Source organism: Chlorocebus sabaeus, chromosome 12 (genome assembly GCF_047675955.1).
Source record: "Chlorocebus sabaeus isolate Y175 chromosome 12, mChlSab1.0.hap1, whole genome shotgun sequence".
NCBI classification, from domain to species: Eukaryota; Metazoa; Chordata; class Mammalia; order Primates; family Cercopithecidae; genus Chlorocebus; species Chlorocebus sabaeus.
Window position 1 is genome coordinate 107072047 of NC_132915.1, and position 286847 is coordinate 107358893.

The window sequence follows — 286847 nt, forward strand, 5'->3', positions numbered from 1 at the left end:
TTGGCAACAGAAATGTATTTCCTCCCAGTTCTGGAGGCTAGAAGTCCAACGTCAAGGTGCAGGGTTGGTTTCCACGGAAGATGGCTGCTCCTTTGCTCCCTTGCTGCCTCTTCCTGGGGTTGTCACTGTGTCCGCACAAACCTGGGGTCTCTTCCCTCTTCCACCCTTTTTTTTTTTTTTTTTTTGAGATGGAGTCTCGCTCTGTCACTCAGGCTGGAGTGCAATGGCGCAATCTCGGCTCACTGCAACCTCCACCTCTCAGGTTCAAGTGATTCTTCTGCCTCAGCCTCCCGAGTAGCTAGGATTACAAGCACCCGCTACCATGCCTGGCTAATTATTTGTTTTTGTATTTTTGTAGAGATAGGGTTTCACCATGTTGGCCAGGCTGGTCTTGAACTCCTGACCTCAGGTGATCCTCCCACCTCGGCCTCTCAAAGTGCTGGGATTACAGGCACAAGCCACTGTGCCTGGCCCCTTCCTCTTTTTTGTTTTTTTTTTTTTTTGAGACAAAGTGTTGCTTTGTCACCCAGGCTGGAGTGCAGTGGCACAATCTCGGCTCACTGCAACCCCTGCCTCCTGGGTTCAAGTGATTCTCCTGCCTCAGCCTCCCGAGTAGCAGGGACTACAGGTGTGTACCACCATGCCTGGCTAATTTTTGAATTTGTTTTTGAGACCAGGCTGTCGCCCAGGCTGGAGTGCAGTGGCGCGATCTCGGCTCACTGCAAACTCCACCTCCCGGGTTCACACCATTCTCCTGCTTCAGCCTCCCGAGTAGCTGGGTCTACAGGTGCCTGCCACCAAGCTCGGCTAATTTTTTGTATTTTTAGTAGAGATGGGGTTTCACTGTGTTAGCCAGGATGGTCTTGATCTCCTGACCTCGTGATCCACCCACCTCGGCCTCCCAAAGTGCTGGGATTACAGGCATGAGCCACCGCACCCGGACCCTCCAGGTTTAAGCAGTTCTCTGCCTCAGCCTCCGGAGTAGCTGGGATTATAGGCTGGTGCAACCACGCCTGGCTAATTTTTTATATTTTTAGTAGAGACAGGGTTTCACCATCTTGGCCAGGCTGGTCTTGAACTCCCGACCTCGTGATCCACTCACCTTGGCCTCCCAAAGTGCTGGAATTACAGGTGTGAGCCACCATACCTGGTCAAAATTTTGTATTTTTAGTAGAGGCAGGGTTTCACTATGCTGCCCAGGCTGGTCTCGAACTCTTGACCTCAGGTGATCTGCCTGCCTCAGCTTCCCAAAGTGTTGGGATTACAGGCGGGAGCAACCACGCTTGGCCTCTTCCTCTTCTTTTTTTTTTTTTTTTTTTTTTTTTTGAGACGGAGTCTCGCTCTGTCCCCCAGGCTGGAGTGCAGTGGCCGGATCTCAGCTCACTGCAAGCTCCACCTTCCGGGTTCCGGCCATTCTCCTGCCTCAGCCTCCCGAGTAGCTGGGACTACAGGCGCCCGCCACCTCGCCCGGCTAGATTTTTGTATTTTTTATTAGAGACGGGGTTTCACCGTGTTAGCCAGGATGGTCTTGATCTCCTGACCTCGTGATCCACCCGTCTTGGCCTCCCAAAGTGCTGGGATTACAGGCTTGAGCCACCGCGCCCGGCCACTCTTCCTCTTCTTATAAGGACACCAGTTGTATTCGATTAGGATCCACCCTTATGAGTTCACTTAGCTTTTGTCACCTCTGCAGAGGCTCCGTCTCCAAATACAGTCACACTCTGAGGCACTGGGGGTTAGGACTTCAACATACTGGCGGGGGACACAATTTAGCCCATGACACACCAGGTTACACGGCTGTTCTTTCCACTATTCTTGCAACTCTTTCTATGAGTTCGAAATAATAGAAGCCATTTGAAGAGAAAGCAAAGCACAAAAGACGTATTAAAGTTGTAGATTTTGGCCGGGCGCGGTGGCTCACTCCTGTAATCCCAGCACTTTGGGAGGCCGAGGCGGGTGGATCACCTGAGGTTGGGAGTTCAAGACCAGCCTGACCAACATGGAGAAACCCTATCTCTACTAAAAATACAACATTAGCCAGGCATGGTGGCGCATGCCTGTAATCCCAGCTACGCGGGAGGCGGAGGCAGGAGAATTGCTTGAACCCAGGAGGTGGAGGTTGTGGTGAGCTGAGATCGTGCCATTGCACTCCAGCCTGGGCAAAAAGAGTGAAACTCCGTCTCAAAAAAAAAAAAAAAAAAAAGTTGTAGATTTTAATTTTATTTATTTATTTATTTATTTATTTTATGTTTTTAGAGACAGAATCTTGCCCTGTCACCCAGGCTGGAGTGTAGTAGCACGATTATAGCTCACTGCTAACCTCAATTTCCTGGGCTCAAGTGATCCTCCCGCCTCAGCTTCCTGAGTATCTGAGACTACAGGTGGGTGCCACCACACCTGGCCCATTTTAAAATTTACTTTACAGACAGGGTCTCTCTATGTTGCCCAGGCTGGTCTTGAACTCCTGGCCCCAAGTAATCCTCCTGCCTCAGCCTCCTAAGTTGCTGGGATTACAAGTATCAGCCACTGTGTCTGGCAAAAACTTTAGATTTTTTAAAAAACCAAATGAAAATTCTAATCATAGGCCGGGCACGGTGGCTCAAGCCTGTAATCCCAGCAGTTTGGGAGGCCACGACGGGCAGATCACGAGGTCAGGAGATCGAGACCATCCTGGCTAACATGGTTAAACCCCGTCTCTGCTAAAAAATACAAAAAAAAAAAAAAAACTAGCCGGGCGAGGTGGCGGGCGCCTGTAGTCCCAGCTACTCGGGAGGCTAAGGCAGGAGAATGGCATAAACCTGGGAGGCGGAGCTTGCAGTGAGCCGAGATCCGGCCACTGCACTCCAGCCCGGGCGACAGAGCGAGACTCCGTCTCAAAAAAGAAAAAAAAAAAAAGAAAATTCTAATCATAAAAAACAAAGACATCAAAATGTTTTGTGGGGGCCTGTTGCAGTGGCTCATGCCTGTAATCCCAGGACTTTAGGAGCCTAGGCAGGCAGATCACTTGAAGCCAGGAGTTAAAGAGTAGGCTGGCCAGCCAGGCACTCACGCTTATAATCCCAGCACTTTGGGCGGCTGAGGCAGATGGATCATCTGAGGTCAGGAGTTCAAGACCAGCCTGGCCAACATGGCGAAACCCCGTCTCTACAAAAAATACAAAAATTAGCCAGGTGTGGTGGCGAGCACCCATAATCCCAGCTACTAGGGAGGCTGAGGCAGGAGAATTGCTTGAACCCAGGAGGCGGAGGTTGCAGTGAGCTGAGATCGTGCCACTGAACTCCAGCCTGGGTGACACACTAGACTCTGACTCAATAAAAAAATAAAAATATTTTGTAGAGGCTGGACGCATTAGCTCACGCCTGTAATCCCAGCACTTTGAGTAACCAAGGTGGGGGGCTCACTGGAGTCCAGGAGTTAAGATCAGCCTGGGTAACACAGGTACCAAACCCACCTCTACAGTTATTCCTGGCTCCAGTGCTGTCTGCCAGGATTCTTGGCTGTAAACTCTCGGATTCACACGAGTACTGAATTCTGCATATGCGTGGTCCTGAAAGTGAGTACCCCTTACATTTTGCATCTCAGGACCTCACTGGTCTCACCATAGCCCTAGTCATGCTCTTTTCTATTTGTTCTATCTGCGCTTGAATTGATGTTTCCTCTTTTTTTACTTCCTCATGGGTTAATTGAAAATTGTTTATGGTTCCATTTATCTCCTCTCTTTTTTTTTTTTTTTTTTTTTTTTTTTTTGAGATGGAGTCTCGCTCTGTCCCCCAGGCTGGAGTTCTGTGGAGGGATCTTGGCTCACTGCAACCTCTGCCTCCCGGGTTCTCGCCATTCTCCTGCCTCAGCCTCCTGAGTAGCTGGGACTACAGGCGCCCACCACCACACCCAGCCTATTTTTTGTATTTTTAGTGGAGACGGGGTTTCACCGTGTTAGCCAGGATGATCTCGATCTCCTGACCTCGTGATCTGCCTGCCTCGGCCTCTCAAAGTGCTGGGATTACAGGCGTGAGCCACCACGCCCTGCCAACGTTATTATTGAGATCTTTTAAATAAAAATCTGGTGATTGCCCTAGGGTTTACAATATATGTATTTAATTAATCTGTTTATCTTCAAATAATGTTCTATTGCTGGTGCATAGTGTAAGAGCTTCACAGCAGTGCAGCGCCAACCCCTCCCATCACTTTTCTACTGTGTCATATAATTAATGAATTAATTCATTTTTTGAATAGGGTCTCACTCTGTCTCCCAGGCTGGACTGCAGTGACTCAGTGTGATCTCAGTTCACTGCAGCCTCTGCCTCCCATACTCAGGTGATCCTCCCACCTCAACCTCCTGAGTAACTGGGACTATAGGCACATAACACCATGCCCAGCTAATTTTTGTATTTTTTGTAGAGACAGGGTTTTGCCGTGTTGCCCAGACTGGTCTTCAACTCCTGAGTTCAACCAATCCACCTGCCTCGGCCTCCCAAAGTGTTGGAATTACAGGCATGAGCCACTGTGCCTGGCCTAATTTATTTTTTAGTATGCTATAAACACAAATAAATTCCTACTATTTTTGCTTTAGTGGGTTTTTTTTTAATTTTAGATGGAGTTTTGCTCTGTTTCCCAGGCTGGAGTGCAGTGGCATGATCTCAGCTCGCTGCAACCTCTGCCTCCAGGGTTCAAGCAATTCTCCTGCCTTAGCCTCCCAAGTAGCTGGGATTACAGGCACCCACCACCATGCCTGCCTAATTTTTTAATTTTATTTTTTATTTTTAGAAGAGATGGGGTTTCACCATGTTGGCCAGGCTGGTTTTGAACTCCTGACCTCAAGTGATCTGCCTACCTTGAGCTCCCAAAGTGCTGGGGTTACAGGCGTGAGCCAGTGCACCTGGCCTTTGCTTTAGTTTTTTTATTTCTTCTGCCTGAATGAACTCCCTCTGTTGTTTTTGTTTGTTTTGGATGAGAAATTACTTTTCTTTTTAAAAAAGAATTGTAATAGACTTTATCTTTTTAGAGCTGTTTTAGGTTCACAGAAAAATTAAGCTGATGGTGCAAAGATTTTCCCATATACTCCCTACCACCCCCACAGGCACAGTCTCCCTCATTTTCAACACCCCACACCAGAGTGGAACATTTGTGGCAATTGGTGAACCTATATGGACTCACCATTACCACCACTGTCCATCGCTACATTAGAGCTCACTCTTCGTATACATTCTATGGGTTTGGAAAAATTTATAATAACATGTATTCACCATGATATTATTATTATTATTACTGTTTTTGAGATGGAATCTCACTCTGTTCCCCAGGCTGGAGTGTGGTAGCATGATCTCGTCTCACTGCAACCTCCACCTCCAGGGTTCAAGTGATTCTCCTGCCTCAGCCTCCTGAGTAGCTGGAATTACAGGCACCCACCACCACGTCTGGCTAATTTTTGTATTTTTGGTAGAGATAGGTTTTGCTATGTTGACCAGGCTGGTCTCAAACTCCTGACCTCAGATAATCCGCCCACCTCGGCCTTCCAAGTGCTGGGATTACAGGCGTGAGCCACTGGGCCCAGCCTATAGTATTATACAGAGTAATTCCACTGCCCTAAAAATCCTCTCTGCTATTCATCTCTTCCCCTCCCTAACCACTGTTCACCGTTCATCTTCCGTAGTTTTGCTTTTTCCAGAACATCATCTAGTTGAAATCATACAATACGTGGCCTTTTCAGATTGGCTTCTTTCACTTAGCAACACACATTTAAGGTTCCTCCATGTCTTTTCATGGCTTGATGCCACAAATGTAAAATGTTTTTCTTTTAAAGAGGTTTTTTAAATCTTTTTTTAAATGAGATTTTTACTGGGTATAGAATTCTGAGTTGACAGTTTTTTTTGTTTTTGTTTTTTCCTCACTTCAAAGATGTCACTCATTGTCTTCTGGCTGGCATAGTTTCAAACAAGATGTCTGCTGTAATTCTTCTATTTTTTTCTTTTTCTTTCTTTTATTTTTGAGACATGGTCTCGCTCGGTCACCCAGGCTGGAGTGTAGTGGTGTGATAACAGTTCACTGCAGACCTGACTTCCCCAGTTCAAGTAGTCTTCCCATCTCAGCCTCCCATCTAGCTGGGACCCACAGGCACACCACCACACCTGTTTTTTTTTTTTTTTTTTTTTTTAACTTTTTGTAGAGATGTAGTCTCACCATGTGGTCCAAGCTGGTCTTGAACTCCTGAACTCAAGCAATGATTTTGCCTCAGCCTCCCAAAGTGCTGAGATTGCCACATTGGTGGGTGAGCCATCACAGCTGGCCTCAATCTTTCCATTGATAATTCCATTTCATTCTGACTCTTGATCTGGTGGATAAAACTGACTTTGTTTCCTAGGGACATTTACAGAATCTGTCTTTGCTGCTAGAATCTTGCAATTTCACAATCACGTCCCTTTGGAGTCCCTCCCCAGTATATTGGGCCCTCAGTGACCTCTTTCCATCTGAACACTTGTGTCCTTTAGTTCTGGGAAATTTTCTTGAATTCTTTTTTTTTTTTTTTTTGAGACAGAGTCTTGCTCTGTCACCCAAGCTGGAGTGTAGTGGCATGGTCTCAGCTCACTGCAACCTCTGCCTCCTGGGTTCAAGCAGTTCTTATGCCTCAGCCAACCAAGTAGCTGGGATTACAAGTGCGTGTCACCCCACCCGGTTAAGTTTTGTATTTTTTATAGAGACAGGGTTTTGTCATGTTGGCCAGGCTGATCTTGAACTCCTGGGCTCAAGCAATACACCTACCTTGGCCTCCCAAAGTACTAAGATTACAGGCGTGAACCACCATGCTGGGCCTCCATGGGAATCTTGTCAGCTTGGATGGGGGTCAAGTCTCACCACAGTAGTTTTAGATTTGCTTTGGACCGGTGCGCTTTCCTAGAGCCAATTTTGTTTTAATGACAATTTTTAGGGTAGGGGCATCTAGATTAGCAGATAGGCTGACTTTGAACTCCATATTCATGTGAGGAACAGGCCCAGGGCTACAACTCTCAGGGAGATTTTATTTCCAGAATCCACGCTGGGTCACACCAGCTTCCTTGTCACCCCTATGGGCCATGGGTAGATTTTGTTTTCTGTTCATTTCTCTTCATCCCAACTCCCTGCTTCCCAGACCTCCTGTCCACATCTGGATGGAAAACTCAAGCCCTAAACTCTGAGACCAAAGCACCCAGGGCTGTTGCACACTTCCTGGGCATATCTGTCCCACTGTCTTCATTGCTGGTCCCTGAGGATTCTCTTGGCTACCTGGGAGCTCAGCTATGAACATAAAAGGCTGTCTGGCATGCTGGTGTTGTGTCTCTAGCATTTCCACGTGGTTGGACTGGGACCTGCCTCAGATTCTCCGGTCTGGCACATTTCAGAGAACAGAAGTCCCACACAAATGGTTTTTAAAAGTCAAGGTATTTCAGCCAGCGGTGGTGGCTCATGCCTGTAACCCCAGCAGTTTGGGAGGCTGAGGCGGGTGGATTACGAGGTCAGGAGATTGAGACCATCCTGGCTAACATGGTGAAACCCTGTCTCTACTAAAAATACAAAAATTGGCCAGGTGTGGTGGCTCAAGCCTGTAATCCCAGCACTTTGGGAGGCCGAGACCGGCCGATCACGAGGTCAGGAGATCAAGACCATCCTGGCTAACATGGTGAAACCCCGTCTCTACTAAAAAAAAAAAAAAAATACAAAAAATTAGCCGGGCGAGGTGGAGGGCGCCTGTAGTTCCAGCTACTCGGGAGGCTGAGGCAAGAGAATGGCGTGAACCCAGGAGGCGGAGCTTGCAGTGAGCTGAGATCTGGCCACTGCACCCCAGCCTGGGCGACAGAGCCAGATTCCGTCTCAAAATAAATAAATAAATAAAAATAAAAATAAAAATACAAAAATTAGCCAGGCTTGGTGGCAGGCACCTGTAATCCCAGCTACTCAGGAGGCTGAGGCAGCAGAATTGCTTGAACTCGGGAGGTGGAGGTTTCAGTGAGCTGAAATGGCACCACTGAACTCCAGCCTGGGCAAAAGAGGGAGACTCTGTCTTAAAAACAGAAATGAGAGATTTCACATTAAAACCTATGTTTCTGGCTTCTTTTGCTGGAAAATTAAAAGAAAGCTACAGCCACCGTGACTCCCATCCGTGCAGGTCACATCCGCCCAGCTGTGGTGTCTAGTTGCCCAGGTCCCCACCACTCCTCATTGTCTCATGCTGCCCTGCTGGCCTTGCGGGCACTCTTGTGTGCCACCCTGACTTCTCTAGTCCGCCTGGCTGGCTCCCCCTCCTACCCCAGCCCCTCCAGCCCTGCACAGCACCGCGGAGCCTCCATCAAGCCTGTTCTACCCAAGCAGGCAGGGAGGCAGGTCCGGCGGAGCTCAGGGCGCCAGGGAGCGACTGTTGACCCAGCCGTGGGCAAACAAGGCGATCAATTATTAACCGGCCGCGCTGCAGGCACCAGGAAACCTGAGCCTGCGGTGCAAGTCGAGCCAGCCCGACGGGAGGCGCAGGGCCAGGGAGTCGCGCAGCCCCTGCAGCCGCCGCGGGCTCAGACCATGGAGGCAGGAGCTAGAGGGGTAGGTGCTGGTGGGGCAGGTATGGCGGGGCAGATGCCTGCGGGGCAGGTGCTGGTGGGACAGGTGCTGGCGAGGCAGGTGCAGGCGGAGCAGGTGCTGGAGGGAGTGTAGGGGGTAGATAACAGCGGAGCGGCTGCTGGAGGGGCAGGTGCTGGTGGGGCCGGTGCTGGAGGGGGTTTAGGGGTAGATACCTGCGGGCCGGGTTCTGGAGGGGCAGGGATCAGAGGGGCGGGCCCAGGCCCGGGGTTGTGGTGCCCCGGAAGCCGGCAGCAACAACATGGGGGAGAATGTCCGGCCCAGGACACCCCACCCGGAGCCAGGGTGAGGAGGGCCGGGAAGCTGCTGTGGAAAGTTCGGGAGCTCTGGGGGTGCTTCTGCGGGTGAGCCAGGGAGGGGGCCGTGGCAGTTCATTCTCTGCGCATTTTGCCCCCTCCCGCCCCGTGTCCCGCCTCTGGCAGCTCCGCTCACCACCGCGGCCAGGCTGAAGCCCTTGCAGCAGGGGAGTGGGCGACCCTGGCCAGGGCGGGGTGGAGATAGCGCCTGTAGTGGGGAGCACGAGCTGGGAAGAGACCCCACAGGCTAATTCGGGAACGGAGAGCTGGAGACAGGGACCGAGAGGGGTGGGGTGGGAGCAGAGATGGAGACAGGCGCGGACGCGTGTGGGACCCGGCCAAGGCTGGGACCAACTCGACGTCGCCCATCCCCAGGCGTCAGGCGCAGAAAGGGGCGGGAGACAGGGAACCGAGACCTCGTCCTTGCCCTGGGGAGTCTGTGGCTGGCAGGAGGCAGTGGGGCGGTAGCAGTGGGACCCCCGCAGAGTCCCGCGCACTCCCTGCCCCCGCATCCCCCAGCGCGGCGGAGCTCCAGAGCCCAGGGATGAGGCGCACCCAGTCCCATTTGCAAGCAACTCCGGGAGGTGCTGGAGCGCTGACCCCTCCCGCCCCCGCCCCGCCCTCCAGGACTCCCCCCAGACCCTCAAGCTCTTGCCCCGCAGGGAACCCGGATCCCCCTTCCCAGCTGGAATGCCTGGCGGAGGCTCTGGTGTCAAGAACCTGAGAACCCACCCGAGGCCCCGCCAGGCAGCGCCGCCAGCAGGTTTATTTACTCTGGGGCTCTATCTCCGCGCCATCGGGCCAGGTATTTGCCCTGGCGGGATCCGGGGAAACTGCGGTTTTTGTTTTGATAACTGGGGCAGGGACAGCATCCCAGAGAGACCTGTTTCGAGTGGAGAGCTGACTCCCTGAGACCCACGTTTCCTGCTGGGAGCCTCGGTTCCCTCATTAGTAAAATGGGGAGCATAAAAACAAAAGCGCGCCGGAGGATGACCCGGGTTAGGGAAGCGAAAGCTCTCAGAGCAGAGCCTGGCCTCATGTTTGCCTCTTTTTTTTTTTTTTTTTTTTTTTGAGACTGAGTCTGGCTCTATTGCCCAGGCTGGAGTGCAGTGGCACAATCTCGGCTCACTGCAACCTCCTTCTCCCAGGTTCAAGGGATTCTCCTTCCCCAGTAGCTAGGATTACAGGCGCCCAATATCAGGCCTCTGAGCTAAAGCTAAGCCATCATATCCCCTGTGACCTGCACGTACACATCCAGATGGCTGATTCCTGCCTTAACTGATGACATTCCACCACGAAAGAAGTGCAGATGGCCTGTTCCTGCCTTAACTGATGACAGTACCTTGTGAAATTCCTTTTCCTGGCTCATCCTGGCTCAAAAGCTCCCCCACTGAGCACTTTGTGACCCCCACCCCCTCCCCACCAGAGAACAACCCCCTTTGACTGGAATTTTCCTTTACCTACCCAAATCCTATAAAATAACCCCACCCAGGGACCGGGGGCGGTGGCTCAGGCCTGTAATCCCAGCACTTTGGGAGGCCCAGGTCGGTGGATCACGAGGTCAGGAGATTGAGACCATCCTGTTTAACACTGTGAAACCCCATCTCTACTAAAAATACAAAAAATTAGGCAGCGTGGTGGTGGGCGCCTATAGTCCCAGCTACTCAGGAGGCTGAGGCAGGAGAATGGTGTGAGCCCGGGAGGGAGAGCTTGCAGTGAGTCAAGATTGCACCACTGCACTCCAGCCTGGGGGACAGAGCCAGACTCAGTCTCAAAAAAAAAAAAAAAAAAAAAAGGCCCCACCCCTATCTCCCTTCGCCGACTCTCTTTTTGGACTCAGCCCACCTACACCCAGATGATTAAGAAACTTTATTGCTCACACAAAGCCTGTTTGGTGGTCTCTTCACACGGAGGAGAGTGAAATTGGTGCCGTGACTCCGATCAGGGGACCTCCCGTGGGAGATCAATCCCCTGTCCTCCTCCTCTTTGCTCCGTGAGCAAGATCCACCTAGGACCTCGGGTGCTCAGATCAACCAGCCCAAGGAACATCTCACCAATTTTAAATCGGGTAAGCGGCTTCTCTTTACTCTCTTCTCCAGCCTCTCTCAGTATCCCTCAATCTGTTTCTCCTTTCAATCTTGGCGCCACCCTTCAATATCTCCCTTCTCTTAATTTCAGTTCCTTTCCTCTTCTGGTAGAGACAAAGGAGACGTGTTTTATTCGTGGACCCAAAACTCCGGCCCGATCACGGACTCGGGAAGACAGTCTTCCCTTGGTGTTTAATCAAGCGGGGATGCCAGCCTGATTGATTATTCACCCACATTCCATTAGTGTCTGATCTCCGTGGGGACACCTGCCTTGGTCATTCACCCACATTCCCTTGGTGGCAAGTCAATTGCGGGGACTTTGGCAAACTCAAGCACATTGCAGCCCAGGGCTGCTCAGCCAACCCCTTCTCTCCGTGTCTCTAACCTCTCTTCTCTCCACTTTCCTGGGGGGGGCAAGCACCCCCACCCCTTCTCTCCGTGTCTCTACCCTTCTCTTTAAACTTGCCTCCTTCACTATGGGCAACCTTCCACCCTCTCTTCCTCCCTCTTCTCCCTTAGCCTCTGTTCTCAGGAACTTAAAACCTCTTCAACTCTCGCCTGACCTAAAATCGACGTGTCTTGTTTTCTCCTGCAACATCGCTTGACCTCAATACAAAAACGACGGTGGTTCCAAATAGCCAGAAAATGGCACTTTCGATTTTTCCATCCTACAAGATCTAGATAATTCTTGTCGTAAAATGGGCAAACGGTCTGAGGTGCCTGATGTCCAGGCATTCTTTTACACATCTGTCCCTCCCTAGTCTCTGTTCCCAATGCAACTCGTCCCAAATCTTCCCTTTTCCCCTCCCGCCTGTCCCCGCAGTCCCAACCTCGAGCGTCGATGAGTCTTTTGAATCTTCCTTTTCTACAGACCCATCTGGCCTCTCCCCTCCTCCCCAGACTGCTCCACGCCAGGCTGAGCTAGGTCCCAATTCTTCCTCAGCCTGTGCTCCCCACCCTATAATCCTTTTATCACCTCCCTTCCTCACAGCTGGTCCGGCTTACAGTTTCATTCCTCGACTAGCCCTCTCCAACCTGCCCAGCAATTTCCTCTTTAAAGGGTGGCTGGAGCTAAAGGCATAGTCAAGGCAATGCTCCTTTTTCTTTATCCGATCTCCCCCAAATCAGTTAGTGTTTAGGCTCTTTTTCATCAAATATGAAAAACCCAGCCCAGGTCATGGCTCGTTTGGCAGCAACACTTAGACGCTTTACAGCCCTAGACCCTAAAAGGTCAAAAGGCCGGCTGGGCGCGGTGGCTCACGCCTGTAATCCCAGCACTTTGGGAGGCCGAGGCGGGTGGATCACAAGGTCAGGAGATCGAGACCATCCTGGCTAACACGGTGAAACCCCGTCTCTACTTAAAATACACAAAACTAGCTGGGCGAGGTGGCGGGCGCCTGTAGTCTCAGCTACTTGGGAGGCTGAGGCAGGAGAATGGCCTGAACCCGGGAGGCGGAGCTTGCAGTGAGCCAAGATCGAGCCACTGTACTCCAGCCTGGGTGACAGAGCGAGACTCTGTCTCAAAAAACAAAACAAAACAAAACAAACAAACAAAAAGGTCAAAAGGCCGTCTTATTCTCAATATACATTTTATTACCCAATCCACTCCCGACATTAAATAAAACCCCCACAATTAAATTCTGGCCCTCAAACCCCACAACAGGACTTAATTAACCTCACCTTCAAGGTGTACAATAATAGAGTAGAGGCAGCCAAGTAGCAATGTATTTCTGAGTTGCAATTCCTTGCCTCCACTGTGAGACAAACCCCAGCCACATCTCCAGCACACAAGAACTCCAAACGCCTGAACCGCAGCTGCCAGGGGTTCCTCCAGAACCTCCTCCCCCAGGAGCTTGCTACAAATGCCGGAAATCTGGCCACTGGGCCAAGGAATGCCCACAGCCCCGGATTCCTCCTAAGCCGTGTCCCAACTGTGTGGGACCCCACTGAAAATCGGACTGTTTTTCAGTTTTTCAACTCACCTGGCAGCCACTCCCAGAGCTCTTGGAATTCCGGCCCAAGGCTCTCTGACTCCTTCCCAGATCTTCTTGGCTTAGCGGCTGAAGACGAACGCTGCGCAATCGCCTTTGGAAGCCTCCTAGACCATCACGGACGCCGAGCTTCCGGTAACTCTCACAGTGGAGGGTAAGTCCGTCCCCTTCTTAATCAATACGGAGGCTGCCCACTCCACGTTACCTTCTTTTCAAGGGCCTGTTTCCCTTGTCTCCATAACTATTGTGGGTACTGACAGCCAGGCTCCTAAACCTCTTAAAACTCCCCAACTCTGGTGCCAACTTGGACAACATTTTTTTATGCACTCTTTTTTAGTTATCCCCGCATGCCCAGTTCCCTTATTAGGCGGAGACATTTTAACCAAATTATCTGCATTTTAACTAAATTATCTGCTTCCTGGACTATAGCCACACCTCATTGCCGCCCTTCTTCCCAACCCAAAGCCTGCTTTGTGTCTCCCTCTTGTATCTCCCCACCTTAATCCACAAGTATATCATGCACCCCTTACCATCCTATTAAAGGTTAATCACCCTTACCACGCTCAATGCCACTATCCCATCCCACAGCACGCTTTAAAAGGATTAAAGCCTGTTACCACTCACCTGTTTTTAAGGCTTCTAAAGTCTATAAACTCTCCTTACAATTCCCCCATTTTAGCTGTCCAAAAACCAGACAAGTCTTACAGGTTAGATCAGGATCTGTGCCTTATCAACCAAATCGTTCTGCCTATCCACCCCGCGATTCCAAACCCATATACTCTCCTATCCTCAGTACCTCCCTCCACAACCCATTATTCTGTTCTGTATCTCAAACACACTTTCTTTCCTATTCCTTTGCACCCTTCATCCCAGCCTCTCTTTGCTTTCACTTGGACTGACCCTGACACCCATCAGGCTCAGCAAATTAACCTGGGTAAGGTTTCGCAGACAGCCCCCATTACTTCAGTCAAGCCCAAATTTCTTCCTCATCTGTTACCTATCTTGGCATAATTCTCTGGCGTGGGCCAGCCCCTCCACACCTGTGGGTGTTTCTCGTCAGGTGTGACGAAAGACTGAGAAAGGAACTAAGACACAGAGAAAAAGTGTAGAGAAAGAACCGTGGGCCCAGGGGACCGGCGCTCAGCATACGGAGGACCCACGCCAGCACTGGTCTCTGAGTTCCTTCAGTATTTGTTGGTCACCATCTCTACCATCTCAGAGAGGGGGTTGTGGCAGGACTACAGGGTAATGGTGGGCAGAGGGTCAGCAGGAAAACATGTGAGCAAAGATCTCTGTGTCATAAATAAGTTTAAGGAAAGGTGCTGTGCCTTGATGTGCACGTAGGCCAGATCTATGTTTGACTTTACGCAAACCTCTCGGTGCATTAAAAAGCAGTATTGCTGCCAGCATGTCTCACCTCCAGCCATAAGGTGGTTTTCTCCTATCTCAGTAAATAGAACATACGTTCTGGTTTTACACTGAGACATTCCATTACCAGGGAGGAGCAGGAGACAGATGCCTTCCTCTTATCTCAACTGCAAAGAAGCCTTCCTCTTTCACGAATCCTCCTCTGCACAGACCCTTTACGGGTGTCGGGCTGGGGGTTGGTCAGGTCTTTCTCTTCCCACCAGGCCATATCTCAGGCTATCACATGGGGAGAAACATTGGCCAATGCCTGGCTTTCCTGGGCAGAGGTCCCTGTGGACTTCCACAATGCATTGTGTCCCTGGGTACTTGAGACTGGAGAATGGCGATGACTTTTACCAAGCACACTGCCTGCAAACACATTTTTAACAAAGCACAGCCCTAAATCCATTACACCTTGAGTCAACACAGCACACATCTCTGCAAGCACAGGGTTGGGGCTAGGGTTACAGATTAACAGCATCTCAAGGCAGAAGAATTTCTCTTAGTACAAAACAAAATGGAGTCTCTTATGTCTACTTCTTTCTGCATAGACACAGTAACAGTCTGATCTCTCTTTCATTTCCCCACAATTCTCATGAAAACACACATGCTCTCCCTGCTGATCGTGTCCAGCTAATCTCCCAAACCCCAATCCCTTCTACAAAACAGCAACTCCTTTCCTTCCTAGGCATGGTTAGTGCAGTCAGAATTCTTACACAACAGCCGGAACCACGCCCCGTAGCCTTTCTGTCCAAACAACTTGACCTTACTGTTTTAGCCTAGCCCTCATGTTTGCGTGCAGTGGCTGCCGCTGCTTTAATACTTTTAGAGACCCTCAAAATCACAAACTATGCTCAACTCAATCTCCAATCTTTGCTGGCAGGGCTATGCTGAACCTCCTTGGGCACCCTCTAATTGGATGTCCTGGGTTCTCCCAATTCTTAGTCCTTTAATACCTGTTTTTCTCCTTCTCTTATTCAGACCTTGTGTCTTCCGTTTAGTTTTTCAATTCATACAAGACCACATCCAGGCCATCACCAATCATTCTATACGATAAATGCTCCTTCTAACAACCCCACAATATCGCCCCTTACCACAAAATCTTCCTTCAGCTTAATCTCTCCCACTCTAGGTTCCCACGTCGCCCCTAATCCCGCTTGAAGCAGCCCTGAGAAACATCGCCCATTCTCTCTCCATACCACCCCCCAAAAATTTTCACTGCCCCAACACTTCAACCCTGTTTTGTTTTATTTTTCTTATTAATATAAGAAGACAGGAATGTCAGGCCTCTGAGCTAAAGCTAAGCCATCATATCCCCTGTGACCTGCACGTACACATCCAGATGGCTGATTCCTGCCTTAACTGGTGACATTCCACCACGAAAGAAGTGCAAATGGTCTGTTCCTGCCTTAACTGATGACAGTACCTTGTGAAATTCCTTTTCCTGGCTCATCCTGGCTCAGAAGCTCCCCCACTGAGCACCTTGTGACCCCCACCCCTCCCCACCAGAGAACAACCCCCTTTGACTGTAATTTTCCTTTACCTACCCAAATCCTATAAAACCGCCCCACCCAGGAGCCGGGCGCAGTGGCTCACGCCTATAATCCCAGCATTTTGGATGGCCGAGGCCTGTGGATCACGAGGTCAGGAGATCTAGACCATCCTGTTTAACACTGTGAAACCCCATCTCTACTAAATATACAAAAAAAAAAATTATCTGGGCATGGTGGTGGGCGCCTGTAGTCCCAGCTACTCGGGAGACTGAGGCAGGAGAATGGCGTGAACCCGGGAGGCAGAGTTTGCAGTGAGCCGAGATCACACCACTGCACTCCAGCCTGGGCGACAGATCGAGACTCTGTCTCAAAAAAAAAAAAAAAAAAAGGTTATTACTGTGATTTATCTTCGCTTTACAGATGAGGAAATGGAGGCACAGAAAGTTTGTCACATGCCACGCCTCCCTTTTGGGGAGGACAAGGTCTCACTCTGTAGCCCTGGCTGGAGTGCGGTGGTTCGATCACAGCTCACCGCACCCTCCTGTGAGGAGGCCGCAACGTCTGGCTAAGTGTGTTTATCTTGACCTCATGGAGCACAGTTATAATGGCTGTTTTTTCTAGACATTCCAATATCAGGTCTTCTCAGGGTTGGCATCTGCTGACTGTCTTTTCCTTTGAGCATTGGTCACGTTTCCACATTTGTATGGCAAACGATCTTGGATTGTGTCCTGGACATTGTGAATAGTATTGTTTCATGTGTCCGTGTGAAGAGACCACCAAACAGGCTTTGTGTGAGTAACAAGGTTGTTTATTTCACCCGGGTGCAGGTGGGCTGAGTCCGAAAAGAGAGTCAGCAAAGAGTGATGGATTATCATTAGTTCTTATAGGTTTTGGGCTAGGCGGTGGAGTTAAGAGCAATGTTTTGGGGGCAGGGGGTGGATCTCACAAAGTACATTGTCAAGGGTGGGTAGAATTATGAAGAACCTTCTTGGCCAGGCGCGGTGGCTCAAGCCTGTAATCCCAGCATTTTGGGAGGCTGAGATGGGCGGATCCCGAGGTCAGGAGATTGACACCATCCTGGCTAACATGGTGAAACCGCGTCTCTACTAAAAAATACAAATAACTAGCCAGGCGAGGTGGTGGGCGCCTGTAGTCCCAGCTACTCAGGAGGCTGAGGCAGGAGAATGGCGTGAACCCGGGAGGCGGAGCTTGCAGTGAGCCGAGATTGTGCCACTGCACTCCAGCCTGGGTGACAGAGCGAGACTCCGTCTCAAAAAAAAAAAAAAAGAACCTTCTTAAGGGTGGGGGAGATTACAAAGTACATTGATCAGTTAGGGTGGGGCAGAAGCCACAATGGTGGAATGTCATCAGTTAAGGCTATTTTCACTTCTGTGGATCTTCAGCGGCTTCAGGCCATCTGGATGTATAGTGCAGGTCACTGAGGATATGATGGCTTAGTTTAGGTTCAGAGGCCTGACAAGTATGTTGTGTAGATTCTTAGTCCTGTTACAGTTCCCCGGAGAAGGTGGGTTGGTTTGGTTTCAGCAGGCAATCAGCCTGGTTTGTTTCAGACCACAAGTTCTGTTTCACCTTCTATGAGTGGCATTTCCAAACTCGGGTCAGTTTACAGAGTTTTTGTTAGGCTGCTCTGGGTCTGTCTCCTGCACATGCAGTTCAGGGGGAGACCGAGACTTGGGTGAATTCGTTCTAGGGAGTCCAACCATCCCAGTTTGTTTGGGACTAAGGAGTTTCCCAGGATGTGAGACTCTCAGTAGTAAATCCGAGAAAGTCCTGGGCAGACAGTGATAGGGTGGTCACCCCAGGTCACACACAGAATCAGGGGACCCCCTTTCTCCAGCTCTGTCTCTTGTAGGTCTGCCCCCATCTTCTCTGCAGAGAGTGGGGAGCCTTTTCCTTTCCTGGTCCGTCTGGTCAGAATGACAGCGTCTCTACTGGACTTTTAGTCTCCTGTTCTGCTGTTCCAGTGGGGGTCTGGTGCTGGTGCTCTGTGCTGCAAGGGCAATGAGAGGGGAAAAGCAGGAAACTCACCCCCTCGGAGTCCATTTCTCTACGTTTTTTGTTTTGTTTTGTTTTTTGAGATGTTTACCAGGCTGGAGTGCAGTGGCGTGATCTCGGCTTACTGCAACCTCTGCCTCCTGGGTTCCAGCAATTCTCCTGCCTCAGCCTCCTAAGTAGCTGGGATTACAGGCATGTGCCACCACGCCCAGCTAATTTTTTTTTGTATTTTTAATAGAGACAGGGTTTCACCATATTGGCCAGGCTGGTCTCAAACTCCTGACCTCAAGTGATCTGTCCGCTTTGGCCTCTTGGGAGCCACCGTGACTGGCCCATTTCTCTAAGTTTTTTTTTTTTTTTTTTTTTTTTTGAGATGGAGTCTCACTCTGTAGCCCAAGCTGTAGTGCAGCGGTGCAATCTCGACTCACTGCAACCTTCGCCTTTGGGGCTCGAGCAATTGTCCTGCCTCAGCCTCCCGAGTAGCTGGGACTAGAGACATGCGCTACCCACACCTGGTTAATTTATATATATATATTTTTAGCAGAGACGGGGTTTCTTTATGTTGTCCTGGGTGGTCTCGAACTCCTGAGCTCAGATGATCCACCCGCCTCCCAAAGTGCTGGGATTCTAGGCGTGAGCCACCGCGCCCGGCCATTCTCTAAGCTTTGACTCCACTCCACAACCTGCCTGCTTTTGTTTGCTTTTCAGTGACCTCAGATGGTTCCTTTTTGTATTTTGTCTAGACTTTTCGACTGTCATCAGCTGGAGAGATAGGCTTTTAAAAAATTGTGCTAAATATGTATAACATACAATTTATCATTTGAACCACTTGTAAGTATGCGATTCAGTGGCATTAAGTACACTCAGATTGTTGTGCAAGCATCACCAGCATCTTACCTCCGGAACGCTTTTTCCATCTTCCCAAACAGAAACTCTACACCCATGAAACACTAACTCCCCAGCCCCAGCCCCTGCTAACCTGGAGAGAGAGTTCTTGAAAACTTCTGCTTACAAAATGTTTGTCAATGCCCCATTGTCCAAAGCAAGTCACACGGCCAAGCCCAGATCCAAGGGGTGGAGAAACAGGGAACATCACAGATAAAGGTGTGGAGGTATAAACAGCATGGCAGGTGTATGGGGTGCGGGGGCCATGAGTGAGCCCCTGGCTGCTGGGAGGGGGTTGAGGCAGGACGCGCCCAGGGGCTCAGCATTCCCTGCCATTGGGATCACTCTGGCAAGGATCCCTGCTTCTACCCGTGGGGGACTTCAGGAAGGGTCCTCCCACCCCCACTGAGATGTCCGTGTGACGTCTGTTTCACTCATCCCTCTGCCTTCTATAACCCTTAAGGACACTTAGGAAATGGACTTCCAAAGCCAGACCCCTGGCTCTGGGCTGCCCACTTCTGCTGTGAGGCCTGAATGCCCACCTATGTCAGGGGAGTCCACTCTGCGATCCTCTTCCAGGGCCTTCCTTGCACACTTGCCTGAGGCCCTGTGGTGCTCAGCTGGTCGGGATGCTCTCAGGAGGTACAGGGGACCTTAAGAATTTGTTGGGACCTGACCAGGCACCACCAGGGCCTATCTTTGGGTGGTGAAGGCCAGGGCCTGGGTCGGCAGCAAGGCAGCTGGGCAGCTTTGAGGCTCTGAGTCCTGGCTTCAAACTGCTGGGCCCTGTGTATTCTGGTGTCCATTCTCTTGGTGCCTCAGTGTGCGTATGGCCCTTAGTGACCTCCTGGCTCCACCATGTTACTCTAGCTACAGTTTGGCAGCTCCTGGGCATCTCACCCCTCCCCTACAACTCCAAGCCAAGAATATAATTGGTTCAGCTCATCTCAGGTAGGCATCCCCTTCATTGGAAGTGTATCTCAGGACAGCCAATCAGGGGCTTCCCTGGGCTGAGTCTCCTTTTCTGGTCCAATTAGCTTTGACATAAAGGCCTTAGTTGGGGGCGAAACTACCTCCCAATAGAGGCCATCTGCCAAGGAAAGGGGGCGGGGCAGCGCGGGGAGGGGCGGGGCCAGCAGCCTGGGTTCCCACCCAGATGAGCTGTTCAGTCTGTGTGACCCTAGCAAGGCAGGTGGCCCCTCTGGGCCTGTTTTCTAGTCCCTTTGGGTCAAGATCCTATGAGGCCCGGCTGCAGAGGGCTGGGAGCTTGGTTCGTGGGAGCTTCGGGACCAGGGAGGTCTCACCCAGCCTGGCGGCCTCTTGCTTACCACTGCTGCCATTTCTTTCTAGGGTCCGACACGAAAGGGGGCGGCAGCCCCGCCACCCCTGAGGACCCCCGGAGTCCCCCGAAGCCCGCCGCCCCCGAGGATCCCCAGATTTCCGCGCAGCCCGCGCTGCCGCAGCTCCCGCGCCGCCCGCGGCCCCTGGACGAGGATGGGGCGCCCAGCGAGGACGGGGCCGCGGGGGGCAGCGAGCCCGCACCAGAGGACGCCCTGGCCCAGGCGGCGGGCGAGGCCGGTCCGGCTTCCAAGGCGGCGGCCAGCAGCGCCCCACACATCGGCTTCGTTGGGGAGCCCCCGCCCTACGCGCCCCCGGACCCCAAGGCTGCGCCGCTGCTGTACCCGCCCTTCCCGCAGGTGCCCGTGCTCCTGCAGCCCGCGCCGTCTGCGCTCTTCCCACCGCCCGCTCAGCTCTACCCGGCCGCGCCCACGCCGCCCGCGCTCTTCCCGCCGCCCGCCGGGGCCGCCTTCCCCTTCCCCGTGGTGAGTGGCGGCCGCCCTGGGCGCGCTCCCCTCCGTGCTGTCTGCGCGTGGTCGGGGGCGCTGGTGCGGAGGGCGAGAGGTCACTTCTGTCCTTGCAGAGGAGGAAGCGCCACCTTGGCCTGGGGGCGGGCAAGTCCTGGAGGCTCCTTAGAGGTGGGGGCATTGTTTTGGAGGATGAATAGGAGGGCTAAGGCAAAGAGAATGACAGGCACCCTGGGCAGAGGGCACCGCGCAGGCGTGGAGGGGCTGAGACTGGGCGTTCTGGGGATGGTGGAGGCTTGTTTGGCTTGGTAGGGAGGGGAGGAAGGTGGGACCCGTGGTGAGGGACCCCAGAAACTTTGGGTAGGAGGTGATTTGATTAGATGTGCTTTAAAAACAAAACAGTCCGGGCGCGATGCCTCATACCTGTAATCCCAGCACTTTGGGAGGCCAAGACGGGCAGATGGCTTGGGCTTAGGAGTTCCAGACCAGCCTAGGCAACACAGTGAGCCCTCATCCCTACTGAATGTAAAAATAATTACCTGGGCGTGGTGGTGCACGCCTGTAGCCTCAGCTATTCATGAGGCTGAGGCAAGAGGATTGCTTGAGCCAGGGAGGTCGAGGCTGCAGTGAGCCGAGATCACACCACTGCACTCCGGGTTGAGTGATAGAGCAAGCCTCTGCCTCCAAAATAAAAATAAAAATAAAACCAAACAAAAATCCTGGGCTGCCTGTGGGGGAAAGATTGGAGGTTCCCCAGGGAGGGGTGGCAAGCCCAGTGAGGACGATGAAATATCACAGAGGCTGGACCCTGGACTGAGCCAACTGTAGAAGGCAGGACTGAGGGCTCAGCGGGACTCAGTGGCCAGGGGTGCAAGAGGGAGAGGGCAGAGGGACACCCTGACCCAACCCCTCCGTGAATTGCAGCCTCAACGGGTGGGGACTTGGGGACTGAGTGAGAGAACCTGCACGGCCTGGCTGGCCTTCTCACTCACTCTGCTGTCCGGAGGTTGGGTCAGTTCCTTACCACTGTGACTCTGCCCCCACAGTACAATGGCCCGATGGCTGGCATGCCAGGCCCTGTCACGGTCGAGCACAGGCCCCTGCCAAAGGACTATATGATGGAGTCAGTGCTGGTGACCCTTTTCTGCTGTCTGCTCACCGGCCTCATCGCCATCGTCTACTCCCACGAGGTAGGTGTGGGGGCGGCCCTGGGCACAGCCTCTCCTAGCACGCAGCCACTGGTGCCCCAGTGGGTCCACAGAGCCCGTTTTCCAGCAACACGGTCTCTGGCGTCTCTCCCTCTGGAGGGGGGTGGGAATTGGGAAGTCAGAGCCTAATTGTTTGTGGGGTCCTTGCCCCTCCTGTCTCTGCCCCCAACTACTCAAAATGTGCTGTGGAATGTTTGGCCAAAACAATTCACAGTAAAGGTGTGAATGACTGCTAAGTCCCGATACGCTGCCCATTCCAGTGGGGGCTTGTGTTTTAAAGGAGGTACAATCTGCTCATTCATTCCTATGCTCATCTAATCTATCCATCCACTCCATCTCTCCAACTCTCCGTCTCCCTAGCCACCCATCCACTCACCCACCCATTTATCCATCCACCCCCCCATCCACCATCTCTCTCTCTTTCTTCTTTTTTTTGAGATGGAGTCTCACTCTGTTGCCCAGGCTGGAGTGTGGTGGCGCCATCTTGGCTCGCTGCAAGCTCTGCCTCCTGGGTTCACGCCATTCTCCTGCCTCAGCCTCCCCAGTAGCTGGGACTACAGGCGCCCGCCACCACCCCCGGCTATTTTTTTTTTTTTTGTATTTTTAGTAGAGACGGTGTTTCACCGCGTTAGCCAGGGTGGTCTCAATCTCCTGACCTTGTGATCCGCCCGCCTCGGCCTCCCAAAGTCCTGGGATTACAGGCGTGAGCCAAAACGCCCAGCCAATTTTTTTTTTTTTTTTTTTTTTTTTTGAGACAGAGTCTTGCTCTGTTGCCAGACTGGAGTGCAATGGCGTGATCTCGGCTCACTGCAACCTCCACCCTTCGGGTTCAAGCAATTCTCCTGCCTCAGCCTCCCAAGTAGCTGGGATTACAGGCGCCTGCCACAACGCTTGGCTAATTTTTTTGTATTTTTAGTAGAGATGGGGTTTTGCCATGTTGGCCAGGCTGGTCTTGAACTCCTGACCTCAGGTGATCCACCCACCTCGGCCTCCCAAAGTGTTGGGATTACGGGATTACAGGTGTGAGCCACCACGCCTGGCCCATCCACCATCTCTCTAGCCTCCATCCATCTATCATCCATCCGTCATCCATCTACCATCTTCCATCCACTCACCCCACCATTCATCCATCTGCCTACTCACCCACCCACCAATCCCTACCCATCCATCCATCCCTCCATTCATCCATCCATCTACTCATCCATACATCCCTCCATTCATCCATCCATCTACTCGTCCATACACCCACTTATCACCCATCACCTCTCTAGTCTCCATCCATCCATCCCTCCATCCCTCCATTCATCCATCCATCTACTCATCCATACACTCACTTATCACCCATCATCTCTCTAGTCTCCATCCATCCATCCCTCCATCCATCCATCCCTCCATTCATCCATCCATCTACTCATCCATACACCCACTTATCACCCATCAACTCTCTAGTCTCCATCCATCCATCCATCCATCCATCCATCCATCCATCCATCTACTCATCCATACACCCACTTATCACCCATCATCTCTCTAGTCTCCATCCATCCATCCATCCATCCATCCATCCATCCACTCATCCATACACCCACTTATCACCCATCATCTCTCTAGTTTCCATCCATCCATCCCTCCATCCATCCATCCCTCCATTCATCCATCCATCTACTCATCCATACACCCACTTATCACCCATCATCTCTCTAGTCTCCATCCATCCATCCATCCATCCATCCATCCATCCATCTACTCATCCATACACCCACTTATCACCCATCATCTCTCTAGTCTCCATCCATCCATCCCTCCATTCATCCATCCATCTACTCATCCATACACCCACTTATCACCCATCATCTCTCTAGTCTCCATCCATCCATCCATCCATCCATCCATCCATCCATCCCTCCATTCATCCATCCATCTACTCATCCATACATCCACTTATCACCCATCATCTCTCTAGTCTCCACCCATCCATCCATCCATCTATCCATCCACCCATCCATCCACCCATCCATCCACCCACCCATCCCTCTCTCCATTCATCTATTTATTAGGCCCTGGAAATTCAAAGATGCCAATGTGATGACACTCTAATAGAGACAGAAGCAGGGCTAGGTGCGGTGGCTCACGACTGTAGTCCCAGCATTTTGGGAGGCCGAGGTGGGTGGATCACCTGAGGTCAGGAGTTCGAGATCAGCTTGACCAATACAGTGAAACCCCATCTCTAGTAAAAATACAAAAATTAGCCGGGCATGGGGGTGGGCACCTGTAGTCCCAGCTACTCAGGAGGCTGAGACAGGAGAATCACTCGAACCCAGGAGGTGGAGGTTGCAGTGAGCTGAGATCGCACCATTGCACTCCAGTCTGGGAGATGGAGCAAGACTCTGTCTTAAGAAACAAACAAGGCCGGGCGCAGTGGCTCAAGCCTGTAATCCCAGCACTTTGGGAGGCCGAGACAGGCAGATCATGAGGTCAGGAGATCCAGACCATCCTGGCTAACCCGGTGAAACCCTGTCTCTACTAAAAAAATACAAAACACTAGCCAGGCGAGGTGGCGCCTGTAGTCCCAGCTACACGGGAGGCTGAGGCAGGAGAATGGCGTAAACCCGGGAGGTGGAGCTTGCAGTGAGCTGAGATCCGGCCACTGCACTCCAGCTTGGGCGACAGAGCGAGACTGCGTCATAAACAAACAAACAAACAAACAAAAGCAGGCAAGCCTCTGGGGGCCTATGCTCAAGGCTGACCTGGTCTCAGCCCTGGCTTCGCTCTGCTGTTCAAGCCCCCAGCCATAAGCAGAAGGCAGCTCACAGGACAACTCAGAGGTGGGACTTGAGAGAGGCTGCTGCCTGCTGGTGAATTCTGGCTCCACCGTTAGTGGTGTGCCCCTGGGTAGGTCACTTAACTTCTCTGAGCCTTTGTTTCCACATCTGCAAAGTGGGGTCAGCCTCAGGGCTGCTGCAAGGATGGTAGAGGTTGAAGCTGAGGGCATCTGTCAGTGCTGAACGTGACAAGCACCCGATGGCTGGCGGCCGCCACTGCCTTCACTCTTGCCCCCTTTCGAGCTGTGGGCCTGGCAGGTCCCTGACCTTTTCAGTGTGTCAGTTTCTCAAGTTTGTGGAATTGGGCCTGGCCCTCAGTCGCACCGGGAGGGAGTCGGGGCTCCCTGTTCGCTTCCACCGCCCCCTCCCGCCCTGTCTCGTTGCAGACCCGTGCAGCTCTGGGCAGGGGTGACCTGGCCCAGGCCGAGGAGGCCTCGCGGAAGGCCCGCTCACTGGTGCTCTTCAGCCTGCTCTTCGGGGTCTTCGTGTCCACCAGCTGGGTCATCTACGTGGTGGTGGCTCTCTACCTTCCCTGAGGCCGTGGCTCCTGCGGGGATGCCGGATGCCGGGATGCGCAGGGATAACTGGCTGGGCCAGACCCTTTCTCTGCCGGTGGCCAGTTCTCGTCTGCAGAGGGAATCCGGGGGCCAGAAGAGGGCAGGCTTGGTAACCCTCAACTGACTTGTGGCCAGGCCTCAGCCTCCTCAGCCCCCACAGGTGGCCCACTGGAGCCTCAGTCAGTGTCCTAACCCAAGGTGTCTCCAGAGCCCGGCCCCAGCCATGGGACAGGAGCCCACCAGAGGCCCATTTCCTAGGTGCCTCCTCTCAAGGCCTTCGTGGGACTCCTCTTGCCTTCATCTGTGCCCTTGGGAGGCCACTGTAGGGACCAAAGCCTTCACTGTCTTCAGAGCCATCTGGAAGGACACTGCAGCTTCCACCCCCTGCCTAACCTCCAGCCCAGCTTAGGTGATCGGGCTGCCAGTATTACCTTTCCCTTTGGGAGAGTGGAGTATGGTGGCTCCTGGCTGGTTGTTCCTCTATCTCTTCCCCGTCCCAGGAGACAGGGTCCCTCATGCTGACCCTACATCCAGAAACCAGGGCCACAGTGTCTGGTCAATCAACAGAAAGCGACACCTTGTGCAGAGTTTCACATTGCTACTTTGGGGACACTTCCTGGCTCTCTTCCAGGGCCCATGGCAACATCTGTCCACAGCTGGGCTCCAGGACACCCTACCCACCCCTCTCTGAGATGCTGTTGGCATAGAGGCAGTGCTGGCAAGAACCACCAAATGATAGAGGATCAGCCGGGTCCTCGTTTGACGAGGGCCACCTGATTGGGGAGCACTTGAACCAAGATCCCTCCACCAGCCTGTAGAGCTGTACCTGTGACCCTGGCATCAGATGCCTGGCACCCCAGTCCCATTAGCTGTGGTCCCAAGAATTACCCTGCATTTTAACAAGATTCAAAACCACTGCAGATGCTGGGCGAGGTGGCTCACGCCTGTAATCTCAGAACTTTGGGAGGCCAAGGCGGGTGGATCATCCGAGGTCAGGAGTTAAAGACCAGCCTGATCAACACGGTGAAGCCCTGCCTCTACTAAAAATACAAAAATTAGCCGAGCATGGTGGCAGGCGCCTGTAATCCCAGCTACTCGGGAGGCTGAGGCAGGAGAATTGCTTGAACCTGGGAGGCGGAGGTTGCAGTGAGCTGAGATTGTGCCACTGCACTCCAGCCTGGGTGACAGAGTGAGACTCCGCCTCAAAAACAAACAAAAAACCATTGCAGAGAGAAAAGAGGAAGGGGACCCCCAGCTGAGCCATACAAGATTGACAAGTCAAGCTAAATCGTTTGGTTTCAGAGCAGCCACGGTGTGCTGCTTACAACTCTGGCACCAGGAGCTGAAACAGGAGAGTGGCCCAGCCCAGCCCAGTCCCTCCTCCAGAAAGCTGGAGAGGCAGGCATGAGGAAATACGTGATGAGCACCCTGGAGACTGGATTTTGGTTCAGTAAGCAGGGCTGGAGGTTCTGCATCTAATAAGCTTCCCAGTGACGCCAAAGCTGGTACTCAAACCAATAGCTAAGTAAGTGGGAAATTATCAAAACTACTAAAAGACATTAAAACCAGGATCATGACATGGATGCCCCCGGTGTCTCTATTTGACATTGTTGTGAAGTTCCAGCTAACACAAAAAATAAAGTGAAATTTCTAGTAAGAAAACTAGAAGAGAAAATTATTACCTAGCTAGACTATCCAAGAGTCAATTAAAAAAACATGGAACTAGTAAGAGCGATAACTCAGTAAAGTGGTTGGATACACAATAAATACACAAAAGCAACAGTAATAACCAGGTACACTTGGAAAAATTTAAAATTCAACTTAGTGATGACAATAGTAAAATTTAGGAATAATTTAACAAAAGATCTGGACACCAAATTAAGAAAATTATTTTTAAAAATTACCAAAAGGCCAGGTGCGGTGGCTCATGCCTGTAATCCCAGCACTTTGGGAGGCTGAGTGGGGCAGATCACCTGAGGTCAGGAGTTTGAGACTGGCCTGACCAACATGACCAAACCTCATCTCCACTGAGAATACAAAAATGAGCCAAGCATGGCAGTGCTCACCTGTAATCCCAGCTACTTGGGAGGCTGAGGCAGGAGAATGACTTGAACTTTGGAGGCAGAGGTTGCAGTAAGCTGAGATCGAGCCACTGCACTCCAGCCTGGGTGACTGAGTGAGACTCCATCTCAAAAAAAAAAAAAAAATAAATAAATAAAAAAGACCAAAAAACAAACAAACAAAAAACTGAACAAAATATCCGGGTAGAAGATGTAAGATACAAATATGTTTTTTCATAGATATTTTTAGATAGATTTAATACAATTCTGGCAGGAAAACCCAGCTTTAAATAAATGACAAAAACTATTTTAAAATTAATTTGGGAGGAAAAATATGCAAAGATTGCTAATCTTTTTTTTTTTTTTTTTTTAAGTTGAATGAGAGGGGACTTTCTTCACCAAATATTAAAACTTACCATAAAGCTATAATCAAAATGGCGTGGCATTGCCACAGAGTTAAATCAGTGAAAAATTATTGAAAATCGCCACAGAGTTAAATCAGTGAAAAATTATTGAAAATCTAGAAAACATTACAAGTATATGTGGAAAGTTAGCACTTACTAAAAATGGCATTTTAATTGAGTGAGTAAAAGAAGGTTCCTAATAAGAGTTGCTGTCTGGTTGGAAAAAATAATTATTCTAACATTCTAAAAAAATAATTATGCAAAAATAAATTCAATATGGATTAAAGAGCTAAGTATAAAATGAAGCTCTAATCGTAATAGAAGCAAGCTTAGGAAAATATTTGTATAACTTCAGGGTGCCGGGGTATGGAAATGGGAGGCCTTTTAAAATCTAGAAAACCATAGAGGGAAAGATTGATTTATTTGAGTCCTATATTTCAGGAACATGCAGATTTAAGTCATGAGATATGATTTTTACCCACTGGATTGTGAAAGAATTAGAAAAGTCAAACACATCTAGAGTTGCAGAGGGACTGCTCACTGTCTCACATTTATTACTGGTGGATATGTATTGCCATAATCTTTGTAGAAAAGAGACTGATGATATCTGTTACTAATGTATGGGCTAATGTATGATATCTGTTACTAATGTTACTATGTATGGGCCAGGCATGGTGGCTCACACCTATAATCCTAGCACTTTGGGAGGCCAAGGTGGGAGCAGTGCTTGAGTCCAGGAGTTTGAGACCAGCCTGCGCAACATGGCGAGATCATCTCTACAAAAAAAAGCCAGGCATTGTGGCATGGGCCTGTAGTCCCAGCTACTTGGGAGACTAGAATGGGAGGATTGCTTGAGCCTGATGTGGAGGCTACAGTGAGCTGTGATCACGCCACTGCATTCCAGCCTGGGTGACAGAGCAAGAGCCTATCTCAAAAAAAAAAAAAAAAAAAAAAAAAAAGAGTATATATGTGAGAGGAATTTAAAATTTTTGCACTTTTAACTGCTTATCACTATTGATTTGCATATTTATTAATTATATACATATTAATGTTCCTGTCATGTATGCATGGACATCTAACTATGGACACAGGCATGCAAAAAACAGAGTCTGAAAGATTTATTCCAAATTGCTGATAGTGGCTGCCTTTGGGGACAGAAGGTGATGAGGAGGGTTTGTGCAATGCATTGCTGAATTTTAAAATAGGATGTATTGTGAATTTTTAAAATAACAGAAAATATGCATGACTTTTGACCCGGAAATTCTAGTTTTAGGATTAATAATCATGAAGAAGGAAGGGTCTGTTTTCCTGGAGCTAGCAGTCCAACATGGGAGACAGACATTTAGCAGATAATGTAGCTGCAAACTATTCTAAAGCGCCACGAAGGAGAGGTAGCTCCTGCAAATCTGAAATGTTAAGTGCAACTGAGAAAAAACTCTCATTAAATTAGACTGCATCCTGATTTAAGAGATATGAAAATATTTCTTAGAATCATTCAGAGGTGGTTGAGAGAGTGGTGAAAAAAGGTTATTCTAAGCATAAGTTGTGAGTATGTTAACATTAAAAGTCAACAAGATGCTGCCGAACTACATTCCAAAGCGGTTGCGTCATTTTGAACTCCCACCAGCAGTGAATGGGAGTTCCAGCGGCTCCCGTCCTCATCAACCCCTGGGATTTGTCAGTCTTTTACGTTTTAACTCTTCTGGTATGTGTGTAGTGGTATTTCAGTTTGGTTTTAATTTGCATCTCTCTGATGCTCTGATGACTAATAATATTTAGGCTTTTAATCATGTGTTTTTTTTTTTTTTTAATTTAGTTTTTTAAATACAGACAAGGGTCTCACTCTGTAACTCCGGGCTGGAGTGCAGTGGCATGTCCACAGCTCACTGTAACCTGGAATTCCTGGGCTTAAGCAATCCTCCTGCTTTGGCCTCCCGTGTAGCTGGGACCACAGGTGTGCACTGCTACATCTGGCTAATTTTAAAATTTTTTTAATAGAGACAGAGTCTCTGTTGCCCAGGCTGGTCTTGAACTCCTGGCCTCAAATAATCCTCCTGTCTTGGTCTCCCAAAGCACTAGGATTACAGGTGTGAGCCACTGCACCTGGCCTAGCCTTTTATCATGTTTATCAGCTATTTGGATATCTCTTTTTACGAGGTGCCTGTTCAAGTTTTGTGCCCATTTTTATGTTGGACTGTCTTTGTTTTAGAGCAGTTCCATATGTATTTGGGATGAGTCCTATGTTAGATACAGTATCACAAGCATCCTTTCTCACTTGGTAGCTTCCCTTTTCTTTTTTTTTTTTGAGACAGAGTCTTGCTCTTGTTGCCCAGGCTGGAGTGCAATGGTGTGATCTCTGCTCACTGCAACCTCTGCCTCCCGGGTTCAAGTGTTTCTTCCGCCTCAGCCTCCCTTCCTTTTCAATCTTAATGGTGTCATATGATGAAAAGTTCTCAGTTTTTTTTTTTTTTTTTTTTTTTTTTTTTGAGACAGAGTCTCGCTCTGTCACCTAGGCTGGAGTGCAATGGCACAATCTCTGCTCACTGCAACCTCCACCTTCCAGGCTCAAGCGATTCTCCTGCCTCAGCCTCCCGAGAAACTGGGATTACAGTCGTCTGCACCGTGCCTGGCTAATTTTTGTATTTTTAGTAGAGACAGGGTTTCACCATGTTGACCAGGATGGTCTTGATCTCTTGACCTCTTGATCTGCCCGCCTTGGCCTCCCAAAGTGTTGGGATTACAGGTGTGAGCCACTGTGCCCAGCCGAAAAGTTCTGTGTTAATGTAGCCAAACTTATCTTTTCCTTTGTAAATAGTATGCGTGTAGGGGTATTTCAGTGGCTTCTGTGGCTTAATAAAATTTCTGTTCTCATAGGACATGAAGATGTTCTTATAATATCTTTTAGATCTAGAAGCTATTGCTTTATTTTTAATTTTTTTTTTTTATTTTTAAGTTGGAGTCTCGCTCTGTCACCCAGGCTGGAATGCAGTGGTGCCATCTCAGCTCACTGCAACCTCTACCTCCTGGATTCAAGCGATTCTCCTGCCTCAGCCTCCCAAGTAGCTGGGATTACAGGCGCCTGCTACCATGCCCAGCTAATTTTTGTATTTTTAGTAGAGATGGGGTTGCACCATATTGGCCAGGCTGGTCTTGAACTCCTGACCTCAAGTGATCTGCCCACCTCGGCCTCCCAAAGTGCTAGGATTACAGGCGTGAGCAACTGTTGCCTGCCTGTGCCTGGCCTCACTGCTTATTTTCACATTTAGATCTGCCACCAGCCTAGAATAGATTCCAGAGCTCTATTTAATTTTTTGAGATGAAGCCTCACTCTGTTGCCCAAGATAGAGTGCAGTGGTGCAATAATAGCTCACTGCAACTTCCACCTCCCAGGTTCAACCAATTCTCCTGCCTCAGCCTCCAGAGTAAGCTGGGACTACAGGCATGCACCGCCATGCCTGGCTACTTTTTTCGTATTTTAAGTAGAGACGGGGTTTCACTATGTTGGCCAGGCTAGTCTTGAACTCCTGACTTCACAATCTGCCTGCCTCTGCCTCCCCAAAGTGCTGGGATTACAAGCGTGAGCCTATTTCTTTGCCACTATCACACTTCATTATGGGGTGCTATATACATATATATTTGACACATTGTCTTTCTCTATTACTAAGGCTGAAGTGCAGTGGTGTGATCACAGCTCACTGCATCCCTAGCCTCCTGGGCTCAAGTGATCCTCCCACCTCAGCCTCCGGAGTAGCTAGGACCACAGGTGTGCGCTACCACACCTGGCTATTTTTTTATTTTTCTGTAGAGATGGGGTCTTCCTATGTTGCCCAGGCTTGTTTTTTGGTTTTTTTTTTTTTTAAGATAGGGTGTCAACCATGCTGGAGTACTGTGGTGTGATTGTACCTCACTGCAGCCTCAAACTCCTGGGCTCAAGGGATTCTCCTGTCTCAGCCTCCCAAGCAGTTGGGATTACAGGCATGAGCCACCATGCCCCAAAATCACTTCTCTGTTTTTTTTTTTTTTTTGAGAAGGATTCTTAATCTGTTGCCCAGGCTGGAGTTGCCTCAGCCTCCTGAGTAGCTGGGATTACAGGCGTGCTCCACCACACCTGGCTAATTTTTGTATTTTCAGTAGAGACAGGGTTTCACCATGTTGGCCAGGCTGGTCTCAAACTCCTGACCTCACGTGATCCTCCCGCCTCAACCTTCCAAAGTGCTGGAATTACAGGTGTGAGCCACGGTACCCGGCCCCAAATTCACTTCTTAATTCTGATAATTTATCTGTAGATTCTGTTGGGTTTTCTATATGTATAATTTTTTTTTTTTTTTTGAGACGGAGTCTGGCTCTGTCGCCCAGGCTGGAGTGCAGTGGCCGGATCTCAGCTCACTGCAAGCTCCGCCTCCCGGGTTTACGCCATTCTCCTGCCTCAGCCTCCGGAGTAGCTGGGACTACAGGCGCCCGCCACCTCGCCCGGCTAGTTTTTTGTATTTTTAGTAGAGACGGGGTTTCACCGTGTTCGCCAGGATGGTCTCGATCTCCTGACCTCGTGATCCGCCCGTCTCGGCCTCCCAAAGTGCTGGGATTACAGGCTTGAGCCACCGCGCCCGGCATATAATGTTGTCTATATATAATGAGTTTTTTTGTCTTCCTTTTCAATTCTTACCCACCTTGGGTATTTTTCTTGCCTTATTGCACTAGCTGAGAACCCTATTATAATGTCGAATAGGAGTGCTGACAGCAGGCAACCTTGTCATTTTCCTAGTCTCAAAATTAAGGCTTTCAACATTTCATCTTGTTAAAAAAACAGATTTAAAAAAATCAGGTTAAATACCCTTCTATTCCTAGTTTACAAAGAGTTTTAAAAAATTATGCATGGATATTGAATTTTATTTTCATGTATACTGAGAAAATGATCAGATTTAATCCATTTCAAACGTTAAAATAGCTTTTCGCTCCTGGAATAACTTCATCTTGATGAGGATGTATTATTATACTTTCTGTATTTCACTTTGCTAAAATTTTGTTTAGGATTTTTGCATTGTGTTTATGAGTAAAATTGGACTGTAATTTTCGTTCTTGTTATGGTTTCAGTATCATAGTTATGTTGGTCTCATCACAAGAGTTGAAAATGTTTCTCATTTTCGTTTTTGGAAGTGTTGTATAAGATCTGACATTTTCGGGGCTGGGCGCGGTGGCTCACACCTATAATCCCAGCACTTTGGGAGGCCAAGGCGGGTGGATCACAAGGTGAGGAGATCGAGACCATCCTGGCTTACATGGTGAAATCCCATCTCTACTAAAAATACAAAAAATTAGCTGGTGTGGTGGCGGGTGCCTGTAGTCCCAGCTACTTGGGAGGCTGAGGCAGGAGAATGGTGTGAACACAGGAGGTAGAGCTTGCAGTGAGCTGAGATCGCGCCACTGCACTCCAGCCTGGGCAACAGAGCGAGACTCCGTTTCAAAAACAACAACAACAACAACAAAAAGATCTGACAGTTTTCTTTCTTTTTTTTTTTGAGGTGGAGTCTCACTCTGTTGCCCGGGCTAGAGTGTGGTGGGGCCATCTCGGCTCACTGCAACCTCTGCCTCCTGGGGTCAAGTGATTCTCCTGCCTCAGCCTCCCGAGTAGCTGGGACTTCAGGCGCCCTCCACCACACTCGGGTAGTTTTTTGTATTTTTTAGTAGAGACGGGGTTTCACCGTGTTAGCCAGGATGGTCTCCATCTCCTGACCTCGTGATCCACCCGTCTTGGCTTCCCAAAGTGCTGGGATTACAGGCTTGAGCCACCGTGCCCGGCCTCTTTATGCAGATTCTTAGGGATGGTCAGGGTAGCCCAGAGGGCCGGGCTAGCATCAACCACTGCCGTGTTCATGCTGGGACAACCCAGAACTGACCCAAGCCCAGGGTGTGTGCACTCCTGCCCTGTCCTCTGAAGCCCCATGCCCTGCTGCCCACTTCCTAGTCACAAGGGGATCACCACCCAATATGTGTCTCCTGGAGAAGAGGCCCAGCCCCCAGGGACCCACGGGGCTGTTCCTGAGGCACCTCATCAAAGGGCCTGCGCAGAATCAGGCTGGGGCTGTGGGGCTGGCAGGGAGGAAGGGTAAACTGAGAAAGGCACAGCTCCTGGGGAAGAGGCGGGGCTGGAGAGGTGGGCTCCTCACCTGGCTGCTACCCCCGGGGCCGCCAGGGGCTGGCCAGAGGTGGCACACCTGAGCAGCTTCTGGTCCACCTTGTCCAGGATGTTCTTCCAGAGCACGCGGGCCATCCTCAGCTCCCTGTTGCACACCAGGCGGAAGACCAGTTCCATCAGCAGCTTCAGGATCTCTTTTTTGTATTTTTAGTAGAGACAGGGTTTCACCATGTTGGCCAGGCTGATCTCGAACTCCTGACCTTATGATTCACCTGCCTTGGCCTCCCCAAGTGCTGGGATTACAGGCATGAGCCACTGCGCCTGGCCAAAATTTGATGTTTTTCTATTCCTCAAATGTTTGGGAGAGAGATGTTAGCACTTTCCACTGGAAGCATAGATTTATCCATTTCTCCTTGTAGTACTGTCAGCTTTTGCTTTACACATTTTGAGGCCATGTAATTAGAGGTATACAAATTTAGAAACTGTTAAATCTGTTGAGGGTAATTTGTATCTTTACAAAGTGTTTCCTTTGTAACTCTAGCAATGCCTTTTACCTTAAAGTCTGTTTTTTCCTGATATTAATATAGCTATGCTTCGGGGGTTTTTTTGGTGGACCATATTTGCAGAGTATATCTTTTTCCAACATTTTACTTTCAACTTTTCGGTACTTGTAACTTAATTTTTATTTATTTACTTAGAGATAAGGTCTCACTCTGTTGCCAGGGCTGGAGTGCCGTGGTGGCAATCACAGTTCACTGCAGCCTGGAATGCCCAGGTTTGGGTGATCCTCCTACCTCCCTCAGCCTTCCCGGTAGCTGGGACTACTGGCGCTCACCACTACACCTGGCTGATCTTTGTAGTTTTTGTAGAGATGGGGTTTTGCCATGTTGCCCAGGCTGGTCTTGAACTCCCGGGCTCAAGCGATCCACCTGCCTCAGCCTCCCAGTGTTGGGTTACAGGCATGAGCCACCGTGCCCAGACAAGACATTTTCATTTGCCGTTTTACATAGCGAGTGTTCATTTATCCACCTGTTTACTCTTTTTGTTGCTCTTCCATTCTCTCCTGCCAAGTGTGATCTTCCATTTGGGATCATTCCCCTTCTGCCTGAGACAGTTTAGTCTTTGCTTAGTGTGGGTCTGCCAGTGGTGAGTTGTCTGTTTTTGTTCATCTCACAATCTCTTTGATTTTGCCTGCATTCTTGAAAGGTATTTTCAGTGAGCATAGAATTTTGGGTGGTGGCCGGGCGCGGTGGCTCAAGCCTGTAATCCCAGCACTTTGGGAGGCCGAGACGGGCGGATCACGAGGTCAGGAGATCGAGACCATCCTGGCTAACACGCTGAAACCCCGTCTCTACTAAAAAATACAAAAAACTAGCCGGGCGAGGTGGCCGGCGCCTGTAGTCCCAGCTACTCGGGAGGCTGAGGCAGGAGAATGGCGTGAACCCGGGAGGCGGAGCTTGCAGTGAGCTGAGATCCGGCCACTGCACTCCAGCCTGGGCGACAGAGCCAGACTCTGTCTCAAAAAAAAAAAAAAAAAAAAAAAAGAATTTTGGGTGGTGGTCCTATTCTTTCGGCATTGAAGAAGATACCATTCCCTTATCTTCTGGCCTCAATCGTTTCTGTTGAGGAGTCTAATTGTGGCTCCTTTGAAGGTAATGGGCCCTTTTTCCCCTTATGGTTGCTTAAAGATTTCTTTTTCTCTTTGGTTTTCAAAAGCTTAACCATGCTGTGCTTTGGTGTATTCTTCTTCTTATCCTGCTTGGGGTTCATGAGGCTTCTTGAATCCAAGGCTTGATGCTTCCAGTCAAGGACTGATCAGGAGACATACAGAGTAATTTGGACAGGAAAAGATTAATATAAAGAATAACCTGAAGAGAAGAGAAACTGTGAGTGCTAAAGAATGCTCTAGGGGCCGGGCGCGGTGGCTCATGCCTGTAATCCCAGCACTTTGGGAGGCCAAGGCGGGTGGATCACGAGGTCAGGAGATCGAGACCATCCTGGCTAACACTCTACTAAAAATACAAAAAAAAAACTAGCCAGGCGAGGTGGCGGCGCCTGTAGTCCCAGCTACTCGGGAGACTGAGGCAGGAGAATGGCGGGAACCCGGGGGGCGGAGCTTGCAGTGAGCTGAGATCGCGCCACTCACTCCAGCCTGGGCGACAGAGCGAGACTCCGTCTCAAAAAAAAAAAAAAAAAGAATGCTCTAGGGCTGAAGGTGAGTACTCAAGAAGGAAAAACTTAGGAGGGCCCAATCCCCATGGCTGGGATTGAGAAGTCACCAGAGAAGGTCTGAGTGCAGCCCACTGGGAGGTAGCACTCACTGGGCCCCCGGGCCAGAGCTGGCTCACTGGGCTGGGCAGGTCCCTTTGAGGTGCAGGTGGGCTGAGGCTGGCGGGTGGGCATGCATTGGGAGTTGGGGTGTTGGGAACCTGCTAGCCAGCAGAGTGGCACAAGGGTGAGGTGTGCATTACCTATGCCTGGAGGGCCACAGTAAGGTGGCCACCCTACCAGCACCGGGGCCAAAGTGACAGGTGCATGGTAGGGGCAGGTCTCCACACATGCCTCTAGCAGACACTGAGCCAGAGCAAGGACAAAAGGCCAGGGCCTTCCTCCAGCAGTATCTCTCCAGCATCTCTACTGACAGAGCTTAACGTGCTCGCTGCAAAGGAGACGTCTTCATTGCAGAGCAGGTAATGAAGGGTGGACTCGGACATGAGGAGCGGTGACATTGTAACTGGGCAGTTGGTTTAGAAAAACTTTTTAAAATAACAGCTTTATTGAGGTATAATCTACATATCACAACATTTACTCATTTATGATTCAGTTATTTTTAAATCTGCAGAACTGTGCAACTAGCACCATGATCCAATTTTTAAAAGTTTCCATCATCCCCAAAGATCATTCATGCACCCCTTTTGAGTTGGAGTCTCGCTCTGTCACTCAGGCTGGAGTGCAGCGGCGCGATCTCGGCTCACTGCAACCTCCGCCTCCCAGGTTTAAGCGATTCTTATGCGTCGGCCTTCTGAGTAGCTAGAATTACAGGCGTGCGCCAAGCCGGGCTAATTTTTATATATATATATATGTATGTATGTATGTATGTATGTATGTATTTTTTTTTTTCTTCCTGAGAGGGAGTCTCGATCTGTCACCCAAGCTGGACTGCAATGGTGTGATCTTGGCTCACTGCAACCTCCACCTCCTGGGATCAAGCAATTCTCCTTCCTTGGCCTCCTGAGTAGCTGGGACAACAGGTGCCCGCCACCACGCCCAGCTGATTTTTGTATTTTAGTAGAGACAGTGTTTCCTTTTGTTTGCCAAGCTGATCTCGTACTCCTGACCTCAAGTGATCTGCTCACCTCAGCCTTCCAGTGTGCTGGGATTACAGGCATGAGCCACCGCGTAATTTTTGTACTTTTAGTAGAGATGGGGTTTCACCGTATTGACCATGCTGGTCTCAGACTCCTGACTTCAGGTGATCCACCTGCCTTGGGCTCCCAAAGTGCTGAGGTTACAAGCGTGAGCCACTGCGCCCGGCCCCTCATGCCCTTTTTTTAGTCTGTCTGTTTCCACTTCCAGAAAACCATGAATCTGCTCTGTATCTATAAATTTGCTTTCTCTGGACACTTCATATAAATGGAATCATGTGATACCGCACCCTTTGCATCTGACTTTTCATGTACATGTTTCTTTTTTTTTTTTGAGACAGAGTCTTGTTCTGTTGCCAGGCTGGAGTGCAGTGGTGCAATCTTGGCTCACTCCAACCTCCACCTCCCAGGTTTGAGTGATTCTCCTGCCTCAGCCTCCCAAGTAGCTGGGACAGGGTTTCACCATGTTGGCCAGGATGGTCTTGATCTCTTGACCTTGTGATCCACTCGCCTCGGCCTCCCAAAGTGCTGGGATTACAGGTGTGAGCCACCACGCCCAGCCTCCATGTTTCTTTTTTTTTTTTGAATTGGAATCTCGATCTGTGCAGTGGCACGATCTCGGCTCACTGCAACCTCCACCTCCTGGGTTCAAGCGAGCACGTCCAGCTAATTTTTGTATTTTTAGTAGAGACAGGGTTTTTTTTTTTTTTTTTTGAGGCGGAGTCTCGCTCTGTCGCCCAGGCTGGAGTGCAGTGGCCGGATCTCAGCTCACTGCAAGCTCCGCCTCCCGGGTTCACGCCATTCTCCTGTCTCAGCCTCCCGAGTAGCTGGGACTACAGGCGCCCGCCACCATGCCCGGCTAGATTTTTGTATTTTTTAGTAGAGACGGGGTTTCACCGGGTTAGCCAGGATGGTCTTGATCTCCTGACCTCGTGATCCACCCGAGAGACAGGGTTTCACCATGTTGGCCAGGCTGGTCTCAAACTCCTGACCTCAAGTGATCTGCCTGCCTCGGCCTCTCAAAGTGCTGGGATTACAGGTGTGAGCCACCGCGCCCGGCCATGCCCATGTTTTCAAGGCTCATCCATGTTGCAGCATGTGTGAGCTCGTTCCTCGATTGCTGAAGTGTTCCACTGTATGGACATACCTCATTTTGTTAATCTTTTCACCAGCTGATGGACACTTGGGTCCTCTCCCCTTTTTGGCCAGTGTGAATAATCCTGCTGTGAACACTGACGTACACGTGAGGCGTTCCTTGCTTCTGCTGTGACCTTTTCCTTTCTGCTGGTCCACTTACCCTCAGGACTTCCATTCCTGGGTCTCCTCCTGCCTGGTTTGCTCCATCCTGTGTCTCTTCATGCTGCACTCTACCCACAGCGTCCTTTTTTTTTTTTTGGAGATGGAGTCTCATTCTGTCTCCCAGGCTGGAGTGCAGTGGCGTGATCTCGGCTCACTGCAACTTCCACTTCTTGGACTCTAAGCGATTCTCTTACCTCAGTCGCCCAAGTAGCTAGAATTACGGGTGCCTGCCATCACACCCAGCTAATTTTTGTATTTTTAGTAGATATGGGGTTTCACCATGTTGGCCAGGTTGGTCTCGAACTCCTGATCTCAAGTAATCCACCTGCCTCGGCCTTTCAAAATATTGGGATTACAGGCACGAGCCACCGTACCCGGCCCCTCCACAGCTTCTAACCTATCTCCAGTTCCCTAATTTTGCTCTTAAACAGTCACTGAGTTCTTCATATGAGGTATTTTTTGGTTTAGAATGTCCATTTGTCCTGTTTATATTTTCCAATTATTTGCCAAATTTCTCAGGCTTGTGTTACTCCTAGAACACAGTTAAGCACGGCACATTCACACCCACATTTGAGAACTCCGAATTTCAGCCTTCGGGGGCTGATTCTGTCAAATGCTTCTAGTTTTCTTTTTAAGCAGGAAATGCTTGTGCCCTACTTTTTGCTGTATGTGAAAAATTAAGAAATAACTTGAGACCTAGGATGATGTTAACTTCTCTAGTTTCTTTTCTTCTTCTTCTTTTTTTTTTTTTGGTAAGACGGAGTCTTGCTCTGTCGCCCAGGCTGGAGTGCAGTGGCGCCATCTCGGCTCACTGCAACCTCTGCCTCCCGGGTTCACGCCATTCTCCTGCCTCAGCCCCCCGAGTAGCTGGGACTACAGGCGCCCACCACTAGGCCCGGCTAATTTTTCTGTATTTTTAGTAGAGACGGGGTTTCACCCTGTTAGCCAGGATGGTCTCGATCTCCTGACCTCGTGATCCACCCACCTCGGCCTCCCAAAGTGCTGGGATTACAGGCGTGAGCCACCGCGCCCAGCCAAACCTCTCCAGTTTCTTTGCCTTTTGTTTCTGGCAGCTGCCTGGGTTGCTAGGTGTCCAGAATCATCTTAACCCAGTTTCAGGGACTGAGATGATTTAGAGCTGGCTCCGTCCCTGTTGGTATACTTGTCGTGGGTGCCCCTTCCACCTGCAGGGCACCTCCCTGAGGTTTCAGTTCAAAGCCTGGTGAGTTATGGACTCTCCCCTTTTTTCCTTAACTACGCTTTTGTCTGAAATTCTGCTCAGTTCCTCGGCCACCTCATCTGGAATTGTCAGACTCCCTTAACGTTACATGGCCCCAGGTGTCAGGCTTCCCTCCTGTCTCTTCCTGAAGCCTGGCCCAGTAACTCTTCCTTCTCTCCTAACTCTCTGATGACTTTAGGCAGGGTTTTATTATATATATTACATTATTATTTTATTTTTTGAGATCAAGTTTCGCCCTTGTCGCCCAGGTTGGAGTGCAATGGTGCGATCTCAGCTCACTTCAACATCTGCCTCCCGTGTCTACGCGACTCTCCTGCCTCAGCCTCCCAAGTAGCTGGGATTATAGGAATGTGCCACCACGCCTGGCTAATTTTGTATTTTTTTTTTTTAGTAGAGATGGGTTTTCACCATGTTGGTCAGGATGGTCTTGATTTCCTGACCTTAAGTGATCCATCCGCTTTGGGCTCCCAAAGTGCTGGGATTACAGGTGAGAGCCACCTGACCTGGCCACAGGCAGGATTTTAAAATCTGATCAAGCTTTCCTAGGAAGACGGCTGGGTGGAATCACCAGAGTGGTAATTCTTTAACACGTTAGAATTAACTTAATCACCGGCCGGGTGCGGTGGCTCACGCCTGTAATCCCAGCACTTTGGGAGGCCGAGACAGGCGGATCACGAGGTCAGGAGATCGAGACCATCCTGGCTAACACAGTGAAACCCCGTCTCTACTAAAAATACAAACAAAAAAAAAATTAGCTGGGCATGGTTGCGGGCGCCTGTAGTCCCAGCTACACGGGAGGCTGAGGCACGAGAATGGTGTGAACCCGGGGGGCGGAGCTTGCAGTGAGCTGAGATGGCGCCACTGCACTCCAGCCTGGGCGACAGAGCGAGACTCTGTCTCAAAAAAAAAAAAAAAAAAAGAATTAACTTCATCAAGGACCACATAAAGTCCTTCTTTGATTTCCTTTGGAATAGTTTTGAATTTATACATTATCTGGGGGAGAAGTGACATCTTTACAAAAGTTGGCTGGCCATGGTGGCTCATGCCTGTAATCCCAGCACTTTGGGAGGCCAAGGCAGGTGGATTGCTTAAGCCCAGGAGTGTGAGACCAGCTTGGGCAACATGGCAAAACCCTGTCTCTACTAAAAAAAAAAAAAAAAAAAAAGAGCTGGAGGTGGTGGCACGCACCTGTAGTCCCAGCTACTGAGGAGGCTGAGGTGGGAGATCACCTGAACCCATGAATATGAGGCTGCAGTGAGCCAAGATCACACCATGGTACTGCAGCCTGGGTGACGGGAGTGAGACCCTGTCTCAAAAAACTCCCAGAAAGTTAATTTTCCTATCCACAAACATTCACACCTCTCAATTTATTAAGGTGTTTTTTATGGTTTTTAATAAAATCTGATTTTTCCTATAAAGGTTTCACACATCTTTTGCTGGTCTAGGACCTTAAGACTTGTGATGCTAGTATAAATGGGGTCCTTTAAGATTACATTTTTTGAAGCCGGGCGTGGTGGCATGTGCCTGTAGTCTGAGTTCCTTGGGAGGCTGAGGTGGGAGGACTGCTTGAGCCCAGAAGTTTGAGACTGCAGTGAGATATGGTCATATCACTGCACTCCAGCCTGGGCAACAGAGCAAGACACCATTAAAAGAAACAAAAACAGGTCAGGTGCGGTGGCTCATGCCTGTAATCCCAGTACTTTGGGAGGCCAAGGCCAGGGGATCACGATGTCAGGTGATCGAGACCATCCTGGCTAACACCGTGAAACCCCATCTCTACTAAAAATACAAAAAATTAGCCGGGCATGGTGGCGGTCGCCTGTAGTCCCAGCTACCCAGGAGGCTGAGGCAGAAGAATGGTGTGAACCCGGGAGGCAGAGCTTGCAGTGAACTGAGATCGCGCGGCTGTACTCCAGCTTGGGTAACGGAGCAAGACTCCGTCTCAAAAAAAAAACACAAAAAACAAAACAAACGAACCAAAAACAAAACACAACCCAAAATCCTCCAAAACAAACAAAAAAAGATTACATTTTCTGGTTGCTTTTTGATTGTATATAGGAATATGTTTTGTATAGCTAGCCACCTTCATAGATTTTCTTGTTCATCTCTCAGTTATTTACTTTTCTCACAGCGGTGGCAAGGATCTCCAGTACAATGAACAGACAAGGAGTTACTGGAATCTTTGTTTCTGATTTTAAAAGAAGCACTTTGAATATTTCACAATTAAGTATGTCTGTATAGGATCTTGGAAGGTAACCTTTATCAGATTAAAGCAGCTTTCTATTTCTAGCTAACAAAAAGGTTTTTTTTTTTTTTTTTTTTGGCTGGCCACGGTGGCTCACGCCTGATACACTTTGGGAAGCCGAGCTGAGTGGATCGCTTGAGCTCAGGAGTTCAAGACGAGCCTGGCCAACATGGTAAAACCTGGTCTCTACAAAGAATAAAAAATTAGCTGGGTGTGGCGGTGCGTGCCTGTAGTCCCAGCTACTTGGGAGGGTGAGGTGGATCGCTTGAGCCTGGGAGCTCGAGGTTGCAGTGAGCAGATGCCATGCATTCCAGCCTGGGGGACAAAAGTGAAACCCTGAATTTTTATTATTCCTAATAAAAATAATGAATGGATGTTGCATTTTTAACAAAGGCTGTTCTGTGACTACTGCGGTGATTCTATGGCTTTCTTCCTTTAATTTGTTAACGTGGTATATTTGGGGGAAGTGAGGCCATGCCGTGAAAATAAACCCTGAAGTCTCCATGGCTTCATTTTTCATTCACGTCAAGCAAGGCCAGCGTGGGTGAGTGGGGTGGTCCCTGTCCAGGCTCCCCCAACTTGGGGCTCTGCCATCTTACCACCCAGACTCCAGGAGTACTGGCGGTGGGGAAGAGTAAGTATGGAGCCACGCAACAGTTCTTAAACGCCCAGCCCACAGTGACATGTGTCTGCCTCTCAGATCTCAGGGAAGTGTAGTCCCCTGTGTGCCCAGGAAGAAGATGCAAACCAGATGTGTAAAGCCACAGCGTCTAGCATGGGCGTCAGTGACGTTAACTGATCGAAATTATTCCATCCTTGCGTTTTTGAGATAAGCCCAACCTGGTCAGGAAGGACTGATTTTTATGTGATGCTGGTTTGGGGTTGCTAAGATGATTTTATAAATTTTGTATCAGTATTCATACACTGGACTGACTTGTAATTATCTTGTACTCTCCTTGTCTTGATTCATTGTCAAGGTTATATTCCATTCATAAAACAAGTTTAGCGTTTCCTTTTTCTTTTTTCTTTTTTTTTGAGACAGAGTCTCGCTCTGTTACCCAGGCTGGAGTGCAGTGGTACGATCTCAGTTCACTGCAACCTCCGCCTCCCATGTTCAAGCGATTCTCCTGCTTCAGCTTCCTGAGTAGCGGGGACTACAGGCGCCCGCCACCATGCCCGGCTAATTTTTGTATTTTTAGTAGAGATGGGGTTTCATCATGTTGGCCAGGCTGGCCTCGAACTCCTGACCTGAAGTGATCCGCCTGCCTCAGCCTCCCAAAGTGCTGGGATTACAGGCGTGAGCCACTGCGCCCGGCCTGTGTGATGTTTCGATTAAGAGAAGTGAATGAGGTAAAGCAGTCTGTAGAGTGCTTGGTACTCCAAAATGCTCACCAGACCCTGTTCCAAGTATTAACTCATTGAAACTTTGTGAGACCTTAGGAAGTAGAGGCTGTTATTACCCCCACTTCCAGCTGGGGAAACTGGGAAGCAGAGAAGAAAACCACTTACCCAGGGTCCTTTTGCTTAGCTGCAGAGTCAGGACACAGCCCTTTGCAGCCAAGGCCATATTCCCCCAGCCAATGAGGGACTCAGATGGCCCGAGCCACATCTTGACTGCTTCCTAAATAATGCACTCCTAGTGAATGAATGAAAAAAAAAAAAATGGTTTGAATGAATGCTGGGGCCTGCTTCTCATCCCACAGCGGGATAGTGAGCAGTCAGCCATCATACCTCATTCTCCAGCCTTGCACTGCTGGGGGCGGGACCCAGCTTGTCAACCGCAAGGTCAGAGCAGGTGGGAGGCTTGGGGCCCTCGGCTCAGATACCTTCGGTGGGACTGCAGTTCTTGGTTGGAGCAGGCATCGGAGCCTCCTGGGTTACTGGCTAAGCACGCACACTCCCAGGCCCTGGGCGGGGACACTCTGCGGTGGGGCCGAAGCCAAGGTTTTTCCTCCGTGACCATGGCGGCTCCCTCGCTGAATCTCACGGTCTCGCTGAATCTCGCGGTCTCGCTGAATCTCGCGGTCTGCCGGTCACCAAAGACCAGGGTGGGTCGCAGCAGCTGCTGCCCTGCAGCCCTGGTGGGAAGGCTGAGGCCTGAGGTCCATACCTGGCATGTCACCTACTGCTCACTGGGGTTGTTGGGGCCAGACCAGGTTCTTGGCGTTGCTGGCAGGGGAGGGAGATGGGAGTGGAGGACTAAGGAGTGAACTGGTCTCTCTCGGGCCTCTGCGAGCTTATTGGTCGAATTGGACAAAAGCAGATAACGAGGAGCCTGAGGCACGAGTGGCTGGAGTGGCTGAGCAATGTGCCAGAGGATTGCAACGAACAAAAGAGAGAACCTGGGCTTCCATCCTCCGGGGTGGTGTCTGACACACGGGCACTCTGCCAACAGCCGAGGGGATGGTGGATGCCTGCCTGATGCGGGGTCCCTTCTATCAGATCTTGTGATGGGTCTCGGAATACTTGGCCTCTCCCTTTAAAGGGACAGACTTAAGCTGCTGCCTTTGAGGGGGCATGAGGGGAGATGCCTCCCCCTCACCAGGTCCGACCTCTGCACGACCAAGTACAGAGAGATGCAGAGATCCTCGGCTTCCCCAGGGGCCGCCGTGGGGCTGAAAGCTGGGGACTGGGAACCAGGGTGAATGAGGGCTGGCCCTGACTCCCGCCATCCCTGGGTGGCTATGCCGGGGTGCTTGGTCTCAGGTGCTAGGGTGGAAACCCTGGGGCACGGGTGGGCCGTGGCATGGGGGTGGCTCTGGGAGGACAAGGAAGACAGGGAGATGGTGAATGGTCTCCCAGAACCATTGGGCCCTGTGCCTAACTCTGCATGGAGGGGACACAGCACACCTCAGGGCAGAGAAGGTACTGGAATCTCCAGGGCCTCCTCACTCCGACTCCTGTAAGTGCAGAGGCTTTGCTGTTCCTTGCGGGGGCTGGGCCCGAGCCTCTGTGCACTGCCTCCTGGGTGGCAGAGGACACACCGCAAAAGGCACACCATAAAGACAGTGCTTCCGGGCCCTGAGGAGCAGTTCTAGAGCCTGTGCTCCCGAATCCCACCCGAGGAATGCCCTTTTCACCAGGACACTGGGGTGGGGGGCTCCTATGCATGAACCGACCTCCGGGGAACGAGCAATTCTTTGCCCAGTTGACTGCTTCTAGGGCACAAGGCTTAGGAGGGAAAGTTCTGGCAACATCCATTCCACTCAGCCACAACTACCCCAACGGCGGCGAGTGGGCCTGGGAATGCAGCTGAATGGCCCTCAGCCTCCCAGGAGCCCCACCTGTGAGAGGGGTCTCAGAAAAGAGGTGGCGAGGCCAGCCCGGAGCAGGCTGGGCTGTCACTGTAATTGCACACACGCAGCTGGGCGCGGACATGACATTCGGCGGCTTTCGTCTGTGTTTATTTTTTTTCCATATAAAAGTTACATGTTTGAAATGTCTGCAGGAAGATGCCACCATCAGACAGGTTAGCTGGGGCATATATATTACAATGTAACCCTGTGGAGGTCGTGGGGCTGGAGCGGGAGACGCTCCCCAGAATCGGGTTTAGGTCAGACATGGTGTGCGTCTGCCCCTCCTTGCCACCCCCGACACCTGCAGGTGAGGACTGACCTCTGCAAGGAACGAGTCCTCTGCCTGGCTCCTGTCTGTCTGTGAAGACTGATTCCCACAACCCACCCGGCCCCCAAAAAGGAACAGACGAGCCATGGCCAGGCCGCAGCACTGAGCACAGAGCTCAGCAATAACCAGGACCAGGAGCAGGGGCGCAGGGGCACGCCTGCCATCAATAAGTGAGACATACATCGCACCTTGCCATCCTCACACAGGGAGCCCCGGGCACTGCTCATGTGCTGCCTGGGCCCCGCTGCTCAGACCACCAAGGGCTCCCAACAAGGGCCTGGGGAGTTGCTTGGGCACACTGGGGCCAGGCACAGGGTCTGTTCTGAATTCAGGGAAGGTGAAGAGACCCCACCTCCACCCGGCTCAAGCCCAAGAACAAGGCAGACAGAGCTGTGGACAGCACCCGACCACAGACACGGTTCCGCCTGCTGCTGGGGGGAGAGGCCCGGTTTCTGAGGCTGCAGCATGGCACTGGCACTGCCTGTGCTACAGAGGGGGACTCCTACGAGTCTTACAAATACAGGGAGAATTTCAGTTCGCACAAACCCAAGGGCCCTGTGTGCAGAGAGGCCCTCACACGCGCACAGCAGCATTCAACAGAGCTGGGCAAGGGAAGGGGAGAGAGAGGCAAGGATTGAAATGAAGGGACTTCAAAAAGAAGGAACAAACTAAAAACCCAACCCACACACAATACTGTTAATAAGCCAGCGACTCTACACACACATTCCTTAAATAATAAAGTGACAGGTCCCGGCTGGCCCTGCAGGACCACCGCCCGAGGGGGTCCCGCCGCCAGAGGGGGTCCCGCCTGCCACTGCACGGCTTTCCTCCCTCTATCTACAGGACAAACAAAACATGGGAGAGGGGAAAAAAACCCACATTTTCTTCTTGATAAATGCTGTTCAAAAACCCATGAAGGACTCAAAGTGACATGGTTGTTTTAAACAAAACCCAAATGATCAACAGATGTTGCTTTCTACGTTTTGCCTTTGTTCTGTTTGAACTGGGCTAAGTAAGCATAGTTAGACCCTGCTGTTCACTTGACCCTGCTGTCCTAAACCTGGGACAAGTGAGCACTCATTCATGCACAGCAGACCCAGAGGCATGGGCTGGGGCAGCACGACTGGGTTCCCGCAGTGCCCTGCCTGCAGGCTCATGCTGGAGGCCACAGAGCCGGGCGGCACAGGGCAGGTTCTGTTTGCCAAGCGCCCCACAAGCCTTGCCCAGATTGTCAAGCTCAGCAGCAAGAACGGTTTTGACGAGGAGGATGGAAAGAGCATCTGCTCTGCAAGCTGCTCTGGTGTGGGGAGAGTAGGGAGAGGGCGCACCTGCTGCAGCTGCTACCTTAGGAGGCTCCTCTGCGGCCAGGCCTCTGCCTCCCTGCACCCCAAGGGCCCATTCGGGTGCCTCAGGGATGCTCTTCTCTCCCAGGGGCACTGACAGCACTGGCTGAAAGGTTTGAAGAGCCAGAGGAGGAGCCCTGCTGGCCGGCCCAGGATGGGGCAAGGAGGGAGGGAAAGCCAGGGGATGGGGAGGGACAGGAGATGGAGTTTAAGGCACACAGCGAGCGATGGAGGAGGGAGGTGCTGGCCTCTCCCCTCTGAACTAACTCCCCCAGGAGCTCAGCTCTGGCCTCAGTTTGGTAAGGTTCAGAAGACTCCCGGCAATAAAAAGTACTTCTTGGATGATCAAGTCCTCCCTTACTCCAGCCTCCTCTGCTCAGCTCCCCAGGTGGTGTGGGAGGGGCCCAGTGGCCTGGGGTGGGGGGTAAGGGGCGACGGGATGACAGACACTGCTGCTGCTCTCAGCGGGCAAGGGAGGCCCTGATGGCGCCAGTACCGCGGTGCAGAGCACCAGCTGCTAAGGGGTCACCTGCGTACCTTTCCGGGCCTGCTGCAAAGCTCACACCATCCTCCATGCAACAGAAGCGGAAGCGAGAAGTGAAAGGACCTCCTCCCAGTCTACTCTGCGTTCTGCCCACCCAGCTGCTCGCCCCCACATTCCAGGGCCCCTGGAGGACAACCCACCCCAGAGGGCCTCCACTCATTTTCCATTTCAGAAGATTCAGGGACCCTGGAGCTCAGGGAGGGGCAGCACCCGCCACTTCCTTGGTCTGCTGATGAGGTCTCTGCTGCTCTCTCCCTGGAGGGGAGTGGGTGGAAGGGCAAGAGGGGAGAGATGGAAGTAAAAGCAGAAAACAAAACCAAACCAGAAAACCACCGGTTTGCAAATTGGCAACAAGACCTGCCTGCTGGCTGCAGAGGCCCACGGGTCTGCTCCCACAGAGGAGGGAGGCAGGAAGCGGCAGGCAGGCTCCAGCTCCCGCCCGGCCCCGCTGAGGCCTGGCCAGCCTCGTGGCTCCGAGGCCGGGACTCCTGCCACGCGCCTAACAGGTCCAAGGTCCTCTCCGGTCTGGGAGCTGCCCTCCGCGCCCCTCGAGCATTCTCCTCGATCCCGGCGGCTGCTCCTAGGTCTTCTCTTCCCGGTCTGTTTTTCTCCTTGTTATGTTCCTGGGTTTAATTTTCAGAGAGAGTTCCCATAGGGCCTCCTCAGCCAGGTGGTCACTGAAGTCATTGAAGAAGTTTATAATGTCGTCGTTCCTCCGGATGTCATAGTGCCTGGTGCAGGGGATGGGGAGCAGTCAGTGAGCACCTGTGTGGGCTGGACGGTCCGATGGCGCCACCCTCCTGGACGGTGCCGTGGGGACCATCCCCACAGCCTCGCAGCCAATGGATGTTGCAGGGGCTGCCGTTTAACCAGCGTGACAGAGGGGGGACACTAGCACTCAGAGACAGTACCAGCATATGGAGCACAAACAGGGCCCTGAGGCTGGGCTGCTCAAAGGGAAGGGGCCCCAGGTGACCCCACTGCCCCCAACAATGCATGTCAGGGCCCGCCCTGGGGGAGCTCTGGTGCCTCCGAGTCAGGCAGGCCAGGGTTTGTCAGGCGCTTCTCACAGCAAGGTGGGCACCAGCTTCCAGTGTGTAAAATGGGAGGACGAGCTGTGCCGTCACGGGGTCCAGGCCCAGGGCCAGGCCTGGCATGGAGCCTGGTGGGCATGCTTTCAAGTCATCCTGGCAGAAACTGAAGGGCCTGGACTATATCCCTGCTCAGCAAGGGGCGGGTCCCTGGGTCCTCTGTGGCTCCCCCTCCCCTCGGCATCCCGGGCTGTCTCTCCCTGGGTGTGGCCCAGGGCTCAGCTCTGCCCAGCCCCCCGGGGCAGCGGCACTCACGCCTGCTGGAAGCACCGCATGCTGTCGAGGATGTTGAACTGCTGCCACCGCTTGGAGAAGTTCACTTTCCCATCGATGTAGTCTGGGTTTCCCAGGTGAACGAAGGTCAGGTCCTGCAGGATCAGCCCCCTGGGAGGACGGGTTAGGAAGCCTGTTACTGCTACAGGGAGGGGCTGGTTTGGCAGCTGCTCACTGCGAGTCCTAGCGCCTGACACGACTCTAGCCCTTGCTGCTTCCAAACCCCAGAGCAAACCAAAGAGCCAGTCTGGGGTGTCTGTCTTTCCCAGAACAAACTCCCTCCTCAGCCTCTGGCCTCTGGCTCCACAAGCACCTGCTGGGGCCCTTGGAAGCCAGTACAGCTGATGAGGAGCCTGAGGGTGACGTGGCTGCCATGGCTGCTAAAGTAACATTAAACAAATGAGCAATAAAAAAAAAAAAAAATACAAAAAACCCCAAAAAAACCAAAACCCAAACCAGAGGGCAGGGGCGGAGATCTCCTTTTATTAACAGGTGTGGTGGGCTGGGTGCGATGGCTCATACCTGTAATCCCAGTACTACAGGAGGCTGAGGCAGAAGGATTGAGCTCAAGAGTCTGAAAACAGCTAGGCTGGGTGTGGCGGCTCATACCTATAATCCCAGCACTTTGGGAGGCCGAGGTGGGAGGATCACCTGAGGTCAGGAGTTTGAGCTCAACCTGGCCAACATGGTGAAACCCTGTCTCTACTAAAAATACAAAAAGTACCTGGGCATGGTGGTGCACGCCTGTAGTCCCAGCTACTTGGGAGGCTGAGGCGGGAGAATCACTTGAACCTGGGAGGTGGAGGTTGCAGTGAGCCAAGATTGCGCCCCTGCACTCCAGCCTGGGTAACAAGAATGTAACTCTGTCTGTCTCAAAAAACAAACAAACAAAAAATAAATAAATAAATAAAAAGAGAGTTTGAAACCAGCATGGGCAACAAAGCAAGACCTCGTCCCTACAAAAAAATACAAAAATTAGCTGGGCATGGTGGTGTGTGCCTGTAATCCCAGCTACTAAGGAGACTGATGTGGGAGGATTCCTTGAGCCCAGGAGTTAAAGGCTGCAGTGAGCTATGATTGCACCACTACACTCCAGCCTGGGTGACAGAGACTCCGTCTTTATTAAACAAATAAATAAACAGGCCGGGTGCGATGACTCACGCCTGTAATCCCAGCACTTTGGGAGGCCAAGGCAGGTGGATCACCTGAGGTCAAGAGTTCGAGACTAGACTGGCCAACACGGTGAAACCCTGTCTCTACTAAAAAAAATACAAAAAAAAAAAAAAAAAAAATAGCCGGGCATGGTTGCGCACGCCTGTAATCCCAGCTACTACTCAGGAGGCTGAGGTGGGAGAATTGCTTGAACTCAGGAGGCAGAGGTTGCAGTGAGCCAAGATCATGCCACTGCATTGCAGCCTGGGTGACGGAGTGAGACTCCATCGCAAACAAACAAACAAACAAACAAACAAACAAACAAGGTGTAGTAACTTAATAGGTGCTTCTGACTGCAGAGGACTTAAGGCCAGATGAGAGAGATGGGGGCGGCTCCTCCACTCAGGGAGAACTCAGCTTGAGCGAGCAGCTGTGGAGCCATGGTGGGAAAGACTGTTAGCGCTCGGAGCAGAAAGCCTGGGGATTTGTATCTCTGAGAGCTGAGGCCTCGAGGGCAGCCCTACAGGAATCCTATAGGATGTGCCATTGAACACTCAGCCTTGGGATGCTGCTGAGTTTTGGTCTCTTGGAGATTCTCAGTGTCTATGGCACACTAAAGGCTCTCGTAACTCCTGCAACAGACACTTGTTTGGCTTTGGTTATTCCGCTATGTCCCTTTTCTATGAAACATATTTCCTCCCACCCATGGTCCACACTCAGGAAGCACTTTCTGAACTTCTTTACACCAAGGCTCTCAAGGTTCCTGGGTGGCTGTGCATCCTCAGGTTGCTCTAATGCGCATCCACGTGTGAGGACACTGGAATAGTGTGTGATGCCGTGTGTGGGGACAGGAGCCATACATCTGTCACAAGCATGGCTGCACATGCTCATGAGCAGGCTATGAAAGGAAACGAGAGCCGGGCTGGGGGCTGGGGAAGGAGCTGTGTTCTTCACCTGAGCCCTTCTGTTCTGTTTAAACTGTATTATAAGAAACATTATGTATTATATTATATATATGTATTGTACATTATGTATTACAAGAACCTTAAGTAAAACCGAAGTACAAATGTCTCTGTTAGAAACCCCTAAATTAGGATTTCTCTGCCAGAGCCTGACAGATCTTCCCCAGAGCAATGGAGGCAAACCCAGGCGGGGCTGGGGGCCTGGAGGGGCTGCTACTCACAGGTACGGGATGCACGGCGGTTCCACCTCCGAGAGGGCGGCCCGGTAGGCTCGGAAGGAGGATGAGCTGTCAATCAGCGTGCAGTACTCGGCGAGGCCCTGGCAGGACAGGACAGGACAGGACAGGACAGGTGTGAGCGAGTGCTGGGGCAATGCTGGGACAGAGCCCTGGTCCTCCTCACTAAATGGAGGGTCAACCACCCCCTGCCCACCTCCACAGGTCCCACCACACGCAAACATCCAGCCAGGTGTGGGTCCTGGCCCTGGTCAGCAGGGATTCTGTCCTTTTCAATGAGTGTCAGCCCAACCCCTGGTCACAGGGGGACTTCAGGCCGTTCTGTGGAGAAACATCCCACAGTACTCATTGTGCCTGGACAGCCAGCGCCTACGTGTGTACGACGTCCTGGAAGATGGGCTCCTGCCAGCCAGAGGAGCTTCCCAGGCACACACTGAGTGGCGTCACTCCTGGCTCCGAGCTGCCTTTGCTCTGCCCTGCACTCAGGGAGGACCAACTAGAGACAGCATGTGACTTCGCCCTCCTAAGGGCTGGGAGGCTTCTCTCTTGCAGGGGTGGTGGGCTCCCGCCTAGGAGACTCAGCCAGCCCTGCCCCACTCAGAAGGCCCTTCTCCTGCCTCTTCTCCTGTTAGGTGCCTCTCCCTGCAGTGCTGCCTCCTCAGGAGCCCTCTTGCAGAGAGGCCGTGTGAATTTCCCACCTCTCCCCATACACTAGCTTACAACCATCCCTGAACATGGGCTTGAACAAGACGACCCTGGGTGGCCTGGCTGACACCCGGGTCTCTGACATGACTCCTGGGTGGCCTGGCTGACCCTTGGGTCCCTGACATGACCTCTGGGTGGTCTGGTCACACTTGGATCCCTGACATGATCCCTGGGTAGCCTGGCTGACACTCAAAGCTATGGGTTTTGCCCCCACTTGCAATACTTGCAATAATATTTCCCCACACAGGATAAAGGCCCAATTCCTCACCAGGCTCCTGAGGCTCTCATGACCTAGAGCTGGTCCCCCTCTCCGGGGATGTGGTCCCCTGGCCTCCTCCTGTCCCTGGAGGTGCCAATCCCCACCTGCTCCCGGTTGTGTACTCCTTTGTCCCCTTTGATTCTCTTCCCTTCCCAGGAAACTCCTCCTCCTCTACAGGTGGTGGCATGAGGGACACTTCCTCTGGGCTGGCCCACCTGCCCACCCTTCTTCTTTCAGCACTTATCCAGCAGAAACCCACCCAACACCGTGCTGGGCTGTTCACAGTGCGTCCCCAGCACCCACCGCAGCGCCCGGCCCAGAGCAGACCCTTCGGAAGAACGGGCTGAGGAAGCGCAGGGGAGATGGGAACCCAGGGATGGGCCTGCTGGGTGGCAGCAGAACACCAGGACGTGACCACCCTGGAACCAACCTTGAAGCTCCCTGGGGCCTGAAGACTGGCGATCAGAGACAGGAAGGTGGGAGGGCAGCTGTCCTGGCCACACAGCATGTCGGTGGCAGAGCAGGGGCCTAGGCCCAGCCTCTGCTTCAGTGGGAGCACTTTCTGCCACAGCTGGTTGTCTGAGGGCTGCATGGCCCCCTTTACCAGGCATCCTCCCACCCACGCCCCAAGGCCGCTCACCTCTGAGGTCTGCTTCTGCCACTCCAGCCTGCGGATGGGCGCTGAGTCCAGGGCAGAGAGGATGGCCAAGTAGGAGTTGAAGTTATTCAGCTTCCGCAAGTGCTGCCGAGAGAGGGGTGGCGCCGTGAGGCACGAGGGCAGGCGGGTCCCGGGCTCCCCAGGCAGGGACTGATGGTGGGGGCCTGGGGAGGACTTGGCCACCATTACCTTCATGATCTTGATGAACTTTAAGAGCAGCCGTTCCCTGTCCTGGGCCTTTTCCTGTAACATGATTATGGACCGGACCCTGCATGGACCAAGGGAAAAAGAAACAGCTGAGCTGACCAGTCCCTGCAGGCCCCAGGGGTCCTGGTGGAGACAGGACCTGTACGACCCCCATGCCAGTGGTCACCAGCCCACCCCTACTGAGTATGTGCAACCTGCCCCAGGCATAGACCTACTTTCTGCTCTCCAGGAGCTCACGGCATCCTGGGACAGAGGGAAGACACCACAAGGAAATCTGGTGACAATAAATCTGGTGACCATAAGGAAATCTGGTAAAGGCCCAAAGGGGGCTTCGAATCTGCAGGTGGAGCATGGAAGGATCAGAGCCTTTCCTGGCAAGCATGGACCCCAAGTACCAAGGGACTGGGCAAGTTCCTTGTGCGGCACAGGACTGGCTTGGGGAGACCCGCTAGCACGTGACGTAAGAAGTCACCTTAGGCAGCCACGAGGTAAGGAACTTCTGAGAACCTTAGTAGCAACCAAAGCCGAGACCAAAGCCACAGGCCAGTCTCATCTGTGGGATAGATGCAGCAGGGGTGTCACGCTGGCCTCAGTTTCTTGTGGTTCACAGGGGCCACTACCAGGGTCACGTAGAGGAGGTGCCACACTTTGCACTGCTGCTTCTTCCTTTTTTTTTTTTTTTTTTTTAAAGAGACAGGGTCTTGATCTGTCACCCAGTGCTGTGAGTATATCTCACTGTAGTCTTGAACTCCTGGGTTCAACTGATCCTCCTGCCCCAGCTTCCGGAGTAGCTGGGACTATAGGTATGTACCACTGCACCTGGCTAATTTTAATTTTTTGTAGAGATGGGGGTCTCTCTATGTTGTCCAGGCTGGTCTCAAACTCCTATGCTCAAGTGATCCTCCTGCCTTGGCCTCCCAAAGTCCTGGGATTATAGGTGTGAGCCACTGCGCTTGCACCTCTGTGCAGCCAGGCCCTGTGGAGCGTGCCCCCAAGCTTCCTGCACCCAGCCAGAGGCTGCTGTCAGAAGCCAGGCTTGGGGCCTTGTGTGCAGCTTCCGTCTGCCTTAGAAACCACATCCTGTTGGGCAAAACCCTACGCTGGACTGCCATGGCTAAACATGCTTTCCCCAGGACGGAGTGCTTCTGTGGGGAGGATGGCAGGAAAAGGGGAGATGATCTCGGGGCCTTTAAAACACATCAGACATTCTCCTGGAGGCAGCAGCGGGCAGTGGGGCTGGCACAGCAGTGGGCAGTGGGGGCGGGGCCCTGCCTGATACTGAGCTGCTGTGGGGGCTTTGCCGCCTCCTGAAGAGACAAGAGCTCTCTGCTTTATAAACACACTACTGGGATTTATTTTGCTTTAAGAATTAAATACTAGGCCGGGCGCAGTGGCTCACGCCTGTAATCCCAGCACTTTGGGAGGCCGAGACAGGCGGATCACAAGGTCAAGAGATCAAGACCATCCTGGTTAACACGGTGAAACCCCGTCTCTACTAAACAATACAAAAAACTAGCCGGGCGAAGTGGCGGGCGCCTGTAGTCCCAGCTACTTGGGAGACTGAGGCAGGAGAATGGTGTAAACCCAGGAGGCGGAGCTTGCAGTGAGCTGAGATCGAGCTACTGCACTCCAGCCTGGGTGACAGAGCGAGACTCCGTCTCAAACACACACACACACACACACACACAGAGAATTAAAGACTAAATACAAACATTAATGTTATAGAGCCCACTCCTGTGCTAACTGTTTTGTCAGGCAGAGTCAGTGTGAGCGTCAGCCTGAGACCGCCTGGCAGTGACAGGGCAGGAGGGCAAACTCGACGCCCTTCCCAACACCACCTACGGCAGACATTGCTCCTCGACCCTGGCACTCTTCCCCGCTGAGCCTCCTCAACCAGGTGGCCACTTCCAGCAAGCCCCGTCCTGTCCCTGCCCTTGTCCTCTGCCTGCCCCTGTCCTCTGTCTACCATTCGTCGTCAATGCTCGCGGGGCCCCCGGGAGCTTAGAGGAATGAAAGAGGTAGCTCCTTCTCCTACCATTTGAGCTCCATGCAAAGGAAAACGCAGAGCCCACCCATACGTGCCACCATCCAGAGCAACAGGGCTTGGCGCTGGGCCCCTCACCAGTAGGACATGTTGTTGAAGTGCTCCGTGAACTGGGTCAAGTTGGGGCTCTTTTCCTCATTCTGCTCTTTTGCCCAAAGCAAAACCTCAGGAATCTGCAAAAGGAAAGAAGGCAGATGGAGGTGGAGCCCCCGGCTTTCCCGTGATGGGGTTTCTTTCATTCAGGGACAACCAGTGTGGCTCCCCATGGCAGGGGAAGCCTGTACCTCTATTTTATAGAAGAGCTCAGCATCCAGCAGAGTTAGCTGCTCCGCGATCTCATGGCTGTGAAAGTCGTGCAAGGTCCCCGGCCTGGAAGACAGAGGCGTGAGAAGAGCCGTCAGGGGTGGGGAGGGCGGTGGGGAGAGGTAAGCAGGCCCGGGCTGCAGCGTCGGATCAGGACAGCCTCTCTGCCCAGCAGGAGCGTGGAGGCTACGTGGCGGGGAAGCCCCAAAAGGCTCCCTGGGGCCCTATGGGCCTCCTGCCTCTCTCCAGGACAACACTGTCTGCCTTTCCTTCCTGCTTCTGCTGAGTGTGTCCAGCAGCTTCTGGAATCAGGAGCCTGAGTTTCCCTCGTGAGCTCATGGACAACTGACATGCCAAGAAGGCTCACTCATGGCTGGAGCCCGCTTCTAGGTGGCCAGCAAGAACAGAGACGGTGCCAAAGAAACGAAGGCTATGCACTCACCGGAAGGAGCCCACTACTCAACAGACATCTATAGCTGCAAATGGCACTCACCGTCGGTGTAGAGGGGGCAGGCCACAGACAGGAATCTTTACGCAGATTTTTTTTTTGAGACAGAGACTCGCTTTGTCGCCCAGGTTGGACTGCAGTGGCCGGATCTCAGCTCACTGCAAGCTCTGCCTCCCGGGTTCACGCCATTCTCCTGCCTCAGCCTCCCTGGTAGCTGGGACTATAGGCGCCCACCACCTCGCCCGGCTACTTTTTTGTATTTTTTAGTAGAGTCGGGGTTTCACCGTGTTAGCCAGGATGGTCTCGATCTCCTGACCTCGTGATCCACCCGTCTCGGCCTCCCAAAGTGCTGGGATTACAGGCTTGAGCCACCGCGCCCGGACTCTTTATGCAGATTCTTAGGGATGGTCAGGGTAGCCCAGAGGGCCGGGCTAGCATCAACCACTGCCGTGTTCATGCTGGGACAACCCAGAACTGACCCAAGCCCAGGGTGTGTGCACTCCTGCCCTGTCCTCTGAAGCCCCATGCCCTGCTGCCCACTTCCTAGTCACAAGGGGATCACCACCCAATATGTGTCTCCTGGAGAAGAGGCCCAGCCCCCAGGGACCCACGGGGCTGTTCCTGAGGCACCTCATCAAAGGGCCTGCGCAGAATCAGGCTGGGGCTGTGGGGCTGGCAGGGAGGGAGGGTAAACTGAGAAAGGCACAGCTCCTGGGGAAGAGGCGGGGCTGGAGAGGTGGGCTCCTCACCTGGCTGCTACCCCCCGGGCCGCCAGGGGCTGGCCAGAGGTGGCACACCTGAGCAGCTTCTTCTGGTCCACCTTGTCCAGGATGTTCTTCCGGAGCACGCGGGCCAGGCTCAGCTCCCCGTTGCACACCAGGCGGAAGACCAGTTCCATCAGCAGCTTCAGGATCTCTTCTGTCAATTCCACCAGGCTGAAGGACCAAAGAGCACAAGGTGAGGACCAGGAACACAAGGCCCAGGCAGACTCTGGCTTTGCCTTGGGATACACAAAGGGCACGGGGCCATGACTGGCACAGAGCTGGCTGGGAAACTTCTCAGGGGAAGAGAGCAGGAGACGAGAGCCTGGGATGGCTGCCTGTGTTCTTGGAGGTGTTGGGATGGTCATAGCACCTGCCACACACGCAACAGCCATCTGTTGGCACTGGACAAGTGCCAGGGACTCTGCTGGGGCCTGGTCTGCAGGGACAAGTCCCACACAAATCCCACCCTGGGGAGCTGCTGCTCCCATTGGGCGATGAGACACCAAGACTTCCTGACCTCTCAGACTAGATGCCCGAGGGATACTTCCTGACTTGCCCTGCTGAGAGCTGTCCACGCATGGCCATTTCCCAGCCGCACAGCCACTGACCACAGTCATCTCCCCCAGCAGGAGGAAGACAGTCCGCCTGATGGAGATTTGTCAGCGGAACCGATATGGCAAGTGCCATGCCGTCAGATGGCCAGCCATGGAAACACTAGGAGTGAGGGAGAGGCAGCCTCTCCCATTCCAGCCTCCACACAGCCTCCACCATGGCTGGTGGCTGAGAGCATGGCCTGCTGGAGACTGGACCTAAGATACCCATGGGAGCAGGTGGGTGTGGCGGGTTCTCTCCTGAGGGTCCAGGAGGGACCTCATGAGGAAATCCAGGGCCTGGGCGCGGGGTGGAGACACCCCTCACCCACCTCACCCTGGCCTGCTGGGGATGGGCCATTCTCTCAAAGGACCAAGATAATGCAGGCAAGAGCCAGCTCTGCCCAGAGCCGATGGGCAGGAGAAGCAGGTGGATTGGAGCCTTTGCCTCCCCATTGGCCCCCTAGGACCCCAAGGGTGAAGCACTCACCAAAGCTCATCCACCACCCGCACCAGTACGAAGAATGTGTTCTTGCTGACGCGCTTCTTGAACGTATCGGCGAAGGGAGAGAATTTCTCGTATGTGGAGCATGGGTTAAAGAAATAGCCACGTGGCCGGCCGGGGGTGGTGGGAGTGGAGGACTGACTCCTGGGGACCACTTGCTGAGCGCTCACAATGTGCCCGTCTCCCTGCGTGTAAAGCATTGGCATCCAGAAACGAGGGCATGGGACTAGCGCAGGGCAACAACTGCAAAGCCAGGATTTGAGCACAGGCATCTGACCCCAGGGATGCCCCCGGCTGCTGTCCTCTCCTGCCTGCCATGCCATCTCTGCTGCACTGTCCAGGCCTGCCTTTCTGTCGGGTTCACCCCGAGGTGCCCGTGAGACTACAGACATGTAGAGAGTGCCTTGCTGAACCTTAGGTAGAGAACGGTGGGCCCAAACCAAACACCCTTAAAACCCCAGGTCGCTGGGCAAGCGTGTAGGCCAGAAGTGTCTCCTTCCAGTCTTTCTGTGAGTTTCCATCCTGAGGCTGCCTCCCTGGGCTCTGCAGGGGAGCTCTCGCCTCCGTGACACTGGGCCGGGTCTCTCTTCCCAGAGCTGCAGCACGCTCCAAATTAGCTCCCTGTCTCCAGGGCAGCCCTTCTAGCACCCGACCAGCTCTGGCTCATGCCCTGAGGTTGGGCTCTGCTTTGCAGTCAGGGTTTCCTGCCCGGCTGTTGTGCTTGCCATCAACTCTCCAGACCTCTCCGATACCCTCCTGCTCTCTCTCTAGCGATCCTGGACCTTCCAAGTCATGGGGCTCAGGACAGAGCAATGTAGCAGGGATGATGGCTTGGTCCATAGCACAGGGGTCGCCAGCCAGTCAGGCCTAGACCTTGATGCTGCACCATTTCCATGATGGCTGAGCCGGGCAGAGGTGGAGAGCCTGGGCGCTGGCAGCAGGGGGGCAAGTGGCATGTGGCTGCCTTCCCACCAAGCAGCCACATGGGTCAGGTCCTTCATGTCTCTGAGCCTCGGTTTCCTCAATTACACAACAGGAAATTATAGAGCAGTGGCCCCATGTACAATACGGTAATTTTACACACACCCACACACACGTATTAAAAAATGGTCATAGAGCTACGTGAAAGCACACATGTAAACATGTAAAGCACATCTCGCCTGACCAGCAAGTCCTCGACACGTGTGAGTGACAGCCATTCACTGAGCCAGGCCTGTGAGCAGGCGCTCTGAGTGACAGAACTTCCCAGGGACCCGAGACTCCGCCAGTGGAAGATGTCCACGTCTGTCTTGATAGATTCGGAATTCTAAAGGTCACCACGAAGGGAGAACGGGAGGCCCGGAGGTCTGCAGGAGACCCCGAGTGGAGCAGTGAAGGCTCAGGGCATACAGGAAGCCGTGAGGGCGCTGGTGGACTCAGGACTTCCTACCCCAGGTGGTGGCAGCTGCCCAGCAGATGGCAGCCGTGGGCTATGTGCTAAGAGGTGGCTGAGGAGCAGCCGACCCAGCCTGCCCTCCTGGAGCAGCAGCTGCAGGTCAGCCTCGTAGGGTGGGCAGGTTCGGGCTTGAAGAAGCAACGGGTCACACAAGTGGGTCCTTCCAAGCCCCTGGGGTCCTTCTCAGCCACTACTGCAGAGGGTGACATTTACTGAGGGTGGGCCCGTGAGGTAGATCTGGGGACAGGAGCCCATTCCAGTTGTGGATGTGGCAGTCGCAGAGTCCGCTGCGGGGGAGGTGACCGTGCTGACCCCTGAGCTTTCTATTTGGGTCTTGGTGTCCATCGTGCCCAATGTCCTGGGGCTCAGCTCTGAGAAGCTGCCAGAGCCGACCGTGGGGGGTCTCTGCAGGGGCGTCTGCAGGACCGGCACACTCGCTCCCTCCCAGTCCGGGGCCTAATTCTTTTTCAGAATCATCCAATAACCACAACTGCCACCAGGCACACATTCCCAGACTACGTTCCAGCCTCTTCACATCATTTCACTCGACCCTTTAAGAGATGAGGAGCTTGCCCGAGCTCAAAGCTGAAATGCAGGAGGGCAGAGGTGGGAACCTCGGTCCGTGGGGCTCCTGTGTCCCCACTTCAATCACACTGCCACCCAACATGCTGCTCAGCTTCCCCCACGAGGGCCGAGGGGCAAGAGGGCCCCTCTCTCTCTGAAATGCCCATGGTGCAGGGGCCGTGGGTCAGGCGGGAAAGGATATCTGTACTGCAGCTTCTTGATGAGCTCCTCTGGGGAGATGAAGGTCCTGTAGGTGGTCAGGAAGGCCTCGCAGTACAACACCAAATCTAGAGGGAAAAGCAACACAAGCTGCTTGTCAGGGTGCAGAGGGCTGAGGGTGGGAGCTGGGGTGGATCTGGGTCCTTGCTCTGAGAGAGGCAGGGGAGATGGCATGGGGAGTGGGACGGGCGAGGGAGCCAAGGGCCTGGGAACCCCCTCTGGTGCCTCCGCCTGCATGTCCCAGAGAAGTCACACGTCCTCTCTGTCCATCTCTAAAAGGAAATAGCAGATCAGAGAGGGAAAACAGGAATGGGTTTTATCTCATGGGCACTTTCTACTGACGATGGTGCTGCCTGGAGAACCGTGCTGTGGGAGCTGAGGCCAGCTCTGGTCCCAGCGGAAGAGGGCACTTAGGCTGACGAGTGATGCCTGCCCTAGGCATCAAAACCCGGAGGCATGCCTGTTCCAGGTAGAAGCCAGCCCTGGATTAGACTCTGAGAGGCTCTGCCTGTCCGTGTCTAATGCTTCAGAGGGTCTTAGCCATCATGGGCACAAAGGAAATATTTGTTCAAACTTGTCAGCAGGATCCTGAAATGAAATCCTAGGCAGTACTTTTATTTTTAAGTTTTCATTATTATTTTTATTTTTGAGACAGGGTCTCACTCTACCGCCCAGGCCAGAGTGCAGTGGTGTGATCTTGGTTCACTGCAACTTCTGCCTCCTGGGTTCAAGTGATTCTCCTGCCTCAAGCTTCCCGAGTAGCTGGGACCACAGGCACGCACCACTACACCTGGTGATTTTTGTATTTTTAGTAGAGACAAGGTTTCACCATGTTGGCCAGTCTAGTCTCAAACTCCTGGCCTCAAGTGGCCTCCCCAAAGTGCTGCAATTACAGGTGTGAGCCACTGTGCCCAGCCAGTACTTTTAGATGGTAGGGTCCAACCCAAAAATCTGGGGAAATTCCACGTTTTGGGTCCTAAGGGATAGGCTGAAGAGGCACAGCCTGGGCCAGGTACCGAGGAGGGGCGTGGTGCCAGCCACTGGGCAGATGTGGGCTGGTAGCTCCCGTCCACCCCTCACTTCTCCACGCCTGTCTCCTCTAAGAGGAGGCTGGTACCAGCCAGGGACTCCCAGACTTCCTAGAATTACAACAGCCTTATTTATTTGCTGTGGTGACACCTTCTCAACTGTGCTGTCTCTGATATTACAGAAAAAAGTGGAATTTTAGAACGTAGGACACTGCCTGAGCCAACAGGTGGCCAGACTCACTCCCTGCAGCCACCCCGCATGGCTGCTGAGGGGTGAGACCCAAGGAGGCTCCCTCCGCAGCCGTGCTCCTCACTGTGAGGCTGGGCGCACACATGCACGGCTTAAATCTTGTGCTCTGGGCACAGACCACCTGCTCCCACCTTCTCACTCATTGCCGAGCTGCTGGGTAGAGGAACCATGAGGAACCAATGTCTCCAGCTGAGCCGTGCTGGCTTGGCTCCTGCCCCCACCCTTGCCCCATCCCCTCCTGCATCACACAAGAGAGGAAACCCCATGCCTGCTCTTGCACTGGAGGCTGCATGGGGTGGGGCCGGCAAGTGAGGGAGGCTCTGGGCTGGGAACCACAGCAGGGCCCATGTGCACCGTGCTCAGGCTCATTCCACGGGCTGGGAATCACAGCAGGGCCCATGTGCACCGTGCTCAGGCTCATTCCATGGGCTGGGAACCACAGCAGGGCCCATGTGCACCGTGCTCGGGCTCATTCCCGGGCCCCCACACCTACCCAGTTCACTGTCAAGCTTGGACTTTTGTTCAAAGAGTGCTTCAGGAAGGAAGCAGAGATGGCCAGCATAGACCCACACCTGCTTCTAGAAGAATGGGCCCAAGTCAACTGGCCTTTGCGGGTGCATCATTGCCAGTAGCCATGGCGACTTCGTGGGACTCGCTGGTGAGCACTGGGCCATGCCCTGAACATACGCCACATCCTTCAGTGCCCAGAGCAATCCCACAAGGACAGAGAGGCCTGTTACCCCACCGAGGGAGGAGGAGCCCAGGCACGAGGCCACACCACCACACCGGGTCTGTGCCCATGTCTGCCCAATTTCAGAGCCCTCCCTCCTCTGCTGTGCCCTGGATTACGGCAGATGGGACAGCACCTGGCTTCTGGGACGGGCAGTGCCGTGCCACTCCTCTAGTGATCACAGGACTCTCGGTGTGGCCCTGAGCACTCTGTGCACCCTAGCTCACCTGGTCTTCGTGACAGCCCTAAAAGGCCCCAAAATTGTCCCTCATTTTCCTCCCAAGGAATTGGAAGCTCTGGGGCTAAGTGACAGGCCTGGCACACAGTTGCCAAGGGATAGGCAGGATCTAAGCTGAGGCCTGAGGCCAAGGCTGACCTGACCTTCTCCCATGCAGGTCCTGACACCTGAGAGCAGAGCCACACAACCACAAAGCACCCCCACACGGCCTCTCCCTGCCAAGCCCTGCTCGGCAGGCTGGGTTCCACAGGCCTGAGCCATGGGGCTCCCAGCCGCTCGTGCTGCTGGTGCAATCTATGGCTAGCAGGAGGCACCTGTCCAAGGAGCTTGCTTTGTTACCTGCCACAAGGTGCTTCACCCTCCCAGTGGAGCCATGGCTTCTGCCTCAGTAATACTTTCCTAGGTACAACCTTGGTTCTGGGGAGCCTCCAACCCTCCTGCTAATAACATCAGGCAAAGCTCCCACCGGCACAGAGCCTCCTTTCAGCAGGTCCAGCTAGCAAAAGCCAGAAGCCTCTTGGCTGTCCTGTCTCGGGCCCCCTCCAGCCTTGGCCACAGCTGGCTGTACCCGACAGGACAGTGGAGTTCACCCTTTGGAGCCGAGGTCTGAAGCCAGCTCCCATTTCAGTCCCTCACTGTGGACAAAAAGGAAATGAAAGTCACTCCTGTGCCTGGCTGAGGATGGAGCCCCACTGTGTCAGGCAGGGAGGGGATTCACTGCAGAGAAACCAAGTGAGGGCTGCGCTCAGGATGGTGCTGATCACGCCCCCTGCACCACTGACGTGTGGGGCAGGTTTCACACTCCCTCACGTAATCCGCATAACAACGGGCACCGTTCACCCCTTCAACAAGTGGAGTTGGCTCAGGCCGAGAAGCCTGGGGACTGCCCAGGGGCCCTCCGAGCCTGTCATGGCACAGCTGGGGCTAGGATGCATCATCGCCAGGTCTGGGCCCTGCCCTGGTCAGAACAAACAAAGGGTGAGGGAACAGTGAAGGGGAGGGCGGAACAGTGGCTGCGGTGAGTTTGTGGGAGTCATCTCTTCTTTTTCTCTAATTTTCTGCAACGTAAATATTTTTTAGTACTACTTCCATAATTCAGAAATTCCCCGAGTCATTCTAGGTCACATGTTTTGGGAAACGTGTTGAGTAAACACAGGGACAGAGTCCTTTACAGAAATGAAACAGTGGGAGGCTGAGACAGGAGAACGGTGTGAACCCGGGAGGCGGAGCTTGCAGTGAGCCGAGATGCGCCACTGCACTCCAGCCTGGGCGACAGAGCAAGACTCTGTCTCAAAAAAAAAAAAAAAGAAAAAAAAAAAAGAAATGAAACAGGCTGGGCTAGGATTTCAAGGTGGGGGCGTTTTCATTCCCTCCACAGTTTACTTTACCGTTGCTCTGACATCATCTTTTAAATCATTTTTTTCAATGTAAAAAGCAAAGCAGCATGTGGAGAGATGGGCTGGCCGGGTGGTGCTGGCCCCTTGAGGGCAGGCAGTGAAGGGGGCTGCGGCCGCGCCCCACCAGGTCACTGGCACCTCCTTTCCAGAACATGACTGGGAATGACAGCTCTTTTGCTAGCAGAGTCCACCCAACAGGGCGTTTTAGGGATTAGGGGATGGTCCCTGCTTTTCCAGCCCTCTCAATCAGCACACTGAATGCGTGGTGGGGTGGGGCAGCCGTGTGCTGTGAAACTGAGGCCACTGCTACAGAATCGAAGGTTCCTGGACGGAACAAACTTTTAAGAATTTCCTCGTGGAGTATGTGAGTGAAGTCTGGTCTAACGGTCTGGAATAACAGAGTGACTCAGCAGTCAGGAAAGGGATCAAAAGGTACCTGCAAGTTATCTTAAGTTTGGTACTACTGGGTGACATGCCACCATTCAAGGCACTGTCTGTGGTGCACCTGCTATGCGCTGAGCCCCTCAAGGACCCTGGAGGCCCTGGGGTCATTACCTTGTACCAGTGGAGGACAGACGCCACACATGCCTGGAGTTGAACATGATCTACTTGTCTCCCAAGGTGGGCTCTCCCTGCTCTGACTCAGGTGCCCCAGGACTGCTCATCAGACCTGCTCAGGGCTGGCTGCCAGAAGGGGACAGGATAGTGATGGGAGGCCGAGTGGCACCTGGGGCGGGATCAGCCCCAATCTAGTGAGCTTGCTGACACAAAGGCCACTGTGGAGAGGGCACCCTACCTTTCCTGTCAGTCTCAGTAGCATGGACCAATAAGATGTCACCAGATCCTCCGCGGACATCCGGCCCGTCATCACCCTGTAATGAAAACAGCCAAGGAAGGTATGAGGCAGAGTATGCCCTTCAGAGAGTCAGTTTAGGAAGAAATAGGCAGGAATGAGCTGACAAAGAAAATGCAATGCAGGGACCCCAGGTCCCCTCTCCTGTGCTCCTTGGCCCAGGAGCAGTGTGACTGCACTGCAATGCCAGGGGTGCCCTCCAGACTCGCCTTGTGCTTGGTGACAGGCACAAACTGGACCGAGTCTGAGAGCTGGATGGCCTGGGAGCTGCCCCAGCACCAAGGCACCACGACATGTCACTGTGTTGAGCACACAACTTGGGCCAGGGGACACAGCACCATCCACCGTTCTCTGCTCACCAAACCACAAGTCAGAGGTGAAGTAGGACCCCCCGGGGGCAAGACAGTTCCCAGGGTTGCCCAGGATGCCTGTGGAGGCAGCAGGACTATTTCCAAGCATGTTCATGTTCCCCAAAACTGTAGCAAGCTGCCCTAAATCTAAATCCGTCTCCCCAGGTGGAGGTAGAAGCTACTTGCATTGACACAGGTTCTTCCATGGGGCCCTTCATTAGAGGAGAGCAAAGCATTAGAGAGAGAGATATTCAATGACATCTGATGCTGCACACCACACCTGCCTGTTAAGCAGCAAGTCTTGCTTCCATGCGGGCAAACAGAGGTCACCCAGCATACAGCCAAAAAGAGCTGTGACCAGGGCCAGGGACGGAGGTTCAGGACAAACCCCCAGGCCTGTTTCTGCCCCTGCCCCTCAATGCTCCTTGCTCTGTAACGCTGGAGGGGACAGAACCAGCCCTCTCAGCTGTGGCACGCACTCCGAGACTCATCCACCTTTTTATTTTTGGGCTTTGGTATTTTACCTCCTGACTCCAGAGGCCTGAGATTGTCTTGGGTTTACCTCTGGGAGTGGGAGTTATGCCTTTGACCTGATTTTAAGGAAGAAATTTATGGCAAGAATCATGAAATGACACTTCTCTCTGCAGAGGAGCCCAGCTGTGCGAGTACCCCCACCAGCCCTGCCTGCGTGTGACAGTCCAAGGTGCAGACACCTTCCTGGGCTGCTCCCTGCCATGGCGAGAGCCAGCGCATTCTTGCCTGGGAGTGTGCAAAGGACGGTATCTGCCCTTTTGTCTATGTGTCATCAAATCAAAGCTCCAAAATAGTTGCCTCCTCGTGCGGGCCAAGGCTGCTTTATGAAGCTGTTCCTTTGCACTTCCAGCACTGCACGCCAGGAGGGAGAGGCAGGGCACTCTCGGTCCAGCTTCCTCTCCACTGTCACAGGTTTGGGCCCTGTTTTCACTAACGAGGTTCTGCAGGCAAGGCACAGGACCAGGGAATCCACAGTGTCCAGGCCTGAATTTTCTTTTTTTTTCTTTTTTTTTAGAGATGGGTCTTGCTATGTTGCCCAGGCTGGTCTTGAATTCCTGGACTCAAGCCATCCGCCTGCCTTGGCCTCCCAGGGAGACACCCAGCTGATGTCTCTCAGGCTGAAGCTACAGTGGGGCTATATTTTCAACAACAGAAAAAGTTTCCCATTAGTGAGGGCCGACCACACACAGGCTCTGTCTGCAGAGCATTTACATGGGTTCTATCTCCACACCCTCAGGAGTTGTGGCATCTTTTGCTACAGAGGCTGCAGAACTTGACCTGTGTAAGATCACTTTCTCGAAGCATCAGGAGACGGCGCACTTCTCCTGGAGTCTATCCCTCCAGAGCCCACAGCCCAGAGGCTCCCCAGGGGCACTGAAAGAGTTGGTCTCTAAGCCTCCTCGGGTTGTTCTGCTTATGACAAGATCATGGTCTCCTCAGCCCCACGTGCTCTCGGTGGGGCCAGGCTGCAAAACCCCGGCCTGGGAAGTCCTCACCTCCTGCTTGAGCGTCAGCCTGGACATAATTTCGTTGTGGTCGATGAGGGACAGCTCGTCCACTTCCTCCTCCGACTGAGCCGACTCCAGAGCATCTGGTGACTTTGGGGCCCTGAGGGGAGAAGTGGTTTGTGTTGCAAGTGTCAAACCAGCCCAGCTCCTGATGCCTGGAGGCCAAGGCAGTGCCGGTGTGCACGGCTCAAAACTGTTCCCAGAACACGCCTGCCCCAATGGCAGCTACATCGCTATGGACTGGATCCTCAGCTTTGCTACTGACTGGCTGTGTGGCCACAGGACATTCCCTGCTGCCTCCGGATGTCCCATCTGTCCACGGAAGTGATTCCGCTGGGAAAATAAAAAGGTTCCATTAAGCTGTTTGAGCGATGGTCTCAGCCACTCTCTGCCAAGGCCCATTGCACAGTCAGCATTTTAGAGAGAGGAGGAGCAAAGGGGCAAGCAGAATGGGAGAGAAAGTCGCATTGCTGTTGAGGCTGCTCCCCATCTTCTCCAAGGACTGACTCGCCACGGGACCCTTTGCTTGGCACTAAGAAAGAGCTGTGAATCAAGCAGATATAGCCTCTTGTCCCTGAGGGTTCAGTCTAGCAGGAGACAGAATTTATTTATTTGTTTTCTTTTTTTTTTTTTTTTTGAGACGGAGTCTCACTCTGTCGCCTAGGCTGGAGTGCAGTGGCACAATCTTGGCTCACCGCAACCTACACCTCCCGGGTTCAAGTGATTCTCCTGCCTCAGCCTCCTGAGTAGCTGGGATTACAGGCACATGTCACCACGTCCTGCTAATTTTTTTTTTTTTTTTTTTGAGACAGAGTCTTGTTCTGTCACCCAGGCTGGAGTGCAGTGGCTCAATCTTGGCTCACTGCAAGCTCTGCCTCCCGGGTTCACGCCATTCTCCTGCCTCAGCCTCCCAAGTAGCTGGGACTACAGATTCCCAGAACATGCCCGGCTAATTTTTTTGTATTGTTTTTTAGTAAAGATGGGGTTTCACTGTGTTGACCAGGATGGTCTTGATCTCCTGACCTCATGATCTACCCGCCTCAGCCTCCCAAAGTGCTGGGATTACAGGCGTGAGCCACTGCGCCCGGCCGCTAATTTTTGTATTTTTAGTAGAGACAGGGTTTCACCATGTTGGTCAGGCTGGTCTCGAACTCCTGACCTCGTGATCCTCCCACTTTGGCCTCCCAAAGTGCTGGGATTACAGGTGTGAGCCACCGGGCCCGGCCGTTCATTTGTTTTTTTGAGACAGGGTCTCCCTCTGTAGCCCAGGCTGGAGTGCAATGGCGCGACCTTGGCTCACCGCAGCCCTGACCTGGGCTCGAGCCATCCTCCCATCTTAGTTTCCCAAGTAGCGAGGACTACAGGCACAAGCCCCCACCACCATGCCTGGATAATTTTGTTCACTGTAGGGATGAGGTCTCACTATGTTGCTCAGCTGGTCTTGATCTCCTGACTCATGTGATACTCCTGCTTTGGCCTCTCAAAGTGTTAGGATCACAGGCATGAGCCACCGCACCCAGTCTTTTTTTTTTTTTTTTTTTTTTGAGACTGAATTTAAAACAAGTGGTCACAGTAGCACAGAGAACGGAGAAGCCCAGAAGGGTACCACAAGCACAAGCAGGGGGTCTGGGCTCGTCTAAAGGTCGGGAGGCTTCTGGAATGGGATGGGTGAGCCGAGGCTTGCAGCACTGAGCCCAAGTTGCCGGCGGAAGGATGGGAGAGAACATTCCCCACAAAAGGGAAGGTGGGACGGCCGGGAGTGTCCAAGATGAGTCTCCCAGCTTAGGGTGCTCTGGGGAGAGTGGAAGCTGGGCCTGCAGATATACCCGGCTTTCCCCTGGCATTTTCTTCCACGTTCCTCTGTTTTATACTGGCCAGTCTTGTGGTCATAGATCGCAGTTTATCCCCAGGTATCTGAGATGTAAAAATATGTGTCTTTATGCCGGGCGTGATGATGGCTCACGCCTGTAATTCCAGCACTTTGGGAGGTGGTGTGGATCACTTGAAGTCAGGAGTTCGAGACCAGCCTGGCCAACGTGGTGAAACCCTGTCTCTAAACCCTGTTTCTAAAAATAGAAAAACTAGCTGGGCGTGGCGGTGGTGCTCACCTGTAACCCAGCTACTTGGAGGCTGAGGCAGGAGAATCACTTGAACCCAGGAGGTGGAGGCTGCAGTGAGCCGAGATCATGCCACTGCACTCCGCCTGGGTGACAGAGCGAGATTCTGTTTCAAAAAAAAAAAAACAGTGCCTTCAGTAAAAGAATACGGATGGGTCAGAGTGGGCCCTGCCCAGTCTTGACAAGAACCCTGCTCCATGTCTCGTCAATGTTTAGCCTGTGTTTGGCCTTGATGGAGGCACAACATCCCACAATTATTTCTGAGCAGTCAAAGTGTTCATCCTTCTCTTTCACGAGAACCATCTGGAACTCTGAAGACGATACTGTGGGGTCCGGTGAAGCTGGTGGCACACCCATGAGCTGCATTTCCTTGGCCCACACACTCTGCCCCAGGTATTAACCTAGAAACCACACCATTCCTGGCTTCACACCTGGGGAAACCTCAGTCTGGGCACACAAATCAGAGAGACAAGTCACAGAGCACAAGAGTGGCCAGGAGGCAGGCTGGGCAGGTGGCCCTCTTCAACAGGTTCCTATGCAATGCTTTCTCATTTCTTTTTCTTTTGCTATTAACTGCCTCTTCAACCTAAGCCCTGAGCCCTGATAATGACAAGTGGGCACTCCCTTGCTCTAAGGTCACCAAAGACCCCAGAGATGGCTAAAGCTTGACCTAAGGAGGGAGGAAAAGCTTGAACACGTGGAACATTTCACAGTGAAGGGGAAGTCAATGTGAAGTTGCAGTGGGAGTGCCCATTTGCAGACCCCACACATCATATTTCACAAGTGCATACTGGGGAAATTCACTACATATTCCTATACTCGGTCAGGTTTGCTTTGTGCTAATATTGAAAAATGTGGCCGGGTGCGGTGGCTCACGCCTGTAATCCCAGCACTTTGGGAGGCTGAGGCAGGCAGATCACGAGGTCAGGAGATCGAGATCATCCTGGCTAACATGGTGAAACCCCATCTCTACTAAAAATACCAAAATAAATAAATAAATAAATAAACAAATAAATAAATAAGCCAGGTGTGGTGGCACATGCCTGTAGTCCCAGCTACTCAGGAGGCTGAGGCAGGAGTATCGCTTGAACCCGGGAAGCGGAAGTTGCAGTGAGTTGAGATGGTGCCACTGCACTCCAGCCTGGGTGACAGAGCAAGACTCTGTCTCAAAAAAAAAAAAAAAAAAAGTTATAAGACATTAAAGAGCTATAGCAACTAAATGCAATGAACAGCTCCTGATCTTGGCTGTAAAAAATTAAGATATACAAGACATTTTTGTCAGCAACACAACATGCACACATATGTCTAGAAATGTCCCTGATAACAAGTTTGTGGGTGGAGGGGTGTCTTTTACACTCCCTATCAACCTGAAAGAGGCCAAGACCAAGGAAGGTTGGCCTGGGATTTGAAAAAGACAAGACAAGGCTATTGTGGGTAATTTGTAAGGTAGATAATATAGATGCAAACAATTAAGAAGTAATGGCAAACTACATGTGAAGGCCTTTGCAGGGTGGGGTAATTAGTGATTTTTCTTGCTTTCGTGCAGTTTTCTATGCTTTTCAAGTTTCTACCTTGAGCTTGTATTATTTGAGAATCAGAAAAAAAGGAAGAGGGTCAGGTACAGTGGCTCATGCCTGTAAGCCCGGCACTTTGGGAGGCTGATGTGGGAAGATCGCTTGAAGCCAGGAGTTGGTGACCAGCCTAGGCAACATAGCGAGACCTCGTCTCTACAAAAAACTGAAACAATCAGCTGGGTGAGGTGCTGCATGCCTGTAGTCCCAGCTACCTGGGAGGCTGAGGTGGGAGGATCGCTTGAGCCCAGGAGTTAAAAATTACAGTGAGCTGCGACTGTGCCACTGCACTCCAGCCTGGGTGACAGATCAATACCCTGTATCTAAAAAACAAAAAAAGGAAACAAGAAGGAAGAGTTTCAACTTGAGACACCCTCAGGCCTAGGGGCCAGCTGGGAGGGGCCGCTCAGGCAGGCCTCATGAGTGGGTACGCTGCTCTTGGGGGACCCAGCTCCTCTGGGTCCACTTCCTACCTCTCACTGCCGTCTCTGCTGTCCTTCCCAGGGATGCTGCTGACTGCTGAGGGATCTCTGGAATGTCCGTCTTTCCCAGCCGGTGGTTCCTGGAAAGAGGAGTGGGTGCTGAGTTCTGGACAGGGGCCCACTGCGGGGCTGCTCTGTCTTCCCAGCATTCCTGCCTGCAAGTGGCCGTAGAGTGCAAGTTCCTATGGAGCAATCTGAGATGTGAACAAATTAACAATGAATGACGTTAATCACAGGAAACACCAGCCCTGGAGACTAGCATCTTGGGCTTTGGAGGAAGTGAAAGGTGCCACTATTTGTAACATCTGTAAGCTGCCAATCTAGGCAAAGCTACCTCAACCACCTCCTCAAAGAAGACTGTCATAGCCACTCCCCCTGAGCACAGCCAGGCGCTGGGCTCAAGGCTCTGTCTGCTTCTCCTCATCTGACTTCGTTAGTGAGCTAACACCATCGTCCCCACTCCATGCACAGAAACAGAGGTCAGAAGTCAAGGACCCTGCCCAAGACCACACAGCTCATAAACAGCAGAGCTTGGATTTGAACCCAGGGCTATCTACCTGCAAAGCCTGTGCCCTTAACCACTGGGCTCTGCTGTTGTGAACCACACTCTGCCGATTTAAAGTTAAAGAAGTCCTCAGGGCTGCAGTGCTCAACCGGGTTCAGTCCCCAAAGGGCCAGCTGCTCAGGCCCTGGGGTGCCAGTCCCCTCCTCCTCCAGCAGACTCACTTCCTCCTGGGTCCCTGGGCTGGCCCTACTCAGTGACAACATGGCCCTCCAACATCCCTGGTCTGCTGCTGAGGCCTGATGGAGAACTGGGGCAGGACAAATACAGAAATAGTGCTTCGAGGCAAGGAGCCAGTGGGCCCTGGAAGCGTCACCGTGGAGGGAGAGAGCTGTGCAAAGCTGGCCTCTCCCTGCGCATGGACTTCACCATAGGGAGGCTGAGCCGGGGATGCCAGAGGCACAGGTCAGCAGAGGAGACAGCCCCCTTGGACAGTGGGTCAAATCCTACTAGAGTGAACACTCTTCAGTGTTCTACAGCTTGCTAATGTCTGAAACAGGGCTGGCTCTGTGTGGGCCTCTGAATATGTAAGGTGCTGAGAGAACCACATTAACGGGTGTGACCAAGCTCTTCATGGGCAGGGCCCTGCCCTGAGGTGGATCACTAGGAGTCTTCCACTCCTCATGGGCCTCCCTTCAAGGAACTTGTGCCACCTGGGCTCGTGGGGAGAGCAATTTCTGACGCTTTTGAACTTGCTCATGTTTGGCTGAAGCAAAACTTGGAAAGTGGATTGCTCAATAGAACTGTTGTACCTCAACGGTCGGGAGCTGGGATAGCAGCGTCACAAGGGTGCTGACGTCGGGTACCTTGCGCCTCCCTCAGGAGGGGGTGTGCATAGCCATGGCAGGGGCTATGGGCCAGACTCACTCGCTTCCTCGGAAGCAGTTAGTGTTGGAGCAATGGGACATGCTGGGGAGGAGGGAGATGAAGGTCTGAAAGGCCCTATGGGAGAAGAGTCCCTCCCTCTGCATGAGGGACAGAAGATGAAGCTAACACCAGAAGATGTGGGAGGAAGGAACCCCACAGAGAGCACCGGATACACAGCCGGGGCCCGTGCCATGCTGCTCCCAGAGATTTCTAGAAGACCCATCTGGCCAGGCTCTGAGGAGTGCCACACGCATTGAAGCAGGAGCAAAGGGCAGACCTCCACCTGGAAGCCATGTCCTCTCCCAAGGGCCGAGCTGGCTCCCAGCAGCCTGCAGGAGCCCAGTCTGCTGGTGACCAGGAGGGGGGCTCAACCCAACAGAAGCAGGTGCGGGGGAAGCGGCCTCGGGAGGGCAAGGCCCAAGCCCTGCCAGGCCAGGCCACATGCAGGAGGCCGCCCGAGGTTACTTACTCCTCGAGAGGCAGCCAGCTCCTCGCTGCTCTGGCCAGAGGAATACAGATTGACATATTCACCCTCACCAGCTTCCTCACTGGCGTTTTCACTCTGGGGGAGACAGGACGAGAGGAAAGACACATGGGCCAGGCCCTCCAGCCAGCCCTCACAGCTGGCCAGGGGACGCCACGGCCTGCACTCTGCTCTCCCCAGGTGCAGAGAGCAAAGCTGCTTTTGCCGCCTCTTGCCTCTGTGCTAGAGAGGACCCAAGTCTCCTGCAGCTGCTTCTCCAATGGTGTCCGGGGCTAAATCATCCTGGAGAGACGGCCCCACTGTAGTGGAGACGGCAGGGGTCCCCAGTGTGGCGGGAAACGATTATGCAGGGAGAGAAGCAACATATCAAGACAATCCCACACACTGGGGAGTGGGGTCCGCTGCCTGCACTTCCTCTGCCCCATGTACTTCTCTGCTCCAATCGGCAAGGCAGCATTTCTGAGTTGGACGAAGCGCTACAGGCACTTTAATAGGCTTCTGTCATCGGCACCACATGCAACCAAACAGACACATGCCCTGAATCTGTCACCTCCACACTTGCAAAGGGGTGCGTGACACCCTTTCCCTAAAAACAGACAACTAAATGGAAAGCTAGTAGCATTTTGTATCTTATGCGTCTGATAACTTCATCTCTAAATGCCCACTAATCTATTTGTGGAAAATCAGATTCCTAGTTTGATAGAACTTTGTAGAGAAGAGTCAGTTCTGTTCTGGAAACAGATGGGCTACCATCGCACCTTGTGACCCTCAGTAGCAGGTGCGCGCTGGCACCCCTGACTGCTAGTGAAGGGGAGGCAGTGTCTTTCAGGAACAGTGAAACCGCTTTTTAAAAAACCGTGCAGCCCCACGTGCAGGGGTATGTGTGTGCGTGTGTGTGTGTGCGTGCACGCTGAGTTCTCACCGAGTCAGTGAAAGAGGTTTCGGAAGGAAGGCAGACAGTATTCCCATGAAAGCTGCTCTCCTGAGAAGCCGAGAGAGGCCCGTCCACGGTGCTGGGAGGTGGACCGGCCATGGCTGGCACGGCTAAGTCAGAGCTCTGAGACTGGTGGGCAGGTGGGAAATGTGGAGAGGAAGAGGAGGTAGGCGGAAGGAAAGGCGGAACGGAAGCTTGGTGGTGAGGCACGAAATCCTGGGAGTAGGACCTAAACACAGACTTATACTACAGAATCCAGGTGGAGAACAAACAAAAACGAGAATACGGGAAGAAAACAGAAAAGAGAAAAAGTAATTAGATTAGCAGTAGCTGAGCAGTGACAGGCCGTTCACAGTAACTCTAACAGGGGCCACCAATCACGCCAAGCAACCCCCAGTCCTCAGGCCACTGTGATACCCACACCCAGCACCTCCTCCCTTGAGAAGGGCCCTGAGGCTGGAGAGTGAACAGCGCTGTCCTCAGGGCTGTCTAAATGGCCACATGCTCCGCTGGGACAGAAAATAAAACCTGCATGGCCCATCGCTGTCTTGCCTGCTCAGGAACCTCACGGCTAAATTCAATGTCGTTGTAATTACTCATTTTGAATTTTTGGACGAATCTCTCAGGTTTTATTCCTTAAGCGTCAAACACTGCAACTTTTAAACACTGAAATCCACCTTGAATGCTTTTGGAAAGGAAGGGCTCAAACCCTAAGGGTGGCTGGCAAGCTGCACTATGGAAATGCTAATGATGTCTGAGTCCATTTCTCTTCCTAACCCATTTTCTTTCTTTTTTTCTTTTCTTTCTCCCCCCCCCCCCCTTTTTTTTTTAAACAAACGAAGTAGGCTGGGCATGGTGGCTCACACCTGCAGTCTCAGCACTTTGGGAGGCTGAGGTGGGTGGATCGCTTGAGCCCAGAAGTTTGAGACCAGCCTGGGCAACATGGCAAAACCCCATCTCTACAAAACACACAAAAATGAGCTGGGGGTGGTGGTGAGTGCCTGTAGTTCCAGCTGCTCTGGAGGCTGAGAGGGGAGGATCACTTGAGCCCAGGAGGCAGAGGTTGCAGTAAGGCAAGATAGAGTCACTGTACTCCAGCCTGGGTGACAAAGCAAGGCCCTGTCTCAAATAGAAACAAATGTGATCTTACACCTTTGATGTCACCTTGTAGCCACAAGGCTATATTCCCCCAGATGCTCATCAGACAGGAAGGTCTGACGCTGTGCTGAGAATTGACAGCAAATCCCATGGCTTCTGGGGTCCAGTGAGCACCCCAGGCTGGGGCTCTGCTGCTGAAGGAGGGACAGAGGCGTTCTAGGACCACTGGTCAGCAGCCTCCACGTGGAGAGAACCTAATGATGTGATGTCATCGTGTCCTACAAAGGCCTGCCACCATGCTGCTACCACCATGGGGAGCGTGGAGAGTGCTGTGGGGGTGGCCACGTCCAAAGTCCTTGCAGATATGGGTGAATGAACGAGTCACAAAATTAAACAAAACAAAGACCTTGCTGGGCTCACTGGCCACTACAGAGGCCGGGACGTGAGGAAAGTCAAGCCCAACACAAATGTGCGTGCCACTCACTGAAACGTTCTCTGTGTTTGCTGTGGTTGGGGATTTTCAGAACCCACGGAAAAGAGGAAGAAGAGGAGGACAAATGAAGTTTTAAACTAACAAGAGGTCAAAGCCACACATCCTTAAGTCGTTTTTTGTTTTCATTTTTGAGACAGGGTCTCACTCTGTCACCCAGGCTCACTGCAGCCTCGACCTCCTGGGCTAAAGCAATCCTCTTGCCTCAGACTCCTGAGTAGTTGGGACCACAGGTGCATGCCACCACGCCTGGCTCACTTTTTGATTTTTTTTTGTAGAAATGGGGTCTTTCTATGTTGCCCAGGCTGGTCTTGAACTCCTGAGCTCAAGTGATCTGCCCGCCTCAGCCTCCCAAAGTGCTGGAATTACAGGGATCAGCCACCATGGCTGGCCCTTAAGCAGTTTGGCAAAGCTACCCTTTAACTTGTACAGAGAGCTACTATAACTCGAGGGACAACGCAACTCTCTCAGTTCCACCTGTGAGTATAGCTGTGGCCCCTTCCTGGCTGCACTGACCAGAGTTTCAAGCTCCTCCTTCCTCTCACTCCTGTGAGTCCCAGTGGCTGCTAGATCTCACACCAGATCCACGACATCTGCCCTAAGAACTCACGACCACTTACACATCTGCTTTCCCCATCTAACCCACAAACTCAAGGCCAACCCTCGGCCATAGTCAAACGAATCCATGGAAGTATCATACATGTGACCAGCACTGAACACTCAAGTACCTGTACAAGTGAAGTTCCCTTCCTATCTTTCTTTCAGGAGAAGCTCGGGGGGGTGGGGGGCAGACACCCTACTTGGTACACCCTGGCTTGCCGCCCTCACCTAAGCCCTCACAGCAGGCTCCACGCAACACTTCAATGTTTCACAGCAATTCCCCGGGATGGCGCTGCAGGCCTGGGAGCTCACTCTGAGCCTTCCTGGGATGGCAGCGGGGTGAAGGGCTTGGCTTTCTGGGTTTTCTATCGCATCTCTGGAGGACGCTTGCACACAGCAAGGCTCCCTCGCTGGCTGGGAAGGTCCACAGAGAAGACAGCGAGCGGGATGCACTGGCTGAGCGGTGGGACGGCGTGCTGCCTTCAGGAAACCCTTGCATGACTGTTTCAGGGAGTGGCTCCATCTTTTGCAGGAGCCCAAATTCTCAGATCGGCCAGATGTTCGTTCCCAACACCCAGACACTGCCACGAGATTTGCTGAACACTTCCCGCTCACCTTGTCTTGCTGCCGCCTAGTTTAAGAGTCATGCTCCACGCCAGCTCCTTCTGGAGTCTTGACACAGCCTCATTGGCGCCATGTAAAGTCACTCTGGGCTTACACGCGCCCTGCAGTAACTAGCACCTGATTTACACACACACAAATGGCTTTTGTGTCATCACAGAATGTACCAAGATGGAGAAGTGTCTTCCTAACCAACCACACGGTGTGTTTAGCGGGTTTTAATTCAACAAGGTGAGGGGCAGACTCCCACAGCGTGGTGCCTCTTCTGGGAGACGGCACAGGGCAGCTGCTAACTGCACGGTCTCCAGCTGCCCCTCGTGGCATCTCTGCCTGTGTGCCCTAGTAGAAGTGACTGAAGTTCTCGAGCCTTAGCTGAAGCTGTTCATCTTTAAAACGGGGATGAAAACAGCCCCTCTCCCATAAGGTTTCTGCAGACGTTCCGTGAGACGTAGAGCACTACATACAAGTCCTCCGCATGCTGCTGGTGTGGGCGACCTCTTGGCCAGCAGCAGCTGTCTTCTCCTGCCCTCCAAACAATCCAGAACTGCTCGAAATAACAGCACTGGGGCATTCAGTAGGGACCTAATATGTATTTGCTGATACGTATTTTAGTAGGCACCTAATACATAGTCTAGGCACCGTATTATTAATTAAGGTGCCTAGAATATTGCCTGACTCACAGCAGCGGCTCAGTTTTGAGCGTGGATGGGTAAGAGACAAACTTCACCCACTGCATGGGTTCAGGTCCAGACATGGGAGGGAGGCTCAGGGAAACGACCAGGGGTGTGGACTGCCAAGGAGGGGGCAGCTACCAAGGAGAAAGGAAGGAGAGTCGGCCTCTCTTGGACAAAGGGGCCTGGCCTGGCCTGCCCTGGCCCTCCCTCTGCAGCTGTGAGCTCACGCTCTGGTATTCAAGCTATGCAGTCATGCTGGGACAAGAGCCAAACTGGAAAGGTACCTTCATGGGGCAGGGAGACACAGGGAAAGCCTTCTGATCACCATGAAGCCCTTGCTGTGCCCCTCGGGCTCTGCAGATACCAGCAGCTGCATCGGGGCTCATGGTCACACCATTTTCAACAGGCCCCCATCTCTAGCGATTCTCCAGAGCAATACTTCCAGCCCCTTATGATCACACTTACCCACAGGGACAGGCAGAAAGGCAGGGAGGGCCGTTCCACAGAAACGCCGCCTCACCACAGCCTGGGGTTTATTTTAGGATCTGGCTCGTGCCCGGCTTTGCTTCTGACGAGCTGCTGCTCTCTGTGTAGCAGGAACTTTTATTTATAGCCAGAATAAGACTGTTTGGGCTGAGGATTTTAGAACGGCAAGGGCTGCCTGTCTGAGACTTGCAAACTTCTGCAGAAGATCTAGGGGTGCCAGTTAGGAGAGGGGGTGTCTGGCCCCCAATGTCAGCCCTGGTCACACAGTCAGTCGAAACACAGAAACACAGCAGGGACTGCCTCACGAGGAAGAGAACAACTACTCCTACTGCATCTTCCTGCTGGGCAGATGAGGCGTTGCATGAATCATCTCAATTAACCTACACACAGTGCCTTACGGTTCTTATAACTGATGAAAATATTGAGGTTGGGAGGCGAGACCACGTGCCTAATAACACAGCTGGTAAGAGGCGGCGTGGGGACGGCTGATATCACAATCAGTTCGTGTTTTCTGAAATACTGAGTGTATCCCGGATATGAGACAGGCCCTAACCATGCGATCCCACAGTTCTGCAGGGTACAGCCTCACCAACTCTGCAGAGAGTTCCTTAGCTGAGTGCTTTATGACGCCAGGCATGCAAAGCCCAGTGGGCTGAGACTTGATCCACAAGCCAGGATGCAGAGAGGGGTGCACTGGCCAGAGTGCGGCAGGACAGGCAGGGAAAAGGTGGAATCAGCAACCAGCTCCTTTGGAAACACACCCCTGAAAGCAACTGGGCCCCGGAGTCGAAACGATGCTGGAGGCCGATGACCTCATATGCGAGCGTGTGGCCAATTCATTAAAAGGCAAAGCTGCCTGAAGCTGGCCAGGCAGCAGTTTTGTTTTCTTCTCACAAGTAAAATACTTAGAAAAGGCACCAGTTTTCGGTGACACCTTCTCTCTATTACAGTCCTGGCATGGAAAAAGGACTAGGGGTGGGTCCTGTGTTGCCTTAGCAAGAAAGTAGGAAAGATCTTTTTCTTCCTTTCTTTTTTTGAGACAGGGTCTCGCTCTGTCACCCAGGCTGGAGTGCAGTGGTGCGGTCACGGCTCACTGTCGCCTCGACCTCCTGGGCTCAACTGATTCTCCTGCCTCAGCCTCTCAAAAAGGGTGGACTATAGGCATGTGTCACCAGGTACAACTAATTTTTTGGATTTTGTAGAGATGGGGTCTTGCTGTGTTGCTCAGGCTGGTCTCGAACTCCTGGGCTCAAGTGATCCTCCCACCTCAGCCTCCCAAAGTGCTGCGATTATAGGCATGAGCCATCGTGCCCAGCAGGAAAGCAGATATTTAAAGGAACAACTCTGAATCCTCAATATAACAGCCACTCCACTTCATTCCTCTGCTGATCAGGAAGACCGTGTGCCAGAGAAGGCTGTCTACTCATCAGCAGCTGAGGGTTAGGGACGCAGGCCGAGGGACCTTGATCAGAACAGTTGCTCCACAGTGACTTGAGCTCCAAGCCCTGGAGAACTGTCAGCTCCACCAGTTACAGGGAAATGTGGTCATGTAAATGGATGGATTTACTGGCACGGTGAAGTGTTTGGGAAGAGAAGTTGCCAGAAATTGGTCATTACTGCATAATCTTGGCTCAAGCAAGGCTTATGACTTCAGAGTTTTTGGATGCTACTTAGCAAAATAGATAAGCTATTGGACAGCTGGTTTTCGGGTTTAAATTTTTATTCCTCATTTGTGAGAAAACACATTCAGGGGAAGCTGCTTTTCTAGTGTGGTCTGGGCTTCCTTCCCCAGAGTAGAATCAATGGGAGCTACAGCTTAGCACTGGCGGTGGGCTCAGAGCACATATGTCCTTCAACTAGGGACTGTGAGCCTCACAGTGTGGGCCCTAATTTATCTATTCTGGAAGGAAGTTGAGCTTTTAACTGCTGACGAGGCCCACATGATCGCCTGGGGAGAAAAACTTATCTGATTTGATTCTTATAGAAATGGGGTACGACCACTCCCAGGACACCCTCCTGCCCCAGGAAAGATGCTTGGTAATACTCCTTGTAACTCTATTTGGCAAACTATTAGGGAGACTTCTGGCTTTGTCTTCTCTTTACAGTCCCAATTAACTACTGGTTTACAGAAGGGTCTACCTTACTTTTTGGTAGGGTCTACCTTAGGCCCAGGAGCAACTCCTCTTCTTTGATGCCCTTGTGTTAATTTGCAACAATAACTACACTTTACATAATGTCAAAAGATGAGTTCCAAAGCCAAGTGGTAGGTTCTGAGGCCAATGCCACAAGCACCTGAACTGAAATCTGCCACAGACTGTTTTGTCTTTGATCCTGGTAAGGAGGCAGTCATTCTTCTCCTCAAAGAAGGGTAACATTAGCATTATGTTGGGTCCAAAAAATATCTTCTCCCTTTTCAAATAAACTTCTTAGTGGAGCTTATTTTTAAAAACCACTTGAATATCCTAAGGAAAAAAAGGATGTAAAAGAACAAAAATGTGTTGCTTGGGAGAAGATGGGTGAATATAAAAGTTCCTTATTAAGTTCCTTCTCATGTGACATATTTTTACAACTGGAATCACAGTATCTCCCTTGAAAATACTACGTTTTGGCCAATGGCTTCATGGCAAATTACACTCTTGCAAAACCTCCAATACATTCTAGGATGCTCTGGAATTCACTAAGTGTTGATCTGAATAGCATCAACCCTTTATAGAAAGATTTAATACAGATTGAAAAATGATTCAAATTCAGTTCTAGAAGTCTGACAACTATTTTTACTCAGTTTGCATTTCAACAGCCTGACAGGGGCTCTAATTTATACTTATTCTTAGAACTCTATTTAGAGCCTGTAGCTACACTTTGTAACATGTCAGAACATGAAGGACAAATACACGCCTCTCGACGTCCAGCCTACGCAATTCTCTTTTGACCGAGCCTTACGAGGTCTCAAAATTTATTTGGCAAATTAAGCAGTTCAAAAATGTTAACCTAACACTGTATTTTTCATGATGGGGATCTGGATTCCAACCATGGCTCTAGCTTAACTCGGAACAAATGGCTCAGCTTCTCTCTCCTGGCTCCTCCATCTCTAGAACTGCAGTGAACCTCGATCACAGAGTCGTAAGGAAGGCCCTCGATAGGGAGACGGCAGCCCGACGTGGAAGTAAAGGCAAGAGGCACCGGACGTGGAACTGGCCCCCTCGGGGTGCGTGTGAGCGTACGACCTTTACAAGGAATGGGGGTGCTTTTGGTACCCGGCCTTCCAAGAAGGTTTGTGTCTATTTCCTATAACTTTATCTTAAATTTCTCCTCCGTAATTTTTCCCAGCACCCTGACTGAACTCCCACCTGACAGTTTGCCTGTCACAGATAGAGTCAGAAGTACAACCACGGCCAGGTGCTACAGTGACACTACTGCGCCTGAAGCTGGTCCAGGGGCACCGACCAGCCAAAATGCCAGGCTGTAAACAACAAAGATTCTCGAAGTCTAGAACCAGGGGGCGGAAACAGCTGCATCAGACTGGTTGCTTTTGAAAGCCCCCAACACGAGGCACTCTCAGCTCTGCTCCTGCTGTCAGGGCTGTGACCAGTCCTGCTCTCGAGATGGGCACACTCCCTACTGCCCGCAGTAAGGCAAGGCAGGCTCGCTCCTGGGCTCATTAGGTAACGCCGTCTCCTCCAGAGCTGGACATTTCTCCAGAGGTGGCTCTGCAATACTGCCTGAGGGTCCCAGCGACCTGGAGGGGGCTCTGGTCTGCATGTACCTCCTTCCACAAGACCGGGTCAAGCTGAGTAGGATCTAATCCAGTCTTCACACTTCAGAGTAGCACTGGGTCTATCAGGAAGAGTGGAAAAGCACAGGGGGAACGCACTGCAGGAGCCAAACTGTGTTTCAAGGGCTCTGCAGACAAGAACTACCTGGGAAACTCTCGACCCAGACACAACAGCAAGACCCTCAGGTCAGTAGGGAAGGAAAATGAGGAAAAAATGGATTCTTGGCCAGAGCCTAGGATCAATGCATCTGTTATATGGGAGCTAGAGGCTAGGCTGCACTAAAGCTACCAGCTCACAGCTCATGCCCCTCCTCAGGGGACATGCAATCCTGAGAAGACGAACCGGAGCATTACACAGGAAAGCAGCAGCCTCCCCCATGTGGTGAAAGATCTGATGCTAATACCTCCCTTTCCATGAAATGCTGGTTGTGCATCTCGTACTACATCACGTGTGCTTTTCATCCTTATAAAAACCTTGTGCTCCCATTGCACAGATGAGGAAAGGGGGGCCCAGGGCATTGGGGCGGGGCGGCGTGCTCAGGTTCATATAGCAAGTGAGGAGAAAACATGGTGGGGAAGAAGACGGGGTTGAGCAGGAAGGAGAAACTTGTATGTGGGGAAGGGATGAAGGGAAGGCAGTGGAGGTGTGCAGGGGACAGGCTCATGGTAGAGTGGGGAGAAACAGTGTGAGGGCCTCCTAAGAGCCAGGGAAGCTGGCCCTGGTTCTGCAGGGATGTGGTGACATTTTAGTCTAGCTGCAGGGTTAAGAAGCAGGGAGGGCCTCTGACTGCAGAGGCAGGAAAGCCAGTCAGGAGCTGCAGTGCATCCAGGTGAGACACAGGAGTAGGGAGGAAGCGAGTGGTCACAGGCTGGAGAGAAGTGGACCCGCTCAAGGCTAATGCCCTGTGCGATATCAGTAGGACATGGTGGGACGGGGAGAAGAGGGGCAGGACAAGAGTGAATGGGCACTGCCTGCCTGTCTGCTATGTGTCAGGCATGGGGACTAATTTCTGACCTCAGGGAGCCCAGGGTCTGGTGAGGAGAGAAGCCTGCATGCAAACCGCTGGAGATCCGTGGAGACTCAACCTCGGACTTGTAGATTCTGCCTCAAAGGGGATGAACTTGTAGACTCTACCCCTAAGGGCACAGATTGGTAGATGCTACCCTTAAGGGTATGCACCGGTAGACCACACCCCTAAGGGCACGGGCTGGCAGACCACACCCCTAAGGGCACGGGCTGGCAGACCACACCCCTAAGGGCATGGGCTGGCAGACCACACCCCTAAGGGCATAGACTTGTAGATTATATTGTGCTGCTAAACCTCCAAGAATGGAGGAGAGTCTAGGAGTCAATGGTGTGAAATAACCTGAAGCACCTACATACTACATGAGCTACGCCAGGCCAAGGAGGAACATGTATCAGTGGGAGGCAGAGGCCTCAAGGAGGCTTCGCAACATGGAGACAGCGGCACAGTCCTTTCCCCAAAAGAGGAGCACTCCATGCAGACCGTGCAAAGGGAGGGTCCGACCAGCCTGCGCACCAACACCCCCACCCCGTCCAGGGAGGGGCTGCCTTGAGAAATCCCTCTCCCACCCTCCGCTACCGGGTTCTGCCCACAGATGCTCCCTGCTCTTTCTCTCTCAATGTGATCTAGCTCTGACCAGGACAGAAAGCCAGTAAGACAAGATGGCATCAGGGAGGAACCAGAGACAAAGGTCAGGATGGCAGAAACGTATTGTTTCCAACAAAGTTTCCAACAGGTGCCAAGAGCCCCATGGGACTGTCTTCCACTTCCCTCCCGTGGGCCATTCCGTTTTCCTCCTCCTCTCCTTCTCTCTCTCTCTCTCTCCCCTTTCCTGTTTGGCCTTTAGGCCCGTCAGCGTGCCCACGGTCTCTGTGATGGCTCATCCTTGGGGATGGTTTGTGGCCAGGAGGTTGGGGGTGGGGAGCGAGAGAAAGAGTGAGCAAGGGACAGGCAGACGCATGGGCAGAGTGAAGGAACCTACCCCGGGTCCCGAGGAGCTGGGCCTGGCATTTCCCAGTGAGGGGACACCACGGCATGGGGACCGAGCGTCTGCATGGAGCTCAAGCCTTCTGCTGAGAGCACATGTGCTGACGCACAGAAACCTGGGCCCATCTCAGAAAACGACTGTTTTACCCAGAATGGGATGCCAGCTGCTCTGCAGACCCTTTTTAAAAAATTAAAGTCCTCAAGATGATACACACTTAACTCTCCTTGCCTGAAGTTTTTTTTTTTTTTTTTTTAAACAGATGACAGTTATTACAGGCATTTCAATATAACTTCTACTCACAACTTGGGTCTGCTAGCAGTTTTAATTATCCAGATTCATTCTGGAAGCCAAGATGGTAAAGCAATATTTCAACAGATTTCTAGCACCCAAATAGATCTTTTAGTGACAGTAAATACCCATAACTTTCAGTTAGCAAAGAAAGAGCGTACAAGAAAGTAGTGTGGGGTACGGAGGAAGGTGTTTTTTCTTTTTTTTTTCCGAGACGGAGTCTCGCTCTGTCGCCCAGGCTGGAGTCCAGTGGTGCCATCTCCGCTCACTGCAAGCTCCACCTCCTGGGTTCACGCCATTCTCCGGCCTCAGCCTCCTGAGTAGCTGGGACTACAGGCGCCCGCCACCACGCCCGGCTAATTGTTTTGTATTTTCAGTAGAGACGGGGTTTCACTGTGTTAGCCAGGATGGTTTCAATCTCCTGACCTCATGATCTGCCCGCCTTGGCCTCCCAAAGTGCTGGGATTACAGGCGTGAGCCACCGCTGCTGGCTGGAGGAAGGTATTTTTTCCAATGCCAACCCTGCAGCACCGGCAGGGCACAGGCAGCCCTAATGGTTACTGAGAGATTGTGCATAATATCTTGGTCAAGGGCACCGTGAATAGGAACCAAATCTACAACTTTCGAGATGTGCAGAAGCAGAGAAAATGCAAGCCAGAGAAGGGACATGCAGAGGAGAGGGCCATGGGAGTCTGCTGTGGAAGGTGGGAAGGAGTAGGGCAGAGAAAGCAGATGGGCAGCCACCAGGCAGGGCCACCATGGGAATACAGCAGGCAGCCCAGGGAGCAAGAACCTGGAAAGCAGTCAAGAGAGAAAACACGGGCAGCACTGCTACTTCTGGGAGGGATGGTGAGGCTGTCACTCAGACACGGAGCCACGCCCCCACAGAAAAGGCACAGGTGGAGCCTGGCCCAATCAGGATGGCAGAGGCTGCACCCACCTCTCTATACCTTTCCTGCCTCACAGTCATGCATACATTCTTCTCAACACCTTTCTTTTACCAAGCTGGTCCGAATGCCCCCGAGACCACATGTCAGGGTTTGGAGCTCTGTCTGTGTTCAAGTCTCCTGGGGTTACGGCCTAAGTCAGGCAAGAGGCGAGTCTATGGACCAGGAGCTAACACCTCTGGTGAATGAAGGGCCAAGCAGACAGGACTGAAGCCTGTGCAGGGGACGGTAGGAGGGACCCCCTGGGACCAACTCCTAGGCGGTGCTGGTGAGAGAGAAGCCCAGCAAACAGTCGAGTCCAGGACCGGCAGAGCCTGCGGGTGGGGAGGACTGGCTTTTCCTGGAGTGGAGGTTCTGGGGAGACGGGAAAGCTGGCTGTCATCGTTGCCCTCATGACCTTATTCTAAGTGCTTACATTTGAGATGACCTTCCCGAATGGACACTGGGCTTCCTGGCCTCCATGCCTCTGGCAGGTCCTTCTGCTTGGAACATCTTTGACTTGCTTTTCCTGCCTTTTAGCTCCTAAAAAATCCCAACTGTCCTTCAAGCCACAGCTCAAGCTCCACCCCCAGCCCCCACGACCCTGTCCTTGCTCCACCACCCACAAAGTTTCTATGCCTACAACTCTCATGTCATTCCTCACATATGCCTTAACATGGTGTGAACTTGTATTTTACATAAAAGACGTCTTAAGACTCCTATATACTCCAGGGATAAAAACCATGATGTAGTCTGGTGTGGTGGCTCACGCTTGTAATCCCAGCACTTTGGGAGGTCGAAGCGGGCGGATCACCTGAGGTCAGGAGTTTGAGACCAGCCTGGCCAACATGGTGAAACCCCGTCTCTACTAAAAATACAAAAAATTACCCGGGCGTGGTGGCGGGCGGCTGTAATCCCAGCTACCCTGGAGGCTGAGGCAGGAGAATTGCTTGAACCCGGGAGGCAGAGGTTGCAGTCAGTCGAGATCATGCTACTGAACTCCAGTCTGGGCAACAGAGCAAGACTCCATCTCAAAAACAAAACAAAAACAAAAACAAAAAACAAAAAACCATGACGTACTCAGACCCAGAATTAATTAAAATGTGTGCAGATGTTTTTGGTTCTGCAGCAGGCTTCGTGCCTGTCTTCCTCTGCCTGCTAACCTGCAGCCCTGCTTTGGCTGGGGCCATCTTCCTCAACTGGATGTCTTTTGCAACCTGGCCCGGAAAAGTTGATGTCCTGAGCTTGCTGAATTAAACCCATCCCTAGGATCAGGGGAGGAGTGAATGAGAATACTTCTCAGTATCCACTTCAATTTAAATTGTTCCACACAGGTTTAGTGCCCTACAAATTCCCTTGGCAAGAGGTTTTCAATAGTTAGAATCTTTTAGTAGAAGTAATCGTCCACTGTGTCAAGAACCATGTGAGGTGTCTTCAGATTTGACAACTGCTGTGTTTCCAAGGGACACCCCTTCAGAGTTTCATGCTGGACAAATGACATAGGCCCAGGGGCAAAGAACGAAGAAATTCAGGCATAAAAGGCGCTCTGATAGTAATCCAAAGCCCTGTGTCTGGGGTTCATCTTAGAATTTAACCAATGGATATATGAAGAACATACTGGCACTGTACTAAATCACTTTTCTGAGGTTTCAGTGTACTGGATGTTGAATGTTCCAAACGTGGCCATCACTAATGGTTCCTGAGGTATTCTCGTTTTAATGACATAAGGCATCTTATAAGGTCCTTCCCTCGGGGTCCTTGGTGGACTTGTTGCTAAGAATGCAGTGTTTTAGACACAAGATGTCTTAAGGCTCTTGTGTGTCCCAGGGATAAAAACTATGACGTACTCATAACCAAACTTAATTAAAATGCCCTCAAATTTAATTTTGTAGCAAACAGTCCAGTTCATTCATAGTCCTCTAACCCTAACTGCTCAAAAGGGACATTGTAGAAACTCTAAGGGGAAAGAAAACAAAAACAAAAACCTAGCTCGGTCAAGAGCTTGGATTGTCTACAGGCCAAGTTTTGCAAGATTTGTGAAAGGAGCTTGCCAGAGGTGCCTCTGAGGAAACCATGGGCTTCTGTGTGGCCAGAGCAGGGTGAGGGGAGCCTGTCTTCCCAGCATGCGTAGGGCTGCTGGGGGCTCTAAGGAGTGAGGCCTCAGTATCCAGTGGGAGAATGCACTCCAAGGTCCTCACGACAGGCAGGACCGTCTTGGTCCTGGGCACTGGAAGTCACTAGGCATTGGACTGCCCACCCTGGGCACAGATGGAAACCAGACAAAACCAAACTGGGAACCTGAGTTTGGATAAGTCTTTAAAAATCGCCCCGTCCGGCCGGGCATGGTGGCTCAATGCCTGTAATCCCAGCACTTTGGGAGGCCGAGGCGGGCAGATCACGAGGTCAGGAGATTGAGACCATCCTGGTTAACACGGTGAAACCCCGTCTCTACCGAAAATACAAAAAATTAGCCAGGCGAGGTGGCGGGCGCCTGTAGTCCCAGCTACTCGGGAGGCTGAGGCAGGAGAATGGCGTGAACCCGGAAGGCGGAGCTTGCAGTGAGCCGAGATCGTGCCACTGCACTCCAGCCTGGGCAACAGAGCGAGACTCCGTCTCAAAAAAAACAAAAAACAAAAAACAAAAAATCGCGCGGTCCAAACTCATCATTTATAGAGGGGGTTAAAAGGCCAAACAGGTTAGCTCTCGTGTGTAAAGTTAGAAGCAGAACAAGAGGAGAATCCAGAACTCTTATTACTAAGACAATGAGAGCAAGAACAGTAATAAGCTTTCTAAGCTTACTACGTACCTAGCCCCTTCATATAATTTTACTTAATCCTCACAGTTACAAAATACGAGGCAAGGAAAATCCAGTCCCAAAGGAAAGACGCTGAAGCGAAATTGTTCTAGAGTTCTTTCCCCTGTGCTAAGTTTCATTTTAACAGACAAAAGGGAGAATGTGGCCATTTCGGTTCCTGGACATACACAGATGCCAGTGAAAGACCCCCTCTTCAGTGTCAGCCCCTAGGCTTAAAGCAGTAAACTGTTTACACAAATGGCTGCAGCCCATTCCCTTCCTGGACCCACGGCCTGTGCACCATGACTTAGCAGCAACTACCATAAAGAGGCAGAAGCAACGTCTGTGCTCCCTGAACCTGGGCTGGCCTTGTAATCTAACCGAGCAAACGCAATGGAACAGGCATCACAGCACTTCTGAGCTTAGGCCCTAAGGGGCCTTGCACGCTCCCATTTGTTTTTTTTGGAAGCCCGCCAGCTGTCACGTGAACAAGCCCAGGCCAGCCTGATGGAGGTGACAGACTACATGGGTCACAGCCAAACCAGCCCCATTGTCCCAGCTCAGGTCCCACGGATGTCAGTGAGTTCAGCCAAAACTGGCCAAGTCCGGGCCGGAGTAGCACAACCATCCTGCTACTCCGTGGCCTAAGCAGTGACAAATGGTCACTATTATTTTAAGCCACGAAGTTTTGGGTGGTTTGTTATGTAGCCAAAGCAAACTAATACAGCCCTCAATCAAACCATCACGTGCTGGTGAAGCCTGCTCTCCTCAACCCGGCTTTCTATGTGAGGAGCAGTACCACCCATCTACCCATCCATCTCATCTATTTTATTTATTTTGAGACAGGGTTTCACTACGTTGCCCAGGCTGGGTTTGAACTCCGGGGTTCAGGCGATTCTCCTGCCTCAGCCTCCTGAGGAGTGGGGACTACAGGTGAGTGCCACCACACCTGGTTATATTCCTTTTTAATCCTGGAACACAGAGGGCTGATCCAAGTCCCAGAGGGAGATTGGGATAAAAAGGTCAAAATGTGTTTGTCAGTTTTTTGCCAGACTGGTGATGGTCCCAAGGTGGCCACTCACATTTCCCATGCCTACCCCTGCCTCACCAGGACACCTCACAGTCTTTAAGGCCCCAGAGAACCAACCGTTCATAACCTCCCATCTATGTGTAAGGACCCGCAGAAGGGCAGGGGTCGTGATGCGCAGAACACATAGCTGAGGCACACGCTACCAAGGAATGGCCCTGTTCACGTGTTTCCAAGTAAAGAACAGCAGGGAGCAACTCACCGAGGGCACAGGCAAGCTGCCATGCCGGCTGAGAAAGGAGTTAGAGACGGACACACTGAGGCCCTGAGCGGCACTGCCGTCCTCGGGGGTGAAGGCCACTTTAGTTTGCTGGACACAGTAGGAGACAGAGGAGAAGGAAGAAGCAGCACAGGAGGCCTGCTGGACAGAGGGGAGGAGAGAGAAGGCAGGGAAGGAGGGAGAGAAGCAGAGAACAGTCAGGTCCGTGCAGGGAAAGGCCTTGGAGGTCGCTCTCCATATCCTCTCAGAGACATTCTGGAGAGGGACGGCTTCTAGTCCCAGTTCAGGGACTAAAACCAGCTGCCGAAGGCTATCTGCAGGAAAGGGCACCCTCCTTCACTTCCTTACTCCAGATCCTAAAATTTGTGCCCACTGGAAGCAGGTCGGGTGGAAGGAGGACGAGGTGGCTGGAGCCACACAGACCTGGGCTGACTCCGGGCTTGGAGCTGCTCCTCTGTGGGGAGTGGATCCATGTGTCATTAACACGTCTTCAAAACTCAGATGGGGCTCCGGCTGCCTGGGTTTGAGTCTGGATCCTGCCATTTCTCACGGGTTTGGTCTTGGGCACTACTTAAAGGTCTCTGTGCCTCAGGTTTTCCGTCTGTAAAATGGGGAGAACCCTGGCGCCTCCTGTACAGGGCTGTTGGGAGGATGAAATGGGATGATATGTGTGAAGCACCTGGAATCTTGCTTATCACACTGTATGTGGGCCAACAGGCATGTGTAATGAGCACCATTTTTGTCTGTGAAGTGTGGATTACGCTTCCTGCATCTGCATTTGAGAGGGTGCGACCAGCAGCTGGCAGGACTTGTCAGGTGGTATGCCTGGGTTGTCATTAGGATTGGGCCTGGCTCCCAGGTCTTCTGTTTCTAGCTGTGGGCTTGGATTAAGGTTTGCTGGCTCTGTCAGCCTCAATTTACTTACAATGGGGATGCCAGGAGCTGTGGCAGGGACCATGTAGAGCCAGATGAGACCCCCGGTGCTTACCCGGGGAGGTGTTCAACACAGATGTTCCTAACAGGCCTCCAGGGGCTGAGCTCACCACTGCCCTGCAGGCATGGTGGAACAGGTTCTGATTCCCCTCACTCACTAGGGGTGTCTCCCCAAATATTCAGAAGCCTGTGGACTCCACAGTATGGAGAAGATGCCCAAGGATGGCCAATGGGCCAAAAATATTTTCAGTAAATATGGCTCAGCAATGCCTGTTTCTTTTTGAGACAGGGTCTCACTATGTTGTCCAGGCTGGTCTTGAACTTCTGGGATCAAGTGATCCTCCACCTCAGCCTCCCAAGTAGCCGGAACTATAGGCATGTGCCACCACCACTCCTGGGTCTCGGCAATGGTTCTAACCAAACATTTTAGGCAAGGGGTCTCTAAATGAGGCATTTATGTTTCCAAGGTGGGACCCTTTTTGAAACATCTTCAAAGCAATTGAGACGCATATTCTCAATTGTGCCTGTGGGGTGGGCAGGGCAGGTGAGGATCTGAGACCCTGAAAATGGCACATGTGACACGGCTAACGAGTGGCAGGACTGGAATTCAGGACTCTCAACTCCAAGCTTGGCCTTTCCTCTACTGGACATGGCCTTCTCTGAAGGGGCTGAGTGTGGTTTTTGAGTGGAAACAAAACAGCTTGCTTGGTCAGCCAGAGCCCACTGAGTATAGGAAGCTCAGGGACTCCTGGGACTGGGCTGAGCCCCAGGTGATTATATGGAGTAATCCAGAGACATTTGTCCTCCAGTCTGCAGCTGCCTCCCAGAAGAATCAGACGGCCCTTCATGTCCTCTCACAATGGATAAAAGATGGCCCAGTGCACACTAGTCGCCTCCTGGTAGAAGCCACCAGACTGGCCAGCACACGAGCACAGCAAGCCAGGCAGCTCTGAACAAGCCTGGAGCTTCCTGTTGGGGAGCTTCCTCTTCCTGGGGAGCATGGCTGGACAAGAGGCTCAGATCCTCAAACCCAACTAGGGCCCTCCATGTTCATTAACTGGCAGCAAAGGGAGAAAGTTTGGAGGGATGCCACAGGCACCCCCAATGTGCCTACCTGCCCAATGCCTGGGCAGTTCCGGAGCCTCATGGAGTGCCCACGGTGGAACAGCCTGCCTTCTGTGCTGACCCGTGCTTCCTTATGTGCACGGGAGTCCTCAGCACAGGAGTGTTTTCTAGAAGAGGAAGGTGCCGTGTCTGAAACAGAGTGGCTCTGTTTAAAGCCATCCTCTGCTTCAATGGCGCTTGTTTCCCTTGGGCCCTCCCCGGCCAAGGCTGGGTTGTAAGTCACTCTACACAGTTAGGCCCATTATGCCAATCAAGTCCACAGATGGCCATGCACAGACCATGTCCTGTGCTTTGACTGAGTCCCTCCCTTCTGGGAGGTCTATGTTGAAGCCAAAGAAGACAGAAAAAAAATACAAGAGACTGTCAGCAGAGAGAGCAAACACCCTGAGTACAAGCCTGTCCCTGCTGCGTGGGCCTGCTGTGGAAAAGAAAGGTCCCTGCACCCCAGGGTGGGGAGGTGGTGGAGCGGGCACTGGGCTGCTGGTGAGCATCTCAGGAGGAAGTAAAAGCATCTGTGTGGGAGATGGTGCCTTCCACACCCAAAACCGGGGCCCTGCCACGGCACGGAGGAGGCTCGTTCTGGTTCCTAGAGACCTGCTAGGATCGGAAGTTCTAGTCACAAGGGAGGGTGTCACTCACCAGCTGCCGCTGCTTGGGGGGTAGGGCGGGCGGCGGGGCCAGCTCCTGCACAGAGTCCACCCCGCTGAAGGAGTCGCTGAAGCCGTATACCTCCATGAGGAGCTTGTTCTTCTGCTGGTAGATGTGCTCGTTCTGCGGCGTCTGGTAGAACATGGAGGGCTGTGGCTCCGAGTAGTCCTCCAGCAGCTGCATGTAGGCCAGCACTGTGAAACGGAGGGACAGAGCTGCAGCAAGGCTGGGGGCTGCTACATCAGGGAACCCCTCCCCACATTCTTCCCACAGCAGCTAGGGGGCTTTCCAGCGAAAGCACCTCAGGGAGGGACGAACAGAGGCGGAGCGCAGAGGCCTTTTTGGGCAGTGAAATCACACCCTGTCTTGATGCGCTAACGGAGGAGACATGTCCAGATTAGCAGACGCGCAACACCAATGGGGAACCCTAATGTGAACTCAGGACTCAAGCGACGGACTCAAGGGATGGCAAGTCTCAGCCACCTCCTGAGCAGGCACTTTCCCCTCAGGGCACGTCACAAGTGCCACGGGCACCTGCCAGGTGGAGCCGAGATTCAGATACCAAGAAAAAGTGGTGGCTCTGCAGTGCTAAATTTTGTACCTTCAAATAAGCACAAAGCCAGAGGCTTTTCTGCAAACCTCAACTAGTCAACAAATCAAGGAAGGCCAGACACTGAGCTGAGGAAGAGTCACAGAGGTAGGGAGTTTATTTCTTCCCTGAGCTGCACTGGGGGTCCAGGTATAGAGGAAATGCTCTCTCTCCAGGAGTGTCACTGAAGGAAAGGGTTCAAAGTCACCTTCTTTATTTAAAAGATTATGTAAGAATTTCTTACTAGCTCCAACAAGCACAGAGCAGAACTTGGTTGGAAAAGATGCACAGGAAGAGATGGTTCCCCCCTGAGGTCAGCTGCTGCTACTGAAAGGGCAGCTCGCAGCCCCTTGAGCTTGTCTTACACTTCCTTTTTTTTTTTTTGAGACTGAGTTTCACTCGTCGTCCAGGCTGGAGTGTAATGGTGTGATCTCGGCTCACTGCAACCTCCACCTCGTGGGTTTTAAGCCATCCTCCTGACTCAGTCTCCCAAGTAGCTGGGATTACAGGTGTGGACCACCACGTCCAGCTAATTTTTGTATTTTCAGTAGAGATAGGGTTGTGCCATGTTGGTCTGGCTGGTCTCAAACTCCTGACCTCAGGTGATCCACCTGGCTCGGTCTCCCAAAGTGACGGGATTACAGGCGTGAGCCACTGCGCCTAGCCCCACACTTCCTCTTTAATGCTGCACAGCCATCGTCACCAGGCTCCAGAGGAAGAGGCAAGCCTAGGAAGGTGATCCCAAGCACCCACAAACTGCTCCCTAAAAAGACTAAACGTGGCCGGGCACAGTGGCTCATGCCTATAATCCCAGTGCTTTGGGAGGCTGAGGCAGGAGGGTCACTTGAGGCTAGTTCGACACCAGTCTGGGCAACAGAGTGAGACTCCCATCTCTAAAAAGAAAAAAGAAAAGAAAAAAATTAGCAATGGTGGTATGTGCCTATGGTCCCAGCTATTCAAGAGGCTGAGGTGGGAGGATCCCTTGAACCCAGTTCAAGGCTGCAGTGAACTATGGAAAAAAGAAAAAGACTAAACACAAACACCTCTGCCTGACTTTTCTGTGAAACTGTGATCTCTTCAGGAGGTCTTTCTGAACTCTTGATGATGAAGCCCTTGTAGAGACCTGCTAGCCAAGCATAGGGAATAGCAGTGACATTCTCAGCCTTCTAGAAATGAGGAGGACCCGGTCCATTTCAAAAGCAGCCCAGTGGCAGCCCAGAGGCCAGGCAGCCAGCACTGCTGGGAAGGCTCAGCCGCCAGTGCTCAGGGCCTGGGACTGTGGGGATTTCAGGTGCCGGACAGTGATCACAAGGCTCGTCTGGTGCAAGGGACCCATGGGGTTGCCCCTGGCAAGAGGGGCTGGGGACCCTCATGATATCAGTGCATCCCAAATGATGAGGATACGTTGTGACATCGGGACTGAGCGTGTGTGAACTCAGGCCAGTGTCAGCCATGCGGCCAGGGTGATGATTCTTTCCTTCTTTCCCTCAAAGCAATTTTGAGGCATTTTCCACAAGGTCACCTGAGGGTCCCCTCGGGGAGTGAAGAGCAGACTGGGGACTAGGACTGAGGCTCAGGGTACCTAAGTTTGGGGCTCTTTCACAGAGTATGGAGAAGACCACCCCCTGCATAGGGGTCAACACTGAAAACTGGATGGGATCTCAAGGAAAGAGGGCTGAATCCCTTCCTCCTCGGCTTGGGAGGAAGTGTAACAGGCTTGGTCAACTCAGGTCAGGCTCTCAGTCCCAGATCCGTGCCCCACTTGCTTGTTGATCTTGGGCAATACTCAGTTCTTCTAAGCTCCAGTTTCTCTACCTATGAAACTGGAGCTAATAGGGCCTGCCTTGCAGGTGGCTGTCATGATGACCTTCGACAGGGCGTGTGAAGCTTTAGCTCAGGGCACGCCATGGCTGCAGCTCAGGAGTTTTTTAGAGGTTTGCAGGCTCCAGTGCTGGAGACACTGATGAATGGGTTAAAGCCTCAAAATGGTGGCCTAAATTACTGGGGATTTTCAGCCACTTGAGACTGTTTGAAAGGAAACACTGGCTACCCCTCCCTTTCCTTCTCCCCTCTACAGACCCTGCATGAGGACCGCCGCCCACACTTGTTCTAGGAGCTGGAAGGGTAAGGCTCTCTGGCGTCTGCTGCAGTTTGTAAGGATGCCATCCTGCCCAGTGTCTGAGCTCAGAGGACCCCTCCCCTAGGGAAGGAAAGGGGGTGAGCCTGAGTGGCATGTAGCCCAAGATAACAGGGGTGGAGGGGGAGGCCAACAGCTCTTTCAACACTTGTCCACGCAGAGGGAGGGGAAGAGAAGGAAATGCTTCTGGCACTGCCATTGCACACCCCTCTGCGGGAGCCCTGGTTTCTGATGAGCGAATATACACGACAGATGGGGATGACATCATTAGTCCCACAGAGCCAGCTCTCCCTCTAGCTGGGGGACCACTGCTGAGGCCATCACACAAGCTGGGCAACACCCACTGAGGAGCTGGGGATACATGACACCATCTCAGCCGCAGCCTTCTGGAGACCATGCAGCCGGCCCTCAGGGCGATCCTTGCTGGATTGAACCAAGCCAGGTCTTCCCTTCTTTGAGAATGGGGCCCAGCTCTAAGCTGGGCTCAGATGCTCTCATTTGGGAATTTGGAGTAGAGATTCCATTTCTAGTTCATAGAAGTTCTCTGTTGGATATGTCAACTGAGGCCAGGGAAGCCTGAGGCTGTGGGGCTAACGTGACCACACACATTGAAATGGTGACAGCTGCGCTGCCAAGAAAATCGAAGCAGAACTATGCTAGTGAAGTGGGGAGAGGGCAGGGACAGAGAGGGCCAGGCAACTCCCAGAAGTGTGGGGCAGTTAGGGGAGCTAGGAGAAAACAATTTCCAGGAGAACTCTCCTTATTACTTTTATGGCAGATTTACAGTTGGAAAATATTCAAAACTTCAGCTCCACCCCTGGGCTCCAGTAACATCATATATTAAAATATTTGGTCCAAGAAGTGTCCTCAATTACTCCTGCTGGGCAACCTCAGCTCCCATGTCATTCTGGGAGCATGAACAGAGACAGCGTGCTCTAGACAGGATCCTTAGACAATCACTCTGTGGGCACTAGGTAAGTTCTGCTGAAATTCAAATATCCACCTCGCTCTACGCAGATGTTGCTGCAATGCTGTCCTGCATGCCAGGACACTTGTTCCCCTCTGTCACTGTGATCAGGCCAGAAGGTCAACTGCTGCCATCTAAAGAGGAGAAGCCCTCGGGCTACGTGGAGAACCGGCCTGAGACTGTACGGAAACTGTAAAGGAGAGATCAGCTGATCAGGCTTTAAAAACGATCACCTGTAATGAGAAAACCTGGCTCCCAGGAGTGTCCACATACCTGGCTGGCCTATCTTTTATGAAATAATGAGGCCACTGATTTGCTTCTGGTCTAATGCTGAAAGAAAACACACTGCCATTTCAGGTTATAAAATGCACTTCCTGACAACAGTGCAACAAAAGCTTACTGTGTTTGTTTTTCTTCTCTGGTAGAGGAGGTGGTTTTTCTGGGTCACCCGTTGATTCAGGAGCAGTAAAATCACCCACAAATTCGACAGGGGCTGAGGAACCTCCATGCTGAAAGGGGAGAATAGCAGCAAAGGGTGCGTAGGGGACGGACTGGATTGGGGCCGTGCTCTGCAGGTCCTCCCCAGAGATGTTGTCGTACTGCGAGGGATGCCGCTCGTAGGACACCCTGCAGCCAGAGCTGTCCGCCGTCTGGGAGGCTGCACTCCTGCGCTTCTTCTCGGGGAGAGCAGGCGGCGTAACTGTCTGCTGCCCTGGGGCCAGAGGTCCGTCTGGCTGGGGATGGCTGCCAAGAGGCAGCTGGAAAGGATGGCCAACAAATGGAGACCCAGACTCCCCCAAAGACTCTGGCAACGGGCTAAGGTTCCAGGCCGTCTGCTGAGGTATCTGGTCTGCGTTAGAGAGGTCTTGCTGGAGGAATTCATAGTCGGGATCATAGTGGTCTGCAGTTACAACAGGGAAAAAAAAGACCCGTTAGCCAGAGGCCCTGCAGGAGCAGCCAGCCCCCGCTGCCCACCTCTCGCCGGCTTGCTCACGGGTGTGTGACAAAGACATGTCTCCAGGGTTTCCTTTATATTTACATGTTATATTCTTCATTCTCCCTGATTATAAAAGCAAACCAGATGGGAATATGGCTGTTTGCTATACTTTTCTCATTTTTTAATTTCTTACTTAAAAAAAAGAAAAATACACAACCATTACAGAAACCGTGGCAAATTACATCAAGAAAATAAAAATCACCCACAACCCCGTAATCTAACTGTATTTTCTATTTACATTTTGATGTATTTCCTTAAATGCCTTTTTTGCCTCTAGGATTCCTTTTTGAAAAAGTCCAGCTGCGGGCCGCGCGGTGGCTCACGCCTATAATTCCAGCACTTTGCGAGGCCGAGGCAGGCCGATCACTTGAGGTCAGGAGTTCAAGACCAGCCTGGCCAATGCAGCGAAACCCCGTCTCCACTAAAAATACAAAAATTGGCTGGGCGTAGTGGCTCACGACTGTAATCCCAGCACTTATTGAGGCTGATGTGGGCTGATCACTAGAGGCCAGGAGTTCAAGACCAGCCTGGCCAATGTGATGAAACCATTTTCTCTACTAAAAATACGAAAATTGGCTGGGCGCGGTGGCCCACGCCTGTAATCCCAGCACTTTGGGAGGCTGAGGCGGGCGGATCACCTGAGGTCAGGAGTTCAAGACCAGCCTGGCCAACATGGTGAAACCCCGCCTCTACTAAAAATACAAAAAAATTACCCAGACGTGGTGGTGCACACCTGTAGTCCCAGCTACTTGGGAGGCTGAGGCAGGAGAATCACTTGAACCTGGGAGGCAGAGGTTGCAGTAAGCCCAGTGTCACTGCACTCCAGCCTGGGTGACAGAGTGAGGCTCTGTCTCAAAAAAAAAAATTGAGAATACTATGAAAATATGTAAATGGCCCTGTACTTTTTCCAGTTATCAATATATTATGAGCAATTTTTAATAGCTACAGATTATTCCAGCAAATGAATGTACCATCATTCACCTGATTTCCTACCAATGAAATCTTGCTATTAATCGCTGATTATGCTCCTAGGATACAGTCTCAGAAGTGAAAATATCTAGTTCACAGGATACAAACAGCTTCCTGCTCTCTAAGCCCCCTGCCCAGCAGACGGGAGGGGCCCGCGCAGCACACATTCAGCGCTGACTAACGAGAAGGCTGGCTCGTGTGGCTCCTTCCCCTTCAGCCTCTGTCAAGTGTTGTCAGGACCCCCACCCCTTCATTTAAAGCTCTCAACACAAATGGCTCTTAATTTTGGTAAAGAGAGTCAAATTACCCACTGACAGATGAACTAACAACAGTTACCGCTTGAATATCTAGGCTGTGGTTTTAGGTTGTGATTTCATTTACATGCTCAACTTCCTAGGGAGGCAGATACTGTTATCCTTATTTTGCAGATGAGGAAGCTGAGGCTCAGATTTTAAGCAAGTTGGCCAAAGTCACGTAGTCAATGATCGCATGACCTGGGACTCCCACCCAGGACTGTATGGCCCCAGAGAAGCCACCAAGACAGGATGGAACAGGAGGATGCTGGCGGCTCACCTAGTGTTTCACAGCTTGTGTTCCGGGAGCACTGCCCACTGTCCCTGTCCAGAGAGGACAGCTGCTCGTCTGACTTGCTGAGCTTGCCTATGCTGCTGCAGGGGGAGAGGCGGGGCGACTCTCCACCATATGAGTGGCTGCCTCCTGACAGTCGCCTCTGTGCATAACAGTCAACGTCAAAATCCTCAAACGGAAAAAGAAAAACAAAGCCAAGTCACTTCTGAGAAACGGTGGCAGAGACCAGGGGTGAGGCAACCGGTGCATTTACTTAGAGAAGGAAATACTGCCAGGCAAACTCAAAAACCACCTCTGACGTCAGCAACTGAAGGACACATACAGCAGAGAAGCAGCCGTCTGGAGTTGGTGGGGGGTGTGACCAGGGAGGGCTCTGGGGCTGGGCTCACCTATCCCCAGGAGACGCCCTTTGGCTCTGGCCTCCCTGCCCTGACCCTTATCCCCATATGGGAATTTGGATCATGTCCTGGAATGGGAGGGATGGGTACAAGGTCTCACATCCCTCGATGTGACAAAACACCAGCGACTGAAGACCATGGGTTTCTTTCAGCTTCAGGAGCAAATCCCTGAGCCCCCCACCCCCTCCCTGCCTTCCCAAGAAGTGAACTCGAGCTGCATTACCTGCCTATTGATTCCAACAGGCAAACTGGAGCCACTGGTGGCTCGGCTCATGGGGGCCACCACAGCCACTCGGGTAGGGGACGGTGCCGACTGTCTTTTCTTGGGTGGCAATGCTGGTGGAGGACTGAAACAGACCGAAATGTCCAGGCAGACCAAACCACACTCACCAAAGCTCTTCAGCGTGATATTGGGGTACAGGATGTGGGGCTCTTTCATTACTAGACTCTCCACACCCAGTGTTCACACTTCAACTCCTGCCTACTCCCCTCCGCCAAAATAAAACCTGTAAATACCAAATGAACGAAAAAGAACAACCCTTTCTTTTTCTTTCATAATAAATCATACCAGGTCTCCCTGGGCTGAGGGCACAAGGAGGCCTTCAGGAGAGCTCGGGGTGGCCAGAGAGGGCTGGGCGGGGTGGGGACAGCTCCAGAGTCAGCCTCCCAAGGGGGGCCAAGCCCCCAGCACTGAGGGGAAAGGGCCCGAGCCCTGCCTTCCTCCCTTTCTTGCTCATTCTGCCATGGGAGGCACTGGACAAACAGGAAGGTAATTACCTATTATCAACCACCCGAATGCCAGGCAGAGGGGGCTTGGGGGGCGCGACCTCTTCATCTGTGGCGTCTGGGAGGAGCTCAGTTGACTGTGACATCCCGGTCGTCTTGTTTAGGATTTCTACCTCGCGGTCTGTCAGGGGGAGCTCTGCTGGGCTGCAGAATTGGGAAGAACTTGGGGTTACAGAAGGTCAAAGACGGGAGGAGCACATACAGGCCCTGAGAGGGTGAGGATGTGACTGGGTAGAACATGGTGGGTGAGGTGGGGCTGAGGAGCCAGCTCCCTGGATACAGAGCCCTGGGGTTCTGGTTTGGTTGCTAAGGAGCTACTGAAGCTTGGCTGTGCCCCCAACTTTGCACCTCAGTTTCCTCATCTGAAGATGATCTAAGGGCTCTCTAAAATGCTCCAGGCCGGGCACAGTGGTTCACACCTATAATCAGGCCAAGGCGGCAAATCACTTGAGGTTAGGAGTTTGAGACCAGCTTGGCCAACATGGAATACAAAAATTAGCCGAGCGTGGTGGCGTGCACCTGTAGTCCCAGCTACTTGAAAGGCTGAGGCAGGAGAATCACTCTAACCTGAGAGGAGGAGGTTGCAATGAGCCCAGATCGTACCACTGGACTCCAGCCTGAGCAACAGAGACTCATCTCAAAAACAAAACAAAGGTCCAAATTTATGTTTTATATTTTTACCAGGAGCTTGGAGTAGAGATGAATATAAACCCTTACAACCATCGATGTCATCCTCAGTTTACTCTGGATTAAGCAAGAGTGCGCTCAAGTCAAATCCCCCAAACCCAAGCCCTTAAAAGTTCTTTGTAATTATGAAACGAAGATGCCCAGGAAAAGCACTGGTATGTGCCACTGGATGCGCTCACACATGATCCTTGGAAACAGTCACGCTGGAGAGTAAACTTGAGATGGGCAATACTTCAAGCCTGTGTGAAATACACACACAATGCTAACCACTGAAAAAGTAATATGGGCCTCCAGCAGCCCACCCTCATGCTGCCCACCCCCCAGGCCCTATCCTCGTCAAATGTAGAGACTTTGCCACTGAGTGTGACCCCCGCGACAGGAGGGTTAATCAGCACCTACCCATCAGGCTTGCCAGCAGGGGAACTGGGCTTCACGGGGCTTGTTGGAGACGGACGTCCCTGCTTCTCGACGGTGAGCCTGACCAGCTCCTACCCCCACAAGAAAAAGGCAATGAGCAAAGCTCCCGTCACCACTGAGTTTCCACAAGAAGGCAGGCAGGTGCGGTCTGTCCTCTGCTGCTGAGTCTCATTTCTGTGCCTACAGATTCTCCACGCACCATAAACGCAAGAATCACTTGCCTTAGGTAATCTGCATGACTTCCCAAATGTCCCCGGCCCTCCAAAAATACCTTCATGGCATGTCAAGAAGTTTCAAATGCGTAAAGGCACTTCCTCTTGGAAGGGGAAATGGCAAACCCCAGAGTCTCAAAATGATTGTTTATCACACAAATTAAAATACCCGGCAGAACAGATTCCCAGTCAGTTTGTTGGGGAATGACTCTGTTTCTAGTTCTCTAAAGTCATTAGATCGTGTGGCACTGGGTGGCTTCCCAAGGCGAGCTGGCCACAGGTGTGGTGGAGCAGCTAGCTGGTGGGGGTGGGTGGGGGCTGGTTGGGATCCTTGTCAATGGAGAAGGAGTTAAGGGGAGATAACCCAGTAAAAAAATCACTTTAGAACCATTAACTGAGAAAAAAGAAAAGAAAAATAGCCTTTTTCAAATCATAGCAAAAGAAAAAAAAAGGGAAGACCTAAGGGCCCATGTGGTTTTTAAAAAAAGATTAGAATGCATTTTCTCCCAGTTTGATGAGTTTTGACAACCGTATATACCCAAGTAAGTGCCACTAAAAACACAAAGAACATTTCCAGCCAATCTGCCCTGCCCCAACCGTTTTTGAACTTCTATTATCATAGATTACTTTTGCCTGTCCTAGAACTTTATATAAATGCAACCATATCATATATACACTTTTGTGTCCACTTTCTTTTTAAAAACAGCTTTATGGATATATAATTCATATGCCATCAAATTCACCCATTTAAAGTGTACAATTCAGTGGTTTTTAGTCTGTTCACAGAGTTGTGTGACCATCAGTACAATCAATTTTAGGAATTCTCATCACCCCAAAAGGAAACTCCACATTCCCCTCGACCCCCAGCCCCTGGCAGCCACCAATCCACTTCCTGTCCACACATCTTTGCCTGCTCCGTCCCCCAAGCTCAGTGTCAACAGCTGTGCTTCGTGTGCGCGAGGCGCCTGCTGCTTGCTGCCAGCAGTGTTCCCATGAGTGGATGCATCACAACTTCTCCCCCCGCCTTCCTGTCGATGGACATCTGGCCAGGGCCTACGTGTTTCAGCAGGAAGCTGTTTCCAAGTTATAGAGGAGGTGGCAGCGGATGCCAGTGGGCAACACAGTAACCAGAGACCCTGAACCAGTGGCTGCCAAGCCTCTCCAGACTCAAAAACACCACACACAAAAACGGCAGTATATGCTGCAAATAAGTCAGAGTCAGTTACCATCCTTCCCAGTGCAAGGGTTCTTTCGAAAACACAAAAACTAGAAGGTGAACACGCCAAAAAAAAAATCAAACAAGTAAGTCACAGATACCAATGGTCAATAATCGTAAGACATTCATCACTTTGGATGGTAATAAAATAGAAACTTCCAGATATAGTAGGTGGGAGCACTGCTTCAGACAGCCTCTCTAGAGGTATGACTTATCAGTATATATCAAAAGCCTTAAACATTTGCATTATGAGAATTTTGCACCAGGTGCAGTGGCTCATGCCTATAATCCTAGCACTTTGGGAGGCTGAGGCAGAAGGATGGCTTGAGCCCAGGGGTTCAAGGCTGCAGTGAACTGTAATCACACTCCAGCCTAGGTGAGAGATTAAGACTCCGTCTCTTAAAAAAAGAATCTTGCCCAAGAAAAATGTCATGAATGTGTGCAAAAATTAAACCACAAAAGATGGTCATCACAGAGTATACATAAGATTGTGGCCGGGCGCGGTGGCTCAAGCCTGTAATCCCAGCACTTTGGGAGGCCGAGACGGGCGGATCACGAGGTCAGGAGATCGAGACCATCCTGGCTAACACGGTGAAACCCCGTCTCCACTAAAAAATACAAAAAACTAGCCGGGCGAGGTGGCGGGCGCCTGCAGTCCCAGCTACTCGGGAGGCTGAGGCAGGAGAATGGCGGGAACCAGGGAGGCGGAGCTTGCAGTGAGCTGAGATCCGGCCACTGCACTCCAGCCTGGGCGACAGAGCGAGACTCCGTCTCAAAAAAAAAAAAAAAAAAAAAAAAAAGATTGTGTATCATTAATGTGATAATTTTGAATAGTTCAATATCCCACAATTAAATATTTGATAATATATACTGATTACATAAGTCATGATAGAACCAGACAATGGGCCAACCATTACATTGTTATTAAAAACAAAGTCACAACAAGAATATGCGCTGTATCATGGAAAGACGCTATAATACATTAAGTGGAAAAATAGTTCTAGGTGATATGCTGGTATATATTGCACGTTTTGTAAACAAAGCCAAATCAAGAATATATATAATACAAAAAATATGGCTATGAAACACCCCTTTATTTTGTTCTTTTTCTATTTTCTAAATTTTCTGAAATGAACATATATTACTTCCGAAATAATAATTAAACAAGCAAACCACCCCCCAAAACTAAATGCATCTATCAAACTCTTGGGCTTAAGTGATCCTCCTGTTTTGGCCTCCCAAAGTGTTGGGATTACAGGTGTGAGCCACCATGCCCAGCCAGGCATATCCACAGACACAGGTTCAGTGTTACCCTACTCTGTGACAGTTGTTACCCCATTCAGACGTCTATTCTTGAAGAACTGTGGAGAAGCAAAATCTCTAAGAGCCAAGTACTAGCAAGAAAGGAGAACCTTAATACTTAGATGTTAGCATAATTTAGAAGTTAATATTTAAGGAGCAGTCATCTAGCTGGTGATTGATTACAAACAGGACAAGATAGAGGACGAGAGACTACACAATCAGGGAAGAGAGCAATTAGGACTGATGCAGCTCCCCTGCACCCTATCACCTGGAGGAGCGGGGATGGTGGGAGACGCAGCTCTTCCTAAAAGCACAACGCCAGGCCCCAAAGAAGAGCATCACGGCCTTAGAGGGAGTTAAAGAGCACCAGAACACAGTGCCCTGGACACCCCACTTTCAGATTCACTCTTCTTTACAAGCAGGGCAAAAGGAAGAGAAAGAAGTCTGTGTTGTTTGCATCTGTTGATACAGGAAAACATTCCCGACTCTTCATTGATTCATGAGCAATTATAATTAGATCGTCATCTTTCTGGAGAGGCAGCTGTAAACTCAACTAATGAACGATGGCAAAAGAATCCTGGAATGACAGGCACACATGTGCAGGCAGGCGCCCGAATTCAAAGATGATGTCACAATCCCAATCATGCTCCCTACACTAGCTCGCATGGCCTAGGCTTGAAAAGAGTATAAAAGGGGGCGGGCTGCTTTTTAAATTTACCACCTATCTCCCTGCCTAGACAGAAGGTCTTTAGTCTTGACTTGCCTTAACTATCACAGAAGAGAAACCCTAAAATGTGCACATATCTAGCTACTGTGCTAACACCCTAATCTCACTGAAAGCTGACCATTTATAACTTGCATGAGCCCAATACCTCCTACTGAAGGTAGAATTTTTTTTGAGAGGGATGTCAGACTTTTTAATTGTCCTGAGGCACAAGTTAGAAAAGACTGAAAGGACCAGGCGCGGTGGCTCACTCCTGTCATCCCAGCACTTTGGGAGGCCGAGGTGGGTGGATCACGTGTAGGTCAGGAGATCGAGAGCACGGTGAAACCCCGCCGCTACTAAAAATACAAAAAATTAGCCGGGTGCGGTGGCGGGTGCCTGTAGTCCCAGCTACTCGGGAGGCTGAGGCAGGAGAATGGTGTGAACCCGGAAGGCAGAGCTTGCAATGAGCCGAGACGGCACCACTGCACTCTAGCCTGGGCAACAGAGCAAGACTCCGTCTCAAAGAAAAAAAAAAAAAAAGACTGACACAAAGGCCAGGTGTGGTTGCTCATGCCTGTGATCCTAGCACTTTGGGAGGCCGAGATGAGTGAATCACTCGAGCCCAGGAGTTCAAAACCAGCCTGGGCAACATGGTAAAACCCTGTCTTTACCAAAAAAAAAAAAAAAAAAATTAGTTGGACGTGGTGGTATGCACCTGTGGTCCCAGCTACTCAGGAGGCTGAGAATGGAGGATCGCTTGAATCCAGAAGGTGGAGGTTGCAGTGAGCACAGTTTGTGCCATTGTTGCACTCCAGCCTGGGCGATAGAGTGAGACTGTCTTGGGGAGGAAAAAAAGAAAAAAAAAGACTCTAAGAGACTACTCTAGAGTCTATGTCTACAACAGTGACTGGAAACTGCCGACTGGTCGCTGAAAATCGGTTTTCAAAAGTCAAAAACGGTATTTGGAAAAGTAGCTCTCCAAATATGTAATACTTTACTTCCATGTTCATTTTATTCATATTGAAAATGATTATAGGCCGGGCACAGTGGCTCACGCCTGTCATCCCGGCACTTTGGGGGGCCTACGCGAGCGGATCACTGGAGGTCAGGAGTTCAAGACCAGCCTGGCCAACATGGTGAAACCTTGTCTCTACTAAAGATAAAAAAATTAGCCGGGCGTGGTGGTGGGTGCCTGTAATCCCAGCTACTGTAATCTCCTGCTGAGGCAGGAGAATCACTTGAACCCTAGAGGTGGAGGTTGCAGCGAGCTGAGATCACACCTGGGCAACAAGAGTGAGATTCCGTCTCAAAAAAAAAAAAAAAAAAAAAAGAGAAAGAAAATAATCACAGAGAAGGAAGGGCTTAAATGACCTTTGACAAGTCAAAATACAGCTCTGGTGCTCAAGTAAGAGAGGAAATTAACTGGTCAAGTTGGAAAGAGGTGGGGTACCGATTTCAAAAGGTCATGCTGGGATATCTCTTTGACCTTGAGTGGCTCAGCCCCCCAACATCCAGGTGCTAGACTGGGTGTGGTTTTCAGAGAAAAACATTGAGGGTCTTTAAATTCCTCAGATTTCCTTCCTTCAAGAGTCATAACCACCTCTGAGCTACAGGCTCCCGGTGGAAAAGCGGCCCCAGAACCAGACGAGGTGACAGGGGTCTATCTCTTACCTGAGATTATAAGACTACCTGAAGAGAGCCACAATCACCATCAAAAATGGTCCCCGTGAGCCATTAGAAATGCACACTTCTCCAAGCAACACTGTTTCCCCACTGCCTCCTGGTTACCTAGTTCTTACCAGGTACTTTATATACTTTATCTTACTGAATCTCTCCTCAAATCTTCAGGGCAAATATTTTAAAACCTACTTGTAACTCAGGGAAGTAACTTGCCCAAGGTTATACAGCTTGAACAAGTGGCATTTATGTGGAGGTTTAAATGATAAACGCTACTACCCATTCAGGGGCAAAACCAAAGTAATCCTGTTTTATAACACATGTTCAATCATTCAAAAAAAAGAGGAAAGACTCCCTTGAACAACTGAATGGGTTGCGTAAACGATGGTGAGTCAGTGTAAAGCAGCGTCCAGCCCCTCCTCCAGTGGGCTGTCGACATCCTCATGAGTGCGTTCCCCTCTGCACAGCTCCAGCCCCTCCCAGCTGCGGGAGGCTCTCTCATGCCACCAGGGCATGGGCTTGTACGGTGTCCCAGGCCTGAAGGGTCCGTGAGAGACGCTGGAAGTCACAGTTGACTTGTAGGTGGGAGTGCAGAGAATCCTGTCCTCCCGTGGGAGGTAGCTCAGATGACATGGTGCACAGGAACCGGGGAGGGGGCAGCGGGTTGGGGTGGGAATCATGCCCTTGCCACTGACTCTACTGCTCCACCTGGGCCTGAGTCTCCACACCTGTGAAAGGGGTAAGGGGCAGTCATTCATGCCCACTATGGAGGGTTGTCATGAGTATTAAGTGAGGATGATGTACAAAAAGCACCCAATAAATGTTAGCTATTATTACTATTAGACAATAACAAGAAATGCCAACATCATAGTGTCGCGATCACTCTCATTGCCTGTAATGACTCCAGCATGAAAAGCTCCCAGCCACAGGCAGCTCCTGTCCATCCTCCAGATGCTGGCCTGTCTCTTCCTTGGGGAAGCGTCTCTCATCACCCTGAGAAAGGAAGGTCATCATACCCTTTCATCGCACCCTGTGCCATCTCCCTTGGCAGTGCTATACCACATGGGTGTGCCTTTGTGTTTATGGTCCTGTCCTCCTTAGACTTTAAGTGCCATAGGGCAGGGTCTGGGCCAGCTTTGCTCATATTCCCAATTCTCTCTCACTGCCTGGCACACAGAAGGTTCTCACTAAATGCTTCTTGAATAAATGAAACAAAAGTGAATTTGTAAAGCTTCTCACCTAGAGAATCTTTGTTCTGACTGAACTATTTTTAAAGCAACTGTGGAAAAGTTATTTGCTCTGACATTGCCAGGTTCATAATCTATAGGTTTCTCTCTCTTGTCTTTTTGTCCCAGTCACTTTGAAAAATCAAGGACATTTTTCTTTCAGACATGCCTTTCAACTAATGAAGTGGTGCTGTAACGACTCCACAGAGGAAATGTACTTGGGACTGTCACAAAGCTTTATGAGTGGAAACTCGCTCTCCTCCGTTTTGGCTACTCTAACTTGTGAACATCTCATCAGAATCAATTTGATAGAAGGAAACCTTAATAATGTTACCTGAAAAACAACAATTTTCAATAATAGCATTTTCAGAAGCCTGGACAGGAACAGCAGGGATGGGTGAGCCAGAGTGACTTGGGGCTGCTGATAAAGCCCCAGGCCATGTCCCACTCTGCCCTGCTGAACCCAATGTGCTACCATGAGGACCAGACAGGATAATGTACGTGCCTGTCCTCCAAATCCTGGAAAGGGCCATCGGGTCTGATCACAACAGCCACCCTGGGCTACATCCTTGAGTCTCGCTGCCCTAAGCAGATACTAGTAACTTTTTGGAATGAAGGGAACACGGGCAGGCTGGGTGCAGTGGCTCAGGCCTGTAATCCCAACACTTTGGGAGGCCGAGGTGGGCGGATCACCTGAGGTCAGGAGTTCCAGACCAGCCTGGCCAACATGGTGAAACCCCATCTCTACTAAAAATACAAAATTAGCTGGGTGTGGTGGCTCACACCTGTAATCCCAGCATCTCGGGAGGCTGAGGCAGGAGAATCACTTGAACCTGGGAGGCAGAGGTTGCAGTGAGCCAAGATTGCACCACTGCACTCCAGCCTGCGTGACAGAGTGAGACTCCATCTCAAAGAAAAAAAAAAGGAGAACATGGGGGAATTCAGAGGAAAATACTGACGTCATCGGCAAGCCCCCTTTACTTGAACTCCATGACCCCAGCAGACACATCAGCCTCCCCTTAAATGCTGCTGGGGGTGGAGGGCCACCCAGATGTCCTGGCAAACACACATTTCATTCTGGAGCAATTTTCAATGCTGAGCAATGCTTTCTCAGCCTCTCTCTGTAATTTAAGCCCTTTGGGGGTCCTTATTCTACTCTCCAGAGCTGCTGGGGAATGTTAAGCCAAGGAGACAGCTTTCAGGAATTTGTTAGCCTGGCTGAGTGGGAAGGAATTTTTTTTGACCTGGGGTAAATACCTCAGCTATAACTGTAGGCTGAGGGGTCCAGAAAAGAGAGGGACGCAGGTTTTTCAAGCCAAGAGATCTGTTTACAAAGCAAGCATCTAGCACCACATAATTAATAATAAATAGCAGCTAAGGCCTGACTGCTCCGTATGCGCCAGGTGCTGTTCTAGAAGCATTATGTGTATTGACCAGTGTAATTTTTCCTATAACCCTGCGATGTACGATGCTATCATTACCCCTATTTTATAAATGAGTTACTTAAGGTGCACAGCAGTTGAGTAAATTGTTCAAGTTCATAGACTAGCAACTGATGAACTTGGGATTCAAATCTATCCAGGTGCTAAGGCTGGCCCCCTTTCTACTACATTATACGGCCTCACACAACAGCGGGGTTTCCACTGTCCTGCTGCCTGCAGCCCTGGCCCTGACCCAAAGGCCCTTACCTGGTTCATGTCCAACATTCTGTCTTGCTCCCCATCTATTAGGACTTATTTTCTCTATTAGGATTTGTCCCCCTGACCCCAATTCCAGACCCTCTATGGCCTTTGCTTCCCATCTTAACTAGGATTCATAATTTCTTATGCCGTTTCTGACTTCTCTGGAGAGCAAATACACAGACCACATCATGGATGTCAAGTAAATATAGAAAGTTCCATTTCTTACTCAACTCACTCCTGCTTTTCTACCAAGAATCCTAGAAGTTCCCAGAATATGAAAAGGTAGCGCTGACATGACGTGCTGGGAGCTTTGCTTAAAGTCATTGTGAAAACGATCTCCATTGCATTTTGTCTAGCTGGTACGCATGCTCAGCCAGCACGATGCTACGAAGGCTCACTGAAGATTTAATGCAATGCTCAGTAAGGACTGACTGCTCTGGGCAGCTTTTCCATAAGAGCCATTTGCACCAGTCCTGAGAGAAGTAAGTAGTTATGGGATACAGCACACCAACACCAGAGACGCAGAAAGACATTCTAATGTTTGAAGGTTGGGAGCAAGATCTTATGTGACAAGCACCAGCAGGCAGGCTGCTCTTAAGTCCCTGACCGGGACTGTCTGGAACCTGCACCGGTACCTTCACTCCATCCAGCACGGCCTTGATGACCCCCTTCACCGTCGTCACCATCTCCTTGTCTTCTGAGTTCACACCTTCCAGCATCACTTGGTCAGACCAGCGAATGAGGTTGGCGAGACTTTGGTACACTCGGCTATAGCAGGAAGACAGGGCTGAGCTACAGGGAAGAGAAAAATGGAAAAAAAAGAAAACCTAAAGCATGACCATCACTTAGCACAGAACCAGCTTCTCGGTGACGAGGGTGTGTTTCTCCATCTTTCTTTGTGCAAAATCCACACCATCTTTTAATAAGCAAACTTCTCCCATGAGCCTTTTTCCTTACATTCAACAAAGATTTTGTGGAGCTTTATATTCTAATCTGTGTTTCAAAATTTTTTCATTTCCAAAATGGAACATTACAAAAATTCTACCACGATAGTTAAGATGCTTTTTCGAACTTCACATCCTTCTACAAGATTCTGATCATATGTCTCGAGGAGTGCCCCATCTCCCCCTCCTTCTAGCTGCTAATCACTAGACCAGGTCCAGGGAGTGTATACTGACTGTCAGCAATTAGAATAAAATCTATTTTAGATGTGCCACAAGGAGCCGACAGGTTTGCAGGATTTTAACAGTCATGAGCTCAAAACAGGTCTGCAGTTTATTAGAACTCCTCCGTCAGGGGGCCAGCTTCATCATCCTCTGCACTATAACCATGAGACAGACGTCAGAAGCGCATGAATGAAGACTATTTTGAGAATAGTAAATCGGGGTGACGGGGCCTGTGATGGTGGTGGGGATGTGAAGGTGGGAATGTAGGTGAGTGTGTATGTGTGTGTGTCTGTGTGTGTCGCACCACGCTACCAGTTATACCGTGATGCCAGCGCCCACGAACAGAAGCCCTGAGTGCCTCAGTGATTGTAGTGTAGCAGCCGAATGGAGGTGTTTACATCTTTCACATATTTTTAAATAACTAATTTCCCTAGGATTTGTGGAAAGGATTATTTTTCCATTTCAAACAATTGTAACAGAGGAAGAGCAACAATATAGAAAATTTATGTGCTGAAACCTCTAGTCCAAAAAAAAAAAAAAAACAACAACAACCACCAAAATGATGCAGACATTTAGGAGCCAAAGATGTAACTTTGAGGAAAATACATAATATTGTAAGATATGATTTAAACAGGTTCTAAAACCAAAGCCATTTAAAACAAAAATGCGAACCAAATAGTGCTTTAATGAGAAGCTCTTCAGAATCAGGTAAGGAGGAAACAATTATTGCAAGGGATCTAAAGTTTCCATTTAGCCAGGCGTTCCACTCTGCATGTTCCAACAGAAGAAAAGCAAACTTTCTTTTTCTTTTGAAAAGAATGAAAGCAAACTTATCAAGTCCATTAGAAACAAACAAACAAAATTCCCAAAGGAGCCCCCGAGAAAGCCAGGATTGGGCTACTTTAGAAGACGATATGGATGGAAAGTATTTGTTGTTGGAACTACTCTCATAGGAAAGGATGGAGAGGGGAAAACAAAGACCCTGCAGTCTCTCCTGGGGTTTCGGACCAGACCTGATTTCATCCTGCAGGAGAATGTGCTTCTAACGGCTGGGCTGGACCTCGCTCTGCTTCCTGGCAAGGCCAGGTGAGGCCTCTTGACAGAAGCCTGTGGCCTTCCCGAGGTGCTGCTGGAGGATTCCACCGGAGAAAGCATCTCACTGTTACACTGCCGGTAACAGTGAGGTGAAAGAGGGGAAACACTTTTATTCACTACTTCCTTTCTGCCTGCATTGGATGCTAACGCTTCCCTGAAGGTGCTGGAAATGTCCAGCCTTCCTGTCATTAGCTTGGAAGCAGAAGATTCCTGTGTCAAGGGGCTAAGACATAAGAAAGGAAGGAGAGTTGAGGACTATAAAAATGCCATCTGAGGCCCAGCTGCTGGCTCATTTCCACCATGGAGCAAAGCCCTCCGCGTGTGACGAGTGTAACTGTTGCTCTCACATGGGCCTCCGGGTGCCTCACTCGGGAATCCTCCATTCACAGCTCATGCTAAGAGCCAGCTGCTTGTTGGAGGCCAGCTTATCACCATCCCAGGAACTGAGGTGAGGGCAGCAAAGGGCCTGCTTGCAAGGACCCGCCTCGCAGAAGAAACGGGAAAGGACCTTCCAGCTCGCAAACTGCCCTTAGGGAGGAAAGAGATAATGCAAAGCATCTAAAAGGAGCATCTGAGGAGGTATTTCCAATCACTGCGGGAGACCAAAAACCACCTCCACTAGCCTGGAAGAATTTCAGAAGGAAAACCCCTTCAATGGGATTAGTCAGAGGACTACCAGAAAACAAACCATATTTCATGGGTCCTTACAGCCACACCCAGGCACTTCCCATTTTCTCCTCTAAGAAATGGTTATAGACATTCAATGTCAATTCAGAGCCACCCCTCAACAGACACAAAATACCCCCAGCCATTACCATGTGACTTGATCAATTCTTACCCAGAGTATGCAAGTGACCTCCAAGCAGCGCCCTGGATCCGGGAAGCAAGACTCCTAGCAGCACCACACTCTGGGTGTGAGGGTCCAGGGGACACTATCCCGGACTCTCCCAAGGAGGCTTAGCGCCTGAGGGCGCAGGGTGAAGTGATCACTCCCCTCTTCCCACTGTTCCCCTCTCGTCCACGCCCTAGGACGGATACCCTCTGCCCATGACTGCCCGAGTCGCTGCCCTCCCCTCCCTGGGACACACCAGGCCCAGCGGCCTCAGTTCCTTTGCTCTTGTTCTCCTGCCCCCACTGCTAATCCAACTGCTGCTTTCCCTCAGGTCGGGCTCCGAGAACTACCCAGTCGAGGTTTCATCAGATCAAGTCCAACACCCGTGTAGCTCTCCTTTCTTCAAACTCCAACAGAGCTTCCTCTCTGTACCATAAAACAAGGGCTGTATCATAGAACCGAGGGAGCTGATTTGTTTCAACTAGGCTTTAACTCTTCCAAGGCAGAGACTACCACATGAGACTAGGTCCACAAGAACATGTTCTAAAAGGGCATCCATACATCTGACTGTGGCATGATGTCACCATTCACTCCCAGGAGCCCAGCACTGAACCCTTCTATGAGCTGAAGCTGGATTGACTCTGGGAAAGACAGAGTGAAGACAAGCATGTCCTGCTTCCTCCCCGTCACCAACCAGTGCCAGCGAGCTTCTGGCCAGAAGACCACAATCTCCACGGGTCAGCTGAAACTCCAGGGTGGAAGCCCCAGGGCAGAGAGTTTCTTGTAAATAAAGACACTGTTTGCTTTATCCCCGAGAAGAAGAAAACTATGAACTGCATTGCCAAGTTCTGAAAGCAGTTCATAAAAGCTTAGTCTCACGGGGCTAAATGAACACTAAGCCATCTTGGGGAACTGTGACAGAAAAGCATTTATCCTGAACAGGTACCATGGAAGAAAAACAAAAAATGCGCCAGCCTCTTAAGAAAAAGCTCCCGCTGGCCTTTCATTTCAGATTACATTTGGTACTGCTTTTCTTTTCACATTTAACAATAAATACAGGACAAGCTGCTAACTAACCTGTAAGAGGAAAATGCACTCCAGCAATGAAAGTATTACCCAACAAAAGCTTCCTGGGGCAAAGGCTGGCTTCATGTCCCCTGCATGGAGTGCCTGTAATTTTATGTTGCCTTAGCATCTGTTTTAAAATATGTTTAGCTTTCTCGTACCAGAAGTAGGGCTCACGAACCCTTGACAAGGTTCCTAATACTACATCCCACCTGACTGGCTCTAGCCGGTGGCCAGACAGAAACTTACAGGCATCTCTGCCCGCCAGCAGGCTGGCTCCTGGCTTACCTACTGCTCCTTTAAACAGACCATTTGCCTGAGAACTTAAAGTAACCACCTCTTAGTCACAGGCTGTGCCTCCTGAACGCATGCCTGCTTGCTTTAAACCCACCAATTAAAGCTCACTGCAGGAGGTCTGTTTGGATAAGGCCCGCCCTGGACCCAATAACCTCAGTAACAGCGCTGGTCCACAGGGTCCCTTCTCTCTCTCCCAGCTTGTGCTTCTTCGCCTCCCCGTGCAGCCTCCAGGCTGCTGTGTAACCCCCAAGGTCTAAGGTACTAGAAAACTCTTAGCTTGTGAGCCTGCAGTCCAGCCCCTGACAGTGAAGCCTGCGAAGAGCCTCATGCAGGTGGAGGCCCTGCTGGTGCTCTTGAGTCCGGGCCTCGGGTGATGACTGGAAACAGTAGCTTCCAGCTGACAGATAATGAAACTCAAAAAGTTTCATTCAAAACAGGCTCCCCCCACCCGCAGTGAATCCAGGCTCCAAGTCTGGGAGGTGTCCTGGCTTGACACAGTTAAGCGCTGCGCGGCCCACGCTCTAACAGGGGCTTCCCTACCTGCCTCTCTTGGCCTAATCATCTAAGCAGCTGGACACTGATAGGACTGAGTGGACATGTTAGGTGATTGAGGGCTTCAGGAGAAATGTATCCAAACCAGTGTGACTACTGCCAATGAGCTCAGGCAAAGAAATGACCACAAACTTACACTGTGGCCACATCCCTAGGGATGGCAGAGATGTGTCCCGGGCTTCAGGAGTAATAGTGACCTCAACTCCGAGATGGCATCAAGGGACAGTTGTGGGGGGATGGGTCAGGGGACGGATGAGGGGTGATGGAGTCCTTTTCCTGACTGTTCCTAGGAACCTTGAGTTTCCAGTGCCACCAAGCCAAGATGCCTCTAAGGCTTCCATTGTTCTGACACAGCCAAGGACTTCAGAGCCACTCACCTGTGCTGAATTCGAGGATCGTTCTGCACCAGGGGTAAGATGGCCTCCAGCACCTTGCTGGCTGACCCTGGAAGCATCTCCAGTACCTTCTTATCAATTGCCATTTTGTCCACAATGGTCTTAAAGTAGCGCAGGGCACTGACAACTTCCTTCTCTTTCTCCTCCAGCCAGCTCAGGTTCTGAAAGGAGACGTTCAGCATAAGGAGGAGGAGAGAGATTAAAGGGAGCTATTTTGAAAAAATTAAAGGAACATTTTCTTTAAACCAGCTTGAGATCGATAGGAATGGAAAGGCTCTTGCTACAGAAACCAAGCCAGGTCATTTTTCTAAGGACTGTAATCAGAAGACACAGGGTAGAGCTGAAGGAAGAAGGGGGCTTGGACCAAGAAAGCTCATTCAGAAATTTCTGAATTCCCTTTCCAGATCCTGAGGTCTTGAAAACCACTTCTCCTCCTGTCTGTCCTCATCAGCCACACTGACAGACCACCACTAACCCCATTAAGTAGAGCGAGGACTAATTTGCTGATGACTTGGAGAAGCAACAGTCAAGGCCCTTGGTACATCTGTATCCTGTAAATCACATCAAGAAACTCCAGGCTTTTGTTTCAAAGATCTGAGGGACTGTGTAAGACCAGTCCGGGGCATGATGGGCTGAAACCCATTCCCTGAGGACTCCTCACTAGGTTCCCAGATTGTTCACCCCACTGAAGCCCGCACTCAAGGAAATGATATGCTATTCCTAAAGGTCCTGGAAGCTCCCAGAGCTAGAAGGGGCAGGAAGTCTGGGGAGAGAAGGCAGAGAAGCCAGAGCAGATGACACTGCTTCTCCAGATTCAATGACTACTCAAGCAGCAGGCGCCAGCAGCATTCATGCTCCCTCTGCTCCTGAGAGAAACAGAAAATACAGAGCCCTGCGCTTTCCAGTGCTTAAGCCACAACCCCAAGCTTTTCTCCCTGACCGTGGGGGGCCTTGGATCCAGTTGGTGGGTCTACACACCCCTTTTGTTCTTCTCTCCAACTTCCCCTCTACTTGCCCAGATGTCAACGATCCGGGTTTCAGCTGGCTGGCAGGGGAAGGAGGCTGAGAGTAATCTACAGAAATGGAGTCTCTGAACCTGTTCTGGTTTGGGAGGTTGTCCTTTTTTAAAAAAAAAAAAAAAAAAAAGAGTAGTCTACAGAATGGATAAATCCCAAAATGGACAGTGTACTCAAGTAGTCAATTACATGTCTAGTGCAAATTAAGAGGGCTGTGTATGAGGCAAACAGCCACCTGCAGGATCTCAGAAGTCTAGAGGATGTAAATAAAAACAACTGAGGGCAAGAAGATAATTTCTAGAAATAGGTGATTTAAACAATATAAATATACAAACAAATGGTAGAAATTAATAAAAAGTGCTTATGATTCTGAACACTAGCTCTTTTCTTCTAAAATAGTGCAGACTGGCCAGGTGAGGTGGCTCACACCTATAATCCCAGCACTCTGGGAGGCCAAGGCGGGCGGATCACTTCAGCCCAGGAGTCAAGACCAGCCTGGGCAACATAGTGAGACACTGTCTCAATTAAAAAAATAAAACAAAGTTTAAAAAAAGGTGCAGAATATCATTTTAAATATAAAACAGTTCAATAGTGGAGGCTTTTATTTCACGGGAACGTCAAAAGAAAAATCTATAAATGGCTACTTTTAGTCAGACAATGTGCAAAAGACCGGGTCATTTCTTCCATCGAGTCTTTCCCAGAAGGTGTCCCACAGACCAGAAGACACAATTCTCTGCTGGTGGGGGAAATGCCCCCTCCTCATCCCCATCCCTGGGTCCTGCACCCTGGCTTTATTCTTCTCTTTTCACTACCTGACAGATTTGTTTATGGTCTGTTTCCAAGAGGCTGGGCGCTTGCTTTTCCACCTTGTGGACCAGAGCTCTCTGCTTCATGTCATCTGCCCGGGGCAGGGAGGAACCTGAGTGTGAAGGAGTCGCAGTGCCGACAGACCTCAGATGTGCCTAAAGCCACGGTCAGCCAGGCAAGAAGAGGACTATGACAGTAACACTGTCACCTTAGCATATCAGAAAGTGTTAGAGACCACCAATGATGAAATTTGGTGAGGAACAGGAAACATTTTAAGAAAAAGTGTCATCAGGTTGCTGGGGAGAAAGTGGCTAATCTGAAGATGGGAGGCACTCGAAAGCGGCAACGCATTTCAGAGCAGAGAGTTTTTCTGCCATTGCGGAGAGATCAAATCAGCCGTTTGAGAGTCAGGCTGCTTGGCCGGGCGCGGTGGCTCAAGCCTGTAATCCCAGCACTTTGGGAGGCCGAGATGGGCGGATCACGAGGTCAGGAGATCGAGACCATCCTGGCTAACACGGTGAAACCCCGTCTCTACTAAAAAATACAAAAAACTAGCCGGGTGATGTGGCGGGCGCCTGTAGTCCCAGCTACTCGGGAGGCTGAGGCAGGAGAATGGCGTAAACCCGGAGGTGGAGCTTGCAGTGAGCTGAGATCCGGCCACTGCACTCCAGCCTGGGTGGCAGAGCGAGACTCCATCTCAAAAAAAAAAAAAAAAAAAGGGTCAGGCTGCCCTGGGCTCCTCCTAAAGGAGCCAACAATGTAATGTAGTACAGCCAGGCTGCCTCTGAGAACTCAGATTCCATTCCCAGAATTAATGGCCTCTGAGTGTTGTACATTCTCCAGCCTTTCAGCTGTCAAGCTGGGGCTCCTTGTGAATGCAGCTGGCAGTGAGAGTTCACGGCTACACACCCACATCCAGCACTGGTTCGGACTGGGGACTCCATGTGTTGGCTTTGCTGAAGGTGCCTCGTTGCATAACCTGAGGGCAGGTGCGTTCACCTGTGCACCCCTCCTGCTGTGAGGGATGGGTTGCCATCATTGGTCCACATAAGCCTGGAAACTAAATCAGGCTGTCCGTGTCTGGGGATGGCTTAGAGACAAGGCCAACTACTGGGCTTCGGGCTTGTCATGCACAAAATGGGGAGAATAACATCTGCCCCGTGTAACTAAAGAGGTGACTGTGGCGCACTGAATGAGAATGCATATGGAAGTGGTTCACAACATTTAACAGGCACTATACCAACACCAGAGACCATATACCTGCCAGTAATAAAGCAGAGAAAGAGGGCCTAGGATGGGAACATCTGAAAGGGAAGAAACAGGCCAGATCGTAGCTGCCATTCATCGGGGACATGGAGGCACCCACTGTGCTATGGATTTCATATAGGCTATTTTGTTTGAAGGTTACAACCACCCTGTGAAGTGGAAACTATTATTTCACAGGTGGGGAAACTGAGGCTTGGTGGGGTATGGGGGAGATTAAGCAACTTGCCCAAGGCCACACAGCTGTAGTGACAGATACGGAATTTGAACTTGGTCTGTCTGAGTTCAGAGCCTGGAGAGATGGAGAGGAGAAGAAAGACCAGATCAGAAATGTGCTGAAGTTAAAAGGTTGACTTGAGATCCCCTGGTCTAAAGATCTCATTTAATAAACAAGTAAACTAAGACCCAGATGGCAGAGGTGGACAGAAAACCTCCATCGCCTTTCCTGCCCTGTGGGTCATATTCATTCCTGACGCCCAGGCTGTGGCTCCACAGATACACAGGAGACGGCGGGGAAGAGGGTGAGGAACACTGGCCCTCCTCTCCAGATACTTCTCTCCCCAGCTGTGCTGCATCCGGGATACCCCAACTTGCCCTGTCACTCCTTGTCCCATCTGCAGCCCTGGTGCCTCCCCTCTCCACAGCAACGCAAGCCTCATTTCCACACTATAGGACAGTGTACCCGGAAAATGTGGATTAAGCTGGGGAGTGAGGGGAGGGCAAGTCACAATCAGTATCACAAAAAACTGGAATTGTAGGATTTAAAAAAAAATGGCAAAGCAACATCATTCTTCTCCATTAGCCCAGGACAGTGAGGCCTAGGAAGAAGACATGGCTAACACAGACACTGGTTACAATGAGAGCACCAAATCACCACCTGCCACCAGACGGTCCGGCGGCAGCAGCTCCCTGCTTCTATTTCATCATAAGATCTGAAGAGCTGAAGGGGAAGGGCTTTCAGGAATCCACCCAAGAGCCCTGGGATCCAACTTCTGTCCAAATGCCCTCAGAGATTGGGCACTCACACCTCCCAGGACCCCCTGCTCACTGCTCATTGTAATTATACCTTTGGACTCCCAGTATGTGGCTAAACTTCCTCAACTACTTTAGCACTGCAGCTTACTGCCAGACTTGTTAAAAGGTTGCAAAAAAGTTTAGAAGCTCATCACAATGTACTTTGAATTTTAAAATTCACTAAGAAGATGCAAGAGACTGCTAATGTGGAATCAGTCTGGGAAGACAACAGAATATAGTGAGAAAAACAGATTTTGATGAAGAAAATGTGCACCGGGGCCAACACTGTCTGCACAGTGGGAATAATAAAAACTTCCCCACACAATTATGGTGAGGAGTAAATAAGACAGCATGTCTGAAACCACCCAGGACAGGGCTGGGGCAAGGAGGAGCCCTTGAGAAGTGGCAGCTAATCTGAAAATGTACTTTCATCTCCCTGCACTTCCATTTCCCTCGTATCTGAGCAGGGAAAGCCATGTATACGACCTGAAGTAAAATAAAAATGTATGTAATCGCTCCCTAAGTGGTAAGAGAGCTAATGAATAATCAACGAGGGCAGCAGATGACAGGCCCACTGCAAGGTTTCTTGGACATAATCCTCTAAGTCCACATACTCTGGCAGGTTTCTCAACGCTTCTGGTTCTGTCCATGGGCCTCCACAAAGCAACAGGTTTGCATTTACTTGTCCCATGCAGGTGGCTTGGGACAGAGCACAGTCATCCAGCCCTTCCTAATGGGAAATGATGAAAAAGGGGATAACATTCCTTCTTGAGTGAAGATTGCACCTACAGCTCCTTGCTACAGAACAGATTTCTGGCACTACTGACATTTTGGGGCAAAGAATTCTTTGTTGTATGTGGGGGCTGTCCTGTCCGGTGTATTGTAGGTTGTTTAGCAGCTTCCCAACCCCTACCCACTAGAAGCCAATAACATCTGCTTTGCCTTCCTATGGCAACAACCAAAAATGTCTCCAGACGTTGCCAAATGTCTCTTGGGGTTTACAGGCACCCCACTAAATGAGGGATATACTTTAGCACTGAATTTTTCTCCATGATCTCTCTTGGAAAAATGAACAAAGGGGAAAATCCTGGCCGGGTGCAGTGGCTCATGCCTGTAATCCCAGCACTTTGAGAGGATGAGGTGGGCAGATCACTTGAGGTCAGGAGTTTGAGACCAGCCTGGCCAACATGGCAAAACCCCGTCTCTACTAAAAATACAAAAATTAGCCAGGAGTGGTAGAGGACGCCTGTAGTCCCAGCTACATGGGAGGCTGAGGTGGGAGAACTGCTTGAGCCTGGGAGGCGGAGACTGCAGTGAGCCAAGATTGCTCCACTGCACTCCAGCCTGGGCGACAGAGACTCTTGTCTCAAAACAAACAAACAAAAAACAACAAAAACAACAACAACAAAAAGCAGGGAATCCCAGGGATTGAGTGGCTGAACAGTTTCATATCAGAGTTCACTAGCAGAATAACGTTGTTAGTAAGTGAATCATTTTACTCTGACTGCCTGGACAAGTGTTGGATGACAATTACACTCTACTTGTAGTTAATACTAACTCGGCTACAAGAGGTTACTAAACAGGTTGTAATAAAAAATAACTGTGGCACAGACCAAATCTACTGTATTATTCTTCAATCTGGAATTTAGATCAATCTGGCAAACACTGTTTCCCTCTTGCTTGTCAGCCACCTTTTGTTAAAAGAGGGGGCAAGAAAAACTATTTTTCAACAGAAGACTATTAGATTTAAAACCTTTATTTTCCTCCACTTTTAACTAAAATTTTAAGATATTCTGCTGGTCAACATAAAAATCAAAAATAGACGAATTGCTAAATTCAAGAATTATGTATTTAAGTAACAGGCTAGCTTGCACCAGCTGCCTTAAACTGATGGCTGTGACTATAGTTCTGCTACATAGAAATTATACTTTGGATAAGCACTAAAGGATTAATAATATCTGTCTACAAGGTTTGTTTTATTTTACATTACTAAGTTTAGTTTTATTTTATTTATTTATTTTTTGGAGACAGAGTCTCACTCTGTTACCCAGGCTGAAGAGCAGTGACACGATCTCGGCTCACTGCAACCTCCACCGCCCGGGTTCAAATGATTCTCCTGCCTCAGCCTCCCAAGTAGCCAGGCGCCTGCCACTATGCTTCGCTTATATATATATATATTTATTTTTGTATTTTTAGTAGAGAGGGAGTTTCGTCATGTTGGCCAGGCTGGTCTTGAACTCATGACCTCAAGTGATCCACCTGCCTCAGCCTCCCAAAGTGCTGGAATTACAGGTGTGAACCAGTGTGCCCAGCCTAGTTTTATTTTTATGTAATGAGTCAGGATTAATATTTAAATTCACGAGATATTAAAAATTCTGTCTTTCATAAAGAGGAAATGTAGCATCTCGAGAATTCAGACTCTGACGTCAGACAGCCTGCATTCAAATCTTGACTTTGCCAACATTTTGCTGTGTGACTTTGGCTAAATGTTTAATATTTCTATAGATCCAGTTTCCTTTTTGGCAAAATAAGTTTCCATACATCAGGGTTGCTATGAAGATAAGTAAGAGGACACATGTAAAGCACTCAGCACTGGGCCAAGAAAAGGCTCCATAAATGTCAGGGACACAGGTGTCTGTGGCTCTGAGAGCACTTGGTCATGCGGCAGTCTCACTGCACTCCACCAGCCTTGTGAGATGGCTAAGAAAGCACTCGAAGGCTTCAGAAGCCTCTTCCCTTCTAAACTATTCAGATCATCTTAGCAATTCAAGGAACAGCTGGTCTTGAGAGATGAGACTCGCCCACATCCCCCGGAACCCGTTGGACCCAAGCAGCACACCCAAACCAACCCCAGAAAGAATCCCTGAGCTTCTGCCACAAAGCTCTCTCCAAAGATCATGGGACCTTGCATAAACTCTCACTTTTATCCAAGGTCCCTTGGACTCTTTCCTGAACAATTCAGCCCACAGTCACCACCCAGTTGAACATAATAATAGTGCAATAGATTTTTTTTCCATCCCCAAAACCATGGACCAGGATTCTGCAGTAGAAGGCAAGGCAAACCCAATTGTTCTTAATGTTACACTGACCTTCTGCCTTTGAGACCTGGAAGCCACAGCACTGGTGGACATAAATTCTACTGCCTGCTGCTCCAGATCCAAGGGGAGAGGGTAGCCCTCTGGTAGAAATCTGTCTGTTGCCTCCTGGAAGAGAGGAAACCTGGATTCCTACAGAGCTTGAAATGGCTGTTTGAGGCTGAAGGGAGGGGTTGATGAAAGTCAATAGCTGTTTCAACATATCTGGCTTGACTGGCCCTGCTGAGGCCACTAACTCTTGAGGACATCTTTGGCTGGGTCTCAAGGGGTTTGCATGTTTCAGAGCACAGGCCCTAAAGCTGAATGATGGATGTTCTGGACATCACAAAGTTCCCTGTGTTTGAGTGTGCGCCAAGGCAACGTAGGGAACTGCAGGGCAGGGAGGCAGCAGCCTGGGGTGTGGACATGATGTGCTGAGCTGTTTTAAATGCCCAGAGGATGACACAGCTAGAAAAGGAGAACTGTCCTAGCCAACTGAGCTTGGCTAACATGGCAAACACTCACCATCCTAATGGTTCTTATTTTATAAGGACACCAAAGGTCCCGCCCATGGAATGCTACAAAGTAGGTATGAATCACTGAAAGCTGAATCCCCAGGGAGGGAACATACAAATCGCACAAACTCATACTGCTTGAAGCAGGTGAGGCCAGGAGAAACACCTAGAGTCAGCTTACTTTGTTCACAGGCTTCTCTGGAATCTTTACGGACACCTCAGCTGGTTTTCCCTTCTTTGATGGCGTTCTCTTGATTTTGGGTGAGTGGAATTTGTCCATCAGCTTCATGGTGAAGGAAGAGAGATGAGAACGCTGAGAGTCTGAAAACAAAGAGGGTACTGACTGTTAGATGGGAGTGGGAAGAAGCGACAGTCCATTGACCTTTTGTGGAAATGAGCAAGGTCCCCAAACCCATCTTTTTTCTTGGCTGTTGACAGTTTCAAAGGAAAGGACGTATGGATCCATTACAAAACATTTCTGCTTACATGCTTCAATTTTTGCAGTTTTCACCAAGGAATTGTGGAAATCAAAGGCAGTCCAAATAAATATGGAAAAAGAACTTGCAAATATTCCCAAGTGTCCATAGAGAGTTTGTGTGATGATCTAACTAACATCCAAGGGAACTGGCTGAGAAGAAAGAACACCCAGTGAAATCACAGACGTGTAGGAGGTGAGAAGGGGAAAGGAAGGCCCTTTCGAATCCACCTCTTCACTCTTTAGGAAACTGCAACAAGCGACAGGTGCAAGGCTCTGGAGTTGGCAGCAGTGACTGAACGAGAAGTAAGGTGTTCAAAACCCTCTGGGCCATGGTGAAAGACTGAAGGACTTGCCCCAAAGATCAGGAATGAAGACTAGGACATCTGTTCTCGCCACTCCTATCTGACATTGAACTGGATCAGACCCAAATGTAAGAGTTACAACTGTAAACCTCTCAGGAAAAAAACAGGAGTTTTTGTGACCTTGAATTTGACCATGTTTTCTTAGATACAAAACCAAAAGCACAAGTAACAAAACTAAAAAATAGAAAATTGGACTTCACCAAAATTAACACCTTTTGCACTGCATATACTACTACTAAGAAAGTGAACAAACGCACAGGATGAAAGAAAATACAGTTATGTATTGCTCAAGGACAGGAATAAGTTCTGAGAAATGCACCATTAGGCGACTTCGTTGTGCAAATGTCATAGAGCATACTCAAAAGAACCTTGATGGGATAGCCTACTGCACACCTAGGCTATATGGAGTAATACCCATTGCTCCGAGACCACACACCTGTACAGCACGGTACTGTACTGAGTACCGCAGGCTACTGCAATACAATGGTATTTGTGTATCCAACCATATTTAAATGTAGGAAAGGTACTGTAAATGGTATAAAAGATTAAAAATTCTACCTGTGAAGGGCACTATCATGAATGGAGGCTGCAGGCCTAGAAATTGCTCTGAGTGAATCAGGGAGTAAATGTGAAGGTCTAGGACACTCCTGTACACCAGGGTAAACTTTACAACCGTGGTACATTTAACCTATACTAAATTTATTTTTAAAATGTTCTTTCATCAATAAGTTAACCTTAGCTTACTGTAACTTTTTTACTTTATAAACTTTTAATTAAAAAATTTTTATTCTTTTGTAATAGCTTAAAATATAAACACATAGTACAGCTGTACAAAGTATTTTTCTTTTGTTTTTTGAGATGGGGCCTCACTCTTTTGCTAAGACTAGAGTGCAGTGATGTGATCACGGCTCACTGCAGCCTGGAATTCCTGGGCTCAGACATCTTCCTGCCTCAGCCTCTTGAGTGGCTAGGACGATAGGCAAGTGCTGCTACAATGCCTGGCTCATTCTTAAACTTTTTGTAGTGATGAGGTCTCACTATGTTGCCCAGGTTGGCAAAAATATTTTCTTTTTTTATATCCTTATTCTTTAAGCTTTTTTCTATTTCAAAAATTATTTTTTTTACTTTTAAAACTCTTCATTAAAGACAAAGACAGACACACATTAATCAGCCTAGGTCTACAGGGGCAGGATCATCAGTATCACCATCTTCCACCTCCCCATCTTGTCCCGCTGGAAGGTCTTCAGAGTGATAACATGCATGAAGCTGTCATCTCCTATGATAACAATACCTTCTTTTATAACACCTCCCGAAGGATCTGCCTGAGGCTGTTTAACAGTTAACATTTTGTTTTTAGTAAGCAGAAGCACACTTTCAAATAATGATAAAAAGTACAGCAAATCCATAAACCAGTAACATAGTCATTTATTATCATTATCAAGTACTATGTACCGTACATAACCAAATGCGCTATGCATTTACACCAGCATCACCATAAACACGTGAGTAATGCATTGCGTTGGATGTTATGATGGCTACATCAGGCGAGGCGACAGGAATTTTTCAGCTCCATGATAATCTTACGGGACCACAAGATTATAATGTGGTCTGCCTTATATGTGGTCTATCACTAACTGAAATGTCGTTATGCAGAGCATGACTCTATTTGAAAATCATATGAACCTTAGCATCATCAGGGGCTTGGTTCCAGGATCCCCTTCAGGGATCAAAATCCACGATGCTCAAGTCCCTTATATAAAACAGCGGAATATCTGTGTATGACGCACACACATCTTCCACATGCTTCAAATCATCTCTAGATTACTTATGATACCTAATACAATGTAAATGTTATGTAAATAGTTATACTTTATTTTACAATTTGCATTATTGTACTGTTATTTTTATTATTTTTTCCTACATATTTTTGAACCATGAAAATGGTTGAATCAGAGGCTGCAGAACCCATGGGTATGGAGGGTCAGCTATACCTGATAAGGGACTTGTATACAGAAAACATTAAAAAATTCTTACAGCTCTAGAATAAAAGGCATATAACCCAATGTAAAATGGGCAAAGAATTAGAGCAGACATTCTCCAAAGAAGATATACAAATTGGCAATAAGCGCACGGAAAGACGGTCAACATAATTAGCCATTAAGGAAATGTAATGCTTCACGCACACTAGATCTAATAAAAAAGACAGTATCAAGTGTTGGTGAGGACTGGAGAACTGAAAGCCCCACACATTGCTGGTAGGAATATAACATGGTTTCCCTGCTTTGGAAAATGTCGGGCAGTTTCTCACAAGATCACAGAGTTGACATGTGACCCAGAAATTCCACTCCTGGGCACATTTGCGAGAGAAATGAAAGCCTAAATCCATGTGACTTGTACATGTAAGTCAAAGGAAAGTTCACAGCAACATTATTCATAATGGCCAAAGGTGGGAAAAACTCAAATGTCCACATGTTTGCGAATGACTAAATACAATGTATTATATCCATACAATGGAATATTATTTGGCAATAAAAAGAAATTAAGTACTGATCAGCTATAACACAGTTGAACCTTGAAAACATTATCTAAGCTAAAGCAGTCAGCCACAGAAGACCATGTATTGTATGGTTCCATTCATTTGAAATGTCCAGAATAGGCAAATCCATAGAGACAGAAAGTAGACTGGTGGTTGCCTAAGACTGGATGGGGCGGAGAGATGGAGAGGGCTGCTGTAATCAGTATGGAGTTTTTTCTCCTGGTGTACGAAAGTGTTCTAAAATTAGAATCTGGTGATGGTGGTAGGCCCAGTGAATTACAAGGAAAAAAAAAAAAAAAAAAGAACTGTACTCTTTTTGAATGAATTGTATATGTGAATTAAATATCAATAAAGCTATTTAAAAAAAAAAAACCCACTGGCAGTCTTCCTTCATCTCAGCATTATTACAACCTGTTCCAGTGTCTGAAAACATCTTATTAATTGATTTATTTACACCTGTCTCCTCACAAGAGTGCAAGTTCGGCTGGGCGCGGTGGTTCATGCCTGTAATTCCAGCACTTTGGGAGGCTGGGGCAGGAGGATCACTTGAGCCCAGGAGTCAGAGCCTAGGCAATAGAGTGAGACTTTGTCTACCTATTAGCTGGGCATGGTGGTGCACCTACAAAATATTAGCTGGGCATGGTGGTGCACACCTGTAGTCCCAGCTACTCAGGAGGCTGAGGTGGGAGGACTGCTTGAGCCCAGGAGTTAGAGGCTACAGTGAGCACTGCACTCCAGCCTGGGCAACAGAGCGAGACCCTGCCTCAAAAAAATTAAGGCTCGGGGGACAAGTTCCCTGAGGACTGCACCTGTCTTGTTCATGCCTGTTTTCCCAGTGCTGGCATGGTAGTTGGCCCACAGAAGATAATCAGTAAACACACATTCAACAAATGAAGAAATCAACCAACAACAAAAATATCCCAGGAAGAAAACTGCTTCTTTAGTAACAGCAGAAAATACCTGAAATTGGCTGAAAATTAAGGAAGAAAACACTGTCCTACGCAATGGAAAAATAAATACCTGTAGTTTTAAAAATAAAAAGAACTCCCTCTGTTAAGTTTTTCCAGCAATTTAGTACAACCAAACAAAACAACCCTCTGAATAAATAGCACAGCACCTTGCACTACACAGCTCTCACTGTGTCTACTATTGCTGCACGTGACTTAACAAGGCCGAAGTTCAGTTCCTTTGTTAAAGACCTTCCAGGTGGCCAGGCAGGATCAGATAAACTATCTACCCTTTGCAAATTACCTAGGCACACACGGTGCTCTGGACCAAAGAGAAAAGCCAGGGCCTGACCCGCATTCACATGTGGTCAAACCAAACAGCTTCACAGCTGTGTGCTGGCAAGAGCTGCAGAAACCCCTTCTTAGTCCCCAGATGGGGACACAAGTCAACAGGAAGCTGCTGCACCTGGCTAGCTCACCTGGAACAGCTCAACAGGGTCAGGAGGCTCTCCACACCAGCCCTCATATGTCAGCAGTCATCCCTGGCATTCAAGTGAACTGGGATGGTGTGACTTGTCCCACTCCCCTCTGTCCTGCCTCTTCTCTCTCCCCACCTAAGCAGGGTGGATCCCATTTACAGTTTATAATTCCGTTTTTATACTTCAACATGGATGTGAACAGTCTAATCCTTCATGTGATGCTTAAGAGGGTGTGTACTGTTAGCCGGGCCTGTTGGTCCATGCCTGTAGTCCCAGCTACGTGGGAGGCTGAGGCAGGAGGATTGCTTGAGTCCAGGATTTTAGCACTGTAGTGTGCTATCATTGTGCCTATGAACAGCCACTGGACGCTAGCCTGGGCAACACAGCAAAAACCCATCTCTTTTAAAGGGGGTTATGCACTGGAGTCAGAATGCCTGCATTAAAATACTTAAGATATCATTTCTCTAAATCTTTCCCTTTTTTGTCTGGAAAATGAGTGAGATAACATTATATTTCTTGAGATGGCTGATGTGATGTAGATTAAATGAGATATTTACTGTGGATAATACAATAAGGTATTTCACAAAATGCCTGACACATGGCACCTGCTCAACACAAGGAGTGTGGATGCATAGCAAGGTCGATCGATTCTGAATTCTTATTTCCCAACTGCTTCCAGATCTTCATCCAGTTATTTGGCAACACTGAACATTTAACTCACTATCCTAAGTAACTGAGGACCTTATAAATGCCCACTCTTCTCTTCCTTTGGCACTGAACCAGAAGTCTCAATCTGGCCTTCAGCCTATTAGTCTATTTCCCTCTTTGGTTTAACCTGCCTCCCTGCATATGGATCCTATTGCTGTCCCTACCCCATGTCTTCTGATGGCGGCCCCACAGTGTCCCTAAAAGACACAGCCTCTTCCCTCACCAGGCAGGTTTCCAAGTCAGATGGGCTGTCAGAGCAGTTTCCTAATCCAGGCGACTTCTACCCTGTTAAGTAAGACTGAAAGCAGGGAAAGCAGACACAAATGGGGAAGTCTGGGCAGGATGCATGGGTTCTCTGGTGGTCAAAGATCTTCAGGCTGGGTGAGCCAACTTCCGCTTTCTCCACCGTCTACTGCCCTCAGTTGCTGTTCGGGCAGGCATGGGGCTGAGGAGGTGGCAAGATTCACAACTACGCCATCATGACCAGGGCAGAACTGGGGTCGACAAGTGAGGTGTGGCGTTCGATCACCAAAAACCCTCTCAGGTTCTGGCAAGGGCAGGGACCAACCAAGTGCACCTCTGCCCATGAGCTGTTGACGGAACTCAGGAGGGTTATTATTGCACTCACAATTCTCGTCCGCCTTGGGCACAGCTGGGAAACCATGTCAGCACCTAAAGACAGCGCAATGCCTACCAATAAATCTCCCTCTTCAAGGTATCTGCCTTGGAACAGTCAGCTCTAGCACAAGAAGTCATAAATCAGGCAGAGAGGAGAGATTCTTTCAAATGACAACCAACCTTCTCAACGCTGGAAATCGAGGACGGCACTAACCAGGACAGTATGCTTGTCACATTCTTCTTGAAACCTTGGGTTAGCAGCACAGGCTTCAGGTGATTTTCAAGGTCATTCACACTATGCCTTTGAGTGCTGAGGAGGTACTATAATGCCTTGCAACAGCAGGGTGGGGAGGAAACGACAGGTGCCCTCGCATGAACACTGCTGCGAGGGCAATCTTGCCAACGGCTCCAGACAGACAGACAGACAGACAGATAGACAGACAGACAGACACACTCTCCCTGCCCCTGTCTCATGCATGTCAATCATCTGGGATGGAGGGCGACGTGAAGGGAGTGCTCCCACATGACTGCTGCGTCTCAGGCAGTGCCACTGACCACTCTCTTGCTATTTCCCTGCTTTTCACACTTAGGAAGTTACACTGCCGATTTTGTATATGCCTCTTTTTAGTAATTTTCTAGAACTGAAGTTAAAACAAAAAATTTGAAGATTTTATACAAATATATATATATACAAGTTACACAGAATGAATCAAATCCAGGCACCCACCATCTGGCCTATCAAACAGAACCTTCTGTAGCGATGGAGGCAGCCGGTACCTGAACTGTCTAACACGACAGGCACTGGTGGCTACTGAGGCCTGCTTGTGGCTGCTGTGGCTGAGGCACTGAACTGTGAGTTAACTGTGTAATTTAAACAGCCCCTGGGGCTGGTGACTGGCACACTGGATGGTGCAGCTCGAGATGCAGATGGATTCCACTGGTGCCGCCACGCGCTCCTCTGTAGCCACGCCTCTTCCCTACGGGCAGCCCGACTCTAACTTTCAGACGTATCATCCCTTACTTTTCCGGATAGTTTATATCGACACACACAGTTTAACTTATAAGTCTGTGAACTTTACAGAAGTGATGGCATATTGTAAAGATTCTCACGCTCTTGCTTTTTTCCTCAACAGCAGGCCTCACACTCAGGCATGCTGGGGTGTGTCAGTGCTTTCATTTTCAATGCTGAGAAATTCTGTAGATTCCATAAGCCCAGCTCCATCTATCTGCTCTCCTGTCAGTGGACACTGGGTTGCTTCCAGCATTTTTGCTTTCACAAACAATGCTGCTCACACATGTCACCTGGAACACATGCCAAGAGTCCTCTAAAAGCAGAATGGCTGGACTGTAGGGCATATGCCACATTGATTCTTACAGATATTGCAAAACGATTCTCCCAAGTGGCTCTCCCACGTTACAGTCCCACCAGCAAGGTTAGGAGAGTCCTAGTTGCTCCATATTCCTCCCGACACCTGGGGTTGCAGACATGCACACTTTCCCACATGGCCATGTCTAAGAAAGGACATGAAAGTCCTCCTTCACCTGGAAATGCCATATGCTGGTTTATTTTATTGTGATCTATCCAATCTGTGAGAGGAACTTCAAATTCACCTGAACTTAAGAACAGAAAGCCTCAGACATTTAGCCTCCACGTGACATTTACCCCGAGGTCAGAGACTCCCAATGACTAATCTGCTAGTCATTCCTTCCAAAGGAAGGGTGGCTTATATGAGCTCACAACCAATTTCTGTATAAATGACTGTGATGTTAACAACAGCAGCTACTTTCCTGGGCAACCATCGCAGGCCACAGATCTGGCTGTCGGATGAAAGTCCTTCTCCATCGAGAGAGAAAGAGGATGGGCTGGAGGAGAGGATGTAGCCTGCTCACAGCATCATGCCTCAACAGAAAACCAAGCAGAACAAAAAGACACCAAAGCCCAACCCAATGTCTTCCAAAGTGGTCTGCCAGATGCCAATATGCCAATATTTCATTGCTAAATTTTTAACTTGCCCTTCGGCCAGGCTTAACAATCGTCTCTGCCTGTTGCTGACGAATGTGGCTATCAACTGGCCTTCTTTCTGTGTCACTTGTAGCAGCAGCTGGGATCCCAACTTAGCAGTGGTTTCTGTATCAGCTTAATCTCTCACCAGCGATGGCGGGGAGTCTCTAAACATCACAAAGTCAGGGGCAAGGTGGACAACTTTGAGGCAGCCAATCTTGAGAAATGCTGTGACTGTTAATTCCTCATTCCCTGTCTTCTACTGGGCTCAGAAGTAGAGCACGGGGAAGGATTTAGAGATCACTTACTTAATCCACATTCCCCATTTTCCAAATGCATAAAGAGGACAAACGGAGTGGAGGTGTGATTGAGGACATTAGGAAGGGCTTTTCTGAAGATGAGGATTTCAGATTTTTTAACAGTCTTTTCACTTGTCTAGGATTTTGTGCACTGCAAGGTAAAGATGGAGACAGAGGGCTGTGGGCATGGCAGGCAGCACAGCTGAAGTCTGTGGCCTTTTTTTTTTTTTTTTAAATTATTAATTTATTTATTTTATCTTGAGACCAGGTTATGAGACTGGCTAATTTTTGTATTTTTGGTAGAGACAGGGTTTCGCCATGTTGCCTAGGTTGGTCTCGAACTCCTGGGCTCAAGGGATCCTCCCGTCTCAGCCTCCCAAAGTGCTGGGACTACAGGCATGAGCCATCACGCCAGGCCTGTGTGTCTTTGTTTTCACTTGAGCTTGGCCACTAACCTGGGCAAACTTTTCACGCGAGACTCCGGTTCCTCACCCAGAGGAAAGCCATAGCCACAGACCTAGCTCCTCCTCCTCAGGTAATTGTGTGGATTAAATGTGACCTGTGTGTAAAGCATGTAGCCAAGGACCTGATATATAGAAATATTTACTACATGGCAGCTATTATTGTCATGTGATAACCTTGTCAGGTCTCTGCCAACACTTAAAAAGGCAAAAGCTAAAAATAACCCCAGTCTAGTCGAGCCAAAAGCAACCTGGAATTATATTTTTCTTTCTTTCTTTTTTTTTTTTTTTTTTTTTATATACGGAGTCTCGCTTTGTTGCCCAGGTTGGAGTGCAGTGGCGCCATCTCGGATCACTGTAAGCTCCACCTCCTGGGTTCACCCCATTCTCCGGCCTTAGCCTCCCAAGTAGCTGGGACTACAGGTGCCCATCACCACGCCCGGCTAATTTTTTGTATTTTTAGTGGAGATAGGGTTTCATCGTGTTAGTCAGGATGGTCTCAATCTCCTGACTTTGTGATCCGCCCACCTTGGCCTCCCAAAGTGCTCGGATTACAGGCATGAGGCGCTGCGCCCTGCCTGGAGTTGTATTTTTCTAACAACTTTCACATTGAAAGATCCTCTGTCTTACTTAATATAGAACTATTCCTGTTAAAACAGAGGGAAAACAGTATTTGAAGTTTTGCAATTCCAAAGACTCTTTTGTCATGAAAATCCATTCCTACAACCCAATTGTTCAGGAAGTCTACTGGATAACTATGACACTGCTAATGGGAATACTAAGCCTATCTTTTAAAAAAATTTTCAAACAATCTCATTATAAAAAGCCAAGCACTGTAAAAATATATAACATAGAAGGTAAAAATTTCTCATAACTCCACATACAGCAGAACTATTTTTTTCATTTTTTTTTTTTTAAACAACAAGCCATTGTGACCATTTTCCCATGTGAGAGCAGTTAATGGCTGCATGATGCTCTGCTGGACGGCAACCACAGTGTATTTATGCAGTCAGGGCCCTGACTGAATAGATTCTAACTTCTGCTCTTCAAACAATGCTGCGTTGATGAACACCCTCATGCTGGCTTGTCTGCGCCCTTGTGTGGTGAGACGGACTCCCAGGGATGGAGTGGTTTGGTCACAGAGGATGGGCATGGGAAGCTGGATGTGATATGGTCAAACTGCCCCGCACTGAGCTGAATGTGGCCAGCACTGCCTGCCCCAGAGTGGGGCCCTGGATGGTGGCAGAAGGGGTGAGGAGGGATTCTGAGCCCTGGGGCCTTGCTGCCTATGCAGGAAACCACGCTTCACCTTGGATTTGGGTTAAGATCTGACAGAGTCACCCTTTTCATTTTACTTGTATTAACTGGTAAGCATTACAAAGAGATTCAGAATTGGACACCTCACAAAAGGCAACATTCAAACGGCCAATAAACATGCAACACGGGGCTCAACGACATTTGTCATCAGGAAGCAGTACATCAAAACCACAGAGCTACCACCACGAACATGCCTGAATGGATAAAAAGAAAAAACAGGGAACACTATCAGTGAGGATGAAGAGAAGGGGGACTCTCTACCCTGCTGACTGACAGCCACCCACTTCCTCTCCAGCCCAATAACTCCACTCCAAAGAATGCCTATGTGAGTTCACCATCAGACACGTACCTGAATATCACAGCAGCGCTCGGCGAATGCCTGTCCACAGCAGGACGGGTGAACCGTGGCACCTTCGCACAGTGGAATACCATGCAATCTACACCCGTGACGGGGGCGGTTCTCACGAGTGTAGTGAGAAGCCAGATTCAAAAGAGTACATTTTATATGATTCTATTTATATAAACGCAAAAACAGACAAAATTAATCTATTATTTGGGGATTCAAGAGAGTGGTTATGCTCGGGGATGGGGGTGGTTAACTGGCAGGTGACATGAGGCAGTGGGTTCCTGAGGTGACAGTTATGGCCTGTTTCTTGATCTGGGGGTTGGTTGTACCAGTGTGTTCAACTTGTGAAAATCCCACAAGTTATCTACATAAGGTATGTGTATATACTTTCTGATTTATAGTATATTCCAACAAAAAGGTGAAATAAACTAGATACAAAGGTCTAAAATTCTTCTGAAAAAGAGCCCACATGATTTTTGTTTTCTTTTTTCTTTTCTGACGGAGTCTTGCTCTGTTGCCCAGGCTGGAGTGCAGTGGCGTGATCTTGGCTCACTGCAGACTCTACCCCCCGGGGTTCATGCCATTCTCCTGCCTCAGCCTCCCGAGTAGCTGGGACTACAGGCGCCCGCCACCACGCCGGGCTAATTTTTTTTTGGTATTTTTAGTTGAGACGGGGTTTTACTGTGTTAGCCAGGATGGTCTCAATCTCCTGACCTTGTGATCCACCCGCCTCAGCCTCCCAGAGTGCTGGGATTACAGGCGTGAGCCACCGCACCCAGCCCCACATGATTTTTATATGGGTCAGATTAACAATTGCAAAGTTCATTTACAAGTTAAGGAAATTCCATTCCCTAAAACAAACAAATGTATTTACCCATGAATATCTTCCCTAAGAACTCTGAATTGACAATCTCAGGAAGAGCCTGTGAATATCTCAGGAAATTTTTGTTTCATCTTTTAAAAAATAACAAAAGATAACACCTACATAAATGTATACATTCTGAGGATCTTAAATCACCAGTAAATAAACATTTTCCAATCTCTTCTCCCTCATTGTGTGAAAAATTCTAGGAACTTAAAGTACAATAGAATCCTATTATTTTCTACGTTTAACCAAGATTGAATCAATATATTTTTAATAATAGTATCTATTTCATGAGGTTAGCCTAAGAATTAAAACCAAAACTCATTCAATGACTTTTTAGGCATCTCATCTGTGCCTTACATCAGCAGTGGGGCCCCACCCACCAGGCCTGCTCACACATTGCACCAGCCATTCTCTCCTCTCCCCACCACTAGGTTTCCTTCTGCTGTGCGTCACTTCACTTATGCACAGACGCATGGTAGATCTCCTCCATCTTAAAAACCCAAGTCCTTAAGCCCACCTTCTCCTCCAGCTACTCCCACATTTGTTTCTCTAAATAGCAAAACCACTTGAAAGACTTGCCTATATGCCATCTACAGTTCCTTTCCTCTTATCCTTTATTTTCCCCCAACATTGGTTTTTTTTTTTTTTTTTTTGAGACAGGGTCTTGCTCTGTTGCCCAGACTGGGGTACAGTGGTGTGATCCCAGCTCACTGTAGCTATGACCTCTGGGGCTCATGTGATCCTCCTGAGGAGCTGGGACTACAGGCATGTGCCACTATGCCTGGTTAATTTTTTTTTTTTTTTTTTTTTTACATGGAGTCTCACTCTTGTCACCAAGGCCGGAGTGCAGTGGCACGATCTCGGCTCACTACCTTCCTGGTTCAAGTGATTCTCCTGCCTCAGCCTCCTGAGTAGCTGGGATTACAAGCGTGTACCACCATGTCTGGCTAATTTTTTTGTATTTTTACTAGAGACAGGGTTTCACCATTTCGGCAAACCTGGTCTCGAACTCCTGACCTCAAGTGATCTGCCTGTCTCAGCCTCCCAAAGTGCTAGGATTATAGGCGTGAGCTACCACACCTGGCTAAATTTTGTTCGTTCTGTAGAGATGGGGTCTATGTTGTCTAGGCTGGTCTCGAGCTCCTGGGCTCAAGTGATCCTCTTGCCTCTGCCTCCCATAAGTGCTGAGATTACAGGTGTGAGCCTCGACGCCTAGTTCCAATGTCGTATTTTGGAAAAAAAAAAATCAAACCTATTGATGTGCTGAAAGAATATTATGAAGCAAACGTCCACATACCCTTCACCTAGATTCACCAACTGTTAACATTCTGTCATGCTCGCTTTCCCTCCCTTTTCATTCTCTCACAGATACACACATGCAAATTTATTTTTCATCAAAGCAACTGAAAGTTGCACATGTTATAACACATCTCTAAATACTACCAGCTGTCTCTCTCCTAGGAACAAGGACATTCTCCTACACAAATAACATAATAACATTATCATACCCAAGATATTTAACACTGACATTAATATTTGCTCCATAAGCAAATTTCTCTAATTATGTTCTCTGTAGCTTTTTTTTTTTTTTTTTTTTTAAATCCAAGACCCAATTAAGGAGCACACATTGCATCTGGCTGTCATGTCTCTCCAGTTTCCCTTATCTAGTCTGGAGGCAGGAGGGAGGGGACTGGCTTTTGGACGTTGACATATTTTGAAAAGTGCCTGCTGGTTGTCTTGGAGGAGGTCCCCCATAGGTTGGACCTGCCCATTCCCTGTCATGAGATTCAGGTAATACATGTTCGGTAAAGATAGTTCCTGGGTGGTATGTGCTTTCTACTGTATTATATCAGTTATTGATAACGCTAAGTTCAATCACTTGGTCAAGGTGGTATCTGCCAAATTTCTCCACTGCAATGACATAGTTTCTCTTTTGTAACTAATAAGTAATCTGTACTGCAATTTGAGATTTTAAGCATCTTGTTCCCTAACAAATTTTCACTGAAATAGTTTGGCATCCACTGATGTTCCTTATGTGAATCTTTATTTTACTAGTGGTTACACATTAGTGATTTTTAATTATTCCTTGGCATTTATTGGCTGGCATTCCTTTATAAGTAACAGACCCCCACCCCTCACTTTTTTTGGTATCACTATGGACTTGGGTGTTCATTTATTATTCAGTATGTTAGAATCCATTATAATCATGCCCTTTGATGTTCAAACTTCCAAACTTGGCCAGAGGAAGCCCTTTTAACCCATCTCCAGTGTTACTGAGGAGTCTCCATCAATCTTTAAACACTTCTTTGGTTTTTGATGCAAAAGGAGCTCCAGAATCACCTTGTACCTTCCCTACCCCATTTCTCAAGGAAATCAGCCTGGAATCTGCCACTTCTTTAATGTGCCCTAGCTCCTTTTGGTGGGGAGTGGTATTTAGAAACCAAGATCTGGGCATCAGATGTGCTCATTGCCACTGGGATGTCACTGTTCTATGTCCTTTCAGTGGACACAGCTAGGAGAGAAATACATACATATATTTAATGTAAATATATATAATTAAACATGAGTATGTGTGTATATACGAATTTTTTTTTTTAAATTAGAAGTTAATACTGTTATTTCTTATTGCAAGCCAACACCACCAGGTTCTTCCTCCTTCCTTGATTCCATATTTGCAGCCCCCTTCCACGACAGTGAGAACCCTGGTTTCTAACATCATCAATCTACCCATTTGCTTTATCCTACAATAAACACACAATTTCTTCAGAATTGCTACAGCAATATCATTATCAACAACTACTAAAGGTAAAAGTTCAAGATTTCTTAGCAATTCTTTTAGTCCTTAGAATATATCCTGTGATGGGCATACAGCGAGTACTGTGTTCAAAAAGATATTCTAATTCTTTTTTCTGTGTGGGCTTTATTATCATTTAATATACAGTTAGGTTTGTTTTTACTGATACTCAATTTCAGGATTTTTTTGAATCTGTAAAACATTTATACAGTTCAAAAGTTAAAAAACTACATAACTTCTGGTTTATCCCTCATTTACACAGAAATAAGTAGTATATCCATCCTTATTTCCTCTTCCTACAAATACCATATTAGACATCCACAGGAGCCTGAATTATGCAGTTCAAGAGGAGTGAAGGCGCTACGATGAAGACTAGGGGTATATTTTGGGAGCTGCCGGCATATACACAGTGTAGGAAGCTAGGAGACCAGTGGAGGCCCTCAGGGACATGTGCAGCTAGAGAAGAGGGCCAGGTTACTTCATTGTTGGGTGGTCTTGGTGATTCCCTTGGACATTTGACAGGCGGCTCAAACACAAGTCTAAAGCTGCATCTCTGAAGCTTCCTCCCAAACCTGCTTTGACCACATCTTGGTAAACAGGACACTTCACCCTTCCAGCAGCTCAGCTTAAAATCCTCGATTCTTCTCTTTTGCTTGAGTCCATCCTGCAATCCTTTGGCAAATCCTGTGAGTTCTACCTTAATGGTACATTCAGAATCCACCACTTCTCACCACCTACACCATGGTCAGCCTGGCCAGAGCCATCTTTATTCCTCACCTGGATGACTGCGATGGTTTTCTAACTGTCCCCTGCTCCTTGCCCTCCCCATTCTCAACTCTGCAATCAGAGTAGTCCTTATAAGAGCTAAGTCTGGCTATGTCACCCTTCTGTTTGAAACCCTCCGATAGCGTCTCTTCTCCCTTAGAGAGGCCCTGCGTGATTTGCACCCAACCAACCCCCTCCCCACCTCTGAGAGTAAGCCCTCCATGGTAAGCCTGTTTGATGTCCCCCACATGGGGAGGCCTGAAAAGTGCAAAGCCACTATGAGTGGTTGGGTAATGTTGGTCTAATCCTGGGGCTCAATACTGGGAAGCTCACTGGGCTCTTAGAACAAGCTGCATCCTTCAAGCAAGGCTTTAGAAATCAAGGTGATATTTGGGTCCCCGTCTATCTACCTTACTGCCTTCTTTTCCAACTTTCAGAATTCAGGGGAGAGAGAAGGGTTCTACTTAACTAGTCCTTTGAGACCCCAATGAGAGAATCAAGTCTCATTCATTTTGGAATCTGGCACTTAGCCCAATAACTGGCACACCATGAAAATAAATAAGTGCTTGTTAGCAAACACACAGATAAAAGAATCAATGAATGAACCCTGTAACAACTAACAGCTATGACATTCAATCTACGCCAGAGGGTAATATCAGATCAGAGATGTAGAAAGGATGGTTTATAAGGATTTTTAACATAATTCTCTAAGTAGTTCTAGCACATGAGTCAGAGACAACTCGATCAGGAACTTTCTTTGGTGGGATGTTTCAGCCTGGTTACTAGAACATCTGTTGTTCAAGCTACCTCCAGGGAATAGACAAGAAAGATTATACTGTTCACCCTCCTCCTCTAGGTTCTAAAGCATAATGGACTCTCTGGGCCAGCACTATCCAATAGAAACATAATGTGAACCACATATATAATTTACTTTTTTTTTTTTGAGACAGTCTCATTTACTCTGTCCTTCAGGCTGGAGTGCAGCGGCAAGACCTCAGCTCATTGAAACCTCCACTTCTTGGGTTCAAGTGATTCTCCTGCCTCAGTCTCCCAAGTAGCGGGATTACAGGTGTGCATCCCCACGTCCTGCCGAATTTTTGAATTTTTAGTAGAGACAGGGTTTCACCGTGTTGGCTAGGCTGGTCTCGAACTCCTGACCTCAGGTTATCTGCCCGCCTCAGCCCCCCAAAGTGCTGAGATTACAGGCATGAGCTACTGTGCCCGGCCTTAAAAATATTTTTTAATTAACCCAATTTATCTAAAGTATTATTACAACATGTAATATAAAAATGATTAATGAGCTATTTACCTTCTTTTTCTTTCATATTAATCTGGTGTGGATTTTACACTTCAGCACATCTCAGATGGCACTGGCCACGTTTCCAGTGCTGTTGGACTAGACGCACAGCCTGGGCCCTCACCTCCTGTGATGGGGACGGCTGGGACATGAAGCAAAGAGCCTTGGCCTGGTGCGATCTGCCTGCTTCAGGGTGGTGTGCTGAGGTCTTGAAGGTGACGCTTCCTGTTCGCCTTCAAGGCATTCTTTTTTTTGACACACAATCTTGCTCTGTCACCCAGGTGGAGTGCAGTGGCACGAACTCGGCTCACTGTAACCTCCGCCTCCCGAGTTCAAGTGATTCTCCTGCCTCAGCCTCCCTAGTAGCTGGGACTACAGGTGCCTGCCACCACACCTGGCTAATTTTTGTATCTTTAGTAGAGATGGGGTTTCACTATGTTGGTCAGGCTGGTACCAAACTCCTGACCTCCAGTGATCTGCCTGCCTCAGCCTCCCCAAAGTGGTGGGATTACAGGTGTGAGACACTGCGCCTGGCCAAGGCATTCTTATTACCACTCAACAGATGAGGAGACCGAGTCACCGGCGGCTTCCTACTCGCCTTGGGCAGGGCTCAGGGCAGCACTGGAGTCCCAGGCTATGGAGCCCTCCCACACCCTCTTCCTACATGGAGGTACTGCCCCATTTCCTCCTCCACGGTACCTGGTACAGGGAAACAGAGGTTGCTGGGTGATGGCATCAAGAAACGTCACTGTACAAGGCCTGGAGATGGAATGCATGGAAAAAGAGGCAGTCTTCTATTGTTTCAAGAGAAGAAATCTCTACAATCATAGCTTCCCAACAATGCAGACTGATTTTTTCTGAAGGCAGGGACCATGGTCATTCAAGGGGGAACTGCCGCCATGTCCTATGGCTATGATAGGGGGCAAACAGGAGCGGCACTCATCTCTACACGTGGGCTAGGGCAGCCTATCCACGTAGTCCCACTCCACCCACGTCTCAGATGGAAGGAAAGGGGCCTCATCTTGTGTGATGCTGAGTCAGTTGGCCTCCCTGGGGCTTGCTTTTCTCTGCTGTGAAATGGGAGTAGTGATCTTTACCTCACTGGGCCGCTGGGAGGATGTCATACAGTACTGCACACACAGTCACTTAGCCCAGTCCTGGCACTTAGTTAACATTCATAAATGTCATCTGCGGCCACCGGACAGTTCAAAGATATACTCCTTTTTGGGATAAATGCCACCATCTTTAGTGGACAACTGTTATTTCTTAACACGACTGGCTTTAAAAATAGAGAAAAATTCCAATAACTTAAGCATCTCCTAGGATTTAAACAGAACCCACAGCCCCAGTCAGGTAAACTTTTCCGTGTGAACAAAGCATGGAGATGATGTCCTGGGAGCTCCTCCCCGACCTGCCAGAGACGTGAAGAGAATTCCCAGACTCACTCTCTTTATAAACCACAGACGCAGCTCAAGGGGATGGAAGGGAAGCCTCTGAGACTCAGAGCGGCTTCCCTCCTGGAGCCCGATCAAGTGGTTAAATCAGCAGCGGCTGTTTTTAAACTTCCCCTCAGAAATTTTTTAATTAGATGCTAAAATTTAGATTTTTAAAAAACTTACAATTTTAGAAATCCCCTTAGAAGCCAGGAGTGGGGGTTCTAATATGTGGCGTGCTCTTGGCATATGCCTGGTGCTCATGCTAACATCAGAGGGGAGGTATTCTTATTACCACTAAACAGATGAGGAGACTGAGTCACACGGGAGTCATGGACCTTGGCCAAAGTCACGGGGTTAAGTTTAAACCTCCCCTCCCCTCCCATTTTCACAGACAAGGTGACTGCAGCCCTAGCAGGTATCCTGAACCACTCAAGGTGGCCTGTCCCCACGGTGGCCTACTCCCAAGGAAGCGTTTCTTTTCCATTACTGTTAGGCATTGACCTACAGATTAAAACCACAGACTTCATAGGCTTCCTGAGATGTGAATTAGTCATTTCTCAGCTTTATTTTCAGAGGCAAAACGAAAAAAAGGGCGATGGTAAAATAGCAGTTTATTCTGAGTAAACCACAGAGCAGAGGCCAGGGCACATCTCATCACCTGGAGACAGAGCCCTTCCCCCGGCCTCTGTCTTTCAGGTGGAGTTGTTTGGGGCAGTCTCCGTGGCTCAGAGGAACCTGCCTGTTAGGACGGCTGCCAGCCTAGGAGGGCAGGTGGAGGCAGCATGCCATCTCAGCACTCCAACAGTACTCGGCCGGGGCTGCAGCCTCCTGCTCTCCAGCGCAGTGCCACCAGCAAAGCAGCCAGTCTGGGGGCAGGAAGGCCTGTCTAGCTGGGGCTGGGTCATGGTGATGGAGTCCCCCCCATGGGCCTGCAGGCAGGAGGTGGCAGCAGACGGCCCCCACCTCTGCTGCGCCAGCCCTGCTCAGAGACTCTGAGAACTCACAGTTTGTCAGGCCACCCTCTGGGCCTCCAGAGGAAAAACAGCATTTTCGTTTGTCAATGAGCACATACTTATGTATTTATCTCCCAGACAACAGGGGAAGGAGCTGGCAGCCACAGTCCCTAGCAGCCTGGGACACTGCAGAAGGAGCTCATGGGCAGAGAAAGAAGACAGTGAAGGGACAGGAGTCACCTGAAAAGTCTTTCCCTGTCACCTTAGGGAAGCAGACTGCACTGGATGCTGCAGGTCAGGCACGGCCCGGCATCCTCACTCAACCACCCCTTCACTCCGTAAACGTTTACACACTAAGCACTCGCAAGGTGCCGGGGTCAGGAGGAGGCCCAGTTTGCCACCCAGGCCCCCCGCGCCCGAACAATGGCAGTCCAGGCTCCTTCCTCCGAACTGGCGGAGAAAGTGTCAACTCGCCTCCCTCAGCCCTTTCTCCTCCTCACGCGACCATTCTGACATGACACCCAAGCGTGCAGAGGGCCGCGATGGAAGAGCCCACCGCGGTGCTACTGATACCAGCTGACTCTTACTCTGGAGTTACTAGCCTAACCCCTATGGGAGGCTCCTGAGGGCCCCTGAGGTTCTGGGAAAGTTGGAGGTCCTGCTGGTTTAGGCACCGCCAGAATTTCATTGGTTTAGAGCCTAAAATTCAATCCACTTTATTTCCAGTCAAATGTATTGGCCCCCACTATATACAGGGAGTTGTATCAGGTGCTAGAGCAACACAAGGCCCTGCCCACGTGGAGCTGGTAGCGATGACAATGGCCACACAGCAATGACTAGGACCACTTCTTGTGCAGTGAGCAGCCAGCACCACTGCAGGCACTGAACAGGCCTCATATCACTGAAGCCTCGAAGTGACCCTCCAATACAGGTACCACTGTCTTCATGCCACAGACAGGGAGAGTGAGGCTGAGGAGTAAGTGACAGACCCTGGATTTGAATCAGTTCTGCTTCACACACCAGCCACACGGTCTCCTAATTTAGTAGAGAGAGGAGTAAGTAAGTACCCTAAGGATGGTTCAAACAAAGCAGAAGCCAAGTTCAGAGGAAAGAGGGCTCACATCTGCTCTCGTCCCTGGAAGACTTTTTTCATTTCCTCTGGGTCAGTGTTCCACTTAAGTCAGCACCCACTCAGCGTGGGACGCTGGGCTCGGCTACGATCACCGCCATCCCGTCCCCACCCTGGCTTGCAACGCAGATGCCACAACCTTGGTGTAGATTCCTCTTCCCCCTTTTGAAGCCAAAGACTAGCAAATAAGCAATTTATTAAGTGTGTTCACAACCTTGATCACCAGGGGAGTAAGTTACTGTAAGAGGAGAAGAAAAGACTTTCTGGCCAGGACTGCTTGTCAAAGTGAATTACACCCTTCAGGAAAAGCCCAGGACCAAGATGGCTCGTTCACAGCAGGCGCACATCACAGGCCTCCGGGCTGTGCTAGCACCTGGGCAAAAACTCCTCTCAGCGCAAACCCTCGGGACAGTCTCCCGGCCTCAAGGAAGACGCCAAAGTTATACACTGGCTCTCTCGACTTGGGAGGCGGGATTATGGGTGCAACCAAGACACTACTTTTAAACAACCCCAAAAATAATGGGTTGGAGAAGAGTATATATTTCAGTGATGCCTGGAATTGCCAACATTTGGCTAGAAAGCGGGGAGGGGATCTTCCTAAATGAGAAAGTCCTCCCTTTCTCACTGCCTTTATGCCTTAGCAGTCTGTATCAGTTACGAAACAGCCTCGCCAGACTGATTAAAAAGGCTCCCCAACCAAGTGTTTTTAAAAGACAGCCATCCCTCTTCCCTGGATCTTGGACTCAGTCAAACAGCATTCCTCTAACTCCCTCCAAATTACCTCTCTCATTTAACACTCTCTAAACCCCACACCATCCGGGGAGTGCCCTTAGGAAAAACCAGGGGCAACCCAACTTCAAAACCTCAGCTGCTTTATTCTAGAATCCTCAGAGCAGGACACTGATCGTTTTTCAAGAGGGAATCTCATTTTTCATCGCTCTCCCTCAGCAGCTGTAGCCTGTACGTCTCCGGGAGTTGAAGTTCTATTTTAAAGGCCCAAATCCTCCACAGGAGGCAGTCTCCTGCCGTCTGTCTGAAGGCCGACATCTCAGCCCGCAGGGAGGAGGCATGGGCCACACGGCGGAGAGGCAAAGCAGAGATCTGTTTTTTCCAAGTCAGTTGCTGCAATCAGCACACACCTTCCTGTTGAAAGAAAGTTAAAAACCAAGTCCCACTTCCGGGCCCGCCCGCAAGACTGGGGTTGCAATGTGGCTGAGTGCCTCCAACCAGCCCGACAAAGCGGGGTCCCGGGGGCACGGGAATGCAGGCTCTGCACTCAGGTGGTCTATAAGCTGACAAGGAAGTCAAGCCACCAACCCAGGGCTATGGCACACTGTGGGGTGAGTCAAATGCTGGGGACATATGGGGTCACTCTGTGAGAGATTCAGGAAAAGTTCATGAACGGAGGCCCTAGAACCGAGGCTGGCAGATGGCACAGGATCTGGCTGTGGAAAGTGCAGGGCAGTTGAGCTGGGGGAGAAGAGGTGCCCTGGAGAGTTGTGGGAACTGGTCCTGGCCACTTGAAGGGTGGATTTGTGGATTACTCCCAATGCTGATGCTTACTATGCACAACCCATTTAGCACTTCCCAAAATCAATGTCATAGATGAAAACATGAAACAGAAAATCCTGGAGGCCATGCATGTATTAAGGCTAATAAAGTTTCATGAAACTTACTTCAATCACAACCAACTTGAAACACTTGAAGACCCTTCTCCCTGGAGTGTGGGGTGGAGAAACCCCCTCACTGGGCCAACAGGTGCTGCTGTAGGTTAGGGGTCATGTACAGTGGTCAAGACCGCAAACCTAGCCCTTAGCCAAAAGTTGCCAAGACACTGGTTGGCTTCCCCTCCTGAGCCTGGAACTAAGCCTGCAACAGGTGCAAAGGCACAGGTGGGCATTTCAGAGAGGGAGTAGCAGCTAAGGCAGAGGCTAATAACCTTTCTGACCCGGTAAGAAACGTATTTTATATTACAACCAAGTACACAAAATACGTCAAAAATCTAAAGATTTAAATTCTATTTTACTTTTTCACTACTTGTGATTTCAATGAATCAATCTAAGGTAACATTGTGTCTTCATCCTTTGTTCAGCTGAGAAGAGAAGGGGCTGGGCATCAGATGACGGCATCCGCGTCACACGGGAAGGGGTCCGGATGCCAGCTCTTTAGCCCTGGCCCAAATCTAATGAATCTGATGAACTGGGGTCTCTGGGCCATCAGATTCCCTGGGGTCCCTGGGAAGGGACCAGGACACTGGGCTTCAACAAGTCCCCCAGGTGGCCCTGCAGCGCTGGAGTGTGAGAAGCACTGTTTCAGAAGACAAAGGTCTGAGGGAACTGGTTGAGCTATTAAGATTTTCCACATCTTGGGCCAAAGACAGGGAGGGGCTGATGGCAAGCCCAGCAGAGCCACATGGGAAGTGACAGGCAGATGGGACCCTTTGACTTTGACAGCAGGGGAAGTTCTAATCTCATCTCAGATCAGAACATTCCTCAGGATAAGCCCCTCCTGGTTGGGAAACAAGTCTGTAAATGCTGAACCTGGAAAAGGCCCGTGTAGGGGAAGAGGGGGTGACCACCAGTTCCAGCCACCAAATTCCAACTAAGCCGTCACCCCTACCAAAGAAATTTAGCTGAATCAGGCTCTTCTGCTAAAAGGCTCAGAGCACCAGTCAGCCAGTATCTCCTAAGCCCTACTGCGTGTGTGGAGTGACAGACATAAGAACCAGGGGGCCAAAGCCACCACTGAGTTTTGCTCTTCCTTCTGCTTCAGGGCTTGCTTGTTTATATTTGGCTGTGGACTTTGTTTAGCACCTACTTTGTGCTGGGAAAATATATGCTTTTTGCCCTCAAATAACTGCTCTAAGTCAGTGATTCTCAGGAGAGGAGGGAGGTGGGTCAGAATGACCCGGCATCTTCTGAAAAAGTGCACCCAAAAAAACCATACATGTTCCTATTTGCAATCCGAAGAAAGCAAATCTGAACAAATCTTTTTGTCTCTCTCATAGGAATACAGAGTAGATACAGTGATTTTCAAATCAGAATTCCTAAGAGGGAGGGGCTGAAACATCAGTGTGTCCCAAATCAGGGCTGGGTGAAAAGCCACCACGCCACTTGGCCTGCTAGGAGCAGGCCCAAAAGCTAGAGGTTGGGGTCCCAACTCCACTGCTGACCCTGCCCTGTAGACGAACTGTGTCCTCAGTGGAAAGCAGTATCTTTAAAGTTCTTTGAACACATTCTAAGATGATAACCACCTTTTACATTTAAGATGAACTTAGAATTTTCTAAACAGGTAAACCAATTGGAATCAATTGTAAATCAATTAGAAGGGAAAGGAATTTGCTGAGGACCTTGTAACTCAAAGCATAGGTCCTCTGCAGATGGACAGAAAGCTGGACATTCCTATCAACTGCATCTGTGCAGGGCTACAAAAGCCCCTTCCCCGGCCGACAGAGAGGAAAGGAGGGGCCAGCAGAAAGTCCAATGGTGTTGAGTCAGAATTTGCCAAGAGCCACCAAGTGACCATGAAGAAAAACAGGCCCTTCATTTTCCGCCAGGTACACGGGGCCCGTCGTGTACTCATCATGGCCTCTGTTTCCTAAAAGACGGTTCCATTCTGCAGCTGGTGTCTGCCAGTTGCCACATCCTCAGGTCTACGGGTCCCCTGGTAACAGAAATATGGAACTCGGAGAGCTAGCAGACATGTTCACAAATGCATGACCATCCGTGGACTGAATCTATAAATGGGTCTCTAAACTCTGTAAAAAGCAGAATTATGGGGGCAGAGAGTTAGGCACATTGTTAGAAGCCACCTTTTAAAGCATTTTTGGTTCTAACTTTTGCTTTACAAATTGAAGCACCACCAGAGAGCAGGGATTGGGATATATCTAGTTTCTTTATAATAATATTTTCGTATTCTTTGTGGTGGGGGTTGAGAGCAGTGTTTTTAAATTTTTCATCAAAACAAAAATATTAGCACAGAACTATGTGTCCTGAAGCTTGGTTAAAATCCGGGGTGCTTCAAACAGGGCCTGCCGCTTTCAACATTCCTTTCCGAGGGCAATGAAACAAAGACCAGTTTCGTAAAGACCAGTCTGAAAATGCTGAAATAGGCGGCTTGCAGAGCACGATTTTGCTTTAAAATTCTGCCCTCTTACCCAAAGCAGTCAGCCCGACTTGAAAAGGAGCTCAGACCTCTGTGTTATGAACGGCCCTTGGTCCAGTTCCCCAAGGCCTGAGAAGCCACCACTGTGGTCCCTCTCCCTCAGGTGCAAGGAAATCTAGGTCTTCACACTCAGCTCAGGAGAAAACTGTTCCCCTCCATCGTTTTGGGCAGCTAGGCCTGGAGCTCTGACTGCTTGGGCCTGGTGGGCACGTGGGGGTGGGAACCGCCGGGTAGAGTCCAGTCTGGTGATGGCCTCCCTGGCACAGCCCACCTGCTCCAGTTCAGATGTCCTTCCCACCATCCCAATCTGAAGAGGGATCCCTAGAAGGAACGTCCAATCTGAGCTGGCTGCCTGCTGAGGAAAAGCCTCTGTCCTGTCCCCTACTCCTCAGAGAACAAGAAGCCCTGTGGAGGCGCAGGGAGGGCAGACTCGAAGCATCGCTACTGTGGTCGGCGGACAAGTGCTACACAAGGGAGGCCAAAGACCCCTAACCAAGTCTGGAGAGAGGGGTGGGGGTGGCCTCCCCTGCAAGGTGAATGCTTCAATCTTGGTCCGGTTCCCCGGAAGCAGACTCCTGGAACGTGCAGGGACACTGAGGGGTTGTGGAGGAGCAGCTGGGAGGGAGAGAGCGGAGAGAAGGCAAGCGTCATAGCCCTTTCCACAGAGGGTGGGGGTGGGGTGGTGGCAACTATGCTTACCACCAGGAGGAAAGTGGCTTAAGCAGAAGCTGGTGAGATTTGCTGCACTTGGCTGCATTTGCACGGTATTTCTGGTGGGGATGAGCACGTCTGGAAGGCCCCAGCCCAGCAGGGTCAGCTGAACAGGGGACCTGACTCAGTCAGGGCAAGAGCCAGGGGCTGGGCGAGGCTGTGGAGGAGGGCTCTGTGGGAGTAGGGAGCCCAGCAGCTTCCTGCGGGTGCTGGGACATGCCGTCCACAGGGTTCACGATGTTTTTCTTCACCAGCCATGAGAAAGGATTAATTCAGAAATCTAAAAATGGTCCCCAACAGGCTGAGAAGCCAAACACCCACAAGCCACCTTCCACTAAGAGATGAATTACCAATGTACTGGTGGTCCTGAGGTTTAGATAAAAATGAATTCCCCCAACCTTGTCTTACAGCAAATTGCCACAAGGCAAAATCCAAAGTAAGCACACACCATTATCCTGCCCCTGTACCAGGAAAGCCCCTGAGGAATGAAGGTAGAGAAGAGGAATTTAAGGCAAGGGTTAGGCAGGACCTAGTCTACCTCTTGCTCCTCAAAAGATAGCCTGTAACTTACTGAGCACTTACTATATGCCAGCCCTGACAGGCAGACATTAATTGCCATTTTGCAGATGAAAAAACTAAAGCTCAGAGAAAAGAACTAGGTGCAAAGTCACAGCATGATTGGGAAACAGCATGAACTCGGACTGCTCAGTTTGATAACAAATTCAGTCTTTTTTTTTTTTTTTTTTTTTTTAATCTCACTCTGTGGGCCACGCTGGAGTGCAGTGGCATGGTTGCAGCTCACTATAGCCTCTAACTCCTGGGCTCAAGGGATCCTTCCACCTTGGCCTCCCAAAATGCTGGGATTATAGGCTGGCCTCACAGTCTTAATCACGACAGTAAAGTGCCTTCCTTAAGTGGAGCCAGTGGCCATGTCTTTTAGAATGGGGAGGTGGGCACCAACAGTGCAATGGAGGAGATGTAAAAGAAAACCATGGACAGGAGGCAGCCACAATAACCTCCTTCTGCCCCAACTGAACAGCTTCTGAGGTGGGCATGGGCAGCCGCTGGGGGTTCTTCCCAGCGCACCCTGAGGAAAGGGGAAAGGGCTGTGAGGAAGTGAAGGGTTCCTCAAATGTGCTTCCCTCACCCCAATCTCAGTGCCCGCCATGGTATATGGGAATCACCTGTGTGGGGAACTGATTCCCCTTCAAGGCAGCTGAACCCCAAGCACCCCAGCTGTGCTAAGATCTCCAAGATGGGCAAGAAAATCTGGGGACACAACTGCCAAATGATGAGAAAACTTAACTTGGCTCCAAGCCCAACCACTTCCTTTGATGGGCAGCAGATGCCACAGAGTGGCTGGTGCAGCTAACACATACCTGGAAGGACACCGCCTGTCCTCTTGTTCTGTCCCAAGGTTGTCAGGCTGGGACGAAATCCCAAGAAAGAAACTGGGGCATGTGGTCACTACCACAGCAGACTGCCAGTTAGGGACATCAGAATACCTTTCTCTGTCCTCGAGTTAGGAAGTGAGAGGACAAACCTGGCCTTCTGTGTTGGTTCAGCCACTAATTGGTTTTGTTAATTAGGCAAAACACAATTTCTCCAAGCCTCTTTTCTCACCCACAGCTATTAGTCTAGTCAGCGGTTCTCTTTTTTTTTTTTTTTTTTTTTTTTTTGAGACGGAGTCTCGCTCTGTCGCCCAGGCTGGAGTGCAGTGGCCACGATCTCGGCTCACTGCAAGCTCCGCCTCCCGGGTTCACGCCATTCTCCTGCCTCAGCCTCCCGAGTAGCTGGACTACAGGCGCCCGCCACCTCGCCTGGCTAGTTTTTTGTATTTTTAGTAGAGACAGGGTTTCACCGTGGTCTCGATCTCCTGACCTTGTGATCCGCCCGCCTCGGCCTCCCAAAGTGCTGGGATTACAGGCGTGAGCCACCGCGCCCGGCTAGCGGTTCTCAAAGTGTGGTCCTGAACCAACAATGACTGCAGCCTCACCAAGAGACTTCTTAGAAATGCAAATTCTTGGGCCCCAGGCCACACCTACAGAAGCAGACACTCTGGGGGTAGGCCCAGCAATCTGTTTTAACAAGCTCTCGAGGTGATTCTGATACACACTAAGTTGGAAGACCACTGGCCTAGCTGATGTCCCTTTTTATTGTTTTAGAAACCATCCTTCCTTATGGTCTCCTACCTGTAGTGCTACTGACTTCATTTACCCAACAAACATTTACAAAGTTTCTACTATGTGCTAGGAACTGGGGACACCAGGGGAACACACTCACGTCTGCTTTGTGTTTAAGCTCTCATCACAATGAACGTGCACGCAGCTTGCTGTCTGGTTGTTCACTGAGTGAGCAGCACAACTGTATTTTCCAGCAACTTGCCTCTTTAGCCATGATCTTCTCCCAAAACTTATTGTACTTTTAAAATTAAAGAGCTCTGCATGCAAGTAGAGATGCAATGTGCTAACAAATACAATGTTACTGTATTGCTGTAGATGAAAGAAAGAGATTATGGATGTCCAATTAACATAAGCACAGAAAATCACCTGGAAAACTTCTAGAAAGAAATATAGAAAGAAGTAACACAGACAACATTCCTTTCTCCTAAAACTATTTTTGTGACTCACAGTGCTCACGGGTCTTGAATGTTATTCTAGGCACAAAATAACAAACACCAAGTGACATTTTTAGCAGTCCATTTTGCTTCAGGACATACACACAGGAAATGCAAAAGCAAAAACAAAAGTTAAAATGCTCTACCCTAAGAGGAAGGATGCAACCGAACCACCACAATATGAAAAACAGGACTAAAATTAGCTTCCTCCCTTACGCTTAAGGGTCTTGCTAAAAACATCTGCCGACAGCTTTTCTTCCTCTCTCCTCTGCTCAAGCAGACCAGGGAAGGCAAACGAAACAGGCTCAGAAGACAAACAAGCGGCCAGCTGCTGCAGAGCTCGGCGTTAACAAGAGTCTTGGTCTGCATCAATCCCACAAAGATTCACTCCAGGCCAGAACTAAATTCTCTTAAGTCAAAACTATATCATGGGATTTGACCCTTTTGAGTAGAAGCAGAAATCAGAGTTCTTACCCAGAGCACAGGTCAACAAGCTCTTGTCTGCACTAGTTAAAACAACTTACCTAATAATTAATATAACATACTCACAGCTGTTTCTGCTTAGACTCCAGGTCAACGCAAACCACAGAGCTAATGTGCAAAGTTACAAAGCAATTCCTCCCCTAATGGTAGGTATTTATTTAGGCAACACTAAGCAAGCAGCAAATGAGACACTTTAAAAGCAAACAGAGTCAGAAGCTTAGAACTCAAGATTTACTGCAACTGAGTTGTATTCATTTGGCTCTAAGTTTCCTAGTGGCAAAGGTAAAAAGGTAAATAAGATGGGTTTTGTCCATTAAAAGAAAATAAATAAACTCAACAGAAGAGGGACTTTTCCTACCACATTCTAGAAGGAATTTCAAGAAGAATGTAAAGTAACTTGGAATCTGGTCTTCAACTTTGCTTTTACAAGATCTAGGATGTTCTTCAAATAACGATTTAATATTTACACTCTATAAAAAAATCAATAGTCCGATAACTTTATATCAATACACATTTCTTAGAGAATCTAAACCACTGGGATAAGCCAGTGTGCTGTTTTCAGGAGCTCTAACTTAATACAGTACCCTCAAGAACTTTACAGCAACATGTTCTTCCCCATCTATTTCTGGCAGAAGTGAGATGGTGGTCACGTCAACACTGAGCTCTGAGGCCCAATGTTTGCAGCTCAGAGCAGTTAAGTGCTGATGACTAAGGGATGACACACACCCGTGCCTATGGGGACTGTGAGTACTGCAGGTACTAGCAGGACCTCAGGGGTGCAAAAGGACATCCAATCAAACAACACACCAGGAGGCCAGCCTCCATGATGGGGGGCATCAGGGGCACAGGCAGCCCTCTTCCTCCTCAGAGCACCTCTCTTCAGAGAACCAACAATCAAATGGGAGCCAGGACTGCACAGGGGAGGCTGGAGAGTTTGGCTTGACCATCTCCCCCTGCTTTCTTTTTATGAGTGAAACTGGATACGGTTTAGAAGGGCAGTAGCTAGACAAAACAAGCCAGCAGGAGCAGGACAGATAAAAAATGCAGGAATTCCTCAGCCCAGAGAAGCAAAGGCTAAGAGGCAGCAGTGACTGGGGGTTGGGGGAAATGATGAGGAGAATCCTAGGACAAATATGGCCCCAGGGTGCTGGAAACTCACACGAGGAAATCCCAGTGGGGAACTCATTATTGACAAGGCAGGGGGGCGGGGTCAGAAGCAGCTGTATAAAGGATAGATTATAAATGTCTTAAGATGCTACCTCCTTGGAAGCTGCAGCTGACTTCAGGGAAGACAAGCCTAAGGGGCCAGCCCCTGTCCTCCATGTGTCTTTCTGTAAAAGAACACTGGGCCAAATGATGTGGGATGCCCCCTCTTCCACTATGACCAAGGAAACCTGTCAGTGCTACAAAAAGGACCTCAGGAGCCATTTTCGGCTTTGCCTGATGGGAACAAAAAGGGAACAGTGGATTAGAAGCTCACCAAGGCTGTGATTCAGATGTTCCCATCCTAAAGGGATCTGACTTGGCTCAGATTTTTATAACATTCAATAAGTACCAGTAACAACTTGTGTAAGTCCTGAAATGTTTCCTGCCACTGCATAACGAAGCACACAAACTCAGTGGTTTCCAATACATATTTATCCTCTCCTAGCTTCTGTGGGTCAGGGGTCCGGGTTCATGCACAGTTTAGCTGGGTCCCTGCAAGGCTGCAATGAGGGTATTGCACAGCGGGGACTCTGCCAGGGAAAGGTCTTCATTCAAGCTGCCCACTCGGGGTGTGGGCAGAAGAACTGATTTCCTTGCAGCTGTAGGACTAAGGCCCCCTGCTTGCTGGATGTAGGCAGGAGGCCACCTTCAGCTCCCTGCCACAGGGGCCTCTTCCTCAAAGCGAGCCAGGAAGAACGGCCCCAGAGGGAGTCAGCTGGCAAGAGGAGTTAGAAGCGGGAAGCGAGTCACAGGCCACATCCAACTCCAGGGGAGACAATGGCGTCAACTCCAGGAGGCAAGAATCTTAGGGGTCACCTTAAAGTCTGTCTGCCATATGCATCCAGCTCCTTTACAACTATAAAATCAAACCACATTTATAACTAAACGCAATTAAAACTAACTCCCATCCCCAAATTCTGATTAACAGTGTTCATTTATAAGGGCATGTCTTCTTGAGACTACACAGTCAGTTCCAATGTGAATCCAGTGTAGGGAGTTAGTTATATTGGGGTTCAATATGCTTAACTGTGTGTCACAGTGACAACTTATTCTCTTACCACTTTTTGCTACTGAATCACTAGACATCATTTTAGCTTTCCGTTGGCAGAAGTGCCTCATCCACATTATTAAACCTGGTTCTGCTCTTTTCTCATCAGCCTGTCCACTGCAATTGAAGGAGGAGGAGAGGCACACAATGGAGTATGGAGAAACCTCAGGCGAATTTAGCTACGTGTATTTGGACAAACAGAGAGGGCAGGGAAAGGAGGAAGGAAACACATTTTAGGCAAATCACTCTCCGATTTAGTCAGCACATATGATCCCAGATGAGCATCAGATGGAGAGGTGAGGTGGCGGCTTCCTCAGTTCCTTCATGTGTTCTGGGGTGTGAACATCTCACCTCGCTGCTACGATTCTGGTGTTGAAAGGCAATGATTTTCTTTTTACAACATAGTGCCCAAATATAAAACAAATTCCTTCATTTGCTCCAAAGCAGAGGGCAGCAAACTTTCCTTGAAGGGCAACATACAAGACACTGGACTTCGTGGGCCATACAATCTGCTGCAAATATTCAACTGCCATTTTGGCGAGAAAGCAGCACCAACAATATGTAACTAAATGGGTATGGCTGCGTTCCAACAAAACTTTATTTACAAAACAGACAGCCAACTGGATTTGGCCCATTTGCCATCCCCGCTTTTCAGAAACAGCATTCTGTTCCAACGCTGAAGACAACCGGCTTTGTGGGTCTCTGACAAGGATTCTCTGTTTGATTATGACTATGGGCAACTGGTGCTGCGTGGACTTTTCAGACCCAACCCCCTGACTGTACGGAATGCAGCTCCAGACACAACTGGGCAACCATACAAGGAGCTTGTCCAATCGGCCTGAAATCAACACAGTCACCATCCGGGCCGTCCACAAGATGCTGGGTTCCCTCCTGTTTGAATAATTATTTTCTCCCACAGACCTTCCTTGACCTCCTAGACTGGGTAATGAGGCCACAGCTTTCTGCACAGCATTCACCTCTCTGTACTGTAGGTTACATCTACTGCCTTTGTTTTCCACCCGGCAGTGAGAGGATGCCTCCTGGAAAAGGCAGGCAAAGCCCCTATTTTGCTCAGTGCCTAGCACAGTACCAGAGACTTAGAAAGTCCTCATTAACATCTGATGAGGAAGAAACCCGGTTTCAGTGCATGTTTTCTCAGCCCCAGTGTTTTACATTCAGAGTACTTAAATGTAACTACATCATCATACTCTAATGATTTAGTTGAACAATGATGGAGTTCTGATTAAATGGAACATGTAAAATAAGTTGACTGCTGAGGTGCTGAGGTTCAAAACCATGCAAAGATAACAAAATAAAATTACCAATAGGATCTGTTATGTTAAGTCAAATGTTATGTTAAATCAATACCAGCCTCTGGCTTCTTGACAATACTGGAAAATTTGAGAATGCAAGCCTGGACAACAGACTCAATTCATAATCAATCAGTAAGCTTTCTGAGTGGCCAATCAAGTAACTTGCATACAGTTTCTTTCTTTTTCTTTTCTTTTTTTTTTTTTGAGATAGAGTCTTGCCCTGTCCCCCAGGCTTGAATGCGGTGGCATGATCTCAGCTCACTGCAACCTCCACTTTCCAGGTTCAAGCAAATCTCCTGCCTCAGTCTCCCAAGTAGCTGGGACTACAAGCGTGTGCCACCACCACTGGCTAATTTTTTTTGTATTTTTAGTAGAGGCGGGGTTTCACCATCTTGGCCAGGTTGGTCTCAAACTCTTGGCCTCAAGTGATCTGCCTGCCTCGGCCTCCCAAAGTGCTGGGATTACGGGCATGAGCCACCGTACCCGGCCTTGCATAGAATTCCCATTCGCTCCTCCCCAAAAGTCTGTTCTCAACTGAGCATATTTTCCTCAGATTTCATTTTTTAAAATGCCAAGAGTAAGGTGGTCCTTGGCTTTTAATGGGAAGAAGCAAAGGAAATGCATGGAGGCAATGCAGCCACTTGTACAGCCAGCCTCCTGTGATTCCTTTAGAACTCAGAGGAGTTCCTAGGTTGGTGCTAAGGAGGACAAGTTTAAATGTAGCTGACAAACACTAAATGCTTAATCTTCTCTCCCTCCATGCCACATATCCCAGGATCCTCCACCCCCACACCTTAAAAAAATCAATTTTCATACACTTTTCTATATAAATGGGAAATTAACCTGTCAATCTTGATACTCCACCATCACATGGGTCCCAAGAGTTTAATAACAAAACACTGCAGGCTGTGTGGAACAAGCGCGTTACCCACGTGAACATACACAGCAGAGCAGTTCTTCCATAAATCATGGGAGTCGCTCATGGATGGAGGCTCCCTGGAACCTCTGAATGAGAAGCATTTGCTTTAGGAGCCCAAGTACCCAAGAAAAGAAAGAAAAATGAGCCATAGCCAAGTCTCTTGACCTTTCCAAGGTTAGTTCGTGCACAGTTACCTGCCTGGGCAGAGGTGCTTAGAGGAGATGCGCTGGAGACGCCGTGCCAGACGAAAGGGAGACCTCTCTCAAGGTAGAGAATTGTCACCCCAGGTCACTCCCTTTAAAAGCCCCCAAATCCCACAAGCTAAGAACTTTGGGAAGAACTGAAGTCAATGATTCCGAGTCTGTGAACACCTCCAGTTAATGGTTTAAACTGGTGGTGAATGAAAATGGAAAAAGCCCTAAAAGAACCACAATTCACTGTTTATACATAAACTAGTGTCAACAAGTGTCCTGTGTTTCTTCTCTCAGTGGATGTTAACTACCCATTAACATAAGCCAGAAACCTGGTGGCATCCTTGACTCACTTTATACTGCCAAATAAAATGTATAGGGGCCTACATTTCCGGCATTCAGCTGGCTACTCTGAAACTCTGTAAGAAATTTACATCTATAAAGGAAATCTCCATTTTGTAAGGGCTCTGCCTGTCTGCACCCTGAATCACTAGAAACTATTACAATGAAGAAGGCAAGACTCAAATCTAAATAACAAGTCTGTGGCCGGGCGTGGTGGCTCACGCCTCTAATCCCAACACTTTTCGAGGCCAAGGTGGGCAGATCACTTGAAGCCAGGAGTTTGAGACCAGCCTGGCCAACACGGCAAAATTCTGTCTCTACCAAAAATACAAAAAATTAGCCAGGTGTGGTGTAATCCCAGCTACTCAGGAGGCTGAGGCAGAAGAATCACTTGAACCTGGGAGGTGGAGGCTGCACTCCAGCCTGGGCCATAGAAACAAAACTCCGTCTCAAAATAAAAATTAAAAAAAAAAAACAAAACAAATAATAAGCCTCACCTTAGACCACTGTGTCTTAACTGGGCTTCCCCGTGTACCCCTTTCTTTGTTTTGACAAATAATGGTGTTTAATGTTATGCCTCTGAGATGTCAATTTTTAAACTCATTTCATCCAAGAGTCATCTTTTTGGAAGGACACATTTAGGGTTGCCTAGCTAACAACTGCTTAGGGTGATGGAACAGAAAATGGAAAGATTAATGGTTTGATATAAAAAGAATCATGTTTAACTTCTGTTTCTTTGATTCTGTGATTTTTTTATACCTGTCTTGTTTGTCAACAAAAATAAAATAACGTAAGATGATGGGGCAGAGGAGGGACTGATGGCAGCTGAGTGCTTCTGAGAACCTGTCTTTGGGCAGGTATGAGTTCAGAGAACGCCTCTCCCTGCATTCGTTATATTTCAAGTACATGCAGCTGGAAGTGATCAATATACTAATGCGACATATTCCGGAATGGCATTTCCTCAACTCCTTCACTGACTAGTTTTAAGAAGCATTTTAAGCATATATATTAAGAATGACTAAATTAGGTCAATGTAAAGGAGATAAAGGTTTATAGATGAATTAAATCATAGTTTCGAAAATCCTTTTTGGTAACTTGAAAATCTTTTTTCTTTTCTTTTTTTTTTTTTGTAGACACAGTCTTGCTCTGTTGCCTGGGCTGGAGTGCAGTGCTGCGACCTCAGCTCACTGCAACCTCTGTCTCCTGGGTTCAAGCGATTCTCCTGACTCAGTCTCCAGAGTAGCTGGGACTACAGGTGTCTGCCACCATGCCTGGCTAATTTTTTGTATTTTAGTAGGGATGGGGTTTCACTGTGTTGCCCAAGCTGGTCTCCAATTCCTGAGCTGAGGCAATCCATCCGCCTCAGTCTCCCAAAGTGCTAGGATTACAGGTGTGAGCCACCGCGTCCAGCCAGTAACTTGAAATCTTAAAGTCGAGTTATGTTAAATTAAGGAATAGTTATGAAACGTCTGAGTTGTTTCTAAATAAGTTAAAATACTGAAACATTAATATCTGAATATAAATGTAAAGTATATGTATTTTGCCATCTTGTTTTTATATGGCATAAATTAAGTACATGTAGGCCTTGAGAGTCTGTTAATAAACATGAAAAACCTGTATTACTAGGGCACATGTTCCTAAACATAAGAAATGGTGCTCATGTACAAAATGCTGATATAAAACAGTTTAAATCTGCTTACTCCCTAGTTTTCACTAGAAATTAAGGTTACCAAGAGTTAAAAAGTCTAATTAATAGATGACCATTAAAACTAGAAGGAAATAACTCTGTATGTGAGGGAAATAAGAGACGTTTTAAATAGGAAGTTATAAAGTATGAGACTCTGTTAAGGGAAAAAGAAAGTAATTTTTTCTTTTTTCAGTAGAGTGATGGTTCTTCCAAAATGAGAAAGAGGAACATTAGAGGACAAATGGAATCGATGAGGAAATGGTAAAAGGTTTGTGGAAGACGAATCTTGTGAAAGGAATTTTATGTTTGATCAAGCTAAAATTAAAAGGAAATTATTTATAACATCTAATTTTTTCTAAAACTTTTTTTTCTAAAAATTGAGCATTAATATCAAATGTACACTGATGGGCCAGGCACAGTGGCTAACGTCTGTAATCCCAGCACGTTGGGAGGCCAAGGAGGGCAGATCGCCATAGCCTAGGATTTGGAGACCAGCCTGGGCAACATGGCAAAACCTCATCTCTACCAAAAAAAGTATACAAAATTAGTCAGGCGTGGTGGCGCACACCTGTCATCCCAGATACTAAGAAGGCAGAGGTGGGACCCTGGGAGGTGGAGGCTACAGTTAGCCGAGATTATGCCACTGCACTCCAGCCTAGGTGACAAAGCGAGACTCTGTCTCAGAAAAATAAATAAAATAAAAAGATGCTAATGCAAAATAGAATTTGGTTCTCTCTGTTAACACGAGGTAATCACGGTCATTTTAAGTCTTGTTATCTACAGTTAATTGCTTTATTCTGATGCATGCTTTCTTGGAGTATTGATTTACTCTTAATAAGAAATGGTGAAAGGTTTTTCTTTCCTTCTAGATAATTGGTCTAGGAAATAAAGATTTTGTATTTTATCAAGACAATTTCTTGTGCTTTGTGTTTTCTTTTATTAGGCCTTTGATTACTTAAGAAACGTGAGTCTTCTCAATATTAAAGGAGATAAGTTTTTGCTGACAACTATGTAACTTACTTTATTTGCCTTCTGAAGTCTTTTAATTATCACTGGTTAAATGAACAACTATTATTTCCACAATGACCTGTGATACTATTTTAATTGTTTTAAACCTGTGGATATTTTTGACAAACTTCCCAAAATCAATTTTAGACTAAGTCTCTCTGACCTCAAATTCACTTTGAGGTTTCTCAGTTGGGCCCCCAGAAAACATCAAAGGATGAGTCTCTCACCTTGAAAAAGAGAGACATTACTCCAATTAGGCTTATCTGATCATCTGATATGTTGTCAGTCATAATTTTGGTTATCATGATAACTTGTTGTATGCCACAGGAACAGCCAAATTTCCTTGTCAACTGAATTATTATAATGAACCCTCATCAGATCTCTAATCATGGTCGCTTTAAGTCTTGTTATCCACAGTTAATTGCTTTATTCTGATGCTTTTCTCAATGCTTTTTGCAAGCAACTATAATCCTAAAATGTTGTGTTTTCAAGGAGATTCACGGAAAGAGATCTCTGATAACTTTAAGATCATACCATTGGACTGGGTTAACATAACTCTAATAAAGAAACTGATGGGCTCGTGAAACTACTGACCAAGATCAAGCAGAACAAAAATTAATTACATGAAATGGAATAAAATGATAAATAATAATTGTGGGTTTTATGGTTTTTAATTTGACACATTGCCGGCATTTTATTTCTTACATTAAAAAAAACAACACCTTTTTCCTTATATTAGCTTTCAGCAATTTGGTAAAGTTATACTCTTATGAATAAAAATGAAATATTTATGTTTTCTCCCTACCTAATCTCTCCAGAATTCGGAAATTATCTGTGACTCTTCTTATCTTCGCGCTAATATCGTTATTTCCATTAAGTTCAATATGAGTCTGCTCTCATAACGGAATATAGTTGGAAATATCAGTTTGGCTTCCTAGCTTTGAGAGTCCTTTAAAAGTTCAATCTGAGATTTCTTATCCAAAGTTCCAGCAAAGCAAACTTTGTGATCAATCACTAGCGTTACTGGAGTTGTGTAAATAATCAGGCCAAATTTGACGAGACAAAGCTTATTTTGCAAAAAAAAAAAAAAAAAATCGCCTCGCTTTGATTATCTTTAGTAGAAATGAGGGTGACTGTAGGGAAAAAACTATGTTTCAGAAGAAAAACCATAGTACACCTGTTATTAGATTGTAGCCCTGTTCATTGTTTTTGAGTTTTTACTATTTGTAGACTGAACTGGATCCGGAATTCTTCTACTTTCCTATTTGGAAACATCTGGCTACAACTCTCCAAATACGAACAAGAACTGCTCTGTCCCAGAAGCCCTACAAGCTGGAGCTTGACAACTCCATGTACATTACGAGGGACAGGTCTCATACCTGATATGTGGGCCACAGAGAGTTCACCCACACACCAGATGTTATACTCACAGACAGTCCAACTGCAAACCAGGACAAGAAGCTGACAACTTCATGCTGTGGACAGCTTTTCCCAAGACATCAGAACAATATGCTTTATCATAATGAGACTCTGACTCCTCTTGATTTTTCCTTGCTTATGCCTACCTTTTTCACTTGGCAGGACAATGCTATATCACTGGAATTGCACAATCAGTAGCTTCTACAGAGACTTGATGGGAAAAATGATCTGTCATGCCAAACCTAGTCATGGGATGGTAGGTAACAGAAATATTATCTTCTAGCCGAACAGGAAATAATCTGCACAGGTGCTAATGCTTCTTATTGCACATGGATAAACCGAACAAATAGGCTGCTTGGCTAAAACAGGTAGATTCCCCATCTGGCTCATTATTTGATCTAAATGATTTCAGTTGGTTTGGTTCATGGGGACCCTGGCTAAGGGGCATACTCCAGACTCTTGGTATTATCATCCTCATAGTCATTAGCCACAACAGTAGTCTCCCTGGTGCACTGCATCCTCTCAAAAAAGTCTTAAATGTACATATGCAGCATCTGCTGAATGGTAAATGTTCTCTCTCTGGCTGAAATGATGGAAACTCCAAGAAATGCATGACAATGAGGACACCCATGAATGACGTGTTAAGATTCAAACCCTAAAATAATGATGACGGAGTAGTGCTGATGCCCTAAGTTTTGGTCACACTGTCTCCTAGTTGAGAGCGTGACAAAAAGGGAGAAATTGTTAAATTAACTTTATAGGAGGACACTGGTTTGAACTGAGCTCCTGCAATAAGCCCAACAGACCAAACCAGAATGGCGTCACTCACGCTGAAGTTCCATACCACTAAGTCGAATAAGATTTTTATCTGACCTACCGAGAAATCAGGAGAGAGAATAGCCAAATCCCCAAACAGGTCAGTTGTAGTTGGATGATAAGAAAGTTCCCTCTGCTTTAACCTTTATAAGAAAAGTAACTCTGAAACAACTAACCTGCTTTTTATTTTCTGTTTCTGCTTTCCTCAGTTCTTTTCTTTCTATAAAAGCAACCTCCTCTGCTTGGCCCATCAGAACACTCAATTCTATTCAAGCGTTGCCCAATTCTGGAATCACAAGTACGAGCCAATTCAGGCCTTTACATTTGTTGTAATGTTGTCTTTTGACAATACCTTTTCAAATCCCAGATCCCATCCATTCCCAAGTCCTCTTGGAGTTTCCATTATATCCAGGGAATCTGTCCCACTGCCACCACCCTTATCCAAGCTGCCGTCGTCTGCCTGCAAATACAAGACAGCCTAAGAATTCCATTCTTGCCCTTCCGAGGCTTTCTCCCACTGCAGCCAGGGCAATCTCATCAATTTTTCAAAGCACAAATCTTGTATCCTCTCAATCAGTTTCTCTCTCTCTCTCTCTCACACACATACACACTCTCACTCTCTCTCTCTCTCTCTCTCCCCCCCACCAAACACTTAATGGCTATTTAGCTTGAGCTTGAGTTTGAGTTTAAGTGCTCTTAAACTCAAGGCTTTGACAGGCCCTACAAAATCCATCTCACCCCCTCTCCCAATCTCTGCCTCAGGTCTCTGCCCACTGTTTTCTCACCTAGACAGTATCCTCCCTCCCCAAGGGCCCACCTCACATTTCACCTAGTTAACTCTGACTTACCCTTCAGATCCTAGTTCTGATCTTTCATAGTATTTACTAGTCTGTAATTACAGGGCAGGGGCTGGGGGAGGAACTCTGCCTTTTTCTGTCAGGGTTCCAGCAGAGAACGAGGCCTAATACCCTAGGGCATGCACTGGATGTACTGAATGAATTTCTCTCCCACGCATCCAGAAAGCATCAGCTGTGTCACACTCCTGGAAGAGCTGAAGAGCTGAATAGTCACAGAGTTCTGCATTGTGTGGTTCAGATGGGGAACCCAGGTCTGAAAAGCTTTGTGCCAAATACTACTTGACACACAGTAGGTGCTCACAGGTTTGTTGAGTTAAAATGAAACAGAAATGTAATCTTGCAATGACCCCCCAAGGCTGGCACGCTCTCGCTCACTCTGCTCCAGTCACACTAGTCTCGTGCTGTTCCTTCAATACCTACCAGGTCCCCCTGCCTGGCATGCCTGTGCCCCAGTTATCTGCTTGGCCAACTCCCTCACCTTCTCAAGACTTGATGCAGATCTCACCTTTCAATGAGGCCACCCCAGACACCCTCTTTAGCTCTGCAACCTGACCCCACGATCCCTGGAATTCCTGATGCCCCCTTATCCTCCTTCCTACAGCACTCATCACCTTCACACTTTCTTTACATGCAGCTCACTAATGGATAATGCGGATTGTCTGTTGTGTATTTTCCCCTACTAGGAATATAGGTTTCATGAGGAGATCTGTAACCCAAGTGGCTAAAACAAGGCCTGGCACATGCCTTATCAATGTTCACCAGATAAATGCATGAACGTGCTTCTTCTGAGTTACTACTCTCTCATAATTTGGAAGCACACAGGGGCTGCCTGGTTCCAATTCTGTAGATTCTTTAGCTCAAATCCCCGCCAATGATTAGAATGCCTCTCCGTGTCCGGTTTCAAATTCCTGAGGCAGAACCAATTGACCCAGCTTGTCTTCCCAAAGCAGGCCACACGATAGAGGTTAATGGTAGCTACCCACGGATGAGCCATTTAGTGTAGAAGGGCCTCTCGGCATAACCGAAAAAGAGCAAAGCCATCTGAAGCTATTCAATGTGGAAGCAAAAGCTCTCCCCAGATCGCAAGCGCACTGCTGTGTTACAGCAGAGGCCACACTGGGTATCAGTGGAGGCGGGGGCATCAGGAGTGAGTTGGATCAAGTTAGATGTTTAGCCGCCAATCCTGACCTTAGTGGGGTCTGCTGCCAAAACTGAGTGGTGTACCTCAATGTCTGGCTCACCCAGAAGAGGTGCATCACTCCCTCAGGAAACTTAACTTACATGTCTATATGCAGCCATCTGCTGAATGGGAAATGTTCTCTCTCTGGCTGGAATGATGGAAACTCCAAGAGATGCATGATAATGAGAACACCCATGAATGACGTGTTCCCATCTCATCTTCTCCATAAACAGATCTGTGGACAAGTGTAACCAGCAGACACTTAAATAAAAAATCAAAGTAACTCTGCAGGCAAGCAGGCATTCTTTAGAACTCCTCACTGCACCCTGTTCCCTGCTGCGGATTTTATAATGAACTGAAAGGCAGAGTGGCTGACACAAGCTGGATAGTTCTGGCTCAGGAAGACGTCTCGCGAAGCTGTAGTCACCTGAGGCCTGACTGGGGCTGGAAGAGCTGCTTCCCTTCCCTGTGGGCTGCTAGTTGGAGCCACAGACCCTCACCTGTGGCCTCGCCTCACCACAGGACAGCTGGTCTCCCCCAGGGCAGGGGATCCAAGAGAGACAGGCTGGGGGAAGCTACAACATCTTGTATGACTTCTGCTGTATTCTACTGGTCACAAGACCAGCCCTGATGCAGAGAGGGAGGGGATGACACCTGCGTGTGAATACCAGGAGGCGGGGACCCCTGGACCATCCTAGAGAAGACATACCACACAGTCTGTTCATGTAGACAAAGGCCTATTTTTTAAGGGCCCAGAGCTAACAAAAGGTTTTTACATCTTAAAGGGCTATAAAAAGGAAAATAAAGAAGCATATGTGACAGAGACCACATGTGGCCTGCAAAGCTTAAAATATTTTCTATATGGTCTTTATAGAAAAAGTCTGATGACCTCCGATGTACACTGTAGTTTACAGACGATTCAAGGGATCTTTCAAGGCTAATTCTTCCTCTGTGCCATGTTCTCTTTATGCTCCGACTTTAGAATCTATCTCCCAAGTGAGCAACTCTATTGAAACAGGAGCTCAGCGAACTGCAGCTCTGAATATCATAGTGGCAAGTGCTAAGAAATGAACAGCTTATCATAACCTGAACAGAAAGATAATAATCAAGGGTTCCTTGTCCATAAGGTGTCTGATAAATACGAACTCAGTGAATCAATGACTAAATGGATAAGAAATACTACAAGGATGCATCTTCAAAGTATGGAGCTCTCATGACAATAGAAATATCTTTAACCAATGATTTACAATATAAACACAACAAAATGTGAAGGCGCTATAATAACAATGACAGCTGAAATTTATCGAGGGCTAACTCCATGCCAAGTATGGTCAAGTATTCTTGCATTCACGCCTCATACGCTGAGGCAGGTGCCTTCATTTTACAGATGAGTAAATTGAGGCTGACAGAAACGAAGTAATTTCCCCAAGATTACATTGATACATAAGTAGCAGGACTATTTTCTCGTAGCAAGCTACATAAAAAAGGAGCAACTCTGCATCCTGAATGTCGTGCCTGAGATCAGTTTGCTGAAAGTGCAGCAGAGACAGCAGCCCTCCGCTGGCTCAGGCTTCTCCTCCATCCCTTCTCGCTCCCTCCCTCCCTCACACTCAGCTGGCTTGGATCCCAACCCAGGGACTCCAAGAAGGGCCCAGTTCCGGACTCCCTACATCATCAAGGTCACAGAGACTTGAAATGGGTGATTGAACCTAATTACTCACTGCTCTGCTCCCTCTATCCAAAGACAGTTGGAAAACATTTTCACTGAGGTCTTTGCTGAGATTGCGGACTCAGCACAGGACCTACCTCCTGCTTTCCTAAATGAGCGAAGTGGCTGGCAGCTGCTCTGGCTCTGGGGCCAACAAGGTGTTGACACTTGAATTAGGAGAGGGCAGAGAGAAGGCTGCAGCGCTTGCAGCAAAGCGCAGGGCTGTCAGGTATACACCCAGGACACACTGCGGCCGCTGCAACAGAACTGAGCTCCAGGCCAAGTGTTTCCGAGGCAGACATAAACAGATCTCGCTCTCCCTGAATGGCCTTGGAGATGGCTCAAGGTGCCCACTCTTCCCAGATTCGTGAACCTGAGGGTACAGGACCTGCTCAAGACTATACAACCGGTGGCAGAGCCAAAGTTCCCTGATGCTAACTCAAATTTCCCCACATCTTGGATTCTGCTCTTGGAAAGCTTGAAGTCCACTTAGTTGAAAAGACAGTTGATTATGACAAGTTCTGGAGGGAAGAGGACCTGGGCAGAGGGAACCTGGACTAGAGGCTGAGTGTACCTGTGTCAGGGACAGAAAGAGAGGGGCCAGGGTAAACGCAGACAGAGGAAGTCAGAGGCCTGGAACAAAGTGAGGCGTGAAGGGGAACATGTGTGACTATCTGGACAGGAGAGTCAGCTGACCAAGGACAAGGGCAAAGACTGTCAAAGAGCACTGAGAGACCAGCTGAGAGCAGAGACATGAATCTCTGTCAGTAACACACCACTGTGACCTCAATGGGATTCTCGTAAATAGAGTTGTCCAATCCCCGCACAGTAAACATGCAAGCCACAACAAGATGACCACTTTCCTCAGTCCACCCTGATTATGAGATAATCATCATCCACAAAAATATTATTCCCATGCCTGACAAGCAAAGGGAGGAGGGGCCCTCTAGTCTGCCCTTGTAAACAGACACTTGCAGGAAGGGAGAACAGGGAAGAAAGGGGCTTTGACGTCAGAGACCAGTTTAGGTCCCAATTCTGCCACTTACTAGCTGCATGATCTTGAACAAGTTACTAGACACTTGGTGACCTGGTTTTCTCATCTGTAAAATCAAAATCATACTACCTACCCCAAAGAACTCTTGTGACGATCGAAAGCAACATGCTTAGCTCACAGACAGCTGTGACAGATTATCTGCAGTAATGGCCAAACGATTGTAATGGCCTGCTCCTTATACCCACAGCTTGGCAAGATGACTGCACTCTCCTGTTAGAAGGACGGGTAGAGGGAGGGGGCAGGTCTCTCTCTCCCTTCCCCTTGAATCTGCGCTGGCCTGTGGCCTGCTTTAGCCAATGAAAAGAAGTGGAGGTGACTGTGCGGCTTCTGACCTGGGGCCTCAGCCCCCGACCCCGCCTCTGAGGTGAGCACCAGGGGAGGGACCCTGGGCTAGCCTGAGGCCTAGGGATAAGCCCTCCCAGCTGTTGACTGTAGACATTTGAGGGACCCTAGGCAAGACCAGGAGCCCAGCAGCCCAGCCTGAACTGCCAGCTGCAGAAGTTGTTCTAAACTAGGTGCCCAGTTGTTCTTTAAGCTCCCTAAATACCGGGCTGATTTGTCAGCAATGACTGGAGTAATACTCAATGCGCCGCAGCTGATAATCAGGACGTCTCTCTTGTCCGGCAGTTCTCCTGGTCTTGAGTGATGTTTCCATCTCTACCAGGTCGTTCCCATCAGCATGCAGCCTTGCCATTATTTCACCCTTTAGAAAAAAACCTTTCCCTTGACCCCAATACCCTTAAAAACTACCACCTTGTGTCTTCACTCCCGCTTTCAGCAAAACTCCAAGAAGGGGCCCATGCTCCCTGTGGCCAATTCTCCTCTGCTTGTTCTTTGACACTTTCATATTCAACACTCCACTGACACTGTTTTGTTTTTTTTTTGAGGCGGAGTTTCGCTCTTGTTGCCCAGGCTGGAGTGCAATGGCACGATCTTGGCTCACTGCAACCTCTGCCTCCCAGGTTCAAGCGATTCACCTGCCTCAGCCTCCCGAGTAGCTGGGATTACAGGCATGTGCCACCATGCCTGGCTAATTTTGTATTTTTAGTAAAGACGGGATTTCTCCATGTTGGTCAAGTTGGTGTCAAACTCCCGACCTCAGGTGATCCGCCTGCCTCGGCCTCCCAAAGTGCTGGGATTACAGGCATAAGCCACCGCGCCTGGCCCCACTGACACTTCTTGTTGAGGTCTCCAGTGACCACTATGTTACTGAATGCCAAGGCCGAGTCCTGGCCCTCACGTGACTTGACGCAGTCAGCACCATGTGTCACCGCAGCCCCCTCTCAGCCTCCTCCTCAGGAACACTTTCTGCAGTTGGCTTCTGAACACCAGTCTACTGCTTTCCCCCTACTTTCCTGCAAGGTCTTTTGAGGTTTCTGCTGGTGCTCCCTCATCTCCCCCACCTCCTAATGCTGGGGTGCTCTGGGGCTCAGGCTATGGCCCCTGCTCTTCTCTGACTTACTTGCTGGTAATCTCATCCAGTCTCATAGCTTTAAACACCGTCTTTATGTCAACAACTCTCAAAAAAGCCTACACTTCTTTTCTGAACTCCAGATCTTTTTACTCCAGATTTTAATGGCCTAATGGCCACCTCCTTGATCTCTGACAGGCACCTCAAACTCACTCTGTACCCACATGCCCCAATTGTCCCCCACAATCTGTGCCACTGGAGCACTCCTGCTTCGAATGTCAACCTTCTGATGCTCAGGCCAAAACCACTGGGGTCGTCCTAGACTCCTCTTTCTCTCTTGCACCCCATACTCAACCCCTCAGCAAATCCCACTGGCTCTCCCTTCCAAGTCCTTACAGTCATCTCAAGGCCTGGCCTCATCTGCCATGGGTCTCCAGCCTCTGCCTTAGTCACACACTCCCGGCTCAGGACTTCTGTGCCACCTCTTCCTTTTCCGGAGCACGCCTGCCCAGACATCTGCAACGTATAGGCTTCTGCTCCTTATTTCTGATCACTCTCCCTTTCCATCACACGTAAAACTAACAACCCTCTTCCCCCGGGCATCCCGTCCCCTTCCCTAGCTCCTCTATATGATACCTGTCATCCAAAAGCCTACATACTATACTTGTTCATATGTCAACTAAAAACTCCAGAGGGCAGAGATGTCTTATGTTCCTCATTAGGTACCCCCCGTGCCTGGAACAGTGGTGACACAGGACCTGTTCAATAAACATTTGTTGGATGAATGAACATCCAATCAATAAATGAACAAATATAGAAACAATAGAATTTTTTTTAGTACAGTGTCCCATTTAATGGTAAAGGAAAAATGCTGAAAGCCTCTATAGTTAATCACGAGGTTCTACAAAACTTCCACTGTCTATTTCTCCTTACAGTGGTGAGAAGGAGAAAGAGGTCTCCATTTGCATAGATGGAGACCTGAATGTGTGTGTGCTGGAGAAGCCAGAAGGCTCGCTGAACGACCCCAGTCAAACAGGAGGCAGTTGGGGGGGGTCATGGTTCAGTCGTCTTCTGGCCCAAAAACCACCAGATTCTTTGACCTTTTTAAACTGATGAGTGACCTGCTTCTGGATTCCAGAGTAAGAATGACTGCAGAGAACCCCCGAACCAAAGCCACACTGCAGGTCAGGGATTGGCAAACTCCTGCCCACAGCCCAAGTTCACCCGGACCTGTCTGTGCAGGCTGCTTGTTCGTAGCCTGCAAGTGAAGAATGGTTTTCATATTTTTAAATGATTTCACTTTAAACGGTTTTATGGGTATCTGTATAATAGTCTTAATTTTGCTTCTTGGGCCTGCAAAGCGTAAAATAGTCACGACTTGGCGCTTTCAGAAGTTCACCAACCCCTGGGCGCAAACTCCTTGGTAGTCCATGAGGCCCCTGAAACAGCCACCCACGTATTTCAGCAAAAAGTAACATCTGAAGTGAAATGCCTTAGAAGCAATCAGCGAACAGTGATTGGAAAAGTGATTAGAGATAAAGTGGCCACTGGCCATGGCTATTATCTAAAATAATGGTGACACCCTCTACACAGCTGGGAAAGAAATAGCCAAACACGGAAATGTATTTTACGCATGTTCCCAGGGTAAAGCATATCCGAAAGCCAATGGCTACGATAGATATTGTTCTAAATTTGGAGGTATCTGATGACAGAATGAAGTTTCCTTCCCTTTTCTTACCCACACCCAAAACTACACCCACACTTCTCATGAGAAAAATTCTGTCACACTTAGGGTTTCCATTTCCAACATCTGATCTTTCACTTAAGAAAAAACCCATTTCTGGGACACTTTAGTTACCTATCAACTGCTCCCAAATGGAAGCTCCTAATATACACAGACCTTTCAGTGCCACACCTGGCAAAGAGGAAGCCACAGGCATGATTGTAACACTGTATCCCAATATGTTATTATTGTATCATTGTTACATATATTATTGTATCACATATTATATATGATACAATACATAAGGGATTGCATATACAATGTATTGAATATTCTGTAACATGTAAATATAAAATCATAACATATACAGCATGTTGTATGGTTTTATATTATTACATGCATTATTATATCACTGTTACATTGCTATCCTAACTTAGGAGACACAAAGTCACACATTAGCTGCAGGGCTTCAGACAAGTTACTTCACTTCTAGAAGCCTCCATTTCTTCATTGGCAAAATTAGAGAATAATTTGAGATTTTTACTCTTCTCTTCTAGCTCAAGATGTCTGTGACTCCAAAGTCATGTTAAATAATCTTTTGTTTACCTTTTTCTCCTACCCCGAACCAGTTTATGACTACATCCCAATACGGCTTCTAAGCTCACTGATGAACCAATGGCCTTGTCCATTATATTCACTCCAACACCCTGACGCTCTGCACTAGTTGATTCAAACCGCCCTCCCAACAAGCTGTTTAATGTATCTATTTTCCTAACAACGAAATTGATGATCTTGTCATACATATGCACTTGGGGAAATGGTTAGCCCTCTACAGAAGCAGGGAAGAGGGATTGTTGGGTCATTAGTCACACTGCCTAACAGTAAGCATTACATTAACAATGTTAATAACACTTCTGGGCTCACTCTGTCTCTTTCATGTGAAGAAACTAAGTATTTAATAATCACTGCTCTCTGGGAGGCAGAAGACAAAAAGTTGTGATGGTAATTGGGTATGCTTAAATAAGGCCTCATGTCTCTTTTCTATGAAACTCAGCACTTGAATGAGATTGAGTCAAGCCCTAAGCAAATGACTGTGGGAAATTAGAATTTTCTAACAAAATGGATTCTTAACACTGATAATAGCTTTTGAACTTCCCATACCCTTTCTCTGAGTCCCATGCCATCAGATAATTCATCAAAATGGCGCCTGTAAGTGTAGTTTACATTTTACAAGAGGAATGATTTCAAAATAATATTCAGTGCTGATGTGCTTGTGAGTAACTGGTAAATTTATACATCACTCATGAAAATGCATCACTTTTGGAAAACAACAAGGCAAGATCCTTAAAGCTATTTCTATGTTCCTGGCTTGGGAACTTTACACTGGGAACTTATCCTAAGGACATGATCCAACAGAATCACAAAACTGTATTAATGAAGCTACTTACTGCTGCCTGACCTGTAAAAAGTGGAAATAATTTCAATATTCAACAGCGGGTGAATGATTTCATAAGTTATGGAACAGTAACATGATGGAATGTCACAGTCATAGTAGATATTAAGACCACATAGAAGCATAAAATTAAAAGAAAAAAAAGCAAAATTATTTGCACATGATGACAACTCTATGAAAAATATGCATCGTGTGCAGCCGCTCTGAAAAAGAATAATGGCACCAACTAACACTTTTGCCGCCTCACTATGTTTCAGGTCATTCATTCATTTTAAGACAGGGTCTCAGCTCACCCAGGCTGACAAGCAGGGAGGATCACCTAAGTCCAGGAGGCAGAGGCTGTAGTGAGTCGTGATCATGCCACTGAATGTGTGCCACCAGGCCCAGTTAATTTAATTTTTAAAAATTTTTTGCAGACAGGGTCTCACTATGTTGTCCAGGCTGGACTTGAACTCCTGAGCTCAAGCAATCCTCCCACCTCAGCCTTCCAAAGTGCGGGGATTATAGGTGTGAGCCATCATGCCCGGTCTTTTATGTCTTTTAGGCTTAGACACTCAACATGCATTTTCTTGTTTGCATTGTGTCCGTTTGCTCCAATGTTTTTCTTTAATAATGTAACATCATTTCAACCAAAATCAAATGTAACTTCCCTGTATGTGACCTAAAAGTAATAACAACAATAAACACTGACTGGATACTGACTGCAAGCCAGGCACCATCCTAAGCACTTTGCATGGACAGACTCCTTCATCCTTACATCTCCCTAGGAAGCGAGCACTATTTGCAGATGAGGAAATTGAGGCCCAGAAATTAAGTAACTTGCTGAAGGTCAGCCAATTAGAAAGTGGGAGAACAAAGACTCCACCCTGGCACCCGGGCTCCAGAGTTCTAAAGAAATTTTCAAAGACATTCAATGCCATAAAAAGCTCTCCTGTGATCTCTCAGCTCAGTCAAACCCAGGCTGTCTAAGCAGCTACTGAATGCTCCAGGAGCTAGCAGATCTGAAAGGCAGCGTGACCAATGCTGACGGTCACTGATGCACGCATGGCCTGCAAGGGCTCCTTCAAGACCACAGGCATGTGATACGTTAAGCTGAGAGACAGAAACAGGTGGAGAATTACCCAAACTCATACAGCCACTGGGACTGGGATGAAGCCAGGCAGATAATCCATGTCCATGGATCTGGTAAATCCAAGGTTCTCTCTACTATGCAACACATAACAAGAATCACTATTATTCATTAAATGCTCACTGTATGCTAAGGGCTATAACCCCTTTATGTGAATTATCTCATTAGTGCTCACAGTAGTCCTTCAAAGTATGCATTATTATGAATCTCGTTTAGAGATCAAGGAAACAGGCCTGGAAATGTGAAGTGATTTGTCTTGCCTTACTTATAAGCTAGAACACACTGAGCTGGTGGTTATTGCAGCACCCAGCCCTTGTGCATTCCGGATCAATATTAATTAGCTGGCACACGGGCATCCAGTTGCACCAGATGCTACTTTGCCATCTAGTGCGCAGAGGCGAGTCTAAACACCTTTGCTGGCTGGAATGCAAACGTTTCTAAATTTGCCCCTATGGCAAAGCAACCACTCGCATTCAGAACTGAGGCAAATCCTTAACTCACCCCCTGCCACCCCCAGCCCCAACTGGGCCTGCCAATCTGCTTCCAGCACAGCAAACCCCACAATCCACCAAGGCCTGTGGGCTGAAGCTTTTTATACTCAGCTCTTCTACTAAGGGTGTTAATTTCATTCGCTCACACCCACACTGTGTACAAACATGCAAATCATTAACATTTCCATTTACCAGGCTGGTATGGCCTGGAGCTGCTGGGATTTTTGAAGGAGATAACAATTCAATTTGCAATTACTGCTGCAATTTTTAATTCCCAAGGAAACTTCTGTCAGTGCTGTACTCCCAAGAGCCAAAATGAACACTGTAAGCAACTCTTCAAATTATTTCGAAAGAGAGAAAAAAAAAGAGAGGAAAGGAAGGAATAAAAGGAAAGGAAAGAAGGAAAGGAGCCAGTCAGGCAGGGTGCCTGGCTGCCTACCTCTGGGAGGGCAGGATTATAAGCCTATTTCAGAGAAGTTCAATTTAGCTCTAAATTTCAAAGTTTCCTCCAGCTGTATGAATCAAGACTAAATGTGGACTCTTTAAGAGGGGTTTTTGTGAAGCAATATTTGCAACTGAACAATCATCAATACATTTACTGTTTGTAAATTCAGAATTGCTGTGGGATAGAGGAAGGTGTACCTATTTTCATTCTCCAACGTTTCTACTTTGGGCAATGAAAGGCTAAGAATGAACATTTCCAGGTCCCAAATAACCACCTGCCACCTTCCAAGTCCCAAATACACCTGCCGGCACTGGTAACTACTATTTATTGCATGTCCACTGTGCACCGTGCACCAGGAACCACCATGCCCTGCATACGCCTACCCTTCTTTATACCAGCAGCGAAACTACAGCCAGGCAGCACTCACAGAGGGCACATGTGCCAGGCACCGTGCAAGTGCCGAGGACAAAACAACGAACCCTGCAACTGCCCGCCCTCAGGTGGTGTACAATTAAGTGGTAAACAGATCAATAAAAAAACAAAAAACAAAAAACCCACGGATGTAAATTAAATAACACAATAAGATGCAGTCACTTGGAACAGGCCACTGCAGACAAGAAAAGCCAGGGCATTTGGCATTAGAAAATGCATCTGTTCAAAGTCGGAGAGCGGGCTGGGCCAGAACTCTGGCTGGAACTCTCAGGATCACACTTGAGCCACTGCCTCGTGCCACTTCCCATCTTATTTTTTTCTGTTTGGGGCCTGCTGGAACTCACTATGGTAATACACATGAGTCAGATTTCTCAACTACGAAGAGCATCCATTATTGTAAAAAACATTTTCTTATGTGTGGGGTTGGTCCTGAGAGCTATCAAAAAATAAAAACCAGAACCATAAGTCAGACAGTATAGTGGTCCCCTTATCGAGTATGTGTCCCACACTGTCTCAAATCACTAGAGAAGCTTCTCTAGCCAGCATAAAATGCAGGTGGAGGCTGTGAGATTCATGTTTTTCACACTGGTGTTCTGCCCCTGTGGCTTTTCAACTCCCCAGGCGTATGACATGGAAACACACGTAAACGATCTAAATGGCAGAAAAAAGTTTCCTTTAAATTTGCCTTTGGAATGCACTCTGGGCCTGCCCTTCCTAATCATGATCATCTTTGGCTCTGGTTAAAGTCTTATTCTCCGGAGCACCTAACACAGGGGCACCGGGGCAGAAATCAGGGGCCGTCTGGGCTGTCCCAACTGCCTGTAGCAAATCCACATAATGATATGCCCAGGATTCCCATTCGCCTGTCCCTAAACTAGACACAGACAGTGCTACTTGCCCTGGAACCTGGGGCCATCATTCACCCACCAAGATTTCACAACCGCGTTGAATGTGGGCTGTGGATCAGGGTCATGTTGGTGCCCTGGGATTCTTTTTTTTTTTTTTTTTGAAATGGGGGTTTTGCTTTGTCACCCAGGCTGGAGTGCAATGGTGCAATCTCAACTCACTGCAACCTCTGCCTCCTAGGTTCAAGCAATCCTCCCATCTCAGCCTCCCGAGTAGCTGGGACTACATGCGCACGCCGCCATGCCTGGTTAATTTTTTTGTATTTTTGGTAGAGATGGGGTTTTGCCATGTTGCCCAGGCTGGTCTTGGTTTCGAACTCCTGAGCTCAAGTGATCCGCCTGCCTCGGCCTCCCAAAGTGCTGGGATTACAGTATTGTTTTTAATTGGAGAAAAGGCATACAAATTTATTAACGTGTACACAGGGAAAATCACAGAGTGATTATGATTTTAGACAGTAAATTATAGACAGCATAACTCTTCAACCCTAAATACTTCAGCATGACTATTCAAAAAAGCACATACATGACTCCTCCATGACTCAGCACCGTATCACACATAATCACATGAACAACAGTTCCTCATTATAATCCACCATGGAGTTCATATTCAAATTCCCGAACTGTCCCCCAATGTCTTTAATAGCTGTTTTGTTCAAACCAGGATCCAATGAAGGATTGCTAAGGAGTACCCTTTCCAAAGTAACACGTTAGACAAAAGAATGACTCATGGAAAGTCAGAAGGGCTGGAACCTGACAGTAAATTAGCATCCCACCTACTTGTTTTTTAAGAGAAAAAGATCTATCATTTGACAAACAGCAACTGCTCTTAACATTTCCATGCATTTTCTTCCAGTTATTTTTTTTTTCTTTTCATAAACACACCCATATATGCAGCTGTGAACAAACTGTCTTGCTACTGATCAAATGCTACCGCAACTTCTTCTGGCAAGAGGAGACCAAGACCTGGTGAACTCTCACATATGTCATCTCTGGCATGCCTGCCAGCCGGCCAGCCTCCTGGGTCAATAACTATGAAAAAAGGCCGCTGAGTGCATCAGAAGACTGCCCTGCACTGAGACACTATTAAAGGTCCCTGAGTTCCAAATGTACCACTGCACTGCTCTGTGGCCCTGCCAACTTCCTCCTTCTCAAGCTGACATGACCCCAAGCCCTAGAAAGACAGAGCAGGTGTCAGGAGAGGCTGCTGTCCCACTTCCTGGGTGTCCGGGATGGATAAATGTTAAGATTTTACAGAAAGTACCTTGAAAGTACTTTGGAACTTTTGGAAGTGCTATATATTTAAAAGCTGTTAATAACATTCTCTAAACCAAAAATATCACAAAAGCCTCAAACTACTAGATATCAAAGCTTTGACTTGGAATATCTCTTTTTCTTTCTTTTTTTTTTTTTTTTTTGAGACAGTTTCACTCTGTCACTCAGGCTGGAGTGCAGAGGTGCAATCTCGGCTACTGCAACCTCCACATTCTGGGTTCAAGCGATTCTCCTGTCTTGGCCCGTAGCTAGGAATACAGGTGCCTGCCACCATACCTAACTAATTTTTGTATTATTAGTAGAGATGGGGTTTCACCATGTTGGCCAGGCTGGACTCGAACTCCTGACCTCAAGTGATCTATCTGCCTTAGCCTCCCAAAGTGCTGGGATTACAGACGTGAGCCCCTGCGCCTGGCTGACTTGGAATGTTTCTAAAAAAGTAAAAATTTTCGGCCACGCGCATTGGCTCACACCTGTAATCCCAGCACTTTGGGAGGCGGAGGCAGGTGGGTCATGAGGTCAGAAGTTCAAGACCAGCCTGGCCAAGATGGTGAAACCCCATTTCTACTAAAAATACAAAAATTAGCCAGGCGTGGTGGCGGGTGCCTGTAATCCCACCTACTCAGGAGGCTGAGGCAGAGAATTGCTTGAACCTGGGAGGCGGAGGTTGCAGTGAGCCGAGATCATGCCACTGCACTCCAGCCTGAGTGACAGAGCGAGGCTCCATCTCAAAAAAAAGTAAAAATTTTCAACAGACACATACTATACTGAATGAAACATCTCAAGTTAAACCTAAACCCTCAGCCAAACCAAGCCCTCATATTGAGAGAGGAATCATCTTATTCCTCAGAAGAATTGTGAATTTTCTTGAAACCATGTTGGATTACCAGTGCTTTCTGCTCTGGAAAGTGATTCCCCAGGCACTTCAGCTCTGGTGCTGGGCCAGTCTCTCAGAGAAAACTGCCTTCTTGCTTCTTCCTGGAAAGGAAGCCCAGGGCTCTCTTACCTTGTTTCCAGGGGTACAGATGACTTCGTTTCAAGGGTTTCTGTTTTTCAATAGCATTGCCCATTTTAAAGCCAGACGACACAGGGCCCTTCCCAGCCCCGGCGTCTTTCTGGAACAGCAACTGAGGACCGAGTCACTGGCTGAAAGGGGATCATCTCTTGGACATCCCAAACCACCCAGCAGCAGAGCCCAGGCAGCCTCACAAGGGAAGCTTGAGGAATCTCATTCTGAACAGTCTTTGCCTTCTGCCTTTCAAAATCCCTTTGGCCCCAGGGAGGAAATCAGAAGAAAGGGCTTGTTATCGCCCTACCGGTGTGTCTCAGGCATGGTCTATATTAAGAAGCTCTTTCCTCGGCATCCTTTTGACACTTTATTACTCATCAGCACAGCAGTGGCTGGAAAGATGAATTTTATGTCCAAATACTTTTAATACCACTTTTCCCCGCAGGAGAAATGGGGAATCAGGTGATCAAAAAAGCTGAAAGTCATAAATGAACCATTCTGGGGCATGCTAGGAGAAACATTTTCACACAGACCCTTATGCCACGCCTTCTATTTCAGAGTCCCACGCTCAGACCAGTGTGCACCACCTAACAAGTACTATCAGAGAGAACAAGCTGATTTCACTAATGCTGTGTTTCCAAGGGAAACACAAAACAAAACAAAACAAAACATCAAAAAACACTGCTACACCTCAGTCTCCAAAGAAGAAAACACCTTGGGGACAAACACAGCTAAGAATTTGTAACCTCACGTTCCAAACTTCCACTGCACTTTGGGAAAAATTTTGCTGGAGAAAGTGCTACACTATCTAAATTCTGAACAATGGGTTTTCTGGAAGAAAAGAAGGGAATGAAATCAATCATATATTCTTGGTAAAAAGGAAGACAATGTCAAGGTGGATGAAAAGATTTCATTTATTTTAGTGCCAGAGTTTGAGGTTATAAAACTCCTAAAGAATCCCCGCAGCATGATATGGGTAAGAATGCAGGCTCTGAGCTGGGCGAGGTGGCTCACGCCTGTAATCCCAGCACTTTGGGAGGCTGAGTGGGTGGATTACTTGAGGCCAGGAGTTCAAAACCAGACTGGCCAACATGGTGAAACCCTGTCTCTACTAACAATACAAAAATTAGCCGGGCGTGGTGGCACAAAACTGTAATCCCAGTGACTTGGGAGGCTGAGGCAGGAGAATCACTTGAACCTGGAAGGGGGAGGTTGCAGCAAGCCGGGATCACGCCACTGCACTCCAGCCTGGGTGCAAATCCTAGCTCTGCCCCTTGGCTTTGCCAATTGAGCACAGTAGCCTCAGTTTCCTTATCTGTTAATTGGGCATAATTCCAGTCCCACCTCCTCAGCTGTAATAAGAATCAAATACAAGAGAAAATTTGTGAAGTACCTAGCATGCTGCCTGACACTCAGGAAGTCCTTGGTGAATATTTATCTTTGTTTTAGGGGGAGGGTGGGAACAGGGTCTTGCTGTGTCACCCAGGCTGGAGTGTAGTGGCGCAATCATGGCTCACTGCAACCTCAACCTCCCGGGTCCAAGCAATCCTCCTGCCTCAGCCTCCCAAGAAGCTAGGACTACAGGTGCATGCCACCTCGCCTGGCTAATTTTTAAAACTTTTTGTAGAGACAGGGTCTCCCTATGTTGTTCAGGCTGGTCTCAAACTCCTGGCCTCAAGTAAAACTCCTGCCTCAGCCTCCCATAGTCCTGGGATTACAGGTGTGAGCCACTGCACTCTGCTTATTTTATTTTATTTTATTTATTTTTTGAGACAGAGTCTTGCTCTGCAACCCAGGCAGGAGTGCAGTGGCGCAATCTCAGCTCCCTGCAACCTCTGCTTCCTGAGCTCAAGTGATTCTCTTGCCTCAGGCTCCTGAATAGCTGGATTACAGGTGTGCACCACCATGCCCAGCTAATTTTTGAATTTTTAGTCGAGATGGGGGTTCGTCATGTTGGCCAGGTTGGTCTCAAACTCCTGACCTCAAGTGATCCGTCCACCTCGGCCTCCCAAAGTGCTGGGATTACAGACGTGAGCACCATGTCCAGTCCTTCATCACTTTTATAATTGTAGACTGAAAATATATTAGCTTAGGTGAAAGATGTCTGGCTTCAGTCAATTTAGCCAAAAGCACCAAAGTAAATTTATTTTACAGAGTTGGATGGTAAAAAATGGGAGTAAGTATAGAACTGGAGTAGAATTTGAGACAACATTCCATAAAAGACCCACAGAGCCAGAGAGACTAAGTTTAAGAGGCACTTAACGCCCTGTTAGTTTCTGGGTGCAGTGGGTCACTGTTATACCAGGCCCTTCCTTTCTAAAGGAGGGGGAAATCATCTTTCCAATTTATGCAAAACAGATGAAACCAAAATCCAAATCTCTACAAAATCTTAAGGCCTCATATTTTGATCTACCAATACAGAGGTCATTTTTGCAAAATCACAGCCTGAGATTCCAAACTTGGCAAAGCAAATGGTATGTGTCTGTCGCACCCTCTCCAATGAGGCGGCAGGAAAGAGCGTGCGTGCAGAGGCTCCCCGTTTGCCTCACAGAGCTGCAAGCTCCTCCCCAGATTAAACTGCAGCCACAAAACTGGAAGAAAGCACAGGGAACCCCCACCACACTAGAGGGGTCCAGTGAAACCAGTTGCACAGCAGAATACCTGGCACACAGTAGGTGCTTAATAGCTCTCTGTTGAATAAATGGGTGGAGAGGTGACGGAATAAACCAATGAGAATTATCCCCAACATACATACACTGATTGTCCTCTCCCCCTGGAATGCGTTAACCAGAGTTTCTAATCCATAAAATAAGCTCTCCTCTCCTAGCAAGAGTCAGAGGGTGTGGGGTGGCTGGGGCCTGTTTCCTCCACTTCCCCACTCCTTAGCTCAGGCCACTCCCAGCCCTGGAGTTGCTTCCCTCTCAGGAGTGCAAAGCCCCTGATGTCAGGAGCCGTGTCTAGGGCAGCTCCTTGAGGCTCCTGTGCACACAGAGAACAATGGGTCACAGTCACAGAACCTGGGCTCAGGTGTGCACTCTGTCATTTCTTAGCTGGGGACCAACACATTCGTAATGGTGTTTCCAAGAAAAAAAGCATCCTAGGTTCCAAACAACTAATTTACTGATGAACCTTTAGAATGAACTGGACATTTCCCTGAGAGAAGAGCTTTGGAATGAGGACCCTGTGGTCCAACCACTTCTCAATCATGGCTCCCCCAAGGTAACTCCAATGTGAACTGCTCAGGGGGAGAGGGAGGGGGACAGCAACAGAATAACCTAATCTTAAGAATTCCTCTCTAATCCTCAGCTCAGAAAGCGTCTTTTACAGTCATCCCCTCTGCAGTGTCCCAGACTAAGCGAGCGAGCAAACAAACAAACAAAAAACATAGAGTCATCCCCAAAGACCAATATGCCTGCAATCCAAGATGGGCAAGCGACCCACCTCCAGGGCACATTTCAGGGAGACAACACAAACCTTTTTTGATTCTTCACAAATGGGAAGCAGAGGGCTGACTGCACAGCCACTGTGACAAGTTTCCAAGCCTTGCACAAATACGCCGAGAACACTGTAACGGTACGAACTGCCTTCAATCAGACCCGACTTGGCCGTGTGTTATCAAGGTCACTCCTTCAGGGATGACTACTCCAAGCCCCAAATCTCCGTAAAACCCAAGGAGATCCACAAGATCATCTGCTCCAGCAAGCCCCTCCCCCAGTTCACAGATTCTTCAGAGAGGGGCAGGGATCAAGGCTAGGCATTTAGTTGGAGGGCCAGATCCAGCCCCCAAATCTTTATCTTTGGCTAGGAAAACCTCTGCCACCCATTCCCTCATGACCGGAGGAGGCAGGAGGACAGTGTGAAGGAACTGGCTTTGAAGGCCAGCTGGCCTGGTTTGAATCTCTGTGGGCACTTCCTAGCTGAGCAACTTTGGGATAGAAACTCAACCTCTCCATACCCTGTATTTTCACATATGTTCACGTGTACAACTATGTTATCTACTTTATGGGTAGTTTAAAGGTTAAATAAGAATTTAGATTGGGAGGCTGAGGTGGGAGGTTAAGACAGGAGAATCATTTGAGCCCAAGAGGTCAAGACTGCAGTGATTGTGATCACACCACTGCACTCCAGTCTGGGTCACAGAGCGAGACCCCATCTCTAAAAAACTAAAATAAAATAAAGATGTTTCAAATTTGTTGGTACTCAGCAGACACTCAATGAGAATAGCTACTGTCACTGTTTTTATTATTATTACCTATAAATCTCCAAGCTTTAGATACAATACATTGAAAAAAAATTATTTACCCTCACTAGGGATTTTCTCCCCCATATCAGAGTAAGATCCACTGCAATATTCTAGTAAATAATTCATTATCTTAGTACAAGTAAAATAAAATTTATCTTACAAACATCTGTACCTCAGGAATAATTTTTTTTTTTTAAGAGACAGGGTCTCTCTAAATTGCCCAGCTGGCCTCGAACTCCGAGAAGTGATCCTCCTGCCTCAGCCTCCCGAGTAGCTGGACTCCAGGAGGAATGATACTTTGATTGTGGAACATGACAGAAGCTGGAGGGGTAATATTGTGGTCACTGAAGTAGGAACATTTTAAGGAGCGCCTGTCCCTACACGCAAGACGCTGTTGGCTCCAGACAAACTCTGAGTCAGGATCCTGCAAGGCGGTGCTCACTTCTTGAAGGAGATTTTTTTTTTTTTTTTTTTTTTTTTTACAGATAGAAATGGCTCAGAAGGGAAGGGCTCGTGGATCCCTGTAATGTGCACATTCACCCACCCAGAACCAAAGAAACAGAGGCTGGGCTCTCAGGCGGGTACCCGGTAGCTGACACAAAGCTTTGTGTATGGAATTTGTCTGCTGGGAGGAAAGTCTGATGTTGGTCACTTCCCTCCTGGAGAAAAATACAACAATACGAGGAAGCGTCAAGCACTGTGGGAATGTTCCAAGTGCGAGTTCCAGCTCAGCCCAGAATATAAACAAAGGCGATGACCAGCCTGGAGGTCAGGCCCAGCAGAGGACTGAGGCAGAAAGTCTGGGAGCCACTCTTCTGTCTTCTGGGTTCTTAGACTCTGCCTTTTTTTTTTTTTGAGACAGACTCTCCCTCTGTCATCCAGGTTGGAATGCAGTGGTGCAATCACAGTTCACTGCAGCATCCAACTGCTGGGCTCCAGCAATCCTCCTGTCTCAGCCTCCTGACTAGCTGGGACTATATGCACTTGCCACCATGCCTGGCTAATTATTAAAATTATTTTTTGTAGAGACAGCATCTTGCTTGGTTGCCAGGCTGGTCTCAAACTCATGGCCTCAAGTGATCCTCTAGCCTCAGCCTCCCAAAGTGCTGGGATTATTGGCATGAGCCACCGAGTCTGGCCTAGACTGCTTTGAAGTAACTTTCCTGTCCAGGCCTGGAGGAAATCATCGAAGGCAAAGGCCACCACGTGTCGAATGTCATAGGAAATACAAGCTCAGGGACTCTCTTATGACACACCTGCAAACCCATAGATCAGTCTCAGAATGTCATAGCTGGAGGAGCCTCAGAGATTTACTCAACAAATACCAACACGGGGCCTGGGGAGGGTTGGATAACACGCACGAAGAATCACTTAGTTATCCCAGTGATCAGTGCCAAATTCAGGGCGGGGGGCGCATGTCTAGCAGGGCGACCTAATCTAATCTGGAAGTCAGGGAAGGGTGAGACCTGAAGGATGAGCAGAGCTGGACCAGGCAAAGGGGCAGCGTGTATGAAAACCCTGTGTAGCTGGAGGTACGTGCCCAGGGGAAGGTTGGGGGTCAGATGGGACAGGGTCTTACAGATCCAAGGGTTTGTCTCACGGGCTTTGGGGGTTCCTAAGGTGTTGGCAAACCACGTGTTCATTTTTCTGGGAAGAGAGGTCTATGGCTTTCACCAAAGTCTTAAGGAGTTTTAAGAGGTTAAGAATGGCTCAGCGGCCGGGCGCAGTGGCTCATGCCTGTAATCCCAGCACTTTGGGAGGCCGAGGCGGGCGGATCACAAGGTCAAGAGATCGAGACCATCCTGGCTAACATGGTGAAACCCCATCTGTACTAAAAATACAAAAAATTGAGCCAGGAGAATGGTGTGAACCCAGGAGGCGGAGTTTGCAGTGAGCCGACATCCATCGTGCCACTGCACTCCAGCCTGGGTGACAGAGCGAGAGACTCCATCTCAAAAAAAAAAAAAAAAAAGAATGGCTCAGCACGGTGGCTCACGCCTTTACTTACAATCCCAGCACTTTGGGAGGCCGAGGCAGGCAGATCACGAGGTCAGGAGATAGAGACCATCCTGGCCAAGATGGTGAAACCCCGTCTCTACCAAAAATACAAAAATTAGCTGAGTATGGTGGTGAGCACCTGTACTCCCAAGCTACTTGGGAGGCTGAGGCAGGAGAATCACTTGAACTCGGGAGGCGGAGGTTGCAGTGAGCCGAGATCACGCCATTGCACTCCAGCCTGGCGACAGAGCGAGACTCTGTCTCAAAAAAAAAAAAAAAAAAAAAAAGAGGTTAAGAACTACTGAGCTAGCCTAGCTCATTACAACAAAATGGAGAAACTGAGGTCCAGAGAAAACACACCTTTCACGGGAGGCTAGAGGCCCCAAGCCACCAACTCCCAGTGCAGTGCTCTCCCACAGCTAGCTCACTGCCCCACTTCTACAGGGGATGTGTCAACAACTACATACGCTGGCTCCCATCCCACTCGCCATTGCTGCTGGATCCCACACGAGGCTGCTTTGTTTCTCCATCCAGGCAGGCCTCGAAGGACACTACACAGAAATGAACTGCAAGTCACCAGCCCATCTTTCTTGCGCTAACCTAATCTACAAAATACAGGGGCTCAGAACCTGTCCCCTGCTTCAGATTTCAAGGACCCCCCAATGAGACACCTTCTGGCTTTTCAAGGACCTTCATGGATGAGGCTGGTTCACTGAAGGGCAATCAGGGCTCAGCATCCAGCGTTCTGAAGAAGCTGTTTTACTTGTTGTTCTTTACAAAGTCAGAACTTGGCCAGGAACTAAACGTAGCCCTCAGTACGGGAAAGGGAGAAATGTAGAAGACTTGGAGGAAAGTCTAAATATGTACAGAGAATGCTTCTTAAATCCCTGATGTGGCCAGGCACTGTGGCTCACACCTGTAATCCCAGCACTTTGGGAGGCAGAGGTAAGTAGATCACTTGAGCCCAGGAGACCTGCCTGGGCAACATGGCAAAACGCCATCTCTACAGAAAAAGGAAAAACATAATTAGCTAATCATGGTGGTATGTGTGTTTGTAGTCCTAGCTACCTGGGGAGGCTGAAGTGAGCCTGGGAGGCAGAGGTTGCAGTGAGCCAAGATTGCGCCACTGCACTCCAGCCTGGGTGACAGAGGCAGACCCTGTTTCAAAAAAATAAAATAAAAAATAAAAACCCCTTGATGCTTCCTGTAATACTAAAAGTAGAAGTCCTAAGTACACGGATTGGCATTCAAGGCCTTTTGGAGTCTGGCCCCAAATTACCTTTCCCACTTTCATCTCCCACTTCTTCACATGAAGACTGGGCACTGGGCACAGCCCTGCACCTGCCTGCCTGCACTGTAGTTCATGTCCCTCCTCTCCAGTGAGTCAAAGGACACCTGACAGCCAACATCCAGTGGACTCTCAAAGACCAGTGTTGAGAGTCCCACAGCAAAGACCAGTGTTGAGAGTCCCACAGCCTCTGCTTCACTTGGACCATGGCAGTACTGGAAGAGGCAATGCCCGCGCTGGGGAAGACTCCGGCCCCTCTCCTGGCCAGCCCGCTGACCTCAGGCTCCAGGCTGTGGTGTCTCTGCCCTTTACAACTCCCCGCCTCCAGATGAACTTGACCCAGCCACTCACTGCTGATGGCCCTCTGCACTGAGCTGCGCAAGTGTGAACATGGTCACAGCCTGCACTCTGGCTGTGCTCCTCAAGCTTGTAAAATGCACCCCTGTCTCCCTTAAGAGATGTGGAGTCCATACCCAATGGGTACTCACTATCCATTCAACAAAAATTAGTGAGCGTCAGTTATGTGCCAGGCACCATTCTGGGCTTTGGTGAAACAGTAGCTGACAGGGAGCTTACCTCCCAAATAGGGAAAAAATCATAAAAAAGTAGCAAATAGGCCAGGCGTGGTGGCTCACGCCTGTAATCCTAGCACTCTGGGAGGCCAAGGCGGGCAGACTTCCTGAGCTCAGGAGTTCAAGACCAGTCTTGGCAACATAGTCCCTGTCTCTACTAAAAACACAAGATATTAGCTGGGCATGCTGGTGCATGCTTGTAATCCCAGCTACTGGGGAGGCTGAGGCAGGAGAATCGTTTGCACCCAGGAGGTTGCAGTGAGCCAAGACTGCACCACTGTACTCTAGCCTGGGCAACAGAGTGAGACTGTCTCAAAAAAAAAAAAAAAAAAAAAGCTACATTTAAAGGGGGGAAAAAGAGCAGGGGTAAGGGAGGGACAGAAAGTGATGGGCACCCTGTCTGCTATTGTGGGCCCAGTGGTTAGGGCTGTCCTCTCTGGATGGCATCTGAACAAAGATGTGAGGGAGCTAGGGAGCAAAGGACGCAGGAAGAGGAACTCATATCTCCCCAGTACTTCCGATCCAGTACTCCCCAGCAGGAACTCACCACAACCCTACCGCAGGATCCATCTTATCAATGAGAAATTGATTTTTAAAAGGAGGTGGGTGAGCAAATTTTTCCAAGGTCACATGATTGGAAAATGGTGGCGCCAGCAGTCTTTAAATCGCAGCTCTTGTCCGTGGCTTCTCAGCAGGTGCCCTACAATAATTGGGGAAGGAACATTCCAGTAAGAGAACGGCAAGTGCCAAGGCTCTGAGAGAAAGGAACACCTGGAGGAAGAGCACAAAAGCCAGTGGTGGCTGGGACACAGCGACGGGGAGAGGGGTGTCGGGGAGTGAGTCAAGGGCCAGAGTCCACGGCACGCACAGGCCACGTCGAGGACCTCGGATCTCTTCACATGTGTGGGGAAGTCCCGGGAAATCATAAACAGGATCCATGTGATCCAGTTCACACTCTGGCTATGGAATGCAGAATGAATGGCTCTGAGTCAGGAGTAGAAACCAAGAAGCCGGTTAGGAAGGCATGGGGCAGTCCAGGGAGAAACGGCAGTGGCCTGGAGTAACAGGTCAGCAGAGGAGGTGCTAAGAGGGACCAGTCAGGATTTATCGGAGTAAATCACGGGGGCTTACTGAGGGACTGGATTTGCACCGGGAGAGAGGAGGCAAGGACACTCTCATTGTTTTCTCATCTAAACCAAGATTTGAGCCTGAACAACTGGGTCAAAAATGGCATTATTTACTGTGATGGGGGAACCCGCGAGGAGTCACCAGGCAGAGAGTGAAGGGAAGAACCAGAGCTCTGGTTCAGGCGCATCATGTCCTAAAGAGGGGCTGGAAACATGCGTTTGAGAAGGACCACTGTTTAGCTAGCTGGCTTAGTGTCACGAGACTAGACTGCCAGTTCCCAAATGGAGAATTCAGGAGACAGAAGAGCCCCAAAAAGAGGGCTGAGATGAAACCCTTTACAGAGCACATACACCCGAGGCTGTAAAATTACTCATGTGAGTACTGCGTGACTTCAGATATAATTTAAATTTTAAACAGGTTGTGGGTTTTTTCCTTTTTCCTTTTTTTTTTGATACAGGGTCTCACCAGGTTGCCTAGGCTGGACTTGAACTCCTGGGTTCAAGTGATCCTCCCACCTCAGCCACCAGAGTAGCTGGAAGTACAGACACATGCCACGGTACCTGGCAAAATTTTAGTTTTGTCTTCGCATTCTGGAGGCTTAGTTTGTAAATGTCTTGCTTATCGTGACTAATATGTCATCCAAATTAACCAGCTAATATCCCAAGGCACAATATACATTCAGAGTGAGACTCACCAAAGAGTTTTCTTCCCAACTGCTCGCTTCTGGCCATCTCTTATCAGGGCCCATTAGATCACTGTTGTTTTTCCCTCGCAATACTGCCGACAAGAAGCATGAACCGGAAGCAGAAGGGTCACCATTTTCTTGTTCACGCGTACTTATGCTACTAGAAAAGTCTTCAGTCTGTGATGTCTTTCTGGGGCTACGACTAAGCTACTTCTCCATTTTATAAGGGTTTGTTTCAACACTGGGCAGCGGCTTCAACCCAGCTCTCCCAACCTAGCTCTTCAACCCAGCTGGACAAGTCACAGAATCAGGGCCATTTTTGTTGTTTTGTTTGTTTGTTTGTATTGTTTTGTTTTGTTTTGAGACGGAGTCTCGCTCTGTCGCCCAGAGAGATAGTAGTAGCTGATGTTCATTAGGGCACTTAGCCCGTGCAGTACCAGGCTCCTTTCTGTGTATTTTGCACTTGTGGTTGCATTAAATCTTCACAATAAGAGAAAGATACCGTTACTGTTCTCATTCTACAGAGGAGGAAACTAAGACACAGAGCTCTTCTTTGAGATCTGAAAGAGTTAGGATTTGTACATAGTCATATACTGAGTTGGGGCAAAGTTAGGGGAATAGCCCATCTGACTATTGCCCATGTAGCTATGTTTTCTTCTTTTCTTTTCTTTTTTTTTTTTTTTTTTGAGACAAGAGTCTCACTCTGTCACTCAGGCTGAAGCACAGTGGCATGATCTCAGCTCACTGCAACCTCCCCCTTCCAAGTTCAAGCAATTCTCCTGCCTCAGCCTCCCGATTAGCTGGGACTACAGGCATGGGCCACCACACCCAGCTAATTTTTGTATTTTTAGTAGAGACAGGGTTTCACCATGTTGGCCAGGCTGGTCTCAAACTCCTGACCTCAGGTGATCTGCCTGCCTTGGCCTCCCAAAGTGCTGGGATTACAGGCGTGGGCCACCGCGCCTAGCCTTGGGCCTCAGTTTTCTCATCTGTAAAATGAGGCCACTGTGACCTCCTTCCAGTCCTTTTGGGAGGATTAAATACATGTAACACAGCTCCTGGCATTAATGCACAGAAATTCTTTGTTATGCCATCATTATCATTATTATTATTATAAGGGCAACCTTTTATCTTATGGGTAAGTCCCTATGACCCTTCCAATTCCTCTCCAGACTTTGAGCGGTGGTTCCAAAGATACCCCCCCCACCTCCACCAGCAGTGTCACCAGGGAACTTGCTAGAGATGCCCATTCTCAGCCTAACCACAGACCTACTGAATCAGAAACCAGGCGCCGGAGCCCAGAAACCTCCAGGTGCTAATGTTTGAGAGCCACCAAACAGGCAGGCAGCATTCTGGGTACCCAGCAGGTCCTCAGGACAGCGACCACCTGGCCCCAGATGACCCTGTCAGCAACACCTGCCAACATCACAGGCTGCAAGTTATCAATTTGTCACAAACATCAAGCTTCCTACCTGCTTTCTGGCTGTTTCCTTTAACGTCCTCCCACCAAATATGCACTATATCACTTGTATAAAAAATGAAACTTCTTAGAAAAATCCTATGCCTGTACCTTTTCCATAGCAACAGAAAAAAAAAAAAACAAAACTCTGTCCAAGTTAACCAAGATTAGTGTCCCTTTATAATTATTTTTCCACCTTTCTTTATAAAACTTAAATTGACAAAAATACTAATATCCTTTTCCCCCATTCCAAAGAATAACAATTTGAGATTTGGTTGATCTGATTTTCATCTTACGATAACGTGCTCTGGTTGTTGGAGGTACATGTTTATGTTTCTTGAATCAAACCATCCCAGATTTTGATGCTTCTGGGAGTGACTGGAACATGCCAAGTAGCAGATGCCCATGGGAGAACGGAGCCCCAGCCAATCCCACCAACCCTCCTGCAGACTCCATGGGTTTGACCTGTGTTAGAACAGGCTGTGAACCTGAAGCAGTTCTCTCACTGCAAACCCAGACCCTCTCCAGTACGAATTTGTGGAACGCGATAGATGTCAATGATTACTCCCTCGGTGTTTTCTCATCCAAACCAGGACACTTCGAAGGGGGTGGAGAGGGCTCCGTTAATAACGATGCCAGGACAGCAGGCGGAAGCTGGGAAGTGTGATCATCACGCCATCTGTCACGCGCTCTGTCAGCACGGTGATTCTCAGAGTAGTTTTCCTCTGGTGTCCCGATATCTAACTGAGAGGCTAGAATAGAGGTACATTGACAAGCGAAAATCCAGAGTCCAACCCTTCAGTCAAAGGCGAAGTCTTATTTGGAGGGGTGCACTTGGACCCAGTCACAGCAAGCTCATGAGGGCAGGAGATCTGACGACTTCTTTATCAGCGTTCCAGGCATCTATTGCCACCGACTGTACGGAACAGGCGTCGAAGAAATCCGCTTGAAGATGGGTCGGTGGCTTATACTGTATCTCCCTGATTCTAAGTCATACACAGTTGGCCCTCTGCAGCCATGGGTTCTGCATCTGTGGATTCAACCAACTGAGGATTGAAAATACTCAGGAAAAAAAAAAAAAAATGGATGGCTGTGTCTGTAACTGAAACACATACAGACTTTTTTCTTGTCAATATTCCCTAAGTAAGGCGGTATAGCACCTATTTATATAGCATTTCCACTGTATTAGGTATTGTGAGTAATCTAGAGATAATTTAAAGTATACGGGAGGATGTGCATAGGTTATCTGCAAGTACTATGCCATTTTGTATCAGGGATTTGAGCATCTGTGGATTTGGGTATCCACCAGGGGTCCCAAAATCAATCTCCCTTGGATACTGTAGTTTTTCACAGCTTCACTTTTGAAATCAAGGTGTGTTTTATAATCCACCTGCTAATGTATTTTCTCCTTTGTTTCCTGAGATACATTAAATCGATAACGCCTTACATGTCTTACATGTGTTGGTGTCTTAGTGTCAAAAAAACCCCAAGGTAATTGGTTATCACCCAGATTCGTAGAGATACAGGTTAACGATACTCGCAGGAAAAGAGACCGTATTGTGGCCAACTCCAGGTGGCGCTCCCACTCACACAGCGGCACTGTGCCACCTAACAGGGCCTGCCAGGCTGGAAAATTCTCAGAGAGGGCCTTGATCTTGCTTTTGCCTACATCGTCCTCTCTTTTCCCCTCCCCCAAGCCAGTGATACCTTCTCAAGAATGTGGCGAGAGCCTGGAATCCTGCCAAACAGCTCTGGAGTAAGTGCCATCTGTGTTGTCAACTCAGAGAGAGTAAGTGCCGCTGATGGATCCAGGCAGAGCCCTCGGAGGGAAGCCACTGCAGAGCCTGAGTCTTTATTAACAGCCGACATGAGCCAAGCACTAACTACGCGCCAAGCTGCATCACCACCAGGGGCTGGAGCTCAACTAGACATTTAGGCTCCCAGGGACTTCCATCGGCCCCTGATGGGAATGGGAGCTTGCCAGGGGACAGCAGGGGCCCAGCACCACTGACAGGCCCAGGTCCAAGATAACCGGGTCCCCATGCAGGGGTGTGGGATCTGCCCTGGATTAAAAGCTTCACGGGCTGGGCAAGGTGGCTCCCACCTGTAATCCCAATACTTTGGGAGGCTGAGGCAGGAGGATTCCTTGAGCCCAGGAGTTTGAGGCTGCAGTGAGCCATGATCACACCACTGCACTCCAGCCTGGATAACAGAGCAAAACTCTCTATTAAAAAAAAAAAAAACCGGGCGGGGGGCAGGCATGGTGGCTCACACCTGTAATTCCAGCACTTTGGGAGGCTGAGGCTGGCAGATCACTTGATGTCAGGAGTTTGATACCAGCCTGGCCAACATAGTGAAACCCCGTCTCTACTAAAAAACCAAAAATTAGCCAGGTGTGGTGGTACACGCCTATAGCCTCAGCTACTCAGGAGGCTGAGGCAGAAGAATCACTTGAATTCGGGAGACAGAGGCTGCAGTGAGCCGAGATCACAACATCGCACTTCAGCCTGGGTGACAGAGCGAGACGCTGTCTCAAATAAATAAATAATAAATAAATAAATAAATAATTTAAAAAGATACTTTAAATTATGTAATTATATAAACATTGAAAAAACTGTGGTAAAGTACATATAACATTTGCCATCTTAATCATTTTAAAGTGTATGCTTCAGTGGTAATAAGTAACATTCATAACATGCCACCACCACCAGCAGCCATCTCCAGAACCTTTCTACCTTATGAAACTGAAACAGTCTCCATTCCTCCGTCCATCCAGCCCCTGGCAGCCACCTCAGCACCCTTCGGTTGCTATAATTTTGTCTAGTGTAGGCACCTCACGGTCTAGTGGAATCATGTGGTATTTGTCTTTTTGTGACTAGCTTATTTTACTTAGCATAACGTCCTCAAGCTTCATCCACATTGGAACACGTCAGAAAGTCCTTCCTTTTTAAGGCTGAATAATATTCCACGTATGAACATCCCACATTTCTTTTTAGAGATGGAGTCTCGCTCTGTCGCCCAGGCTTGAGTGCGGTGGCGTGATCTCGGCTCACTGCAAGCTTCACTTCCCAGGTTGACACCATTCTTTTGCCACAGCCTTCCGAGTAGCTGGGACTACAGGCACCTACCACCACGCCCGGCTAATTTTTTTGTATTTTTAGTGGAGACGGGGTTTCACCGTGTTAGCCAGGATGGTCTCGACCTCCTGACCTTGTGATTCGCCCGCCTCGGCCTCCCAAAGTGCTGGGATTACAGGTGTGAGCCACTGCGCCCGCTGAACAGCCCACGTTTCTTTATCCATTCACCCATCAATAGACGGACACCTGGGTCGCTTCCATCTTTTGGCAGTTGTGAACGATGCTGCTACAGAGACGGTGCACAAACGTCTCCTCAAGTCCCTGCTTCCCTTCTTTTGCATACACACCCATAGGTATGTATATACTTTGCTGGATCACATGGTAATTCTATTTTTAGTTTTCTGGCGAGCTGCCATACTGTTTTCCACAATGGCTGCACCATTTTACAGTCCTGCCAACAGCGCACAAGTGTTCAGATTTCCCCACATCTTCTACAACACTTATTTTCCGTGGGGTGTTTTTGTTGTGGTGGCAGTGATTGTTGCTGTGGAAATAGTTTGACTGCTTTATTATATTTTGCCATTAATATTTTATAAAAAGTAGTGAAAATGAGAAAATGGAATAGTTGATACGAGTGAAAAACACAGGTTTCATAAAATACTACTGCTGAGAGAAGACAGAGGTGAGTGGCCACGCCAGAGCTGTAGATCTTCGTCCTTACTCAGGTAACTCATCGGACTGTGTCCGTGTCCGGCTGACAGTGTATTGTTAAGATACAGGTTTGATATTCAATTTTCAGACATGCTTTCAGGAAGGCCATATGCACATATGAAGTAGCAGACTTCCCATAGGGTTCATGGGAAAAAAGTCCACTCCTCTCCTAAAACACCGGGATTGTTACTTTCAGCATCCACGGCCTGGTAAATCCAAGGAAGGCTAAAGATGATTAAGGAACTTATAAAGAAAGCCTATAGCAACTCTGATGGTTGAAATGAATTCTGACCAGCAATACTGAAATCTGCCACAGGAAATATCAAGGTCCCTCCTAAAGATCTTGCGATTCTGCTCTACCTTGTTGCAGAAAGAGGGCCCATCCCCCGAAAAGACACAAAGATACTGGCAAACCCTGTTTAAAAACAGCAGCCACAGTCTGTTAATTCCATCTGCCTTGTGCTTACCCATTTATCAAAAAGGATATTACAAAGGACACAGATGAAGAGTTGCACTGGGCAGGGCCTGCGAGAAGGGTCACGGAGCTTCCACGCCCTCCCTGGGTGTGCCACCTGTTCAGCTATCTGCAAGCTCTATTTTCTGTGTTTTTGAAAACAGCCATCCTCATGGGTGTGAGGTGGTATCTCCCTGCGGTAGGTAGGTATGTACTTATGTATGTATGTATATATGCATGTATGAATGAATGAGATGGGGGTCTCACTATTCTGTCCGGGCTGTAATGCAGTGGTTGTTCACAGGTGAGATCCCACTGCTGATCAGCACAGGAGTTTTGACCTGCTCCACTTCTACCCTGTGCCAGTTCACCCCTCGTTAAGCAACATGGTAGTCCCAGAGGTCACCATATTGATGTTGAACTTAGTATAGACACCCGGTAGGCACGGTGTACTACGGCCCAGAACTCCTGGGCTCAAGCAATCCTCCTGCTTCAGCCTCCCAAGTAGCTGGGACTACAGGCTTGCACCACCGTGCCTGGCTAATTTTCTTTTTCGGGGTTTCACTCTATCACTCAGGCCAGAGTGCAGCAGTGCGATCAGAGCTCACTGCAGTCTTGACCTTGCGGTCTAAAGCAATCCTCCCACCTCAGCCTTCCGAGTAGCTGGGACTACAGGCATGCACCACTGTACCCAGCTCTGTCTGTAGTTTTGATTTGCACTTCCCTAATGATCAGTGGTGTTGAGCACATTTTGACATGTTTATTAGCCATTTGTATACCTCCTTTGGAGAAATGCCTATTCAAGTCCTTTGCCCATTTAAAAATTGGGTTGTTTTTTGTTGGTCCTGTGCCATCTTTGTCTATTTCTAGTAAATGGACAGATAGTTAGCCAAGGTCAAATTCTCATGCAGATAAGCAGCTATTATGTCAATGCAACAGAATACTATTCAGCAATAAACAGGAATGAACCAGGGATAAAAAGGACGATCTGATGAGTCTCAAAGTCAGTACAGAGTAAAAGGCTGATCACACACTCTATGGTTGTATTTACATGGTATCCTGGAAAATGCAAATCTATAGGTATAGATAAAAAACAGATCAATGCTGGCTGGGCATGGTGGCTCACGTCTGTAATCCCAGCACTCTGGGAGGCTGAGGCGGGCAGATCACTTGAGGCTATGCATTAGAGACCAGCCTGGCCAACATGGTGAAACCCGTCTCTACTAAAAAATACAAAAATTAGCAGGACATGGTGGTGGATGCCTATAATTCCAATTCCTCGGGAGGCTGAAGCAGGAGAATCGCTTGAGCCCAGGAGGCAGAGGCTGCAGTGAGCCGAGGTGGCACCACTGCACTCCAGTCTGGGGGACAGAGCGAGACTGTGTCTCAAGAAAAAAAAGAAAGAAAGAAGCCAGATCCATGCTGCCAGGGTGGGAGAAGGGTACGACTGCAAAGCGGCAGCAAGAAGGCTTTTCTCCCCAGGGCGATGGAATTGGCCTGTATTCTGAATGTGGTAGCGGTTACGCAAATCTACACGTGTTAAAACGCACAAAATTTTATACCCCACTAGCCTGGCAAACATAGGGAGACCCTGTCTCTACAAAAATAAATTTTTAAAATGAAAAGGGTGTGGTGGTATACACCTGTAGTCCCAGCTACTCAAGAGGCTGAAGTGGAAGATTCCTTGAGCTCAGGAGGTCAAGGCTTCAGTGAGCCATGATTGCACCACCGCACTCTAGCCTGGGTGACACTGTGACCCCATCACAAATGAAAAACAACAAATACAACTGTATATCCCCACAACATCAATTTTACTCTACATAAATTTTTTTAAAACCTCACTCATAAGGGAGAGGTTCCCCCTTTTATCTGTGCAGGCATTACACCCAGCAGCTTACAAGCCCCATTTCACAGAATCCTTACCAAATTCCGGGAAGGCATAATTACTGTCACTCGGACTCAGATCTGACTGAACTAAGTCCTGATTGTTTCAGAAAACAAAAATTCTATTTGATCTTTCCAAGACCCTGGGTATTTGCAAATTCTCATTTGTCATATAGTAGTGGGAATTTACAGCTTGGCAGAAACATGTCCACACATAATGAATCTTTCTCCCTGGGGACAAGGTCCACAGAGCTTCCATCAGACTCCTGGGAGACCTATGATCTTAAAAAGCTCAGGAACCTCTGTTCCAGTTCAAGGCCCTCAAATTATAGAGTGGGATTCAGAGGCCCAGGAGGGAATCCTGGCTTGCCCCAGAGGACACGGTGTGTCTGTGGCAGTGCCAAGCTGCTTCCCTCTTCATCGCCCAAAGATGTCACAGGTCCAAACATTTCTGGCGATCGTGACTCACCTGCTCCCCATGACTTTAGCCTACAGAATTTCCTCAGCAGTACGTGCATTTCTCCTGCCAAGCTGAGGCCAGGGAACTCGGCACCCCTGTAGCAAGGGCAGTCCCTAGCCCGAGTCTCGGTAATCCAGGTCCCTAGCCCAATTCTTACTTGTCAAATATAAAAGCTTCATTCTATAACCTTGCATATTTAGGGTAATTAATAGAGAAAGCTCCTCATGAACAGAAAAAAAACAAGGACAGATCATGCAGAAAAGCATGCTTTTGATCTGTGCCTTTGGTTTTCTGATGAGCTCAGAGAATTAATATTTGGAAGGCACTCTTGACAAGCTGAGGCAGAAGCACAAATTAGTGTGGTTATGCTAATTGAGAGGTTCTGTAGCTCCAGGACCAAATGATTACAGAAAGTGAAAAGGGTTGACTGGGCTTTGGTCTCTCTGCAAATAGCACTGTGCTTCATGCTAGCTGCACGGACAAATTTGCAAGGAGACTACACACATTTACTTTCACGTACCCGAAATTCCCAGTGGAGCAGGGGTTAAGGAAGACTCAGAACACCACAACAGCATTTCCGAATTTATCTTTACTGTGAAAATTAATCAAGAAAGAAAAACAAAGGGTATGAAATCCCCCTTCTTGCAGTTCTCAATGCAATTTGTACGTTACTTGGTACACGAGGACCTTGAATGTCTTGTGGTTTTTAACTGTCACAAACGCAACACTCTGTGATCATTTCACCTCCAGAGCTGAACGAAGACGATTTAATTAATTCCCGAGAGTCACTCCACAAGGAGAAACTGGGGAGGTGTCTCTTGAGACAGGGCAAAAAATATACCTGTTGGTGTATCAGCCCCGCTGTGGCTCTGACATATACCACAGCCTGCAAGCACAGGACCATTCTTTCCAGAGAGACTCAAATCAAAACCAGGGCCTCATGGTCTGCCTGCACGCACTGGGACACGTGTAGCTGAAATGAACTGCCCTCTACTCGTCCTATGAGTGATCACTTCAAGTGATCACTTCCAAAGTTTATTACTTAATTGGAAAAACCTCCTCCCCGGACTTCAGCTTTCTTAGAGAGAGAAAGAGAAAGAACAAACCAGCCTAAAAGGAAATACCTCAACAGCCAGGGACCTCCCCTTCTCTGTGAGTACTGAGGTCTGAATTTTAGTTACCAGACTACCATTGTTAAAGAAATGGTCACTTTAGAGTAGAAGGCCACCTGACGTAAGAACAAAAGTTAAGGTTTATCGAGCACTTCTCATGTGTCCAGACTCTGATTAAACGCTTTATGCACATCATCTCATTTCATTCTCCCTCCATACCATAAGGCAGGTACTGTTAGGATTTTCTCCATTTTACAGATAAGTACCTGAGGCTTTGACAAGACAGAGTGACATGCCCAAGATCCCACAACAATGACACAGGAGGGCTGGTATCTAAAGCCATAGCTGGAGGACCTGAAGCACATGCTCTCAAGTCACTGCTCTGCACCGGCTCACCGCACAGATGGAGAGACAGGGTTGGGGAAGGGCACTGATCCAGTACCTCGGTGCAGACCCAGGGGCCATGAGGCAGGTCTCCCAACTCTCAGCTCAGGCTCCTGCTGCCTCTAACATGGTTGAGGGTGTGAGAGTCAACATCAAAAGTCTCCTGTGCACAACACAGGTGGTGGCTGATTGTCGGTTTCCCAAGGGCACTGATGCCTCAGCCTTCTCAGTACCCTCTCCTCCCCGGCAGGCTGCTCAACACTCAGTGACAGCCAGCGTTGGGTGGGTGGATGGACGGAACTCCTTTAACTCATAAGCGCCACTTCCCACTGCTGTGCCATCTGTGAGAGGTTTCTCCAAAGCAGATTCTCATGCAATATTTTCAGCAAATGTACTTTTTAAGCCACTTCAATAATGGAGAAACCAGGGGCTTCTTCATAAATCTGTAGGCAGATGTGGTGCCACCTTAACAGTCCTACAGAGGGCTGGAAAGCCCCAGGGGGAACCCCAGAGTACATTCTAACCCAAGGCAGTGGTGGTGCCGTCAAGTCAGTCCTAGACCCCAGGAAGGGGAGAGAACTGAAACTCCAGTTCTCAGCAATACACAACCCACCCCTGGCAAGTCACTTCCCTCTTGCTGCCTCCCTTTCCTCAACTGTCAAATTGGCACAATACCTGCCACTGCTGACTGTTTATAAGGACAGAATTAATTAAATCACACACATATCTGAAGGTAAAGCTCCTAGGATCATTCCTGGCACACAGGAAATAATAAATGTGAGCTGCCATCGTCCTCATCCGGGAAAAATCTTGTGCAACTCCAATACCTTACGAGAAGAAACAAATTGGCCGGGCACGGTGGCTCACGCTTGTAATCCCAGCACTTTGGGAGGCCGAGGCGGGCGGATCATGAGGTCAGGAGATCGAGACCATCCTGGCTAACACAGTGAAACCCGGTCTCTACTAAAAACACAAAAAAATTAGCCAGGCGTGGTGACAGGTGCCTGTAGTCCCAGCTACTCAGGAGGCTGAGGCAGGAGAATGGCATGAACCCGGGAGGCGGAGCTTGCAGTGAGCCAAGATCGCGCCACTGCACTCCAGCCTGGGCGACAGAGCAAGACTCCGGAAAGAAAGGAAAGAAAGAAAGAAAAGAAAGGAGAGGAGAGGAGGGGGGAGGGGAGGGGAGGGAAGGGGAGGGGAGGGGAGGGGAGGAGAGGAGAGGAGAGGAAAGAGGGAGGGAGGGAGGGAAGGAAGGAAGGAAGGCAAGAAAGAAAGAAAGAAAGGAAGGAAAGAAAGGAAAGGAAGAAAGAAAGAAAGAAAGAAAGAAACTAACAAAATTAACAAAGCCCAAAACAACAAAGAAACTAATCTGTACAAAATGTTTCAAAATCTATTTTGATGATTAGTTAAGTGCTGTCCAACATTTACTACCATTAAAAACCATCAACAAAACAACCCTCAGTAAGTCCACATACTGCAGTCGAGACTCACAAAGAACCAGCCTTAGGGCCGGGCGCGGTGGCTCATGCCTGTAATCCCAGCACTTTGGGAGGTTGAGGTAGGCGGATCATGAGGTCAGGAGTTCGAGACCAGCCTGGCCAGAGAGACCAGCCTGACCAACATAGTGAAACCTCATCTCTTTTAAAAATACAAAAATTAGCTGGGCATGGTGGCGGGTGCCTCAAATCCCAGCTACTTGGGAGGCTGAGGCAGGAGAAATGCTTGAACCTGGGAGGGGGAGGTTGCAGTGAGCCGAGATCACCCCACTGCACTCCAGCCTGGGTGACAGCAGAGAGAGACTCCATCTCAAAAAAAAAAAAAAAAAAAAAAAAGAAGAAGAAGAACCAGCATTAGAAAGGGCTCTGGGGTGGGTTTATCCACCCTACCAAATTACAACAAAGGCAGCTGAGGCTCAGAGAGATTAAGCAATTTGCCCACCGTCACCCAGCCAGAAGCAAGGCTTCCGTGGTCCCCTGTGAGCTCCAGCAGGACAGCCAGGAGGAGAGCTATCTTCCGAAGGAACCCTCAAGATGATGGGGTATCCTGTTAGTGCAGCAGCTGCCTCTGTGGCAGAGGGGTCCATGGAAACGCGAAGGCTCATTTCCACCCACGTCACAAAGTCAAGAGAATAATATCAGAATCAAAGAAAATACAGATGCATGGGGAACAGTCTGATGGGCTTTAGTCCTAACTTTGCCCCAACTCAGTATATGACTATGTGTAAATTTTAACTCTTTCAGATCTCAGAGACTAAGCTCCGTATCTTAGTTTCCTCCTCTGCAGAATGAGAACAGTTAACAGTACCTTTCTCCTATTGTAAGGATTAAATGCAACCACAAGTGTAAAACACACAGAAGCGAGCCTGGTACAGCACGTGGTAGGTAAGTGCCTAATGAATATCAGCTACTACTATTATTTGTATTTATTATTGAAAGGAGGGGTTGAGAGTAGCCAATTCCATGACTCATGAACAATCATCCATCTATTTATTCAGAACCATCACTTGAAGGAGGATGGGAGCATGTGATAACCAGCAAATAAACACAACCACTGTTTCCAACCAGGGGTTTTGTTTGTTTGCTCATTTGGGGTCAGCTAAGTGGCTATTTAACACGGTCACATTCCACTGGCTGTCAGCTGTCCTCTCTTCTCATTCCATGTCCTTCCTTCTCTCAATTACTGCCAGCGTCACACTCCTGCTCCGTTTTTAACAATACAGTGTGTGGCTGGGAATCGCATCTGCCAGGTCCACACCAATGGCACAAATTTTAAAAAGCTATAGAGCAAATGCCTGAAATCCGGCTCTCTGAACCCAGCCCTGGGCAAACCCACACAGCATCCTGTGCTCAGTGCTCCATTTCTATGCTTTAAAAGCACTGCAGAATTGCCTGATCACAAAACTTAATATGCAGTAAAGTCACTATGTGGCTCCGGCAAGCCAGTGAAAAGCAAAGAGAAAGCCTGCTGCTAAGGGACAGATGGGGACAGAGGTCTAAGCTGTGACAGGAGTCATGGTGTTCCAGGAAGCAGCAGTCCAGACTGCAGGGTGGGTGGGAAGTGGGTTCAGAGAACTGCCACCTGTCTTTCAAACTACGCATGGAAGAAGAAAGTGGGACAAAGAGGAATTGTGACCAGCGGACAGCAGAGTTCTAATACACTCAGGTGAGCCTCTCCCCTGTACCTCACGGAGGAAGGGGAAGTAGCAAGAGACTGCCCATGCCCCTTGACAAAGAAGGAAGGCGGAGCCAGAGGCACACCAACAGCCTGCATCCCAGCCCTAGACAGCACACACCGCAGTTATCCTGGCAAAAGACAGTAATGCTGCAGAAAGCTAGTCCTAAATCACGTTCAAAGGCCAACCAAAAAAATAATAACAATAACAAGTAGGGACGGGGATTCCTGGGACGGTGCTCACTGCGGGTGTCAGGCTGAGCAGAGCTGGCACAGGCCTTGGTTTGTAAATACAGGGCAGAATGAGCATTGCCTACAAGTGCTTTGCTCCTGCGTATCCCAAAGAATCAGGCAGTCACTACAAGTGGAAGCTCAAAGAACATGCACTGACTGACAGATGCGGCGTCAGAGCTGAGTGGCGGCTCAGCCTTCATGGTGTCCTGGCGTTCTCCCAACAGTGTTCTGGGAATTTGATCCTAACTTCATCATTAATGTTCAGAGGACTACAGGAAAACACTGACCAAGGTGTATGGTTAACACAGAACCCCCAACTAACTGCACACCACTCATCAGATATTGGTCCTATTAAATGTACCAAGAAACATCCTAATTGGCTATTTAAAACCAGAATAAGCTACATCTAAAGATAATTTGAGACTTGGAACCAGAAACTGAAATTCATTCTATGACAGTATTAACGAAATCCACTCATTCTTTTAGTAACTATTTATTGAGCACCCATTGCGTTCGAGGCCCCGTGATGGCACCACAGCTGTAGACAGGCACACTCCCTCACGCAGCTAATGATCTCTTTAACGTTTCACTTGTTGATTTTTAACTTGCAGAAAGGAAACTGCGGCTTTGATTTTGAATGAGTTAAATATCATTCTACTCAAGCATTGATCTGGGGCATTTCCATGGAACTTAGTACCTGTTAGAGGAAGAGAAGGCACAAAGAGCCCAGAGGAAGTTGATTTTGGTAGAGGAGGTAAAGTAGGTTTTCACATTGTGTTTAGGGCGGAGGGTCCAAGGAGGAGCCTCGGCCATGGCTAAGCAGGAAGGATGGCATTCAAACAAGCTTCCCCATTAATGGTTACCTAATGGTTTCTTATGTATAAAAAAGGGCCTGCCATCACGCATGCGGGGCTTAAAACCTAGATGATGGGTTGACAGGTGCAGCAAACCACCATGGCACATGTATACCTATGTAACAAACCTGCACGTTCAGCACATGTATTCCAGAACTCAAAATTTAAAAAAAAAAAAAAAAAAAAAAAGTCAGGGGGGCAGGCTGCAGCTTAAAAACACAAACAGAGGAGCACTCCTTTTAAATCCCACTCCTTCCTGGCACTGATGGGGAAAATAAGCCCCAGGAAAAGGTACGAATCATGCAAGGACACAACTCAGACGTTCTCAAACAGATGACCAGAAACTAAGATGACTGGCCTGCTGGATGATAGATCCCTTAATAATTCACAAACGGTGGGTTTTATTTATTTACTCATAAAACAGCCTTTGGGGCAAGATGGGTGACGAGTCAGAGGAACACCTGTCCCGGTGGCGAGGCGGCCGCGGGGTGGGGCAGGCGGCAGTTGTCAGGCCTGTCCTCTTTCCAGAGTGTGATCTTATCCTGGCCACAGGGAACACGCTCAGCTGGCCTGAGGTAAGACCCAGCCTGGCACTCAAGGCAATCTCCGATCCGGGCTACTTTGGGAGATATTTTTCTGCAAGCTCACACATGACTCATCTCTACAGACCTCCTACAAGGTCTCTTGGCTACAAGGAATCCCATTCAAACCGCCTCTGCCAACAGCTGCTCTAGAGACCAGGAAACATTTGGGGTTGCTGTGGTTGACTTTTTTCTAAAAACACATTGAGCTGGTGTTAGTGTTATTTCTTATCTCTCTACGGCATTATTAATGTGATTAGTATTATGAGTATCAGACGCAGCCTAAAGACTGGAGTGGCCCTCCCTTAATTTCACCGGTAGATCTTTTTTTCCAAACACCAGAAAAGCGATTGAGAAGCCTGAAGAAGAATTAAGACAGAAAGCTACTGTCTCCCCAGCAACCAGGGAGCCGCTAACAAGTGCTCTGCAGGCCGGGCGCGGTGGCTCAAGCCTGTAATCCCAGCACTTTGGGAGGCCGAGACGGGCGGATCACGAGGTCAGGAGATCGAGACCATCCTGGCTAACACAGTGAAACCCCGTCTCTACTAAAAAATACAAAAAAAAAACTAGCCGGGCGAGGTGGCGGGCACCTGTAGTCCCAGCTACTCGGGAGGCTGAGGCAGGAGAATGGCGTAAACCCGGGAGGCGGAGCTTGCAGTGAGCTGAGATCCGGCCACTGCACTCCAGCCTGAGCGACAGCGCGAGACTCCCTCTCAAAAAAAAAAAAAAAAAAAACAAGTGCTCTGCAAAGGCAAGAAAGGGGGCCGGTTCCCTATTCCACTTCTCTAGGGCATGGCCTTGGGCAAGTAACCAAACTTCCCTGGACCTTAGCTGCCCTCAGGGGTAAAAGAGGGGTACTCAGCCCTGCCCTCACCCCCTGGGCTGTTGTGAGGATGAAATGAAATGAGGTAGTCTGTAAGTGCATTCTGAAAACCATAGGAAATGGCAGAAATGTTCAAGATCGTTCTGATTCTACCCCTGGACTGTGGCCTCCAGGGACAGGTTCCTGCTGGTTCCCTGCCACGGGGCATCACTTGGTGTTTGCCACCGAGGAGGCACTCCGTAAGTGTTAAAAAGGTGAGCGAAAGAAAGCGGAGTAGGTGCCACCAAAATGTCGCATTGCTTGACTGAGTACACTCTGACCACAAAAATTCCTAACTCTGGGGGAAAAAGGAAGTACAAATTTGAGGAGTTTAAAATTGATCAAAATACAGTGACTGCCAATCTAAGAGGACCTCTTTCTCAGGCCACAAAAATGTGCAGCCCCACATGATAGGACTTGTATTTTAGTATCTGCTCTGAGAAAATACATCATGACAAAAATGTGACCACGAATGCAGTCATTGTAAATTTCTTTTTGATTTACAATAAAAGCATCTTCACACATTTGAAACCATAGCACATTGAGCATGAGACACCGTATTTATTCTGTCCTCAGGCAGCGTGCTGGGCAAGCCTGCGGCCACTTTACCAGGCCCAGTGAACTGCTCCAAGGTGACGGGAGCTACAGTGCTGGCAGGAGGGTCCAGTAAATGATGAAACTCCCAACCAGCCTGTGGTTCACTGGGAGCACAGAGAGGAAGGAAAGGGACTATAAAAAATATATATACCAAACTGCTTAACTTATGGCCGGCTCAGGTAGAAGGTATGGCCCAGGAGGCCGGGATCTTTGCTGTGTTCCAAGAACTAGAACAACTCCAGGCCCTTAGGAGGTTGCTCTGTGAGGCAGGTGACAAGTGAAGCTACTGAAGGAAAGAAGAAAGGAATGAGTGACTGAAACTGATGCATGCAGTCCAGGGACCTTCTTCCCTCCAGCTAAGGAGGCCTCGGTCTGCTCCCACCCCAGGAGACTGGTCCTCTACCCCACAGCCTGTGCCCAGCTAATTGGACCCATCCTCTACCTCTCACCTTAAGTCCCATTTTGTCACAGGAACACAGGAGTTTCCTGACTATCCCTCCCCACTACAAGTCTGATCCCTTGCCACCTTCCTGCCCACCCTGTGACACACAGAGGATGCCTGTATTCAGGGCAGGCAGCGCAACATCTGCTGAGGTCACCACTGAGTCCCCAGAGCCTTGTACGGAGCCTGATGGGGCCGGTGCTCGATCCCTGATGAATGAAGGATGGAGTAAAGAGTCCATGAAGGGATGGGGCAAAGGTTTCAAAGTCCAGATAAAAACAAACAAACGTGAATCATTTCTCCGGGAGGGGATGCAAATGCAAATGCCAAAAGTCCAAGTGGGCCGTTGGAGGTGTGGCTGGCTGTGGGAGTGGTGAGGGGCTCCGTGGGAGTGGCCGCCACCTGACACCCGCCCACAGCTGCCTTGTAGTCAGGAACAAGGTCTCAGGGTTACCAGAGATTCTCATTTCTCAAGGGAATCAGGAACCTGGCTTTTGAGATTGTTGAGTGACTTCCTGATTTTTCAATACTGACCATCGATTCTTCTGCTTTTTCCTCAAGAACACACACGGATCCAACCCAGCATACCTGCGGACTGAATCCAGCCCGTGGCTGCCAGTCTGCGCTCAAGCTCCAGAAACGTGAGGGTATCAACTCTCCTCGCTCAGTGTCTCTATTGGAAGACACGTGAGCAAACAGAACCACAGCAACTGCTTGCACAACCAGAACCATGTTCATTTGTTCTCCAAAGCAGGCTCTACATAGTTGCATACATCTCCCATCAGTCTTCCAGAACAAGTCCCTCTGAGCTCCTAGGGAAGACCCTCTTCTCTGCTGCAGACCTGCCCACAAGCTCACCCTGGGAGCGCCCTAATCTGTCCATCTCTCTTCTACTCCCAACCTTCTCGTCATCTCTGGAAGCACTGTGGAGTTTAGAAAAGCCTCCCCTGCACCCTAGCTTCCTCCTGGCCCTCCAAATTCAACCCTTCTCCACTAGGCCTCACTTGACAGGCTCCCACCAGCCCAGCAAGTTGTCCCTGTGCCACCCTCTGGCCCAGACTATCTTGATTCTCCATGGCACTTGGGACCCCCAGACATGAGGTCTACGACCTGGTGTGTCTTCTGAGGATATACACAGGTATGGATGAACCCCTCAAGGCCCTGCCCCAACCAGGAACTGCTGCATGAGGAAGAAAATGTCCCAAAGAGCAGCAATGACTCAAAAGATCTCCCCCAGGGGTTACGAGTCGTCCTGCACAGCACAGAGGTATCAGGCAAGGCAAGGGGGCGGGATGAGGAACAGGCTAGAGCTGCACGCTATATGGGATGTGAAAGAGTTTCCTGTTCACCCAAAAAACCTTGGATGCCTTAAGCACTGAGAACTAAAAACACTGGTCCTTCTACTTTCAGGGAGAAGAGATTATGAACATATTTAAGCAACATTTCTGTTGCTTTGAGATAACAGAAAACAGCAAAACTCCAGTCACAATTGTTTGCCAGGTGTCAGGCTCTGTCGCCACTTCACCTAAGGGCCTCCCCTCTGAATCAAATACTCCTCTGGAGATTGACTAGTGGGGAGTCCATTAAAAAAAACTCCAACAGAAACCTAACAACATCTCATTGAAATGCAAAGGGAAGTTCACTGAGAATGACCAGCAGAGGCCACCAGGAAAGGTCATCCTCACTCCAGGGGCGCCCCAGTCTTCCTTGGCAGTTGTTGTAATCTTTTGCTATGACTCCTATGAACCACAGCAAAAGACCTTCTGCAAGGAGGCTGGACCTCCAGCCAGCTCCACGTCTGTGATCCCCAGTGTGCAGGCGAGGTCCTGACCCTGGTCTTGCCAATCTCAGAACTGTCTTACTTTTTCTGCTTCTCACAAAATGCATCTTCCTCCCGCACCTTCCGCAGCTCCTGGTCACCCCTTCTCCCCTCTAATCTTTCTCCCTGTCTCCACCAGGTGTATCTCAGCCCTCTCTTCAGAGTCTAGCATAAACACTGTCCCCTCCAAAGTCTTCCTCATTCCCACAATGATGAAGGCCCTCTCTCACCGTGCCCGCAGCAGCACGGTCACTCGGTCTGGCAGCCTGGGTAGCTTAGGAACTGTGCTAGGTCAGACAAGCTTCTGTGGGAGCAGGCACTTGCATCCACAACTCCCTACCAGAAGGCGGTGCCCAGAAAAGGCTCAAGGACGACCTATGCTGAAATGAACTGGCCTCAGGTCTTTCTCCCAATAGCAGAGAACTCGAAGAGTCATTTCATTCCCAGTGGTTTGGGCTGTGGAAAGCATCTCATGGGATGACAGGTAATTTTTTCCTTTAAAAAAAATATATATATATCTATATATATTTTTAAATTAGCAATGAGGTCTCACCATTTTGCCCAGGCTTGTTTCAAACTCCTGGGCTCCAGCGATCCCCCTGCCTTGGCCTCCCAAAATGCAGGGACTACAGGCTTGAGCCACTGTACCTGGGTGACAGATGATTTTCAATGTGGTTCATTTTACTTTTCTGTGATTTCCAAGTTTTGACAATGAACACAGAATATTCTTATAATCAAAGAACCCAGTGAATGTTCTTTCTAAAATAAACTATCCACGTTTCCCAACAGTACCATTCTGACAGACACTATACGAGAAGTTCCTGAGAAATGCTGCACAGATGAACCCAAGTTATTTCTGGAGCAGCAGGTGTACAGGATGGCGACTCATGGTCACTGGGCAAGGCTGTGGGGGCTCAAATTCAGTGAGAAAAATACTCAAGAAATGGCACCTGAATCCAAGCGCCCTGTCCCTCATAAAAGCAACCCAGCTTCTGGTCAGAGGGCCAAGAATGAATACCCTAGGGGCCTGCCGCCCTCTTGCTGGCCGGACAGCCGGAACTCACTGAACCTCTCTGAGCCTGTAAAACTGGGACCATATTCTTTCTCACAGACTAGCTTCAAAAATTAAAGAAGCAATGCCTTTTAGGTGCTAAGAGTTAGAGATATAGTAAACCCTCAAGAAAGCCTACAAAAATGTCCTTCTGTGCTTCAACCACAGCCTGCAAAAGTCATATTGCCTTGTGGGTCCGCTGCAGGGGTTCACCCCACAGAAGTATCCCAGATTCAACCCAGGAAACACAAGCAACTTCCAAAATCAAAGCCACGGACCTCCTTTGCAGCTCCCTAAAAATCTGCTTTCCCTAATTCAGACGCCAAGCTAACCTGGTACTTGGCTTATGACCACAGGACACGCTCCCAGTACAGGAGCCCAGGAACACCCGCCCACTTCACCTTAGACCCATGGATTCGCATTTGCCCTGCAAAGTGCTGCAGGCTAATGAAGCCTGGGGCCCCATATGCTCGACAGTCATTGAATCTTTCGAGACTCTATTTCCAGGACAGGCAAACCCAGGGACTGGAAAGGTAACTCCCCTAGATTTCTAGGAACACACAAAGAGACGAGGTCTGCATCAAGATTTATCATCTACATCAACCCACCGGCCCCCCACCTGCCCTCCTTGCAGGGCTGGGCTTGATCGGGGTGGGGAGGGGAAACTTGACTGTGTCCTCAAAATGCCTCCACTCATTCAGCCTGCTTCCTTTGAAGCAACCGAAGTGGACGCGTCTGGTTAAATTTAAACTCGAGGCTCGTTAGAAATGACACATTTTACAGCTCAGCTCAGTTCACCTTCCAAGCGCCGAGCCCAGGCCAGGCACGGAGGGCTGCAGCCGCAGCAGCACGCGGCCCGGGCTGTTCTTCCCCTGCCTGGGGCTCGAGCCATTTTCGGAAGTTCCCGGGGACCGCGGAGCGGCTCGCGCGCCCGGCCCCGGGTTGCAGGGGCCACGCCCGGCCCGGCCCCCGGCGTCCCCGCAGCGGCCGCTTCCCCCCGCGCCCGGCAGGGAATGGGCCTGGAGGAGAGTCTGCCAAGCGTCCCGACGAGGCCTCGGTGGCTTCACCCCGCCCCGGCGCACGCAGGGCCGCGCATCCCGGGAGACCCGCGCTCGGCCCGAGGAGCGGCGGAGCCGCCGGGCCGGGCCCTGCCGGAGGGAGCCGCCCCGCGCCCGCGCCTCACCTGCTTTCTCGATCTTGCCGGACATTTCCGGGCTGCGCCGGAGGCCGAGGCCGCCGCTCATCGGGCCCGGGCCGGGCCGCCGCGGGGCGACAGGGGCGGCGCGCCCGCCGCTTGCCTCGGCCCTGGCTCGCCACGCCTCAGACCCGCGCCGGCATGGCGGGCTCCGCGCGGCCGCGGCCCTCCGCTCGGCGACCGCGCTCCAGCCCGCCCGGGCCCAGCCGCTCCCGCCGCGCCCGCCGCCTCCGCCGCTCCGCCTCTCGCGCGCCCGCCGCCGCTCCCCCGGCCCGCGAGCCGGCCGCAGCGCAGCGCCGCCGCCCGCCCGCCTGCCGGGCCTCGGCCGCGGCCACGGCCACAGCGCCACCTGCCGGGCGCCCGCCGCACCGCCACAGCGCCCCCTGTGGGCCCGGAGCCGCCCGAGCCTCCTGCTGCGACGCGCGAGACGCAGCGCCCCCTGCCGAGCCGGAGTCCCCACGCCGGGGCCTGAGGCCTGGGGCCTGAGGCCTGGGGCCTGGGGCCGACCCCACCGGGGACTCCGCATTCCTCTGCTGTGGGACTAGAGTCACCAGGTCTAGACCTGGGACTGACAGCTCCAACCCAGGGTCCTCGGTTGCCCAGAGCCTGGCCTGCCCCCTCATCAGAGACACAGAGACCTCTCCTGGGTCAGATTTTCAGCCTCAGGGCGTGGAACTGACACCCACCCAACCCTAGCATCATCCCAGACCCAGCATCCCCTGTGGGCCAGAGGCTCCACGCCAGGGCCTAGAACTCACTCTCACCAGGACCCAACAAGCTCTGCTGGCTGGGAGCCTGTCCTGACACCCCCAAACCAGAGACGCAGCACTCCTTTTCGTTTGTTTGTTTTTTGTTTTTGAGACTGAGTCTCATTCTGTCGCCAGGCTGGAGTGCAGTGGCACGATCTTGGCTCACTGCAACCTCTGCCTCCCGGGTTCAAGTGATTCTCCTGCCTCAGCCTCCCGAGTAGCTGGGATTACGGGCACCTGCCACCATGCCCAGCTAATTTTTTACTTTTAGTAGAAACGGGATTTTACCATGTTGGCCAGGCTGGTCTCGATCTCCTGACCTCGTGATCCACCCACTTCAGCCTCCCAAAGTGCTGGAATTACATATAGGTGTGAGCCACCACGCCCTGCCCGCACCCCCTTCTTAACGGGAGACCCCACACCAGGGCCTGGGAGTGGCCTCATAGGACCTCCTGCCTGCCCAGAGGCTCCAGGCCAGGGAATGACTCCACTCATTCCATGAATGGATTCCATGAATGAATTTCATTGCATGAAAGCCCTCTGCTGGCCCAAGGTCCATGCCAAGGCGGAGGATTCATTCCTCACCCCAGCCCCTCACATGGGATTCAGCCACCCTGTCAGCGAGAGCCACCTGTCCAGGGCTGGGGTCGGCCCCACTCAGGCCTAAATATCCCCTGAGACCTAGAGCCCCCATGCTGGCCTGGGCCCAACTCCCTCAGGGACACAGCACACCCTGCCTGCCCTGCTTATTTGACACCCAGATGGGCTCCCTGGGGCTCAGCTGTGGAACTTTTCTAGTGTGGAAATGAGTTCATTAAAAGTCATGGCCGGGCACGGTGACTCACACCTGTAATCCCAGCACTTTGGGAGGCCGAGGCAGGTGGATCACGAGGTCAGGAGATGGAGACCATCCTGGCCAACACGGCAAAACCCCATCTCTACTAAAAATACAAAAATTAGGTGGGCATGGTGGCGGGCACCTGTAGTCCCAGCTACTTGGGAGGCTGAGGCAGGAGAATCGCTTGAACCCAGGACACGGAGGTTGCAGTGAGCCAAGATCATGCCACTGCACTCCAGCCTGGTGGTGTCAGAGCTAGACTCTGTCTCAAAAAAAAAAAAAAAAAGTCGTGGCTGGGCAAGGTGGCTCATGCCTATAATCCCAGCACTTTGGGAGGCTGAGGTGGGTGGATGGCTTGAGCCCAGGAGTTCAAGACTAGCCTGGGCAATGAGTGAAACCCCGTCTCTACTAAAAATACAAAAATTAGCCGGGTGCGGTGGCACCTGCCTGCAGTCCCAGTTACTTGAGAGGCTGATGTGGGAGAATCACTTGAGCCCTGGAGGCAGAGGTTGCAGGGAGTCATCATTGGACTGTGACAGAGGAAGACCCTGGCTTAAAAAAACAAAAAGAAAGAAAGAAAAAAAAAAAGAAAAGTCATTTAAGAATCAAAGGATCTGCTAAGGCTAAGTACTATTTCGGGTGCTGTGGGCCCTACAAAAATGGGCACAATTGGTGCTTCTCTCCAAAGAGTTCACAACTTAGCCGGGAAGTCAAAGTTAAATCCTATAATACAAGTAGTAAATAACAAGAAATGAGTAACACAAGTGATGTTCCAGTGTGGGGAAATCTGCTGCCTGCTTGCTATCGTTAGTCCAAGATGGAATACAAAGAAGTAGCACACACCACCTGGGCTAGGTTTTCCTCCTATTTCCCCAAAAATAAGTAAATTAAATAGCCTGGTGATGGGGACAGGATTTGGGGGAGGTGCAGGGAGGAGGAAAAAACTGTTAATGCTGTGAAGATTCTTATTCCCAACTCCCCTGGACAGTTTAAAGGGTCACCCATTCCACAACCAAGAGCTGGTCAGGCCGGGCACGGTGGCTCACGCCTGTAATCCCAGCACTTTGGGAGGCCAAGGCGGGCGGATCACTTGAGTTCAGGAGTTCGAGACCAGCCTGGCCAACATGGTGAAACCCTGTCTCTAGTAAAAATACAAAAATTAGCCAGGCGTGGTGGTGCGTGCTGGAAATCCCAGCTACCCAGGAGGCTGAGGCAGGTGAATCACTTGAACTTGGGAGGCGGAAGTTGCAGGGAGCCGAGATCGCGCCACTGCACACCAGCCTGGGTAACAGAGCAAGACTCCGTCTTAAAAAAAAAAAAAAAAAAGGAGCTGTTCATAGATGGCAGCCAAATTTCCCATCATCATTTCATCAGTTGCAGTCCTCTAGGGGTCAAAGGCAAAGCCAAAGATTGACAAATTCATTTCCCTCTTCTAGCTGATGAATGGATGCTCTGAGCTGGGGTGGCTCTGTTCAGCCCTCTTGGCAGATGCATCACCAGGCGAAACTGGCCCCTGGCCCCAGGCCCAACTCCAAAACACTCGCAATGCTGTCCCCAACCCTTCTAGGCTTCTGAGCTGAGAAAAGCCAATATTTAAAATCCAAAATCCTGGGTGAAAAGTAGAAAATTAGACTGCATGACTACTAGGTGCAGTCAGGGGTTTGTGAGAACACAGTCAAATATATTTAATAAATTATGACATATCCGATGACAAGAGATTCGCAGACAACAAAGTACTTAGCAAATGGACGTTATGGTAAATCAGGGTCACAGAACTTATTTAATAAAGGCTATTCATCAACTATGTTTATAGCTCTAATAGAACACACACAAGGTAATGAAGCAAACGGATTCCCACAGCCCTGTTCTTGCTGGCTTGGAGCCTTCTCATGAACTGCTCCTGCTGTCTAGAATGTTCTCTCCCCTCCTGTCCACCTGGCTGGTTCCAGTCATCTTTCGCTTCTCGGTTTCACTGTCATGTCTATACAGAATCCTTCCCTGACACACCCCAACAGGGTCATCCTCCAGTACTGGTTAGGAAACTTGATTTCACTGTCAGAAACCTAGCTCTGCCTGCTTAGAGCATGAAGGGCATTTTTTGAAGATCATAATTAGTAAATCAGGTATACAGCTAGGTCCAAACACAGCTAACCCCAGGCTCTGGAACAAGGGCATTGGTCCTCTGTGTTGGTTCCCTTCTCAGGCCATCTCTCTCTACAAGGCAGCAAAGGGTGAAGCTGGGCACCAGCAGACCCGGGCCTGTCACCTGCCTGCTTAATAACCGCAATGGACAAAGAGGATCTCTTTCCTCATTGTGTCAAAGAGAGCCCCATGGAAGTCTCTAATTAGCTCAGTTTGAGTCACACGTCTATCCCCAAGCCAATGACTGCAGGAATGGGGTAGAATATGTGACTTGGCCAGCCCAGGAATTGTGCCAATTGTAAGAAAGCTTGGGAGCAGAGGCTGTGGAACAGCCTAGCAACTCAGGAAGCTGAAGTAAGAGAATCACTTGAGCCTAATTCAAGCCTGTAGGGTGCTATGATCACACCAATGAATAGCTACTGCACTCCAGCCTAGGCAGTAGAGTGAGACCTGTGTCTGAAAACAAAATAAATTGTAAGATAACAGAAAACAAAGCCCTATTAATACAAGGGATCACGCTGGGCTCTTGTACTGCAGCAGCACCAACTCCAGCAGAGGGAAGGGGCTCAGTCAACGCTTGGATGGGTGCTGTCAGGCCTTCGTCCAACATCCCAGGGAAGGATGGGGTGAGCCAGGTGACCACTCTACCTTAGCAGCTCTCCAGACGCCGCGGTGGAAGATGGAAGAAATAGTTAGGTGGCCCAGAGCCTGCTCATGGAGACTATTTTAGATGGGGCCCCTTGCAAAAGCGCCACATCCTCTTCTTGCGTTTGCAGACAACACTCAGCTATTCAGACAACAGGAATTCCATGAGACTAGGGTAGAAAACAGCCAGAGTGAGGCTGGTGGCCAGGGGCCCACCTCAGCTTGGATTGGTGGGATCTGTTGGCATGCACCTGCCTGAATTCCCAGACATCACTGTCCGTTCCCTGTGGACAGAGAGTATTGCTTCATTACATCACCACTGTAGATCAGAGGAGGAGGTGAAACCATTACTAACAGGAGTCACGGCAATGAGGGCTGATGCTTTCTGAGGGCTGCCGGTGGCTGGGCCCTGCTCAGTCACTTACACGAATCCTCAATCCTTACACGAATCCTGGGAGGGCGGGGTCTAGATAAGAGAGTGTTTGGTCATGGGTTGTAGATACCTACTTAATGTTGGCAAAGGGGAATGTATTGGAAAAAAAAAAAAGAATGTCTCATAGGTAGAAACAAAGGGCAGGAAGTTCAACACCTGTCAGAAACTGAACTGCACACAACAATCACTTTCCCACACACCCTGAAGCCGCTTCCTTCCCCAGCTCAGCCATGAGACCAGACCGGCTAAGGATGCTCCATCCAACCCCAGGTTCCAAGAGAGATGAGCTGATTGGCCCGGCTTGGGGTCAGTAGTCCATCCCTGGCCCAATTGGGTCTGGCCAGGTGGGTGGGGTTATTCAGGGAGCCGAAGACCTGAGGGATGTGACCAACTCAGCATTCCACTGGAGGCTATACGACCAAACCGCAAAGTGTTTATCATGAATGCAGGATGTGAGCAAACTCATCAGACGGTTCCTGCCAACAGAAGGTTTGCTGGATGCCATCACTCCCTGGAGCCAAGGTTATCTACTGCGACATCTAGAGCCGATTGTTCGAGGAATGCAGTCTTACAAGCCTGCTCTGGATCAAGCAGCTCACCCCTACTTCCACTCCCCTTCTCATTACCTCTTTTGCTTAATAAATATGGGGGGCCGTGTAAAGCTCAGAGCCCTTGTCCACTAGAGGCAAGGTGTCCCCTGACCCCTTCTTCCAAATGTGCTCTTTTGTCTCTTGTGTTTTATTCCCGCGTTTGCCCCCTTTGTTCAGTGCCCCTAGGTCTGTGCAGGTTACATAGTGGCGTCCCGAACAGTGACAGAATCGGGCTCCCAACACGGTTACACAGTACAAACACAATGCCAGAGTCTACACTGGTGGGTTCAGTTCTCAGCAAAGGAGGACTTAGCGTGGGCGTACACCTACATCCTCTATGGCTCATCTTAACTCCACGTGGCTTAGTGGGAGACACGAAGATACGTTTCTAGTAAGCAGTGGGGCTGGAACTCACACAGGTCAGCCCAGTCAGAGCTCGTGTTTTAACCACCGTGCTACAAATTCCCTAACTCAAACTTCTCTTTATACCTCTTCCCCACGGTGTTTTACATATACGCTTGATCTTGGGTTCAATTCAATTCAATCCACATTGATTGTATGTCTTTAGTGTACTGGGCCTTATGAGAAAAACAAAGATAAATAAGACCTACATACTGGTCTCCAAGAGCCTCAGGGGTGTTTGCGGGCAGAGATTTCAAGTCTCAATGGACTCTTCCAGGAACCAGCTATGAGGAATGTTCCAGCTGTGGGTGCCTACCGTGCTGTCTGAGTTGGCAGGTATTCATTTCAATTTGGAGCCTCAGGCAAGTCCAAATAGAGAAGGCAAATGTTTCAGTGACTTTAAATGGGATCAGTGACGTTGTTTTTTTGTTTGTTCGAGACAAAGTCTCACTCTGTCGCCCAGGCTGGAGTGCAGTGGTACAATCTCGACTCACTGCAACCTCCGCCTCCCAGGTTCAAGTGATTGTCCTGCCTCAGCCTCCCAAGTAGCTGAGATTACAGGTGCGCGCCACCATACCTGGCTAATTTGTGTTTTTAGTAGAGATGGGGTTTCACCATGTTGGCCAGGCTGGTCTCGAACCCCTGACCTCAGGTGGTCCATCCACCTTGGCCTTCCAGAGTGCTGGGATTACAGGCGTGAGACACCATGCCCAGACGATGCTATGCTTTTATGGAGATTTTGCTCATTATTTATTACAGAGAATATGAATGAAATTGAAGAGATGTCCACAGAGATCCTTAGAAAGGCCAGGAGAGATGTCTGGGTCATCACTCCACTATCTAAATGTGGGATCTTTCAGGCTGACTCCAGCAGAACAGGCAGCAGATAATCTTCATGGTAGTTTTGGCCTTTTTTCTCACAAGTAGGGATTCAGGCCAGTTAGAAGACCTCTTAGATCTCTGTGTACTCAAAGGCTGGTATGAAACAGACACATTTTTGATAATGACCCATAAGGCAACCACACAGCCTCGAGGATCAAGTTAAAATGGAATAGTGAAATCAAAGACAGAAAGTAACATGGTAGTTGTTCAAGGTTGGGAGTATGGTGAGTGACTGGTGAATAGGTACAGACTTTCAATTTTACAAGATATGAAGAGTTCGAGAGATGGACAGTGGTGATGATTGCACAGCACAAGTGCACTTAATACTACAGAACTATACACTTAAAAATGGCTAACATGGGCCGGGTGCGGTGGCTCACGCCTGTTATCCCAGCACTTTGGGAGGCCGAGGCGGGCGGATCATGAGGTCAGGAGATCGAGACCATCCTGGCCAACAGGGTGAAACCCCGTCTCTACTAAAAATACAAAAATTAGCCGGGCATCGTGGTGCGTGCCTGTAGTCCCAGCTACTCAGAGGCTGAGGCAGAATAATTGCTTGAACTCAGGAGGCAGAGGTTGCGGTGAGCCAAGATCATACCACTGCACTCAAAAAAGGCTAAGCTAACCTGGGCATGGCACACCTGTAGTCCCAGCTACTTAAGAGACTGAGGCAAGAGGATCTTTTGAGCCCAGGAGTTCGAGACCAGCCTGGGCAATATAGTGGGATCCCATCTCTACCAAAAAAAAAAAAAAAAAAGACTCAGATGGCAAATTTTATGTAATGTGTATTTTACCACAGTAATCAAAAATTGGTGAAAATATGAGATTATTGGGCCCACAGCTGATGTCTGCCAGTGTGAGAGACCTGGGTGCTGTCATTTCCTTAAACAAGTCTGCAAACCTTACAGATGACCTGATGAATGATGCAATTGTGCCAGTAACCTGGTAAACAGTGATAAGCAAACAGCGAACGCAAGCACACACACACATCTCTTCTGCCCCCTAGTGAACATCTAGAGTTCTAAACTCCATTTGCTTAACATCTAAAGAGCAATGTACTATCATTTTACATTTCTTTAAATTGTTAAATCTCACAGGAAATATGTGCTTATTATTCAAAAAATAAAAGCAAACACATATATAAAATAAAAACTGGGAGTCCCACTTTGACTCATGAGAGTTAACAGTTTAATGTACTCCTTCCAGATTTTTCTCTATTAAAAATATATCCATGTATGCTTTTTTTGTTTCCTTTGAGACAGGGTCTTGCTCTGTCTCCCAGGCTGGAATGCAGTGGTGTGATCTTGGCTCACCGCAGCCTTGACCTTCTAGGCTCAAGCGGTCCTCCCACTTCAGCCTCTTGAGTAGCTGGGACTACAGGTGTGCGCCACCATGCCGGGCTGATTTTTAAATTTTTTGTAGAGACGAGGTCCCACTGTGTTACCTAGACTGGTCTCAAACTCCTGGGCTCAAAGTGATCTTCCTTCCTCAGCCTCCCAAAGTGCTGGGATTACAGGTGTGAGCCGCCATGCCCAGCCCCATGAACACATTTATGGTGTTTTGTATGAGTGGGTTTAAATGGTACACATCAGTTAGCGAGACAGAGACTGGTTAAATGCTCACCAAATCTATTTTTGGGGCACACAGCTGGACTTGTCTCCTAGTTAGGTGTGGCCAGGTGCTCTGAACAATAGATGAGGGTAAAATAATGATTGCTACTTCCGTGCCCCACCCATAAATTTCTCCAGTACCTGATGGTTGACATTTTCCTTTCTCTTTTGGCTTTGATGATGTGTGGAGACAGAAGGAACCTGTGTCCCTGAATGACTGTCTGGAGTAGAGCCTCCCCCTCCCAATGGACCTGCTTTGGGCTGTGACATCAGAAAGAAATATAGTTTTACTGGATTTGCTATAGCAATTCACCTATCCTGTCCAATGCAATCTACAACTTGCATTTTTCATTAAGTTTATGAATATATTGAACATCTTTTATGCTAGTACATATATATCTGTTGGATATTTTAAGTCATTCAAGTGTATGAATGTATAAAAATGTATTTAAGCATTCTCTGCTTTTTATTTTTATTTTTTTTTGAAACGAAGTCTCACTGTATTGCCCAGGCTGGAGTGCAGTGGTGCAATCTCAGCTCACTGAAACCTCTGCCTTCCAGGTTCAAGTGATTCTCCTGCCTCAGCCTCCCCAGTAGTTGGGATTACAGGTGCACATCACCATGCCTATCTAATTTTTGTACTTTCAGTAGAGACGGGGTTTCACCATGTTGGCCAGGCTGGTCTCAAACTCCTGACCTCAAGTGATCTGTCTGGCTCGGCCTCCCAATCCCCATGCTGGGATTACAGGCATGAACCACTGCACCCAGCCTCTCATTCTCTTCTTGATGGATACTCATATTAAACTCCTGGACCCAAGCGATCCTCCCATCTCAGCCTCTGGAGTAGCTATGACCACAGGTCTGTGCCACTGTACCCAGTTAATTTTTTAAAAAGTTTTTTTGGGGTTGGGGGTGGTGGCTTACTCCTGTAGTCCCAGCACTTTGGGAGGCCAAGGCAGGCAGATCACCTCAGGTCAGGAGTTCGAGACCAGCTTAGCCAACATGACGAAACCCCATCTCTACTAAAAATATTTAATACAGAAATCAGCCATGTGTGCTGTCTCATGCCTGTAGTCCCAGCTACTTGGGAGTCTGAGGCACAAGAATCGTTCAAACCCGGGAGGGGTTCCCCTCCGGGGTTTCCTCTCAGGAAATGTCACCTCCTTCCACAGGTTGCTCAATTCAGAAGTCTGGGCTTGGAATCCGCTCAGTCACCAACCCCTCCAGCCCTTGGTCTGCCCTCCAGCCCCACCTCCACTCTCCTTGCTTGTCGGGCATTGTGATCTTCTGCCTGAGTCATTCCTAATGTGGCTCCACCTCCCTTCTTGCCTTCTCACAATTTCTTCTCCACTTTGTGACCAGAGGGGTCTTCATGCTAAACCAACAGTGGAATTACTCTCCAGGTTCAAATGCCTTCAGGGCGGGGCGCGGCGGCTCCCGCCTGTAATCCTGACACTTTGGGAGGCCGAGGCGGGTGGATCACAAGGTCAGGAGTTCAAGACCAGCCTGACCAACACGGTGAAATCACATCTCTACTAAAAAAAAAAAAAAAATTAGCCTGGTGCGGTGGCACGCGCCTGTCATCCCAGCTACTTGGAAGGCTGAGGCAGGAGAATTGCTTGAACCCGGGAGGCAGAGGTTGTAATGAGTTGCAATTGCGCCACTGCACTCCAGCCTGGGTGACAGAGAGTCCGTCTGGGGAGGGGGAAGAAGCTTTCAGAGGCCGGGCGCGGTGGCTCAAGCCTGTAATCACAGCACTTTGGGAGGCCGAGGTGGGCGGATCACGAGGTCAGGAGATCGAGACCATCCTGGCTAACATGGTGAAACCCCGTCTCTACTAAAAATACAAAAAAATTAGCCAGGTGTGGTGGCGGGCACCTGTAGTCCCAGCTACTCAGGAGGCTGAGGCAGGAGAATGGCCTGAACCCGGGAGGCGGAGCTTGCAGTGAGCCGAGATCACACCACTGCACTCCAGCCTGGGCAACAGAGAGTCCGTCTTGGGGAAAAAAAAAGCTTTCAGATACTCCCCATCTTCACAGCACAGAGCCCAATCCTGTGGTGGTCTTCAGTCCCCTCTCTCCCACCAACCCCATGAGGCTCATGCTCTTCCTCCTGGTCATGCTTAACCAGTGGAGCTCTCTGTGCTGGGCCCACCCCTACCACCTTCCCATCTTCCATCATTGTCTAGATGGTCCCTCCTGTAGGGCTCACTTTAAAGGTAACCTGTGAGAAACCTATCACTTTATGCAGAAGGAGCAGCATTGGAGGAAAAAAGAAAGAATGAGAAACCTATCACTTTAGCTCATCACTCAACCAAAACAATTTTTTATCAAGCAGAGTCTAATTCATGCCCTATAAACGGCATCCATTGAAAGTATACAACGCGTTGCGTTTTGATGGATGTCTACACCCATGAAATCACTGCTATCAGTCAAGATGCAGAACATTTTCATTCCTCCAAAGGTCTCCTCATGCTCCTGGGTCTCTAAACCTTCTTGCACCACCAGCCCCAGACAACCACAGCGGTGTTTTCCGTCACTGTAGATGAGTTTGCATCTTTTAGAATATGACATAATGGAATCATCCAGGTGTGTCCTTTTTTGGTCATATATCAATTTTAGAATTTCTTTTCTTTTCTTTTTTTTTTTTTTTTTTTTTGAGACAGAGTCTCACTCTGTCGCCCAGGCTGGAGTGCAGTGGTGCCATCTTGGCTCGCTGCAACCTCCACCTCCCTGGTTGAAGCAATTCTACTGCCTCAGGCTTGGGTAGCTGGGACCACAGGTGTGTGCCACCACGCCCGGCTAATTTTTGTATTTTTAGTAGAGGCAGGCTTTCACCATGTTGGCCAGGCGTGTCTCGAACTCCTGACCTCAGGTGACCCACCTGTCTCGGCTTCCCAAAGTGCTGGGATTACAGGCATGAGCCACTGAGCCTGGCCTAGAATTTCTTGGGTTGAGCATCTCCCCCAGCATAGCATAAGATACACAAGGACAGTGTCCGTCTTATGCACATTTGTGCACAGGACCTGGTACATCGTAGGTGCTGAGTGAATACATGTCGAGTGAATCCGTAAATACTCCACTCTTTGTTTATTGGAGGCAGGAGCTATTTGGATCAGGAAGATCTTGAGTCTTTTTAGGAAGCTGAGAGACAAGGCGCTTGCTAGCGTACCGGTGTCTTCTGGCTGGGTGGTGTGGCTCACCATGTAATCCCAGCACTTTGGGAGGCTGAAGTGGGAGGGTCATTTCAGCCCAGGAGTTTGAGACCAACCTGGGCAACATGGAGAGATCTCGTCCTATAACAAAGTTTTAAAATTAGCTAAGTGTAGTGGCACATACCTGTGGTCCTAGCTACTTGGGGAGCTGAGGCAGGCGGGTCACGTGAGCACAGAAGGTAAAGGCTGCAGTAAGCGCTGATCACGCCATTGCGCTCCAGCCTGGTGACAGAGCAAGACACTGTCTCAAAAATAAAACAAACAAAACAAAACAAAACGGTGTCTTCTTGTTTCAGGGGTCTAGTATCCCTGGAAGCCCAAGCTTCCCCTCCTACTCACACCCACTGTGACAGCTGCTAGGCCCACAGTTCTCAGCATGAGGCGTCCTTTTTTTTTTTTCTTGAGACAGAGTCTTGCTCTGTTGCCCAGGCTGGAGTGCAGTGGCGCTTTCTCAGCTCACTGCAACCTCTGCCTACCGGGTTCACGCCATTCTCCTGCCTCAGCCTCCCGAGTAGCTGGCACTACAGGCACCCGCCACCATACCCAGCTAATTTTTTGTATTTTTAGTAGAGACGGGGTTTCACTGTGTTAGCCAGGATGGTCTCGATCTCTTGACCTTGTGATCTGCCTGCTTCGGCCTCCCAAAGTGCTGGGATTACAGGTGTGAGCCACTGTACCCGACTGAGGCATCCTTTTGAAAATCAACTACTTTTTTTTTGAGACTGAGTCTCACTCTGTCGCCCAAGCTGGAGTGCAGTGGCTGGATCAGCTCACTGCAAGCTCCACCTCCCGGGTTCACGCCATTCTCCTGCCTCAGCCTCCCGAGTAGCTGGGATTACAGGCGCCCGCCACCTCGCCCGGCTAGTTTTTTGTATTTTTTAGTAGAGACGGGGGTTTCACCGTGTTAGCCAGGTTGGTCTCGATCTCCTGACATTGTGATCCGCCCGTCTTGGCCTCCCAAAGTGCTGGGATTACAGGCTTGAGCCACCGTGCCCGGCCAACTACTTTTTTTAATAATAAAAAATTTACATTGTGGTAAAATACACATAACCTAAAATTTACTATCTTAACCCTTCGGTTTTTTGAAGAGGCAGGGTCTCCCTCTGTCACCCAGTGGTACGATCGTGGCTCACTGCAGCCTCTAACTCCTGGGCTCAAGTGATCCTCCTGGCTCAGCCTCCAGAATAGCTGGGATTACAGGCACGTGCCACTAGGCCCAGCTATCTTAGCCATTTTTAAGTGTGCATTCCAGTGGCATTAAGTACATTCACATTGTTATGCAACCGTCACCACCATCCATCTCTAGAATGTTTTCATCATCTTAAACTGCAACTCTTTCTCCATGAAACACCGACTCCCCATTTTACCCTTCCCCAGCTCCTGGCAACTGACATTCTACATCCTGTGTCTACCAATTTGACTATTCTAGCACCTCCTATCAGTGGAATCATCCAGTATTTGTCCTTTCGTGACTGGCTTATTTCACTTAACACACATCCTCGAGGTTCTGTATTGCACCGTGGGTCACAGTGTCACTCCCTTTTCTTTTTCTTTTTTTTTTTTTTTGTCACTCCCTTTTCAAGGCTGAATAGTATTCCTTTGTATGGATGAATGGACCACATTTCGTTTATCCATTTGTCCATCTATGGACACTTGGCTTTTGGCTACTATAAATAATGCTGTTATGAATATGGGTATATAAATATCTCTTTGAGACTTTACTTTCCATTCTTTTGGGTATATGCACAGAAGTAGAATTACTGGATCATATGATTATATGATAATTAATTTTTAATTAATTAATTTGTTTTTTGAGATGGAGTTTCACTCTTGTTGCCCAGACTGGAGTGCAGTGGCACGATCTCAGCTCACTGCAACCTCCGCCTACTGGGTTCAAGTGATTTGCCTGCCTCAGCCTCCCAAGTAGCTGGGATTACAGGCGCCACCACGCCTGGCTAATTTTTTGTATGTACTAGAGATGAGGTTTTGCCATGTTGGTCAGGCTGGTCTTGAACTCCTCACCTCAGGTGGTCCACGCATCTCAGCCTCCCAAAGTGCTGGGATTACAGGTGTGAGCCACTGTGCCTGACTTTAATTAATTAATGTATTGAGGCAGGGGTCTCACTCTGTTGCTCAGGCTGGAATGCAGTGGCGTGATCCTGGCTCACTGTAACTTCAACCTCCTAGGCTCAAGTGATCCTCCTGTCTCAGCCTCCTGAGTAGCTAGGACTGAGTATAGGCACGTGCCACCACACCCAGCTAACTTTAAAATGTTTTAAATTTTAAAATTTCACTATGTTGCCCAGGCTGGAGTATGTTGCCCAGGCTGGGTCTCAGCCTCCTGGGCTCAGGTGATCCTTCCACCTTGGCCTCCCAAAGTGATGAGATTACAGGTATAAGCCACCACATCTGGCAGATTATTCTATTTTTAATTATTTGAGAAACCACAGTACTGTTTTCTCAGCGGCTGCACCAATTTACATTTCCATCAACAGTGCATCGGGATTTCATTTTCTCCACATCCTCATCGACACTTTATTTTCTGCATTTTTGTTTTTGTTTTTGTTTTGAGACAGAATCTTGCTCTGTCGCCCAGGCTGGAGTGCAGTGGCATGATCTCAGCTCACTGCAACCTTCGCCTCCTGGGTTCAAATGATTCTCCTGCTTCAGACTCCTGAGTAGCTGGGATTACAAGCACGTGCCACCATGTCCAGCTAATTTTTGTATTTTTAGTAGACACAAAGTTTCACCATGTTGGCCAGACTGGTCTCAAACTCCTGACCTCCAGTGATCTACCCACCTCAGCCTCCCGAAGTGCTGGGATTACAGGCATGAACCACCGCACCCAGCCTATTTTCTGCTGTTTTATAATAGCCATCCTAATGGATGTGAGGGAAAGCCGACTTCTGAGGACTGGCTTTTGTTTTGTTTTGTTTTTTGAGATGGAGTCTCACACTGTCGCCCAGGCTGGAGTGCAGTGGCACGATCTTGGCTCACTGCAACCCCCGCTTCCCGGGTTCAAGTGATTCTTCTGCCTCAGCCTCCCAAGTAGCTGGGATTACAGGCAACCGCCACCACGCTTGGCTAATATTTTGTATTTTTAGTAGGCATGGGGTTTCACCATGTTGGTCAGGCTGGTCTCAAACTCCTGACCTCATGATCCTCCCACCTTGGCCTCCCAAAGTGCTAGGATAACGGGTGTGAGCCACCGCGCCTGGCCGAGGACTGACTTTTTACCTCTGTAAGGTGTCCTCCCCCAAGAACCCTGGTCCCTTAAATCATACAAATCTCAATGCTGGGAAATCTCAGCTCTGTCTCAACAGCGATTCCTCAGCCTGAGAGCCATCAATGGAAACCTGGGGCCGTCTGGACTTTTCAGTGTTAAATACGCATTCACTCCATGCTTGTGAGAGCCTGTTCTGGATGCACCTGGCGGCGGGGGGGTGGGGGGGGCGGTGGGCTGCCTGCTGACTCCAGTTCCTGCTTTGTTCCTCCCCCTGCCCCCACCACTGGGAATTCCAGAACAACAAGGCCTCTGGCTCAGCTCACCTGGATATCGAGGAGGGGCCGAGAAGACGCCTGGTTGCTGGCTCCGGTTGGCACCCAGCCTTGTTCTCCTCTCTTCTGCCAACTGCTTTTAATTTTATACTCTCTTGTCTTATTTTTATGAGCACTTGTGAGACATGCTTAATTGTTTTTCTTCTTCCAGAACAAGGAGGGTATAAATAAATAAATGAGAAATTCACAAAAGAGTGGGCTGGGCACAGTGGCTCACGCCTGTAATCCCAGCACTTTGGGAGGCCAAGGCGAGGGGGATTGCTTGAGCCCAGGAGTTCGAGACCAGCCTGGGCAACATGGCGAAACCCCTTCTCTACTAAAAATACAAAAAACTAGCCAGGTATGGTGGCATGCGCCTGTCATCCCAGCTATTCAGGAAGCTGTGGTGGGAGGATCATCTGAGCCCAGGAAGTTGGGGCTGCAATGAGCCATGATTGTGCCACTGCACTCCAGCCTGGGAGACAGCAAGACCCTGTCTCAAAACAATAACAACAACAAAAAAGAGTGGTCTGTGGATCTAACTAGCAAGGGTCTCTTCTACACGCCGACTTAATAAAAAATCGACTCTTCAAAGTCTCCAGGATGTAACCGCCACCAGCCTTACAGGTGACTTCACATCCCCTCTTCCCCACCCCCCAGCCCTGATGTGCGTGGCATTAGGACCGGCTCTTCCTCCCCGGGGCCTGCTGCCTTCCCTGGAAGTACAGTGAGGTCTTACTGAGTGCTGCGGATGTCAGCCTTTGCTGTCACCTGGTGGCGCTGTGGAGCCCTGCATGGCTTCTGGTTCCCCACTTCCTCGCTCCTCGTCCTGGGAATGAACTACAGGTGCTGTGTGTTTTCTGCTTCTCCCTTCCTCCTGGAGATTCTTTCCCAGGTTTTCTTTCCTGCTCCTATGCCACTGGCACCTGTGGCCCCCGCCACCACCCTCAACTTGTCACAGAAACACGTGTTACTGTGTGTGTTCTTTGTTTTTTAGAGATGGGGTCTTGCTATATTGCCCAGGCTGGACTCGAACTCTGGGGTTCAAGGGATCCTCCTGTCTACAGGTGCATGTCACCACGCCTGGCTAATTTTTGTAATTTTTGTCGACATAAGGTTTCACCATGTTGTCCAGGCTGGTCTCGAACTCCTGGATTCAAGCCATCCACCCTGCTTGGCCTCCCAAAGTGCTGGGATTACGAGCATGGGCCATCGCACCTGGCCCTTTATAGGTTTTTTTTTTTTTTAATTGAATAATATTGTTATAGACTTTTTCCAGTTAACAGAAAAACTTAGAAGGAGAAAGTAAAAACCACTCCGAATCCCACAGTTGTGTGATAACCACTGTTAACATTTTGGCAGAGAGCCTTTCTGACCAGCTTCCCAGAGTATGCTCCCTGGAACACCAGCCCTAAGAAATGCTCCTTAGGGGGAAGACGTGGGGGATCCCTTAGTCAAAAGATCCTGGGAAGAGCTGCATTCTTCTCATTGAGCATCACACATCAGTAAAGTAAAGACTCAGAGTTCTGCTTTGTCCAAATCAGTGAGCCCCTCAGAATTTTCCAGGGGAATCCCTGGGAGTGCAGTTTGTAAAATGCTATTCCAAGTTCTTTGCTATGAGTGGACCCCATGTATATGCACAAAAGCGCATTCTTTAAAAAATAAAAGTAAAAAGTTTTGGCCAGGCGCAGTGGCTCATGCCTGTAATCCCAGCACTTTGGGAGCCCGAGGAGGGCAGATCACCTGAGGTCAGGAGTTTGAGACCAGCCTGGCCAACATGGCGAAACCCTGTCTCTACTAAAAATACAAAAAACAAAATTAGCCAGGTGTGATGGCACACACCTGTAATCCCAGCTACTTGGGTGGCTGAGGCAGGAGGATTGCTTGAACCCAGGAGGTGGGGGTTCTAGTGAGCTGAGATCGCGCCACTGCACTCCAGCCTAGATAACAGAGACTCCATCTCAAAAAAAAAAAAAAAAGTTTTACAAAAATTAGAATATACCAAATAACCCTCTTGTAATATTTTTTCTACTCAATATGCTGACTTTTTTTCATATTAATAAGCATAACTGTATATCATCAATATAGTTTTTAAATTAATTTTTGATAGATAGTACATCCACATGAATAGAGAACCCAGAAAGGGAGCGCTGCAGGTATGCCTAGCTAATTTGTTGACAATGATGCAAAAACAATGCAATAAAGTGGCTCATGAGTGTAATCCCAGCACTCTGGAGGCCAAGGCAGGTGGATCACTTGAGCCCAGGAGAGTTCAAGACCAGCCTGGACAACATGGCAAAATCCTGTCTCTACTAAAAAAAAAAAAAGAAAAAAGAAAAAAGAAAAAAATTAGCCAGGTGTGTTGGCACGCACCTGGAGTCCCAGCTCTCAGGAGGCTGAGGTGGGAAGATCACCTGAGCCCAGGAGGTGGAGGTTACAGTGAGCCGAGATCTTGCCACTGTGCTCCAGCCTGGGTGACAGAGTGAGATCCTGTCTCAAAAAAAAAAAAAAAAAAAACAACAATAAAAACGAATGAAGTATGATCTATTGATTACATGAAACAATCTGATGAATCTTCAGAGAATTATGCTGAGTGAAAAGAGTCATCCCATAAAGGTAATATATTGTATTTTTCCATTTATATATAATTCTTGAAATGACAAAATTATAGAAATGGGAAACAGATTAGTGGTCGCCAGCAGCTGAAGAGGGGGCGGGAGTGGGAGAGAAGTGGGGTGGCTAGAAAAGGAAACCAGGGAGGATACTTATGGTGATCGAATGTTTTGGATCTTGACTGTATCAGTGTTAATAGCAGGGTTGAGATAGCTTTCTATTGTTTTGCAAGCTGTTATCATTGGGGAAAGAGTACCAGATACCTCTCTGTATTCTTTCTTTCTTTTTTTTTTTTTTTGAGACGGAGTCTTGCTCTGTCGCCCAGGCTAGAGTGCAGTGGCACATTCTCGGCTCACTGCAAGCTCTGCCTCCCTGGTTCAAGCGATTCTCCTGCCTCAGCCTCCCGAGTAGCTGGGATTACAGGCACCTGCCACCGTGCCCAGCTAATTTTTGTATTTTTAGTAGAGACGGGGTTTCACGATCTTGGTCTGACTGGCCTCAAACTCCTGACCTTGTAATCCACCCGCCTCGGCCTCCCAAAGGGCTGGGATGACAGGCGTGAGCCACTGCACCTGGCCTCTCTGTATCATTTCTTATAATTGCATGTGAATCTACAATGATCTCAAAGTAAAACTTTTTTTAAAAATCACAAAAGTACTTAGATGATGAAAAGTACATTTCCTCCCCTCCCTGGAAACAACCACGGTGCTCAGTTTCTCCATCCTTGCTTCTAAAAGCTGTGCTGTATTTCTCTGGGTGACTGTGCCATATTTTATTGGATCAATTCCATATTGTTAGATGTTTAGGTTGTTCCTAATTTTCACCATTACAAACTGTGTTATTATGAGCATCCTTGTATATATCTTTGCTAGAAGTGAGATTTCTGGGTGGAGAAATACGTATGTGTGAAATGTTGAAATGTTGATACATGTGGCCATATTGTCCTCTACAAAGTGTATATCAATTTACACTTTGCCTGAGCGGTTTATCTTCTGACTCTAACAAGCTGTTAATACTTTTCTTCCCCACTAATCCATACTTTAAATTAAGAAAGGGTGCCACCAATAAAAATCCTGGAGAAACCTTTATCTGTAGTATTACACACAAACCAGGGAGTCAGAATGGGAAACAAAGACATAGCTTCCTTATTTACCAAATTTCTTTTCTTTTCTTTTTTTTTTTTTTTGAGACGGAGTCTCTGGCTCTGTTGCCCAGGCTGGAGTGCAGTGGCCAGATCTTAGCTCACTGCAAGCCCCGCCTCCCGAGTTCACGCCATTCTCCTGCCTCAGCCTCCCGAGTAGCTGGGAGTACAGGCGCCCGCCACCTCGCCCGGCTAATTTTTTTTGTATTTTAGTAGAGACGGGGTTTCACCGTGTTAGCCAGGATGGTCTCGATCTCCTGACCTCGTGATCCGCCTGTCTCGGCCTCCCAAAGTGCTGGGATTACAGGCTTGAGCCACCGCGCCCGGCCTATTTACCAAATTTCTAAAAGGCAAATACATCAATTCATTGCATAGACTTTTTTTTTTATTTTTTATTTTTTTAACAGTGAAAGGACAACGCTGTAGACTTTAAAAGATCAACCATGCCTAGTTTTGCTATAACATTTCCTTTAATCTTCACCTAAAAGAAGCCTTCTTGAAATCCTTTCTATCCTCACTTCCACTGCTCTGAAAAATAAACTCTGTAACCTCTTATTTCCTAGGGAGGAAAAAACTTGATTTTCACAGTCTAACATGCCCAGCTTAGAACAACAACAAAAAAAATGGAACAGTCAATGCCAGACGGAGCATGAGCTCCATGGTGGGAGCTGTGTTCTGGGCCAGAAAGCTCCGGTTGTAACTTGCTGCACTGTCACTTACTGGTTAGGGGGTTTTGGGCAAGTTATTTAAACGCTCTTAAACCTGTGCTTTTGAGTGTAACATGGGGATAATAATGGTGATTGACCTTGTAAGACAGGGATATATGCTTCTACTATAGCTTCCAGGAAGGATGAGCCAAGTAGAGGTGGGGGTCTGCAGAACATCCAGGCAAGAGAAGGGTCAGGACTGGACAGTGGAGCTCCTGACTGCCACCCAGGGTCAGCCATCTAAGCCACTGTCACCAAAGCAACTATAAGCCAGACATTTACTAGCTGTGTGGCGTGCACCACATCATGCTTCAGTTACTTCCTCTTCTAAATGAAATTGATAGTTGTACCTGTCTTCTAACTTGCTACAAGGCTAAGAAGGGAAAGTCTGCAAAGCACTTAGTTGAGTAAGCAATTAAGGGAGGGCACAATCTGATGATTCATGGAGACAGCTGCTCTTGCATTTGTATCAATAAAAAGGCTGCTACATCCTAGACAGGAGAAGCAGGCAGAGGCAGTTTTGGCCAAAAGGCTCCAAACCCCCCACTCTTTCCCCGACTCAAATAACCTTAATGCTCTTAGAGTCTGCCTTTCTGCAAACTCCACAAATCAGACTCTGCACACACAGCTTTTTCCCTTTAATTAAAATAGCTCTTATTGCTTTTTTTCACATCACAAAAGTTATAACACATTTATTGTAGAAAAATGCAAAAATACAGACAAGGAAAAAGAAGGGAGGAGGGGGAAGCGACCATCCTATTCTGTAGCTTTGAACTAGGAAATTAAGTATGTTTCATAAAAGGAAGATGTCTAGGGGGACCCTATGGGGTTTTGAAAATAATGATCAGAAGCCAGTATGCCTGGGACTTCTCTGTGCCTGTACTTCACCAGCATTATCTCAGTGAGACCCTACAGCAATCCTAAATCCACCTGATCACAGTCCTAAGTCCCCTCTGTTCAGAGCTGCCGCCAGCAATCAGCCTGGCACCCCTCCCCTTCCTTCATTGTCTCTGGGTTTTTCTTTTATTTCTAGATTGTTTTTCTTTGATTTTTTTTTTTTTTTTTTTTTTTTTTGAGACAGAGTCTTGCTCTGCTGCCCAGGCTGGAGTGCAATGGTGTGAGCTTGGCTCACTGCAACCTCTGCCTCCTGGGTTCAGGCGATTCTCCGGCCTCAGCCTCCCGAGTAGCTGGGATTACAGGCTCACGCCACTGTGCCTGGCTAATTTTTGTATTTTTAGTAGAGACGGTATTTCACCATGTTGGCCAGGCTGGTCTTGAGCTCCTGACCTTGTGATCCACCTGCCTCGGCCTCCCAAAGTGCTGGGATTACAGGCATGAGCCACTGTGCCTGGCCTGATTTTTTTTTTTTTTTTTTTTTTTTTGAGAGATGGGGTCTTGTTCTTTCACCCAGGCTTGAGTGAAGTGGCACAATTGTAGCTCACGGCAGCCTCAAGGTCCTGGGCTCAAGTGATCCTCCTGCTTCAACCTCTCAAATACCTGGGACTACAGGCGCCTGCCACCATGCCCGGCTAATTTTTTGTTTGTTTTAATGTTGTAGAAACAGAGTCTCACTGTGTGGTCCAGACTGGTCTCAAACTCGTGGTCTAAAATGATCCTCCCACCTTGGTCTCCCAAAGTGCTGGCATTACAGGCACGAGCTACCATGCCTGGCCATTTTTAAGATGAGCAGACATAAAATAAAGCAGGATAGTCTTACATGTATAGCTTGGTGAGATTTTACCCCTAGATAAACATCATCCAAAACAAAATCTAGAACCTTCCCAGTATCCCCCTCCCCCACCCACCAAGGCACCCTTATACTGCTTCCAGTCAGAAGGCCTCACCCTGCTGGAGGTAACCATTATTCTGATGTGTATCACCATAGATACCTTAGGCCTTTTTTTTTGTTTTTGTTTTTGAAACGGAGTCTCACTCTGTTGCCCAGGCTGGAGTGCAGTGGTGTGATCCCAGTTCACTGCAACCTCTGCCTCCCGGGTTCAAGTGATTCTCCTGCTGCAGTCTCCTGAGTAACTAGGATTACAGGTGCCCAGCACCACACCCAGCTAATTTTTTTTTTTGAGACAGAGTCTTGCTCTGTCGCCCAGGCTGGAGTGCAGTGGCGCAATCTTGGCTCACTGCAAGCTCCGCCTCCCGGTTCACACCATTCTCCTGCTTTAGCCTCCCGAGTAGTGGGGACTACAGGCACCCGCCACCACGCCTGGCTAATTTTTTGTATTTTTTAGTAGAGATGTGGTTTCACGGTGTTAGCCAGGATGGTCTCAAACTCCCAACCTCAAGTGATCTGCCCGCTTCGGCCTCCCAAAATTCTGGGATGACAGATGTGAGCCACCACATCTGGCCCTTAGACCTGGTTTTGAACTTCATGTAAGTGGGAAGGTTGTGTCTAGCATCTTTTGCTCCACATTATGTCTGACATCTGCTTATGCTATTGCTGTTGTTCTTTTTTTTTTTTGTCTTTTTTTTTTTTTGGAGACAGGGTCTCGTTCTGCTGCCCAGGTTGGAGTGCAGTGGTGCAATCATAGCTCACTGCAGCCTTGATCTCCTGGGCTCCAGCAATCGTCCCACCTCAGCCTCCTGACTAGCTGGGACCACAAGCACATGCCACCACACCTGGCTAATTAAACATTTTTTTTTTTTTTTTTTTTGTAGAGACAGGTTGTCACTAGGTTGCAGGCAGGTCTTAAACTCCTGGCCTCAAGTGATTCTTCCACTTTGGTCTCCCAAAGTGCTGGGATTACAGGAATGAGCTACTGTGCCTGGCTAACATGTAGTTCTTTTTCACTGCTGTGTAATATTTCATTATATGAACTATATATGACTACCACAATTTGTTCATCCAATCTACTTTTTTTTTTTTTTTTTTTTTTGAGACAGAGTCTTTCTCTGTCATCCAGACGGGAGAGCAGTGGTGTGATCTTGGTTCAGTATAGCCTCCATCTCCTGGGCTCAAGTGATCCTCCCGCCTAGGACTTCCAAAGGGCTGGGATTACATGCATGAGCCACCATGCCTGGCCCATTCTACTATTTTTTTTTTTTTTTGAGACGGAGTCTCGCTGTGTTGCCCAGGCTGGAGTGCAGTGGTGCAATCTCGGCTCACTGCAAGCTCCACCTCTTGGGTTCACGCCATTCTCCTGCCTCAGCCTCCCGAGTAGCTGGGACTACAGGCGCCCGCCACCTCGCCTGGCTAATTTTTTTTTTTTGTATTTTAGTAGAGACGGGGGTTTCACCGTGTTAGCCAGGATGGTCTCGATCTCCCGACCTCGTGATCTGCCCGACTCGGTCTCCCAAAGTGCTGGAATTACAGGCGTGAGCTACTGCGCCAGGCCCCATTCTACTATTGATGAGCATTTGGGTTGTTTCCAGGTTAGGGTCATTACTAATACAACAACCTGTGCCTGTCTTTTTTAAGTGAGTGCGTGCGTGCGTGTGTGCGTGCCTGTGGGTGTCCAGATTTCTGTGTGCACACCCAGGCATGGAGCTGCTGGCTCTCAGGGCACATGTATATTTCACTTTAGCAGCCAAACATTTCCCGAGTCGTCGTCGTACCAATTTACACTCCTGTGTGTTTCCTTGGCTTTAAAAATGTGCCGTGATGATGTTGGTAGCTGCAAAACATACACCAGGAAAGAGTCCCAACATTTCCCTAAATCCCCGCTCAGTATGGCATTGAATTTGCAGGTGACAGGGTACGCAGTTTGCACTGGAATCCTGCCTTGCTGTTTTCCTTCTCACCTATTTATGCTGCCTTCACATGATCCTGACACAGGAGCACACACAAGCACGCACATACACGCACTCACACACACACTTGCACGCTTGGTCCAAGGCACGTAAGTGGGGATTCAGCGTTGCCCCTCGACGCAGCCACTGGGAGGGTGGCACTGGTTTCGCCCTGGCCCCGGCGCCTGGCGAGGCCTGTAGGCTGCCCCGGCAGTGGCTGCCATCAGTTCCAGGCGGGGCGGGGGCCATCGTGTGGACGGCGTGGGGTGTCCGCAGCTCTAGCGTGAGGAGGGGCTAGGATGGAACAGTGGCGGCCAAGGGCACGCGGCCCTCTGGCGGGTCTGCCTGTGCAGCCACCAGTCCTGTCGTGCAGCCACCAGAGGGCGGCACAGTCCCACAGAAGACAGCCCCGCCCGGCGCCACCCAGGAGCCACCCGGGAGGACCTGAGAACCAGCAGCGGACTTCGCTGTGAACTGGGTGGTGGGGAGCCCACGTTCCCCTCGCCTCACACCCTGCTGAGCCCGGGGGAGGAAATCCAAAGGCCGCTTGGCTTCTCTCACTCACGAGCTCTGGGACGTTGGGAAAATGATTCGGCCTCTCAGTGCCTCAGTTTCTGCACCTGTAAAATGGCAACACCGTAATGATAATGCCCCACCCCACTGGTGTCCTATCCCGAGGCTCAGTACCAATAACAGTGTTAGAATAATGATGACGGTCATTGCTGAAAACATTGCAGAGCTAAAAGCTAAAATAAAAATAAATAATAAAATAATAATGATGGCCAGGCATCCTGGCCCACGCCTGCAATCCCAGCACTTTGGGAGACCGAGGTGGGAGGGTCACTTGAAGCCAGGAGTTTGAGACCAGCCTGGGCAACATGACCAGACCCCACTTCCTCAAAAAATACAAAAATTGGCCAGGTGTGGTGGCCCAGGCCTGTAATCCCAGCTACTCAACCAGACAGAGGTTGGAGGATCCCTTGAGCCCAGGAGGTCAAGGCTGCAGTGAGCCATGATCATGCCACTGCACTCCAGCCTGGGCAACAGAGCGAGACCCCATCTCAAAATAATAAAATAATAATAATAATGATAATAATAATAATAATAATAATAACAACAACAACAACTATGGTCTATTGAGCACCTACTCCATGCCAGACGCTGGGCTGGTGCTTTCAAAGCCTTCGCTTATTTAATCCTCACAGCGACCCTCTGAAGATGTGAAGGCAGGTGGGATGGGAGAGCTTCAGCATCGGTGCCCTCTCCACCCCGAGCATGTCCCCAGCTGTCCTGCCCTCCTGGGTGTGTGTTTCTCTCCTGTCTTCAGATCACAGCCCACCCCAGAGGACACTGTGATTATCCCCACTGGACAGACAGGCAGACAGAGGGCAGACGGGCAAGCCAGCCTGTCCAAGCTGCAAAAGCCAGGCTGGGGCTCCCCAACTCCACCCCACACCGTCTGGCCAGAGCATCTGGTCAGAGTCGCTGGGCAAGAGTCAGTGGCCATTGGTAAGGCCCGAGGCACATGCAGATATGTGGCTGTCATCTCCCTGGGAGAAGTGAGCATGGAGTTGACCGGCCTAGGGCTCCCTTCCCCTCCCTCAGACTCTGCTGCTTCCTCTGTAGTGTGAGGGGTAGAAATCAGTGCTTTGTGGCTCACGCCTATAGTCCCAGCACTTTGGGGGGCCGAACTGGGCGGATCACCTGAGGTCAGGAGTTCGAGACCAGCCTGACCAATATGACGAAACCCCATCTCTACTAAAAATACAAAAATTAGCCAGGTGTGCACATCTGTAATCCCAGCTACTCAGGAGGCTGAGACAGGAGAATCGCTTGAACCTGGGAGGCGGAGGTTGTAGTGAGCCGAGATCGCGCCATTGCACTCCAGCCTGGGCAACAAAAGTGAAACTCTGTCTCAAGAAAGAAAGAAAGAAAGAAAGAGAGAAAGAGAGAAAGAGAGAAAGAGAGAAAGAGAGAGAGAGAGAAAGAAGGAAGGAAGGAAGGAAGGGAGGGAGGGAGGGAGGGAGGGAGGGAGGGAGGAAGGAAGGAAGGAAGGAAAGGAAGGGAGGAAGGAAGAAAGGAAAAAAGGAAGGAAAGAAGGAAAGAAGGAAAGAAAGGAAGAAGGGAGGGAGGGAGGGAGGGAGGGAGGGAAAGGAAATAAATCAATTTTTTGCACTCATTGCTTCCTGGAGTGCTCAGATGTTGGGGGGTAAGAAGGGCAGTGAAGGTGGGGGCAGTCCCATGAATGTTGAGCCCTTTCCACCCCACCAACCCAGGCATGCCTGCTAGAGTAGCTCTTACAGGCTTTGCAATTTTATTTTATTTTATTTTATTTTATTTTTATTTTGAGATGGAGTCTTGGTTCATCTTGGTTCATTCGACCTCTGCCTCCCCAGTTCAAGTGATTCTCCTGCCTCAGCCTCCCAAGTAGCTGGGACTACAGGTGCATGCCACCATGCCCGGCTAATTCCTTTTGTATTTTTAATTGAGACAGAATGTCACCATGTTGGCCAGGCTGGTCTTGAACTCCCGACCTCAAGTGATCTGCCCGCCTTGGCCTCCCAAAGTGTTGGGATCACAGGTGTGAGCCACTGTGCCCAGCCTGCAATTTTCCTTTGAAGAAAACAGTCCTGATGGTAACATTTTATTTTTATTTTAATTAATTAATTAGTTTTTTGAGACAAGGTCTCACTCTGTTGCCCAGGCTGGAGTGCAGTGGTGCGGTCACACCTCACTGTAGTCTCGAGCTCCCGGGCCCAGGCATTCCTCCCACCTCAGCTTCCCAAGTAGCTGGGACCACAGGCATGAGCCACCGTGCCTGGCTCTGATGCTAAAATTAACCAAAAAGTGTTTAAAACCAGCATACTAGATAATTCCTGAGGCCCTTCCTAGTTCTAAATATTTTATGAAAACTTTCTTGAACCTATTTGTATTTTTGGCTGGTAAGTTCAATTTACTTTTACCCTACTGGGTCCAGACTTCCTTCTACTCCTCGTCCTCCTCCTCCTTTTTCCCCTCATCTTCCTCCTTCTCCTCCTACCTTCTCCTCCTCTCTCCTTCTCTTCCTTCTCTTCTTCTATCTGAAAGATTATCTTTCTCAAGTTTTAGGCACTCGCCATTCCAATCCCAGTTTTGGCATTCCTAGGTTTTCTGTTAAGTCTCCGTTCTACCCTGCTTAGCTCTGTTTCCGTGGCCTCACTCGTGCCCGTCCTTCCCTCTCCGTTTCCTCTCTGGATCAGCTTTCTAGCTTTTCCCTCTGGAGTTTTCCATGCGACTACTCTTTACCATTATCTGTCTGATCTTTCCCTGGACAAGATCTGTGGCATTTCTCAAAGAAGATGGCAACTAGGAGACCATGTGGTGTTCTGGGAGTGGGTCACCCGGGTCTGGGAGGAGTGAATCCGTTATTAACAAGTGAGACAGAAAAGAGCTGTTCCTGTGACAAGAAGGAAAAAGAGCATCATGTACAAAAGCACGCTTTTTCATCATCATCTTCTGGTCTCTGCTTCCAGCCTTTTTTTTTGAATGTAGAGATAAATCCACTCTATTTTAATAAACTCCACGTTTTATGCAGTTTTCAAGGTGTATTGGAAATAGGGTGAATTTTGATGCTAGCATATCTGAAAGCGTTTTTAATAGCACCTATTCTGCTGGGGACTCAAGTAGTACGGCAAGAAACATTACTTTGCCTGTCAATCCACTACCTTCCATCCTAATCTGTAGCCCTGCTCTGAAGGAGAGCCTAACGCTTTCTACACAACACTGGTGGAGATGTCCACATCTTCCAGAGGACTCAGTGTCCTTCAGGATGACGTATCCCCTTCTGCTGCATAAGAATGAGATGATCAATCAGTTTCAGCTAGTCAATCAATCAATCAATCCAGGAATGTTCCTTATCTGCTTAACATGGACCTCGTAGTGTTTTTATTTTTATTTTTATTTTTTTTTGAGACGGAGTCTCGCTCTGCCGCCCAGGCTGGAGTGCAGTGGCCGGATCTCGGCTCACTGCAAGCTCCGCCTCCCGGGTTCACGCCATTCTCCTGCCTCAGCCTCCCGAGTAGCTGGGACTACAGGCGCCCGCCACCTCGCCCGGCTAGTTTTTTGTATTTTTTAGTAGAGACGGGGTTTCACCGTGTTAGCCAGGATGGTCTCGATCTCCTGACCTCATGATCCGCCCGTCTCAGCCTCCCAAAGTGCTGGGATTACAGGCTTGAGCCACCGCGCCCGGCCCGGACCTCGTAGTGTTACAAGCATCGGGGAGGGGCAGGGGATAAGAAAACTAGGCATCACCTGTAACTCCTGCTCCCAGTGCACAGAAACGCGTTGTGTCTCCAGAGCAACGTCAGCTTCAGCTTTGGGTGCTGCCATGAAATGCAGCGTGAACGATGAGAGAAGAGAGTTTAGAATAAAATCTGTATCCTTGCCCTGACCCCCAAGGCTGTGCCTAGCCCCCCTCCTCCTGGGTGTCTCCATCTTTGCTCTCCACGCTCTGGCCACGCAGCCCTCCTTCAGCCCCTGCTGGACCGACCTCCTGCCCCCAGCCTTGCACATGTGGAGTCCCCACATTTCAGCTCCTCTTCAAGCCCTGTCTTTGCTTGGCAGGATCAGGATCCCTCAGAGATTCCCCAGAGGAAACCAGGTCCCAGCATTAACTCCCTTTTTCAGCACCCTTGATCCAAGTGGGTGATTACATTTTTTTTTTTTTTTTTTTTTTTTTTGAGACAGAGTCTCACTCTATCACCCAGGCTGGAGTGCAGTGGTTTGATCTCAGCTCACTGCAACCTCCACCTCTCAGGTTCAAGTGATTCTGCCTCAGCCTCCTGAATATAGCTGGGACTATAGACACCTGCCACCACGTCCAGCTAATTTTTGTATTTTTAGTAGAGATGGGGTTTCACCATGTTGGCCAGGGTGGTCTCGAACTTCTGACCTCAGGTGATCCACCCACCTTGGCCTCCCAAAGTGCTGGGATTACAGGCGAGAGCCACAGCAACCGGCCATGATTACATCGGGTTCATTTAATTTTGGCCTCCCTGGCTGGACTGTGAGTTCCATGTCTGTCTGTGTCATGGTATCCTAAATGGCCAGCTCCGTGTCCGCACAGGTGTCCTGTGAGTGTTTGCTGAATAAACGAGAGTGTGTGCTGAGGCTCGCTGAGCAGCCACAGAGGCAGAGCGTGGGTGTAGCGATCAGTCCTCCCGGGCAGGAACTGCCAGGCAATTACCCCAAGGGATAAATCCTGTGTCCAGCACAGGGATTGGCCCCCAAGGGATGTGGGGGAGAGGGAACAATGGTGGGCAGGGGGAGAATAAGACAAACCATGGCGGAGGTGGTGAAGGCCTGAGAAGGAGACGGAGCCGTCGCAGGTGTGCCAACTGTGGCTGTGTGCCAGGGAGAAAAAGATCAGTCCAGCTTCAGGCTTAGGGCAGGTCCTCTCCACAGCAGGGGCATCAAATAATCCAGCTGATGTTATTGAGTGCCTACTACGTGCCAGGCACAGGCTCCGAATGCGTGGATACAGCTGTAGGCAAAGTCCCTGCTTTCATGGAGTGTTCGTTGCAGGCAGGAGAGAAAGATTATATGCAAGTAAATATCCATTTATCTCTGTTGATGAATATTTGGGGATTTTTTTTCCAGCTTTTGGCTATGCCCAATTAAAAAAACCTGTGGTTTATTCATTTCCTAGCAGAGCGGTTAGCAAAAAAACAAAAAAACAAAAAAACAAAACAAAAAAAAAGGACTGAACTACAGGTACACACAACATGGAGGAATCTCAAAATAATGATGATGTTATGTTCAGTGAAAGAAGCCAGACCGAAAAAAAAAAAAAAAAAAAAGAGTAGACAGGGCACGGTGGCTCACGTCTGTAATTCCAGCACTTTGGAATGAGGACAGATCACCTGACGTTAGGAGGTCGAGACCAGCCTGCCCAACCGTGGCCAACATGGTGAAACCCTGTCTCCACTAAAAGTATAAAAATTAGCTGGGCGTGGTGGCGGGCACCTGTAATCCCAGCTACTCTGGAGGCTGAGGCAGGAGAATCGCTTGAACCCAGGAGGCAGAGGATGCAGGGAGCTGAGAAAAGAAAAAAAAAAATAGTACATATTGGAGAAATTTTTTTTTTTTTTTTTTTTTTTGAGATAGAGTCTCACTCTGTCGTCCAGACTGGAGTGCAGTTGTGTGATCTCAGCCCACTGCAACTTCTGCCTCTTGGGTTCAAGTGATTCTCCTGTCTCAGCCTCCCGAGTAGCTGGGACTACAGGCACCTGCCACCACGTCCGGCTAATTTATTTTTACTTTTTTTATTTTTAGTAGAGATGGGGTTTCACCGTGTTAGCCAGGATAGTCTTGATCTTCTGAACTCATGATCTACCAGCCTCGGCCTCCCAAAGTGCTGGGATTACAGGCATGAGCCACCGCACCCGGCCTGGAGAATTTCATTACATAAAATTCTGGTAAATGCAAACTAAACTACAGTGATGAAAAGTGGCTCCGTGCTTGCTTGGGGACATTGGGGGCTAGAGGTTAGTACCTCCAGGGTACCACAGGGCATGAGGAAATTTGGGGGGAATAATAGCTATTGTATTAGTTTGCCAGGTCTGCCATAACAACGGACCACAGACTGGGGGTCTCAAACAACACAAATTCGTCTTCTCACGATTCTGGAGGCCAGAAGTCCGAGACGTCAGCAGGAAGGGTTCCTTACGAGGGTCGTGAGGGAAGGATATGTCCAGGCCTGTCCCGGCTGGTAGACAACCGTCTTCCCTTGGTCTTCCCTCTGTGTGTCTGCATCCAAATCTTCTCTTCTTATTTTTAATTTTTATTTATTTATTTATTTATTTTGAGATGGATTTTCTCTCTTGTTGCCCAGGCAGGAGTGCAGTGGTGTGATCTTGGCTCACTGCAACCTCTACCTCCTGGGTTCACGTGATTCTACTGCCTCATCCTCCCAAGTAGCTGGAATTACAGGCACCTGCCATCAAGCCCGGCTAATTTTTTTTGTATTTTTAGTAGAGGCGGGGTTTCACCATGTTGGTCAGGATGGTCTCGATCTCCTGACCTCAGGTGATCCACCCACCTCGGCCTCCCAGAGTGCTGGAATCACAGACGTGAGCCACCACGCCCAGACAAATCTTCTCTTCTTATGAGGATACCAGTTAACCTTGGACTAGGGCCCATCCAATTAGCTGATTTTAAATTAATTACCTCTGTAAAGAACTTGTCTTTAAATACACTCATATTCTGAGGTACTGGGGGTCAGGGCTTCAACAAAAAAAAATGTTCAGGAGATCTCATTTCACTGCCTAACAGGCATATTCACTCTCTTGACCCTAGTGATGGTTTGATGGGTGTATACATATGTCCCAAAGTATCAAATAGTGCACTTTAAACATGTGATGTCAATCACGCCTCAAAAAAGCTGTTAGGAATACAAGTCAATGGACATATCACCCATGGGGCAGTGCTCCCTATGAAGAGAGAGGGCTTTCAGCGTTGGAGAGGGCTGGTGGGAGCCTCCATCTTTCTCAGATGGGGAAGAGGCGGAGCATTGCCTGAAAGGGAACGGCAGGAGGGAAGGCCTCGAGGTGGGAGCCATGGGGCTCATTCAAGAATGGAAGGAAACCCAAAGAAGCCACATGGACAGGAGCAGTGGGGTCTTCTGGGGAGGTCAGAACTGGAGATAGAGATTGGAGATTCATTTTCTATCCATAGTTTCTTTCTTTCTTTCTCTCTCTTTCTCTCTCTCTCTCTCTCCCCCTCTTTCTTTTCTTTCTTTCTTTCCTTCTTTCTTTCTTTCTTTCTTTCTTTCTTTCTTTCTTTCTTTCTTTCTTTCTTTCTTTCTTTCTTTCTTTCTTTCTTTCTTTCTTTCTTCTTTCTTTCTTTCTTTCTTTCTTTCTTTCTTTCTTTCCTTTCTTTCTCTTCCTTCTTTCCTTCTTTCCTTTCTTTCTCTCTTTCTTTCTCTCTTTCTCTCTCTTTCTTTCTTTCTTTCTTTCTTTCTTTCTTTCTTTCTTTCTTTCTTTCTTTCTTTCTTTCTTTCTTTCTTTCTTTCTTTTCTTTCTCTTTCTTTCTTTCTTTCTTTCTTTCCTTGACAGAATCTCATTCTGTCATCCAGGTTGGAGTACAGTGGCATGATCACAGCTCATTGCAACCTCTGCCTCATGGGTTCACATGATTCTCGTGCTTCAGCCTCCAGAGTTGCTGGGACTACAGGTGCACACTACCACATCTGGCTATTTTTTGTATATATATATATTTTTTAAGTGGGGACAGGGTTTCATCATGTTGGCCAGACTGGTCTTGAACTCCTAACCTCAAGTGATCTGCCTGCCTTGGCCTCCCAAACTGCTGGGATTAAAGGCGTGAGCCTGTTTCATATTTTGAATGATGAGAAGCACTTCATAGGGTAGAGGGAGCAGCGTCAGGGCATCCTGGGCAGGGGGTGGAGGTTTCCCAAAGTGCCAGGGGAATTAGGTAAGTCATTCAGATACCACAAATGCCTTAAGTGTTCTTACTGTTACTACCATTTTGGCTAGAAGAACAAGAATAAGAAGAACTTTTTAAAACACCCATTTCCATAAATATGTTTAAAGGCACACGTTAAACAAACTCAAAGAGAAGACATATAGAGTTTATTAGAGGTGATGATGACTTTAAAGAAAAACTCACCACTGCTTGTAGCCGGACTGGCAAAATGTTTCATCTTGCATTCCAACTCTGGCTCATTCACTTCTTCAACAAATGTTTATGAAACACCAACTGTGGACCCAGGCACCATTCTAGGCTGTGAACGAAATGGACAGAGTCACCGACTGTGTGAGCTTTTTGGCTAGCTGGTCTGGAAGACGGGTTGAGACTGGTTGCCAGGAGGGCCCCCTTTAGCCAGGACTATCTTTATGGCTGTCATCTCGGTGTGATCACTAACAGCACCCTTTTCCTTGTTGAGACTCTGGCTTCGAGGTTGGTGGCAAGGCAGTTTTCCCATCCCCGTTAGCCCAGAAGAATGCTACAAAATGCAATGCCCTCTGCAAAGCCTGGAAGGTCTAAATATCTTCCTATTACCTTAAACCCCTGTGATCAGTCACCAGATTTAGATTGTTCTAGATTTAAGTGTTAATTTTGTTGATTGTATCCTTTAGACCGAAACTTGAAGATGTCTGTCTCAGGGGGAAAAAAAATCCAATCAATTGTAAATTGAAAACATTATTTTGAGGATAATGTCATGGGGAAGGAATTATGAACTGCATGTGGGAGATTGACCAAAACAGTCAGGGAGAAGATGTAAGGCATGTTTTTGATTTGTAGTATCTTTTAAAAAATTAACATCTGTTGCTTTTAAAAAATTGATCACCTGCTCTGTGCCAGACCCCGTGCTAGGTACTGGAGCATCACATTTAATTCTCTTAAAAGTCATCTGCAGTATGCATTTTTTTTTTTTAATCAAAGGGGAGCCCATGAGGCTTGGAGGAGGAAGTGAGTGAGTCAGAATTTGAATCTGGTTTGCCAGGCTCAAAAGCGTGATCTCCGTGCGCAACACGACCTCTTGAGCCTCGTGGGAAAGACCATATTTCCCAGGGAATATCTCACCTCCCTTCAAAACTCCAAGCAAGCAAGTCATCATCGCCCCCTCTCAGGCACTGGAGACTTTTAGTCTCATTATTTCATCACCTACAAGCCCCTACTTCATAATAACAACCCCTAACGCCTGGGATGGAGCCTCCTCGCTTGCTAAGCTAACACGTTTATGATGTGCAACTTCATTCATTCAGGCACTGGATGCCAGATGTATAGGGGTGTACAAGACAGATGTGGGCCCCACCCCCAGGGAGCCCATATCCCAGTGGAAGGGACAGATAGTTAAATGGAGAATCCCCTGTGAGGGCTGCTGGGATGCAGAAAGCACAGGTGCTGCAGGGCTTGCAGCAAGAGTGCTTAACCCGGGAGTGCTTCCTGGAGGAGGTGACACCGAGATTGAGACCTAGAAGCTGGGTAAGACTTAGCTGGGGAAAGAGGAGCTGGGGGAGTATTCCATAGCACATGCACAAGCCTGGAGGAGTGAGACAGCATGGAGGCTTCCAGAAGCAGAGGAAAGTTCAGGGTGGCTAGAATGTAGAGTGCAAGTGAGAGAGTAACAGGAGACAAGACTGGAGGTGTTACTTTAAGAGTAATCACTTGTTGGGCATGGCTCACGCCTGGTCTGTAATCCCAGCACTTTGAGAGGCCAAAGCAGGTGGATCACTTGAGGTCAGGAGTTTGAGACCAGCCTGGACAACATGGTGAAACCCCGTCTCTACCAAAAAATACAAAAATTAACCAGATGTGGTGGTGCCTGTCTGTAGTCCCAGCTACTCGGGAGGCTGAGGTAGGAGAATCGCTTGAACCTGGGAGGCGGAGGTTGCAGCGAGCCAAGATCGCACCACTGCACTCCAGCTTGGGAGACAGAGCGAGACCCTATCTCAAAAAAAAAAAAGAAAGAAAGAAAGAAAGAAAGAAAAAAGGACTCCCTGATGACGGATCAGTGGGCCCTTCCAGTGAGTCAGATATACTCATCATCTCATTGCTTCTTCCTGTCTGCCTGTGAGGAAGTACTTTCATTATTCCCATTTTATGGATATGATAACTGAGACCATGAGGTGGGGTAGACTGCCTGAGGATTTAACAACGGTGTGCTTGGCTCTAGAGCTTGCAGTCTCCACTTGGCACTGTGGCAGGCCCTGGCTTCCTCCTGAGGCGCTGTGCAGCAGATGTGCAGCCACGAGGCCGGCATGCCCAGTCTGCAGACCTCTGGCCCACGCCTGTTCCGTTCCTCCCGCTTGGCTTGTGCTGAAGCTCCTGTGGCATCCCTGAGCTCCGCCTAAGCTGCAGCTGAACTCTGCAATGGCTTCTGGCCCTCTGTGGGGTCCAGCTCTTCTTTTCTGGCCAGCAGAACCACAGCTGCACAAAGGCACTTGGAGGCCCTCCCCACCTCTGCCTGGAAGCAGGGCTGTTGCTGCACTGGAAGAATAACCCCCATCGATTGGGGTCTCCCCAGGGACCTGCCTTTCTTCCTTTCTTCCTGCCTTTCTCCGTGGCCAGGAGATCCTCCAGTACAGCCGACGGGATGTGAAGGTGACCCCAGGCTGCCTGCAAGAGGACTCTTCCAAACAAAAGCCTGACCAACAAACAGCCATGCCAGCAGGGAATACAATCAATATTCCAAAGTCATAAAAACCGGCTCCGAAGCCAGCAGTGGCTGGGAAGCCAGGATGAGGGGCCATGGAAGGTTCTGCTCACTCCTGCTCTGTTGCCAGGGCCCAGTGGCGCTGGCGAGGGGAGTGGCAAAGGCGGATGGTAAAATGGTTAGGCTGGTGGAGCTGACACGGGGCTCTGGAATCAGAAACCGGCTCTCTGTACACTGAGTACAAATTAACTCTACAGCCTTGGGCACGTCTCCATCTCTCTGGGCTTCAGAAGAGGAGAAAAATGAAGAGATTGAATCAAATGCTCTTTCTGGGGTCTGAAGAGATTAGGTAATTCCCCTGAGGTCCCCCAACTGTGAAACAGAGTCTGTTCTCAAACTCAAATCTGACTTCTGGGCCCACGCCAGCTGTCCACGGTCAGGCTAGATGGAGCCATGTCAGAAGCCGCCCCTGACATGCGGGCCGGGGTCAGAGCCCCGCCCAGCACTGGCTGGACCAGGTCTCTCTGATGAGGAAGACGAGGCATGGCTGGAGGCTCTCTGCACCTGGAGAGTTGGAGGAGAGCCTGTCGGGGGGGACAGAGTGGATCCTGGGGCTGACTCACCGCCATGCCAGTACCCTTCCTTGGGGGACTGCCCTTCCTCTGAGGGGTCAGTCGCTGCCCAGGAGTTTGGGCCCAGACATCCACCCTCTGTATGAATTCTGCCTTTTATGTTCTGCATTTTCATTGCTTTGACATCTTGGGGCCTTGCTGACTCTGGAGGGACTGCCCCCCCAGCAGGGCCAAGTCCTAGGGGTAGAAGTACTAGGAGCACGCCTTTTGTATGAAAACTATGCAGTCTGGTGATCACACCCCAAAAGTCCCCTTTTCCTCACTCTGACACTCTGGGCCACTGCCTACCTGCCCCAGTCACCCCAGGGCTAGGTACCAGACAAGTAGGGATGGCCCATATGCCCCAGAGAATCTGAAATAATTCAAGTGAGCCGACCCCAACCCTGTTCACCCCTGTTCATTCCCATGGGAACCACAATAAAGGCTCTTGGCCACACTTTCCCCTGGCTCCCTCTGCCTCCTGACCGACCTCGGTGTTTCCCTCTGTGACACTGTGTGATGTGGCGAGCCCCTCCTCTCGGGATCTGTGGGTATAACAAACCTTCTTTTTGTTGTTGTTGAGATGGAGTCTCGCTCTGTTGCCAAGGCTGGAGTGCAATGGCGCGATCTCGGCTCACTGCAAGCTCCGCCTCCTGGGTTCAAGAAATTCTCCTGCCTCAGCCTCCTGAGTAGCTGGGACTACAGGCGCCCGCCCCCGCGCCTGACTAATTTTTTTTTTTTTGTATTTTTAGTAGAGACGGAGTTTCACCGTGTTAGCCAGGATGATCTCGATCTCCTGACCTCATGATCGGCACACCTCGGCCTCCCAAAGTGCTGGGATTACAGGCTTGAGCCCCCACGCCTGGCCAACAAATCCTCCTTCTAATGGCAGTCCTTTGATCTGTTAGCCTCATCATACCTGAATGATAATAAAACGTACATTTTAGAACACCTTCATATGTGAACGCCCGCGTTGGTTCCTCCTTGGATAGCCTGGGAGAAGAGCCTGCTCCCGGGGCGTTGATGTAGTGGAGGGAGCCCTGGATGAAGGCTAGGTGTCTGAGGATTTGAGTCCCACGCGTGGCTGTTTGGCAGGGGCTATGAATCCCTTTGCTACATCAGAGACCGGAGTGACCTGTCCAAGGTGCTGAACTGGGCTAGTCCACCCACCCTCTCCCACTCAGTTCTTCCTGACTCCCAGACCATGGCCATAGGTCCTTATTGGGACACCTGTGGGAGTGACGTCCTGCTCAGGATGAAGGGCGTTGGGAATGCCCCTCCCCTCACTCGGAGGGTGGGGGTTCTCAGCTAAGAGTTCAGACTGTGCCCATAGCTGAATGAGGTGAGCACATGACCAAGGAGGACCAATCCATTTACTCTCCCAGGTACTTGCAGGCGGGCCCAGGAAGGGTCTGTAGGTCCAACGGGGGTTGGTGAGTGGTCATTCTTCTCTCCGTGGTTTGGAGAATACAGAGAGGAATGGGGCAACCCCTCCAAGGGGGGTTTAGCAAGAAGCCAGGAGCCTAGGGGTTTGATGTCTAGGCCTCAGATTCTGCTCTGTCCAGAGGCCTGGCTGCCTCTTGCTCCTGGGTAATGGAGGACACTCTGGCAACTTACAAAGCCCCCCCTGCTCAAGGGCTCTGGCTCTCTGCCTGCACAGCGTCCTCTGTGGAACCCCAGGGCCCCACTCCCTCCCCTGCAGCTTCATGAAAGCCCTCATTTCACAGATGCCCTGAGACACAGAGAGGTGAAGCTGCCTCCCCCAGGGTTTGGGGGGCCCCAGGGCAGCTGGGGTGGCAGTTGTGGAAGGGGCACTGGAAAAGGAGTCGGGCAGTGGCTGGGAGCTGGCAGCTGCACCCTGTCCAACAGCTCAGGGCTCACCAGCCTTGCTGCGAGCCCAGTCTTGCTGAGCCAGCACTCTGGCCGAGCCTGAGGGAAGCTGGGGCAGTTTGTGAGGTCTCAGGAGACTCCCAGCAGCAGAGAGCTGGCTCCCCCAAGCTCCTTGCCTGGGGCCCAGGCTGTTTGCTGTGTCACTGCAACCACCCCAGCTTCTCCTGGGGAGAGAGGACAGACAGAACAGCAGCCAGGAGAAGGCAGGCTGGCCTGCCAGATCCTGGGATGGGCTGGGAGGTCTCAGCCCTGTTTGAACGCGGCTACCTTTCAGGAGGCAAAATCCACCCGAGGCAAGGCCAGGTCACCGGCACCGCAGACTTCGGGGCCCAGGCCTCTTGCCCATGTGTGTCACGTCACAGCCCATCTGTGAGTCCCCTTTCCCCGCTTCTGTTTCCTCTAACCTTCTCCTCCTCTGTGTTGAACCAAACACCTTTCAAAGGGAATCAAAGCAGAGAGAGGTTTTTTTTTTTTTTTTTTTCAAAAGCAACACCAGGCTGTTTAATTTAAACTCTCCATAAGCCCTTCCATCCAGCGAGCTTTCCTGGTTCATCTGAAAGTTTGGCCCCATGCCTGACCTTGAGGAAGGGATGACCTCTGACCTGGGGGGAAGGATGACCTCTACTTTTGAGGCTGTGAGTGCCTCCCTGCCACCTCCTCCCTCTGTGTGGGTGGCACCACCTGTCCTTGCCACCTTCCCACATGCCTCAGATTGCACACCTGTGCCCAATGCAGCTCTGCCCCATTGAGAAACTCTGCCCACTTGGCTGTTCCGTCCTGACAGAGAACTTACCGTTTGCTGGGCAACCAGAGGCAAAGTGACCCTGGTCTTCTGGAAAGCCACAGCCTAGGGCTAGAAGGAGGAGTGACAGGAGGGCAACAGCTCATGTAGGTCACAGAGCTTGAAATGGACTTGAGAGACCATTAGGACCACTGCCCCTTCCCTGCTTCTCAGAAGGGACTTCCCCAAGACCAGCCTTGAAACCAGTAGACTAATTTATCAGTTGAATAATTTTAACACCCACCACTTACGTGTTGGATACTTACTACATGGTACGCACTTCACTGAGTCCTATTATCTGTGAGCACCACAATGAGCCCATGAAGTGGGTGCCCCTTTGTGCAGTTGAGAAAGTGGAGGCTACAGGAGGCTATGCCACTTTCCCAAGGCATAATCTCTGGTTAGCAAGAGAGAGAGTGGAACTTGAACCCAGGGATGACAGATTCCCAAGTGCAAGTCTGAAAGCTGCCCCACCCAGCCCACCTCCTGAGAGATGAGAACACCCACCCATGGGGGCCTCATAAGAGTTCAGCAAAGGTACAATTCCTGGTGTCCCAAGCCAGCCCCAACTCCCTCCCTGCCCTGAACAAGGACAGAATGCCTGCAGTTCCCCACGGAGTGGCAGGATGGCACATCCCTGTGGGGTGCCTGAAGCCTTGGGCCTCAGCCACTGGGTCTGTGCCAGCTCTACCACGGGCATCATTTGAGAATGTCAGCGAGGCCCTCACTCCCTGCAGCAGGCTTGCGGGCTGTTTATGCCAATATTTTTGTGGGACATCCACTCTGCCCAGATCTGTACTTTGTGCTGACCCTTGTCCTTCAAATGTCAGCCATCCAGTCCAGAAAAAGAGCCCAAGACCCTTGACAATCCATTTGGGATATAAAGGATCTAAGAAGGCAGCCAGCAGGAGCCCTGGGGACCATCTGATCTGTCCTGCCCATCTTTCAGATGGGGAACCTGGGGCTGGGAAATAGGGTAGGACTTGCCCAGGGCCGCACAATCCACCATTGGGCAGGCTGGGATGTGAACCTCAGGCCTCAAGTGGTGCAGGACCCTGGACAGCTCCCAGGCCCGCAGGGACTCCAGGCATGGGCTCCTGGTGAAGCTTAGGCCTGATCCACCCCAGCAGGGAAAGATTGCACACAAGTCCCCACCTGGCCTTCTGGTGACCAGTCATAGGATGTGCAGTAGTGGAACAGCACAGGTAACACTCCAAAAGCCAAATCCCTTCCCCTGGGAGAAGTGGTACCAATGGTCAGACTGTGAGGAAAGAGAGGTGACATCAAAAAAACAGAGGGGTCAGGCGCAGTGGCTCACACCTGTAATCACAGCACTTTGGGAGGCGGAGGCAGATGAGTCAACTGAGGTCAGGAGTTCGAGACCAGCCTGTCCAACATGGTGAAATCCCGTCTCTACTAAAAATACAAAAATTAACCAGGCATGGTGATGTGCACCTGCAGTCCCAGCTACTTGGGAGGCTGAGGCAGGGAAATCGCTTGAACCTGGGAGGTGGTGGTTGCAGTGAGCTGCGATTGTGCCACTGCACTCCAGCCTGGGCGACAGAGAGAGACTCCGTCTCAAAAAAAGAAAAAAAAAAAGAAAAGAAAAAGAAAACAACAACAACAACACACACACACACAAAACAGAGAGAGCCCGAAACAGTAGAAGCACCTCACAGCCCAGAACAGGAATGCATCAGGTCAAAGGTTGCACCGTGAAACTGATAACTGAGAACATAAGTGGTGCAATTCAGAGGGACTTGACTTTTCGCCCTCTTCTTCCTCTTCCAGCCCCTTATATTTCATTCCTTCAAGGAGGACCTTCAGTTATCTAGAAAATACACCATATGACAGGGCACAGTGGCTCACGCCTATAATCCTAGCATTTTGGGAGGCTAAGGCAGGAGAATTGCTTAAGCCCAGAAGTTTGAGACCAGCCTGGGCAACATGGTGAAACCTCGTCTCTACAAAAAATACAAAAATTAGTGGAGTGTGATGGTGCCAGCTACTTGTGGGGGCTGAAGCCAGAGGATCGCTTACACCCTGGAGGTTGAGGCTACTGTGAACTGTGTTCGTGCCACTGCATTCCAGCTTGGGTAAAAAAACAAGACCCTGTCTCAAAAAAAGGAAAGAGAATGCACCATATGAGGCCTCTCTTTTCTCAAAGATGCCATGTCCTCCAAACACTTTTCATATCTGCAATTAAATGATTATGTGCTTAACACCTAACTCTTGCCAAACCACTAGTCCTACAAGGGCATGTCCCCCATCTGCCTCTTTTCCAGCTGCATCTGAGTGCCTGGCACAGGGCCTGCCCCAGGGTAGTTGCCTGATCAACGTGTCTTGGGTGAAGGAGTGAATGGAGGAAACAGTGCAGTGCCCTTCTGACAGGCTCAGCAGCTTGAGGGGCAGCAGGGTGCCCGCTGTCCCTGGAGTTCTTGCAGCTCTCCAGTGCCATGAAGCTAGACATAGATGCAGTGTGTCAGCTCCCTAGACCTCATGCAGGGATTCCTGCTGGAACAGGGAATGCTGGGTTCTAGGTCCCAGCACCCCTTCCCAGGGAGTGACCCTATTAGGCTGGCAGGGGATAAAAGTTGACAAAGGGGCCAGGCAAGGTGGCACACACCTGTAATCCCAGTACTTTGGGAGGCTGAGGCAGGTAGATCACTTGACGTCAGGAGTTCGAGTTAACATAGAGAAACCCCATCTCTGCTAAAAATACAAAAATTAGGTCGGGCTCATTGGCTCATGCCTGTAATCCCAGCATTTTGGGAGGCCGAGGCAGGCGGATAATCTGAGGTCAGGAGTTTGAGACCAGCCTGACCAACATCGAGAAACCCCATCTCTACTAAAAATACATTAGCCGGGTATGGTGGTACGTGCCTGTAATCCCAGCTACTTGGGAGGCTGAGACAGGAGAATTGCTTGAACCCGGGAGGCAGAGGTTGCAGTGAGCCGAGACTGTGCCATTGCACTCCAGCCTGGGCAACAAGAGTGAAACTCCATCTCAAAAAAAAAAAAAAAAAAAAAAAAATTAGCCCGGTGTGGTAGTGCACGCCTGTAATCCCAGCTACTTGGGAGTCTGAGGCAGGAGGATCGCTTGAATCTGGGAGGCAGAAGTTTCAGTGAGCTCAGATTACACCACTGCACTCCAGCCTGGGTGACAGAGTAAGACCCCATCTCAGAAAAAAAAAAAAAAGAAAAAAAAAAAGGGCCTCACCCTGACACTGGCATGAGGTCAGCCCGATTGGGTGTCAGCGCCTCTGCCCCAGATTTCCCTGAGCTGCTCCGAGGGAGTGAAAGGGGGATTTCCTTCGTTCATGGGCTTCTCATAGCCTCTCAGTGAAGTCTGAGCTTTCTTATGGAACCTTCTGTCATTTGTCTTTTCCCCAACCCTCTCCACTCACTGGTGACAAGCGTAGTCTTTGCAGGGAAGACAGTTGTGGGAGACAAAACAATGCTCCCCACCAAGATGTTCCTGTCCTAATCCCTGGAATCTTTGAATGTGTTCCCTGATGTGGCAAAAGAGACTTTGCAGATGTGATTAAATCAAGGGTCTTGAGGTGGGGAGATGATCCTGGATTATCTGAGTGAGCCCAATGGAATCACAAAGGTCAGAGCCAGAGAAGGAGGTATGATAACAGAAGCAGAGGTCAGAAAGAGACAGGAAGAGGCTATGCTGCTGGCTTCAGAGACAGAAGAAGGGGCCAGGAGCCAAGGAACACAGGCAGCCTGTAGAAGCGGCAGAAGGCAAGGAACAGATTCCTCCCTAGAGGCTCCAGAAGGAATGCAGCCTTGCCGATACCTTGACTTTAGGTCTTTTGACCTCCAGAACTGTAACACATTTGTGTTGTTTTAAGCTACCGAGTTTGTGGGAATTTGTTAGGGCAGCAATGGGAAACAAATAGAACAACTATGCAACTTTGGATTTGCCTCTCGCTCTTTATTTTCTTTTTCTTTTTTTTTTGAGACAGAGTCTCACTCTGTTGCCCAGGCAGGAGTGCAGGGGCACGATCATGACCCACTGCAGCCACACCCTCCTGGGCTCAAGCAATCCTCCCACCTCAACCTCCCAAGGAGCCGGGACCACAGGCAGGCTCCACCATGCCTGGCTAATTTTTAAATTTTCTCTAGATATGAGGTCTTGCTACATTGTCCAGGCTAGTCCCAAACTCCTAGGTTCAAGTGATCCTCTCATCTTGGCCTCTCACAGTGTTGGCATTACAGGCATGGGCCATCGTGCCTGGCCTTTATTTCCATTTTATGGTGAGACGATACAGTGTAGGATCCTGGTATGGGACCCCGTGTCTTCGCAGGTGCCCTCAGTCTGGCTCTGCTGCTTTTGCAGATGTGTGACTCTGAGAAACTGCTTGACTCCTCTGAGCCTCCATTTCCTCGCTGATAAAAGGGGAAGAGCAATCCTCACCCCATTGCACTCTTGTGAAAGTCTCATGAGACAGAGTGTGCAGAGGGCTGAGAATAAATCAGATGTGTTGTGAGGACCCATATCTGGTTGGTGTTCTTTTTTTTTTTTTTGAGATGGAGTCTCACTCTGGCGCCCAGGCTGGAGTGCAACGGCAGGATCTCGGCTCACTGCAACCTCCCCATCCCAGGTTCAAGCGATTCTCCTGCCTCAGCCTCCCGAGTAGCTGGGATTACAGACATTTGCCACCGTGCCTGGCTAATGTTTGTATTTTTGGTGGAGATGGGTTTTGCCATGTTGGCCAGACTGGTCTCGAACTCCTGACCTCAAGTGATCGGCCCCCTCTTGGCCTCTCAAAGTGCTGGGATCACAGGTGTATACCACTGCACCCAGCCCAGGTTGATGTTCTTATGATGGGTCCCAGACCCAAACTCCTCTTGCTTGATCTGGGAAAATGCACTAAATTGTTTAAAGGCCGCAGAGCTGGGCAGCTGATCACAGACATTGGTAAACTTCTCCAGGCCTCAGTTTCCTCATCAGCAAAGATGAGAGGTTGTAAACTGTGGTTCTCAGGTTGCGGTCAGCCTGCAGACAGGTATTGTCTGGCCCGTGCCATGGTTTTAGAAAGTAAGAATTAGTTAACAGTGTTTGAAAATTGGGAAGTACCAGCTGAGCATGGAGGCTCATGCCTGTGATCCCAGCACCTGAGCAGCCTGGGCAGCATGGTGAAGCCCTGTCTCTATGAGAAATGCAAACATTAGCTGGGCATGGTGGCGCACACCTGTAGTCCCAGCTACTTGGGAGGCTGAAGTGAGAGGATCACTTGAGCGCCTGGGAGGTCAAGGCTGCAGTGAGCCGTGATAGTGTCACTCCAGCCTGGGTGACAAAGCAAGACCCTGTCTAAAAAAATAAATAAATAAAATAAAATGAAAACAAAAAAGAAAATTGGCAAATCTCATATAAAATTTCAATTTACACTTTTTTGAGAAAAATGAGATCTGACCCCAGTGGCCCAATTCTTCCATTGCAGAGGTGGCTAGAGCTGAGGGACAGCTGCATTTTTAGACTGAGTCTGTGGTCTCCACTTTGCCATAGTCCCCACCACTCCCTGTTACCACACCCTCTTGTTTCTGTCCTTTACATGAGCTGTCCACCCCCATAAAGGCATTCATGCTTGTGACCCCTGGGTTATATGCTCTGAAAAATTTCAGTTATGCCTACTGTGATCATCAGCTATAAACCAGCAATGAATCTGTGGTCTCTCATTTCTCAGTGATGCCATTTCTCTGAAGCACTTTTCATAATGGCTTTAAATTTAAGCAAGTTAGATTTACTTAACGTCTAACTCCTTTGTCAAACCAGAAGTCCCATGAGGGTGTGTGCCCCACACTAGATGGCCCAAGCAGGTTCTGCTGCTGCAGTTCTCACAGCCACGTCTTATACACCCTCTATCCTGCTTCTGGTCTCGCCGGCTCTGGTCAAGTTGTGCTGTCTACAAAGTCTCCTCTCCACAAAGTCCCTCTTCACTGCTTCCAGCCTGCCAGGGAATAAAAAAAAGAAATTCCATGCTTCTTAGAAATGAGTCTTGAATGAGTCTGAATGACTCATAGGGAGATCTCCTGTGGATCAAGTTCATGAACTTTCATGCGAGGGTTTCGAAACCTTGAAAGACCTCCTTCCAAGGGTTTTTTTTTTTTTTTTTCTTTTGATTTGCCTGATGTGTTTTAGTTATTTGCATTTCTTTTTTTCTTTTCTTTTTTTTTTTTTTGAGACACAGTCTCGCTCTGTCACTCAGGCTGGAGTGCTGTGGCGCCATCTCAGATCACTGCAAGCTCCGCCTCCCAGGTTCACCCCATTCTCCTGCCTCAGCCTCCCGAGTAGCTGGGACTACAGGCGCCCAACACCATGCCCGACTAATTTTTTGTATTTTTAGTGGAGACGGGGTTTCATCGTGTTAGCCAGGATGGTCTTGATCTCCTGACCTCATGATCCACCCACCTCAGCCTCCCAAAGTGCTGGGATTACAGGTGTGAGCCACCGCGCCCGGCCATTATTTGCATTTCTTCTTCTTCTTTTTTTTTAAGTTTTATTTTAGGTTCGGGGGTACATGTGGAGGTTTGTTACGTAGGTAAACTCGTGTCACGGGGGTTTGTTGTATAAATTACTAAATCAACCAGGTATGAAGCCCAGTACCCAATAGTTATCTTTTCTGCTCCCCTCCCTCCCTCCTCCCACCCCTCAAGTAGACCTCAGCATCTGTTGTTCCCTTCTTTGTGTTCATGAGTTCTCATCATTTAGCTCCCACTTACAAGTGAGAACATGTAGTATTTGGTTATCCTTAGTTTGCTAAGGATAATAACCTCCAGCTCCATCCATGTTCCCGCAAAAGACGTGTTCTTTTTTAATGACTGCATCATATTCCATGGTGTGTATGTGCCATATTTTCTTTTTCTTTTATTTTTTTTTGAGGGGGTGCAGAGTTTCACTCTTGTCACCCAGGCTGAAGTGCAATGGCGCAATCTCGGCTCACTGTAGCCTCCGCCTCCCCGATTCAAGGAATTCTCCTGCCTCAGTCTCCCAAGCAGCTGGGATTACAGGTGCCTGCTAACCATGTCTGGCTGAGTTTTTGTGTTTTTTTTTTTAGTAGAGACAGGGTCTCATCACGTTGGCCAGGTTGGTTTCAAACTCCTAGCCTCATGTGATCCGCCCGCTTCAGCCTCCCAAAGTGCTGGGATTACAGGTGTTAGCCACCATGCCCGACCACATACCGCATTTTCTTGATCCAGTTTGTCATTGACAAGCATTCAGGTTGGTACCATGTCTTTGCTATTGTGAAGAGTGCTGAAATGAACGTTTGCATGCATGTGTCTTTATGGTAGAATGACTTAAATTCCTTTGGGTATATATCCAATGGTAGGATTGCTGGGTTGAATGGAAGTTCTGTTTTTAGCTCTTTGAGGAATTGACACACTGTTTTCTACAATGGTTGAACTAATTAACACCAACAGTGTATAAAGATTCCCTTTTCTCCACAACTCCACCAGCATCTGTCATTTTTTTAACTTTTTAACAATAGCCATTCTGATCGGTGTGAGATGGTATCTCACAGCGGTTTTGATTTGCATTTTTCTAATGATCAGTGATACTGAACCTTTTTTCATGTGCTTGTTGGCTGCATGTATGTCTTCTTTTGGAAAGTGTCTATTCATGTCCTTTGCCTACTTTTTTTTCTTTTGCCGCAAAAAATGATATTTATTCAAAGAAAAAAAAATGACAAGATGTCCATGCCTTGGCTCCCTTCCTTCCCCTCTCCTGCTGCTCCTTAGCCCTCCAAGATTGAACACTGGCTAGGGCTAGGGAACAGGACAGCCCCTCAGTTGAGGTCAGGAACATTGAGGGGAATTTCCTCAATGGAAGTGTTGTAGAAGGTCTCGATGTCTCAAAGAGACTTCTTGTCTTCTTCTGTCGCCATGTTAATAGCCACCTCCTTACGGCCAAACTATCCACCTTGACTGATTCTGGATATAGTTTTCCCTGTTGATGGGAAGGTCATAGTTGACTAAAGAAACCTACTGAACATCAGTGCCTCTGGAACTCTTCAGCTTGTGCATAAGATCTATCCCAAATGGAAGAGACTTAGGTGTTCATGTAGGCAGCCAAGGAAGGCAGAGGCAATAAGCATCCATGTTCCTCAAAGACCTTACTTTGCCCGCTTCTTTATGGGGTTGTTTTTCTCTTGTAAATTTGTTTGAGTTCCTTACAGGTGTTGGATATTAGACCTTGGTCAGATGCATAGTTTGCAAACAGTTTTTCCCATTCTCTTTGCCTGTTTACCCTGTTGATAGTTTCTTTTGCAGTGCGGAAGCTCTTAAGCTTAATTAGATCTTACTTTCCAATTTTTGCTTTTGTAGCAATTGCTTTTGGTGTCTTTGCCCCGAAATCTTTGCCCATTCCTGTGTCCAGGATGGTATTGCCCAGGTTGTCTTCCAGGGTTTGTATAGTTTTGGGTTCCACATTTAAGTCGTTATTCCATCTTGATTTGATTTTTGTATATGGTATAAGGAAGGGGTCCAGTTTCAATCTTCTGTGTATGGCTACCCAGTTATCCAAGCACCATTTATTGAATAACTGGTCTTTTCCCCATTGCTTGTTTTTGTCAGCTTTGTCAAAGATCAGATGGTCCTAAGTGTACAGTCTTATTTCTGGGCTCTCTATTCTGCTCCATTGATCTATGTGCCTGATTTTGTATTGGTACCATGCTGTTTTGTTTAGTGTAGCCCTGTAGTATACTTTGAAGTTGGGTAATGTGATGCCTTCAGCTTTGCTTTTTTTGCTTCAGCTTTGATTTCCTTGACTGTTCAGGCTTTTTTTGGTTCCATATGAATTTTAAAGTAGGTTTTTACTAGTTCTGTGAATACTGTCATTGGTAGTTTGATAGGAATAGCATTGAATCTGAAAATTGCTTTGGGCAGTATGGCCATTTTAATGATATTTTTTTCCTATCCATGAGCCTAGGATGTTTTTCCATTTGTTTGTGTCTTCTCTGATTTCTTTGAGCAGTGTTTTGTAATTCTCATTGTACAGATCTTTTACCTCCCGGGTTAGCCGTATTCCTAAGTATTTTATTCTTTTTGTGGGGATTGTGAATGGGATTGCCTTCCTGATTTGGCTCTTGGTTTGGCTGTCGCTGGTATATAGGAATGCTAGTGATTTTTGTACATCAACTTTGCATCCTGAAACTGTGCTGAAGTTGTGTGCCAGCTGAAGGAACTTTTGGGCAGTTTTTTTTTTTTTTTTTTTTTTTTTTTTTTTTTGAGACAGGATCTCACTCTGTTGCCCAGGTTGGAGTGCAGTGATGCAATCATAGGTCACTGCAGCCTTGATCTCCTGGGCTCAAATGCTCCTCCCACCTCAGCCTCCTCAGCCTCTCGAGTATCTGCACAGGTGTGTGCCACCAAGCCTGGCTAACTTTTGGATTTTTTGTAAAGAGGGGGTCTCCCTATGTTGCCCAGGCTGGTCTTAAACTCCTGGGCTCAAGTTATGCTCCTGCCTTGGTTTCCCAAAGTACTAGGATTACAGGCATGAGCCGCTGTGCCAGGCCTCAAGGAGCTTTGAAAAACAGACTTTATTTTTAGATGAGTTTTAGGTTCACAGCAAAACTGAGTGAAAGGTACAGAGATTTCTCATACACCCCTGCACCTGCACAGCCTCTCCTCTATCAACTTCCTCCATCAGAATGGGACATCAGTTACAATGGATGAGCCTCTGTTGACACGTCATTATCACCCGGTGTCTGTAGTTTACACAGAGTTCTCTCCAGATGTTGGGCACCCTGTGCATCTGGACAAATGTCTAATGACACAGACCCACCGCTGTAGCATCACACAGAGTTTCACTGCCCTAAAAACCCTTCGGATGACTGAGGCAGGGGTCAGAGCACTCTGGTTTCAGGACATGACTCCTACTTTGCCCCCAGGTTATGCCATAAAATAGCTGGCCTTGGAAAGAGCACAAAGAGGGAAACTGAGGCACATCCAAGGGAAAGCTGGTGAGAGGCACAAAATACCTCCCCCTTCCCCCAGCCCCGGCCTCCCATTGCTCTTTCTAGGTCTCCCTCCCTGTTCTGTTTAGGACTGGGTCCCTCCTGCTACCAGCAATAACAGGGCAGGCGGAGGAGCTGCAGTTTGCTGGCGCTCCAGTGGCCCGGCAGCCCTGGGGAGGGGAAATGAGAGTCTATCCCTTTAAACACAGATTAGCAGCTCTCTCTCTCATGCTTGCCTTCCTTAAAAAGAGAACTTGTCAAGGTTTACATCAATAATAGATAATGGTGCATCACTGTGGCAGGTTCCAGCCGGAGGCTGTTTTGATATTTTCTCGAGAATTTGTCAGCAATCGCGAAGTCAAGAACAGTGGGGGATGGGGAGGCAGGGGCTGAGACAGCGCCTTCATTAATTTTTCCTCATTTGCATTCTTGCTGTTAAATAATGTATTGATCACTCTCTAAGTCTTTAGCCCTCCCTCCTCGCCGAGCCGCCCCTCCTGGTCCTGGAGCCCTCCCCTCCATGAGGGATGAGCTTGTCACAGGCCTTTGACAGGGGAGCAGAGGGGGCAGGGCTGGGACGTGTTGTCTCCATGAGGCCCCCAGATCCCCACTGGGCCTGTCTGCTAGATCCTCCTGGATCTCCCTGCTGTCTGGAGTATCATTTTCTACCATTTAAGTCGTTACTATCAGCTTGTCCTAAACTAAGTGGTTTACAAAGATGCCTCCCTGACGTTTTTGTGACATGAGGTTGGTGATGTTATTAAACCTGTTTTACAGATGAGGAAACTGAAGCTCAGAGAGGTCAAGTGCCTTCCCCAGGTCACACAGCCAGAAAACGGTGAAGCTGGACTTTGAGCCTAGGACTGGCTGGCTCTAAAGCCAAAGCTCTTTCTCTCTAAATCTGCAAACCTCATACCCCACTGTGGCCCTGGGAGGCTTGCCCATGATAGTGGGGAAGTCTCCTCTCTCTCCAACCAAGAGATCAAAAAGATGGGTGTGCGGGATGGGTGCAGTAGCTCATGCCTGTAATACCAGCACTTTGGGAGGCCAAAGTGGGAGGATCACTTGAGCCCAGGAGTTCAAGACCAGTCCAGGCAACATGGTGAAATCCTGTCTCTTTACAACAACAACAACAATAACAAAAATACAAAAATCAGCCAGGTGTGGTGGCATGTGCACCTGTAGTCCCAGCTACTTGGGAGACAAAGGTGGGAGAATTGCCTGAGCCCCGGAAGTCGAGGCTGCAATGAGCCGTGATCGTGTCACTGCACTCCAGCCTGGGTGACAGAGTGAGACTCTCAAAAAAAATAAGATGGGTGTGAGGATTGGTTTTGGGGTGGAGCCCAGGAGGCTGAGGCCGAAGGATAGACGGTGTGTGCCATCGCAAGTGCAGAACTGACACCAGTGTGAGGAAGGACTTGGGACACAGATTCAGCCTTGACCTCAGGAAGGATTTCCTAACCCTGGAGCTGCCTGCAGTTGGAATGTGACTCTCTTGTGAATAGCAAGCCCCTGTCACCAGGGATGGTTCAGAGAAGCTGGATGTCTGCCTGTCCAGTCACTTGTTTCCAATGAAAAAAACACCAATCGTTAGCTCTCTACCCCAACTGGGGATTGACTGATTCCATTAGGATCCATCCATACCATGGATTCTTACATAGCCAGTAAAACGATGTTGGAGGTGCATTTTTAAAAATTTATTTATTTAGAGACAAGGTCTCACTCTGTCACCCAGGCTGGAGTGCAATGGCACAATCTTGGCTCACTGCAGCCTCAACATCCTGGCCCAGGTATTCCTCCCACCTCAGCCTCCTGAATAGCTGGGACAAAGGCACACATCACCATGCTTAGCTAAATTTTGGTAGAGATGGGGTTTCGTCATGTTGCTCAGGCTGGTCTCAAACTCCTGGGCTCAAGTGATCCACCCACCTCAGCCTCCCAAAGTGCTGGGATTACAGGTGTGAGCCACTGTGCCCAGATGGAGGTGCATTTTTATTGATGAAAAACAAAAACCAAAACGTCCACAACACAGTCACATTGTCACGTGAACAACACTGGGCCAAAACGCAATGCAGAGTGTGATCTCATGTAGGTAAAATTGTACCCGCAAAGCCATGCATGAACAAGGTGCCTGGAAGGACGGTGGGAAGGCGTGCTCTGGAATACCACCGGCAGGTGCCTTGGGAGGGTGGGATTCAGGTGATTTTTCTTCCTTCTTTGTATTTTCCTACAGTTTCTCATTTCTAACACCAGCATTTCTGGTGTCATTCTTAGGTAAGGAGATCTGCACATATGGGTGCTTTGGAGGGTCAAAAGGGAGTGAAAACAAGGGCCCTGCAGGGATCTTGCCTCAAACATCTGGCCAAAATCTGACATTACATCTCTGTGCTCCTCTTACGACCAAAGTCATCCTTAGTAACTTTTCTGTGCCTCAGTTTCCCCACCCTCCTTGTCAGTGAAGAGGATGGTCTGGTTGGGACTATCCTTCACTCTTTACCAAGTCTGTAGCAAGGGTCCTGCTTGTGCCAGAACTTGGGGAGGGACCTGGGATTAGGCAGACGTAGAGACGGCATCCTCACGGTGCTGGGTGCAAGGCAGGCCCTGTACTTACCATTTCCTGAGGAGGAAATGAACTTCAGAGATGTTTAGGGCCTTACTTGAGGTCACACAGCCAGGAAAGGTTGGAGCCTTGCAGACAATTGTGGGTCCTGGGCTTTGCGGGCTGACGGCACCATCTGTCTGCCCCTCCTCAGTGCCAAGTGACATGACCAGTATTTCTGGGGCCAGGCCGTGGACTGAGGGCCCTGATAAAGGCCTTGGCATTGTTGTCATCATTGGGAAAGAGAGGTGACCCTCACCACATTCATGGTGTGTTCTCCCCCTCGGCCCAGAACGGTTTCACAGTCTGCATTTGGCCATTTTCTTTTCAAAGCCCTGATTTCTGCTCTCTCCAGCTGTCGGGGGGCTTCCTTCTCTAATCTGCTTTCTGAAGCTAATGTCTGCCCCTCCCTGCAGCTCAGCCCTAGTATTTGGGATTCCCCTAGGAGCCTCATTTTCAAATTAGCCTAGGGCTGTATGGTCTGAGCTGAAAATACTCTTTGCAGCTGAGAAGGACTCTGGAGGCTGCCCGGGCACAGGGGGTGGAGTGGGGATAGATAAACTAACTCTGTGCTGGGAGATCCACCTAACTTGTGAAACCTCTGGGGCCACGCAGGGTCCGTCTGATGGGTCCATTCCTCTGAAGCACCAGGCTCAGTGCTTTACACACAAAACCTCCCCTGGTCCTGCTGATACCCCAACAAAACAGGCATGAGTATGAACCATTTCACAGATGAAGAAACGGAGGTCTGGAGAGGGTTAGGGACTTGCCCAAGGTCACAAAACAGAGTCAGAAATCGAACCCAACTGTCTCATTTCTGAGCCTAAACTCTACATAACGCCTGAGTCGGAGGGAGACACACACTGGGAGGGGAGAAGAAACATGAGAAAGAGGAGGGGGCAAGCCTGGCTGGAAGCCTGGCAGAGGCTGCTGACCTGTCACTTCACGGGGGCCCCAAGGACCCGTGGGCTGACCAGTGCTTCCACCTTCCACGAGCGCCTCCGGGAGCTCAGCACAGCTGACAGAGAGAGTGACAGGCATGTTAGTCATTTTGTCTATGAATCTCTGTAGATTTAATAGAGATAGGCATAAATAGGAGGTGGAGATGGAGTTTATAGATACAAACAGGTATCTGGGCTGCAGCTACAGCTGTAAATATAAAGACGTGGCAATCATTTCCTCATTTGTCCATTCAGTAAACATCTCAGCCTCAGGAGGGAGGCTGGGCTCAGGGACATGCAGATGAAAAGGCGCAGCAGACACCTGTGGCCACAAAGGGTTCCCTGCTGGGGATGCCGAGCAGCTGGACAGGTGGGTTCGAGCTGACAGGTGCAGGAAGAGATGTTCACTGAGGGGAGCGTGAAGGAGGAGCCCCTGACTCAGCTGGGGGTGGGTGTGGGAAGGACTCTCTGGAGGAGTGAGGCCAGGGTTGGGGGGGTCTTTACATACCATACACACACATGCATACATACAGATACACATATGTACAATGGAGGTATGATTAAGGCACAGTAAAATGCCCAGGTCACAGGTGTTCTTTTCAGCAAGTTGTATACACCCCTGCAACTGCCTCCCGGAACAAGACATAGACAATTTCCGTCACTTTCTAGGCAATACCCTCCTCTGCTCTTCTGATTTTTAATACCGTAGATTACTTTTGTCTGTTTTCCCTCCTTCCTTCCTTCCCTCCCTCCCTCCCTCCCTCCCTCCCTCCCTCCCTCCCTCCCTCCCTCCCTCCCTCCCTCCTTCCTTCCTTCCTTCCTTCCTTCCTTCCTTCCTTCCTTCCTTCCTTCCTTCCTTCCTTCCTTCCTTCTTGACAGGGTCTTGCTCTGCCACCCAGGCTGGAGTGCAGTGGTGTATAATCTTGGCTCACTGAAACCTCGAACTCCCAAGCTCAAGCTATCCTCCCACCTCAGCCTCTTGAGTAGCTGGGACAACAGGCACACACCACCACACTCAGCTATTTTTTTTTTTTTTTTTTGAGACAGAGTCTCGCTTTGCCGCCCAGGCTGGAGTGCAGTGGCCAGATCTCAGCTCACTGCAAGCTCCGCCTCCCGAGTTTACGCCATTCTCCTGCCTCAGCCTCCCGAGTAGCTGGGACTACAGGCGCCCGCCACGTCACCCGGCTAGTTTTTTGTATTTTTTTAGTAGAGATGGAGTTTTGCCGTGTTAGCCAGGATGGTCTCGATCTCCTGACCTTGTGATCCGCCCGTCTCGGCCTCCCAAAGTGCTGGGAATACAGGCTTGGGCCACCGCACCCAGCCCACACTCAGCTATTTTTAAAAAATTTTGAGGGTGGAGATGGAGCCTCACTATGTTGCCCAGGCTGGTCTTGAACTCTTGGCCTCAAGTGATCCTCAATAGGCCTCAGAAAGTGCTGGGATTACAGGTGGGAGCCACTGTGCCCGACCTGGGATTTCATTTGAAAGAACCATGCCTAATCACTGAGCACATCTCAAGAGCCATCCATGTTGTGGTGTGAACCAGGAGCTTGTCCCTTTCTATCGCTGAACTATATCCCATAATAAGTATATGCCACAATTGACTTAACCATTTGTCTGTAGATGAACATTTGGAGTTATTCCTAGATTCTGGTCAATACAAACAAAGCTGCTATGATCATTCCTAAGCAAGTCTTTTTGTGAACATGTGTATGCATTTCCCTTGACTAAATACCCAGGAGTGGAGTTGCTGGGCTGTAGGGTAGATGGATGCTTAACTGTGTAAGAAACTGCCCAATGGTTCTCCACTGAAGGCGTGTAATCTTACGCTCCTGCAGAATGCATGCAAATTCCACTTGCTCCTCATCCTTGCCAACATTTGGTGATGTCGGTCTTTGGGATCATAGCTATTCCGGTGGTGCTGAATGGAGTCCTGGAGCATGACTTGGGGTTATCCAGGAAACAGAGAGGGGCCAGAGACAGGGCACTCCAGGCATGGGGGTGAGAAAACCATGGGCAGGTGTGGCATCTAAAGAGACTTTGTGGGGGAAAACATAAAGAGCCTTTGGGAAAGGTGGGAGTGCTGGGCAGTCTAGAGGTGAGGTCTGTTGTGCCCAGCCAGGTCAGCGACTCTGACCTCTGGGGGTTTTCTCTGGAGCACCCCACATGCCTCCTCCGGGGCCGGGCTCTGTGGGGGACCCCAACGTGGCCTGGGGTTTGGGCTCCTTTGGCAGTCAATATTTCCCTTGGTCCCTACTGGGAGAGTCAGGGAGACCCATGACTGCTGACCCTATTTAGACTGGAGGGTCTGATGTGGAGCTCTGTGGCTGAACTGTGTAAGAAACTGCCCAACAGTTTCTCTGGTGTCTCCCGCTGCATGATGCCACCTTCCTGCTCTGGGACCCCACAGTTCTGCACCGTTCTAGGCTCCCCGAGGAGGCAGGAGAGTTAGGATCAGGGCCAAGGCTCAGCCAGACTCAGGCTGAGACCACACTCAAAAAACCCAAAGTGCTGTGGCTTGAATAGTGGTCCCCAAAGATAAGTTCAAGTCCCAACCCCCAGTGAAGTCCTCACCCCTAGTGAAGTCCTCACCCCCAGTGAAGTCCTCACCCCAAGTGAAGTCCTCACCCATGTGGGTATGACCTTATTTGGAAGTACAGTCTTTGCAGGAGTCATTGGTTAAATTAAAATGAAGACCTACTGGGTTAGAGTGGTCCCTGAATCCAACGGCTGGTGTCATGATGACAAAAAAGGAGAAGAAACAGAGACACGGAGGGAAGAGGGCAGGGGAGAGACAGAGGCAGAGATGGGAGGGGTGCAATCATGAGTTGAGACACACCCCAGCCACCGGAGGGCAGAGGCTGGAACAGATCCTCCCTCAGTGCCTCCAGGAGGAACCTGCCTGCCAATGCTTTGATTCTAGACTTGTGGCCTTTTGTTTTTTTTGAGACAGAATCTCACGCTGTCACCCAGACCGGAGTGCACCGGCACGATCTTGGCTCACTGTCACCTCTTGGGCTCAAGAAATCCTCCTGTGTCAGCCTCCCAAGTAGTTGTGATTACAGGCACGTGCCACCATGCACGGCTAATTTTTGTATTTTTAGTAGAGACAGGTTTTTGCCATGTTGGCAAGGCTGGTCTTGAACTCCTGGCCTCCAGTGATCCACCTGCCTTGGCTTAGGACTTTTGGCCTTCTGAACTGTGAAGAAATGGAAGTTGTGTTAAGCCACCCAGTTTGAGTTAACATGCTACAGAGGGCCTAGCGCCTGAATATACGAAGCCAGGAGGGCCGCTGTGCCTTCTGCCCCATGTTTCCCTCTGGATCCGTCCACTGGCATTCTTCTCTCCCTGGAGAATCACCTTCCAGCATCCTCTCCAATTTACTCACTGACCCCTCCAAATCCCAGCCCCCGAGCAGAGCTCCCCAGTTGAAGTGAGACCCACGCAAGGCCTGTGTCCCCCTTGTCCATGTGCAGAACCTGATACCCTGAGCCTCTCAACTAGCATTTGCTGAATGAATGAATGGATACTTGCACTCTGCAGCGGTTTGCAACCCCTCAAGAGGTTCTGCTGCAGAACCATGTTTCTGCAAAGCAAACCTGACCCAGAAGGCACAAGTATGTGAGCTGGATGTGGGGTGACAGCTCCCCTCTCCGCAATGGAGCACGGAGATCGTTTTACTTCAGCCAGCCCCGGCTGGGCTCTCCCCTGCACAGGTGATTAGCAGGCAGCTTAATTGGCCTGGCAGAGCTGTGGGCTAAGCGGTGGGGAGGGCAAGCTTGCTTATTACTTCCCTGACCCGCTGGGACCTTCCAACCACAATACAGGACAAGCAGCGATCTCTGCAGGGAGAGGCAGGAGCCTGCGGGTCCCCAGAGCACTCGATACCCGGAAAGGACCCAGGCCTGGGAGGTTCTGCATTGTGGCTGTAGGGCTTGCTGGCCACGGGTCTCCCATCCTGTCAGCACACAGCCTTGGCTCTCCATGACTGCAGGGGCTGGTCTACTGGCTGCCGTGTCCCCAGTGTCCAGCCAGCACAGGCTGAGGCAGGGCTGCTGCGTCACACAGCCCTGGGGGCTCCTTCCACCTCAGCTTCTGTGTGAATGGTCCCCCTTGGACTTGTGCATCTTGGCAGCCCTGGCTCCCAGCACCCACCAGGAACTCAATGAGTGTGCACAGCAGTGGAGGGCACAGGCCACCGTGCTCAGACTCACAGCACTGACCAGCAGGTCCAGGGGCCTGGGGCACAAATGCTTTTCCCCTAATGGAAGCTTCCAGGTCCTCCTGAGCCCAGCCCAAATGCCAGCTCCTTCACGGTGCTCCAGTCAGAGCCAGTTTCCCCTCCTTCCTGCCTGCATACAAGCCCCTACCCCCATTTCCAATGAATGCCGCTGTGATGGTAACTGTCACCAAGAGCTTGCTGCGTGCTTACTGCATGCCAGGCACTGAGCCATGGCACTGAGCGAGTGGCTGCATTCCATCCTCACCGCAACACAGTGGGGCACATGCTATCACCCCCATTTTAGAGATGCCAAAACTGAGATCCTGAGAGGTGGAACAGTCTACCCAGGTCATGCAACTTATAAGACGCAGAGGCCAGAGGCTGACCCAGCTCCAACCCAGCCCTGCCTTCCAGCACGCTGAGTGCCACTGTGGCAGGCACCTGGGGTCTGTGCCTGCTGTGCCACCCTTGAACCCCTTGAGGGAAAGGAGAGGGTGCCCTGGTGCTCTCTCCAGGCTCCAAGCACAGAGGCCCACTTGGTGTTTGGAGAACAAAGGCTGTCCAGCTGCAGGCCCAGGATCTGGCCCCTACCTCCTTTGAACTGTTTACTTATGACCTCTCTCTTGACGTTTTGCCCCCCAAATGCCCAGCGCCTAGCACAGGACCTGGCACGAGGATCACCCAATGAAAGTTGGTTCCATTCAACCCAGTTTGAGTCATGAGCCCAGAAGTGGGAGTGACAGGGAAGGCTCCCCTGAGACCAACAGCGACCTGACATCCCCTTCACCATCTGGGACCCCACCTGGGTCTTGGTCTGTTTTCTGTCTCTCTGCATGAGCACTGGCATCCTTCCAGGCCACGCTGGTTGCTGTGACAGTAGCCCCTTCCCCACACGGCAGGGTCTGTGACATCCCAGCCATGCCCGCTGCAGCCTTCTCATGAGAACTGGGAGGATAGAGAGGGTTTTCTTGGTTTTTGTCTTTTGATAAAGGGTCTTATTCTATTACGCAGGCTGGAGTGCAGTTGTGTGATCATGGCTCACTATAGCTTCCACCTTGCAGGCTCAAGTGATCCTCCTGCCTCAGCCTCCCAAGTAGCTGGGATTACAGGCACGCACCACCACACCTGGGTAATCTCTTTTATTTTTTATAAAAAAAATTTTTTTTTTTTGAGATGGAGTCTCGCTCTGTCATCCACGCTGGAGTGCAGTGGCGTGATTTTGGCTAACTGCAACCTCTGCCTCCCGTGTTAAAGCGATTCTCCTGCCTCAGCCTCTTAAATAACTGAGATTACAGGCGTGCACCACCATGCCCAGATACATTTTGTATCTTAGTACATGTTGGCCAGGCTGATCACGAATTCCTGACCTCTGGTGATCTGCCCACTTTAGACTCACAAAGTGCTGGGATTACAGTTGTTAGCCATCACAGTCAGCCTATTTTAAAATATTTTTTATTTGAGGCCTCACATGTGCCCAGGCTGGTCTTGAACTCCCAGCCTCAAGTGATCTGCCTGCCTTGGCCTCCCAAAGTGCTGGGATTACCGGTGTAAGCCATTGCGCCCAGCAGAAAGAGAGGTTTTTACGAGGTAAGAGCAGGAGACACCAGAACACGTGAGGGTGTGTGAGGTGGCCATGGATGGCTGCTGATCCCCAGAGGGAGGGTAGGAAGAGGTGGGGTGACTGGGGGTCAGCTGGTGGCCTCTGGAGCAGACCACACTCCAACTATGCTCCTGTGGGGCCCAGATGACCATGGAGGAATCCCCAGGGAATGGAGGGTGGAATCTAGCAGCTCCTGGCAGTGGCCCCATTGGTGGGGACACTGCCATTCTTCCACGGTCGGAGGGAAGTACCCCAGGTCTGGACTGTGGGCAGAGGCCAGGACAGCAGAGGGGAGCAGGGTGAGGGGCCATGCGGTGGCTGCGGCTGAAACCGCTGTAGGGGCACGCATGATGCCCACTTCAGGAGCTCCTGGAGACCTCTGGGAACCTGGGGTGGGTGAGGTGGGCAGGGTCCTGACACCATGTGGGGGAGGCCGAGCCCATGGGCATTAAGCATTCCCTAAAGGAGTAGGTCCTGGTTGAAGGCATTCACGTCCTTTGATTCTGAAACAGATGGGAGAGACAAGGAAGGGAAGGGGTAGAGCAATGGAGTGCCGGGGAGAAAGTCAGAGCGGAGGCACCTCTAGCTAATGAGTAGAGAGGCAGAGACACAGGAGAGGGCAGCGTGGGAAGAAAGGCAGAGATGAAACGTGTTGGAAGCGCTCAGTTAATGGAACTACTAAGTGGTTCATATTTCCCAGCTAATAAGACCCCCTCTGCAGGGAGGAGGGGACGGGACAAGAAAGCACCGTGGCTCGAATGACTCAAGGCGCTGGAGCTAATGAAGTCACCGGAGACTCAGAATTCCTTGGGTACCTTGGACACAGCTCCATGGCAATGCTATTTTAATTCAGTCTGAGGATGACAAAAGGAAGGGAAGTCTCCTGCTAACACGATGAGCTTGGGGTATAGGAATTGGGGGTTGAGGGGGACAGGAACTCTGCAGGGGGTTGTCTGACAAGGGACAAAGGACTCAGGATGGACGCAGAGAGAGGGAGGGGTGAGACACGGTCCTGGGAAGCAGTGAGCACACAACAGACACACTCAGGGTGAACGGCACTCCTCGAACACATCACAACAAAGCCCACCCGTCCATCAGCTAGTATTAATCCAGAGCCGCAGGTGTGGGAAGGGCAGAGACCAGCCGGACTCGGGTCCCATGGGGCTGACCTCTCTCAGATTCCCAGCTGGAAGCAGCATCCTGTTCTTTCAGCAGAAAGTCCAGTCTCCTTTGGGGCAGGGAGTCTTCCTCTACCCACCTCTCAAGAAGCATCTGGCATTACCTCCTCCCTCTCCAGTGTGCCAGTCGTCTGGATCTTTCCTTCCTTCAGATCCTCTTTCCTGCCTCAGGGCTTTTGCACCTGCTATTTCCTCAGCCTGGAATGCTCTCTGCTGCTAACTCCTATACCTCCTTTAGCTTTCAGGCCTCTGATCAAACGCCACTTCCTCTAGGGAGCTGTCCCTGATGCCCCAGACCAGGACAGAGCCTTGGACATTGTGTTAGTTTCCTGCAGCTGCTGTAATAAATGATCACAAAGTGGTTGCTTAAAACAATGGAAATTTATTCTCTCACAGTTCAGGAGGCCAGGAGTTCAAAATCAAAGTGTTGGCAGGGTTGGGTCCCTCTGGAGGCTCGAGAGAATCTATTTCGTGCCTCTCCTGGCTTCAGGCAATCCCTAGTCTTGCTTGGCTTTTGGCCGCATGGCTCCAATCTCTACCTGTCTTCATACAACCCTTTTCTCCATGTATCTGTGTTTTCTTTTTAGTCTCTTAAAAGGACACTACCATTGGGTTTAGGGTCCACTCCAATCCAGGATGATCTCATCTTCAGAGCCTTACTTTAATGACATCGGCAAAGACCCTTATTCCAAATAAAGTCACTGTCCTAGGCTATTCTTGCACTGCTATTAAGCAATACTTGAGACTATAATTTATAAAGAAAAGAGGTTTAATTGGCTCACAGTTCCACAGGCTGTACAGGAGGCATGGTTGGGGAGACCTCAGGAAACTTACAATCAAGGCAGAAGGTGAAGGGGAAGTAGGCACAATTTAGGTGGCCTGAGCAGGAGGAAGAGAGAGAAGGGGAAGGGGAAGGTGCAACACACTTTTTATTTTTTTTTGAGATGGAGTCTTACTCTGTTGCCCAGAGTACTCTTGGCTCACTGCAACCTCCACCTCCTGGGTTCAAGTGATTTTCCTGCCTCAGCTTCCCCAGTAGCTGGGATTACACACGTGCCACCATACCCAGCTAATTTTTGTTTCACCATGTTCAAGGCCAGACTGGTCTCGAACTCCTGACCTCAAGTGATCTGCCCACCTCGGCCTCTCAAAGGGCTGGGATTACAGGTGTGAGTCACCGTAGCTGGCACAACACACTTTTAAACAACCAGATCTCTTGTTTAAAAATGTGGCACCCTCCCTTTCTCTCTCACTCCCACTCTGCCATGTGAGACACCTGCTCCGCCTTCACCTTCCTCTACGATTGGAAGCTCCCTGAGGACTCCCCAGAAGCACATGCCGCTATGCTTCCTGTATAGCCTGCAGAACTGTAAGCCAATTAACCCATTTTGTTTTTTCATAAAAACCCCCTGGATGTCTTGAGAACTCCATATCATGAGAACAGCACCCAGGGGATAGTGCTAAACCATTAGAAACCGCTCTCATGATCCAGTTGCCTCCCACCAGACCCCACCTCCAACAGGCCTGACCCAACTGGACTGGGTCATGGCCCTGCTGCATCCATGGTGTCCAGCAGCCTTGTAACTACTGCCAAGTGAGTGACAGGACTGTTGGGCCCTTGGGAAGCCCGGTGGGAGCAAGGGGGAAAGGACACACCCAGGGCCACCCCACCCGAGGCCGTAGCTTTTGGTCCCACAGTGAGGAGCAGCCAGGAGGCCCCCCCAAGACAGCCAGAACTGGAAGGAGTTTACAGGTCAGCTAGCTTAGCACCTGTGTTTACAACTGGGGAGAACAAGACTCAGAGGAGGCCAGGCACGGCGGGTGGCTCACACCTGTAATCCCAGCACGATGGGAAGCCGAGATGAGCAGATTACCTGAGGTCAGGAGCTTGAGATCAGCCTGGTCAACATGATGAAACCCCACCTCTACTAAAAATATAAAAATTAACCAGGCGTGGTGGCATGCGTTTGTTGTCCCAGCTACTCGGGAGGCTCAGGCAGGAGAATTGCTTGAACCCAGGAGGCGGAGGTTGCAGTGAGCCAATATCACACCACTGTACTCCAGCCTGGGTGAAAGGGTGAGACTCTGTCTCAAAAAAAGAAAAAGACTCAGAGGAGACCAAGGGCCTCTCTGAAGGACACAGTGTGACCACATCACATCCTCAGCACTCTTCCTGTCCCCTTGTACTGTGTCCCCTGCCCACAGCATGGATCTGAAACTGAGGGCCAGTTCTCAGGACAGGATAGGGAAGGCATGAGTAGGAGCCCTGAGATGCCAAGGACAAGGTGTCGTCGGCTGGAGTCACTCCCTCATGCTTAGCCTTCAGAGGTTTCCTCTCAGTGTCTTCAAAGAACTCCAGTTTTCCTTAAGTAGTTTCATTTTGCCTAATTATCCTCCAGTTGCAAAGCAAATAAGAGGTGTGAGGGATTAAGGAGAACCAAGAGGAACAGGCATTAGGGCTGTGAGCTGGAAGTGGGGAGGACGGGGAAGTCAGGGCAATTGGAGGGTCAGGTGAAAGCATACACAAGTTGCACTCCCTTTGAGAAACTGTATGTCAGAGTGGCTAAGAGAGTGGGCTCTGCACTCAGCCTGACCTGGTTTTGAGATCCATATGGCCACTGGCTAACTCAGGGACCTTGGGCAAGTTCCTTGACTTCTCTGAGCCTTGTTCCACATTTGTAACTTCAGAATAATGATGTCTACTCCAAACATAGATTGTCAGGATTTACTGAGAGAATGGCACCATGCCTGGCTCTCGGTAGGGCTCAATAAATGATAATGATTATGCACAGAGGTCAGAGACGGGAGAGGAACTCGGAAAGTTATAAAAAGGCTCAGCATCTCTGAGTTTGATTCTAAATGTCTTTGCAATCTAGTCCAGGAAGGCAGGGTCATGTCTGTCTTGTGACTACTGCCCTGGTCCCAGCAACTAGCACAGGTTCCTGCCTATTGGAGGGCCTCCCTGTCTTCTGATTGAAGGGAAGAATCAATGAGTGGGTGAGTGAATGAAGGGCAACAGCCTTTCTTCTTTGCAGCTGCAGAGGCTGGGCAGTTATTGGGCCATGCAGGTCTCAATCAGTCTGCCCTTTCTTGCTTCCTGGTACCCTCCAGCCTCGAGGCCACGTTTAGACCATTGATATTCACAGAATAATTTCCACCATTGATTACTGAGATGGAACACCCTCCCTCCCAAGCTCCGCCACCTTCCTCAGTCCTCCCCACCAGGGGCAACTCCACCGAGTTTCCTGATTAATTCCCCTCCATAAACATTCTGATGAAGCTGCCAGCTCTCGCCAGGCAGCCTCCCAGAGCAAGGATTATTTCACAAAGCTGCTTTTCTCTTTATGACCTGTGTTCATTAGCTTCTGCAAGGGTCACAGTCTGGGCTGCGTCAGTGGGGCCACCTCCGGGTGGGCAGTTCCCCTAGAGGAGAAGCTCTTCCCAGCCTGCCCAGGGTGGAGAAGGTCACCCCTGCCTAGACCCAGTGGCCTGGAAGCCATGGGAAGAAGAAGATTCCTGGCAGGGGAAGAGATGCTCTCAGAGGAGAAAATACTAGGTGGAAGCACATGACACTTCTGATATTCAGCCATTTGCTGACCCACGTAAATGGCAATTCAATTTAATAGGACCCTCTGTGGTTGAGCCTAGAGAGAGGGAGGGGAGAAAGGAGTGAGGGGTCTGGAGTCAGAAACACAGGGAGTCCTGCTCTGCTACTTCTCAGCTGTGTGGCTTGAGGAACGTGGCCTCATCCCTCTGGGCCGTCTTGTCAAGTGTTGACAGTCACAGCACTGCCTTGCAGGGGGGTGTGCAGTTTCAGTGCAATCATTACATCACAGCCTGCTTCCGTGGCTGCTGCAACATCCCTGTGCCCTCAACAGCAGCTATTTTAGCAATAACGAGTGAGTCGGGGGCACCGGGAGGGTGCAGCTGCCCACTCACTGACTGGCTCCCCAGGTGCCTACATTCACTTCTTTGGAGTAACTTCTCTGGCAAAGGCACCTGGGGACCCAGGAGATTTTGGGGACACTGGATTTTAGTGGAAACCAGAGAGATCCTCCGTATCCCACTCCCATGAGTGGATAAACACGGTGCCTGGCACAGACGGGATCCTCAACAAAAGGGCATGAATGACAGAAGTGTATCAGCGGATCTCTTAGAACACAGAATTCAGCTTTGAGAAGTAAAAGATATTTTAAAAAGTCATAGGAGGTTGGAGAGTGGGCATGGCAGGAGAGCTGCAGCCAGCTCCTGGGGGTTGGTTAGCAGGTGCTTTTATGGGGCCCTGGAAGTCACTGGCACTTTGAGCCTAAGGGTGTGGCAAGAGCCTGGGGCGCTGTCCGTGGTGCTGAAGCACCATCACTGGTGAGGGCAGCTGTCCTTTCTGTGCCTGTGATCAGCGGAGGCCTGTCCACCTCCTTCAAGAATCCTGAGTCCAGGAAGGAAAGAAGCCGTGGAGAGAGGGGCAGAGAGTGAGAGGTGAGGCCTGCACAAAGGTTACTGGTCAGACAATCACTGCCAGACTGGAGGAGGCACTTTTGTTTTCACATTATTGCAATCACCAAACACGAATTCCCTCCTGAGGGAAACGTCAGCATCTCTCCCACCAGTACGCTTCGAATGCCGTCCTTTTTTTCATTGCTGTGTAGTACTCCATTATATGAACTATATATGACTATCACAATTCGTTAATTCGTCTATTTTTTTTGGTTTTGTTTTGACAGACTCTTGCTCTCACTCAGGCTGGAGTGCAGTGGCACGATCACGGCTCACTGTAGCCTCAACTTCCTAGGCTCACGTGATCCCTCTGCCTCAGCCTCCTGCAAAGCTGCGGCACAGGTGTGAGCTACCATGCCCAGCTAAGTTTTTTTGTAGAGATAGGTCTCCTGATGTTTTCCAGGCTAGTCTTGAATCCCTGGGCTCAAGCAGTCCTCCTGCCTTGGCCTCTCAAGATGCTGAGATTACAGGTATGAGCCACTGCACCTGGCCCCAATGCTATCATTATGGCAAAAGTCAAATCAACCTTGTGTCTCCAAATTTGTGATGTGCACCCACCGTCCTTCCTCTTGTCTGGAAGCTCTCTGCAGGCCACTGCCCACTGCTTCTTCCAGCTCCAGGCCTTTTGCCCTTCCTACTTTCCATCATCTCATCTGACCCATCCTTTAAAGCCTGTCCCCAGATTCTCCTCTTCCAGGAAGCCTCCCTTGACCACTTCAGCCCACTCTGCCTTCTTGCTCCTCTGACCTCCTACTGAACTTGGAGCCAAGTTTAGCAAGCGCCGCTTTTCAAGATATTCTCCATAAGTGCTCTCTTTCTCCCCACTCAGTGGTGAGCTCTCAGGGGACCCAGTTCTTGCTTCTCTTACCTCCTTCCAGCAGAGCCAAGCCTGAACTCTGCGTGAATATCAACATCAGCAGCAGTGGCATCCGCCACCATGAATGAGCACTAAGGCCGTGCTGGGGCTGTGCTGCACTTCCTGTGCTTTATCTCACTGAAAACCCACGGTAACTCTGTGAAAGCAGATCCTGTGATTACCACCATTATAATAGGAAGCTCAGAGGGATGAGGTAACTTGCCCAAAGCCATACATGCACGAGAGCCAGGGTTCAAGCAAAGGGCTGCCTGACTTCAGGGTCTAGTTCTTAACCAGCAACCCCTCTGATTCATAGCAGTGACCCATAATAGCAACACACATCTGAAACCAGCTCCGCTTGGCTGTTTACTTATGTTGGGGCTGTGCCCCTAAAGAACCAAGGCTAGAAGAATTGGGGATAGCAAGGTTTTTAGTTTTTGTTTTGTTTTGTTTTTTTATCAGTACAGAGCAGAGAGCACTGCATTCTTTTTCTGCCTCTAAGAACATTCTCATTACTTACAAATTACATTAATTTCTACAAACACTTATTGACACCCACTGCCTGCTGTGCACCCTGCGTTATGATGAGTACCGGATTAGACAGTCATAAATAAAACACACACTGGCACAGTCAGTCCGTGATAGAAGCTTTTAGAGAGAGAATTAGAAAGGGCTCTGTGGCTCAGCCCCATCCTGGGGGCCCAGCCAATAGATGACACCAGCTTCTATGCTTTTAGAAAGACTCTGGAGTGTCCTGAACACCGCTCAGACTCCTGGAGAGACAGGAGGGACACGTGGGGCTGGGGCTCTGGAATTTTCAGGAGACAGTGAATCTTAGACACCTCTTACCTGCTGGCTGCTTTGCTTTGTCAGGTGGTTGGATAACATCAGACTGCCCAAGAAGCCAAGCTGGCCCATCAGGATGGGTTTCTGTGTATGCGTGTGCGTGTGTGTGTGTGTGTGCACACATGTGAGTGTGTGGGGGGGTGAGGGGTGCATATGCATCCCTATACACTTCTGCATTCCTTTTCAATTGGAAATATATCAGTGCTGACAAGGAACAGGGGTAGGAGCATGATATAATCACAAGGTTGCTGAAGCATGGGTGCACGGTGGGGAAAGTAAGTGAAAATCAATTTTCCCCTGGATCTGTGTGTGTGCGTGCATGTGTGTGCGTGTGTGTGTGTGCATAAAACTCCAGCCAGTCAGACAATGTTCACTCCTCTGAACAGCACACAATGCTAATGCTGGGCAGAGCCGGGGCTTTCTGGGGAGCTCTTGGAATTGCAAGATTGGGGTGAACAGGGGTGGGAAGAAAGCTTTATGAAAGGCCTGGTCAAGCTTCTTTCCCCCCACAGTTCCCAGAGAGGTCCCTCTGGGCAGCTTCTTGGTTTCACCTGGTGTCATCTTGGCCTGTACCAAGCAGCAGCCCCTCTGCTCTAAGACTCCCCTCCAACCCTCCTGAGCTCCACCCTGCACCCTCTTCCCTACATCTTTCCCAGAGGGGCTGTCATTATGTCAAAAAGCCCAGTGATTTTTAAAAGATACTTTCCCTCCTTGTGCTTTGATTCTGCCCGTTTTCCCTGGGTCTGCTAGAGAACAAAGGGCGTGATTGAGTGGTAATGTGTCCCCGGTGTCTACCTTGATTCCAGGCTCCTGTTCCTGGAGAGAATTTTGATCTCTGGTGCAGTGGCTTCCTCTTCTCCCTGTTGTGAGGGGAGAGTCAATGTCACTATGTGCTTCCTGGGTGTAAGAAGGGCCTCTCAGTCACTGCAACTCAAAAGCAAGATCCTTTCACCCACTCAGCAAATACTGACACCTACCGAATGCCAGACACCATCACAGCTGAGTGGAGTTAAGCGTCTGTCAAGCCTTTAGAAAAAACTTTGGCCCTTGTCTTAGTCCATTTTTTGCTGATGATACACCAGAACACTGGAGACTGGGTAGTTCATAAAGAACAGAGGTTTATTTTTTATAGTCTGGAGACTGGGCAATCCAAGGTCAAGGGGCTGCATCTGGTGAAGGCCTTCTTGCTGTATCATCCCATAGCAGTAGGTGGAAGGGCAGGAGGGCACATGCAAGAGAGACAGTGGAAGAGCCCCTATGATCTAATCACCTCTTAGAGGTCCCACCTCTCAACACTGTTGCATTGGGGATTAAATTTCCAACACACTAACCCTGGGGGACAACAGCCCTTATGCAACTTGTGCTCTAGTGTAGAGTACAGTGGCTAGAGAGATACAGGGTCACATCCAGGCTCTACCATTTGCCAACTGTAAGACCTTGAGCAAATTAATTAACATCTCTCAGGCCGAGCTTTTCCATATTCAAAAGGGAGAGAACAAGAGCGTATTAGTTATCTATTGCTACGATAATGCTGCATAACAAACATCCCCAAATTCTGGTGGCCTGCAACAGTAAGCATTTGCTCCTCAAGCATCTGCAGTCAGCTAGGGGAGAAGGACCACGGGTCTTACAGCTTTGTAGGCATTGGCTGGGCTCACTCCCACATTTGAGAGGCAGCCGGCTGTTGGCTGGGGTGACTTGGGTGGCTTGGCTCTGCTCCATGTCTCTTTGGTTTTCTGTCAGGTTAGCCTGGGTGTATTCTCCTGGCGATGACAGAGGTGCAAGAATGAGAGCCAACCCCATTACATACATGGTTTTTGAGCCTTTGCTTGTATTAGTTTCTAACATTCCATTGGACAATGGAAGCCTCTTGGAGGATTCCAGAGTGAGAGTGGAAGGAAACTACAAATTCACATAGCAAAGATGTGAATACAAGGAGGGATAAAGCATTAGTTTCATTTTTACAGTCTACCATGGACTTTCTTCCTGGGACTGTTGGGGGATAAAAGAGAATGGCAAAAAGTCCTTGGCTCAGCTCTTAGCTCATAGCAAGGGCAACATCAGGAGCTAACTTAAAAAGAACAGAGGTCTTTGGGTGAATGAGGGCAAGGTTCAGATAGGTCTTTTTCATTGTTATATCCCCAGTATAATAACCACTGAAGGAATGAGCTGACCACAAGGTAAGTTGTTCTTGAGATCAAGGCAGCTGATTCCAGCAATTGTTCCATCGCACCTGCTGGAGGCTAATGGTTTCCCCTAGAAGGCCCTGGATGGAGCCATTCTTTGTCCACTATGGGGCTTCTCAGCCCTCCCAGAACTCGATATTTGGGCGAGAGGAATAGCTCCAGGAGTGTACTGGGAGAGCATTCTCACTGTCAAAGCTTCCAAAGAATGAGGAGGGAGGCCTCCTATCTGGAAATGATTGTTGTATGGACCAGAGGTAGGAGGAGGGAGCAGGTGACTACTCGGATCCTCATGCACACAAAGGAGAACTACATTTCCCATCTTCCCTGGCAGTGAGATGAGGCCACATCACTGAGTTCTGGACAGTGGGGTGTGGGTGGAAGGGATGTATGCCACTTCCAGACCTGTGCCCCCCAAAACCTCCTGCACAATCTCCCATAGCTCTCTCTTTCCTGGTCTTCTCATCAGATGCAGAGGGTCCAGAGAGGAACGCCAAGGCTCTAGGACAGGGGTCAGAAAACTGAGGCTCACAGGCCAAATCCAGCTCTCTGCCTGTATTTGTAAATAAAGCTTTATTGAAACACAGTCTTGTCCATTCATTTCTAGGTTGTTTATGGCTGCTTTTGCACCACAATGACAGAAATCATTAATTGTCACTGAGTGGCCTGCGAAGCCTAAGGTATTTCCCATCTGGTCCTTTAGGGAGAAAGCTTGTTGACTCCTGCCCTGGGGCATGGTGGAGCCACCACCCAGGATGGCAAGGAGCCTGGGGTCCTGGATGACTGTGTGGACTACCGGCTCCTCCTTCCCAAGAGCGTGCGCTGGACAGTGACACAGCAAGAAAGAAGCTTTTACTGTGCTGAGACACTGAGATTTGGGAGCTGATTGTTTTAAGTCAGTCTACCCTGGATACACACAGCCCAAGGAGCTGACTCTGGGATGAGTAGAAACATGTCTTCCTATTCATCTTCACCCTCTCTGTGCCCTGCACACCTAGGAAGCTGACTTGTCTCCAGCCCAGGGCTCATGCAGGAGCCAGTCTGACATCCCATAGTCACTCAGACCTGGTGGTCCTGAACTGCCATCTGGGTGAGGTTGCTTTGATGGAGTGGTAGGGGTCCTTCTCTCCTCATAGAAGGATAAAGCAATAAGAAGACCAGAGCTAGGAACAGGAAGCCCCTGGGAAGCCCATGCTGGTGCCAGCCTGGTGGTCCTAGAAAGGCAGCCTTGCTCTCAGATCAACCGTTTTAGGAAACTTGAGCTTGAGTGTTTGTAGATTAATGACTCTGCAATCCTAGATAAGTTACTTAACTCTGCCTTCCCAAGCTTCTGTTTTCTTATCTGTGAAATGTGATCAAGAGTGCCTATATCCTAGAGTTGCTGGTAATAGCAAGATCTTCAGCAGTTAGGGAGGCCCCCGCCCTAGAGTGCCATTTACATGCACAGTGCCATTTCTCTCTTACTCTTATTCTCCATGTTCTGGGCCCTGGAGCCATGTCCCTCCCCAGGGAACCCCCCTGCCTGCAGCCTTGGCTTCCCAGGCATGGCCCTGGCACCTGGCACAGCTACCTGCACCTGTGCTCACCTGCACTGGTTTCTCTCTTGAGATTTTGACCAAGAGGAATTGGGGGGGTGGGTGAGCTCAGAGGGTGCAAGGCAGCCCTGCAGCTGGGGGCCATGCTGGGCCATGTGCCAGAGGAGCAAGGAGAAGAAACCAGCTGTTAGATGAGGGAAGTCGCCCCACAGAGAAGAACACTCTGGTCTCCAGGAGACAGGCTGCCCAGTGGAACGTTCTACGTCTGCGCTGGCGGCCAGGTGGGGTGAGCTCTCTTAGGCTCGGTCTTGGTTTATGACACGTGGCTACTGAGTACTTGAAATGTGACCAGTACCACAGAAGAACTGGACAGTAAACTTTATTTACCTGAAATAAATTTAAATTGGATTCAGTTTTGTTTTTTGAGATGGAGTCTCCCTTGGTTGCCTAGGCTGGAGTGCAGCGGCGTGATCTCAGCTCACCGCAGCCTCTGCCTCCCAGGTTCAATCGATTCTCCTGCCTCAGTCTCCCCGGTACCTGCTTGATAATTTTTGGTATTTTTAGTAGAGACGGAGTTTCATCATGTTGGCCAGGCTGGCCTTGAACTTCTGACCTCAAGTGATCTTCCCGCCTCAGCCTCCCAAAGTGTTGGGATTACAGGCGTGAGCCACTGCGCCTGGCTGGACTTAGTTTTAATTCAAAGAGGCTAGTGGCTGTCATCTCGATCAACATACAGCTAGTGCTTCCTGGTCATCCCCTCAAGGCCCGAGGTACACTCGGGGTCTTTCCTGCCCTTATGCCAGGAACTGTTTCACCTTTACAAGGCCCACCTCCTTTGACTTGAGTCACCCTCAGTGGGGTTGCTTCTGAAACCTGGAGGTTTACGGCTGAGGTCAGCCCCAGCCTGGGTTCCTGGGGCTTGCCAAGGCTGCAGTGCTGTGTGTGTGTGCATGCATGTGCACACGTGTATACCTGCAGTGGGACAGAATGGGCAGATCATGACAGAAAGAGCCAAGCAGGCACGATGGAGATGCAAGCCAGACGCACGCTTTCCCCTTGGTGGGCGTGGCCTTGAACCTCAGCTTTTGCCTGCAGTTTCCACTGCATGAAGCTCTCAACAGCAGAACGTTTGAAATGAGCTCTTCTGGGAATGTGTTTCCTAGGCCATGGATTCCCGAAGCAGCATTATTTATCCTGTTCCTTCTCAGACCCACTTTTCATTTTGCCTCCCGATCTGGCAGCTCCAGAGGTGTCAAAAAGAACAGGTGGAAGAGGAGGGGATTCTCAGGTTTGCAGGACACGTGGCACGCAGGGGCTGTGCCACCACAGACTGGAGCAGAATCACGCGAGCTCCAGCACCAGTGGTGCCACTGGTTTGCTGGGTGACCTTGGGCAGGTCAACGAACCCCTCTGGGTCTCCGTGGCCCCATCTGTTGAGAGGGTCAAGTGAGGGATAAGACAGGCCTGCGAGGAAGGGAGGGGCTGGTGTCATGGGTGTCATGCCACACATCTCCTGCTGAACCCAGAGACACCAGGAACTTGCTTCCAGGGAACAAACATGGGCTAAGTCACAACTGCCATAATCCGGTGGCTTGTCACTTGGAGAGCGAAGGAACTCCTCGGTTAAGTAAGATCTGAAGCCAAAGCGAATGCACGAAGGGGGAAAGGCAGTGGGGTGGTGGGGAGGGGCTGAGGAGCCAGGGCACCTCCCAGCACTGTGGTGAGACCTAGCCTCTGGCCAGAACCATTGTGGGACTCTTGGGAAGAAGATTTGGAGGTCCAGAGACTGTGTGCCCCTACCCCCGCCCCAACTTGGCTAACCCGTTGGCATATTCTGTAACCCTGCCGGAGCCTCGGCTTTCTCATCCGCAAAACGAGGATGACGACAGCAACTGGGTCCTGTGAGGGCAGCTGGGACAATTCAGGGTGCTATTGTAGCTGAAGCCTGGCACACAGTAGGCGTGCAAAAAATAAACAACTCCAGCTTGTGCAGAGAAGTGGGCTGTTCAGAGGAGACTGGGATGATGGGATCTGCTTATACCTGTTTTAAATAAATTTTTTTGGTCTTTTTTCTTTACGCAAACCATTCATTCCACAAGCTTATACTTTTTTAAGAGCAGCCCTTAAGCTGAGAGAGAGCAGAGGAGCCTGAAGTGGGAGAGGTGCCTAGAGTAAAAGCCCCTGCCCTGGCTGTGACCTTGGGCGACCCTTCCCCTGCAGGGCCCTGGAGCTCTTCTCTAAAGGGAGGGGTTGAACCAGAACACCTGGAGGTCCCTCCAGTCTGCAGGTTTCCATAGGTCCCCTCCCGGTCTCCCCCACCTCCCTGCTCTAAGACGGAGCCTGGAGGAGACAGCCGGTGGGGGAGGAGGCCTTCTGGCTTCCTTCCACCCAGCCTTGCCCTGGGGTTCCCAAGTACCTTGAATTCATTAGCGGCTGCAGCTCTGAGCGTTGATTAAAAAGATGCTGGTTTTTTTTCTCCTTCTCTTTTCCCCTTGGTTCTTTCCCGGAGCAGTGATTTCAATTTGCAGCCGGCTCCCTCTGGGATAGAGGGGAGGGTGGGGCTGGGAGCTTGGCCGCGTCTAGCTGGGGGTGGGGGCGGGGGTGGAGACCTGGGTGCCCTCTCTTCCCTTTCTCTGCTCCTCTCCTCCCTTCTTCCCCTCCACGCGCCTGGCTCCCCCTCCACTCCCCCTCCCTCAGTTGCAGGCCAGGATCTGACACACCTGCAGTGCACATTGATTGCCTGATTAAGGGGAGATTGATTGGTCCCTGCTGTCATTAGCATATAGTTAGCGGTGACCCCTCTGCTTGGCCTCCAGCCTGCGCTGACCTGAACGGCTCCAACAGCTCAACAGGAAATGGGAACTCGGGGAGGGGAGGGACTGGCCTGGCCTGGTCTGGCTGTCAGCCCTGGGCCAATAGGGGACCCCTAGAGCCCTCTAGCCTGGCTGGGCCCTGGACCTTCCGCGGGGATCAGTGGACTATTTTCCTTTCTTCTGAATGGGGAGGTTGAATGCAACGCTTTCTAAGTGAGAAGAGAGTTGTGCAACCTTACCTCCCCAACCCTGCACCATCTTCTCCCGACCCTCCCAGCTCCTCCGCACACCTTGTACCGGAAGCCCCTTTAACCCGAGCTTGCCCCTTCTTCTTGGAGACTTTTTTTTTTTTTTTTTTAAAGAGACAGGGTCGGCCGGGCGCGGTGGCTCAAACCTGTAATCCCAGCACTTTGGGAGGCCAAGACGGGCGGATCACGAGGTCAGGAAATCGAGACCATCCTGGCTAACCTGGTGAAACCCCGTCTCTACTAAAAAAATACAAAAAACTAGCCGGGCGAGGTGGCGGGCGCCTGTAGTCCCAGCTACTCAGGAGGCTGAGGCAGGAGAATGGTGTAAACCCGGGAGGCGGAGCTTGCAGTGAGCTGAGATCCGGCCACTGCACTCCAGCCTGGGCGAGAGAGCGAGACTCAGTCTCAAAAAAAAAAAAAAAAAAAAAAAAGGCTAGTTTTCTCCTAAAACAAAACCCAGCAATGCCACATGCTTTGGAAGGTGTCGGGTGGATGACCCCAGAACCCAGGGTCCAGCTGAATCTCCCAGCCACGCCTACTAGGATGGTGAGGTCGCTGCAGGTGGGAGCTCCTGGGTGGGGCTTATTCATTCTCCCTTCCTGTCCTCAGAACCCCACTCTGTGCAGAGCCCATGGCCGGGGCCTGGAGCGGGGGCACACCTTGAACACAAGCTTCAGGGCCCAGTTGGATCCGACTCAGTCATTTAGCAGCTTTGTCACCTTCTGCAAGCTCACCACTCTCGGAGCCTCATTTTCCTCCTCTCTGAAACAGGATGACAGTAACTATCCTAGAAGGATTGCTAAAAGCTTCAATTGAGATAATCTATGTGCACAGCACATCGTAGGCACAAAGAAAAGGGAAAAGAAAGACTAACGTTTGATGTTTTCACTCTGCCATATTATGGTTTGCTTATTGGCCTCCCGAAAGCATGTTATTTGAAAACAAATATAAAGGATATTATAAGCTCTGTCATCGCAGGGAATATGCCTCATTCATCCCAGCACCACTGCTGGTGCCTGCACAGTGTCAGGGACATGGCAGGTGTGCAAGAGATGTTGGGTGAGTTGATGGATTTTGGACTCAAGGTGCTCTGGGGCCCTGAGCAGCGCCCCTTGAGAAGGTGCCTGGCTCAGTCCTGTGGGCTGAGATCCCTTGGCCAGGGCTTTTAGAGGATGACAATGATGGATGAAGTCAAGCCTAGGCAACGCCTCCAGCAACTCTGAAGGGAGATTCTCCATCTGGCTACAGTGAAGGGAGCCATGGACCCGCGGATGGCAGTGGGGGACTCTCAGAGTGGTTGGGAAGGAGATGAGGCCTGGTGAGCATCCTTTGCTCAATAAGAGACAAACTGTATCCACTGGGCTGAGCAGATGTCCATGTTCCCAGCCACATGCTGAAATCCTGGGGAGGTGGAGTTCAGTGACACCAGTAGCCTCCTGGGCAAGGTCACTTTGAGCTCAGGCCAAGGGTGGCACCGTGAAGATGGCCATGGGAGACCCTTTGATCTGGTCCACCTTGCTGGTGGGTACACAGGAAACCTCAGGACCCAGGAAGCAGCAGTTCTCCGGTATAGCAATGGGGTTGGAGGGTACCCTGCTGCAATGCCCAGGATACAGCAGCCTCTGGCAGAGCCAGGCAGAGCCAGGCGGTGCGAGCCAGGGGGGCGAGGCAGTCCCAGCTGGCTGGGCCAGTGAAGGCTTCCTGCGAAGTCGCAGCCCTTTGAAACTGACTAATAAGGTTTTCTTCCCTTTCTAAGTTGAATGAGTCAGGCGCTTCATATAGGTTCCCATCTGTCTGCTCCATCCCTGCCAGTTGGATTCTAGGCCTCTAGCCAATTAAAAAACCCAAACTAGCTCAGTGGGAATCTGCTTGACTGGTTTGGTGAGAGCTCTGTTTTCCCTCGGTGGAACAGAGGCCTCTTGGCTGCCCTTCTGGGTCGTGCCTGAGAAGGAGTCTGGAATCCTGCAGCCAAGGAGCTGGGATGGCTTGAATTAGGACCAGGAGGTGGGAAGCTGCAAGGAGATGGAGCCCAGCTACACAGAGGAAAGACGTTGTTCCCCAGGCTGTTCATGGCTGGAGCCCACCGCACTCCGGGCCTGCTTTGGTCGCAGTGCTTGGCCAGGCGTCAGGGGAGCTCAGCTTGACCTGGATGTCTTCCCCGCAGTGCTCCAGGCCCTCGAGGACTCAGTGCTGGCTGTACCTGAAATGAACGAACACGTGCCCAGGCGGGGGCAGGGTTAACTGATCACCAGAGCTGGTCACATACGGGCTTTCAATCCCTTGTTCACACCACAGCTGGCCGGTTGGATGGGACAAGGTCCCCGGGATTCCCTGAGGCTGAACGAGCTGAGCTGCCGGAGGGGTGGGCGGGATGGAAGGTGGGTGGCCTGTGTGTTGCTGGGATTAGGCTTCCTGGGCCATCATCTGCTTCTCCTCGGAGAGGGGTGACAGCGTGAGGCTCAGGAGGGCAGGTGCCACCCAGGGGCCAGATTCAGCAAAGAGTAAGCAAAATCCCTTGGGGATGGGGTGGGAAGAGTTGCTGCAAAATGTGTGCACTTTGCTCAGACAGGACTATTACAGCTATAAGGAGAAATGAAGGTGTCTGCAGCCAGCCGGCAGCAGAGCAGATGAGCTCTTGAGAAGGCACCTGCTCCTGTTAGAGGTGGACCTTTGGTAGCAAAGAGGCAACAGCTGCCAACAAAACAAATGGGGGCTGGATGTAGTGGGTCACACTGGTAATCCCAGCACTTTGGGAGGCTGAGGCGGGCAACATAGTGAATATTCATCTCTAAAACAAAACAAAACAAAAACGGAGATGGGTATGGGACCGTGCATTTGGGGGCCATTTAGTGCGAGGGAAGCACCGGGCAGAACGTGTAGCTATTAATTAATGTGCTTATCATGTCAACCCCTCCCCACATGCAATAGCCCATAAATTCTGTTTTTCTTTTTCTTTTTTTCTTTTTTTGAGATGGAGTCCTGCTCTGTTGCCCAGGCTGAGGTGCAGTGGCACAATCTCAGCTCACTGCAACCTCTGTCTCTGTTTCAAGCGATTCTCCTGCCTCAGCCTCCCAGAGTAGCGGGGATTACAGTCTCCTGCCACCATGCCTGGCTAATGTTTTTGTATTTTTCAGTAGAGATGGGGTTTCGCCATGTTGGCCAAGCTGGTCTCGAACTCCTGACCTCAGGTGATCCGCCCGCCTCGGCCTCCAAAGTGCCGAGATTACAGGCATGCGCCACCGCGCCTGGCCAATTGCCAATAAATTCCACTGTTTTTAGGATCAGGCCCACCATCCTCACCACGTTCCATCATAGCCTCATCTCATGCCTCCGTCTCCAGCCACTCTGACCTGGTTCCCCAAGCCCTCCGCACCCTGCCCCCATCACCGAGGGCCTTTGCACACACAGTCCTTTCTGCCCAGTGCTCTCTCCTCCCTTACCTCAGCTGCCGGCCTCTCTCTATGGACACCCTGGGGATCTGATGTCAACCCTAGCCCCCCCTGACCCCGGGGCCAGTCCACGCTGCTTCATTCATTGGGTTATCACCAATGCTCATCCCTTTCCCTCAGAGAGAGTCTTGAGCCTTGAATGCCACCTGGTCTCTCTAGGGTTGCTTGATTCATGCCTTGTCTGTCCCACCTGACTGTAGGACCCTCTGAAGCAGGGATGTCGTCCTCCTTTGTCACTGTTTTACCCTGAGCCCAGCACAAGGCTTGGCTCCTAGAGGCTCCCATGAAGCTGTTCTCACCTGAGAGTGACCCCGAAAAGTTCAGGACACTGGCATGGAAAGGGTCACTGCTTCTCACGAGGCCAGAGTCCCTGACGTGGAATTCAGCAGTTTAGAGAGGGTTTCCAGACCCAGCCTGAATTCACATTTTCACTCTGGTGCCACTGGCTGGCTTAGCGGTGACCTTGAGAAAGTTGAATTAGCTCTCCAAACAGGTGTCGTCACCTGTTCCTTGGACAGGGCAGAGGGAGGAGTCGCTGAGATGACATCGCACACAGAGCCCTTGGCACAGATCCTGGCACAGGGGGTGCTTAGTGGCCGGTGGTGGGGAGGTGGGGCAGCGGTTCTGAGGCCTGGACACCTCTCATCTCTGGCTAGGGGTCGGGTGAGGAATTTTTCCCTGGCTGCACCAGAGTCGTCCAAAGCAGCAGCTGCCCGGAGCTGGCAGGGTGGGTGAGACCCTGCGGAGACCTGGAAGGTGTTCAGGCCACGGGCTGCAGGCACGGTTCGCAGCAGCGGCTCCACTCCAGCCTGGTGACCTCTGCGAGAAGCTGCCTCTGCTCCCCTCTGGCCACTCTCCATCCACAGCCAGGACAGCCTTCAGGAAGAAGAAGGAGGACCGGAGTCCTCATAGGATGTCAAGCCCTCCCAGTGCCTGGGCTGCCGGCACCTACCCTGAGCTCTTCCTGAGGAACCTGGAGCTTCCCCAGGGCTGCCCTTTTCCCCTCGTCAGCCCCCGATAAGACACCCAGCTGCACGTTAACCAGCGCACTGTGTCCAGTGGCTCACAGCACTGGGGACTCGGTTTCCCCAACCCTCATCTGTAAAGTGGGGATAACAATTCCTGCTGGATGCAACGAGATGTTTATAAAATTGCCTGGCACAAAATAAGTCCTTAATAACGCCATTTCCCTTCTCTGTTCCCCACACCAGCTGCTTTTCCCCTGACGTACTTGTGCCCCTCCCTTGTAGAAGCAGAAGCGTCTCCCTAGTTTTGGGAAAGGATCTCAAACTCCTTCCCACAGAAGAGTTCAGGCACACAGTGGGTTCTCCCCAGTGGGAGGCGGTATTCATAAAAGAGTAGCCTTCGGCCAAAGAAATCGGGCAATGATGGTGATATTTCAGGCACTGAGATTTTGAGGCTGGGGCCGCTCTGCCCATGAGTCACTGGGCTCTGACAAAGAATGCGGTGGCAGGAGGAGGTAGCCAGACCGTGCGATGAGGCGTTCAGTCCCAGCTTCTCCACTGCCTAGCAGTGTGACCTTGGCTGGGTCTCCTGACCTCTCTGAGCTTCCTGGTCTGTAACATGAGGGTAATAATCGGTGGCAATTCCCACCTCCCAGGGGTGTGCTGGGGATTACATGGGCTCTTCCTGCAGCACCGGGCTGATCCGTGGCAAGAGCTCAGGGCGTCACAGGTCCTGCTGCTGTTTTTTCTTTTTCTTTTTTTTTCTTTTCCGAGACGGACTCTCACTCTGTCACCCAGGCTAGAGTGCAGTGGCACGACCTCAGCTCACTGCAACCTCCACCTCCCAAGTTCAAGCGATTGCCCTACCTTAGCCTCTCGAATAGCTGGGATTACAGATGTGTGCCAACACGCCCAGCTAGTTTTTGTATTTTTAGTAGAGATGGGGTTTCACAATGTTAGCCAGGCTGGTCTGGAACTCCTAACCTCAGGTTATCTGCCTGCCTTGGCCTCCCAAAGTGCTGTGATTACAGGCGTGAGCCATCACACCCAACCCTGCTGTTGTTTTTCTTTTCACCACTGAGGGTTGGCAGTGCATTTGGCCAGTTCATCAACCCCAAACCCTCCTCCCCAGCAGCACAGCTGAGGAATGCAGCTCGAGGCTTGGGGAGGCGCAGACATTTCCAGAATCCTAACAATCTGATTTCTTTGAGAGCACATCTCATGTTTGGCCTTGGACTGGCTAGCCGTGTTGGTGGCTGGGTGGGCTTCCAGCGTGGGGAGGGAGGCCCCGTGAGGGCGAGTGACCCCAGCAAGGCCACTGTGTCCCAGAACCTCTGTTTGTTCGTAAGTGAAGCTGCTTCCTCTCAGGGCTGCCTGGCGCTCTCAAGGGCCTGGCCAGTGAGAACAGGGGAGCCCAGGCCACAGCATCGGGGACGGGGCTGGAAATGGAGAGGGCTTTGAGTCGGAGGCCTTTGGACACGCAGCATCTCGAGGCCATGGGCGGGCGGGGTTTCCTGGACCCACCTGCAGGAGCAGGGACCCTGGCCACCCTGCCGCTCACTGTGGGCGCTCTTGGCACTTCCCCAGAGGTAGCTTCTTAGTGCTCTTAGGTGGAGGGCGCTGGGAAGCTGGTCCAGGCCCCGCAAGCACAGACTGAACGGGTCGCCTGGCTCCCCAGGTTCCTGAACTGGGGGCAGTGGGGCCACCTGGGCTGATATCTGGGAGGAGGGACCCCCTGCCGCCAGACCCCAATAAGAGGGGCAGGGCTTGGCCAAGGCAGCTGAGAACTCCAGGCTGGAGTGGGACTCTGAGGACAGAACTGGGCAAGAAAGCACTGACTGTGTCCCCATTACACTCCATCATAGCCCGGGAAAAAGCTCTCCCTGTGAAAGCTCTGGGCTTCCTCTCCCCTCCCTGGATACCATTTTTCCATGGGGTTTGCTGCCACCCTGGTGGGAAAAGTAATTAGGTGACCAAGTACCCACTGTCACACACCTCTGACCCCTTTCCAGGTGGAGCTCACCCCTCTTCCTCCAGGAGATTACCTTCACCCCCACTGAGCACCCTTTATCCCTCTAGGGCCCAGTCACCCCTCAGGCGGTTGCCATGGGGTGCTGTGGAGACACAGGGGAAGGGGTCAGTTCACATCCATAGCCCTTCATTTTGATCCACTCAGCACCGTGAACTCAGAACCGTCCAGTTCTAAGTTCCTGGCAGCATCCGGGTAGCTTCCCAAGCTCCCAGTCAACATCTGCCAAGGGACCAGCCCTTCCTCTGCATGAGTCAGCTGTACTGAGGGCAGGGAAGGGCGGGCAGAAAGTGGGAAGAGGCTTTGAATCTTTCTCTTTGGCTGATTCAGCAGCATCAATGACATGAGATGCCTCTTCAGTAGGCTACAGTTAGAAAACAGCAATGTGGGCCAGCCATGGTGGCTCACGCCTGTAATCCCAGAACTTTGGGAGGCCCAGGCAGGTAATCACTTGAGGTCAAGAGTTCGAGGCCAGCCTGGCCAACATGGTGAAACCCTATCTCTACTGAAAATACAAAAATTAGCTGGGCGTGGTGGCTCATGCCTGTACTTCCAGCTACTCAAGAAGCCGAGGCAGGAGAATTGCTGGAACCCGGGAGGCAGAGGTTGCAGCCTGAGTGACAGAGTGAGACTCTATCTCAAAAAAAAAAAAAAAAAGAAAGAAAGAAAGAAAGAAAAGAGCAACGTTACCCAGCATTTTTCGAGCACTTCTTGCAGGCCAGGGACAAGGCTAAGTGCATTCTGTGCGTGCCCTCCCTGTGTTCTGACTGCATCTTTGAGACCACCTACTGTTCCGACTGTTTGGTCATGGAATGGGAGGCTGAGAGGCTCGGAAATGACCTGGGGTCTCACGGCTGTAGCAGGAGCTGGTGCTTGTCAAAGGCTACCTGTGCCCCTGAGAGGGGAGAGCACTTGAGCCCAATTTAATAACCAGTCTCTCTCCTACATTCATCCCCGTTCTATGGATCAGAAAACGGGGGCTGTGAGTCCAACAATCAGCTGGAGATATCACGAGGAACCAGGGGCTGATCTGGAGCTATAGCCCAGGTTCCTGATTCTAAATCTGGTCCTCCTTCTACCCTAAATATCTCCCTGACCCACTCCCATCAGTCACTGTTGCTGCCTGGGGCAGTGGGCTAAGAAGGATTCAGAAGCCATGCTGGGGATCGGTGGGAATGAGCACGGGGATGGATTAGCAATGCCTGCCAAGGGTGTGGGCAGGGGAGTGGCAGACTGCCTGCTACATGTTGCCATCCTGCATGATACCCTGCTGGCCCTGAGCTGATTGACGCCTTCCTGCCCCAGCAGTTGAGAAGTCCATTTATTTCCCTCCAGGGGCCTCACAGACCCATTTAGCCCAGAGCTGTGGATCTGGGGGATTCACAGAAAGACCTGGTGACTGTGCCAGCCTCTGGAAACCTGAGTTGACACTGTCCACTGGGCATTACCGGTGATGCCCCAGGTACTCAAGACTCTTTGTACTCTAGGTTTTGGACTGAGCCACTGGAGGGAGGAAGCTGGGGTTTTTAGTAAACCTTTCTGGAGAATGTTTTTTGGAGTTGGTCTGTATTAACCTGGAAGAATTCCCCTGGGGTCTGAATCCAGAGGCAAGGGTTTGGGGGGGCATTTGGAATCTACTGCATCATTTTCCTAAGAGCCAAGTGAAACGCAAGCTCCAGCTGCCTTTGGCTCCCAAACCGCAAGCTCGGGTTCATTCTGTAGCTTGAAGCTGCAGTAATACATTTTCCCCTGTGAAACCTGCAGAGGTGCTTCTCATCTACTCACCGCGGTTGCAGCCCAGGTTGTTGCAATAGTAAGCACATACTGCATGTGAGTTGCAGAAAGAAGGGAACAGACGGTGAACACATTGCACCTGGGTACTATTTAGCTATGTTGACCATGTGTTGACCAAGTTATAACGACTTCTGAGATGAAGTCGTTATAACAGAAGTTTGCTACTTCTGTTGGAGATGGGATATTACCGTACAGGTTGGAGGAAAGGTGCGTTCACAGACCTCATCTAGAGTGGTGATATCTAGAAGCAGAAACGAACTAAAGAGTGAGTAAGGAGAGTGATGGTCATGAGAATCAGCGTGCTAGGTGCCGTGTGCCGAGGGCTGTGTGAGGCTCGGTGCTAAGTGATGCTTTGTGAATATTCCAGTTAATGTCCACGACAACCCCGTCAACGGGGGCTTAGGCCCATGCTGCAGATAAGGGAGTGGAGGTTCAGAGATGGTCTATAACTTGCCAAGGTCACACAACCGGGAAGAGGCAGAGCTGAGATTTGTGCAGCTGGCTTCTAAAGTCCCATCAGCAGTGGGTTGGGCTGCCTGGCTTTGCTGTGCAGAGCCTGCAGTGCCAGCCTGTGTCAGCAGAGAGCCTGGAGAGGCCCTCTCTTCCCAGAGGGGCATGGGCTGGGCGGGGCTCCCCAATGGCTTCCCTCTGCTGGTCTTGGAACTGGACCCTGAGCCAGGGTGACAGCCGGCTTTTCCCAGGAGGTTTTGGATTTCTGAATTGTCAGAACCCTTATTTATCTATCTATTTATTTACTGAGATGGAGTCTCGCTCTGTCACCCAGGCTGGAGTGCAGGGGCGCCATCTCGGCTCACTGCAACCTCCGCCTCCCAGATTCCAGCGATTCTCCTGCCTCAGCCTCCCGAGTAGCTGGGATTATGGGCATGCACCACCATGCCCGGCTAATTTTTGTATTTTTAGTAGAGACAGGATTTCACCATCTTGGCCAGGCTGGTCTCCAACTCCTGACCTTGGTGATCTGCCCACCTCCGCCTCCCAAAGTGCTGGGATTACAAGCGTGAGCCACTGTGCCCGGTCCAGAATCTTTATAATGTGGCAAACAACAGTGGCACCTGGATCTGCTGGTGGTACAGTGGCGACTGGCTTGTTGGCACGATTCCAGATCACACCTGGGAACAAAGACGTCCAACTGGAGGCCTCTTGGGACCAGGAGAAGGGGTCTTGGAGATAGCCCAAGTCAGAGGTCACAATGTCAGCTGAGTGGCGTATGGTAAGCCAGAGCCACGCCCCATCTTTTTGTCCCCAAATGTTTGTGTTTACTTTTATTTAAGTATAACGGACATAATAGGAAATATGTATTTGTTCTCTGCCCTGGCTCTTGGCTCCTGGCACAGAGCTTCTAAAACCCTTGTAATTTCCTGAGTGATGAGGTGACGGGGGCATCTTTTGTTAACAATTTTTAATAATATTTGGTCTTGTTTCTGGTTCCTGATCCAAGAGCTTCTAAGACCCTTGGCATCTCTGGAGTGACGAGTGTCTTTTCATATGCTAATGAGATGACTGGTGGCTGGGCGCCCCTAGGTAGCTTCAGGGTGGGGGCTGGTAGCCACAGGAACCAACCCTGAAGTTGGAGGGCTGGAACATTCGGTCCCCTCATCTCTGAGGAAGGGAGAAGGGCTGGAGATTGAGTTAATCTCCAATCCTCATTCACACCAATGGAATGGAACCTCTATTAAGAACACTCAACGCCGGAGTTTGGAGACCTGTGTTTGTGAACACACGGAAATGCTGGGAGGGTGCCGTGCCCAGAGCGGGCACAGAAGCTCTGTGCTCCTCACCCATGTCTTGCCAGGTGCAGCTTTTCCAACTAGCTGATCCTGAGTCATATCCTTTATAAAAAGTGGTAAATGTAAATGAATGTTTCCCTGAGTTTTATGAACCATTCTAGCAAATTATTGAACATGAAAGGGGGTTGTGGGAACCCCCAATTTGTAGTCAGTGGTTCAAAAGTACAGGAGGCCCCAACTTGGCCTCTGATGTGGGATGCAGTCTGTGGGATTGTGGGGTCTGAACTAACTCTGGGCAGCTAGTGTCACAATCCAGTTAAATGTAGGACACCCGGTCGACGTCCGCCAAGAACTAAAGAACTGGTTGGTGTGGGGCAAACACACCAGACATCAAAACACATGTGATGTCTGAAATGTTGCAAGGATTTAGAAAGACAACTATTTCCCTTTAATAACACACATAGTAAAGTGCCCGTAAGTGTCCAGAGTATATGAATCAGTGAGTATCTATGAATGGATGGATTTTCACAAACTGGTCCCATGGAACCAGCACCTCTGAAGGCCCCTCGTGTCTATGTCCATGCTTCATATAAGTGAGATGACACAGCATGTACCGTTTGGTGTCCGGCTTCTATTTCTCAGCACACATTCGGGAGATTCATCCACGTTGCTGTGTGTTGAGGTAGATGATTAATTTTCCTTGCCATACAGTATTCCAATGCGTGAGAACACTACACTCAACCCATTCTACTATTGTTGGGCTTCTGGGTAATTATAAATAGTGCTGCTATGAACATTCTGGTGCCTGGCTTTTCTTTTCCTAAGTGTGGTCCTCATTTTCCTCCCACCAGCAGTGTAAGAGAGGTGCGCTGCTCCACATCCTCACCAACTCGTGTTATTATTTTCTATCTTTTTTGTTTTAGCTTTTCTGGTGGGTGTGTATTGACATCGCACTGTGGCTTGTATTTGCATTTCCCTGTTGGCTAATGAAACTGAGCCTCTTGTTATATGGGGTATTTTTTGGTCCATTTGGGAACCCTGTTGGCCTCTCTGCCTATCCAGGCCCATTTATCTCCTGAGATGTCTTTTTCTTATTGGTTTGTAGGCATGTTGTAAGTATGAATCCTTATATTGCATTAATTACACTGTATGGACGACCTTTTCACTCTCTTAGTAGGTTCTTCTGATGAATAAACATTCTTACTATAGTCCAATTTATTTTTTATGGTTAGTTTTGTGTCCTATTTAAGACATTTTGCCAAGTCCAAGATCACAAAAGTGTTTATTGTAAATGCTTTATGGTTTGCATTTCACATTTAGATCTACAATCCACCTGGAATGGATATTTTGTTATTTGTGAGATACATTTGTTTTGTTTTATCATAGAGACAGGATCTTGCTCTGTTGCCCAGGCTAGGGTACAGTGGCATGGTCACAGCTCACTGCAGCCTTGACCTCCTTCGCTCAAGCAATCCTCCTGCCTCAGCCTCCAGAGTAGCTGAGACTACAAGCACCCACCACCACACCTGGCTAATTTTTAAATTTTTTAGAGATGGTCTCACTGTGTTGCCCAGGCTGGCCTCAAACCCCTGGCTTTAAGCAATCCTCCTGCCTCAGCCTCCCAAAGTGCTGGAATTACAGGTGTGAGCCACTATGCTTGGCCTTGTGAGATATGTTTTTGAGATGACCCTCTTTTCCCCATTTATGGCTGGGTTGCCCTGTTGAGTACACTGTGGGGAGGGCAGGTCTCTTTCTGGATTCTCTCTGTTCCATCGGTCAGTTTGTCTATTCTTGTGCCAATCCCACACTGTCCTAATTACTGTGGCTTTTTTTTCCCCAATGTCTTGTAGTGTCTTTCAGCCTTGTTCTTTGTTCTCAAGATCTTCTTGGCTATTCTTGACCCAATGCTTTTCTATATGAATTTTAGACTCAGCTTGTCAATTTCCATGAGAAAGAAACCTCCTGGGATTTTGATTGAAATTGCAT

At 49.5% G+C, this 286847-nt stretch overlaps 2 protein-coding genes and 1 long non-coding RNA gene across 7 annotated transcripts; 1 reads left to right on the forward strand and 2 right to left on the reverse strand.

Moving 5' to 3' along the window:
- Positions 1–8583: 8583 nt before the first annotated feature.
- PRRT1B (proline rich transmembrane protein 1B) lies at positions 8584–27532 on the forward strand. Its single transcript, XM_073022231.1, has 7 exons — positions 8584–8669; positions 9557–9699; positions 10840–10962; positions 13039–13107; positions 20124–20596; positions 21625–21768; positions 24995–27532. The coding sequence occupies exons 1-7, from the start codon at positions 8584–8586 to the stop codon at positions 25142–25144; spliced, it is 1188 nt and encodes a 395-aa protein (XP_072878332.1). The 3' UTR covers positions 25145–27532.
- A 17756-nt stretch (positions 27533–45288) lies between these two features.
- Positions 45289–203858, reverse strand: RAPGEF1 (Rap guanine nucleotide exchange factor 1). Of its 5 annotated transcripts, XM_008005881.3 has the most exons (27): positions 203701–203858; positions 120845–120984; positions 120164–120277; positions 112957–113135; positions 108208–108364; positions 99534–99622; positions 98439–98591; positions 97885–98008; positions 97249–97432; positions 95110–95610; positions 91008–91210; positions 88293–88451; positions 73230–73487; positions 72293–72385; positions 70386–70474; positions 66213–66324; positions 64277–64352; positions 59821–59905; positions 57605–57697; positions 56510–56695; positions 55294–55378; positions 55088–55182; positions 52948–53026; positions 52741–52842; positions 51122–51219; positions 48769–48897; positions 45289–48153 (listed from the first exon to the last, which is right to left on the reverse strand). In XM_008005881.3, the coding sequence occupies exons 1-27, from the start codon at positions 203759–203761 to the stop codon at positions 48003–48005; spliced, it is 3795 nt and encodes a 1264-aa protein (XP_008004072.2). In that variant the 5' UTR covers positions 203762–203858; the 3' UTR covers positions 45289–48002. The 5 variants fall into 5 exon arrangements, with proteins under 5 accessions (XP_008004072.2, XP_037849979.2, XP_008004081.1 ...); XM_037994051.2 differs by lacking the exon at positions 120164–120277; XM_008005890.3 differs by lacking the exons at positions 72293–72385; positions 73230–73487; positions 88293–88451 and having other exon boundaries at positions 203701–203850.
- On the reverse strand, positions 91945–95103 carry LOC140712996 (uncharacterized). Its single transcript, XR_012094895.1, has 2 exons — positions 94983–95103; positions 91945–94899 (listed from the first exon to the last, which is right to left on the reverse strand). It is a non-coding gene; the product is annotated as an uncharacterized lncRNA (long non-coding RNA).
- Positions 203859–286847: the final 82989 nt, after the last annotated feature.

Excerpts from the sequence above, each read along its gene's own strand:
- PRRT1B (XM_073022231.1), top strand. The coding sequence starts at position 8,584 with ATGGCGGGGCAGATGCCTGCGGGGCAGGTGCTGGTGGGACAGGTGCTG. Across the intron at positions 9,700-10,839 it reads TCTCCGCGCCATCGGGCCAG|GGGACCTCCCGTGGGAGATC; the intron begins GTATTTGCCCTG and ends GACTCCGATCAG. Across the intron at positions 10,963-13,038 it reads TCTCACCAATTTTAAATCGG|CGGCTGAAGACGAACGCTGC; the intron begins GTAAGCGGCTTC and ends TTCTTGGCTTAG.
- RAPGEF1 (XM_008005881.3), bottom strand. The coding sequence starts at position 203,761 with ATGAGCGGCGGCCTCGGCCTCCGGCGCAGCCCGGAAATGTCCGGCAAG. Across the intron at positions 72,386-73,229 it reads AAACCTCTTTCACTGACTCG|AGTGAAAACGCCAGTGAGGA; the intron begins GTGAGAACTCAG and ends TGTCTCCCCCAG. Across the intron at positions 70,475-72,292 it reads AGCTGGCTGCCTCTCGAGGA|GAACCACCGGCTGGGAAAGA; the intron begins GTAAGTAACCTC and ends TCCTCTTTCCAG.